At 39.5% G+C, this 241,806-nt stretch overlaps 3 protein-coding genes across 8 annotated transcripts; 1 reads left to right on the forward strand and 2 right to left on the reverse strand.

Moving 5' to 3' along the window:
- Positions 1-5,622: 5,622 nt before the first annotated feature.
- Positions 5,623-73,333, reverse strand: nalcn (sodium leak channel, non-selective). 3 transcript variants are annotated; one of them, XM_084954489.1, is made up of 47 exons: positions 73,218-73,333; positions 68,662-68,773; positions 68,392-68,453; positions 67,536-67,676; positions 67,247-67,429; positions 65,113-65,136; positions 64,824-64,907; positions 64,561-64,700; positions 64,339-64,464; positions 62,589-62,740; positions 61,050-61,192; positions 60,752-60,856; positions 56,265-56,351; positions 45,961-46,092; positions 44,663-44,830; positions 39,792-39,983; positions 38,309-38,446; positions 37,737-37,811; positions 26,701-26,837; positions 25,906-26,047; positions 25,673-25,746; positions 23,985-24,086; positions 23,820-23,889; positions 23,542-23,633; positions 23,267-23,389; positions 23,055-23,111; positions 22,418-22,538; positions 22,208-22,339; positions 21,503-21,670; positions 18,652-18,756; positions 18,123-18,229; positions 17,922-18,042; positions 17,724-17,822; positions 17,331-17,424; positions 12,144-12,250; positions 11,907-11,984; positions 11,701-11,820; positions 11,538-11,606; positions 11,286-11,434; positions 10,989-11,082; positions 10,512-10,644; positions 9,133-9,248; positions 8,550-8,707; positions 7,329-7,479; positions 7,065-7,214; positions 6,811-6,928; positions 5,623-6,511 (listed from the first exon to the last, which is right to left on the reverse strand). In XM_084954489.1, the coding sequence occupies exons 3-47, from the start codon at positions 68,431-68,433 to the stop codon at positions 6,369-6,371; spliced, it is 5,262 nt and encodes a 1,753-aa protein (XP_084810615.1). In that variant the 5' UTR covers positions 68,434-68,453; positions 68,662-68,773; positions 73,218-73,333; the 3' UTR covers positions 5,623-6,368. The 3 variants fall into 3 exon arrangements, with proteins under 3 accessions (XP_084810615.1, XP_084810617.1, XP_084810618.1); XM_084954491.1 differs by lacking the exon at positions 68,392-68,453; XM_084954492.1 differs by lacking the exon at positions 65,113-65,136.
- Positions 73,334-76,780: 3,447 nt separating this feature from the next.
- itgbl1 (integrin, beta-like 1) lies at positions 76,781-127,036 on the forward strand. 3 transcript variants are annotated; one of them, XM_084908960.1, is made up of 11 exons: positions 76,785-77,076; positions 80,998-81,200; positions 92,759-92,905; positions 94,143-94,265; positions 94,648-94,788; positions 101,228-101,368; positions 101,844-101,990; positions 113,472-113,588; positions 118,335-118,481; positions 121,618-121,731; positions 125,235-127,036. In XM_084908960.1, the coding sequence occupies exons 1-11, from the start codon at positions 76,985-76,987 to the stop codon at positions 125,321-125,323; spliced, it is 1,461 nt and encodes a 486-aa protein (XP_084765086.1). In that variant the 5' UTR covers positions 76,785-76,984; the 3' UTR covers positions 125,324-127,036. The 3 variants fall into 3 exon arrangements, 2 of the variants coding, with proteins under 2 accessions (XP_084765086.1, XP_084765087.1); XR_014797237.1 differs by lacking the exon at positions 125,235-127,036 and having other exon boundaries at positions 76,781-77,076; positions 118,312-118,481; XM_084908961.1 differs by lacking the exon at positions 76,785-77,076 and having other exon boundaries at positions 81,069-81,200; positions 94,127-94,265.
- On the reverse strand, positions 125,832-234,533 carry fgf14 (fibroblast growth factor 14). 2 transcript variants are annotated; one of them, XM_084908962.1, is made up of 5 exons: positions 233,622-234,533; positions 164,060-164,170; positions 162,774-162,877; positions 129,939-130,137; positions 125,832-129,246 (listed from the first exon to the last, which is right to left on the reverse strand). In XM_084908962.1, the coding sequence occupies exons 1-5, from the start codon at positions 233,827-233,829 to the stop codon at positions 129,104-129,106; spliced, it is 765 nt and encodes a 254-aa protein (XP_084765088.1). In that variant the 5' UTR covers positions 233,830-234,533; the 3' UTR covers positions 125,832-129,103. The 2 variants fall into 2 exon arrangements, with proteins under 2 accessions (XP_084765088.1, XP_084765089.1); XM_084908963.1 differs by lacking the exon at positions 233,622-234,533 and adding an exon at positions 171,667-172,995.
- Positions 234,534-241,806: the final 7,273 nt, after the last annotated feature.

A 241,806-nucleotide genomic window follows, 5' to 3' on the forward strand; every position in this document is an offset into this window, starting at 1 on the left:
GGTATTCTCTCTTCCTGGCAGGTCCTGTCCCCAGTGTGAAATTAATTGCTGTGAAGTTGTCATGCCAATTTCAAAATGTTATTTTCAGATCAGATCTACACTGTCTTAAAAAATCAGAGCCATGCCAAGCCAAGCAGAAAATAATCTGTAACATCACACAATCCATGAAGGACACTGATTTTCACTTTGATGCCGTTTGATGTTGTTTGATTTTGTTTGTTTGGAGCGTGTGTCCGTGTACCCGTCTGTTTGTATGTAGGCATGTGCATCTGCATGCCCTGCACATGAGATAGATTTTTTTCTATTTTTTTTTTTTTGAATTCTGAAGAATTGAGTGTGACTGAGGAGCAGCAAAAGGTTACATTTGGAAAACAAACTGTATGACAACAGCGCTCTCTTTTGATATTGCAATTGGGAATCTTCAAATGCAACCACACAAAGAGGAAGTGAAAGGAGAGAGAGAGAAGAAGAAAAAACAAAAACAAAGGAAAGGCAAAATTGAAGTTGTCAGTTTGTACCTGAGTTGTCCTAAACTATCCCATTCTGCAGCCTGGTGGGGGTTTCTGTCAGCTGGCAGCCTATCTGTCACTGCCACTCCATTTCTTTTCCTGGGCTTTTATATACTCGATCTCAGGGTCTGGGCTTGCAATGACTACACAGTAAAATTAAGGGGCACATGACAAATACATTAAAGAATCATTAAAATCATTGACAGAGGAAATGATATATGTACTCTTTTGTATTTTAATAAGAACCTACATATGGATACTTCCAGAGATGTTGTTCTTTTGTGTGAACAATATTCCTGAGCCAGATTTCTTTAGCTCAAACCACTGTAGCGTGTAACATTGCATTGCTATTTGTTTTTCTTTTCCTCTTTTTGAAGACTTTCTCAGGCTGATACAGAACTCCAAAAATCCCTAGAGAGGATACTGGGACAGAAAAACGGGACAAGACATCGATCTTAACAAAGAAATGAAGGAATCGTTTGATTTTACAGTCATATCTTTCTTGCGATAGACTGTTTCTTTCTGTACAATAACGCCACTTCTGCTAGTACATTGCAAAAGTAATTTCCATGTACTTGGTCTATTTCTGCCTATTTTGCACATTGCAGTCTAAAAGCTTTGCCTCTTTATAATGTCTCAACCATTTTCTGCATCCTTGCTCACAAGTGCCATATGCACAATTTGACATAATAGCAGAGTAAAAACATGAAATTATAATGCAATGTCTCACTGAGGGTTATAGTCGCATTTAAAAAATGCTTTTCCAGTGATCTCAAAGATTGCTCGCTGCAGTGAAATTTAATAGTTTGAGCATAGCACCCCCTACAGGTGGGCATTATTTCTTGCTAATAATACCTTCAATGCTCAGACTGAAGCAGAGGCTCTCATTGTTTCCCCGCAATTACAGGCCTTTCTACTTTGATTGGTGGGTAATTGACTTGGTTTTACCCTGTATGATTTTCTTTCCGAATTTGCCACTCATATTCTAATCTTGGCTCCAGATCAGACAAAGCCACTCTCCTAGTAATTAAAGACGGCAAAGCCAGGTGTAGGACTGGGGAACTAGGGAACCATAGCCGGATGAATGGGACTGATTAGGTGTTTAGTGAAAATGAGATTTTCTGGCTCAAAGACAAAGTAAAGCCTCTCACTCGGTGCTCACTGTTCAGTGGGGTGGCAATTGACTGCTGTTGATGAGGTACATGAGGTAAAAGCCTGAAAATGACTTTGTGCATTCATCATATTTGGAGCAGAAGAGTCGCAGCATCAAAGTCGCAGTGTAAATCTGAGAGACACACCTCAAGCATTTTTAATTTGAAGTGTTTTTGATGAAATGGAAGGTCTTTATTTTAATTGGGGAGAAATCAGACTCTTGAATCGGCTGAGAAGAGTAAAAAGAATCAAGAAAAAAATGGTAGCTTGAAAATTTGTGTGGGAGGGTGAGCCGTAACTTGACTATGGTTTTCAGCAGAAACACTATATTCTTTATGAAATGACATGAAAGACAACTTCTTTCATAAGGTAAGCTTCTCATGCTGCAGTTACACCAGTGGTGATGGATGAGCTCAACAAATCATATTTCAGTTCTACGGTAAGTGAACAACAGCTGTGATCAGGTCAAGGTCAGCATACTTTGAGGGGTGGATAGACGCCAAGCGACTGAATAAAAAAAGAAAAAAAGTTGGGTTTTTTTTTCCTTCATTGAGACTGGATTGGATTTTAATCAACACATTATGCCAGTTGTTAATTGCTTTCGCTGCCTGCTGCTAAAATAATTTGCTACTTTTTTTTTATTGTAGTAGTAGCCATCTGTTTCAAAACACAAGGACAGGATCAGGCTTAGACCTGGGGTAGATGTTGACATGAGATACAGGCGGCTAATTTGCACCGTCACCACCTTATTTATGAGGGCAAGAATGTGTCGAATGGAGGAAATCGGCACGATGAGAGCCTAAAATGAAGAGCAAAGAGTGCATATATATAATATATATATATCTATAGTCCTCCATCCATAACCCTTCCTTGTGTAGTTTTGTACCAAAATGATAAATGAACAATCACTAATGTACAAAATACACAAGCCAGATTATCCTGTGTATTTTTTAATAACAACAATGGGCTCCTTATGCAGCTCAAACTGCTCTAACCCATCTTTGTCTGTTTAATAGCTGAAAACCACTCAGATGCTTTCATTAATGCCTAAAAAGGACAACAGCCATGAGAAGCTCAGCGAAAACTTTTACCGAAAGCTTGACTCATATTTATTCTCATCAATCTTACAGTTGAGGCTCAAGTTGCTGGTTGTGTAGACGGCTCTTCTCTCTGATATGGTCTCACCTATTTGCTCAGCTTATGGCATCTTTGGCATTCTTTCCTTTTGTGTGTTTCTCTTAAATGCAGATGACAATATCTTCAGGTACGCTCCACTTCAAATCGGGTGAAGCTTTCCTTCGCTTCTCTGGTGTTTCCAACTCTGCACCGGAAGTAATGAGGTAAAAACCAGTAGCTGGACAGTAGCTGTAGTGTGAGGAGGCATTAATGTGCTGAGGTTCCTCAGATCAAATCAAAGGTTTATGAGGACTCACTTGTTTGTTGTTTGAAAGCATTAAGCACATTTGGGGGGAACCTCTCACCTCATTTTTGGTTAATATTCAAAAGTGTACCTGTGTGAGGTGGGAATTATGACAAGTATCTTAGAAATGTTATCTTATTTCCAAAGTTTCCTCCTTTAGAACCAGTTTTTAATTATTTCATGAAGCATCATCAACAATTTTACCATGCTATACAGTACGCATGTGTCTGTTTTATCGACTGTCATGCATGTAGTGTTCACATCTGTGTATGTGTGTGTACAGACTGTAGTACAGACAGGGAAGGCATTTTTTTAGTCTACGTGTTGCCAGTGCCAGGGTTTGAATGCGGCTTCTCTACAGGAGGGAACCAAGCTATCAAAGCCATCATGTACTTTAATTACAGGTAATCTCAACTCACAGACACTCGTCCACTCCCTCAGCTCTTAAGAACTTCCTCCTCAATTACCAAAGTGCCTCAATTAGGCCCTAAATAAGCAGTGGACATGCACAAGGGAGAGGTGGGCAAATTACAACAGAGAGGGTAAAAACAACAGGCCCTATAAGAGCCAGTGTGATGCAGAGGCAATTAAAAGACAAAAAAGGAGTTCTACCACGCAGGGCGAAAATGAGCAAAAAAAAAAGTGGAAAAAAAAACCTTTGATGAACTAGCTCTCAGCTAAGTGGAGCTTAAGAGGTGATGGTTGAAGAGAAGAAAGAGTGAGAAAAGATAAAGACAGTTGATTGGCAAGAAGGTTGATGTCACACTGTTTCCCTACAGGACCATATGTCGGGGAGAGCACTCAGTCACTGAGAGAGTGGAATGTGTGAGTAAGTCATGCTTTCTATAGAGCAAGTAGGCGTCCCACAGGCAGCTGATTCTCTGCTCTCTCTCTGCTTTCCCTTGCATTCATTATCCAGCCAACCCCATACACACTCCATCAACTGTGAAACTTACTGGGCTTTTGAATGGACAAATGAAGACCCAGTCTCTTTTAATGGGCTAATTCTGTGTCTAACAAGGACCCTTGTTAAAGGAAAATACTTTAGTATGAATTTGAGAGCATTAGTCAATTAGCTCCAGTATGACCCAGAGTCATTATACATCATCAAAGGAACACAAGAAATAAATTAGAGGCTTATATGCTCACGTCTGTTTATCTGTTTGTTTGTGCGAATGGAAGAGTTCCCTGTGCTCACAGTGGACTGGCTACATTTCATTTTGTGGACACACACTGACCTGGATGGTTGGCTAGAAACTGAGCTCATCTAGATCCACAGCAAGCTGCTCATAGCAGACGACAGGGCTGTCATCATAGGTCATCGCTGTGAAACGGAGAAAGTGCTGAGCACCAGGATAAGCAGTAACTCAACAGGGGGGATATGCAAAGGAGGAAGCGAGAAGGAGAGGAAGGAGTAAATAATGCATTCGCTTCCTCCCGTCAGAATAGCTGTACAATTCTCCAGACTGATCAAAGTTGCACAGTATGGCTCATCAGGACCGCTTCTGTCCAGGAGAGGGCAGTGTAATCCAGAGACAGTGTTGAGACCATTTTCTTTGAGCAGATCCATATGAGGAGAATCATTAAAAAGCATCTGTTCAGTCAATTACCCTTGTTGCTAGTCTAATCATATGTTAGATAGAAGGCTAATTAATTTTCCTATAAAGTGAACTCGTCTGGAATTAAAAACAAGTCATGATAGGAAGGGGGGGATGTGTGCTCCTGATAATTAAATATTCAGAACAATAGAAATTCAACATTTCTGTTTCAGTGTTGAGTTTGTATCACATGACACTAAACCGGCATTTAAAATGATCTTTTAAAAGATCAGGTTTTCAATTTATTGGATGCTTTTTGGAAGTTTGAAAGGTTGAAATTTTAAATCCGTTTTAGCATCATACTGTACAGCATGTGCTCAAAGCTTAACTTGTTTGGCAATTCCACTGAAGACATCAGTGACCTATTCTAAAATGGCAATGGCATTGAGTGCAAATGCCAGAAATGACAGCATTTTCTGGCTCTTGAATAAAACTGTTATATATTTTAGTCACTGGGCTCTGGAGGCTACCCCAGCTGACACCGGCAAGACGCAGGATACACTCGTGACAGGTCGCCAGGTCATCACAGGGCATCCACACCCACGGCCAGTTCTCCAAATTAACTTAAAAAACCTATATCTTTAGACTGTGAGAGGAAGCCACCACCGTATAGCTCCTATCTGCCGAGATTCCCTATTTTCTGTCTGTGAACAGCATATTTAATCACAAGGGCCTTGATTTTTGTTAAAACACCCTGCATTATAGACACCTAACTGTTTTAAAAAATGTAAAAATTTTTTAGCTTTTATGCTTTTCAAATTTTATAGTGGAATATTACGTGGTTTATGCTGTGACTTACCCCATAATAGAACTTGCTAAGAACGGAGATAAATGACTGGTTATATTAAGAACTTAACTATAAATCTTTAAGTTGCCTTGTTCGAAGGTATCCTGTAAAAGTATGCAATTGAATGTAAAGGAAAGTAAAACAGTCTGCTCAGTCTTTTACCTCATAAATGCCCAACAAGTTTGGGCCTTTATTTAATAGAAGAATTGAATACTTGATAAAGCTAAGAATTTATAATAATTTACAAAATAGTTAACGTTTTAATGCCACACAAATACGGATAGATGTATTAATTACATTCACAGTCATCAATCTAAAAGTTTCATTTATGTAGCTTGTTCCACCAACAAGAACAAGAGGTCTGGTTTAAGTATAAAGTGACTATGAGGAAATCAACATTTATATGAGTAATACTGAAGACCACCAGAGACATCATAGGAAAACACTGACTAAAACAGAAGAACAGAGACAAAGCATCAACATAAAAGGATGTCAGAAACTGGAGCTGCAACAGCACAATGGCCAGTGTCAAATATTGACACGAAACAGTAGAAAACACATACAGCAGCAGCTTCTTGGTTTGTATTACACGCCATGGCCTCGGTCATTGAATAATCTTTAACACCATATGTGCCTGCATAGAAAAAAGTCCTCATTATAATGAGTGGAAACTGTGGAAAAAACAGTCATTCCGATGCCAAACCTAAAGAAATTCTGTCTGCCGGATCGATGGCTCATCGACAGCTTCCGCACACGGCCTGCCAAGCTTTTCGATCAGAAAAAAGAGCTAAACATTTTTGTTTCCATTGGTCGGGTTACAGCAAGAGAAAATGAAACTGGAGTCAACCAGCAAGATTCCAAGCTCATCTATAAAACACCGCAGGATGCGGCGCAGCTCATCTCTAAATGTCAATGAGGTCGTCGCCGCTCTCGTCGCTCTCGACGGTCAGCTGACGGGTCCACCACTTCTTCACCTCTGACCCTGAAGAAGCCTCGTCGTTGACGGGGTTCATCTTGCAAACAATAGACTTGACACTCGTGCGACCTGAGAATGAAAGACATTCACACTCTGAGTCTTGTGATGTCTGCGTGTAATTTATGATGTTATATTACCAATTCCACCACAAATGGACATTCACTGCGTGCCGCTGTAAGCGAGAGTATGTCAAGATGAGGTGATGTCTTTTTTAGAACACTGAAGCTCATAAACAGACTGCCTGGATTTTCCCACGGCAGAGAGAAACTTGAGGAAAAAACTTTGCTCCAACCTTTTCACTTTTACAGAACGCCCTCTAAAGAAATGTTGCCTCTTACAGTACGTAGACAGCACTACAGCAGACACACCTGCAGGCAGCCGCCACTGTCCCAGCTTCCTCTGTGGTCTCCCCAGGTCCGAGGAGTCCTGCCTGTACCCTCCTCTGTCTGACAACGTGGGGCTCCGAAGCTGCTGGAGGCCACTCATCTAAACAAAGAGGAGAGATCCTTTGTTTCACCAATGCAAGCGCACACCCGCAGATTATATTATGTGCTTGCTATAAATCACGCTGTGAGCATGTGTTGGCTGTGTATGCAGTGGTGGTATAGATGCGGGGCTTTACCTCAGGCTGTGAGGGGTTGTCTGGGTTGTTAGCATTGTGGTCTTCACTTGGCACTGTGGTCTCTATGCTGGGAGGGTTGAGGAACCGGTTCAGCTCCTGCTGCTGGCTCTCTCTCAGGCTGTGAATGATGCTACACGACTGCTGCTGCTTCTGTGAACCCACACATACATTCGTGGTCAGTGTCGTGCATGTTTACAATACTGCGGATACTGCAGGGGAACAAAACACAAAGCATGACTATGTGTCTTCTGTTAAGACACTAACCGCCCGGATGCGTTTGAGGCATTTCTTGAGCCACATGCGTATGGTCTGCTTGGCAACCTCTTCCTCAATGGTGTACTCCAGCTGTTCCCTTGCCAACAGCTCCTCCAGCTGGAGAGACTTTCTTATGTCCACTGAGCGGTATGACAACATGCTGCACGATTACACACATACACAAACAACAAACCACACACACGCACACACATGCAAGAACATACAGAAAAGAGAGATATTTAGTTATAGATTTGGTAGAATTAAAAGTGGTGAATGTGATGTCACCTGATTAAAAGACCTAAAAAATTCAGATATTTAAAAAATGACATCATTTGCGTCTCTCTACATTGCCAACTGTTTATACTGGAAACATGAGAAGCACTTAAAAGAGGTTTTTCTCCCCTGATTCGGGTTTAAACAATGTGACTCATTACTTTGATATGAATTTTAGGTTACTGTTTAACACTTCCATACTGACCATATTCTATGCCTTTAAAGCAGGGCCCAGAATTCCCTGATAAATGTCTACAACACATTTTGAACTACAGATTAATTTAGAATGTAATAAGAGCCTATCTGACATTAAAAGTATGTATGAAGTAAAAGTATGTAAAAGTATGATCAATCCTTAATTAATGCTTCAGAGAGAAGGGAGAGTGTCCCATATAAGACCTAAGATCACTAACCTTTATAATAATCAATATTCATTAAATATTAACTAACACTTAGGGAACAAAACTTGGTTTTTGCAAACTAGTCAGTGGATTCAAAGAAGTGGCAGAAAACAAGTGTGTGGATTTGAACATGTTTATATATGACCCCCAAACTCCTCTTCTGATCTCTGCTTTAGTCTCAGTTTAATCTCAATAGGCTCAGAAGAAATGGACTCTTAATTTCTTACATTGTGGGCACCAGTGTTTGCAGGTGCAAAGTACAAGCACCAACAGACAGGTACATACCTGTAAAGTGCTTGTATTTATAAAGTGCTTTTCCAGTCTTACTCACCACTGAAGCAGCTTCTAAACTGCAAGCAACACTTAAGATATAAAGTTTATGATATGCATCACACAACAAAACATTGAACAAAAGCTTCTTGAATGTTTTCTTGATATTGTGACACAGGTACATTTACTAAAGAAAAAAGCTATTTCTAGATTATCCCAGGCCACTAGCAATGGAAGGTATTTATTTTGGGGTTAATCCTCTGCATCTATGTGTGATCTCAGTCACCTGAGCACATCGTGAAAGGTCACATCTCCTCCGCTGTGAAGTCGCTCCATCTCATAGCACATGTGTTTAAACAGCAACTTGTCTTTGTCCAGGTCCACCTCCAGCCTGCCTCTGAGCAGACGAAGCAGAAACTTCACCCTGGATGTGGGGATTACACCCTGGAGAGAGACAGTCACACAGTTCACGGGGTAAATTAAGAAATTATGCAATGAACTTTAAAAGCCTGAAATCCTGGGATTTAGGTATATTTCAAAAGCTGTAAGATATCAACTGCATTTAGATTTTTTTACTCACAAAGTAACTAAGATTGTTACTAAAGTTCTTCAACAACCTAAATCATATTTTATGAACCTTTGATTTTCATAGCAAAGGAATTATGAAGGTCCCAAACAGAAAGTGACCTGATATCTCAGCGACTGGGGACGACATTCTAAGCAAACATATTTGGCCACTAGTGTGTTCCAATAAGCTGAAAAAAAGAATTTTGCTTCATAACAGTCAATGTGCCACCAACTATGGTTTTATCATGGCCAGAGATGTTGTCATGGTAACTGTGCCCACTCTCCTCTTGCTAATTTCTCACCTCCCGTTTGTCATCCACCATGTTCCAGATGATCTGAAAGTGCCTCAGGTCATTATAGCTCAGCAGCTGGTCCTCCTCAGTGGAGTAGAACAGAGAGAAGTTCTCCACAATGATGGCTGCAGACACAAAAAGAGATATTAATACACACACACAGAAATATTCAATAATACCAGTTCCTCTATCTATGAGTTTTCATTGTGACAGCCATCATAAATCTTTATTTGGTAACACTGAATGCAAGTCACCTGCTGCATTTTAGAGCTTTAGTTCCAAATGTGTGTGCTGCACTATTCTGGGATGTCCTGAACAGCAGCCGCTTGTGCCGCTGGGTTTATTTTCAAGCACTGTTTGAGTTTTGAAGATGTTTTTCTAGTAAGTGTGAATGCTGAAAAGCATTCACAGTATTGTTCTTCAAATCTTTATTATTATTATTTCATATTAAACATGTTCACCTACTTTTCAACTTCATCTGTGTGAACGTCAGCTTTTAGCAGTTCTGAACTTTTTTAACTTAAATATTATTATTATTTCATATTCCGTACGTTTTTGGCATATATCATCTTCAACACCGTTCAACTTAGAAAAACCATTCAACCACCGTTAGATTCCTCCTCTTTTGGACATGACTGCTTCTATTTTTCTCATTTTTAATTTTTATATTTTTTTTAAATTATTCAACTTTATTCAACAAAATTTTACAATGTATTTCAATAGGGGAATCTTCAAATTCTCATTCAACTTACTCATTTTTCAACTCTAACTACTTCCACATTCGTTGACCTAGAGCCACCATTCAAACTTTAAAACGTTATACTTTTTCTTCAGTTCCAGTTTAAGTTTCATGCTTTTTTTTATGCTAAGATTAATCTTAAAAACTTCTTTCAACTGCTGCTGTGTGCACAGTGTTTGCTCTGCAGCCTTCATTTTACCCTCAAAACGTGGCCATCGTTGTTCTCTTTCCAACAGTGTGTCTTTCAATGCTCAGAGAAATAAACTTTTTGAACTGTGTGAATCCAAGTAGAGGGATAACCTTCTAACCGACCCATATAAATACACTGTATTTTTAGTCAGGAGTTTGTCTCAACAGCAGGAAAGACCCCACTTGTTAAATCGCTCCTGTCATTCAGATGTTTTCTGACTCTAACTTTTCTTTTGTCATTAGTCAGCTTTTTCTAATTTACATTTTAACCTCCTAGGACCTGGCGTCCACATATGTGGACATCACATTTTGGGTTATTTAGACCAAAATACTCAATTTTGCTCAACATGGGCCTGATTTCTACTTACGAGGACATTATACTGCTACTGTTCTATCAAAACTTTAAACAAATATCCTCATATGTCATTACAAGGTTATAACTAACAAATCATTGACTGACCTACAAGAAGGTTGAGCATGATGTAGGCTATAATGACATAGAAAGAGCAGAAGTATATAAGTGCTCCAGCATAGTTGCCACAGTCCGTCTCCCAGTAGCGATGTTTATCTGGGGTGCAAAATGGTGGTTGCACCTGGGGAGGGGGAAAAAAAATTGCATCAACCAACAGATATTAAAACAAACATCAAATATTCTAAGAAACCATGTTAAACATGTTTTCTTATTTACTTATATGGCTAATATTAACAGTGTCCACTGGTCCTCTTTTTTGTTTTTTTAATAAAGTGGTTTAAGAAGAACTGCAACATTGCGATCAGCGGGGTATGGCCAAATAATAGAAATATAAAGAAGTAACCACAATATTATGCTGTGAGCACTAAAGACAACAATCAAATCCTCCTACTGCACTGAAATGGCCCCAGAAACCACTTCACATTTGTCTATGGGGAAGTGCACTGGACCTGCAGCCCATCTTACCATGCAGTCATGCATGATTTTATTCCAATCTTCTCCTGTGACAATACGGAAGAGAACAGTGATAGCCTTGCCTGCTGTGGAGAAGTTGGCATGCCTGCGATTGAAGGAGATAGACACACTGACACAACTGTGTAAAGAACTCCTTTACTGTACCCGCTGCTTACATCCTGTATTGTTTATTGAAAAAAATAGTAATAATAATAATAATAATAATAATAATAATAATAATAATAATAATAATAATAAGATACCTTTATTAGTCCCATTCATAATATAGATCAGAAAAGCAATGATTACCGGTTTATGTTCTCTCCATATTTGACGGTTCCGAAGAGAACAACTCCAGCAAATGCATAGCAGAGAAGAAGGAGAAACATCCCCACGATGATGAAGAAGCTCTTGTACATGCTGACGACTACAGTGAGCAGCAGCATCTTTAGTGTCACCTTTAAGATTGTACACAAAGGTGAAAAAGCAGAATTTTATTCCTACACTAGAAAATCTATTTGGATAAAGTACTTTATCTTTTTTGTTGACTAATGTACTCACATGTTTCCCACATATTGTGAAGAACCTGAAGACAATCACACATGTGCCCATCATGTAGGTGTACGCATTCTGGAGTAGAAAATTGTACAGTAATTTTAGCTGTAGTGAAAAAAAAATCAATAATACTGACTGAATTTGAATTTCTTTAACAGATTTTTCTAACCAGTAAGGAAAAGTGCAGAACAATCCAGATGACACCGAGCGATGTAACCAGGAGGTCATACCGATTTCGTCGACTCTGCCAGTAACCAGCGGGGGACATGGCTATCAGCTTCATTGTCACCTATAAAACAACAGCAGCAGTAAAGTAAATAAAGCCACTCAGGTACATTACAAATACCCCACCCATCCCCCCCAAAACAGGCTCACCTCCAGGACGAATATGAATGTAAAAACTACAGACATAGTGGCAAGGGGAAATGTTACACCGTCATCACCTACATTCCACTGAGGAAAAACACAAAAAGACCGACGTCAGTTCATACATATAAAATTGCGTTCGCATCTGCGATAATCAAAAAGCCAGCTGAGAGTGTAAACTGAACAAAGACAATTAGAAGCACACTCAGGTAACACGGCATCATATACTGTTACATGAGGTGTTACCTTGACTGAGAGGAGGACAGACTGTGCCAGTACCAGCACAGCAATGCCCCGTTTGAAGAAGGGATGCTGAGTAATGTCGTACATCTTGGCCCGGAAACCTCCGTTCTCTGTCAAGCACAAAAGAAGGCAAAAAATTCATTGAAACCTAAACAACGATTTTGGAGAATTGTGGCATTTTTGATCATCAGTGATCAGTTATAAATGTCTGAAAAGGCTCTTGTATTGAATAACCCGGGTGATTTAACTTTCAGTAGTAACTCCTACTGTCCAACAGATGGCACTCATAGACTGTTCGATTATTATTACCTGGCCAATGAGACTTTAGTGCAGCATATTTATTCAAGTAGATAAAGGGAAAAACATGCCAACATGCTTACGTTTTTGTGAATTTGGCAAGTTTTATAGACAGGCTGTCTCAAACGGCAGCTTCTGCACTTCTATGAACCAAAATGTTGATCCTCTTAAGCATATTTAGAAAACCTTTCTAATCTTATCAAATCTAAGTTATCTAAGGCAGAGTACATTCATAGTCTGAATGCAGTGTCTTTGTGACTTTTATTCTATGAACCTTTCAGATCACTTTGGCCAACTCCTCTTTGCAGAGTTGTTTAATTCAGACACACTGGAGGGTTTTTGAGCATGAACGGCCTGTTAAAGGTCATGTCAAACATCTCAATCAGACGATCTTTGATGAGGTCACTCCAAAATCTTCATTTTGTTTGGTCTTTTTTTGAGTCATTAAGAGATCGTCCTCCTGCATTACCCAATGTGTGCTTGAACTTCAGGGTATGAACTGATGGCCGGACATTCTCCTACAGGATCTTCTCTTTCTTATTGATGAAACATGCACTGTGACCTTAACTGAGGCAGGTAAGGCCTGCAGTTCTTCAGATGTTGTTCTGGGTTATTTTGCGACCTCCTGGATGAGTCGTTGATGGGCTCAGAAACCAGTCTTACTTGTTATCATCTATCGTCCACCTGGGCCTTACACAGAGTTTCTGTCTGATTTCTCAGACTTTATATCTAATCTAGTTCTGAGCTCAAATAAAATAATTATTGTGGGTGATTTTAACATCCATGTAGATGCTAAAAATGACAGCCTCAACATGGCATTTAGTCTGTTATTAGACTCAATTGGCTTCTCTCAAAATGTAAAAGAACCCACCCACCACTTTAATCACACTCTAGATCTTGTTTTAACATATGGCATAGAAACTGAACATTTAACAGTGTTTCCTGAAAACCCTCTCCTGTCTGATCATTTCCTGATAACATTTACATTTACAATAATTGATTACACAGCGGTGGAGAGGAGACTTTATCAAAGTAGATGTCTTTCTGAAAGCGCTGTAACTAAGTTTAAGAATATAATCCACCCACTGTTATCATCTTCAATGCCCTGTACCAACACAGAGCAGAGCAGCTATCTGAACGCTACCCCAACAGAGGTTGATTATCTTGTTAATAATTTCACCTCCTCACTACGTACGACTCTGGATACTGTAGCTCCAGTGAAAACTAAGGTCTCTAATCAGAAGTACCTGACTCCGTGGTATAATTCTCAAACACGTACCCTAAAGCAGATGACTCGTAATCTGGAGAGGAAATGGCGTGTCACAAATTTAGAGGATCATCATTTAGCCTGGAGAAATAGTTTGCTGCTTTATAAGAAAGCCCTCCGCAAAGCCAGAACATCTTACTATTCATCACTGATTGAAGAAAATAAGAACAACCCCAGGTTTCTCTTCAGCACTGTAGCCAGGCTGACAAAGAGTCAGAGCTCTGTTGAGCCAACCATCCCTTTAACGTTAACTAGTAATGACTTCATGAACTTCTTCACAAATAAAATTTTTATCATTAGAGAAAAAATTACCAGTAATCATCCCACAGATGTAATATTATCTACAGCTACTCTTAGTACCATTGATGTTAAGTTAGACTCTTTTTCTCCAATTGATCTTTCTGAGTTAACTTCAATAATTACTTCCTCCAAACCATCAACGTGTCTTTTAGACCCCATTCCTACAAAACTGCTCAAAGAAGTCCTGCCATTGATTAATTCTTCGATCTTAAATATGATCAACCTATCTCTAATAATCGGCTATGTACCACAGGCCTTCAAGCTGGCTGTGGTTAAACCTTTACTCAAAAAGCCATCTCTAGACCCAGCAGTCTTAGCTAATTATAGGCCAATCTCCAACCTTCCTTTCATATCAAAAATCCTTGAAAGAGTAGTTGTCAAACAGCTAACAGATCATCTGCAGAGGAATGGTTTATTTGAAGAGTTTCAGTCAGGTTTCAGAGCTCATCACAGCACAGAAACAGCTTTAGTGAAGGTTACAAATGATCTTCTTATGGCCTCTGACAGTGGACTCATCTCTGTGCTTGTCCTGCTAGACCTCAGTGCAGCGTTCGATACTGTCGACCATAATATCCTATTAGAGCGATTAGAACATGCTGTAGGTATTACAGGTACTGCACTGCAGTGGTTTGTATCATATCTATCTAATAGACTCCAATTTGTGCATGTAAATGGAGAGTCCTCTTCACCCACTGAGGTTAATTATGGAGTTCCACAGGGTTCAGTGCTAGGACCAATTCTGTTTACATTATACATGCTTCCCTTAGGCAGCATCATTAGAAGACATAGCATACATTTTCACTGCTATGCAGATGACACCCAGCTCTATCTGTCCATGAAGCCAGATAACACACACCAATTAGTTAAACTGCAGGAATGTCTTAAAGACATAAAGACCTGGATGGCCGCTAACTTTCTGCTTCTTAATTCAGATAAAACTGAGGTTATTGTACTCGGCCCTGAAAATCTTAGAAATATGGTATCTAACCAGATTCATACTCTGGATGGCATTACCTTGGCCTCCAGTAACGCTGTGAGGAACCTTGGAGTCATTTTTGACCAGGACATGTCCTTCAACGCACATATTAAACAAATATGTAAGACTGCTTTCTTCCATTTGCGCAACATCTCTAAAATTAGAAATATCCTGTTTCAGAGTGACGCTGAAAAACTAGTTCATGCATTTATTACTTCCAGGCTGGACTACTGTAATTCATTATTATCAGGATGTCCAAAAAACTCACTGAAAAGCCTTCAGCTAATCCAAAATGCTGCAGCAAGAGTACTGACAGGGACTAGAAGGAGAGAGCATATTTCTCCTGTTTTGGCTTCCCTTCATTGGCTTCCTGTTAAATCCAGAATTGAATTCAAAATCCTGCTCCTCACATACAAGGTCTTAAATAATCAGGCCCCATCTTATCTTAATGACCTTGTAGTACCATATCACCCTATTAGAGCACTTCGCTCTCGCTCTGCAGGCTTACTTGTTGTTCCTAGAGTATTTAAAAGTAGAATGGGAGGCAGAGCCTTCAGTTTTCAGGCCCCTCTTCTGTGGAACCAGCTTCCAGTTTGGATTCGGGAGACAGAAACTATCTCTACTTTTAAGATTAGGCTTAAAACTTTCCTTTTTGCTAAAGCATATAGTTAGGGCTGGACCAGGTGACCCTGAATCCTCCCTTAGTTATGCTGCAATAGACGTAGGCTGCCGGGGGATTCCCATGATGCATTGAGTTTTTCCTTTCCAGTCACCTTTCTCACTCACTATGTATTAATAGACCTCTCTGCATTGAATCATATCTGTTATTAACCTCTGTCTCTCTTCCACAGCATGTCTTTTATCCTGTCTTCCTTCTCTCACCCCAACCGGTCGCAGCAGATGGCCGCCCCTCCCTGAGCCTGGTTCTGCCGGAGGTTTCTTCCTGTTAAAAGGGAGTTTTTCCTTCCCACTGTCGCCAAAGTGCTTGCTCATAGGGGGTCATATGATTGTTGGGTTTTTCTCTGTATCTATGAAGCGCCTTGAGGCGACTTTTGTTGTGATTTGGCGCTATATAAATAAAATTGAATTGAATTGAATTGAATTAATTTGATAGGTTGGTCAATCCTGGGAACGCTCACCACTGTTCCAAGTTTCCTCCATTTGTGGATAATGGCTCTCATTGTTGTTCACTGGAGTCCCAAAGCCTTAGAAATGGCTTTGTAACTCTTTCCAGACTGATAAACGTCAATGCCTTTGTTTCTCAGCTGTTTCTTTAGTGGCATGACGTGTTGTGTTGTGTTTGTGAGACACTTTTAACCTACTTAAGCATCATATTTCAAAAATATAATGTTCCTAAATATTATATAGTGGTTTCTCTTGCCCACTTTCAAGGATCATTTAATATCAAATGAAAAAACAAGGAAAATCAAACAATGAAATTTGCAGGTTGTGAGTCTATATACTATATGACTGCTGGCCACAAAGAGTGTTTGTAAGTACTTTGGATGTGACTGTGTGAGCACAGACCAGCTCAGTGTTTTAATGAACCACGGGTAGTGAGTGAGTGAGTGAGTGAGTGGTGCCTGCACTGAAGACCTTTGGATGAGGATCAAAGTCAGGTTGATGGTGCTGGAATAAGCGGCGGTGATGACTAAAACTTAAGCGATTGATTTTCTGTTAGCTCTCAGCCTCAACTGTACTAACAGGCAATTTCCCACACTGCCTCTGAGGCACTTCTACTGTTCTCATGACTCCAATCACTAAAGGGAGAGCAGCCGCATGATTTTACTTTGTAATAAAGCAGGCAGTTTTCTTCAACTCAGGTAGGAAAATCAGATAAAGTCTGAACAAATATTTCCGCTTGCAGGCAGCAAAAGAAAGCAATGACATGTAATTCAGTGACTGAGAGTTCCAGTGCTGTTGCGGGTCACATATGAATAACACTGTCATACTGAGCCACTTAATGCCATCTTATATGTGCGATGTGCTAGTTAGTTAGTTTTGTTTTAACTGTAATGTTTCACTATTTTAACCTTTTTTTAACTGCTGTAATAAAAGAGTTTACCAAAACTGTGATTGGGGGAGACATTGCATAAAAGTTAGAAATTGATTTGCCTGTCATTGAGTGAAAAAACTATTTGATCCCCAAAACGTGACTTGTTATGGCAGAGTAGTAAGGCGTTACTTGTAGTTGGTTACCAGGTTTTGCACACAGTCACTGGGGGATGTTGCAAAAAAAGTATATTTCAAATTTTTTTCCTATTTCTTGGTTCTCTTATTGCTGCCTGCAGCTGTGTTTTGCAAACCATTGGTGAAATGTATTATGTTATTTTATTATGTACACTCAAACCTGGGCGAGGCGGTAGGTGTAGAGGTTGGGCTATTTTCAATCGACTCTTCAGATCCTCCCATCTTCTCTGGTCCACTGTTAGCAGAGCAGTACCCTGTTGAGATGAGACACAATCTTAACTTGTCGTGGTTGCAAGCCTAGAGGCCTAGAAGGAGTACCACATAACTGCACCATCACCAGGTTTAATTTGTGTTGCACTATTCTATCTGATGCCAAACAACAGGGAAACACGCCTCACAAAAATCTAAAACAAGATGCATTTTAATTGGCCAGTTTTGTTTAACTAGTGGTCAGAGTGACACCATAATGCCCCACATACCACACAGTATGGTGGTAGGCAATAAAAGGCAAGAAGGTGTATCTACTCTAATGTATATGCAGTACGGCTCTTACCTTGTTCTCATTGAAGTTTGCAATGACAACACCCACAAACAGAGTGAGTCCAATCATACATCCCAGAAACACAAAGACATGAATGTAGATGCCGTGGATCTGCAGACACAAAGAGTTAGAAAATGTGTAGAGCAGCTGACGCACTGCAGGCATAAAATGAGAAAATCCATTGTTATATGAAAAGTTAAAGATCAGTACCGGTCCAACACGGTGAATAATGACATCTCGGACCTCCACCCACCCTTTTAGTGAGAGCACTTCAAACAGAGCCAGCATGGCATTTCCCACATTGTCAAAATTAAAATTTCGTGGATTGGCCCTAGAAGAGGTCATAATGTGTGCATTAATGACTGGCTGTGCAAAAACAAATGTACACACAAGCAGAAAAACAAGTCTTACCAGACCCGTGGTACCCAGAAACCTGGTTTCTTTTCTCCAGGCTTCAGTTTCAGGTTCAGATTTCTGGAAACACTGACGTTTATTCGGAATATCCCGTGACAATCCTCCTGTGACAGGCCACAAAGTTTAACAGCAAAACACAGAAAGGAACAATAATCAAAACATTTAATGAAATGGAAGAAAAGGGCTATTTTTGGATTCATGATTTATGAAAATAATATACCCAAAGACTTTCACAATAATGAAGTCTAGTGCATTACAGTATACTTAAATAAAAAGCCCTTGTATTTAACTTAAATAAGAAATACTTTTCTAGATGTAGTCAATTATCTTGGAACAACTGTTTATAAAATAAAAGGTTTTGTTCTAGCACAAGCTGAAAAAAGCGTGAGGACTGTTGTTAAGAAAATAGGATAAAAGGAAACACTGGTTTATTGATTTGACTGGGGAGGCCCCTTCTACTTATTCAGCCTGTAGTTCTCTGCAGGAAGTGTAGAACAGTGGGTCAGTGAGGAGTTTCTTGCTGTACCCGTTTAAGAACACTGGGGTCGTTGCACTTGGCAAGCTTTCCGGCGAACAGTTGAACTCCAAAGCTTGCGAACACCAGCATCAGCGTGAGGAGCAGAATGGAAACCTGCAGAAAAATCAATCAGGAATTTAAGACACAAGTTGAACATAATCCAAGTATGAGAGCAGTGGATGTAGAAACCTCCGTCAGGAAAATCAATCAGACAGAGTAAAAATCAATAACTACAGCACATTTCTTGTAACTATAACATTGTAACACAACTATAACTATATTCAGTTTCCAGAAAAGCTGGTACATGCTGTCCGTTTAGAAAAAACTTGCGCTCAGTTTGTAATAAACTTGGTTAATATACATAATTGGGTATAAGAAGAAGCCACTGTGAGCACTAATGCAAGTTAAGCCATCACTAAGTCACTGATCAGATGAATTAAAAAAAAAGAAATGTGAAATTTGGGAATTAATTATTTAACACACTCTTTTAAAAAAAAAAAAGTACTAAACACTCCGCCTGCAGTCTCAGTTGGCAGATATGAAACAAAAAAGTACAATAGGGAATACCTCAAACTCTTGAGCAGCTAAAACAAGCAACAATGGGAAAATGTTTTGCTTTCTAAATTTCAATTAATAGAATAGAATAAACCTTTATTATCCCATGGATGAGAAATTTCAGTTAAGTTGGACAACTTAACTGAAATGACGTCAAAATCCTTCTTGATGTTGACGTCATCAAGTTCAAACTGTTTATTATTTACAGATTGGTACCAAAAAAATGTTTTTGTTCGACATGCTGTGCATTATGATCTTCAAAGCACTGTATTGTGTCTTTATTTCCTTTATTGTACAGGGTGGGCCATTTATATGGATACACCGTAATAACATGGGAATGGTTGGTGATATTAAAGTCCTGTTTGTGGCACATTAGTATATGTGAGGGGGCAAACTCCCCAAGATGGGTGGTGACCATGGTGGCCATTTAGAAGTCGGCCAACTTGGATACAACTTTTGTTTTTTCAATAGGAAGAGGGCCATGTGACACATCAAAATTATTGGTAATGTCACAAGAAAAACAATGGTGTGCTTGGTTTCAACGTAACTTTATTCTTTCATGAGTTATTTACAAGTTTCTCTTTGTTCACAGCCATTGACATGTCGAAGAGGTTAACACGTGAGGAGCGGATCGAAATTGTGTTGATATCTGGTGAACGCAGTAACCGGGTCATTGCAGCAGATTTCAATGCAAGACACCCTACGAGACCACCCATCTCCCATGCTACAGTTAGCAAACTGCTTGCTAAGTTTCGTGAAACTGGTTCAGTGTTGGATTTGCCAAAATGTGGACGCAAGAAAACTGTCATTGATGAAGAAACATCAGTGGCTGTCCTAGCTTCATTCAGCAAGAGCCCACAGCGTAGCACTCGCCGCATGTCACTGGAGAGTGGCATTAGTCGAACATCCCTTCGGCGGATATTAGCTACTCACAAATGGCACCCTTACAAACTCCAGCTACTGCAGCATCTCAACAAGGATGACTCAGATCGGCGCACAGAATTTGCAGAATGGGCAAAACAAAAATTGGAACAGGACCCTCAGTTCACGCAGAAGATTTTGTTCAGTGATGAGGCAAACTTTTATGTGAATGGTGAAGTTAACAAACAAAACCACTGCTATTGGTCTGATACTAACCCACATTGGATGGATCCCTCCAAGACTGTTGGACCAACAAAAGTGATGGTTTGGTGTGGTATATGGGGTACAACGATAGTGGGTCCATTCTTCATCAATGGAAACCTCAAGGCCACTGGATATTTGAAATTGCTACATGATGATGTGTTTCCCTCTTTATGCACTGAAGCTGGCACGTTCCCTGAGTTTTTCCAGCAACATGGTGCACCACCACATTATGGGTGCCAGGTCCGAGCATTCCTAGATGAACAGTTTCCTGGAAAGTGGATTGATCGTCGTGGGCCAGTTGAATGGACGTTTATCTTTGGGGTCATCTGAAGGCAATTGTCTATGGTGATGAAGATATGAAGATACGAGATGTGCAGCACCTGAAACTATGGATACTGGATGCCTGTGCTGGCATTTCTCCTGCGGTGTTGCTATCAGTGTGTGAAGAGTGGGAGAAGAGGGTTGCATTGACAATCCAACACAATGGGCAGCACATTGAACACATTTTATAAGTGGTCAGAAACTTGTAAATAACTCATGAAAGAATAAAGTTATGTTGAAACCAAGCACACCATTGTTTTTCTTGTGACATTACCAATACGTTTGATGTGTCACATGGCCCTCTTCCTATTGAAAAAACCAAAGTTGTATCCAAGATGGTTGACTTCTAAATGGCCACCATGGTCACCACCCATCTTGAGGAGTTTGCCCCCTCACATATACTAATGTGCCACAAACAGGACTTTAATATCACCAACCATTCCTATGTTATTACGGTGTATCCATATAAATGGCCCACCCTGTATTTACTGTATTTTATACAGCTTCCCATTTGTTTTCTGAAATTCCTGAGCAGTGTCACTTTATTTTATAAGCAGAGTGGCAGTCAGGTTGAAGGTAAGGTATCAAGTTTAAGGTAAGAAAAGTTCATTTTCATTTAAACAAATATTTGAACCCTATTTAAATAGTTCTCCTGCAAAAATAGTAAGTCCTGTAAGAGAAGACTGAGTTATATTAACCGAAATTCACGAGAAGGTTTTTATTTTGTTTCCCTCATTAATAAAAAACAATAATCTGCAGCTAATGTAGATAAAATAATCTATTTGTCTTGTTATCTGGTATATTAAAAAAAATCACACACTCTGCCACACACAGGTGGAAAATGCAAACAGGTGCTAACCAGAAAAATCTCCTTGAATCCTTTGAGAACCTCCCGCACCACCTTCCTCATCTGGGGTACCAGCTTGAAGATCCTGAGCGGACGCAGGCAGCGCAGCATCATCAGCAGCTGAGCCCCAGACTCAGGAGGAACGTCAGGAGGTAGCCAGCACAGAAAGATCAGACTCACCTACAGCGAACACAGCAAAGCAAGCATGAATAGCATCCTACTGATTTTACAGCAACGTGGTTCATATTTTAGTTTCCAACAACAACACTGAAACTATCCATTCTCTTTTCATTTCTCTCAGTACTACACATTGGACAAACCTGATCTACTGAACCCAAACCAAAGACTCTCCAACTTTGAAGCCTGAATAACATTCAGCATAAAATATTTCTTCTATTGACCACTTCTATTTCACATCAAAACTGCAGCTTTCAAAAAGATGATGATAGTAAGGCACTAAAACTGGATACAGTTTTTGATTCATATGGTTACTGCGTAACTCTAAGTAAGGCAACATTTGCAGCAACAACAAATCTGTGAGGTGGTTGTCAAATGTAAAATTTTCTGGAAAGTCATATGAATGTTAAAAGGTCCAAAATACTCCTATAATAGTTAATAGCAAACAAAAATGCATAATATCTTTGCATTTGGTCTATGTAGCCTCACTCGACTAAATGGAAAAACACGATGAAGCAATATTTATATTAGATTTCTCACGAGATAGATAAAGATGTCCATGACGCCTCCAAAGTCTCTGATGACAGCTGTCGGGGTGAAGAACAGACCGTCGGCCATGATCTTCAGGTTGAGCTCAATGCTCATGAAGATCACAAATACATACTCCCCAATCTGAAATGGACGCCACTGGTTTAGTGCATTTATCCCTGCGCTTGACTGTTCATGAACCATCAGTCATCTTTTTAATACCTGAAGGGTGGGGGCGTGCATAACCCTGGTGAAGGGGGATTCGAACATCATGGAGATGCAGGAGCAGATGGTCACAACAATCATAACCCAGTCCAGATAGGTGACTAAGCCCAGAAGATCACTGCAGGGAAACGCACATCAGATTTCACGCAAAGAAAAAGTAGGTTTGGTATACAGTAAGTAGGCCAAGAGAGCAATTTGGTTTGCTAGCCAGAAAAACACTGATACAATATAAAAAAAGATAGGTACGGCAAGACAAAGAGAGAACAAGGATGAGTGGGGAAAGGTATCAGAAAGTGAGAGTGAATAAATCTTAGTGTGTGTGTGTCTGCGTGTACGTGTGAGCAGGCCGATCTGTTTTACAGCAAGATGTCCCCAGGCACCAACGGTATCTGATACAAAGGACTGCTCTGCTTCTCACTTCAGTAATCAGTTTCTCTGCTCGGCTGAATTACTATCAGGCTGCATAATGGGTGAAATATATTTCACAGCTCTTCACTTCACAATTTTCATTCCTTACCACAGTTTGGGGAAGCACAACAGACAAATAATAAGCCACAGAATTAATGAGTATTCCACTGTTGCACAATGAACAGATCGATGGAGAGTCAGGCAATCAATAATTCATCACACTTACTACAGCTGGTGGTATTTGGTGTTCTTCACTGCTCCAGTTATTGGATCAGTTTTTGATCTACATATGAAGTCATAGAAAAACAAAAAAAACACACACAAAAAACATACAGACAGACAGAAAACATAAGGTTCAAAACATTTTCTTACTACAAAGATTCATATAAACACTGTATGTGTGTGTGTCTGTTAGTTTAGATTTAAGACCAGTCTTACGCATTGAAGCGAGCTCGAACAATCATCCTGCAGAAGTTCCTGAAACGGTGCTCACGCCCCACGATAAAAAGAGGCTTATCGAAGTAAGGATGGTTCTCCCTCAGCTCCTCCTCCTGAACCTTCCTGCTCAGCCACACAAGCAAAGACGTGGAGAAAATACCAGTGACTTCATATCAATCACGTCAGAGAATAAATTATTGTTTAGCCATACTTAACTGAGTTACTTTTTGGTAAAGAACTTGATTTAACGTAATTATAATATTGTGTGTGAAAACCTTTTCATTTCAGCTTGTTCTTTCTTTTCTTGGATCATCTTGATCTCGCTATCCTCTCTCTGGGCATTACGATAACGCACTGTGCTGGAATGCTGGAGAAAGAAAAAAATAGACAATATATATGACTCATTTTTTTATTACAGAAATTCCCCGTCATCTTCTTACACTTCTTGCATATACTGAGATATATTTTTAAGGACCATAGAATCAGAAGCGCTTTATCTGGCAACAAACAAGCCTAGTGCAAAGTATGTGCTGGGATGTGACTTTGTACTGACATCCTGAGTGAGAGTCTCCAGCGATTTCCCTCGGCTGATCCTCTGACTAGTAGAACCATGTCGCAGAGATCTGCAGACGCAAAAAGCAGACCATAAGATACAAGGTCTCGACAGTAAAGCACAAGTGTCTAAGTTTCTGTCTGTGCATCAAAGTGTACGTCAGACCTGCGCTCTTGCCGCACGTGATGCTGGACACTGAGTATGGAGCGTTCTTTGGCAGGCTGGCCTTCAAAAGATCCACTTTGTATCCGCTGTGTTGTGCAAGCGCTTGGAAACACAGACACAATACAGTTTTCAATACCAATAAAACTATATACTGCCTTGCTACCTCTTGTTATCAAGTACCAATTTTTTATAAAGACATGTAGATGCTCTAAACATGGTCCTTCACCAGAGTCACTAGTTCATGATTCCAGACGGTGCTGTTTATCCAGTGAATGAGGGTACAGTTAATTGAAGCTAATCAGCTTGCAGTGAAGAGGAAGAAACTCAAAGGACAGGAAAATGGCAGCTATTACTGACAGTGGGGGGCATAATATTAGAGAAGTAACTGAATTGGCACATTAATAAAAATTTCATATTAAATAATGCTCAATACAGACACACACTGACACCACAGTGCTGCCAATAAATACACTTTTGCCTTTTTAAGAGTATTTTCCCCTTCTTTAATTACTCATTCATAACTGCCTTGCAAGTACCTAAGAATTGCTGTGTTGTTGTAGCATATCGTGATATCAAAATATCATAAGTTGCAGTAGAATTCCCACCCCTAGTGTGACAAGATAGTTAGCTCTTGTCCATCTTTTAGTGTAACAAGTCATCTCTGGCTTTTGTCAGTCTGGAACCATAAGAGGACTGTAGTAACCCAGTCTACCATTGTGAAACTGGTTTGAATCATTCCATTAGTCAGTGTTTGTGTGTGTGTGAGTGAGAGAGAGACTCTGATCATTACTGTCTGTTCTGACTAACAGCAGAGCCATGTACCAGAACAGAGCTAATGACATTGTGGCACCAGCAACGTGTGTACTTTAATCATTTATGGAGACTCTGAGCGATTGCCTGTTTACTGGCAATAAGTACGCATGAATTCCTGCGTATGCTGGACTGCGCGTGTGTTTGACTATGCTGGTATGTGAGCCTAATTGTGTGCTTGTGTGGAGGATGGCTGGCCAGACAGATCGTGTTATGACTACTGATAAGCTGTCTATCTTTCAGACTGACAGAATATTGGAATGGAAGGGGAGGGGGGACGGATTGGACACGGTGCCGGCAAGCTAATCTGCACTTAGTGCCAGCTCTGCCATGCTGAACAGCAAATTATCCATTTACTTCATCGCAACAGTAAATGAGTCTGAAGTGGGCCTGTGTGTGTGTCTGTGTGTGTGTGTGCCGAATAAAACTATAACAAAACAAAAAACAGAGAGAAGCATTAACAATACAAGAGTGCTGCTGTGGCACAGCTACACCTAATATGTACACACATTATTAGTTTCACCCACACAGAGCCCGCGATGCATTTTTATGACTATGGATAATGCATTGTAAACACATTTAACTCAAGTCTTTAAGGAAGGTATAAAACTGAAAGTGTATGAATTACTGTAAAAAAAAACAAAAACATGCAAATAACTGATTGCCTAAAAGCAGGGAGTAGATGGTCAAAAGATGTCTGCATGCGCAGGTTAAATTTAGAACAGAGGCAGATGAAACGTGAACATGTTACAGAAATATAAGTTACATTATAGTTTATTGCAGCATATTAATATCCTCATTTCACTGTGATGCGCGAGCTGGCGTACGATACGTTTAGCACAGTTTGTCACAATTACTCAGGTGTAGTCGTGTCTTACCGTAGGATTTTATTGATTGTAGTTTCTTTCTCCAGGAGGTTACGAGCTCGGATGCTAAATATTGACCTTCGAAGCTAAGAAAGCACGGTCAGTTAAAAAAAAAAAAAACCTACACAGCTGTAAATATTAGGTACAACGTGGCAATCTGCTTCATTTTGCTGTATATTTACAGTCACAGAGACAAAGAAAGGAATAGCATGTAAGCGAGCAGGCAAAGAAGTCTGTGAAAGCACCTTTTGGTCAATATATTTGTTGTCTTCAATTGCTGAGCGTTTGGAGTGGTCACAAGAGGAGGATGAAGCGGAGGGGAGACGCCGGAACAGACAGCTGGTATCCTGTTGCTGACGATCGATGAACTGCTTCATAAAACTCTCCCTAAAGTACACGACAAACAGCACGCACAGAAACATCATGAATTTTAACGTACGGTGTCCCCCCCAAAGAAATCCATATTCAAAAGTAGACGATCACAAATTTATAAAGCTTATCTTAGACGCATAATTACATCAGTGCAAATTCAGCTGCAGTGGAAGCTCTTAGTGCAGCAACCCAGCAGATGGGCTGCAGAGGGAGATTTCTTTTGGGTGAAGGACTCGGCCCTGCGCTACTCGGCAACTAAACAATAAAGCTAAATTATGAGCTGGACTTTGCGTCAAATATAGTTCAGTTTTACCGCTAAAGGCTGCAGAACATAAAAAGTCTGTTTTGCAAATGACCAAATAGCTGCTTTAAACTAGGAGCAGGAATGAAAACGTAACTTTTTACTTTGTTTGCATAATGTCTGGAAACTACTGGTGGAATTCAAAAGCTTCACATCTTTGGTGGTCTCTGTTAAAACCCACACTCATAAACCCACACTGAGAATTGCTACTTAACATAACATTGTCCCTATATTTAATCTAGCTCACTTTAAACGTCTGTTATCTTTTTAGCTCTGGTGGATATCGTTCTTCATTTTCTCTTCATGACAAAAAATTGCCCAAATTATGTAAAGTTTTTGTGTTTAAGGTGTGTGTTTGTGTGTTTACCTGATCCTGGGCACAGTGAAATCAGATGGAAGCTTGGAAATCTTCACCATCTGAGGTCTGTTGGGGAACTTTTCAAAGATCCTGAGTCGTAGAGGGAGCTTCTCTTTGGTGTCAGCATTGGCTTCGCTTTGCTTGAGCTAACAGAGGGAGGATGAGATGCAGTTTAGGCACAGAACAGAACTGCAGGGCACTCTTAAAGAATGCAGTCGGCCTTGACAGCATGAGAAGAGAGGGATTTAAGTTAGAAACCAAGGAGGGGGGAAACGGGGAACGGTTAGACTGAGTTCGGGTTGTATGAAGGTTTTTGATCTTGAGATCTGCAGGTTTTCCTTGCTATTCATAAGCAGAAGGTGTCAGGTTATGTGTGGGATTTCCAGAGGTAACGGCTTTGAGGGTGCAGCTTTATATTTCTGCCAGATGATGGCAGCAACACACTTACCTACAACACTCACAACACATACAGTACAGACAACCACGTTTAGGATGAGATCCCACTTACTTTTCAGAAAAGAAGGGAGAAGGCAACAGAAGATAAAAAAAAGAAAGATTACTCTGGAGGGGTTAATGGAGAAAAGAAACAATAATGACAGAATAATGTGCATGTGTGCGGGCTTAAGCAATGCAGCGCAGACTGGTGAAATCAAAAGATGACAAAGGGACTGAAACCAATTATTTCCATTAATTACATATTGGGGGGGCTGACTGAAATTCTCTTGCGGGTATTCTCTGTATGGGTGCATGGAGATAATCCCTGATGCATTGCAGATTAGGCCTACGAGGGGAACTGGAGCTTATCATTCGAAGGAGGTAACTGCTGTGAAATATATTGACTGGGCTCTGTGAATATTTCTCTGTCAGTCATGGCGTTGTGTGACTGTCTGTCTGCTGATAAAAACGTCCCTGCGTTCTGTTCCCCGTATAGGTATTTCTGTCAGCGGCTGTCTGACTGTGAGCGACCAAATGACTGGAACAGCCTCTCGGATCTGAGGGATAACAGCCAGAGAACAGAGAAACCTGAGAAAGGAAGGGATGGAAATCTGCCTATCCACTTCCTCTTTTTTTTTTTTAGCAGACTAAAATGTTGGAGCTTCTCCTTTACCCTGAGTGGGTGTGTGGCATACTGTGAAGATGGAATTATGCACCAGCGTTCTCTTGCCTAGGCTTTCTGTCTATACTCTGACTCCCAAGATAGACACAGGGCAGAAAGAGAGACAGAGACTAAAAAAAGGTAAAAGAGACAAGCCAACAGATGGAAGCCGGCAAAAATAACGACACAAAACTTAATTGATGATTGAAAAAAAAAAAAGACAAATGGATTTCAAGATGTAAAACAAGTCATTATTTAAAAGAACTGCGTGCTGTGTTTGCTGCAAGAGTACAGAATAGGAAAAAAAATGTTTTGAGCACAATCGTGAGCTTATTTTCAGTGCTGCAGTTCTTTTACTGAAACTTGAAACACACACACACGCACACACAGCATTAATATGGACCTCCTGGCTCCCAAGGGTACTAATCAATTGGGCCAACTCAGTGAGATGTGCACCTTCAACAAACCCCTACACCCTTATCTGCTACAACAATGCAACAAAGCAAAGATTTCCCTCTATCCTTTACAGATCTTGTTCTTTTCTATCAAACTCAAAGTCTCAGTGTTTCTTTATATAAGATCATCCTTACAAGTTCCTTCTTCTCACTTACAAATCCCTTAAAGCCCTGGTCCCTCAGTACCTGTGTGACCTGCTCCACCCATACACAAAGTCTCAGATGCTAAGATCCCCAGCCATGGGACAGAGCCTTCAGTGTGGTAGCTCCCACCCTCTGGAACTTTCTCCCAAAAGAGCTTTGCAATGCCCCGTCAATGGAGTCCTTCAAGAAACTCATCAAAAGTCATCTCTACAACTAAGCCTTCAACCTCTAGCCTTTTGTTTTTTGTATATTTATATATTTGTTTAAATATTTATACTCTTTTATAAATCATCCTTGGGTTTCTTGAAAGATATTAAAAAAAAAGTTAGCATTAAATTTCACGATCTCAGTTTCAGGTTCAGATTCCATTTATTCCTTCCCTCACTGACCTCTAATTTTTTTATCCTCTTCTAAGAAAAAAAAAAACAAAAAACCCCGCCACTGTCGTGTGAGCTAGACACACTTATTCATACTCACATGCATCGAATTTACATTTAAATTTATCAATGGAACGTTGATCAGAGTCCACTGTGCCACAGATTGCTGTTTGGGGTGGCGAGTGTAGTGCAATGCATAGTTTCCTCGACTTCTAACACTGTGGAAATCTTCTCTGTGAAAGCTTCGCCTGTATGTGTAGTTACACTCATAAGCTGCCATAGATCACCAACTAATGCTAACGCAGCAGGTCTTCTGTCTGTAAAATCAATAAAGTAAACAAGAATGAGGAAGAAGAGATTGCTTTCACACAAAATCTATTCTCTGCAGATTTACTGATTTTATGTGTTCCTGAAAATGAAAGTGCACATTCGCACTGCCTCTTTATCAGGTTTTCACCGTACTGTAATAATGTATCAATACTGTTGCTATCAAGGCAAAGATTTAAAAAAGAAGAAAAGAACCCTGGCCAAACTGGTACAATCAAGTATTATGAACATATCTAGTACTTAGTTTAAGGCTTTACAAGCTTTAAGGCACTAGAATAAATAGTTTTGTTTTAAACATTGATCAAATTATTACTGTGACTGCAACAAACAAACGTATGACTGCACTGAGATTTATCCCCAGCTCTGCATTGTTATCCAGTTTGCAGCTCTTTGTTTTGTTTTACTTTAACATCTCACAACTTTACACTTGGTTAAGTCTCACGCTCTGATCGAACAAGGACTCTCTAAAAATCCACTTCAAAGCAATAACACATGACATTAGCTAACTGCACCGTGCACAGTGAACGTGTTGGAGCAACAGTGAAAGGGATAAATATTTTCCTGAAGACTAAAACAGCATTATAAGTGACAGCTTGCATTCGCTGCCCTATGTGCTTTGTTATATACGCCTTAAGGAATAAGCACTAAAAGTACGTGTGTGCACGTGACAAATGTGGGATATTTATATTCCACTTGTATGTCTATGTGGACATATGCAAGTGGGAAAAAAAGGAATTTCTTTTTGTGTCATAGTTAACGGCTGATAAATCAAAACTACTGCTTTCCCTGCCACTGATGAGATTTAATGCATGGCGCAGTTACAATGAAGCCAAGACTAATGTGCTTTGCCTTGAGACCCATTCAGGTGACCTGCCACTGCTTCCCCCTTCATTCAAGCCAATTTCAGGCTCCGCTGAGCTAGGGAACTTTCCATCTGGGATTTCCACAGCTCTCTTGACCATGGCTGAGAGGGGTGAAAAAAACTAATACTGACCATTAGCATTAAGCATTAAACCCAATTCAGTCATAGCCGTAGTTCAGGGAGAGCATGAAGCAGTCAGGATTGAAATAGCCAGAGCCAGAGAGTATTGAAGATTGAGAGAATTCAGAGGGAAAAATCAACTGCTTTTCTTTCTTTGCTGGTAGAAAGAAGCAAAGCCCTGTATAAAGATGAAGTTCACCTTGTTATCCAATAGTAATACTTTTATCCATCTACAGGTGAACACCCCAACTTTTCATGATAGCTTCATTTTACAGCTGCAAGAACAGCTCCATTCGGATAAAAATCCCATTTAGCAGAAGGACAAATGGATCTGCGAATTAGAAGAATGACTCAAGCAGGTTAGTGTCTACAGTATTAATATTCGCAGTGGACAATCCTTCTGAACTCTCAGTCCTGTAAAGCGAATCTAGCTCACGCAAACACCGATAATATTTGCGAGCGGCCAAACAATGAGGAACTCATGAACAGCCGCCTACCGAACTGCGGCCCACACACATCCGTCAAATGCCTGTGGGAGTGCATAAAATCATCTGCATTTTACCATTCAGCCTGCCTTTCACCAGCACCACTAGACAACAGCTGTGTACGCGTGAGGATGTGTGCGTGCGTGACCCCAGACAGCACATTTTCGTAATAATAACACAGCTTTACTTGCTGTGCGATCCATCATTCGGCACATCTGCAGTGTGCGTCGCTCTCTTTTTATGAATTTGTGCCAGCTCAACAATTTTAGCCATGATATATGCCAATATTAAAATGCTGAAAAATTCAAAAACACGCACGGTCATTGTAATTGGAAACAACCTATTTGCATTCCACATTCCTCAAAGTCTTCCCCAGGCCTGTGAGCCTAAAGCTGCAATACCCAGTGGAAGGAGATCAGAGAGCGAGTAAGCAGGGTCACCCTCTTTCTTCACATTAGTTGGGTAATGAGGCATACTGCGGAGTTGCTGTAAAGCCACACAGCCCATAAACCTCTAATAGCTACCCCTGATACTCAAAACAACTGCAGGTGCCATTGTCTGAAAGTCCAAAACTGTATCACGTTCAGCTATGTTGCTTTGGGCTTAAAAAAGATTAATGGGTTAAGGAGGTATGTTGAACCTAATTTTTGTTTTGTATACCCATGCTTGCCTTTCTTGGTCTCACATAGCCTCTTGTTTTTCCCCTATTATAGTCTTTCCTTTTTACATCCAAAAGTATGAAAATACTGTCAGATATTCTGTACGCCTACATGTTGGAAATTCTTGCCATGAATGTGTGACGACAGCCCAAAGCAAACATAATAAACAGGAAAAAAAATCACTTAAAATTGCATTTCGATAAAGACTTCTTTCTTTTATAAAAATGTGCATGTGCCTGTGTTTTATTGTGTGTGCTGATGCTAGTTTCAGAAAATGACAGAGGCACAAGGCCAGGAGTGTTTTTAATAGAAAACTGAAAGTGACATTGAAAAGATAAGAAAACATTGTTTTGGGATTCTCTAAGGGGGTATGCTCTTTTCTTCTCCGCTCCCTCTGTTTTCCTCGCCTTTCTCCCCCTCTGCTAGATCCCCAAATAAGTCCTTGGTCCATTAAATCAAGAAGATTGAGGACAGGCTTTTACTTTAATTCATAAATAATGAAATCTCTAGTGGGAGGTAATAAAACAATAAAACTTTTCAACGCTTCTGGTTAAACGAAATTCTTCTGAACAAAAGATTTTTAATGTTAAACATTTAACCAAATATGGAGGTTCCAGCACAGATATAAGAGAAGACAGAACTGACATGTCCAAACAGGCTACATCATATTCACACAAATGTAGAGTAGCCTTTGTTTTTTCTCAGAATTTATATAAAGACATGTTAAAGTAATTAAAGGATCACTATTGCAACAATGATACAGCATTCTCCTGTCACTGTTGTATAATAGTAATTAATCATTCTCTACCTCATTCATACCCAACTGTATGTCACAACATCAGATTTTCAAGACACAGTTATTGTGGGAAAAGCGACAATGATATTATTACAATATCAATAGAAAATTTAAAAGAAAATAATGCTGCTGGTCAAGTTCCCTTATAAATTTATCTTTTATTGCAAATGAGTTAATGCTCACATAGTATACTTACATGTCTTGTGACAGGTAAAGGCACTGGAAAAATAAGCTTATTATTCTGTTCTATATAGTGCAAATGTTGCTCTTTAAGGAATTCTGATCAACAGCTGCACTATATGGGATATACCTGCAGCTGTTTAAAATAAGCTTACCAACACTGATGGACAAAAAGACAATCACAATGCCTTTACCTGTCCTCTGCCCTTTCCACATAAAACTATAAAATAATTTAAAAGCCAGAGAGAAAGTGTCAAAGAACAGAAGGAAAAGACTGAATAGGATTCAAATGTCAGTTTGTTTGTATTTGTTAACCGACTGCAAATTGTAAGGCAGCATAGCTTTCAGCTTTTCTTACTTTCTTCTTGTCCCCTTTAAGTATTTAGCAAATGTGTTCCTCATGACTCATCTACCTGGCCTGAGGACCTGTTTGGTTGCTAGAATATTCAGCTTCACCCAAACAAACAGATATGCAAAGATCAGTGTGTGTGTGTGCAATAAGTAACAGATTTTTCACTACTGACAATTCATACCTTGCACAAATAAAAAATGCATTATTATCATCATCATTGCCTTTAGGGGTAAACACCTTTCTCTATCTTCGGGCACTCTATAAACATCCCCCTTCCCTTTCAAGCTCCTAGCCTCTGGTCCTGCACTGTTCTGCGAGTAGGAACAGTTTGTTGGATGAAGACAGGCCATCAGTCTCTCTCACCACATAGCCCACCAAACTATGGCAGCATAGATGAAGGTAGCACAATAGCAGGCAGCAACAACATGCAACCTCCTCCTTTTGAAAAGGTTTCACTCACAATTTAGATATGCAAACCACCTGTGGTTTTATGAGCACTGTTAACAAAATTACTAAACCTTAATCGATTATTATGATGATTAACTTATTAATACAAAAAAAGAGTAACATAAGAGAGTAAAAACATTTCCCTCCTCTATAATTATTGGCTTGCATGCATGACTTCACCTTGTTCTCACTCCTGGCCAGTCACTTGATCAAAGATTGCGATTTGAATGGTGATTTGACTGAGGACGTTTGACAGGTGGAGGTGCCGCCAACGTTGTGATTAGTGGACAGCTTGCCCCACCACCTGAGTCACAGTCACCCTGTGAGGGTGTTTCCTATTAGTTGTGTACTAAAGCACACCTAGGGGGCTGTGAATGAGTGTGTGCGTCTAGTGTGTGTGTGTGTGTGTGTGGCAGGGATCTCCTTCCTCCTTTCATTTCTGTCTAGTCATCTCCTGTCCCGGTCTTCCTTTCATTATGCATTTCCATCTAATTTCATCTCAAGCAATAAATACACAATCCTAATCAACATTGATGAGTGGAGGATGAACATCTGTGTATGTGTGTGTTCAAGAACCAATAAGACTTTCCTGTTACTTTTGTACTCATGATGCTTGAGTATGGAGAAATAAGCCAGTTTGTTAATCAGCTGCAGTCCTGCTTACTGTCATGTCTGTGATTATCCATGACCCCTCTTTATATGTGCATACATAGTTGAATGTGCCTGTGTGCATACAAGCATAACTGTACTCCTGCTTCCGGGCTCTCTGATTACAATGCACTGATTCACGACTGTTAAACCTGCCAAAACCTCATGCATCATTAAACCAATCAGATAACACAGCATAGAAAGTTTGATCCCCTTGATCACGGTGCCTTTATACTCCTGCTCACTTTTCCCTTACACTCAGTAAAAGAATAAAGACAAATAAGGGGGGGAGGGGCATCTTGGATCTTCAGAAAATATGTGTTTAAGATGCTATACTTTTTTCCTTTTTTTTGATTCACATGCCCACTGTGAAACAAGTGTGTGTCCTCAAAGGTAAATATCGATATTTATCTGTTGATGGCTATATGACCCAGAACTGTTCTAAAGAGGATACTGCTGACCTAATATGCCTGACAGGAAAATTTATTTCCAAGTTGGACCAGTCAAACATTAAGCTGACTACATAACGTTATAAATACCTGCAGGAAATGGTTCAAGAAAAGAACGTAACCTGCCAGTGTTCCCCAGAGCAAATAATCAGAAGAACTGTGAACTACTGTGCATGGATATTAATAAGACATCTTATTTAACTGATTTGAATCCATCAACCCATCTGTTTTCTTAACCACAGGAGGGCTGAAGCCCGTCCCAGCTGTCACAGGACGCCAGCACATGACAGGGGTAAAAAAGAGACAGACAACCATGTTTACTCACACCAAAATACCCAACAATTATGTCTTTGGACTGGGAGAAAACCACAGTTCCCAGTGGAAAACCACACAGTTACAAAGAGATCATGCAAACTCCTAGTTTTTCTCAACTGAACCTGGAACCTTCTTGCTGTGAGGTAACAGCATTAACCACTACACACCAGTGCACTAAATCAAACGAAATAAATTAGACCAGTATATGTTCATTAGGAGTCATTTATCATGTTAATGTCAGAGAGAAGTATATAACAAGACTATGATGGATTTAACGTAGAAAACATTCTGCAAACTGGTCTGCTGACTTAGCATCTGAGGACAACGGTCATTTTTTCAGGGCTTCTGCTGTATCCCTTGGATTCTGAGCTGAGACGTCCAGTTCCATCCGCTGATTTTTCACAAGTGCAGATAAATAAAAAGCTAATATACTTGCCACTAGACAAAAACTGATGGTTTTCAGATTTAAACTTCACTCTTATCTTCATGCAAACAAAGCCAGTTCAAACGTGTCTAGTCAATAGAGCTAAGATTACAGCAGACTACAGACACCAAAATCTTGACCTGTGTGGACATCAGGTTTAAAGAGATTACATAGTACATAACACTGGCAGTGGCATAACATACATGGGGGGGAAATCTGCATAACTGAACTGTGACTCTTCCAAAGGCTTGACACCAAATCAGAGATACGCATACATAAAGCTACTGCTAGCCCACTAGCCCATCTTTCTGCCTGCAACCACACTGGTCCTGTATCCTTGACATTTTTCATGGGTGGAAGCTAAACACAATGGAGGTTAAGGGGAGCTGACATGTTTGACAGGTTTTACAACTGATATTTCTGAAACACAAAGAGCATGACCAGAGCCGTGAAAGACAAACAATGTCACCAACCACCTTCGAAAGCATAATTTTCCCCTCAGTAATTTAAAACTCATTGTTCAACATTACCGTAAAAGCACTGCTCGCATTGAGCTAATAATACCACTAATTACGCACTGCATGCAGTGTTCCCTGTACTGTGGGTCTTTCTACCTAAAGCAGAGACTCAGTATACACACTGATATAAAAATATGAAAATTCATATAATAGACAAGGTAACATTCTACGATTTGTATGAAGTCACTCTTTGAATAGTTTATTCTGCTTCAATTTGTTGTTCCATTATTTCCAATTAATTTGAACACAGCATCTGTCACTGTGCTCAGCCAACTGTGAAGAAGAAAGGATTAAAAATGTCTCAGGGAGGACAACATGCACACACGTGGCTTTGGTGTCGCATTCTTACTCTAAATATTAATCGATATCCAGTCTGTAATCACAATACTTTTAGTAACAAAACAATTTTTGAGCTGAAAAGAAACAAAAAAAATGTTTTCTTTTTTTTTTTAAAGTGCTTGTCATGAATACAACTCACACCTGTGATAAATAGTGAGTCAAATAGTCAGTCAAGTCATTCATCAAGAACCAGGCAAAAATTACCCATCACATACACCGTAATTGGTTTCTCATCCCTCATGGCCTACATGTGTATTTCTTAGATATGCTGGACGTGTTGTTGGGCCTTTGCCAAATGTTTGCAGAAGCCGTCTCATGAAGGGAGAGTGATTACCATCTATCATTTATTTATAGTCAGCCCTGTATCCATGATTGAAGCACCTGTAAAATAGGCAATTTTACACTCACTGCACCTAATCACTCAGCTGTGGGAAATAACCTGTCCAAGGAAGCTGAGACCTGTCAGCCATCACTGGTACACAGTTTATATGAGCGCGTGTGTACACAATGCTATTCAAGTTGATTAAACAATTGTGTAAAGGTTTTGTATGGATACAAAGAGAACGCAAAAATAATCAGCGGCTTAAATCTTTAGTATGTCTCTGTTAAGCTTTTCGTAGGGTGAGAACACTAGGAGTGGAGGGGTGCAAGTTAGCCATGATTCGAGTTTTAAACTAGAAGACGATTCAAAAGTCTGAAAAATGAAGCAACAGTTTTGTTCTAAGTGGATATAGTACATGTGTAGAATTCACTTCATTGTTTAGTCAAATTTGTGACATTTCGTTTTTGTTTCATTTGTTTTCCATTTTTTACTTTTTGAACTACTGCTATTGCAGAGGTTAGTGTCACTATATTTTTCGAATACAGAGTTCTTGTGGAGGATCATTGCAGACCCTGGTGGCTGTAGGCCATATGTGCAGACATGTGCGGCAAAGGTGACAAACAGGACACTTCCTGTTCGTCACCTTTGCCGCTGCTGATTTTGACTGCATGTGATGGATGCTTTCAAAAACCAAATATCCATATGAACTGTTGTATCTGTTGAATCTGTTGTTAAAGTGTGGCGTGTGAACAATGTTACACAATGTTTTTTTTCATGTTACCCTATATGAGGGTGACCATATTTTGATTTCCAAAAGAGAGGACACTTGGCTCAGTCGTGAAGAACTTTAATAATACTGTTTGCTTAAAGAAAACTTTAACATATGTAAACAATGTCTTCTCTGTGTGGTTAATGAATGGTGAAATAAAAAATGTCCTATAGGCTTTTACAAGTTAACAAGTGCAAAAAAAGAGGACGGTTAGTCACCCTACCTATACACTGGATCCAATAATATAGCAAAAGAGCTTTCAAAAGAAAACCAGTGACACCTCATTTTTGAAAAACAGGAAAAACTTGCATAAAAGAGTCTTTTTATGCAACAGTGCTAAACATACTCAAAAAACAAATGGTAAAAGAATCAGCAGACTGCCCCAATCAGTATAACAATTTTGTACTCCTTTGTAAAAGGATCTAATTGCAGCAGAAGAATAAATAAGCAGAAAGAAGATTAACAAGAGAAGGTGCAAACTACAGATGACTCGACAGCTTTGCAAATAAGCCAGTATAAAAAACAGCATCCCGTAGCTCCACTACAACACTGCAACACATAAAATCTGAAAATACCCCTCACAAAGCTGTTGGCGATTCACTGTTATACAATACAGTACATTGCCATAGTAAATACGAAACCGCCAAGGCAAATCGCACAAGCTTAGCGAGGCATTGTCATGACACCAGCTTTATTCACATTATTTGCAAAACCCATGGATGGTTTAGCTTGAATTTCAAAGATTTTAATAGTTGCCAGCAAGGCTTGTGTTCTTAATGAGGCAATATTAATATCTAAACATTTGAAGACTGGCTAGTACATCCTATATTTAAAAAATAAATAAATAAAATCAGACACTAAACTTGGCTTATGAGATGGAATGAGGTAAGTATTCATTTGAACAGTCAGCATTTCCATTACCATAACTAGCGAGCCTCTGTATCTGATATAAACTTCTTACCTGTTTGAGCTTCTTCAAGTCTTCATCCAACTCCAGATTGTCCAAAATAACAGCCACAAAAAGACTGAGCAGAATCTAAAATGCAATAAGACAAAGTGCCATTGAACATTTCCTGTGTCATTAATATCATTAAAGTAATAATAAGATGTTTTCAAGTATGGAGTCCGCTCAGTAATTGTATTTGTTGCTCGTTTTCTCACGGGAGACATCCTATCTGTCTAGAGTGAGCTGTGAGTCATCTAGAGAGCGTCTGTGCTGGCTGATGGCTCCCCGTATCAGAAGGCCAAACACTGAAATGTCAGCACTTCTTACGCCTGCAAGTCTGATTAACTGTGATTAGATGTGCCAGTTGAGAGAACAATGAAGGGGCATGGCACTAATTGAAAATATAAAGAAAGAAATCCATGTATCCTTTCGTCACTTTAAACTTCTAACTAGTTTTTAACAGAGAAAAACACAGAATACAGAGTTTTAATATAGATTTCTATTGTCAATTTACAATGTACTAAAACACAATTCCAACAGTCTATTTAATTCACTTTACATTTCATGCAGCATCATTTCTTCCTCACCAGGGTGGCAAACAGATGGTAGAGGATGAAGTAAATGGCTACAACTGGAGCCCACATATGACCTACAGCCACCAGCGTCTGGTCCATGACATCTATCCAGCCCTCCTGTGTTAGAATCTGGAACATGGACATGAATGCCTGAAGGGAGGGAAGCACAGGGTAAAAGCAAGTGAGCGAGACTGAAGGCCAGAGAAGCCAACTAAAGTGAAAGCAGCCCAGAGCGGGAAAGAAAGACAAAAGCAAAAAGGAAGGAAATCAAACCGAGAAAGACATTTGGCATTTGAAAGATTCCCTTTCACTGGTGAGCAAATCACACAGCTAATGCACATATCCCCTTCTGACCATCTTTCACAACCGTGTGACTAAGATTTCCAAACATAAGCAATGCAGAAAAAAAGCGAGACGACAGCTTTTTCCTTTTCCCCCCTCTCCTCTGGTCTCCTGCCCTCTCATGCACTCGAGAGAGGTCAGATGAAGGTGTAGGGAACAGCCAGCTGCGACACGACAGCCCCTGGAGTCAAATGGCACGCCTGCACTTTCTTCTTACCCTTTCTCCTTCAGACAGCACCCACCCAGCTGGCCCCACACCCCCGCCCACCCCAACCGCCTCTGCCCCTCCCACCTGCTACAATGTCCCAGTCACTGCACATAAAGACAAAACCCAACAACAGGTCTGCCCATAGGGAAGACAGCCAAACGTGATTAAGTATGACGTGACTGGATGCATCTATGTGAGTGTGTGAAACAGAAGAGGGAAAGTAAGAGAGAGAAGGGGAAACACAGCAAACAAGTGGCATCTGTTCATGAGCAGCCCTTCATATCCCGCTGTGCCTAGGATCAGAGAATCGTTGGAAAGGAGAGAAGGAAAAAATAGGAGATGGAAAGACGTCGCTAATGAGAGAGAGAAGCTTGCGAGCACTTAAAAATCAAAGGAGATGCCACATCTGTCGACCTGTCATGCTACCCATTATCAGCATCTGCAGGGCCTCCCCACTGGATGCATGAGATTTCCTTATTGGTGCTGCTCATAAAAAAAGAAATAAATAAATTCCTTTCGGTGTAGTTTATGTACCCGAATAGTTCAATTTAAATTGCACTGCATGTTTGCCTGAGAAGAAACTATTCCTTTCCACCCCACAGGTCCCCTCTTCTGGATACAAGATGTATGTTATTAAAACACAACCTTGGGCAATTTTGAAAAGGTTGCAGAGTGTAGCACACACAATAGAGAGGCTGCCTGGCAGTGCAATGGAAATGCAAGCAGCACTGCTTTTTCTTAATTTCTTAAGAACTTAAGAACATCACACTGAGACAAAGCTGACAAAAGAAAAACTGAATTTTAACTCTTGATGGCAGCCTACTAAACAGTCTCTTCAAATAAATCATGGTTACTGAAGATGTCTAAGGAACTAAGAATGACCACAAACCCACAGACAAGACAATCTTGGCTCTATAAATATACATAAGCTTCAAGGTTGCTTACCCTGGGGAAGGTGGTGAAACGGTCCAGCTCCTCCACAAAGCAGAACATTTGCAAGCTGATAGCAGACATTACGATGAGAAGGCTGGCTGTGAACACCACCAGGCTGCCTAATTTTTTACCTGGTCCGAATATCTTATAGACAAAGTCTTCCAGAGCTGGGGAAATCTTAATCAAGCGCACCACACGTAGCACCTAAGGGAAAGAAAAAGACATCATTACCATCAGGTTGCTTTCTGTGCCCCCCTTTTCATAAAGTTTATAATTTAGGTTTTAGGGAGAATTTAAAATACATATCATGGCTATAAAAAGCAAACATAGCAGCACATTGATTACATATTGATTTTAAAAGTGAGAGCATTAAACTTGATCCAGTGGTAACAGTGAGGTGATACTGTGGTCTGTCAGTGGGATTAGTCCCTAAATTGCTTGTGGTGACAACAATCCCAAAAGGTAATGCATCTTTGTCAGGCTTGGATCAGAGAGTAGCTATTGATCGAGCTCCTCTCTGCAAAGCCTTCGACCACAGGCTTTTCTTTAGAATCCCATACTAGGCCAAATAAACAGCTCTCTCCTATATCCTAGATATACAACAAAATAAAAAAGACAAACATAGGATACTGTTCTAAAAGGAAGCCTCAAGTAAAAAATAAAAAATAAAGACAGTAATAACACTCACAGCAGAAGTGATACAAAGTATGTTCCACTCTTCACATACCATAATAGCAACTGTCTATTTTAAAATAAATTAATAATTTGAGGCTAAGGACAAAGCAAACAAGGGTAAATCCACAGAGAATACAAGGCAATTACCAGCAAAATTAGTCGTCCCCCCCCCTTCTTCAAACAACAAAGCTGCTGCTGTCTTGTTTTTATTCTCAGAATTCATATTAGGTACATTGAGGTATTGCCATTATGGCAATTCAAATTCAGACTGAAACAAATCTCCATTCCTTAAAACCAGACGTGACATTAGCAAAAAGCAGCTTGGTTTGGCGACAAGATGATGTTGACTTAATCAAAACCTTGTTCTTGTATGCCAAATAATATAGTGTATCTGACACTGATAATTAACAATAAATGACACCCAGAGAATCATTTTCCAGCTGGGTTGGTGCTTGAGCTTCTGAATTCGGCTTCATGCAAGCCAATGCAATTCTTAACATGAAACTAAACTGCGTGATGTGCCATACTGTCACTGTCAAAGATATCAAAGTTACCCAAGTAAGCATTTAAAGCCATATTAATAATAATAAATACCAATGATTTTAATTTGAGCAGTGGACTCTTACAAGAAACACTGAACAATTATACCACTTCCTGCCTTTCTCAATAAATAAATTAATAACGCACACAGATGGGAAGTGTCCATTCTCCTGGCCCATTTATATGGGCTGTTTAGGCTGAATGGACCTTTGAGCATGTGTGTGTGTGTGTGTGTGTGTGTGTGTGTGTGTGTGTGTGTGTGTGTGTGTGTGTGTGTGTGTGTGTGTGTCAAAGTTTTACAATAAGCAGGAACCTAAAGAATGAAGCTTTTCAAATGCCCCGTTAGACAGAACTAAATAAAAAAGAGACAATACAAAATTGTCCAAGACAGAAACCTGATTTGAGCACAGAAAATTTAAATTAATTACTCATGACAAAATGTCATCTTCTTAAAGTGCAACCTGCTTGGAAAAAGATGAAAAGTAAGAGTGATCAATGAGTGAGACAGAAGCAATGCACTTAAATTAAAGATTCTCTAAAAAAAATTACTTATTAGTTAAAAGGATGGAGTAATTGCATTAGAAAAAATGGTGAAAACATTGTGTACAACCACTGACGGCATTTTTTCTATACACATAAATTCAATCACACTTAACAGAATTAAAATAAATACAATGTTCATTTTGGAAAAACTCATATAACAGTGTAACAAATATCAAGTGAACTGTAGCTTTCAACTGTTCAGCCACAGCTAATCTCTATATTTCCAGGTCTCGAATTGAAAGCCTTGCACATGTGGGAATGGCAGCTATTGTGAGAGAGTCAGCGGGCAGATTGTTTGGTCAAGGCTCATTAAAAACCCATCGAGAAGCCTCTTCCTGCTAGATCATCCTCTGAGCTCTGTCATAGTTACTAGATCAAGGTCAATCGGTTCAAATTTGGTCCGATACAATACTTAAAGGCTTTGTTAGAGCAACAAGGCACCTTCCCTTATGGGCCATTTGTTTTTCTGGCCTGAACACTGGAATGCAAAAAAGAAAAAAAAATGTGCAAACCATTTTGGAGGATGTAAGATCACACCCACACAAGCATTCAAGGACAACACAGAATTTGTAGAGAAAAAAAAAGCATGGAGCACTACAACTAGCACCTACAAAAGTGTGGCCAAAGGCATAATACACTGTTGCTTCCACCAACAGAATAACATCCCAGCTGTTTGGCTCATATGCAAAAGTCACATAACTGATCCCTACAAAATACCAATAAATAACCAGAATGTAACTTTTCACTGAAAATATCCATGAAAACATCAGATATCTACACAATACTGAGAAATAAGGAACATAAAAACTTAATACTAAACTAATTTTATCCAGGGTACAACCTGGACAGGTCGCCAGTCTGTTGCAGGGCTAACACAAAGAGACAGCCAACCATTCACACTCACTTTCACACCTATGGGCAATTTCGAATTACCAATTAACCTTGTCCTACTAACTGACTGTCTTAGGACCGTGGGAGGAAGCCCAAGTACCCGGAGAGAACCCACACAAGCACGGATAGAACATGCCAACTCCACACAGAAAGGCACCAGCCAAGTGGTGGATTTGAACCCAACAAGGTCCTGGGGTAAAGAAATTTCAGTCATCAGAAAATACAGTTAGGTCCCTAAATATGTTTAGGCATCTTTACATTACCACAATGAATTTTAAATGAAACAACTCAGACGAGTTAAAGTGCAGACTTTCACCTTTTATTCAGTGGACTGAACAAAAAGAAAGAATAAAAATGTGATGAACTAAATCACTTTTTAATACAATCCCTTCATTTCAGGGGCTCAGAAGTAATTGGCCAAATTAAATAACTGAAAATAAAATGTTCATTTCTAATACTTGGTTGAAAACTCTTTGCTGGCAATGACAGCCTGAAGTCTCGAACTCATTGACATCACCAGATGCTCGGTTTCCTACCTTTTTAATGCTCTGCCAGGCCTTTACTGCAGCGGCTTTCAGTTGCTGTTTGTTTGTGGGCCTTTCTGTCCGAACTTTAGTCTTCAACAAGTGAAATGCATGCTCGCGTCAGATAATATCAGGTTTCGTCCTGGGACGTTCAGGTCTTTTTGTGACGCCGAGTTCACCAGTGCTTTCTTTCTTTATCAGGATGTACCACTCCTAGAATGGTTTTTTCTGTTTTTGCAGTTAAAGGATGGCTTGTTTCACCTTTATGGAGAGTTCCTTGACCACATGTTGTCTGTTCAAAGAAAAATCTTCCAAATGCAAGCACCACACCTCAAATCAACTGTAGGCCTTTTGACTGCTTCATTGACAATGACATAACAAAGTAAGTGCCTACACTGCCCATAAAACAGCCTTTGATTCATCATCCAATTACTTTTGGTCTCTTTAAAAAGAAGGTGGCACATGTTAAGGAGCTGAAACCCTTAAACCCTTCACCCAATTTGAATGTGGATACCATTAAATGAAAGCTGAAAGTCTACACATTATGTCCATGTCCAGTATATAACTATAATTGGAATATGTTTCAGTAAACAGGTAAAAAAATCAAAGTTGTGTCCAAATATATATGGATCTAATTGTAGATTGTGTGGATGGATTCATGGATTCAGGGGTCCAGTCAGATCACAACTGTAAATTGTAATTTTACCTCTTTGCGTGTTCCCCTCAGATCCTCAGACTGATTAAAGATATACTTTGAATTGGCTTTGGATTAACTTTAAATGTTTCCATCTTAAGACTTAAGTAAAAGGCAATGTTTTGAAAATCACTTAAAAACCTACTTTTATTTGATGACAACAAATCAGATGATGAAATGGACATTTCTTTTTTATTTGACTAAAAAAGCCTGGGACATGGGCCTGTTTGCTACTGTGTTGCATCACATACTCTTTTAGCAGCACTCCAAAAGCAATGGGGTACTGAGGAAACCAATTACTTACCATTTTGGGATCTTTTGTTTGTATATGTTTTTTTTCTTTACACAGAAGAGTTTTAACATATTGTGGGTGCAGAAACAACATTAACAGTGGTTCCTCAGCCTGTGCAGCGATTACACGTCTGTTTTTAATGCAATGCAGCCCAAGGGCCCGAAGATCCTCGAGACGGCCATTTAGGATTGGCTTTCAGCCCTGGCCCTCGGTGCAGATTTCTTCTCCTGTCTGTTGTTGCCTCCACTTCTTTTAAAACATTTTTCCTGGCTTCAATTTAAAATAAGCATGTTCTCAGTTTAAACATCTGATACTGTGTCTTTGTTCTATTTGCAATTACATATAGAGTTGAACTCTTCTGCACATTTTTGTATTCTGATATTATTAACATTTTTCACACCACAACATTTTTTTTAAGTAGAGTCCAAAAAATGTTGCAGAGCGTAAACCCGACATGTGATGTTTGAGGGCTCCTCCAATCCCAGAATCGATAAAGACACTCTCCTGATATATTTGGAATCATTATTGTCACAGCAAAACATGAAATAACTTTAAATGTATGGAAGAACAGAGACTAGTGATATGGTTTATTTGCATGATCACAGGAAAGTTACAAAACGATTCACAGCATCTGTTCTTCATGGGACTGATAAATGTGTACGGAATCATGCTTTTTCAATCAAAATGCATGAAAATCTTTATGCATGTAGTTGTGCAACCATACCTGAAAGTAGGTAAACTGGGAATGGTAGAGGTCAGGGTAGATGTGCAGAGTGGTTCCCACCACCAGCAGAGATTCAAACTTGTGCAAAGAGGAGCTGATGTAGCCAGTGAAGCCTAGACACCAGATCTTCAGAAGAGCTTCTAGGTCAAACAGCACAGTAAATGCAACCTAGGACAGAAGGGGGAAAATCCCTTTTTGCATTTGACATCTTTCAGGAGGGCATATACTATAATATTCTGTGGATGACCTTCTATTTATGGCTACAATGCACTGTCGCAAAGCATGCTGATATATAACATTTTTTTAATATAAAAAGAAATATTGATGATGAAATTGTTTAAAATAATACAACCCCATTACTAAGAAGTAGAGAGGATGTGTCCAACCAAAAACATCCAACAGAAACATAGACAGCTCAAAAAAATGTAGGACAGTGAGATGTTTACCACTATATTACATCAGTACTTTGCCTGTTTCAAAAAGTATTTGAAACAAAAGGAGGCTGATTGTTGTGCTTTTTTTTAAGCAAACATATTTTTGTGTGTGTTTCTCTTCATGCTTTCAGAGGGTGACAGACCAGGACTACAGACAGGTCACTTTAGTACCCAGATCCTTTAACAGCAGAATATGGTTTGGCATTGTCTTACTGAAACAGCCACATACTGTTCACAGTGACCTCACACGTGCAAATTCACTATTCCGTGTGCACTAATGCACTCTCAAATGATTTCTTTTTTTTTTTGCTTCTTTTTTATTTTAAATCTGTATCTTCTAGTCGAGCTGACAGCAATAGTAAAACACTGGACTACCAAGCAAAGGATCTGACACATTCTGTAAAACATGCATTTCTCTAAACCGAATGCCTCGTTCCTATATACCCTTCAAATCCTTCACACAGATTAGAACAAATCTGCAGATGGGTGTCTGCATGATAGGAAAGGAAGGAGACAGAAGGCAATATTTTGTGTGGGTTTTCCCTTTTCTTATCTCCTCCATCCAGCTGTATAAGAGAGTGAGGTGTGAAGTGACTGGGATAGTGGGCACAATCCTTATCGTCATTGTTGGTGTGATGTCACCTGCATACAGATGACATCAAACCAACCTGAAGGACACACAGTATCACACTTGTGTATATTCTAAAACGATGAAATAAAAAAAACAAAAAAACAAGAATTACCGTAAAGCTGTTTAATCTTAAAACAGAATACTCTGCGTTTAATTAAAATTAATAATAAAAGTTGTCATAGATTTGCATTCACATATATATATAGATAGATAGATAGATAAATAAATCTCACCTCTGCCAGGTAAAACTCATCATAGTGTCTGCGGTGATTCTCGCCTTTATAATAGTTGCTAGCAGCAACGATGACATCCACGGCAACCATGCTTAAGATGAACATGTGGAACACAGATGACCGCATCATTTGCTGTGTGAAAAGCAGAAAGGTAATTGAAGTAGAATAGCAGGAATGCTTTTGTTTTCTTTTACTCAAATAGACACAGGAGACAATTAGTATTTAGACCATTAGCTGGCAGCGAGTCAGTCTGGAACGCTTCCCTCAATTCAGCATGTTGGACAGTAGTTGACTGTGTCAGTCCAATCTGTTCAGACTTTGACAGATTGATTGATAATTTGGACAATCTCTGTCAGTGGAAACAAAAACACCACAGAAAAACCCCACTTGCCTTGACTGAGAAAACAAAAAATGTATTGCATGGTGTTCGATAAGAGATCTGCAATTGTGACTTGCTCAGCTAGAGTTTGTGTTTATCTGAGATTTTAATGAACTAGCACAGACAAAGGATAACACAAATTTAAACAGCTGGATATAGCTCCAACTGCAGTAAAAAAAAAACAAAGGGTTTGATAGAACACACACTAAAGGAGATATAGTGCTGTGAAAAGTGTGGCCCCCTTCCTGGTTTCTTGTTTTGTTTTGTTTTTTACAAATTTGTCACACTTAAATGTTTCTGATCATCAAATAAAATGTAATATTACACAAAGATAACCAGCATAAGTTATCTTTGTGTAATACTGAAGTAATGATTTCATTTCTCAAGGGGAAAAAAAGCTATCCAAATCTAAATGGCCTTGTGTGAAATAATAATTCAATTCAATTTCAATTCAATTTTATTTATTTATATAGCGCCAAATCACAACAAAAGTCGCCTCAAGGCGCTTTATATTGTACAGTAGGTCGCACAATAATAGATACAGAGAAAAACCCAACAATCATATGACCCCCTATGAGCAAGCACTTTGGCGACAGTGGGAAGGAAAAACTCCCTTTTAACAGGAAGAAACCTCCGGCAGAACCAGGCTGAGGGAGGGGCAGGGCCATCTGCTGCGACCGGTTGCAGCTGATGGCCGGTCGCAGTTACCTTGCAGGAGATGGCCGGTTGGCACCTAAACCTAATAACTGGTAGTGCCACCCTTGGCTGTAAGAACTGCAATCAAGTATTTGCAATAACTGGCAATGAGTCTTTTACATCACTATGGAGGAAGTTTGCGTTTTGGATCATTGTCCTGCTGCATAACTCAATTGTGCTTGAGCTTCAGGGCATGAACTAATGGGCGGATAGTCTCTTTTAGGGTTCAGCAGTAATCAGACCTGGGTGTGGCTAGTGAAAGTGAACTCAGCTTTGCAGACATGTTGCTAATGAATGTTAAGTCGTGATTTAAGAAGAGGGGGGAGTTACTTTTTTACATAGGGCCAGGTAGGGTTGGAGAGCTTCTTTCCCCTTTAATAAATCGTCTAATTTAAGTGTGACAAATATGCAAAAAGTAAGAAATTGGCCAATACCTTTTCAACACCCTGTATGATGGACATCAGGTATTTAAATTTAGAACAAGACAATAGCAATTTAGTTTTAAGTGCCCACCTGGAATGCATTGGGCATGTGTATGTACATATACAGAGTACAGAAAAGCATAAAGTCCTACATGAAATTTAAAAGCAATTAAGGGGGTTTCGTTAAATACTATGACAAACATTATTCCAGACATCAGAATCAGTGTGCATTCAGACAGGCAAAAACAAGAAAAAGGGAGCAATAAGTGTATGCGTTTACCCTGAAAAAAGCAGAGGCTTTGAAAGCCTCCGATAACATCACATGATGAAAATAATCACGGAATACGAGAATGTGAAGAAACTGACCCACAGTGATCCGAGACACAGACTGCTCTTTCAGAAAAATGTGGTAATGACGCATTCTTTTGGAAACAATGCGACAGATGTGATCACAGCCCTAAACTGCACATATTGTATATGGCAGGATGAACAGCATGTGAGTGGGTAGAACGACTCACCCTAAAAAAAGACTTGCATGTGAGATTAGCAATAGGAAGGACTGAAAAAGTGGAAAGTGAGAGGAAGACTTTAAGACAGATGAAGATCGTTTGCAACATTGCTGGAAAGATCAAATTCGCCCCAGGAAAATGGGCCCCCTGCCATTCACCCTCCTACACACAAGGACACTTACAGTACAAACTCAAAAGTCTAGAAATCCAGATCTGCACTCAGTTTGCTTTGAAAACAAGTGAAGTGATGAGGAATTATTAGATAAACTTACACAACCACGCTACAGAATGACAGGTATATTACATGATGTATTGCATGCTGTTTTACCACACTTATGTTTACCTGACAAAAATCTCTTACAGTACAAAAACAGACTTCTGTCAGGAGCAATGGCACTGGTAGCACACCTTGATCATTGCCAGTATTCTGTCTCCTATATGTCTATATTGTTTTCTTTTACTTTTGGCTTTTTCTAACCTTAGCCAAATACCTTTAAGCTTCCTAATAAAGCAAACTAAAAAGCAGCAGACTGTTAGCTTAAAACTTTCCTTTTTGCTGAAGCATATAGTTAGGGCTGGATCAGGTGACCCTGAATCCTCCCTTAGTTATGCTGCAATAGACGTAGGCTGCCGGGGGACTCCCATGATGCATTGAGTTTTTCCTTTCCAGTCACCTTTCTCACTCACTATGTATTAATAGACCTCTCTGCATTGAATCATATCTGTTATTAACCTCTGTCTCTCTTCCACAGCATGTCTTTATCCTGTCTTCCTTCTCTCATCCCAACCGGTCGCAGCAGATGGCCGCCCCTCCCTGAGCCTGGTTCTGCTGGAGGTTTCTTCCTGTTAAAAGGGAGTTTTTCCTTCCCACTGTCGCCAAAGTGCTTCCTCATAGGGGGTCATATGATTGTTGGGTTTTTCTCTGTATCTATGAAGCGCCTTGAGGCGACTTTTGTTGTGATTTGGCGCTATATAAATAAAATTGAATTGAATTGAATTAACCAGCAGGGCTGCATTGCAATTACAGAGGGTTAAAGAGGGAGGGGTTAAAAGGAGCAGTTTTGAGGTTAAGCACACAGGTTCAGGGGCAATTGTGGGTCTAAATCGGTTAGACATATGTCTAAATTCTACTGAGTTCACTTTCCTGGGATCATTGCTTTCACAGCCTTAAATACGAAGAGGCAATACTAAGTTAGTAATATCCCTAAGTTTCTGACAGCTTAAAATAAACTTGGGCTTTAAATCCAGGCTAACAAAGGAGTGTTTGGCTGCCCTCTCTGGTTGAAACTTTCTAGTGCGATTCCCGTATCATGCATGCTGGGTTGGATGTGATCAAAAATTCACTCGACTGGTCAAGCAACAGCACCATAACTTTTACATCACGGCAGGTGGATGAAAACTTAAACCACTGGATGTCAGCAAAAACAAGATCTTCAGCTGGTGTTAAGGTGCTCTTTAAGATGATGTCATTTGCATAAGACCCAGTCATATACAGAGCTATGAAACTGCCAGTATAGTCAGCCAAATCTTTCACAAATCTTTTTCTTTTTTCACTTCATGTTTGTTGTAAAATTCTTCCTACTTTTGAAAACTCAACTTACTGGCTAGGCTAACAGAGCTCATAGCCTTGGGGATGGATGTTTTTGTGTCGAACTTACACATGCCCACTCTAGACACACAGTGCTTAAGCTCCCTGACTGAGATTGGACGTGACAAAGCAGTTTGACATTTCCAGCAACCAGACGTTCTCCCCCATGGGTGTTTTGGCTGAATGGATCTGTGTGTGTGTGTGTGTGTGTGTGTGTGTGTGTGTGTGTGTGTGTGTGTGTGTGTGTGTGTGTGTGAGGAAGCAAGACAGAGGCATACTGACAGAGAGCAGAAAGTACATGCTTGTGTGTATGAAGCAGTCAATTTTCTTAAGGTCCTGACTTTGCCCATATTCTCTGTCAGCTTTTGGGAATCACATCTCTAAGAAAACCTGGAGAGCAGTGTCTACTTCGAACATCTGTCATATGGAGATACAGCCCTGTAACCATTCACGTCTGCCACAAAACAACCTTTTGATCTTGCCCTCACGCTGCCATTTGTGCTAAATTGCCTAAACATGCAGAGCAATTCGCCGTATAACACTCTCCATGTTGTTCCAAAGGCAAAATGGCTGAGTTTCCTTAATGCAGCTGATGACACTGGCACACCCTGTATGGCCTCAAGATGTCAGAATCAATTTAAGAGCATCAACTGCAGTACAAGAAGGCTCTCCCCTGCTGTTTGATGTTCCTCAGCTTGTATGTCTCTGAAATCCTTTGCCACTTGTTTGATGGATGCTATTTATTCGAGCTGCCTCTGGCTGATTCTTAGAAATACCAGGTGCTCATTGCACACAGGCACAATCATGCGTGCGCGCAGACACACACACACACACACACAGACGAAAATATGAAGTTGATGATTGCTGAAATAGAATAGAACATTTTAATCAATTTCTTGTTTTCTCCCAAATCTACGACATGACAATATACAGATAAACTATATACTATATATAAGCATCCACATATTTGAAATGTAATGTCCACCTCACATTTACTAGCAACTGCTTCCTGAAGTTCCACACAGAAAAGTTACTAATGACACACAGAGAGAGAGAGAGAGAGAGAGAGATGGTGAATTCAAGTGTTGCAAGCAGCTGCACATTAAGTTGTGATTTTGTCTTTTTTCCAGTGAATAATAGCACAATTTTCTCCGTGAGTGAAGCAAACTTTAATTTCCAATACATAGCACAGCATACCTCCGACATGCAGCGTGTACTCAGCTCTTATGTTCTAGACTGCAACAGATTGTCCATGATGGAAATTATACATGCAAATAGCGTTGTGGAGAAAAGATCATTTCGACTGGCATGCAAATTGGTATCTAGGGAAAAAGAGCACTCAGTGTGTGTTTTTTTCTGGTAAAATTAAAAGTGCAATTGAAAAAAAATACAAAGGAATAGGTAATGAACATCTATTTCTCTTTTTGTGAAGACTTCTCGTTACTTGACTTGTGCACTTTTGTTCCTTAATGCTAAGTCAATCTGAACAGTGAAGCAAATTCTCACTCACTAAAGGCTCTGGTCAGTGAAGAATAAACCATAATCTCACCAAAGAGCTGAGACAACATTCAGCTGTCCTCATATAAGAGATGTAGCGACACAAGCCGCTGTAAGTAAAGAGACCAATCCTCTGAATGATGGGAAAATATCCATAATACCTGGAAATTTTCCAGGGCCTGCAACTGTAACACAATCAACAAAGAGACGCAGACTGGCTGCTTCCTCGTCTTCTGTCTGTTCCCTCAGACTGCCAAGGAGGACAAATGCTCTTTCCGCTGGTACATGAGAGGAGTGTAGCACATGTGCACATAGCTGGCAGGGAAAAGCAGTAGTCACACAGGAATTGCCACCAACAGACTGGGCCATGTTCTGGCACCTACTGCTGCTACAGTTTTCTCTCCTGTTTACTGAGATTAAGAAGAACTTGAGTGGGATTACAGACTGTTTTGCTTGAGTTATCTCTATACTTGACAAAGAGTTCTCTTAAGGCTTTTTTATTCCAACCGAATTAAAAAAAATAAATAAATAAAATATGCAAACCAAACATCGTAATTCAGAAGCCTACTGTCAAATTAAGATATCAACACAGAGTTATTGTAATTCAAAGCTTTTGGCTGAAGGAGTGGGTGCATAAAGTCTTACTGGGCTGTGGATCAAGTTAAGTGGGTGCCCCTTGACTTATTACGGCCTTGACTACAGCAGGCTGACTCATGTCTCTGGCTGGAAAAAGGGTCTTAATAAAACATGATGGTCTCCCTTTAATATCTGCTGGCTTTGCCACCTCTGCGTCCATTCCGTGTCTTAGTCCTAGAATAGGACTGTGTGGTGTATCTAATTTCAGAAAATATATCACTGTGCTCCTGTCTAGACTGAAAGAACAATTACATTCAGAGCTGATCTCACAGGAACAGTCACATGTTGTTCACTTTCTTCTTGTAGATGATCCATTTCACATTACACACATATGCACTACCTACCTTGCTATGTCTTTCTTTTCTGCATCCTGTGTTTTCCTCATCTAATTTCCCTTCTTTGTACCCTCTTTCTCCTTCCACGCAGAGTCAAACTGACCTTAATTTTCACACATTGTAGATCTTTGTGTTTGTGTGGCTGCCTAAAAGTATACGAGTGGTGTCACTGAGAAGATCCAAAAGACAAAGATCAGTGGCAGGGACAAATAGGGAGCTCAAGAGAATCAATAACCTCTGGCTTTAGGGAGAGAGAGGTCAAAAAGATCCTCCTTTTGCTCAGTAAGCTAGTGGTTTATCCATCACACTGCATTTAGCTCTGCAGATGAGGAGTGAGGAACAGCAACTGCTCATTGGCAAAGAGACAACGCAAAATTAAACACATGACTTTGCTGGATTACTAGAAGACCTGAACATTCATTATTGCTTTTCCACTTTCCCTAAGTGGTCATTTGAAGCTCTTTTAATTATTGACTCCAACAGTATATATCTGCAGTGAGTATTTCTCTTTATTTTGCCTATAGCAGCCAAAGCACCAATCTGCGGTATAATTATGGCACGGTGGAGCATCAGGGGCTAATTAGCAGACCAAATCTATGGGGAAAGGAACAGAATGCTTCATTAACCTCAACCGGTCTCAGACTGAAAACCCTTAAATAAATACTGTCCAAGCAGTCTGTGTGATTAAAATATAGCAAAGAGAGACCTTCTGAATGTAAGATGGCTCCTACAGGCACTGCTAAAAACTCACAGGAACACTCGTGCATGTCTTTTGTTCTCACAGCCCTTAATTCTGAACTCTACTGCTGATTATAATGTCTAAACATAAAAATGTGCTTTTAATGCTATAGCAAAGAGAAACATGCAAATATGTATATGAAAATGACTGTTGGTAGATTTCATGAGCACAAATATGCAAATGTAAAGTTTTTAGTGTCCGAAAGCGAAAAGAACAGAATATTCTAATTCAACAAAAATGACAACCAGGATGCCATATGTTGTCAAAATTTTGATTAAGACTATACTGCTGTAAGACAGCATTAGTTAAAAATGAGATAATAAAAACATTAGAAAAACAGCTGTTAGAGTGGACGAGGAAAGTGAAGGTTCTCCCTGCTTAGAGGGCTATTTTTGTTTGTAGCCCCTCAGGAGAGGAAGCTGCCATTTCCTCCCCGTCTCCAAAAAGAGCAGGTGGTTAATCAATTATGTGCCATCTCCAACTGCTGCAGCCAGATTGGACCAAGACAGACCCAGACTGACACACACGCACACGCAGACGTCTGCAGGCAGATCGCCGGGCTGCCTGTCGAAGACGCAGAGGCCTGACCGGACACTTGCACGTAGTTTCAAAGACATTCCGACGGTAATAGGTGAGCCGGCAGCAGACAAAGACAGGATGCACACGGGTCTCCTATCTGCAGAAAGCACCCACCTGCCAGCGCTGAAACATTTTAATCATTTGACGGCCAATTACTCTGGAGCCAGACAGAGCAGAACAGAAACTCACACTTCACTTCCCCAGCACTCACAGATGGCCCTGCAGGCTGGATCTCCACTACCTGTCTTCACTCTACCTGTCAAGTCAGCTAACACTGTTCCCTTCTGATATGGATGAAAAAGCAAAGAAATACAGTGTTTGGCAAGGCTTTAAAGAAAGCGTGCAAGGGGCATCCATCAATAATCTGATACTGGTGTAATATGGCATGCCTCCTCACACCAACCATTACATCAGAGAAGAGAAATGTGTGGGGGTTTTTTAAATCACATTTACATACATTGAGTAAACTACTGTGTACAACTGCCCACGACACATGGATGCACAGATACACAGGTGCAGCTACACTAACTGTCAATGCAATCAATCCCATGTCTTTCCTATTTAAACTCATTTTACAGTGATTTTCAGTTACATTTCTTTTATTTAAATATAACAATATCTAAAAATTGTAATACCTTAAGGAAATTCTAAGTCTGAAGTACCATTTGCAGTGGGAAATATCACGATTTAATAATGAACAGTGTGTTGTTTGTCTTTATTATGCTTTCTCGTTAGAAGTCAAGGCACATTATGGACTGGCCTGTTCCGATAAATTAGGAGACAGTTTAAATTAAAGTTCTTTAAAAATAAAAGACTAATTCTTCAAGTCAATACTGGTGAATATTTTGTGTACAACGCATTTATGATGAGATTAACTTCTTTCAACAACTAATCTGTGAAACCTGTAACAGATTTCCTTACTTAAAATCCTTCTTTGTGATCTCTGATTAGGCCTTTCTGGTTTGGTTTGAAGAGCTGGGTTAGATCTTGCAGTGTTTTTGACAACATGAAAACATCAAAACATTTTCAGAGTGCTTTGATGGCTTTACATGCCACAAACTGCTGTCAGTGTCTGACTGGCACAAGAAAACAATGGTAGACTTTTGAGATTAGCACTGTACAATACATGTCAAAATCAGTCACAAGTGTTCAGCTAATACTTAATCATTATTTGCCTCACATTTGACACACTGAATGCACAAGCAGGCTAAAACATTTACATACCAGCTTAAAAAAATAAGAATCTCAACTGAACAAACAAACTAAAACAAAAGTTTCAGCAGGTTATTTAAACAAAATCTTATTTTCCTTGCTTGCACTCAAGTCTATCTGCAAGGCAGATTTTCCTCAGCTTTTGTCAGATGGTATCATTGGTAAACACATGTCACTGATTGTTACCGTGGAAACATGAAAATCATCTAGGCTATTTTGACGGTAGGATCTGAAATCCCACAGTAATATATACTAAATATTTAGCTAACATATGCTTTTCCTTTTAAAACTCTTTTTATTGTTATAATACATGCATTGTCCAGTACTGGCCTTAATATGAAATATATTTTGCTGAAGTTAATAAAGCAATATCAGGATCATTCCTATCCTATGTTTCTGTGTTTTGATTATCAGAGACAGATGTTCGTCTATCGCAATTTCAAGGCCATTTCCAACAGTCCATGTGATGGTAGTGTGAGTTGCCTTGCATCTACCAGTTCACTGTGAGGCTTGCTCCCTCTCACAGGGAGCCGGCCCCACAGCATCTGTATCCTCTGGTATATGACTTGAAAAAAATCCTTTCCTTTCTCCTATCCTATTATCAGCAGTTAATGATGTTGAAGCAAAAATCCAGAATTATGTACAGCAAAGCAATCAAACAAGAAGGCATGGCCTTTGAGGTAAACGTTCACCAGATTCAGCTTCTTTCTGCCCATCTGCTCATAGTTTTACTGGAGGCGAATGCAATCTAACCCGCAATTCATCCACACAGCAGTCTGACTAAAACAGAAGCTGTCTTTTTTGACCCAGTGCTATAAACGTGACCTAATGCTGCTGTCTTTCACTCCATTAACCTTTCTACTGTTGGAAATGATCATCTTGTTATCACATAATGACAATAATAGCTATTTGTTATGAGTGAATAAGGCAAATGAAGAAGTCTTTGATTGTTCCTTGTAATGCAGCACAGGGCTCAGAGGGAAGTCAGCCGTGTTTATCCCTCTGGTTATCCCTCTATCTAAATCTTTCCTTCAGCCGATGATGAGGCTCTGGGGGACATGCTGCTTTAATGGGAATACTGCATATTTCGCATTTTCTCTTTCCTTCCCTTCTTCAAATTTCCCTGTTATTATTTGCACTCTCTTCCTTGCTCTGTTTATGTGTGCATGCGTCCTTAAAACCTAGCTCCAGAGGAGCTTTAACTCCATTAGGGCGTGCTGACAGCCATCCACCTTCACATAGCTGCAGACTCCATTGGCAGTCTTTCACAGCAAGGGCCCAGCTTTTTACACCACAACACGCCGCTATCAACAGCGGGCCAGCTGCAAACAACACCCGCCGCTTTCAGCTTATCTTTAAAGCCCAACCATTTGGATCACACCAACCACGAGACGCCAGTGGTGTCCATCATGTAGAAGTCATTTAAAACCCATCTGTCACTGGAGCGACATCATTAGCGCAGCGTTACACATCAAACATGAGCCTCCCCTCATTTTAAATCCCATCACTTAACTGTTTGACACTGTTCAGCCACTAAAGAAAGAAACAAATGCAAAAACAATGATGTGATACTGCATCAGTCTACAGCTGCTGTTAAGAGAATGAAGTTATCTGCTTTTTGTCAATAGACAGAATAGGAATTATGCAGGTGCATATGAGAGGAAAAAGAAACAGTTTACACCAGCAGCATATTAATCGTGTGACGTGTTTACCTGGAGGCAGGCAGGCGCTCGGCCATGTGGTTTGTTGACGTCCACAGCAACAAGCTGCCATCCCCCAGCAGCATCTTCATGGAACATCTGAGGCACAAGGACAGCATGTAAGTGGAAGAACGAACACACACACACATAAAATCTCCATACCATTCAAAACACTGGACACAACAGACATTTCAACCTCTAGGCTACATCTTCATAAGACATCTGTGGTCAGAAAAAAGCTGAAGGCATACACACAGAACCAACCCACACAAGCAGTGTGATAGCTACTAAATACAGTATGCAGGCCTAAGGACCTAACACCGGAAATAAAAACAAGCAAATATCAGAGCAGAGACTGTCAAATACACAAGACAGCTGGTTCACTCATTAATAACAGTTCTACCAAATCTTGAATATAACAAATTAGACATATGAGAAATATCAACAAAGAGTTAACTTGATATTAAGAATCAACCAAAAGTGTTTATTTCAGTTAGCTGCCAAACATTACAATAACTCATATACAGCAAACATACTGTGATTGCTATGTATCAGTATCACAGCAAGATCAAGTGTTTATAGCCACTCGGGCAGATGCTAATCCCAGTTTCAAATAATTAATATTATAGAAAATCTAAATTAATAACACACAAACCATAATTTCACTGAAAATTAATTTGCTGCCTAGGCTGGAGAAAACTATGTGATCCTAAAGCAAACATACAGAGAAAAATGAGAGTTGGCGGAATGTAGCATAACAAATCTCGTAGTCAGGCTACAGGAAACATTTAAAGGCCTGGCAGACCTGGACATTATTATTAATTGTGTTAAATTACTATATGGCAGCAATGTTGTTAATTTTATGGGCATTTATGCATTAGCTGCGACATGCCATTAAGTAAAATTTGGCCTGGTGGTGGGGAAACTTTAGGTGATCATGTAGGAACAACAAATAACAGAGTCAAAAGTTGACTAAATTCCGTATTCACCCTCTGGTGACCAAAATGCTTGTATGAAATACACATTTTGGTCTGGTCCAAAGCAGAGCACTGACCAACACAATGCCAACAATGTACTAACATGCAGCTAGAATTAAATTAAAAAACAAAACTGACTAATCTGAAAACAGAACACTGCTTTTGAACTCTACACGCCAGATGTGACTTAATCTGGAATATTAATGATTTATTTAGCAAATGAGCTGGTATAGTGTTTTTGGCCTGACTGTCCTTGAAATCATTGCATGCAGTAGGTGGTGGATTAAATCCTTTTGTATCATGAATTTTCTCTGAAGTGATGTGAGGAGCATAAAACACAAACGTGTGGACTGATCTGCAGCTGCTGGCTTCTCACACATAAAACATTTTTAACATGCCTGCATCATTTGTCGTCCTGTTCTGTGATTACATACCCACCATCCCACCTGCTGCACACTGTTTCAGCTTTGATATCTACTACATCATTTTAAATCACATAGACTGATGTCAAATCCATAGCATGCCATTAGCTTTGTTTTGTTTTTATATCAGCAAAAACCATGCTGATATCAACATTGATATCAAAAATTGAAAGTTGATATTATTCTACTAAAGACAAACCAAGATAAAGTTACACTATATTTCAGCTTAATGTCCAGCACTTCATAACTGCTCATCAGAATATAGAATTTAAAGTCTGATCTTGTCAAACAAAGGCTGATTTATCCTTTTTTTCCATTTTTAATCAACGCAGTTAAGCTTTCCATCCTAATCTCTAATAAAAGCTGCAATAATCGGGAGACAATATAACAAAGACAAGAAATAGGGAGTATAGAATGGGTAGTATCTCCCAGGGCCACCTTATACCAACCTTGCTCTCTCCGGGGAACCTTAAGAATGGATCATATTCTTTTCATCATCTGTGATTGACAGTTAAGTGTTACACCACAGCTAATTAGTTTTCCCCCCTCTAAGATAAAGACTGGGGCATGATGATGTGATTATGATTAATTTTGATAATGGCAAGAAAGGCTAATTGTTTTCAAGGTCACAGGAGTATGCCAGTGGCACTAGCCTGTTTTCCATTCATGAGTGAAGAAGCAGAGGTTTTACTTTCATGACATTACAAGAAGAATCATTTTCAGGACTCTGTGGAAAAAACGTCTGCAGTTCACCGCTTGTCAGGTTGACATCATTCGGATTATTCATTTCAAATGTTTAAACTCTAAACCAAACACTGGCTTCATAGCTTTACCATCAACACAATTGCCAAATGCAAATTTGCACATGGATTCATAACATATTTGTTATACATTGTTGTACTGTATTCATTAGAGGTTGGCTACACACAATCCACAATAAGAAACCATTTATAGAATGAGCCTCAAATTATATTTTGTCACATAAATCACTTTTATATGTTCCTCAATAGCTCTTGGGGCATTAACATCTGTGAATATTCCTGATAATGTTTCTCTCTCTTGTTTATGTCCCTATATAGTTTCAAAACTATTTGCAAATAGTGAAAGGAAAACTCCAGAAGCAAATATTAGACCAAAGAAACTCTTAAGTTCAGTCTTGCAATTTGCTTTCACATATCTAAGTTGTTTTTTAAAAAGTATTATTTAATTGTTGCTAAAGGACATTTGTTTTTTGTTATTTCTCTATTTAGCCTCTGGAGCTGTCAATTCCTTAGTGCTCCATAATGAATACATTAAATACAATACAATGTAATGTATGCAACTTTAGTTATCTTGCTATATAACATTATTTCTGTGGGTTATTGCATAGCAGTGGTGTTGTGATAAGAAGAAATGAGAGAAATTAATCAAAATCTATTATAGACGAACCCCCAAACTATATATATTTTTAAAGAGTTTAAAATGTAATGTGGACAAACTGCAGACCTGAGAACCTAGCAGATCAACATTAGAATTATCAAAGGTTATGAAAAGCTCACATGCTGAAGTCTTTTTGAAGCTCCATCAACCCAGCATTCAGACAAAGTTTAGTACTTTCAAGACTGTTTACTGTATAACTAAAAGATCGTGTTTATACTCAAAATGAAATTGGAGCTGCTCTCGAGAGCTTTCAGCTAAACATCATCTCAAGGGAAAATCTGCAGAGCAGGACAGACAAACTGTACCAATGGAGATGGCTGGAACATGTCTGTCGCATGCCACACAACTCGCCTCGTGCCAGCAGTGCGCTGGATACACCTGGTGGCAAACAAACCACGGTTGATCTAAAGACGCCTGGCACAGAAACGTCAAGAAAGCACTGTAAAGCAAAGGACTGACACCCTAAAGAGCTCCCTGACGTGCTGCAGACAAATTCAGGCAGAGATCCCTGGCTTCAAGTAGCAGATAGCACACAGACAGGATGCGTGAGATAGACACTGCAAAACAAAGCTGAACAAGGTAGTTAAGAAGATCCCCTTTCCAGCCATGCTGTTCAGCTTTTATGTTAAATCCCAAGGGTATAATCCTTCAGTATGTTCTGGAAAGGGACGCCCAAGACATGCTGATGAGATTCCCAAACTCTCTTCCATTCATGTCAATACAGGAGAAATCTTCTTCCAAACTCTTTTCAAAAGTCTAGCTGCCTTTTTTGAGTTTTCGTGAGTGTGACCACAGATATTCATGGCATAAAACAATTTCTTTTTTGGGACCTTGGTTTTGTTGGAATAACAGATCTACTCACACCAATCACTCTTGTCAGACTGGTATGATGCAGTATAAGGGCCTTGGAAAGAGCACACACACAACAACAGACACATATTTTTTTTAATGTACGTATGCTGAATCACCATAACCATGACATTTGCTAGAAACAGCTGATGTGACCATTAGTGACTTCATTGAATACTGTGATCTGCGCATATCTCAAAAATGTTAAGTTGCAAGCTATACTCTATAAAGAGTAGAGAGGTAACAGATTTGCAACAGCATTTAGTGTTTAGCTGTACCATTGGATTTTTTCCCTGATAAAACAAACACAATCTGTGAAAATGCATAATCTTGGATGAGCCAAACGCCCACCGAGAACCTGCCCGACTTGATGCCACCAATTCGGACACAGCTTTCACTATGTCCCCTGAATGATTCAGTAAAGGCCCAACAAAAGCAAGAAACATTTCACACAGTTCATAGACTAAACCTTTCCTGCTACTGAGAGCCAACTTGTCACATGGCCACATAAATGTCTCGTCTTTTTTTTAATTATTATTTTTATCTGAATATTTTTTACATATGAGCCTACATACACTAAGGTATATTAAGGAGTCATTTCTTTCGATTTCTGAAGGCATTTATGGATCAAAATACACTGCGGAAAATCTATATAGTGTCAAAATGTGTTTGTGTTCTAGTCATCTGAATTTGATGCACTTGATTACCAACGTGTACAGGTTTTAAAAAGATCAATTGTAGGCACCAATTCAACCAAGTCCAAATGTAAGAGACATACAATTTGTCAGTTTTATGGCTCTATTCTTTTAGCTTGGTTCTGTAGCAGTTGTACCTGTGTTGTAGCAGTAGAGGTGGTACTGCTCCTTGACCCCCACATCTGCTGAAACTGGACTCGAATCTCAGCAAATGTCTCAATGATGACTGCAATGAAGACATTCTGTAAAAAGAAAAAAAAAGAGGACAACGATAGAGTAAGAGCGCTCAGGCTATTCGAAGTCAATGACCAAAAGGGTAAATCATCATGTTTGTAGGTGAACTATTAGGTTATGTCAATTAACCTTAACCTTTCGGTGTTCAACGATCTCCAGAAATTATCATGAAAAGTGCAGCAGAGAGAGCCAAGCTCTAACCTTGACAAGCCACGCCAAGAAGAAAATCAGAGTTATAAAGTAGAAGTAGGAGCGCCAGCGAGGGAAACTGTCAATGGCTCTGTACATGAGGAACACCCAGCCTTCCTGTGACGCAGCTTCATACACAGTGAAGATACTCGTGCCTGAGCAAAAACACACAAGAGTCAGAAAGAAGCAGTCAGATGAGAAGCTGATTTCTGAAGAAACAAACGTCAGCATCTGTCTTTCGCTTAACATGTCGATGTCTGTGAACCGCACACCAATTATTATGTTTCCCCCGAAGACTAAGCCATTTAAAAAGATAACAGTTTGAGTTTCTCTTTTTACCTATAATGAGTGTTTACTCTGACAGCTCACAGAATCCTGATAGTTCCCTTTGTTATAATGACAAGACGGGAAATTCTGTTTGCCAGACTCAAACCCAATCAACTCATCTTTGATGCCTCTAATTAACATAAATTATGTCAGCAGGCCAAGCAAAAAAAAATAAAAAATTCAAAAATTTAATCTTTGCTGTTTTTCTGATTAACACGCTCTTTGCAAAGGAACTGTCTGTTCTATTAAGTCTTAGCCAAAGATGATTTTATGGAGGAACACTATTTCAAGTTATTGTAGTGCTTGAAAAAGTAGAGTGAACATTCTCTTTTTATTTTTCTGAGGTATATAATATTCTTCTCTGCACAAATTAATCAGTGTTAGATTGGAAACAAGTAGCTGACAACTGTCATCAAAGGTTGAGTTCCCCAGTTAAACTATTACCATTCAAACATACAAGGTGTATCAAAAAGAATCATCCGATTTTAAAGGGCTTTAATTACCCAGCCATTACGTGCGTTTCTCGTGGAAAACTTAATATTCAGCCATGCATTTCAAAAATTATTGCAAGATTTTATGTGCATTGCTTTAAAAAAATATAGCCTTTTGAAATTGGATGATTCTTCTTAAAACACTGTATATTTCCTCTTGGTGAGAGTCAAGACTTTGTCATGTGACTAACTTATTCCTAACAAACAACTGAATAACATTTTGAATTGCTGAAATGAAATTTCAGCAAAATGGACTAGTGTGCAGCATCTTTTTTTTTTTTCATTTTATCTTTGGATTCAGCCGATCTGTAGGTTTATAACTTTCATTTCCACCAAACTATGTCTCATCCTTTCGTCCCTAGCAGATTACCCAGGCCTTATCTGATAACTAGCATGATTTTTGTTTTTACCTGGAGGGCTGATGTGTTTTCAAAGTGTATTTTTTAAATATTTTTTGAGCTATGTAGAATAGACAAAACAAGGTCATTTTTTCCACAGGTCTTGATCAAATATATGGAAGCCTTGAAGGTGAAATTTTCTAGTTAAATGTTTAGTAACATGTGCTGAAGTTACTCAGTATAGAATTATAATTTTCATTACAGTGTGTATTTTTTGCCCTCCGTAAGAAATTTAAATTGTAAAATTGTATATATTTTTTAAACAAATAAAAATATACGAGAATAAATATTTCTTTATCCGTGTACGTTTGAAGGAATCATTGTGTAGCGCATACCTAGTTCATTGAATCCACTATAACCGAGCTCCTGTCGGCTCAGACCCAGTTCTTTCAGGTCCATGCATTTGAAGCCATAAGGACACTGGTAGCCTTCTCCATCAGGGGAGCAGTGGGTGTCTGGGATGGTCAAGTTGTTCAATGACACATTGCTTACCAATAAAACAAATACAAAAAAAAAATTACTAGCTCATATCAAAAATGGCAGTGCTTGCAAAAAAGAAAAATGCCTAATAAAAAAGAAAAACAAAGGTTAATGTGTGAATACAATTCCTCTCTTTGTCTTATTGCCACAGGTGTTACCAGGAACAGCTTGATTGGGCTAATGGAAATTAATGCTTTCAAATTGTCTGCACAGACATTCATCCAAATTGTTTATTAGAGGTAGAGAATCAGAGGGAATAATTTATTGCACTATCGCAAAGGCCAATCAGAGGCATAGTGGTGAATCCCAATAAAGCTCATTATACCGAGCTGAATAATATCAATGTGTCTTATCTATGATATTCCCTTTCTTGATGACAGAGCAGCGATAAATGAAGCCTGGAGGAAGAGAGAAAATGTCCAGTGAAAAGCAAAAATATTACATTTTGTGAGTGTTATAAGAAATTATTTATGACTGTTTTTTCAGCATCTGTAAATTGATAACACAAAAACATAATGATACCCCTTATTAAAGCATGGTTAAGGTCCTAAAATGCAAAAAACAGTTCAAAGTATCTAATAACCTTAGATTTATCACAATGTGTAGTGATGAATAAATGTTATGTTATTTCAAAATAAAATGTATAATTTGTTAGAACTTTTTTTTTTTACTTTAGACTACTCATCAAACCTGGAAACAGTTGTACAGTTGTATATAAAACAGTTATAAAACCTCTACAGAACAAAAAAGTAACACATATTCAAGTGTTATATCTCATTCAACATCATGATTCATGTCAGGAAGTTCAACAGTGCTGAGGTCATTTGTAGGAATCCTAACATCCATAAAAGGGGACTTTATTCTATTCATATAGCCAAAACCCTTTAATGTCCATATCAGAGAATGCCCCCTGCCATTGTTCCCACAGTTTTCATCAAATCCCATGTGTGTGAAAAGCTAGAGAGCTTGACTTTGTGCCAAGGGCATATGGCAAACAGAGATTAGACACTTCTGCCCACGTGTGACATTTTTCTAAAATACCCCATTAGATACCCCAAGATATATATATATATATATATGTATTGGATTTGGGGAAAAATGAGCTCAGTAGCAAACAAATTAAATGCCCAACTGCCACACCACTTTTGGACGTATATAATACAGATGAATGACAAAGCTATACATGAATATCACAATGCCCTGGTACTATATTTCCTCTTACTAATGGCTAATATATTCTGTGTCCCTGGGGTGCTTAGGAACACATCAGGGAGGAAATGGAGAAGCATAATGCAAAGGCTGGACAATGCAGGAAAATTTAATTATTATAATTACCATTAACTCTGGCTGCAACCTGGGGGTTTAACCATTGCAGTCACTACCAAAACTTTTGTCTCCAAAAGCATTATTCTAATTAAAAGTTTTCTCCTTTGACACTTTGCACTCAGTGTTTATATGATCTTTAACAAAGACACTTAGCGTAGGTATCTTCTAATTTCTGGAGAGATGATAGTTTAGTCCAAAAAAAGTAAAAAAGTTTATATCGGACTTGATAATCCAAAAAAAAGCATCCAATGTTACATTTATTTAATCATTAGTTCTTACCCGATTGTATCATTAGTAACGCAGTGATAGTTGAACGTTCCAAACATTTGAACCCCCAGAATTCCGTAGAGCAGTAGAAAAAACAGTAGGAATATTGACACACTCCAAATCTGTTCCCCGGATCGCCTGCAATGCAAAATAGTACAGAAAGAGATATCTATGAGATATATTTCACATGGACAAAGACCATATGTAATGGAAACGCTTACGACAGTATTTTACTTCAGAATGTTAGTGATGCGGGAGCGAGGAAGCTCAAAGCGAAAGTAGATCCTGAAGGCCCTTATCATGATAAGCGCGCGGGGGATTCTCAGCATTCCCCATGGAGACATCTGATCTACAAGCTCTGCTATTTCAAAGACCTAAAACAACAATAAATTGATTATTAATCATTTTAATACATACTAATGCATGGCATTATGACAAGCTGCACAAGCACCTGCAGAAAAGTGCAATATATTCAAAAACAAAAAGTTGCAAGACACCTGCAGAACCAGGGACACCCAGATGAAAAATACCATGAATCCATCAAACATACACCAGCGGTCCTTCACATAGGAGTTATCCCCCTGTACGGAGACAGAAACAAAGGAGCAATAGTTAAAAGACCAAAGCCTTAAAAAGCAGGAAACACTAACATAAGTTAATAAATGAGACAAATATAACCAGCATCATTCTTCAAGGCCATATTTTCTTTGAATAAATTACATTACAATTACATTCTAGGTTGTTTCATGGATAATCTTTATGGAAAAATTCAAGCATTCCCCTCACCTTGGGAAAGTCTGCTGCAGAAAGCTTTTATTGTGATAGAAAATGTTTGTGTGAGTTCAAAGTAATGGCAATATTCAAGAAATACAGAACGTGAAAATATTGTCCCCATTTTGACAAACTAACCACAAATTTCAAACCTATTTTCAATCATTAAGCCCCTGAGGTGTGAACAAACTGAAATGCCAAGGGGGGCCAGCAAAATGGGTATACTTAATTACTGCTTCCAGACAGAGAGGGAGAGTCTGTTAGGAGCTCTTAGGGGTCTTGCACAGGAAGAAAGACTGCAAATACTAGGGTGTGTTCGGAAACACTTTACAGATAAGGACCATCTTTGATTAAACACACTGCTGACAAGAACAAAAGCATGCAATTACTTTACCACACTAAGAAGATCATGTACTTTGGGCAGTAATTTTCCACAACTAGCTTAAAACTACATATCCACAGTACCATACTTTAAAACAGAAATTACTTAAGACTAAGATGTCATATCTGCATCATTTATAAAAGTTTATTTCAGATCAGATAGGAAAATACCATCCTGATTTCAAGACAAAGAATGGAATTCAGCTATCAATAATAACTAAAAGAAACACTACAAGTAAGAAGCAGAAATGTTTCTCTTCTGCTTGAAGTGCCCATTTACGTCCAGAGCTAAAACATTTAAATAAAGATAAAGAAGTATCTGATTTTGCAGAAGAATCCCAAATGTAAGACTGTTAGTATTTCATGTAATTCTGGTAACAATATGTGATTAGTCATGTCAGTCAGATTTCTTTCGGTTCAGTGGCTGACTGACCTTTTTGTCATCAACTTTCTGTTGTAATATATTTTTTATTGCTTGCATAAGGGAACATTTCTTCAGCTAAAGCTGCTGAATCTGGTCCTCTGTGGAAAACAACTTCTTTGGTACCCCTGTAACTGGACTAGCAACAGAGTCTGCCTCTATTGTCTTCAGAAATATAAAGTTTGATGGTGCTGGAGCACAACCAAAATTATTGAAAGAGCATACAATGAGCTTCATCTCACTGCCTTTGAAATGAAGATGGGAACCAGATCTGCAACCGCTCACAGTCAGTGAGTGACTTTCGTGCATCGAGACGGTGATAAAATACCAGTAAGGAGTCAGTCTGCTATCAGTTGTGACTGAATGGGCTCAAGCATGCAAATCAACAAATACTCCAAATCTGTTGCTGTCTGTTGCAAATCTGTTGCCATCTACACAGAAATTCACATATACTTACATTTAGAGTCCATAAGGACCTCTTAGATTTGAAACAGTAATTCAAACATTCCTCCACAAATAGTGACTTAGTTGCTGCAGGATGGCAATTTAACTGCAAAAACTTGATTTTTTTTTTACAGAAATATAACCAGAACACAGCCAGTGGGCAACCAGATGAGTTGAGCCCCATACTGCAAAGAGACATGCTGACTCAGACTGATTGCAATGTGCTGGCAATATGTCTAATTTCAAAATTAGACAACAATTGTTTACAAACCTTCACCAATCTGACTGAGAATAATTTAGGTCAGCGACTATTTGAAGACAGGTAGCCTCCCACATAAGAGGCCTCCCACCTCGCAACCGAAAGTGGTCACCCAGGGGTTGAAGGTGTTGCATGCTCAGCCTCTGCGAGACCAGTTGGTCACTGCAGCTACTCACAATCTGTTACCAAATCCAAGAAAATTCAGTGCAGTCACTGAGCAACCACTAGTCACAAGGAGGTCATCTTCATATTTTAGCTATAGTGTGACTGTATAACCATAATGTACATGGGACAGAAAGAGGGGCTAATCACATGTTATTATACCACATAACTTTCAACCACAGTTCACTGCAAACCTTCAAAAAAATCACGATCACAGAGAAACAGATTGACAGATTTGAAAAATGTACAAATAAAGTCTCATTTGTTGTCACTCCAATCACTTGCATCAAAGTTGTGAATAGTTTTTAAAAAAAATAAAGAAACATTATTAGTCATAATTTACTTGGCAGAAGTGGTCTGAGATTAAAAAAACAAACAAATAACACCTGCCATTTTTCTGTGGTTGCTAGTCTTTTACTGCTACTGCTCACTGAATTTCACTGACACTCTACAGTCTCTCGTGGCCATGATGCAGCAGCTACCTTAATGATTCCTCTGATGTGCATCTTGGCGATCATCTCGGCAGTGTAGAGAAACATGAGCAGTGTGTCCAGCGTGAATGTCACATATTGCAGCGGAGGGTAATGCTCGAACGTCTTTGGGGTGTTCATGCACACAGAGATGACACTGATGATGGCACAGGCTCGCAGCAGAGAGTGCACCCACTGATGGAAGGAAACAACAAAGGAAATAATTCCAAAAATGTGCCTTAATATCTTTCTGTATTCTTAATGTTGTCCTTAGCCGAGCCAGACACACGCGTACACTCACTGGTTTATTTATCCAGAAAATGTCAGCACTGTCTGCGAGGGTCTCATCTGGCCCAAAGTCAGTCATGGGCTGGGCCTCGACCCGTGAGCTCTGTTTCCTCTTCAGCATGCTGGGGCTTGCTGTGCTATACAAAGAGTGGATCTGACACAGAGAGGGAGGCAGACCACACAATGACCAAAGATAAACAAGGAACAGGGGAATACTCTGGCTGCATCCAAGTCTGGGCAGTGGCACTACAACTTTTTCAAAACTTTAATCATATCATTATAATATAAGAAATTAATTTAAGACATACTTAAAAAAGTGCAGGTGCAAGGCACTTGGCCTGCCAACAATCACTATACCTCTTAAAAATGTACGTAGTTAACCAATGCAGAAATCTAGTGTATTAAATAGTATTAAATGAGACGTGTATCAGGAGTGGCTTCTGGGTGTTTTTACATGTAGCATCAAAATTTCCTGCAATGTCTAGTCCGAAGAGTAAACTTCCCTGACTTGAATTGCCAGAGCAGATTTTTTGGTGATTAAAACTGAATGCGTTGCATTGTTGAATGGCCACCGTGATACACAACGCAGCACACATGGAACACAGAACAAGTGTATTACGTTGGAACAGCTCCAGTAACTTACCATTTGAAAAGATCACGCGTGATCTTCCCTGTATCAAACACCAAAGTGCCAGTAAAATATGCTGTACATTGTCCGGAGGTGTGACCAAGTGTTACCTGTGCATGTCAGCATTTGTTTGTATCTTTGTGCGACTGTATGTATGCAGAAAAAAGAAAACTTTACAGGCCATTTTAACCTAAGAACACAAGAAAAAATGACACTCTGAATGGAGACAAAGCGCACATACCAAAGGGAAAAGTAAAGCTGAAATTGCTCCAGCACTGCACATAACATGCGATCAGGCATACCCTGTAAATAACACACAACAGTTAGTCAACATTATGGCTTATATGGTATACAGTACACTACCCACATCTACAGTACGCTCATAAAGACAGGAATGCCCACCACGTCTGACATCAAGGCATATATGCGACACACTCTGTGAGTGAGTGAGTGAGTGAGTGAGGTGTTGTGGAAGAAGAAGATGGGGTGGAAGAGGACCACGGGGACTCACTGTGAGGCTCCTCATTGGTGCGTTCATCCCCAGGTCACAGAGGGGTGGAGAAACCAACCAGAGAGACAGACTAGAGATGCAAAAAGGAGATTGTCCTAAAGGCCTTGAGGTCCTGCGGCAGCAATCAGTGAACGGTAGCAATCATAAGAGCAGTAAAAGGGGATAAGAAAACATTTTTATGTCATATTCAGCACATATTTTAAAAACACAATGTCAATTTTAGAGTAAGTCAGTTAAGCTGACTGACCAGAGATGAAAAGCAAAAGCATGTCTTGCACTTGTGTGTGTGTGTGTGTGTAAAACAGCTAACAGCATATGCAAATGCAACAACAGCTGCTGCCCCAATGACTTGATTACATTACATTTTGACTTGACCTTTGCTGACTGACATATGATGCAAAAAATATGTAAACATACTTTGATGGTTAAATAAAAATTTTAAAAAATTTCCTCTTTGAAACAGAACTCTAAGTTAGGATTGGAACGAAGGCAGAACAATGTAACGGTATCGCATCCTTGTTTCCTTTTTATGCCCCCACCAAGAAAAGAAACTGTCCATCCATGCTACAAACCCCATGTAGTTAGAAGCAATTTCCCAGTGTAATTGCTACACTTAACATATGCAGATGGAGACGTGAGGAAGAGTGAAAACAAAATTACAGGGTCTAAGTGCTATTATGTGGGAGTATAGGTGGCAAAGACTGCAATTACTTTCCCATTTGGAGAAAGGACATGTTCCTCACAGGAAAAAATGTGATCTCTGGGCACATTAATTGTAACTGTGAGTATTTGTTTGAGTATGCAAACTTTCTTTGTTGAACTTCTATTTTTGAGTGCGTTTTGAGAGCAGCATCTTCTTTCAAGACACAAGAAATATTTTTGTAGATGTGGGCATGCAGCTCATTTGTTCAATTCTTTATCTCTTAACCATAACCTACAATGATACTCAGGTATTCATAGCTAGCACAAATCCCCTGTATGGTTGCTTATGAAAAAGTTTTTTTAAGTTAGTGGCACTTTTCATATAGTGTCTAAGGATGAGAGCATAATAACACCGCAATAGCAGTAACCTCTACTTTCATTTCCAGAGATAAGTTTTGTGTAGCATTTCATTTGAACATTTCAATTTTAATCAAATATCCAAAAGAATCACACAGACAAATTTACACTTTTTTGCCTGTGTACACAACCACAGTGGACTTTAAATCAAACAATCCAGACATGATTGAAGTACAGACTTTCAGCTTTAATTCAAGATGTTTAGCAAAATAAATGCCTTAACTGTTCAGGAATTACAGACCTTTTTATACATACAATAACCCCACATTGTCAGAAGCTCTAAAGTGACTGGACAATTGACTAACAAACAGTCAACTGTCCTCAAAACAGCCTCAAAACTGTATTACGATAATTCAAGAAAATTTGCAATCACAATATTTCTGATGATACAGAAAAAAAAAACATGCTGAACAGTGTTTTATTGGCACTTGCAGCTTGGAGGAAGCTGCATTTATAAGTGTAAGTAAATGAAGGCTATTTCCCATCCTTGTTTTCAAATGAGCCACTGTTATTTTTTTTTTTTACACCCTTCCTAATATGAAGTGTCAATTTTATGGAACAAGGTGTGAGCAGCAGAAGCATGATAGTGCAATAGTGACACACCATAAGTCAAATGTAAGCACAGAAGTATATTAGGCAGTGTTTTCCCCAGAAATTGTAAGTTAAAAAAATAACTGCTTATGACTTTAGTTTAACAATAACTAAAGTAAGCCACCTAACTCTTCAGTAGCTGCGCAATATTGTCACACAAAACTAAAAAATATTTTCTGCCTGGGTTGTTGTAGTTTGCCATGGATCTTGAAAAGCCATGCTTTTCCACGGTTTCTGAGTTCCATCCCCTGTTTGCTCTTCCTGTCATATGAAGTGCAGCTAGCTAATTTTTGCAGCAATGACAGGTAGAGTTTCTTGTTTATATTGGGTCGCACATCACCAGCTGTTAGTACCTTCTTCTTTGTCGCCTAGTTGTAATCAATAGTGCGTTTTCGCCTTAAGCCGTGTCTGGAACAATTTTCTTGCATATTTTGCAAAGCAATGTGTTTTTTTTGGAGGTTGCTGAAGTAGCTCCATATTTACATACTAAATCATTACCAGAGGTTGACACTTGGCTCTTGCTCTCAGACATGCCTGGCTCTGTCTCGTTGTTGTGCACACTAGGGAATGTAAATGTAGTGATATCACTATATAGCATTTTTATGTCCTGTAAAAAATTATACCGGTATTATTGATGACAAGACAACATAGACTACAATCAAGAGACACCTTCATAAAAGTAAAAATAAAGTGGGACTGGGCCACTAGTGTTTATTAATATTGTGGGTGAATTGTGAAGTGTACAGGGCTTTACTCTGAGCTCAGATACACAGGGTTGAGCTTTTTAACCACCTCTGGTTAAAAAGCTCAACTTATCCATTTAAGCTTCCCATTGCAAATGGATAAAAGCATACTGCAGAAAGCAAACCATGAGTGTCACAAGGGAAAGAACTGGGATATTCATTAATTACCAAGTCAGTTACCTGTGTTCAGTCCTACAGAGCATATTTTTCACTTACTGACTGACAAAACTAAACGTAGAGACCTACAAACAAGCAGCAAATGAAAGCAGCTGCAGAAGCCTTAGTAGAGCATCTTAACAGAGGGAATGCAGCAGTTGGTGTTGTCCATGGATTCTAGATTTCAGACATTCATTAACTGAACAGGATTTTCATCCAAGTATTAAAAACAGTCCTGATATTTAAAATGATGTTAGTTTGTCCAATTAATTTTGGGCCTCTCAAATAGGGGCGTTTGTTTAAAACTGGCTGTAGTTCCCTAATGCGGTACTTTTGTGAAGTACCTCTTGAATTAAAGCTGAAAGTCACCTCAATCAAATCTTGATTATTGAGTTTAAATCCACTTTTATTTAAAATGAATTTTAAAAAATGTGTTACTGTACAAAAAATATACAGACCTAACTGTATACCAAATGCATAAAATGAGCTAAAAGGCAGACTTTAAAAATACATTTTATGAAGGAGTTTAACAGTATTTAAACCTTTCATTTACTCACTGCATCAGTTTGTATTTTCTTTCTATTTCACAAAGCTCCCACAAGGGCAGCGATTACAGCCTTGATTAAATTAAATTAATGCTATACCTTCAAATGATTTCCCCAAACAGTTCCAAGCTAAGATTCTCACTACTTTGTCTTGCATACAAAGCCAAAGTGATCAGAAAAGCAAATTCAAAGGAATGCTGACAATTTAGGTCAAACCTTCACAACTATTCAGTGGTAGGCCAGTAGTGTGGGTATATTTAAAATAAGGCTGACAAAAGCTCAAAGTGGTGACAATGAAAAGTAAAGTGGTAAGCCATTACAGCAAAAACAAAGACCTAAAAGACACTCCAGTGCTTGACACATATGAAACAGCTGGCTCTGCAGGATGATAAATGTGTAACTACTACTATGAGTGACCCACTTCACATTTCAAACTCACATTCATCTTATTCAGAAATAGTGTATGCTGATACAGACGTTAAATATTGTGATTTTTGATGTCAACATTAAAAAAAAAAAAAATCACATAGCACTTAGTATGTCACCTAATGACTGACTGTATTCAAATGCATTACAAAGGGCTGCACAGATTAGCATCGGTAGCAGCCAACAGTTGTGTGACGTTGGGCTTTTTTGCAAATAAACTGACATTTTCCAATTTCAGTAGCTGGTGTTTATCTGCTTTGCCAGATCAAATCAATGGATAGATGTTGCAAGATAGTGCCGTGAAAACTGAACATTTACAGGGATTACAGGGATTACAGCAAAATGAAAATGAATAAATTTATATTGGCCCAGTTGTTTAAACTAGTGGATCCCCAGGATGCCAATGTTCATATAATGTTTGTAGCATTTGTCCTTCGTTTTAAGTTTTCTTCTTGAAAACATAACTGCACAAACTGTGATGAGGTGCTTATATAACCTTGAAAATGTTCTAATTAATCGATGTCAGAGAACGAACATCTGGATCAGGTTTCCTGATTGGGGCTCACGAGCAACTGTGAAATCCTAAAACCATTTCAGGAAAGCCACTGACAGGCTGCAGCATATGACCGATCCCACGTCGTGTAAAATGGTTGTCAAACCGCTGGATATCCATACTGTGACTGAAAGCTGAATGAATGACGTCGGAAGAGCAAAGGTTACTATGGAAACGAATATGAGCAGCTGCTATAGGCCCAAAAACAAGCTACATACAACAATATACATGAATATGTTCAAGCATAGGGCCTACATGAAGCTATATAATACGTAACAACCTGACCACGTGACAGTGTAGCAAATACACTGCAATGTTTCACGAGGGCCTACTCCGGAGGATGAGATTTTCCTCACTTCCTGGAGGACCAGTAAGCTAGCGCGCGGCTGCACCTAGCCTCAGACGCATCCTAAAAACGCAACTGCTGAAAGTGACTCGCGACGGGTGGAGAAGCAGAGAAAAGAAACACGTTGAATCACTTACGAGAGGAGGGTTTCTTTTATCTGCCGCGTCCAGCGTTGTCCATGACATCAGCTGTTTTCCGGCTGTGTTGGGATCGTATGGAGAACGCGGGAGCGCGCAGGTAGCAATCACATCAACAGCACTAGTGCGTGCTGCGGAGGCGCGCAGCCGTTTCCGTGGTAACAGTTTAAGCTCGCCATGCTGCTCTATCACATCATACAAGTATATTTATTTGCATTAATGGTAATCGCTTGATACGCAGTTAATTTGATCAGACTATATTATTATTAGTACTATTACTATTGTTGTTGTTGTTGTTGTTGTTGTGAATAGGTGGCAAAGCTTGTCTATGAGAGATTTGCTCAGAGACGGTAAAAAATGCAGAGACAGTTGTCTGAAGATAGGTCTGTCCTAAGAATTAATTAAATTTAATGTGCATTTTACATTTAACAATGGATAACTATCACAATGTACATTTCAAATTCCTTTAATTTTAAATATGTTTATATTGTCTATTCTGTAAAATAGTCAGATGTCTATTCTTATTAATGTACAGAGTTCACCTGCTTGCTGCTACTACTGCACATTCACCCAATGTATATACTATATATATATAATGTTCTTCCTCCACCCACCCCCCCAATTTTTGCACATGTCGAGGAGCGTGTCAGGTTACAATTCACTGTGTGTTATACTTGTATAACTATGCATGTGACAAATAAAGGACCTTGAACCTTGAATATACATAAACACATACATGTAAATAAACAGTATAAGCAATATACCGTTACAAAGAGGGCAATTCTTGAAAGAATACAAACATTGGATGTGTATTAAATCACAACTGTGCTCTTCATGTTATAGAAAGTAAAAGACAAAAGTGAAAACTTGGATTTCTTACTAAATTTCTGTAATATATCAAGTGACCTGCCTTCACCTGATTTGATATTGCATGGCTGGGTATATTGTCCAAACGTGGGTGTAGTTTCAGTCGTAGTAAATTCAGTAACTGAGGTGCAAATTGGTTTTAACCAAAATATCTTTTTGCCATTTAGTTGCTTGAAATCACCCAGAGGTGCTGTAGTATCTTTTAGAACCGGTTGATTATTTGCCATTGATGTGCATTGTTGTTAAATATAATCTTCTGAATTGCTCTAGTAGGGAAATTTAGCCTGCTAATCACTTCATTCTATTTCAGCATTTTAATGAGCCATGATAGTGTGATATTGACCTGAACCCCATCTGAGCAACCAATATATGTATCATGCGCTACATTTTGTTTTGGCATTGTATGAGCCATATTTAGTGGGGCATCTGGATTACATGCAGAGATTCAGGTGTCTTGTTGAGCCACTTAAAACTGACCTATGACTCATTCAAAGGATAAATCAGTGTTGTGTCCACGCATAATTTAACAGCATAACAGACAAACCTAGCAAATAACCCATTTTATGGGTTATTTGTATTTTTAGGCACTTTTTATTAGCAACCTGTCATAAAACACATAATTCATTCCAATTTATTTAGTCAAATCTGCTAAAAATGTCAAAGATAACAGTTCAACAGGCATGATATAGCATTTTTGCACAAACAAGACGAATTCCAAAGAGCTGTTAGCCCAACATGTCAGTCCTAAAAACTATGTGCAGTAGTTCAACAGTATCTTAAGTGATATCCTTAAGAAATGGGGAAAAAATCCAGCAAAGACACAAGACATGAGAAATCCATCTGACTCTTAAGTTGACCCATCTACTCTTTATTGATGAAATGGTCTCTGTGGAAGGACTGAAAATAATTAGCAACAGGTCTTATGGAGGGATGAATTCAAATTAAAACGTTTGGATCAAAATTGTTGTCAATATGTATGACGGAGGTTCAACAGTGTAAATCTGTAAAACACAGTGGTTTTATTATGGTTTGTGAGTGCATTTGCTGTAAGTCAGTGGTGTCAACATTGAACTGAATTATGAATGCAGAAAACTGTGGTCAGATTTTTATCCACCATACAGTATCATCTGGAAAGAGTCTGATTGACAAGGGCTTCATTTTTCAGTATGGCAATGATCACAAACTCCATGCCAATGTAGCAAAAGCATACCTGGATAGAAAAAACACACTATGGAACACTATGAGTATGGATTAGCCTCCCCAGAGTCTGAAACTCAACATTATTGAAGCAGTGTGGGATCATCTTGACAGAAAACAGAACAAAAGGCAGCCAACATCCACAGGAGAGCTTCAAGAAGCCTGGAGAACTATTCCTGAAACTATTACAAGAAAGCTTGTCTAAGAAAGTTCAGGCTATGTTGAAGAATAAAGATAGTCATACCAAATATTGACTTTGCAGCTCGTTAGAACTGTATAAATTCTGTTTGTGCTTTATGTACTGTATTTCCATTTGTGTTTACATATGTTTCAATAAATCACTGCACCTATATCCAATGTTCCTAATGGGAGGTGGCTCAAAACTGTTATGCAGTACCCTAAGTACTTCTCTGTTATGCTACTTTCTGTTTCTATTCTACTGTTATTTTGTACAAAACATTGAACATTGTGCACTATATAATTTATTTAAAGCCTTAATTCCCTGTTATTTTGGAGGTAAATAACATTATCATAGATAAAGCTACCACGCAATAAAACTGCAACAGCTGCCACATTAAAGTGATCTGCTTATCAAAGTATCAATTGTTATGATAAAATGTGAACAGTTTTTCTTTTCTTTTTGTCCAGTTTGCAAGATAATTATCCAACACAAAGTTGTTTTGAACAGTTTTCATGTCATTGATCTGAAATGCAGAACATCACTCCATCTCCTGTAAACATAACCAAGATATCTTTTTGTTTTCTGTATGAATTTTACAAAGAACAATTCTCAAATTTATAAAAACAAAAAACCCAAAATGGAACCATGCTAACAATTCACCATATACTGAAATATACCTGTTTGCCAGAGCAGAGGTTTGCTTTGCTTTCAAATAATTATTCTTATCATCATTATTTAATATTATCCCTGCTAAGTCAACTCACTATAGCCATGATTTACTCTTATTTCTTGTATTTGTGCAAACATCAGAAATGTGGCTCACACTTAGTCACTTCCTTCAACCTAAAGGAACATGATGCTAGAGGACAAGCTGTGCAGCTACTGACAAAGATCACAGCATTTTGTGTGTGTTCATATATATGTGTTTTTGTGTTTGCCACAAAAGACTTATTGGTTTTGTGAACTACTGATTTGAATTCATAATGTGGGAATAAGAGCAAGACATTCATCTTCAAGCAGTTTCTCTGCACAATTCCTCGGCTTCTTTTATGACAAATGGATACACTCTAAATATTGGGGCGGGGGCTTGCCTCCTTTGACTCTGGATCTTATTTATTATTAAAACACCAAAAGAAAACTTAGAAATAAAAACACTGCAACGTAGAGAGATCATCTGGAAAAGGAAAGGGGAAAGATTGAAACAAAAAAAAAATTAGAGAAGCCGTCTGCTTCTAATTACTTCTCAAACTGGTGACTTAGCTTTTCATCTTGGCAGGTTTCCCTACTTTAGCTCCTGCCCAGGACTGTGTCTGAGAGTCAAGACTAATCAAAGGCACTTGTATGTGGAGGACTGTTGGCCTCTGAAGGAACCGAGCCAGTTCAGGCCAGCCTGCTGCGTTTTCTCTCCTTTACTCCTTTTCTTTTCCCTCTCCCTCTCCCTTCTCTTCCTGTCTGTTTCAGGAGTGAAGGATTGGGGCATTCCTTCAAGCCACTTTACTTCAGCTTTCTGTGGGATTTAAACATGCACACTGAGGTTTTGGTACAGTCCATGTTAGTGCCGTTCTTTCTGATCCTTCTCTCTTTCATTGAGGACTCTTTGTTGCAGTCGGTGAGGTGAGTTTCCACACAGCTTTGGGTTTTTTTTTGTTGTTTTTCTTGTTTATTTTAGGATAGTTTGGAGAGCAAGAAGGAAAAGGGAGGTGCAGACTTGCTGACAAAGGCGACACTTAAAGAGTGCAATGTGGGAAAGTTTAGGAAAGTCTATTCCTATAGTTTACTCTTATAGTTTTACTCTTTCCTGTGCAGTTTTCTTTATGCCACTTTACTTGCTATCATAATGCTGCATGTGTCTCAGATTCTGTCGTCTAACATTGGATGCAAACTTTTTTTCTGTTTTGTTTTACTTTCTTTTTGCACAGTTCAGCTTTACATTCTTTTGCAGTTGAGCTTATTGTGAGGAAAAAAAATCTCCAGTTTAAAAGGATTTGCTGTGGGGAAAAGCCCATATTATGCAACAGAAAAGGGTAATTGCAATGAATATTATTTTGTATCAGAGCTTTTACTTGTTTTTGCCGAAACAACGAACATTCAAGTTTAAACCTCAAATACAAACTGTAAATGGAAACAAAAGGACATCAAGTCAGTCACTGAAACTGGATACAGTAACAAATATAAGACTCATTTCTGTTTACTTTGCTACTCTAAAGTCGAGCCCTGGTTAGCAGAACTGTAAATATTTAACGATGACATAAAGTTGTGGGTGTTTACTCTTTAGCAGGTGCACCGTGCCTCTGTAGTGATTACATTGCATATGTAGTGTACAGGGGATATATATTGAACAGCTGCAGCTAACCCACACATGCATTACAGAAAGTAACAGCTACTGGGAATCTAGGTAGCTGCAATATTTTCTTCAGTTTTTCCAATGTACATTTGAATAATTTGTGTTTTATTTGTTTGCCAGTTATATCATCATATTGACCTAGCAGTGTTAAAAAAAAGTGTAAAAATGCTAAGCAACAAAGTTATAACCTCAATTCTGTAAGCACAGCCAAGGAGTGCTATGCAATATCCATATTATGCTCAGCCCACACAATATCCTTAGAGCACATGGATTAAGGTTGTAGAGCTCCACCTGTAGTCATAAAACTATGGTAACACTATATCAGCTTTATTTTTTAATCCACACCTTTCTCTCTAAAAGGCCTTTAAGAGGAGCCCCTGTGGAACAACAAGTCACATGATGCCCATGGGGCTCATAGGCTTTTTTTTTTCCATACTCGATGATGCAAAAAATGTTTCCTAATATGACTCAAATGTAATAAAACTAAGCCATGGGACTGAAAATACATCTTTGAAGATGGAAGGGAAATGGACTGAGTACTCACTTCTCAGATATTTTGTGCTATTATTAAAAGCTTTAAAAGTTTAAAAAGCTAAACAGTGTAGTGTACTACCACCTTTTTAAAAAACAAAAAACAAAAATATGAATCAGCTGCTGCTGCTTAGAGAGAAGCTACATCTCATGAATTATCTATGGCGATCGTGGCTCAAGAGTTGGGAGGTCGCCTTGTAATCGAGAAGGTTGCCGGTTCGAGCCCCGGCTTGGACAGTCTTGGTCGTTGTGTCCTTGGGCAAGACACTTCACTTCAACTTCACCCGTTGCCTACTGGTGGTGGTCAGAGGGCCCGGTGGTACCAGTGTCCTCGCCTCTGTCAGTGTGCCCCAGGGTGGCTGTGGCTACAATGTAGCATGCCATCACAAGTGTGAATGGGTGGATGACTGGATGTGTAAAGCGCTTTGGGGTCCTTAGGGACTAGTAAAGCGCTATACAAATACAGGCCATTTACTATCTGACAGACAGGACATAGTATGTGAGATTTGGTGATGTACATTCCTGTTCACCCTTTGTATGAGCCCTGATCATGCTATCTACAGAAATACTGAGATGATTCGGCAATGGTTGGCTGTGTTAGTGATGGGCAGGACCAACAGTACAGAGTACTAGTGGGTGATTTTTTTATTATCGTTTTTTTGAGTTGTCTGGGGGGAAATGTATGCTTCAGAATGTGAATAAGACCTGAGATATGGTGATTGACTTCAGAAGGAGGAGGATGGCTACAGACCTGTATTTATATAAAGGAGCAGTACAAGTTGTGAACAGGCCGAATAGGAAGATCAACACTGACGATTCATACAAGAAGAAACAGGCTCTATTTACTATTTACTTCCAGTGTTTGTTTGAATTGTTTGAAATTTCTTGGTATGCTGAAGCATTAAGCATTCCTTTCACTGGAATTAAGGGGCTGAGCCCAACTTCTGAAAAACACTCCAACACCATAACCCCCCCCCAAACTTTACCCTTGTCTCAGTGCAGTTAGACAAGTACAGTTCTCCTGGCAACTGTGAGTCGTCGCTCTAGAAAACACGGTTGTAGAGTCCAGTTGTGGCGTGCTTTCCACCACTAGTTTGGGCACTTTGCATTGTGCTTGGTGATGTAAGGCTTGGATGCAGCTGCTCAGCCATGGAAACCTTGGCATCCCCTGACAGTGCGCTGTGACTTTACATGGCCTACTGCTTTGTGGGTGAATAGCTGTCGCTTCCACTTTGTTATAATACCACTAACTGTGGAATATTTAGTAGTGGGGAAATTTCACAACTCAACTAGTTGCACAGATGGCATCCTATCACAGTACCACTCTGAAATTCACTGAGCTCCTGAGAGTGACGTATTCTTTCACAAATGTTTGTAGAAGCAGTCCTCATAGTTAGGTACTTGATTTTATACACCTGTGGCCATGAAAGTGATTGAAACACCAAAATTCAATGATGTGGATGGGTGAGTGAATACTTTTGGCAAGGTTTTGGTGCTCAGGGCAATTTGCCCAATTTCTTTGAAGAAGTGGTAAGAAGTGACGGCCAGTCCAATGTCTTTCTTCAGTCAGTTAATTAAAACTGTACATTTTGCAGTTTTTATTTTCTTGGATAGCCAAGAAAGTTACTACTGTCCCCTGGAGACATAGTAACGAGGAGAAAAAAACAGTTAAACAAAACCCAAGTTAAAACCAAGGAAAGTCCAAAATTCTAATGTGGAGCAAGTTAGACTCTCTTCACCAAGCATAAATTTTATGAATTGGAATGTTATTTTACTATTTTGTGGAATTCTGGTTGTATTTTTGGGAGGTACTCTACAGAACAAAAGCCAGGCATTAACCAGATCTATCACTGATCAGCTGAACTGGACAGAGGAACACAATCCAAAAAGGTCATTTGAATGTCATGCTGCCGTAAAATAAATTAAAAAATGAATAAATGTAATCAGATACATTTCAGTTCATTGCATCGTGTGGCTGAGCTCTGTGATCAGGCTTAAAAGGGCCATTACTGATTAAAGTCTGTGTGAAATGGGGCTTGTATAACCTCCCCTTGACACTCAGGACAATCACATTCTGTATTTAATTTTAATAGGAGTGTCAAGAACACTTGAGCTGTTGATTTTTGGAAATGTGTCCAGTTTTCAAACGCGGACATCTGGCCAATATCAAGAGAGGGCAGGGATTTAAAAAAGAATGCCAGACGGCATCCAAATGAAACAAATCTCACTCAGAAACGCTTTAGAGTAAAACTCAGAAAACAGCTCCTAGAGTGTGTTCAATGAAAAGTGCATTTGTGTCTGTACGATTGGGTTTATTTGAATTTATTAGCTGTGCATGTGGACATGTGTGTGTTTCCAAGGCGTTTGTTATTACTCGATAAAGACTCAAATATATGGGTTGTGTGTTACATTCTTCCCACTTTTGTTTTCTTAGACTTCTTTCTTCCAAGCCATTGCACCGAAAGCTACATGTGTTAAGTCCTACCGCACATACCAAATATCTTGAATAGGTCTCTTTATATGTTTAAAGAGAGACGCTGATGCATGACTGAGGAAATATGTCTTTTCGATTTGGATTTGCAACAAAAACAGGTGTGAACACACTTAAACTTTAACCTCATAATAAAAGTTGTGGAAAATCTGATCTTTCTTTTTCCCAGCCAGGTGGGTAGTGTTTGCAAGCTGTCCACAGAGTCATCCTTGCGCCGCTGCCGGACGCCTGATGGTAAGATCTGCAGTGGAAGGGGAAAATGTAACTGCGGCATTTGCATCTGTGAGGCCATAGAACCTGGGAAGTTCTTCGGTCCGCGCTGCGAGTGCCACGACTGGGTCTGTGCTACATATAATGGGAAAACCTGCAATGGTGCGTATGATCCTGTCCTCATTCCTAAGGTCTCAAATGTTGCTATTTTGCCAAAACTACTGGCATCTCAGAGACAAGCACAGGATCTCTTTTGGCATATGTTTCAGTGCACTATTTGATACAGCAATAGTGAAACTTGTCTCAGTTACTTGTCACTATTAGACACTTAGATGGGAAGATTTGGAGTCACATTTTAACGCACACTACATTTACTGATACCTAACACAGTTATATGGGTTTCTATTACAGTAAAAAGTCAGTTGTTTTTTTTCACATGATCTGAATTCTAGGGACATGCTGCACATATTTTACCTCTTAGATATGGTTGTTAGTGATGGTTCAGTAAGCGATGCAACAGAACTCTTCACTGTGGGCTTACATCAGAGGAGTTTGGCAAATAAACTGTGCACCTGAAGTGCAGTGTTTGCTCCAGCCAGGTGCAGGAAGAATGGAAACCTTAATCATCAAAATGTCTTTCATATTATTTTTTTGGCTTTAATAGGCATTAATATTCATTTGATATGAATTTTATAATTCAGGCTTGGAATGGTTTTAGGGTATTTTTGTTTCACCTGTATTTCAGAGTCAGAAGGGTGCAATATTGTGTAATTGACAGCCCACATTGTCTTGGCAGTACTTCAAAGGGTTTCACTGGTAATAGGCAGCTGGTTGGTTCTCAAATGTTACCAAGGCATTAGCTTTTGTTGGAAGGAATGGCTTTGAACTTACCCTGCTGCTTGAAATTTTATAAGTTCACAGAAAGAACACTTTAGAGTGCACCTGTACTCAAGAGCAAGTTGAATCATGGTTGGTGAATAGTTTAAGTCATAAAGGCGTAGATATATCAGAAAATATAAAACTGCTATGATTTTACACAGTAACATACTATAACAGTGACCAGTGTTACTATTTTTTTGTAACTTTGTGACTAGTTGATGGTCATCTTTTACTAATACAGGCAACAACAACTGTGAATTAAATATATGTAATAATAGATTATATCCTATTTGGGGCATTGTTTTGGATTCATTGGCTGGAACAGTGTTTTGTTTCATTCTAACTGCTCAGAGCAGTTGTTTTGTAGTAGACCCATGTTGTGTTTAAAGTTTGTTGTGCTCTGTCCAAATGTATTACGTTAGGTTTATAATATCTAGTTTCAAACAAACCAAGCTGATTTGATTCTCACAATGTTAAACTATATCACAGGGCTATTGTACTGGCCTACATTAGCTGTGAACAAACGTACAAAATAAACAGGCAAACATTTTAGACAATATGTTCACGTAAACTCAATTTGCAATCTGTTACCAAGGCTTAATATGCATTTATCATATGCGGTACTTTGGAGGTTATGAGAAATGCTGGCTCCTCAATGGCAATGGAGGGAAAAACAGTTCTCATCTTTTTTTGTGCATTGTCCTCTTTGGCCACTGTTCTATGAATGTCAAGGTTTAATGGAGATATGTGTGCACGCAGACCAGTTCTAAAGAAGATATATATCCGTGTGTGTGGGTGTGCTTGCGTGTGAGGGGTAGAGTGATTTATTTGTGTAGACAAATTGGCTGCTGTGAGGAGCTCATTATGGTTCAGCAGTCTGGAGCAAGGCCCTGCTTCAGTCTGATAATGGGGTTTCACTCACTAGTACACAGACTGCCAATGGAACCTAAATGCATCAACAGAAGGATGGATTTTCACACCCGGGCAGACAGACAGACAGACAGACAGACACACACACACACACACACACACACACACACACACGCACACGCACATGCACATCCATCATCAGGCTCAGTCTCATATTGTGACACACACACAGCTAGCCATACGCTCACAAAATCATTTGCCCATGGAGCAGGTCATAGAAAACACATTTAAAGCACACTGAGAAGAAGATTTGCCCCCAAAGCACCCACCTAACCTCTCTACCCACAATGCCCCATGCAGCATGGGCCTGTCGTCAAAGACTGGTCCCCAAGTTCCATCTGCAGCCTTATCTACCTTTCACAACCACCCATTGATAAGATCCAAATAGATTTTTCTCCAAAGGGATAAAGTGTATCCTTTTTTTCTTTTCCAAAACCATAAGCTTTGCTGGCACCTAGATGTTATTTTAGCTTGGACCTGGTTCAATTTCTCTCAGTCATAGCAACAAGTCAAGCCGGATGGTGGTTATGGGGATACATTTAGGCATGATAGTGATATATTTAATTCTTGGTTGAAATATTGTACACTGATTTGTTATGACATGCCTAAGAGTTATAATATCATGTTCATTTTTTGGAGCCTCACATGGAAAATATTATGTTTTCAACACAGGTTTAAAATGAGATCCCTTTTTGGGTTGCTTTTCATAACCTTTGTTGTATTAGTTTCTTTTGATTGACATATAAGCCAACTTAGCATGAAGATTTATATTTAAATATAATATGCCTGTCTGTGTAGCCTATTCGTAATATACCCGGAAGTGTCAAAGTTATTTTCACCCAGTGCGTACTTACAAAATAAAATATCCAAGATCATTTTACACAGAGAGCAATTAAATCATTGCTCTCTGTGTATACTTTATTGTCAGTATGAAAGTATAATTATTGTCTTAATTGTCTTAATTATGTCTTGGTCCTGAGTTTTCAAACCCAGGGTTTTGAGTTTTGGTTTTCTTTTTTATTTATTTTGGGGGTTTTGTGGAGTCTTACTTTATATTCTTTGACTTATGCGTCATTGTTCTTATACTTTCAGTTTGGATTCATGGTTGAGATTTGTGCTTCTTACTTTTGAAGCCTAGTTTCTGTTATTGTAGCCGTACCACTGTCTCTTTGCCAGCGGCTACCCCACCATTAGTCACTTAAAGTCGCCGAATGCTATTGACTTCCTGTGATGTCTGCTCACCACATTACTATGAATCACTTCCATTGTGGATGGAACTTAAGTTTAGCTTTTTTACTTCCTGTTTTAATTTCTTAGTCATTGTCTCCCATGTCTTGCTCGACGTTTACCTCCTCTTTGTTTATTCCTTAATTGTGTTCAACTGTATCTAGTTACCTGTTACCACTTCCCCGATTGGCCTCATGTGCGTAAATGTGCATCTTTTTGTCTCCCTGCATGCTACCTGCCTCTTGTTATAGTCAATTTGCCAGCTCTCCGTGGACTTTTCTGGATTTTTGCTGCAGCCTTTCTCTGACAACTATGTTTTTTCTTTCTTTGTATATATAAAAAGATGTACAAATGTCTTATCAGTTTCAAAATTGCTTCAAAATTATACGTGTGAAACCGGCTTCTTCCATGACAGGATTATATTGTGTGCAAGATTTTTATTTTTATTTTATTACAGCATGCCAATATCATGAAAGCCAATTTCATGATATTCCATGTCACTTAAACCAGGGAAGAAAATTAGCTGTCCCATTGCATATTACTATTGTATACAAAATATTACCATATATACAAATGTCATACATTCTACCAAAATATAAAAGGCGTTTTTTAACAGACAAAAAAAATAAATCTGATAACACTGGAGCTTTTGCTGAATAACAGTTGAATTTGTAGCTAGAAGTCCAATAAAACATTGATGCTGTCATGTGTTTTTCCTCCCACAGACATCCCATCCTATTTTATAGTAGAGCAAGGACGATGATCTGGAATAACATCTGTTCACCAACTGTTCAAAAACGTGTTATTTCACTCAGCTGTTTGTTTTTCAACTGTGCTTAAATTTTCCTGCTCTGACTCCATGTCCTCATTTTAAAATAAGCTGCAGTACATGTAAACATGACCTTTGATAAGTTCCAAAAGTGCTAACTCTGATTTGTCTGGTTCGAGCGTTTATGTTTATTCGCAGGTTATGTAATAACACTCTTGTTATAAGAAACAAAGGTCAACGTGGCAAAGCTTCCATAATCTTTTTCACATGCGTTTGTCTTTTTCTCCTCTGTTGATGACTCATTTGAAAACTTTGTGTCCCTAGCTTTCTGGCACGGGCTCTCACGCTTGCTTTCCATGTCTGTGCTGATCTGAGAAGGGGAGGCATAAGTTGAAAGTTGGATTTGATTTCAACATTAAGTCTTTTAAACATAGTGGTTTTGATAATAGTTTGTAGTCTGCACATGGTCGTTTTTCCAATAGGACATGCCTAAAACACCTCATGTGTCCCTTTGGATGTGGAAAATATTGGTTCAACACTGAGCATGTCCTAAATGACTAAGGCTACGTTCACACTGCAGGTCTTAATGCTTAATTCCGATTTTTTAATCAAATCCGATTTTTTTTGTCTGGTTGTTCACACAACAAATAAAATGTGACATCAAACGCGGTCTAGTGTGAACGGTTCACAGCCCTCAAAGCAGCCCACATGCGCAAAAGAAGACGTCACACTCAACGTGCTCTGTTTATGTAAGTAAAAATGGCGGCTACAGAGCTAGCAGGTGTTGTTGCAGCAGTCTATCAATTCCTGCACAGTCGTAACCGTCAGAATTTTGACAAATTAATTCGAGAATGAAGGACTCTGAGAAAAAAGAGAGCCCGTGCTTTAACAACGGCCTTGTTTGGAGCAGTGGCTGCTACCTCCGTGCAGAGGTATATATGGATGCTTTCTCGTTTGTCTTCTCAGGCGGTGATAATTGGCGTCTGTCTTGTGTCAGTGACGTAAAAGACGGATTTAATGCGACATGACCATTCAAACTGCAGTCGCGTTCTAAAACATCAGATATGTATCGGATTCAGTACCACATACGTGACCAAGGTCGGATTTGAAAATATCGGATTTGTGCTGTTCAAACTGTCATACCATGATCGTATATGGGTCGCATAGGGTCAAAAAAAGTCGGATTTGTTGCGCTTTCGCCTGCAGTGTGAACGTAGCCTAAGTTTCTCAACCTATCTCAAAGGGAGCGCTGAGCCATCCTTTCGAGGAGGCTCACATGCTGGAGATCTTTCCAGGAGAACCACATCCATAGCGAAGAGAAGTGATCCTGAGGCCACCAAAGCAGAAACCCTCCACCAATTCCTTCCAGTCACATTCCTCTAGGTGTCGTTATTGCCCATGTGAGCATTGAAGTACCCCACCAGGACAATCGAATTCCCAGAGGCACCTTCAAGCACTCCCCCAGGGACTCCAATAAGACTGGGAACACTGAACTGTTGTTTTGCACATAAGCACAAACAACAGTCAGAACCCATTTCCCAACCCAAACGTGCAAGGAAGCAACCTTTCGTCCACTTGGGAAAAGTCTAAAGTGCAGTACAGGGACAGAATACAAGTATACCTCATTAAGTCTGCTGCTTATAATCAAGCACAGCTCTGGAGTGGTATAGAGTCCAGCCACACAACAGGAGACTGGTTTCAGAACCCAAGCTTTTTGTTGAGGCAAGTACAACTATATCACGCTGGTACTTCTCAACCTCAAACACTAGATCAGGCTGCTTTTCCATAAGAGAACTGACATTCTATGTTACCAAAGCCAGATTTGTCGGGTTGACAGGACTTCTGCCCCAAACACTTTCCCATTCACAAAGTACAAACCCCTTACAGACCCTCCAGATGAGGGTTGACCCCATGTTTTGCTTTTGGGCTAAGACCCAGCCACAAGTAGCTCTACTATGCACAGGGTGGGGCCCCAGTGACCCTATCTTAAGCAGGGTAGCCATATCCCATGATTTATCCTTCATCATACATTTTTTCCCCCCTGAATCTCTCTTAGTCTGGACTCAGGATCAATTTTCCTTGGGAGTCCCAATGGGGAAATGGCCCTGATAACATACTATAATAAAGTAGTGATTCGTGGAGAGGTCCATGGGGAGATTGCCATTACAAATAAAAGTAATCTAATAGGTGTTTAGTTCCTTAGATAGAGTAAATAGAACATTTGGCATGATCTGGTCATAGCTGAGAAATTTTAGCATTAACAGAACAGGCAGTGGCAAGGAAATAATGGCAGATTAAGAGACAGCTGCCCATTCTTTATTTAAAGGTGTGACAAATTAGCTGCTAGATGCAGGTGCAAGCTGTGCTAATCTGCATCACCGATGTAAAGTAAGAAAAACCAGGACTTCCAACAAGACTTTTCTTTTAGGAGAAGCAATATTTTCTGTTGAACAGAATAAGTTTGTGCTTTATACCTTTGGAGAAGAAATTACAGCACATGACAGGATATGTAAATAACACATAAGCTCTTTAGTAAACATTTTAGAGCCATGAATTCAGGACCAATTGATGCAAATCCTCCCTCAATTTTGTAATTTCTTTTCACTTGGTTGATCAGATATACAGGGTGGTGTTAGTGTTATCCCAGAGGGAAAAAAGGAGGAAAAAATGGAGGTGGGGGGAACAAACCATAAAAATGTTGCTTTATTGTTTCCTTGTTAATTGAAATGTTAAATAGCAGATTGAGAGTTTTGGAGACAAAGTTATAGAGGCATGTTTAACATGGTTTGGACATGTGCAGAGGATGAATAGCGGATATGTTGGACATAGAATGTTGAAGCTGAGGCTCCCAGGCATGAAGAAGGTAAACCTCAGAGAAGGTTCATGGATGTAGTTAAGAAGGACATGCAGAGGAATAGGATGAGATGAAGTAAATGATCCACTGCTGTGACCCTTAAAGGGAACAGCTAAAAGAAGAAGGAGATGAAATGTTAAGTAGTGTTAAACGATTACATCAGGATGGAACCTACTGCATCTTAATTAAAGCATAATGACTCGTTTATTTGGATTTGTCATCATCAAATATTCTTGATTCAAGCGGACTTACTGCAACAGACAAAACGATTACTCATATACCTCTGGCAACAACTACCGGCCACTAATGTGGACTAAGGCAGAGAGCCAAATACATCTGCAGTCAGATCAATTTATAACTTTGTGACTCTGGCAGACTTTATCATATGTGTGTCATTTTCACCCTATTTCAAAGGAGCTGAAATTCAGAGGTGTAAGCATAAGATTAAAAGCCTGTTTCCCCCAGTGGATGTCAAAACACATTTTGACTCCCCACCTTTCTTTTTTCTTCCTTTCACTGTCTCTCAGGCCTTGGATTTTAAAAGCCTCTGTTCTTTCACTCTGCACTGCGCCCTTTTGCCCCCTATCAGAGCCAGAGAATATCCCACCCAAGGAGTTTTAATGTCAGCGCCACATATGGTATCGGTTTAGACAGTACTGCTCCAAATCACACACCTTTAGATAAACTTTCACTGTCAGTATCACATAAGCTTGTGTGTCTTCCAATACAGGCACATTTCTGGGAGCAGTATAAACTGTAATACTAGTTGCTTAAGCCCAACTGAACAATCATGTCAGTTGTCTGCCTATACTATCTGATCTAGGTTTAAAAAAAAAATTAACCTCAAATCTGTCTCTGATGCTGTGACTTTTGGATGGTAGGGTGAGTATTTGGCATAAATAACATGAAAACATGAATCCAACCTGCCTTGAATCAGCATTTCAAGCTGCTCGTGGTGTGTTGGTGTGGGGGATAATTCCTTGATACAGGTTCCAAATCAACACCATGGCTTATTTGAAGATTGTTGCTGATCATAACGATCCCTGTATGAGTTTACTCATCATCTCAGACTGGTTTCTTGAACATTACAATGAGTCCACTGTACTTAAAGGGCCTCTGCGGTCATCAGATTTCAATCCAATGGAGCACCTTTAGGATTTGGTGATCTGGGAGATTTGTATCATGGAAACAATCTATAACAACTATGTGATGCTATCACGTCAATACCCAGATCTCTCAGAAATGTTTCGAGCACATTGTCGTGAAGGTAAAAGGGGTTCCAAAGCCGTCTTAGCAAGGTATTTTTTTTCCTAGTACATATTTTGATGCGCTTTCACTAAGATATTCTGAGCTTTGCTGGGCACTGTGCCTGTGTTGTGAGTCACCTAATGATTCCAGCCTGGGCTGCAGGAAGAAAAAGCCACTTAAGCCTGTCCAAGTTTCCTAGTAAAAGTCAGTTATGATTGGGACCCATTAAGATTCCCAGCACTTCACGCTGTCAGAACAAGTGTTTTTCTCGGTTGCTGTGATCCTGCTTACATTTCAAAAATTCTTTAACAAAGGTATTATGAAGTTGGCAATATTTTCAATGAATGATCAGGTTGGGTAGTGTAAAAGGATGAAAGCAGCAGTTCCTTGCTCCGAGTACTGCACACACACATAATTAGTTATTACCTGAGACAGGTGTCTCCTGGAACTGTTCCACAAAACACAAGTTGACGTGCTATCGTTTCATGTGCCACAGGCCACAGGGAGAGAAAAGCAAGGTGGAATAATTACTCGGTGAAATCACTAGCATGTAATGAAGAACACAATAGAAACAAAGGATGTGAGCAAATGCTAATTGGAGAAAAAAACATGTATGTAAAAAATGAAACCAGAGAAAGTCAATTCTTGCATGTAATGTTTGGCTAGGATTACAGTTTTGCGTATAATTGAAACTGCATGAAAAACTCAGAATAGCCTCAAGACTGTCTAAATTGTAAATGATCTGTTTTCTACTAATCTAACTTGAAATACTTGAAAAAAAGCAGACTTATCATTATGCATGAACAAGTTAAATCCTAAACCTGAAATGAGCTTGCTGCATGAGTCACCATCCTGTCCTCATCAGCAATTAATTGTGCCAGCACTATATCACCTGTCATTACTGCCATTGATGGTGGAAGAGGTGCACCCACACTTTGCAAGCCTCATTGGATATACCTGTGCACTGATCGGGACCTTATTGGCTGAGTATGTGTGTCTGTCTGTGAAGCGTAGGAGGGACCCTGACACCCTCATACCACAGAGAATTACTGCTCAGGAAGCACTAGAAAAGATAAACTGTCGACAGACAGGCACCTTCCCACCCACATAAATTTTGGCCTACCAGACAAAGAGGGACGTTTTATATGTCAGAGTGATTGTCGAGGGGGAGATTAATAGGGGCTAGTGGGTGGCATTAACTTTGTAATAGTCTACAGAATTAAGCTGGAAGGTGTTTAATCTAATTCTGTCTTATAACTATTGTGCTCCAGTTCCCATATGCAAAAAGTATGTGATAAATCCAGAAAAAAAGAATCTCTACAATTACAATATGTGTATAGTTCTTCATGAATATGCGCCAAATGTACACAAATCAGTAAAATCACATTAAACGAGACTGTAAGACAGCATTTTTTAATGCAAGCGCAATTCAAGAATCACTAATTATTGTAGATAACACTTTAGAATAACTATCACTAATAAATCATTATGCAATACGTATGTGACAGCTGATTTACTGTGGACAAATCACAAAATGTCTTTACTAATTGGTCAATGTTTGATTTGTTGATCATCATTTTAATTCTTACAGTAAAATTGCTAACGCTTAAACGAACACAGTGCGGTGAGTCAATAATTATTATTTAGTCGTCATTATAAAATTGTAATTGATGCTTATGAATCTCATTTTACAGTACATAAGTAGGTGGTATGGCATACTTCACTAGATTTTGAGCCTGGAGACAGCAGTTTGTGTTCTGCTTCCATCACTATTTAATTTCACACATTTAGTTAAAAAAAAAAATCACTGTTAGTTTTGGATAAATATCATTTTTAGGGTTAAAATATCGCAACTTAGGGGATGAAAGGTTTTGCTTGTGTTACAGGTGTTACAGGATCAATGTTAAAGGAAACCATTTGCATATCTGAAACACTGAATTTAACAACAGGGTGGTATTTGACACCTTGGCAGTTAGAACAGGCAAAGTGTTTTCCACAGACAAAAAGCAAAATAAGTCAGTCTTCTTACAGCTATACAAGACTTTATAATGTCATGAACCATATATTTCTTTATATTTGTACACAAACAAAGGGCTTAATTTAACAGCATAAATGTTACAATCCAAATTTGTTAGAGGTTTATAAAAGCTGGACGTTCCTTGGAATTCTGTTGTCTCTGTGGTTTAGTTCTCTTCGATGTGCATGTTACGTATTTTTCTCTTCCTCCAACCTGTTGCCTAGTGTCCCCTGAGACGTATCGATAATGTGGAGAGACAGGGGACTTGTGCGTTACTAATGACTGATGGATAGCCCTTGAAAAGGACACCACATTTACATGATGAACGATTCAGGCGAATGATTGAGTGTGACATAGAAGGCCCCTTGCTGCTAAATGCAATGAGAGCAACATTTATAATAACTTGTCAACAGTCCTCATTTGCATCATGTGTTTCCTCCTGTTTTCATATTGCTCACTGTGACCATCAGAATGATGAGAAACAGTGATGCCAGACTGCCTGCGTAGGTCCTTCAAACACTGAACATGGTAATGTTCTGGCAGTGTGATTGATATAGGAACCAGTATATCACAATGAAATTTTATATAGTAGTATGCTTGGGTTATTGGTATATAGCACAAACAAAACTTAGAAATATTATAGAAACATATCGGTGCCTGTCTGCCTTCTTACTATGCACATTTACACAGCTTAAGTTATTTGGTCTTGTTGAAGTTTAGTCAACAACAGGAAAATGAGCACTAATGTTCTGGTGATCAATGTAAACCTATTTAAAGGTAAAGTAAGTCATTTTTAGATTTTTTTTAATAGAAAAAAGAAGGTTGTAGTCATAGATAAACACTTTGCAATGTGTAACATATTAATGTATTCTGATACCCTTAAAATTAATTTACTAAAATGCTGTCAATTTGTGCCATGTTGCTCCGCTATCTTGAATACAGTAGCAGAGATGGACTACAGTTCTGTCTAATCACGTTTATGTGTGTAGCTAGAGACCAGCCACACACATAGTACACACTTTAATTAAGATACTTTGAATCTAAAGACTACAAATGGCTCTTTCAAACTATAGTTCACCATTTAACATTTGTACATGTATGCTTTCATCATCTCTTTCTTATTATGTCTTTCTCCTCCTCCACCACTGCCCTCTCCATCATTTCCATCTAATCCTCCTCTGCTTCAGGGGACGTTCCTTCCCTGAAGCTTTATCTCCTGAGCTGTAGTCAGGGCTCTAAAACACAAACATAAGCATGCTTCTTTATTCCTAATATTGTCACAGTTACTTATTTTTGATTAAAATATCACGTGGCATGAGAGTTACACAACGTCAGATCCACTTCAAAGAAAGTTTCATTAATGCTAGCTAATAGCTGCTAATGGTAGCAAAAACAGCAGCGGTTTCTGACAGAAAAGTTCAGGATATTCTAAACAGGTCACCTCAGTATCACTGTCATCAGACAGAAGTACTTGTCGCGAATTCCATTCACAAATTTTGTGCGTAAATAGATGTGAACAATCTGCACACATTACAGATGAACGGCGATCAGAGTTGTTTATCCTACTGCGGCTACTGTAGCAAGGGGGTAAAAAACCCTGAATCGATAGGGGTAAGAAAATAGAATTCATTTGACTGTAATCTGCAATCTACTGACTTTAAGCTGTGAAGTTTTATACACTGTACCTTTAAGATATAACACATGTGCCCTTGTGTTTACAGAGTGATGTGAAATACTGGTCATGTACATGATGTTAGCAGTGGTAACAGCATATGATGCATTGTGTTTCCCTTTAGACCAAGGCTACTGTGACTGTGGAGTGTGCGAGTGTGATGAAGGTTGGTTCGGTGATGCCTGCCAGTTTCAGGAAGAGTGTAACCTATCCAGCAAGAAGAGCAGAGAGCTTTGCAAAAACCAACAGGGGGTGGTCTGCTCCAACAGAGGTACAGCTATTGTACAAACACACGCACAATGAGTCAGTTACATATAACATAAATTTTGAAGCAAACACTTATCAAAGCGTTGCACCCTCACATATTACCAACAGCAATTTTTAAGACAATTCGGCATGCTCTGCTAATATTTTAATAATATCGCCTAAACATAGCCTAGTACCAAGCGATTAATAGACAGAGTGAGGGGGTAATCAGTTTGGCACATCGAATTTTTTATTACAAAGTGATGAGCAAATATTTAAAAAAATAATAATTCAAAACTCTTTTTTAAATAATCGACCAGTTTATATGAATTTTTCTGTGATATCAATTTACTACAAGCAAAAACATAAACAAGGAGTTACCATAATAAACGCATTAATTACAATTAATCCCTCGCTGTGTTTTCATATCTTTGCGGGGACATTTAATTGACATAATGCTTTCCCTAGCCGTTTACCCTAACCCTTAACCATCAAAAATGAATGCCTAATCCTAACTGTAACCTAATTGTAATCCTGACACTAAAACCACATTTTGAGTCTGAAAAATGCCTTCAAATACGTGGGGAGTGGGATTTTGTCCACATAAGGGCTGTTGGTCCCCACAAGCATAGAAAACTTTCAACTTTTAGTCCCCACAAAGATATATAAACACAGTCACACATACACACATGAGTTCAAACAAAAATCCCACCTACGCATACAAATATATGTAAATACTGGAAGACATTTTGAATTAACAATAGTCTAAGTAAATACTGAAGTACATTTGATTCACACAGTCTGTGTGACTAACATAGTATTATGCACTGACACGCTGAAGGCACACACTGTGAGGTGAGTCTGACAGCCAGCCCTTCGTCTACTTGGTCGTGACCTCACTAGCGTACAATGACTCCAGCTAAATGAAGGCTATAGATATGTTTATGTGTCTGTGATGCGTTCATGTTTGTTTGTCTAGTGAATGTATATGTGTGTGTGTGTATTGTACCGTATGTGGCCTGTATAGAAATGCAAATGTATTCACAGCATGTGGCTGTCTAGCCTTCTGCTTCTTTAGCACATAATTACAAAAGGGAACGGTGCGAGTTACTGCACGCACACACAGTCAGACAACAATTTAGAACTATTGATATACAGACAGTGCTTCCAGTTAACAGCGCTAGATTCTAGGTGTTGAATTGCTCTTTATTGAGATCTGACATTTTCCAACACACTGTGTCTAAAGTTTGTGTTTCCCATAGGAACCTGCCATTGCGGTAGCTGTATGTGTGACAATGAAGACAACAGAGGCATGGTAACAGGACGTTTCTGTGAGTGTGATGACAGCGAGTGCCTGGATGAGGAAACTGGAGAGATTTGCGGAGGTGTGCCCTGCATTTGCTGACACAGCCCTTTACTCTTCCCCTAAACATATAATGCATCTTTGTATAACCAATGCTGGATTTGGTACAAAAAAACCCAACTACTGTAATACATATTGTGTTTTACTGTGATAAAAGAATAGAAATGCATTGCCTTTGCTCATTTAGTTTCCATAAAAAAACTCATGCATTAACTATATACAATTACAACCTACATATGCTGCTTTTTTTTTATTATTTAATACTCACTTCTTTTTTTTTAAAAGGAAAAAGTAGTGTTTGGATTATCAAAAATATGACTTAATCACCAGGACAGTAATCACCATTTGTCAAAATACATTTTCAAGGAAATCTCATCAGCTGTTCCTCTGTGATCTGCTTCCAGGGCATGGCCAATGTTACTGTGGAAACTGTTACTGTGCTGCTGGTTGGCATGGAGACAAATGTGAGTTCCAGTGTGACATGAGCCCATGGGAAAGCAGGCAGAGATGCACATCTCCAGATGGCAAAATCTGCAGCAACAGAGGTCTGTTTACCTGGAACATCGTGTTTGATTTTTGTTTTTTATATTTATTAAACTGTAATCACAAATTTGAAATGAAAGTATTATCATAATATACACAGGTCATGTACACAGTTATACATAAGAAATATAAACATACACATATGTTTGCTGTCGCTGATTAGAAAGCCACAAAATGCTGGACTGAAGAGTATTATGCTGGTTACATTTTCAGATCATGTACCAAGGAGAGAATTCTGTCTTTATTCTCAAAATGCAGAAACAAAAATCAGAAGTCAGAAAACTTAAAGTCAGAAGGGAAAAAAACTCAAAAGACACCCCCATTTTGTGTTTTAGTTTTGATATTAATCTTGTGATCACAACTCATTCAAGGTCATCCGAGCCATGCAGCAACATGTTTGTCTTGTCAATGGGATCATCATGGCTGAAGTTTGGTCCATTTTCGGTGTCTTCTTTCTGACATTTGATGATATTTTTCTTTGTCTATCAGGAACCGTCAAGATGAACTTTGAAGAATTTCTATTAGCCTAATTATAGCTCTGTAGCTCACCACCAGGTGGCACATAATTATATGTCAGCGATTTCACTAGCCCCACAAATGTCTCAGCTATTTACTCTGCTGTCCATCGCTATAGCAGAGCTGTACAATGTTGTTTTTTAGAAATACCTGAAGCAGGTATTTCAGGTATATCATCTTTGAATAGAAACTTGCAAGCTAACGTTCTTGTAACTTTACTCCACTAAACCTTGGGGCTCTTTCTTCATGGATGTCTGGATGTTAAACATTTCTGTAAGACCTGAATAGCCACACTGATCATTTTATAGGGGCTTAAAGAATTTATATCTACCACTAATTCAATTTGCAACATGTGCCTATCGCGTCATCAGAAATAGCAGCGTAGAAGTTTGGAATTCATTTTTAAAGGTAAGATACTTAAAAAAACAAGACTCTGTGTTGCTGGCATGCATAAATCAAATTACATCAACCAATAAACCATGTTATTATCATTATTATCCAATTTTTAACATGTTAAATGATGCCAGATTAAGCTAGCAAGCATGTAATATTAACCAGAAACCAGGATGTTGTTTCAATCGACATTATGATTTTTTTTAAAAACTTCAAAATGTGAGTTTTCTAGCTAAATATAACATTATACTGTAACACACAGCGGTTTGGTCTAATTAAATAAATATATCCACTGTGGGTATAACCTACTATGGTAAAACAGTAATTGTACAACAATCAGCGAAACAGCTATTTTTGTGATATATTGCTATGAAGAGGCAGAGAACAGATTTGAGAAGTCTCGTAAATATTGTTTCATAAGTTTTATGGTCTTTTTAACTGTTACTGTCTGTATTATATTACAGCTCAGTTGATGAAAAGAGCAGAGGGACTAAAATGAGACTGAAAACACAAGGTGAATTTAAAATAAAATGCCAGCTATGAAAAATGTTTTCTCCTAATGCACTTAGAGGCTTGTCCAACATTTTGTCTTTTTCTCTCTTCAATCTATCTCAGCAGTAGAACCACAGTACAATTCAGCCTGAAGACTGTCACACAGTGAGACAGCACCCTGACTGGGAGACTCGTTTCCTTGAGTGTTTCAAGCTTTACTTTTTTCTTATTTTTAATAAAGCAAACATGTGCTCACCATGGTGTGGTAACTGTCAGAAAAAAGTTTAAATGTGGTGCTTGAATATGATTGCTTTACATTACATTTATTTGTCATTGTTGTTTTAATCCATATAATCTAAGATTGTTTTTTTTAAATTAAACCAACCAAAAAACTGAAATGTGTGTTTATGTTAAACACACAAATATGTATTAATACCACTTAAGCCTCCTAAAGTAAGAAGTATCTTACAATGCCTGTTAAAACGTGCCTGGTAACATGTGATAATATGTATTTTAATGAAACCTGAAATCTGTTGTAAATCTAATTTCATAGCAGATTTATCTGCATGCAGGATGGTTTGTGTCTCACACAGAAAGTGGTCAATATATTTGTTTTGCATTTGAATATTTAATCGTTAAACTGTTAAAGGAGCAATGTGTTTCATAAGCATAGACACGTATCCTTATGCCAAAATGAGAAAAACTGGTGGGTAGAAAACAATCATTTTAAATGTCAAATTATTGAGTTGTGACTGCTTGTGATTACAATATTTAAAACAAAACAATAAAATCAACAATAGCAGCATGTTCTGAAAAGGGTCATACAAACTAATAAGGTTGGCTAACACCAATGATTTTTTACCTAAAAACATATATACAAAGATTAACTATAAAACACTTTACTGTGGTATAAGATCTACTGTAGCTCAATGCATTTTGACTACTAATTACCAAAGAAAGATCTCTGCAAGGTACTCTGGGAACTATCTAAAGTCTACATGAACTACATGATGATCCTGTATTCTGAACCTGGCTGATGAGGCTCTCACTATTCGAGGGCTCTGATAATATCTATTTCAGTAGAAGTGTGTTGCTAGGAAACAGGAAGCAAACATTCTAAATGGGGTCAAATTCATTTCCTGTCTGTTTGCTGCATTATAAAGAGGGAAACAAACACTCTGTGCTACAAGCAATCAAACAATTTATACATTTGTTTTTGTTCTGTTCTTCCTCTTGTCTTCCTGAAGATGTTTTCGGTAATGTCTTCCAGTCTATTTTTTCTCCCCGTATACTTGTACCATGAAAGGAATCTTTATCATTTAGTACCAATCCTATTAGTAAATAATATCTGAAAATGACAAACAGCTTACATGGCATTCCGAAAATATTCACATTGCTTCACTAGTTCCACATTTGGTCCTGTTACAGCTTTATTCCAAAATGTATTACATTCATTTTTCACCTTAAAAATTCTACACAGTCCTTGATAATGACAAAGTGAACAAAGTTTTCTTGAAATTCGTGCATTTAATTTCATGCAATTTAATTAACGCAATGTACGCAAGTTTTCATAGCCTTTTCAGTGACACTCATAATTGAGCTCAGGTTCACCCTGTTTCCTCTGATCGTCTGTCAGATGTTACTACAAGTTGATTGCAGTCATTGTTCAAACTCATTGCTTGGAGGACAAGCAGTCAGCAAAACAGCTTCACTAACCTAGCTCAAGTGATCCTGTGGGATTTCAGTAAGTCTCTCAAAAATTAATTACAGTGAACTGGCTGAGGGCTGGCTAAGTGGTAGGGTGAAATGGTAGGCTACATGGACAGAGTCTCATCACAGAGCTGCAAAATTATGGTCTAGTGCACAACTGACATAGCATGAACAACTGCCTTGTAGTGGAGCAGCCACTGTGCTAATGAAACAGCAGTACCACGTTACAGGGGCCCTCTTGTCCTGATCTCTCTTGAAAAAGAGATTTTTAATCTCAATGAGACTTCTTATCAACTCCTTTCTTCAGCCTGTTATTCTATTATCTTTCTTTAATTTCTTTAGCCATACTTCAACATATAATAACAAATGGCACAGGATGTTAATTTGATGTTAAAGATTTGAATTACTATACATTACCAGCAAATTTGTCACATTTTCATCAAATTGCTTATGACTTTAAACTACTATAAATCCAGAGTCTTAGAAATGTCATTTTAAAATAAAAGATTATGTCCTTGAAAGCTACTCCAACCTGGTTTACCTAAGTTTTACTTTAACAGACGTGGAAATAACAGCACTATATATGGGTACATTTCAATACTTTATACTTTATATATACTGTGTGCAGTGTTGGGCAAGTTACTTTGAAAAAGTAATTAATTATAGTTACTAGTTACTTCTTCAAAAAAGTAACCGAGTTAGTAACTGAGTTACAAGATTCTAAAAGTAATTAATTACTTGAAAAGTAACTATTGTGTTACTTAAAAAAAATGTTTAACCCTCTTAGTCTAGGGCAGCGCTCCCCAACCTTTTTTGCGCCACGGACCGGTTTGTGCCCGACAATATTTTCACGGACCGGCCTTTAAGGTGTCGCGGATAAATACAACAAAATAAAACTAATACCGGTACCGAAAAAAAAGAAGATTTATTCATAACACACGTGAAAAGACCAAGGAAAACCGAGTTAACGAAAAAAACGATAACGCTAAAAACCGATAAAAACCCTGAAAACCATACATTTCACACTCGAGTCTCATGCTCGGACCGGCCCGGGGGATGGGGACCGCTGGTCTAGGGTATAATTGGCCATTTTTAACTACTTTTGATGTTTCCTGTACATTTCAACTTTAAAAACTATTTACTTTGCCTTGTTTGGTATCATTCTTTTCAGCACAACCTGACGTGTCTGAATTTACAGTTATGTTTTCATTTTGACATACTGTATTAACACAATTGATCTAAAATCAGGCAAAAAACATAAAATCCGAGTAGAAAAAGTTAAATTTTTTACTGTAACAACCACAAACAGGTTTAATGAATCATATTTCATAACTTTAAATGCAAATATAAATTGTCAATTTTAAAATCATATGCACAAGTTTTGCAAACAACAAAGTTATTTTTTTTATAACCATTTCAAACTTTTTACATAGCAATCAGGTGTTCTGCATTCAATAAGATGCCACACAAATTATTTGTGACACTTCAAAAATTTCTGTCTACTATAAAGGAGAACATCACAGCCTGATACCTGCAGGTCTGACAGCAGCAGGTGTATCACCCCTGTTTTCTACCTGGAGACAGCAGTCGCCTCATTATTCTGATACACAACACAAAACTATCCACAACACAAGACAACACATTAACTTCACACTCCAAACATGCTGAACTCCTAAAACTTCCCCCTCTTCCTAAACAACCAAATGTCATGTTGCCATGTCATTTTTGATTGGTTGACTTGGTGCATTTTTCCACTGTGAAATGCACTTCACACACGTACACACACGCACAGTTGTTTGTCGCCAGATGCCACGTTTATTTCTAGTTTTCATTTATTATGATAGTCCACAGTCTGACAGCTCCGGTCTCAGCTGATTTCCAGCTCCCCTCCGCTCCTCTCCCGTCTCACTATAAAAGGGGAAGGAAACCATCATCAGTCCAAACGCCATCAGCTGTTCTCACCTGCGTCTCCAGCACGGCCCCGTTGAGCTGACTGCACCACTCCTCCCCTGCAGCCGTGCCCGGGACCACACCTCCGCCACATCCACCAACACGAAAGGGCTGTTTTTTGTTTGGTTTTGGGTTTTCTTTGCTCATAAGCAGAGAGTACTTGCTAGCGCTGTCCTTAGACAGTAAACGTGATGAAACTATTGAGGAAAAAACGCCGCGCATATATTGTTTATCATGACTCTGGTTTTACGTGGCCTATCGACACAATTTAAAAACTGGTATATATCACCTTGTTGCTTTGTCATCTTAAAGTGGTCATGTGATTGGCTTACTTGCTAAGTAATTCCAAGAAGTTGAACAGTTCAGTATAGGATTATGGGGACAATTCTCAAGTCCTGTCCCTATGTGACATGCAACAATTTCGCTCTGAATTAATCCAAAAAGCACTGTAAAGATAATTCCTGGAGATTATAGGCAATGGATCAAGTCTGACGATTACACTGAGGCGCGATTTGATTTCATCATCGTGTACAGATGTAAAGATTTGAAGTGTTTTGTGTGAGATTGTGACATGTTATTCCTCTCTCCTGCATTTTGTTCATGAGTAACCTTCATCTCGCGCTCATACTCTATGATTAAATTGACTGACAGCAATCACAGGATGATCCCTCCCTTTATCCGTTTGGTTTACACAGTCTTCCCAGTAGAGATTACATTGGAAGTAAACCAACAAGTCAAAAGCTGAATACATTGAAAACATATACAAGTGAATGTGTCATTTCAAATTCTGAAATAACAGGAATTTGGCGAGTGAACATTTCCAAATGGCATCCTGATTTTTAGTGATTATAAAACATTTGTGATCAATGACCGTTACAGGTGCTGTAATCTGCTCTGGTGAGGCTCCACTGTGACATTTGTATCAGACATAAAAGTGCATGGGTCTATTAATCCAGAACCCCAGGGTTATGAGGTAGTGAGAGAGACGAAGCGGAGGGCCAAGGGCCAGACACGCGCCAGCTACAGCCTACAGGCCTGCCAGCTGGCCTGCTCCCCTGGGGTTCCCCATGCTCTGTCACTGCTGATAAGAGAAAATGGGATTTCCAATGGATACTGCTCAGCTGACAGTCTTGCTCAGACGTGAAACAAATAAAAAAGCGAGACAGACGGATGGACAGATACAAAGATAAAGGGAAAAAAAGGAAGTTATAGCCTTTCAGCAAGAGGAAACGTATGCGCTCCTATCCCCACCAACATTCATGGAAAACAGCGATTTGGAACTTGACATCACTCACTGTTTTTGGTCTGATTAATCTGAAAGATTAATGACCAGTGTAGAAAGAAAACACAATTTACAGGATGTGTGTTTGTCTGTTTTAGGGACCTGTGTGTGTGGAGAGTGTAACTGCCATGATGTTGATCCCTCTGGTGACTGGGGAGATATTCATGGAGACACCTGCGAGTGCGACGAGAGGAACTGTCATGCAACATATGACCGCTACACAGATGACTTCTGCTCAGGTCAGCAAGCTCTGTATGATTAAAAAACAGATTCAAACATATGATGAGGCTTTTGTAGTCTGACTACTTTGCTTCGCTGACTAATGTGATAACCTAAATAAAATAATAATAAGAAAAGTCTATTCTTCAAAATGTTGAACTAATGTTTCAAAGAAGGGCTGGTGACAAAGTTACAGCTACTCTAATTTCTGTTTCTTCTTTAAGAAACTGCAGTCCCATTAACTTAGCAAACACCAACAGCACTTTGCATGCTACTCTCATTGCTTTGGTTCAACTTTTCAGCCATAAAAGCAAACTTCCTATATAACTTAACAATAAGCTGGAGAGCGGTAAATATGACCTTTTCACTATTTCTCCAAAGTATTAATGAACAAAGTATAATAGATGCTACTATGGAGCTTTCCATTCATTAAATTAAAATATTTTTCTGCACAAAACCCTGCTTTCACCAACTCTTCCTCTATGCTTTCGGCAGGTCATGGCCAATGCAACTGTGGCAGGTGTGACTGCAAGGAAGGGTGGGCAGGGAATAAGTGTGAGCATCCTCTGTCCTGTTCCCTGTCTTTGGAAAGCAGTTTGAAGAAGTGCAGAGGAACATCCAATTTGCCCTGCTTCGGACGAGGTACCCGGTCTGCCTGTTGCTATGGTTACCGTAGCTGGCTTGCACTCTGTTTTTACCTCTTGGAGTAAAATAGGTCATTTCCAGAATTGCGCATCTCTTTATTCATCCTTATGAGCGTTTTACAGACATCAGTCGAATGTGATGGCGTCTCTAACCGAGCCATTATCTTAACAGCGATCGCTCGACTCTTGTGTTATACAGCAGTATGCATTAAAATGTGTGAGCATAATGAAGCCTTACACACGCTTGTTTTTTTTATCTGGTTTGTGAGCTGTGATGTGCATTTGTCCTCATACGTATATATATGTGTGTGTGAAGGTTTTTTTCTGGATGTGTTATATACATTTAGTTACAATCTTTTCTGGCAACAATGTCAACTAACTCTCAGACTGCAGGTGGTTGTGTCTAGATTTATTACAGTGCACTGTGTAATTCATAGGTGACGCTTCTAGACAGAGGAAGCTTGTTTTCTTGGTACCTGTAAAAGTGGGGCTTAGCTACTCAGCTACTGAACCAGTGGTTCTGCTAACGAAGCAAAGGTCCAGGTGTTTTGTGTTTATTCAATGTCGTGCATCCACAAATCTTTGCTGGACGATAGTAAGATAGTAAGGGAAAGTGGGGGAATAGTGTATGTAGTAGATCTGGAAGATCAGTGTAATAGAGGTGATGACATTGTGTATTGCCACCTACAAAATATTTTTCAACAATTTTAAAATATTCATGACTAGAAGAGCGAAAAGATCTGATGAAACATTTCCAGGATTGCGTGGATCTGGTTTAAGGGACTGTACAATCAGATGTATGACCGGTGTATATTTGGATATTGCTAAATTCTGACTGGTACACAGAATTGTGTAACATTCTTATCTTCTTCCCCCACTTCGAAGGAGGGAGCAGAGCTCGCACAAAACAGCGCAGACAGAAATATCCCAATCTAAATAACTGGTATTCTGTCTTTGGCAGAAATCTGTGCGTTCATATAGGACTCTAATACACATATTATGAATTTGAGAAATGGAGGAAAAAGTGTTTTTAAAAAAGCTTTTTTGTACTCCAGAAACATGCTTTTGCTTGAGCAGGCAAAGGTAAAAAATATGCAACAAGACCACACACAAACAGTTAATTAAGAAACAACTAGGTGTTTACATAGCTGAAAGCTTTTCAGTCAACAATGTGAGAAACAAATGAGTCATTTTTTGCAAAGCAGCACTGATTAATCATTACAAGAAGTGGGCTTAAACGCTTCTGGGCATATTTACAATAAATGGTATTAAACTTAAATACCAAATGGATGATGTAAGAATAAGATTTATAACATTTATGGTCAGACTGCAGCAGACGTTTGGATATTGCTGTCCGAAAAATCTAGAAGGTTAATGAATATTTCAGTTTCAGACGGGATAGTAACCTGCCAGGTGTTTGGTATTTGGAGGAAAACGATAAACGCTCCATTGCTACTGAATTTGACTCACTTAAAACTATTCAGCACACACCGTGACACGTTACAGAGGGTGCACAAAAGAAGACTGATTAGGACATATACATATCCTCCATGTTTTGTAGCATGTGACGAGTTCAGAGTTAGTCAGAAACTGCTTATGCAGAAAGAACTGTATGAACTAATAATTATCAAATGATTCATCTACATGATCTCTCACATTCTGTTCTCTAGTCAACATCTGCTGAGTAGTTACAGTTATTTAGGAACTACTCATTAATGATTCATTAGTTATCAAACCGTTCCTGATTCATAACTTCTCACATTTTTGTGCAAAGTATTCAGCCAGCGTGTGATGATACGATATCCAGGAGCGTAGCAGTGCGCCTAAAAGAAGAAGATATAGTTCCATAAATTAAGAATAGCTTTTATTCTCATTTTATTCATAGTGTATATCTCAAATTTGATTTTAGATTTAAAGTCTCTAGCGAGGTGTAGAAAAAGAAAACAAACCAAAAAATCTTTGATCATCAGTCTCAGTCATGTAATGCACATTGCCAGACAACAAAAAACAACATGTTCTTACCATCATCCAAAGTTAACAATGCACAATGCACAGTTGTCCTTGCATTGACAGCCTGCATTGTTCTAAAGGATGCTACAGCCATTTGTTAATAAGACAAATTGTCTGGTAGTCTGCTGCATACACTTGGGTGTCTTCTCTTGTACCTTTTTACACTGATGCAGCAACCTTAATCAATCAGCTTTACAGTGCTGCGTAAGCCATTGTTCAGTGTATCTAAACACTGTTGTAATTTTTCTGGGAAATACCTGGCAGTATGTCTGTACCTCAGGAGATGGTACAGTAAAGCCTTTGCTATTCTGTTGGTTGCACACTGATTGAACCTAATAATATAGGCAGTGGGCAATTCTACAAGGACAAAACTTGCTTGGTCTCCGGACTCTGCAGATATGTCAGGGGTTAATGTGAAGCATTGATTCATTTGACTGTGTGGGAAGTCAGGGGGGGATGTATAGCTTTTCTGCTGCTGGAAATGGAAAGGGAGGATATGTGTGCTTTGTACTGCATGTTATACTCTCACCCATGGGCGAAGGAGCTGCTGATTACACCTGAGTGCACGGTTGCTGCCATGGAGACAACAAATTACAGAAAAGTTAACATCACAAGGTTCAACTGAACAACAACAACAACAAGGGAGCAGGCAAAACAGAACCATTTTGTGCCTTTTTCTAATGTATCACCTATTCATTACATATTGTGTCAGGCAGACGGCCTCAAACCAATGGCGTGATTGAGGACACATGGCGTTCCCCACCACATAATGAACCAGAAAAGATTAACTTGTGCACAGAGAGTTAATTAACTTAAATTCCTCTTATACTTCCTTTAAATTATCTCCAAAAGCTGCAACAAAATGAAACTTCAATTTACACAGTGCAATGGAACAATTAATGGGATTCATGAATGCTTCCCTTTCAGAACTGCATTAAAAAAAATGTTTCCAGCCCATTCAGTAAGAGTTTAAAGCCTGGCAACGTATCTCACTGTTGTTCGTTTCCTGTTCATACACCTAAATGAGAATTAGGATTTGGAAACTATGAGATACGGTACAGTTTCTAACCCTTGCCGAGGGAAACAGTTAATTGTCAAAAATAACTTTCTGTCTGTAGCAATGATGTAGTGCTTAGAAACTCACAACGGTTGGAAAGAATGTGTTCATTGCATGACTGTGATGTCAAAAGATGTAAACAATAAAAAGGAAGACAGGAAGCAAGGTGGGAGGGAAGATACAGAGCGAGAAAGAGAGAAACTGAAGGAGACAGACACAGAAAATCACTTAGGCATGGATGAATGAGGCTGGTACAGATGTTAGTCTGAGAGGAAAGGCCTTGAAATTTGAAACAGCAGCTTCAGAGCTTTCTTCCTGAAAGATGGAGACAAGATGCTTGTGGAGTACATTCTTTATACTCTGGTATGTCCTGACGGAAACACATGCTTTCAACATCTTTTTGCTGATTCTTGGGATTCCTTTCTCTGCTCTCTAGTGTGGCCTGTAGTAGACATTCACTGTATGTGTGTGCTACTTTTTAACATTTAATAGCACATTCCTTCTGCAGTAGAAAAAATGTTTTTAATCTTACAATGTTGTGTCATTTGCAAGGTTTTGAAATATAGTTAATTGTCTGTGTAACAAAACTGATTTTTTTTTATCCCCTAAGAAGTTGTTACCACATTGGTTTTAGATGACTATCATAAACTTAGTACATAAAGTGAATCTAGCTGCATACTGAATGCTGATGGAATGCTTCCATTCACACCACGGGATAGGACATATGAGCAAAGGATGAGCACATAAGGGGCCATCATTAGGCTTAATGCATTATACCTGTTGTGCTGGAGGACTCATTGCAGCTGTTGCTGAAATGAAAATGAAATTTAGTGAAAAGACCTTAAACAGGAGGGAAAACCAGACTGACAATGCTGGAAACACTCTTTAACTGTGGTCACGCGTTGTTTGATATATTGTGCAGTGGATTTGATTTTACATTTAAATCTTTAAATCGACATTTTTGAGCTTTTTTATTTTTCCAGGTGCAAAGAGCGGATAATGTAGATGCAATCCAAGAGGTTTTTTTTGCACTTTTGCCTGCATGTTTGTCAGTTTCACAGCTCTGTGGTGAGAGGATTGTCACAGCTGTGGTTGTGTTTATGCAGATCAGGCAGTGCAGCACAATTTTGGTGCTCACTTTGGCATAACAATGGTCTCCTATGCCCACTTGCTGTTGTTTGAAAATGTGATGAATGAGACACAGTGTAGATGGGACATTTCTGAATTCTGTTCAATTTTGTGGCCCTGCCTTTTGCTTAAATTTAAAGTTCATATGTAAAATTGTCTCTGTAGCCATCTGTTTAATACATATCAGGTACATGATTTATATAGGGTGAATGCTTGAATTAACCTAGCAGCTGGATTGTAGACTACTTTATGGTTCAGACCTCAAGCTAATCACAGCAAATCATGTAAGAGTATGTTTAAGTAAGTACAATATATTCTCAGCTCTGCATTCTGATAACACGGAAAACTGATGTCAAAATTATGATTTTAAAATCTTAACAATATTGAAGTTATGTGGTCATGGAATAATCAATCATACTAGTTTGTGCATGTAAGCATATTTAAATATTGCTATGTCCACACTGCATGCATCAGTGGTCAGATCTATCAATTCAATTCTTCAAATGTTGCCTACATCAGACTTTAACCTGACTAGGTAACGACCCTGAACGAACCCATATGTGCAAATAACTCACATGCAGTATGCTCTAAACATGAAAGCCGATAAATTCAGCTTGCATAGTTTCACTGGAATCCAGCCAATTCACGAGAATGTGATAGTTGAGGATGAAGCCAAAATTTGACAAATTTGAATCTGAGTGCTGTTGTTCAATGGTTTCAATGAAACAGATTTCCAAGGATTTCAGCCTTTAACTACATCTGTCAGCATCTAGGAGGAGGTAGTCAGGTAAAAGCTACATGAAAGTCACCTTCTATATATATATATATATATATATATATATATATATATATATACCCTAGCACAGCACAGTTTGTGCTGTGGTGAAGCATAACTAAGCTTTAACATTATTAAGATTGTAAATAAAAGAACTAGAACACGATCTGTCATGACATTAGGTGCTTGCCCTAACATTATCACGCATGCATACAAGCTCGTGGGGCCATGCAAACTATATAAACTAGTACTATTTTCAGTTGCTGCAATGAAATTTCAGTAAAATGGACTAGCCTGCTGCATCATTTTTTAATTTTGATTTTCTGGGTGTCTTTGAATTCAGACCTCTGTAGGTTGATAATTTTCAGTTCAATCAAATGATGTGGCATCCTTTTGTTCCTAGCATATTACCCGGTTCATATCAATATAGATATCCAACATGATTTCTTTTTCCTGTTGATCTGATGTGTTTTCAAAGTGTTCCTTTAATTTTTTGAGCAGTATCCGTTAGTTCTCAACTTTTCAAAAATGGAATGAAAATGATCTTAAGACATGTGCATGAATGTGTCATTTACTTTAGCAAGAAACACACGCGAAACATGAACACACATGCACACACTCACACTGGTGGATGGCTTGACGGCCATGGAGATAATCAATAAGGCAGGGGTGTTATGACATCACCGGTTGCTAGGGTAACTGAGTCCACTGAGCAGATGGTGGTATGTTGTATGTGAAGAAGGACGAGAGCTTGTTATGTTTGTGTCTGTGCATGCTGAAGTGCGTGGTCATAAGAAGTGACAGTGATGTGACATGGACGACACATTAGATGACGCTGTCATTCGAGTAGCTGTCTTGTAAATTCATGCTCTGCACTATTTATTGCCCCTAATTTCCCCCAGTGAGTCATCGAAAGATAAGGCAGGCACATACACATTATGGATGTGTTTTAGGTCTAATTTGGTGGCACTAAACACAAAATGTACTCCGCAGGGTAACAAACAGGGAAAATACTCAGAGTGAATAATGATTGTGCAAAAAAAGGACATACCCAGCTCAATAAAAACAAGAGAAAAGAAAAAGAGGGGCACTGTGTGTGCTGTGATTTAACAATCTGTCTTTATTGCACCAAGAAATTCCCTTTGTGCAATTATTTTTCTTGGTGGGCAGGTTACCCTTCTGAAGTGTCTTTTGTCTGCAGCATCGGGGAATGGAAATATTTTAAAAGCCATCAATTGTGTGTGTGTGTGTGTCTTTCCTTCATCTGTAGAACAGCCAAGTATTAAAGACTAAGTTTTTAGGATGAACTGATAATATTGCTACTGCATTATACAGTTAGATTTTTAAAGAAAAAGAAACATAATTCAGTTACTGTAAATATATGTAAGAAGAATTATATGAGTTTAGTTTGTGTAATTTTGTAGACAACTACAGAGGGTTTTGAATAATGTGCAGACTTTCAGTTTTAACTGAAGAGGTTAAACCAACCAGGCTGCTACTCTCCCTCTTAAGCTACATCCACACTCGCCCGGATAGATTTGAAAACGCCGTTTTCGTCTGAAAACGCTCGACGTCCACACTATCGTTTTCAGTCGTTGTCACAGAGTTGTCCGTCCACATTAAAACGGCCGAAAACACTTACGTTCCAGTACTGGAACGCAAGACAATTCGACCTGCCTCATTTCTGTCTGCCCCTTATTTACTTTCCGGCTCGTTGAAACGTCGCGGCAAAATGTCGAGGAAAAGCACCGAGTTTTTTAAATGGACTGACAATGAGGTGGAGTTGTTGCTGCGAGTAACACAAAAGCACAAAGTTGCAAAAGCGAGTGAGAGTTAAAGAATTTGAAGAAAAGCTATCTGGAGAATGTACAAACTGATATTAATCTTTAACAGGGCTGTCAAAATTGAGAGCAAACAAAACAACCGCTGTATAATGCCCTCCACTCTCTTAGTTTAATTGGTCACATGACTAAAATGTGTCATCGTTTTCAAAAAGTCTCAGTTTTCGCTGTCCACACTGTAATGCGAAAGCACAGTTTTCAAATGTATGCGTTTTTGAGAGCGTTTTCAAAACGCTGCGTTTTCCTTGAGGGAAAACGCTGTCTCAGTGTGGACGGGAGGCCAGAATGGAGAGAAAATGAAACGCATTAGCCTTAATTCCGAAAGTGTATTTAGTTTTTATACACACTACTTCCTAGGGCTGTTCGATATAACGATATATATCGGATGACGATATAAAAAGTCTATCGTTTCATTTTACGCTATCGTTTGTTTCGTGGTGTCGCAAAATAAACTGTTTAAGGCAATATTTTTTCATGGTTTTGATGGTCACTGTAGTGGCTATATTCATTTCTTAAAGTTCTCTCTTTCTCTTATATTTAATATAACCACACTACAGACGGACAAGCACCTGTTTTTATGCGTTTTGGTTAGCAACAACAACGGTAACACCATCGCGTGTCCGCTTGTTTATGTTCCACATAAACCTTTCACAATAAAGCTCAAGATCCTGTTGAGACTTTTCAAAATAAACTGAATCACGTGAAAGAGCAGATTATTTACGGATGAGAAGTAAAAAAGAGCCGCCAGGTGCTAAAAAATAAACCTTAGAGTCAAACGTTAGAACAGGCTTTTCCCCGCAGCACGCCGTGTAATAAATACTCACAAAGAAAACGGCGGCCGTTACAACTTATGTCTAAAAATGTATCGTTTCATGCATCTGTTAAAACACTTGACTCCAGCTACATGACGCGCAGCTGGAAACACTTCCCGCAAGTCGAGCTGCCCGAGATTCACAGAATTTACAGAAAATGTTACATTTTTGTGATTTATATCGTTATCGGACGATAGAATTGTTATATCGGGATATGAGATTTTGGTCATATCGCCCAGCCCTACTGCTTCCGCATTTCTGCTTAGTCTTTGTTAAATAAATGATGTCATGTCCCAATATATTCATCTTAGATTGTAATTACCCAATTTTTAAGATTTGGTACAGACTAAATAGGTTTTTATTGTTTCCTTTAAAATCTACAGACATCGGCTGTACTTTCATCTTACCTATGGTCCCACACACTGATACAAATCCTCATTCTAATGAGGACACACATGATCTTTCTTTTAAGTGTTTCTGTTTTAACACAAAGCTGACAGCACAGCTGGAAACCAGGCCAAAGGGCGCTTCACAGCAATCGCCACTGTGATCCCAGTGTAGAAACAGGTACAAGTAGAAATTGGGGCCACAATGCTACAAGTCTGATTGCTTATCGCTGTTTCTAGATCAGGCTCTTGCTGCTTAGCTGTGGTTAACATGTACACAGCTTAAAGATCAGTTAGATTGTTTGCTAGTTTTGTGTTAGCATGCTGTTTATGCAGATGCTTGAAAAGAGTCTGTACAGTGGGGGGAATAATTATGCGATCCCCTGCTGAAATTGTAAGTTTGCCCACTTAAAAAAAAAAAAAACAGTCTCTAATTTTAATGGTAGGTTGATTAAAATTAGGGGAGGGGTTTGGGGGCAGAATATCAACCAAAAATGCAGAAAGAAATGCATTGCTTAAAAGTTATAAATTGATTTGGATGTAATTGAACAAAATAAGTATTTGATCCCCACACAACACATGACTTGGTACTTGGTGGAGAAACACCAATTTGTCATCAGGATTTCACATGTCTCAATGGAATTTTGGTGCGCTCCTCTTTACAGAAACTATCTAAATATTTTAGGTTATGTCTGTGAAGGTTCTCAGTCATCCAGCTCATTGTAGTCTAAGGAGCTTGGAAAGAAAATAGTCTGTACTTCTTTAAGTTTCCTTGAAGATGTTTCACCTCTTATCCAAGAAGCTTCTTCACTTCTAAGAGCAATTGTTGGACGGTCCCAGATTTTAAGCCCTATGGGAGTGTCCCCAAGAGGGTCATGGACCCCTTACTGATCCTCTAGCTAATCACATGAGCCACGGTGTGAAAACGGGTGTGGGTCCCAATCAGCCAAGGTTTCGGGTGAACCCACTGTGAAACCTAGCCCCACCCTATCATGTGATTTACTGAGGTCAAATGGCCCAGGATGTGAGTGGGCATTAAGGCGTCTGGGAAGGGATCTCAAAACAGTTGGTGTCGTAAGCCCACAGTGGACATAGATGGCTTCTTTAACTCCTCTTTCAAACCGTCTGTCTCCTCTGTCCAAAATGTGAACATTGGTGTCCTCGAAAGAGTTACCTTTGTCCTTTAGATGCAGACAGACAGCCGAGTCTTGTCCCATCGAGGTGGCTCTTCTATGCTGTGCCATGCATTTATGAAATGGCTGTTTGGTCTCTCCGTTGTAGAGGTCTGGGCATTTCTTGCTACACTGTACAGCATACACTACGTTGTTAAGCTGTGTTTAGGAGTTTTGTCTTTGGGATGAACCAGTTTTTGTTTGAGTGTGTGGCTGGTTCTGAAGTACACTGGGATGTTGTGCTTAGAGTTTTTCTGATAAACTGGCTACATAGTGGATGACAATATTGTTGCATTTATCTTTCTGATCCACCCTAGTTGGTGTCTGATCTTCTCTTCTGTGCATCTTTGCTGACTTGATGAAAGTCCAATTAGGATATCCACATGTTTTATGAGTTTACTTGGCAGCTGCTTGGCAGCTCCAAGCTTCAGCTCACTTCACATATTTTTTTTATAGAATCAAGGTCTGCTGACTGGCTACACCACTCCATCACCTTAATGCACATTTTCTTAAGCCACTTTTTTTTCTTGTCTTAGCTGTATTTCTGGGGTCATTTTCTTACTACCCATCCACAACCTATCTTCAGTGTTCAGTCTGAGGAAAGTCCTTTTTCAAGATTTTACAGTATACAGCCCTGTCCAATCCTTACCAGACAAACAGCCCCAAAGCATAACGTTTCCACCTCCGTGCCTGACTGGGTGTGTGGTGTTCTTTAGGCTTTAGGTCATACTCAGCCTTTCTCTTCCTCCAAACACGACAAGCCAAGTTGATGCCAAAGAGCTCCATTTTGGTTTCATCTGACCACAGCACTTTCTCCAAGCCTCTCTGAATTATTTAGATGTTCACTTGCAAACTTAAGGTGGGCCTGTATATGTGCCTGTAAAGGATTCGGACCCAACACACTGTGTTTCCGTTCGTTTTGAGCTTTTTATTGAGAACACAGTAATACTTTTTCCGGCACACTCAGCAGCCGACTTCCAGTCAGCTGCACACTCCTCTCCCCTCTGGTGTCCAACATCACTGAAAAAGGGAAATCCTTGTCAGGACAATCACATCCACTTGTCCCTCCAACCTCCCTGGCACTGCCCCTTGAGCTCACTGCACCACCCCTCCTCTGCAGCTAGAGCCAGGGATCACACCTCCGCCACAGTACTTTATTGAGCAAGGGGACCTTTCATATTTCAGTCCATTACTGGGTAGTGTTTTACTAATTGTGTTCTTGCTGATCTCAACAGCCCAGATCATTAACAAACTCCTCCTGTATAGTTTTGAGCTGATCCACCACTTTTCTCATGGCTGTAGCTCAAGTGGTGTTCTACTAATTGGACAGTTACTGGTTCGATCCCTGGCTGCTCCAGTCTGCACACCAAATATCTTTGGGCAAGATGCTAACTCCAAGTTGTATGAATGTTAGCTAGAAAGCACTTACATAGAAGTGCTCGTATGAATGGGTTAATAGGGCATGATGTATAAAACATGGCTCATGTTTTATACAACATGCCCCAGCAGAGTAGAAAAGCGCTTTCTAAGAACCAATCCATTTACCATTTATCCCATGAGGCAAGATCTTGCATGGAGCTCCAGACGGAGGATGATTGATAGTAATTATATATATCTTCCATGTCTGAATAATCACACCCCCAGTTGTCACCTTCTCAGCAAGCTTCTTGTAGGTCTTGTGGCCCTTTCCAGCCTTCTGCAGGCCCTGACATCCTTTGACCTCCTGACATCCCACCATCTTTGCCCATGGTTGTGGAGAGGTTGGAGTGAGATCAGGATTATCTGTAATTGACTGATTAACTGAGTGATCTGTAATCTGCCTGCCACACGGGCGCAGAGCCAGACTGGCTAAAACAAGCCGGGTAGTAGGGGATCAAATATTTACTTTACTCAGTGACATGCAAATGAATCTATACGTTTTATTTTTCTGGATTTTTGGCTGATATTCAGTCTCTCTCCATTATAAAGAAACTACCATAAAAATTTCACACTGTTCAGTTCTTTGCAAGGGAGCAACTTCAGAAATTCAGCAGGGGCTTAAATGATTACTATCCCCACTATAAGTGTGAGCAGCAGTTTAGCTTTTTTCCTAAATATAGGGTTAGCACCTATGATAACTTAGATCTCAGAGGTAAATTCTACACTAAAGCCAGTATGCAAATCAGTTTCCTAAAATTACAGAGTGAATAGAAAAAAATTCCAACAAGATTATATAAACAACTTCCGACAAAGAAAGATTATTCTATTAAAAACACAACACAACTGCTCAGATGTGAGAAGACGTTTCTATTTTTCTAGGTCAGTGCCAATGTGGACAGTGTACTTGCCACCCACCTGGGGACAGTCGTGTTCATGGCAAAAACTGTGAGTGTGACGACCGTCAGTGCGAGGACATCAGTGGAGAGGTCTGTGGAGGTAAGCGAACACATGCAGACCCTCACACACACACACACACACATTAAGTCTTTGTTGTGCCCTAAGGGGTCTTTGAAACTTTGCCGGTAGCGTTTGTAAATTTGAAGATCAGTGCACCGTGATCCTGTCTGCTCTCATTGATATCCACAGGCACAACCTTCTACACCCTTGAGCCTAATTTTAGAGAAACTTCTCTCAGCTGCTGAAGCTTCTGTTTGAGGTCTTGGGAAGTTGCCGCTCATAATTTGAGCCATTTAGGCAGAGATGCTGTAATGAATAGCTCACACTAAAACATTAGAGGCTCAGTTGAATTTGATATTTCCCATTGTAGATGCTAGAGCTTGAGAAAAGACAGAGAGAGAGAGAGAGAGACTGGCAGAAGCCAGATAAAGACAAAAAAGGATCGTAGTGCAGGTCATGAGAGTCATATCAATGATTATCACAAAGCCTCTTTAATTTGACTCCACATGACTCAGAGTATTTTTTTGGATACATACACCACGCGGAGATCTGCTTTTTGGGTCCTTTGCTGTAATGAAAGTGCTGGAAAAATGATAAAATATGACACATACACGGTTTTCCAAATAATAGCTCTTTTTTTTTTCAAATTAATATCTTTCTAACAACAGCGAGGAGCTTTTCCTTCACATGTATACCAAACAGGGAAGGTACTTAGTGAAACTCAGTTCACTGTTCAGTCAGTGAAGTTTCAAACTATTTGTCTTTTCTCTTAAATTCACATGTGATCTGTCTAACTGCTACCATATATCAATATGTGGATCTTCCAGGATAGAGAGTTTTTTTTAATGTTCTAGTGAGCTGTCTCACTATTGCATTAGTGGTGCAGTGCAGCATCTGAGGGTAATTTTCTGTAGTATTGATTGGATTACGGCCACTCATTGTCTGTTGGGCTGTCTAGGGACAATCCTTGAGGAGCCTTCTGGGTTAGCCTATCTCCAGCACTGCTGCACATGCAAACAAACATAAGCATACATACGAACAACAGGTCCACAATTATGTCTGTATACTGAAAGGCCTGTGGAAGTCATTGGGTATTTTGAGAAGCTGAAAGGCACTCTAAACAAGGTGACACGTGAGGATCAAACATATAGGAGCTTTGTTTCAAGGAGGTTTGTAAGAAACTTCATAAGTCATGGTACAGTGCTGTCAGTGCTGCTGACTGTTTGGACCTCATTGCAGACAACAGAGAAGAGACACGTGTATACAATTCAGTCCTTCTGTGTTAACAAGCTTGTCAGTCAGGTCGGTCCTTACTTGACTCATGAGGGTTGTATCCAAAAACAAAGAACAAGAAGACAAAATTTTTACTTTGTACGCTGCAATTTAAAGCAGTCCACTCTTTCTTCTCGTCCATAATTTCATCGTTTTTTTACACCTTCACTATGACAAAGACATATTTGTGTTATATGGGATAGAAAACATGGGTGGTCAGTCATACTGAACACAAGATCACACAGGACTTTCTTCAGTGTAGAGGCCACCTTGTACTTAGATGATTGAATTGGTTAAAACATAATTGTGTTTTATTTCTCTTCCAAACTGGAGTTGTTTATTTTAACCTCACTGGAGCTACTCGTGACTGGATTTTGTTATTATTTGTCAGTTGGAAGTTTGAAAAGAACATCTTAGGCCCTCAGGCTTAAGGCAATAAATTGCTTTCGTTTCATATTGTATCATTAAGTGCCAAGTCTGAGTGTTGAACTTTTAAACTGTCCAGATTTTACATGCATAATTATTACTTTGATGTTTGGATTGACATGAACAGTAGTTAAAGTCTGAAGCTGGTCATTATGTTGGCTCCCACATTCATGTTTAGCCAGATTTCTGGCTGTGGGTATTAGGTGGGTATTATGAAGGCTCCGTGCCCCACAAAGTCACACAGTAATCTCCAGATTTTACCGAGGTTTACTGAAACCACTGAAATCATGTCAGTATATCTACAGTGAACGTTTCTTTATGACAGGGATGTTGCTAGATACCTGCACTGTGGATCCTTCTGTCTGTTGTGCACTTTGTACTTTGATAGTGCAAGATCTTCATGGTGTCTTGAATCTGACATGCTGTTTGGTGCACTTGAAAATGACCACTACAACCTTTAAATGTCATGCCAGCTGTCCCATTTGCAACTTGTCAAGCAACATGCAACATTACATTCTTCTTTAGTGACAATGGGAATTGAAAATGAACAGACATCAAAGAATGCATTAACAAATCAAAAGACAATAAGCTGCAAATAAATGTGCTGCTTTAAGCTAACACTGGCCTCATCATTAGCATTGGCGGTGGATGCTCCTTGTGTTGGTTTTAAACTGTTCTGCAAATAAGCCAAAATGGTTGAGAACATACATTCCATCATAGCCAAATTGATAGCAGGTGTCACAATAATACATCTTAGATAAAGTGTTGGGTTAATAAATGCATTAATATCAGATACCACATACCATCATGCATTTCTTTGTGAAATAATGATCAAAAATGAAAGAAACGCAAAGGAACAACATAGGTTATCTTGCATTCTTTGTATTAATTAACCTCTGTGATCGCTTCAACAGTCTAATTCAAATGAACTATGTAAGTGCTAATGCCTGGCAAATACAGTGTGGGCACATGACATTTACAGAGGTGAGACCGAGGTTAGATGCTAGGCTGTTGAGGTCTAATTTTCACAGTTTGGGACTTTAAATTATAGTTGAGGGAAATTATAATAGGAGTCTTGTCAGTCTGCAATTACATCTAATATCTGGTATCTGCTTTGTTTGTATTTTCTACATACAAACACCCACCCTATTGGATCAGGATAAACCTTGTTCTCATTGTTCAGTTTAAAATAGACTCAAAAGAGATTCTTGCTGTGTGGTAACAGCTTTTAAACAGAAGGCAGCTTAGATCTTTTGCTCTCTCTTACTAGTTTCTTCTCTTCCTCCCTATACTCACACAGCTCCATTTCTTTTCTTCCCTTTGTGGCACTGAACTCTAAACCTCTGTCGGATTCTTTCTGCAAGTAGCACAGATCTGCTGGGTTTGATACCAAGTTAACAAAATGCTGAAATGCGATGCATGCTCCATTAAAAGCATATCTAAGTACTCAGTGAAGGCAGCTGCACTTGTTTGAGTTTTGTGAAAGGCAGGCACAAACTAATTGAATGAGGGCTAGATTTCTGCTCCTTTAAAGCAATTAACCACTCTCCCAAGCTGTCTGATTGAGCCAGTCGTGCATGGCTTTCTTTTTCACCCATTTGCTCAGAGAAACTTTGTCTTTAGAGTAAGTAGAAATGAACTTCTCAGTTTCTGGAAACAAATGAACAAATATTGTATCTGAACCAAACTCCCTGAAGAAAAATAATAAAACACTAAGGAATATTATTCTATTATAATGTATGGGTATTTATTAAAAATTGAATAGTAAATATTTCAAAACATTTTTTAAAAGGGGATACGGCTTATTTTGTGTATTTATCATATAATATTGAATTTTATAGTAAAAAGCTGTTCCTGCAAAAAAAATAATAATAAAAACAAAATAATACTGAAAAATAATGATAAAAAATACCAGAATTAAAATAAATAAATATTGACTAAAATGTGCTGGTTTTAAAAACAAAACAAAAATTAAATCTGTGCCTTGAAAATCGTTCAAATTCAGTGAAATTAACCATTTAACTAAGTTTGGTTGTGTTTGTTTACATATGCATAGGAGTCTTGACCGTTTAACTTTTGTGGTGTTGAATCTGAAAAAATCTGAAAACAACCTGTTTGATTGACTGATGCAAACAACTATTTAAACATCCAAGGACTCAGTTGCTTCCTTTAACCAGTTACATGTCCCTGGTGTTGTGTGTGTTTTGTCTTTCATTGCCATTTTTTAAAATAAATGTATTTTATTTTGTTATTTTGCTGTTGTGGTTTAACAACTCTTAAGAGCAGCTCCTTTCTTAATGGTTCCCTTTCTGTAGGATTTTAGTTAAAACAAAAAAAAAGAAATTTTTAAGCAAATAGCCGTGGATTGGATCACTCCTGTGTACCTCTACATTAAACAATTTGGAGCAAGGTAAGGGTGTTCTGGTAACCACCTGGTATCTGTTGCCAGATGTGAACACAAAGGAATCAGTCAATGATGCAACTGGGTCTGCACCGCGTTTATTTAAACATAAGCATGGTGTGAGTGATGCAAGACTTCTGTTGGAGGTGGGAGACATAATTGTTATAGTGGCTGTCAAAACTACACTGATGCTAACAGCTATTTAGACATCCCGGGAGCAGTTGCCTCCTTATCGTGCATTTCCCCGATTTTATGTGTGGGTGAAAATATTTGTGTGTTTTCGTCTGCCATTGCCATTTCTTGTTTTTCATCTCTCATTTGAAGCACTGGAGATTCATTAAGGACAGGACAAGACCAGTGATGACAGTTCCTTTCATGTCCCCAGGGGAAATACAATAAGCTTGATGCGTCTCTCTCTCATCTTCCTGTAGCTCTGCCTCCTTGTACTGCCTATTAGTGTCAAGGTTCGATGTCTGCACTGTCAACTTCCAGTATTTATGTTCTTTATTGCCGTCTTTCTTACTCTCCTGTGGCATTTCTCTCAACTTTTGCTGCTAGTGAAAGCTTTACTCTTTTTTTTTTCTTTTTTCTTTTTAAATTTTTCTTGTATTTGCAGTGTTTTCTCATGGCCATGCTCCATATTCTGTCTCCTTTTAAACGAAGGCCCTTCTGCCCTCCACCGCCAGGTCACGGTTACTGTTCATGTGGACGGTGCATCTGTGAGGAGGGCTGGTTTGGGAAGCTGTGCCAGTTCCCCAGGTCTTGTGATATGAGCGATGCCCAGAGCAAGGAGCTTTGTGAGACCTCTGATGGTGTTATATGCAGTGGAAAAGGTGAGCAGTATTTCCTTTTGTTCGGTGGTGTTTGGGAAAAACATTTCTAAAAGTTAATATTTGAATTTCAACTGAGAAGAACATTTTCATGGCCCGTTTGATAAAAAAAAAAAAAAAGTTTGGTAAATACACACATGTCAAATAGTACATAAACACAAAATGTACATTTATTTATGTTTTAAAGATTGTAGGTCATAAGTATGAATATGATGTAGAATACTGGATTCAATATCAATGTAAACTAGCAGGAATAGCAATAATAGTATGCTAATATAATGAACATCCACTGAAAGCTGATCATATTCCACACATAAAAGAGCAATGCAACAAAAGTATAACCACATATTTTTTCTAAAAATCTTAGAAATTCAGAAACCTATTTCCCATTCCCATTGTTTTCAAATGCACATATCATTCAAACAGTTGAAATGCATAAATATGCAGTGTTGGGAAGGTTACTTTTAAAATGTATTTCACTACAGATTACAGAATACATGCCCCAAAATGTATTTTGTAACATATTCCGTTACGTCAATGAGAGTAACGTATTCTGAATACTTTGGATTACTTAATATATTATCATGCTTTTTACAACTACATGAATGTCCTATTGCTGTGTGATTTATTACTATTACTAAAGGTTATTTGCCATACCAACTAGATTTTTAAATCTTAATATAAATGAGTAACAGTAGGGTGGACATTAGGTAAGGCTGCACTTTTTGAAGCGATCTCATATAGAAAACTATTCCGCGCGAATATAAAACAGGTCTGTGGCTCCAAACCGTAAAGGCATAAAACCGTAAAGAGACCTCTGTCTAATACATCGGGTTCCGTGTCGGGCTCGTAGCCGAAAACTAGCTTTACTTTGTTGTCTGGGTCAACTTTATATATATATTTACATGCTTCCATCTCCCGTTTCTGGTCGGTGACATCTCTTACTTTTCGACTCTTTTTCTCCTTCCCTCACGCTCACAGACACATAACGGGTATGGCAGTCCATTCTCCCTGCAGCACGGACTACACTGCCCATGAGGCTACATTCTTTAGGGCTATGCCTGTAACACTCTGCCTATTGCCTTCATATTAAATCGTTTTTGTGAATAATTTTAAAAAATATTTCTTCACGTCATTCATGTCACCTCTACTTGCGGGCCGCAAGTAGAGGTGACATGGGCTGCAAGATTGAGACACAGCTTGTTTTTATTAGCTTGTTAACGTGGTATTAATTAGAAACTACCACACATTTTTCCAAGTAGTATCCTTCAGCAATAAACATAATATTAACACGATTGCCTTGAAATAAATTATTTTGCTGTGGACATGAAGTAGGATTAATTCCGCATCATAATATTGTAATAGTATCTTATTATGATAAAGGACCCGTTTAATAAAGGAAGTTATTATGTTACTACTACTTTAAAACCATTGTATAAAACATTAGAATGCATGAATGAATGTTACCATTTTATATTATTAGCAGATTTTATTGATACTTGTATATCACTATGCTATTACTATTTGGTTTTGGCTTATATGCATACATTTATATCCACATTGTAACACCCACCCACCCCCAAATCATATATATGAATGTGATATTACTGAGCCACAACCACTATTGATATAGTACAAAGTATTGCTTGTGTATTATTTACATTTTACTTATCCTAATAATTTTTAACAATAATTTTCTTATTACCAAGCTATAATAGGAAGTTCAGCCAAAAACTGATACATTTGTATTCTGAGGATAAGTTGTGGTTTGATAGGAATAACTCAAGGCCTCAATTCACTATGGATGACCACATAGGATTTACATGAAAGGACAGTGAATACAGAGGCTCCTCACCTAAGCCAGGGTCAAGGTATTTTATAATGTTAAGTATGTTTCCTTTATCCCTTCTAGGAATAATAAAGAAGCTTATTAGCAGTCTGAAAAATTCATCTAGAAAGGCAGCTAAACTCAAGGAAAGCAAGGAATAGTTCAAGGAAATACTAAAAGGGAGAGATTGTCTCAATCTATTGGAGATAATCAGAGTATATCAGACTTGATTGGCAATTCAGTGCAAGCAGTTATGTCCTGATCATTGAAATTAGGCTAATTCAGATAATACTAGAAGATGATGTTACTTAGAAGATTTACATTTACACTGAAACATTTTTATCATGTAGTCTGTGGTTTAAATACTTAGACTTTTATTAGGCAAACGTTTATTAAAAGGAAGATTTTGATTTCACTGTTGTATTATTTTACCCAATCTCTTGATATAGTTGTATTTAGAGTACTTAAATTATTGTCTGATATTTATAGACTAAATTTTGGAGGTATAGAAATTTTAATTGACAGTAAATAAACTGATCATTAGTTGCAGCAGGAGCAGCTGTCGACTTCTTTACACTGCGCATTGTCACTATGTATCATTAGGTGGCAAATGACACCACGCAGCAGGATTTTTTTCTCTGTTGCATAGCAGTGAATCCACAGAAATAGACCTGCTGCTCTGAGTCCAGCCCTGCAAAGCCGAGGATGGTGTGAAAATGAAGACGAGCATGTTCATTCGCCATGCTCCGCTACACCGAGGCACAAGAGCTACCTTTCCTCGCCTCCTCCTGTTGTTTCACCATTTCACTTTCTCTCCTTCTTCTTACTTCATCTGCTCCCATCTTTCATAGTGGTTTTCCTGTAACCCAGTGAATGTGGATACAAACTGGGGGGATTGAAACCATAGTTGCTGGACCTCTGGGTGTGAGCTTAGGAAAAATAAAGTGGACAGCAGTAGATTTGTTTCTCTCTACCAGTCTTTAATACTTTATTATCCTGCTGCTGCCCTTAAGAGTGAGTGAGAGAGAGAATGATAGAGAGAAGAATAGACACTGATGGGCATGACAGGAAGTTTAAAGTGTGGGTGGATTGGTATCCTGGTGGTGAAAGCATATTAGTGGCCATTTCCCCAGAATACATGTCATATTCACTCAGCCCAGTATTATCTTCTGTGCAAAATAAGTAATTTACAGCAAATAACGAATATACACTGCCAAAATCCCAGCTGAAATGAAAACAAAAATATGATGTTAATATACAGTTGTCAATGTGTATGCTCGTGTGTGTGTGGTCTGCATGTGTGTATTACAGGTTCCTGTCATTGTGGTAAGTGTATCTGCAATCCCCAAGACTGGTGGGTGTCCGGAGAGTACTGTGAGTGTGACGACCGAGAGTGTGATAAGCACGACGGGATCATCTGCACAGGTAATGAAATGCAAAAAAGGAGAGACAATCAATCAAATACAGTCGAAACAATCAGAATAAGTAAAAATGGTAAATACTAGAAGATAATGGGTAATATAAAAGTCAAAGTCACAGCTGAGCATTTCCACCTTTGGACTGAAGTGCCCCAGAGATTGCCAGATGTTTTATTTCCATGAGAGTAGTCAAGCTGAAGGTTTATGTTTTTATTACATTAGTATTTCTAACGCTGAAAAGAGAGATTAGCATGCTACATTGTTGGGGTTACTGTATAATTTGCTCTTCTTCAAAACCAATTTATGTTTTAAATGTGTGCGGCTGAATTAAATTAAATGTGCAACTTGCCTCTATCTAATGGATAGTAGTTTTATGATGCTTGAATAGAGTCGAAGGTGGGCAGGTGTGCTCAAGATGCAGAGATGCTGGGAGAAGCAAGGGCTAATTTACATTTTCAAAGGTTGGCCCTTACTAAAGATGAAAAAGGTGTCGAGTTAAATCAAAGACATTTTAATGGCCTTGCTTCTAAACATTTGTTTTTGAAAAGGTGTTTTAGGGGTTTTCTAAAAGAAAATACTGGAGCAGAATTTTATTGAAGAGCGACACCTTAGCAGAAAGAGGGAGCCACATGTTAAAATCAAATTACTTTCATGAGTAACAATCCCAGTGAACCAGAGATGGGGTGTGGGCTTGTTTGGCAGCTGTTTTTATAGAAACAGTAAAACTGATCATAAAACAACTATCATAGCAGTTAAAACTGTTAGCTTATATTAAATCTAAACACTTAAAATAGCTAGTTAAGCAGTGATTGGCTGTTAAATGCACTACATGTAATGGATGAATAGTTAAAACGGCTAATCATAACTGACAAAACCATGACTAACATAACTAAATTATGCCGAAAGTTTGTAAGATTTGCGTAACTGAAATCCATAATGAGCGCTTTTAAACATTTTGTACACTGTTTATTGTTGTTGTTGTTGTTGTTTTTGTATTACTCATTTTGTATTAATGTTAATGGTTGTGGTTGTGTGCCTGACAACCATAAACAACTGCATACCTATATGCCATATGGCTGTTTATCCACAGGAGCTTTATTCTCATCACTGACTGTGGAAAGTTTAGTACACATCTAATTATTTTTGCCCTGGGGGCCTGTCAGAATCTGAATAGCTTCACAAGTGCTTCTCATCATGACTTTAAGAGTCCAAATGTCAGCCTTAATGTCATTCAAATGAGCATCAGTGTTTCCAAATGCAGATCGGCATTGCTTAAACACAGGGAGCAAACTAAGAAAGTGCATTGGAGCATCTGGCAAATGTGCCTGACTACCATTACTGACTGCAGTATAAATGTGAAAATAACCATATCCTTGGAAGTTATTTTACTGGAATAGTGTTTTACATGGAAAGGCAATTCCAGAAAGGGATTTAATATTTGGATAAAAGAGTTGCTGTGGGGTTTTTTTTTTTTCAGATAGCAGTGATTGAGTCATTTCTTGCCATTTTATAAAGATTAAAAATGTGTGACAAAAGTTAGCCAATAAATTACTTTGCATCCAGAGATTTCATGGATCCTTCAGTGCTGTGGATTCTCATTACACATACAACTGATGAGTGATGTGGAAAATTTAGCATATTAGGAATGCTTGCTGGCTAATTTCATGCACTGCATATGATAATTTCAGCAATCGTATTAGAAGAGAGACAAAAATGTCTGTCGGGTCGCCTGCTACACAGGTAAATATGTGAAGCAAAAAAAAACAAAATAAATGACAACGTTTTCTCACCATGTACAATTTTTTCAATTTGTGTTTTGTCAGTGGGATGAAAATAAAATGAAGAAGAGGTTTGAGTTTACGGTATTCATGAGAGCTGTTTAATCATGTGAAATGTTTGTGAGTCGGGAAAAAATTGGTTTAAGTAAATTCCGAATAAACTAAGAACTGTGGATGTTTTTGTTGAGGAGAGCATGAACCAATAATAAATCTTAATCTGGCACTTATATGTATATATAGAGAGATGTTGTTCAATATTCTAAAACTCCTATAAAACATCCAGATCAATAGTAAGTCATGAAAATTTCACCTGCGCAGCAATAAATCCTTCAGGAGACAGATCCAAAGTACAAAATATAGATGTGTTTATTTTAGCTACATCTTGAAATTCAGGAAGAGGTGAGCACATGTGATCATCCATGTCTGAAGTTCAGAAAGTTTTTTTTCTTTTTATACTGACTTTTTTTGTGCTTACTCTTCTTTCACATATTGGAACAGCGAGATCCTTGACTATCTCCAAATTAGATGAAAAGGAGCCTGAAAGTCTGGCTGCTTCTTGAGGCTTCCAGACACTTAAATAGACGTTGCCTATGCAGAGACCTCGAGGTCAAAGCAGAGGCTCCACTGACCATGACTTTCAGACCTCGCCATCATAGTAAAACCTCACAGGACTGTAAGACCAACTCTAAAAAAATAACCATTTACAGATTGTACTAAGAAAATACTCTGTAAATACTGTACTGTAAATATTCACCCAAAAAGTTATAAATCTATAAATGGAAGTGGTCAGCCAACAAATGCAGTATTTAATCCGTTTAATTATTTCCCCCCCCCAATTTTCAGCTCTTACAGGAAAATATTTAGCTTTTAAGTTTTTTACGATTGTTTTTTAAATGTTTATTTCTTTGGGAACAAATGCGTTTAGGACTGAAGCCCATGGACAAGGCAGAAAAGCAGAAAAATACTAAGAAATTGCAGTTCTAGTCTTTATTGATAATAACAGGAGCATGAAATAACTCTGGTCTTGTCTTTGTAATTGCTTCTTTCCTTGTATCACTTTCCTGGTTCTTTTCTCAACTACTTCCTTGTTGGCTTACACTCCTCCCTCCTCTCCCACAGAGATATATGGTGGTAGATGTATCTTTTCAACCGTGTGACAGGAGACCAGCAGGAGCCCTCTTCCTAACCCCAGCACCTCTGACTGACAGCTCTGGAAGCTTATGGGGAGGTGTGGGGTGTATACTGTAGTGATATAATTCCTACAGTAGCATGTTATGCCACTTTGGCCCTCTTTAGAGATAAAGAAGAAAAAACTATATGTCTTGACTATTTATCAGTCCTAAAACAACCAGTGTGAATGGGTTGGTGACTTAACTTCTCTGTTAGTCAGACGTCTGGTAATATGATGATCCTATTTCGTTTTCATTTTGTTTGTGTTCCTACTACAGGATCTGGTCAGATATATAGAGATGTTTGAGCTTTGTCCAAATGTTGTAAAAACAAAACACGAATAAATTAATATCGAAAAGTAATTAAACTCGATGTTTCTCCTGCTGTTAAGGCAGAAGCAGTGGAAAACCACAGACTGTCCCGAGCAATGTCATTGGTCTCCATCCCCTATCAGAGAGCTGCACCCAGGGAAGCAAGGAGTGCGAAAAGAGGAACCTTGTTAAAGGTCAGGCATGATGGCACAGCTCTTTTAATTCACAGCTTTTCTTCTCACATCTCACAGGGAATGGGTTGTGCAACTGCGGCAACTGCGAGTGCTGGGACGGCTGGAACGGGAACGCTTGTGAAATCTGGGTGGGAGAAGAATACTGAGGCCAACAGAGAACAGGACACTGGGTTCAGAGAATTGAGACCTGGCTGCCCAGTGTGACCAGGAGCACCACGAGTCACGACCAAGCTGGAGAAACGCCAAGTTATCGAAACCACGGGGAGGAGAAAGGAAGACTAAACATGGACGTAGCTCTGCATTTCACAAACAGCATTCATTGTTTTATTGTACTGGTTACAAACTATCCTTTTAAAACTGGGTTTTGTAGATGAAAAGAAACAGCCATAGCTCTGTGCTTAAATCATATTACAATGTAAACATTTATGTTTTCAAAGCAGCTTTTTTTTTGGATATTGTAGGAATGCTTACATATTTCAAATGGCTATATATAATAGGATGCAAGTACATGACAGTTTCAAATGCTGGAGAGAGGATAAAATGTATCATTAAGATGACTTTGTAGTAATATGTTTGATACTGTGGTCTGTTTTTACTGGTAAATGGTCTGCCCTTCCCACACTGGACTGAAAGTTTACTCGAAAGCTCGAGGCATAGGTTACGCTGAGGTTTTTATTTCTTTTTCATAATAAAACATTAAATGTGCCGCATGACACAACATTTTGCATGGAAAACAATGCAAAGACCTTAATCATACATGGTTACAAATTTGTTATAACATGACATAACTCCAATGGGCATACTTGCAATGGTATATATAGAGAGAGATATATTCGAAAATAAATCATTTTAATAGTGCCTACTCTCCTCCGTCAAACAAACAGTCTGCCCTGAAACCTTTACTGTCTTAGTAGTGGTTAAATTCTAAGTGGAAGAAACAAAGAGAAGGGAATAAATAGTTCAGTTGTGGCATGCTGGATGTCCATGTCACTTCAAATGGTGGTATCAGGGGATGAGAGCTGCACTGACACAAGAGCTCAGTCACCACTTGAAAAAGGACCGATAAGAAGTCACAAAGAAAATTTAATGTAAATTCTACTTTGGCCTTTTTCATGCTTAAACTAGCCAATCCCCTCTGTTTTCTTTGTCCCCGAAAAATGACAGGTGCAATAATATACTGCACACTATATTGCATTAAGTATGTTACTGACTTTACAGTATACCTTTATATAAATATTTTTTATTCAATATGTTGTATAATGTGTATACAACAAACACAAACTGTATAGTGTAGACAAACTCGTTGCATATATGTAAAATTAGCGGTACATACCAACAGTTCTTGATTGACATAGCCTACTACATGCAGTTCATCAATGCCATCCTCTCCCCATGCAACAGATGGGACAACATACAAAATAAGAGGTTCGAAAACAGAAGCTAGGATATTCTCGTAACACATTTGAACAAATGGGGTAACAAAGCAAAAACGCGATTGGGATCTGGAGACGAAATCGACACACAACCCGTATACGAGAGAGATGAGGACGAACGAAACAAATGGCGGCTACAGCAATCCAAACAGATGTACTTGTACACACTGGTCATTTACAAAAATAAAGCCAGCCTTGAAGGAGCCAGTTAACTGGGCTGCAGGGCTGGGGCAGTCACCAGCCCAGCATGTAGAGTTTTGTAAGAGCGGAGGATGACAGTGGTTTCCAGCTCCTGTGTGTGTGTATATGACACCATTTTTAGGATTAACAGCTTTGTACAGACAAATATTGATATCTATATGATGTGCTTTGATATGTTGTAATAAGAAATGGCCATGTATAATCCCAATAAACTCAGAAAAATTATATTTACCAAATCAAGTTCTTAATATAGTTGCACTTTTAGCAGCATACGGCAGCAACGATCTACTTAATGTTCTAAATCTTACTTAACTAAACTATTAGGAAAAGAAAAACCAGTAAAGCAAGACGAACATAAATACACTGATCACACAGAGCTTTGATAAACTGCTAACAGTCATGATGAAAATGCAAAACAAAGTGCAGTGAGTGTGCCGCAGCCGTGATACATGCCTGTTCAACTCCTACACTGAACTTCAGTGCTCATCCATTTGCACATAGTGAAGAACAATGCCCATACCTTACTCCTTGTAGAAAATACATGCATGTGATTATTCAAGGTATATGTACTTTTCCAAAGTGACATCAGTCAAGACCTTTGTGGATCTGAGCAGAGTTGATTATTCTGGACAGAACAAATGCTATCACAGTGAAAGCTTCCGTGAATTGAATCAGAAAGAGAATCGAGATTTGTTTTCTTTCTTTCTGTTTTTTTTTTTTTTTTTAAGAATCAGTTCTTCTTGGGATGAAAAAAAGACTTTGGTCATTTCAGAATGGATACATCTGAGTGTGTTTTTTTCAGTGAATAATGCTACGTGTCGTCTACATGGATGTATAGGGTGGGTGAGGCACCTTTGGCCCAGTGGGGACTGGGAACTTGTTTTTGCATGCCGGGAATCAAGGTCCAAACAGGCACGTGATAGGCCAAGGTGATCAGAACTGGACTCTGCATGCTGAGCTAGAAGACAAATTCTCTCATTATAATAATAATATCTAGTCTTTTAAAAAGTTATGATTTTTAATAGTCATTTTCCCTAAGTTTTATACAGTGAAAATGTTATAATATAAGCCATCTCTTGTATATCTGCTGCAAGAAGAGAGAACACAATATTAACCTTGTCCATGCTTTAGCTTGCTGAACCAAATAGGGATGCAGCCAGTGTAAATGTCACCTACTGGTTTTCAGCCATGTTGTTTTCTGGCTTTATGTAGACACTGCTGTAAGGTGGCTGCCAGTGCTGCAGTTATAGACCATCTGGGTCAAAGCCACAAGCCTTGCCTCATAGTCCAAAGAAGTCGGTGAGTGAGGGACAGAGGCCTACAAGGCCTAGAGATATTCCTAGAGCCCACGCTCTGAAATAAGATTAAAGAAAAATAGACTTCAGATTTTCTATTTACCAGAGAAGGCGGACAGAACCGCTGGTGGGACCTAGATAGTGATATGTATACACCATTCCTTACAGCGCTCTCCCACCCACACACACATCTGTTTATAAATGTGTATGTGTGTTTGTATGTGTGTAGGGAGCTCCTCGCATTGATTGCAGTGGCGGTAATTAGCACTTCATCAGCTATGATTGCAGGAGCTATTTGCCAGCCTCCAGCGTGTTTTATTGGCTGTTTAAAAAAAAAAATCTCAGATTTTCAACACAAACTTTGTGTGTCTGTCTATTAGAGTGTGTGCATATTGTAGGCAAGAAGAAAATTTGGACTCTTTTCCACATGTCTTTGCTTTTTATGCCACATTTGTATTCATGTGTTTCTTAGAAAATCACGCAACCCCCTTCCAAAATGTTTTCTAGGTTACTTGACAAAGAGAAAAGTGTGACTAAAGATAGAAATAAAGGGAGAGGGGGACGCACTTGTAAAAAATAGAGGACAACAGTCCAAATAGTTACTCTATCTATACAGTCTCTATCCCAGAACATAGCTGGTGAACTGTGGTATAGAAAATAGATCTGAAGGTACACAGACTCTGCTGCAACAGGGCATCATAGACAAGGGGGAGGTTTTTAGGGGGAATCATCATCAAGCAAAGTACCAGAAGCGTCATTGTGAAACGCACGTCCCTCCTGGGCTGGATGAAGTCGGCCACCTCAGGAATCCATCTGCCTGTGCTGAGGCAGCTGGAGAATTTGGGAGAATGAGGTGGAGAAAAAGGAGGAGCGAGAGAAGAAAGAAAGGGAGGTTCGCCTGGATCTGCAGAAGGGTCTGGAGTCTAGTTGGATAAAGCCCTGTCTCCGTCGCATTCCTCCCTTCCAACACATGCACATACACTAGGCACTGGCGTGGCTATGTGGTGGGTTTGTCGGGCTTGCTGACGGGTTTCCCTCCGTTCATCACTGCCGGCTCACTTGTGCTTTTACTGGGAGGTACTGCTGCCTTGGGCACTGTCTCTCCAACATCATGCAAAGATGGCTCTCTGTACATGGCAACTGTCAGGGGTGAAAAATTAAGGAGAGAAAACAGAGAGAGTTTACACATTGAAAATTACTAAAGCAGCATCTATCCCCTATTCTTGTTCTAACATGTGGTAAAAACACAAAAAATCCTCAAATTCTCACACATTGAAGACAATAGGCAATTTACCGAAGGAAAAAAAAAAACGTGTTTTGATCAACTGGGCTTTTCACTGACTCACTTTTTTTTTTTCATCTATCTGGGCTGATGGAGACACAAGACACAATCTAAACACAAAGACTTTTTGACAAAGCTGCAAAGGAGTCTCATTATCCCCCACTTTACAGCCACTACACTACAGCTGTAATGATGCCTTGACAGGACACTTCAACTTGATTCTCTGCTTAAATAATTCGAAGCAATCAGGCTGGTGGCTGACAAGATTGATGGTGGCATCTGCTGGACTATCAACATTTCATGCTGCACTTACAGAACAGCCCTGCCTCCTATGCTCTATGCTTATAGGAGCAAAAGAATGAATCAGCACACAAATACAAAAGCATATCAAACATATACTATATTCTATACAGTTACATAGTTATACAATTAGTATTATGGAATCTTGTCATGTAGTATGATGCAGCAGTTGTCAAGCACATTATGTCAGTTTTGGGTGTTTTTACATCCATAGATGCATAATCATCTTTTCTGTATGTCTGCTACATACCTTCTAATGGCTTGGGCAGGAAGTGAGCAGCTGGTTTTGTTTTTTTCACTCGGTTCCCTTTCATGGCTTGGCCTTCTTTATTGAGCCCTAAGAACCAAGCTCTTCCCGATTCCTGTTGTCTGTACAACATGGACGAGTAGATCACATAGTAGTTCTCGAACACCGACTCTTTGAACTTGCATTCTGCTGTAAAGAGTTCCTGCAGAGAGACAAAAGTGGAGGAGACAGATTTTAAACAATGCTTAGGAAAAAAAATGAAAATGATACTTCACGAGGCTATAATCTGCACGGGGAGACATTAAAGCAGGCTTAAATCAATGATTCATGGTTCACATTGTGTAAGAATAAAAAAGATGTCATAATTTATATTTAATGTTGAATGCGGGTCACCGGGACAAGTGTCATCTTTATTTCAAACTCGCATTGTGCAGAATAATGTGAAACCACCCAACTAGTTAACATGAACTTCACACTTCTGCCTGTCTTGAAAAGGATGAGCACTGCAGAGCCTCAGTCGGTGTAAGCATGCCTGATTCAGGCTGAGCCTGACGACGCAACTCTCATTCTCTCCTTGGCCTTAACCTTGACATCTGATGTTAGAGCACTCGTTTAGTCAATTAGCTCATGTTCCTGGCAGAAAGTATAGATTGTTAGACTGTGACCCGAGGACCACCACGCCTCACCCCAGATGCCAAGCCAGACTTGCTTCGCTAGTTTCTCAATGTTTTTAATTGGCAAAATCCAAAGGGGCTCATTTTCCCCCACATATTATATCTGCTTTAAGCAATTTGTCTATGACTGTATTCTGGACTTTGTTCAGATAATGATAGAGCTAATCAAGTGATTCTTTCATCCTTTACACCTCAATCTGGCTATGACAAATGAAGACAGAGGCACCACATCTCTTTCTGCTGTTACCTATTCATCTCCAGCCAGAAGGGTAATAAAAACGTTTTTTACACTGTCTGCCCCAGCAAGCTAAAAATAAAGGCATTCATTGGGGTATATTAATCAAAGCGTACAAAGGAGACATCCACCACATCTGTTGTGAGCTGTTCACACTGAATTGGTTCATAAAACCACAGGAAGTGTCATACTGCTGTGGTTCTCAATGTCTGGGGTCAGTGACAATATTCCTTAGAGATCACTATAAGGAGTACCTTCTCAGCAAGAAATACGTAAAGTCTTCAGTATAATGGTTGTGTTATATGCAATATCATCACCTAACCACTGCGAACTAATTTCTATGCTAATCAATGTAAAACTAAACACACAAACATCTTTATGAAAGTGAGTCTTTGATGACTGTTTATCTATTTTTCCGCACCCCTTTGATTCTATGCTAATCTTCAGCAGATATAACAGTGATTATGTTCACAGTTGTTCAGTGTGTCAGCATGCTAATAATAATTATCCTGTTGCAGGCATTTCTTCATAAACCAGTGTAAAATATTGATCTGACAATGGTGCTTCATGAAAGGTTAGGGGATCTTTGGGGACTGTTCTCCGACACACACACACAGACACACACACACACACACGCACAAAAGAGGGAAGAAAAGAAAGGTCATTTCTGCACATTCTGTGCAGTACTATGCAAAAGTCTTGATTCGCGCTTCATCAGGGAAATAGCTGCAGCAATTTATTAAAACATCTGCAGCCATACACAGAAATACAATATATTAGGCGAAAGCAGAGTTTGTACAATTCTAAAATGCTGGAAAGTCAATACTTGTTGTGGCCACCTTTATTTTTCTGCACAGCCTGAACTCTCTTGAACTCTCTTAGTCAAGCTCTGGAGTAGTTTTCAGGAATAGTTCTCCAGGCTTCTTAAAAGACATTCAAAACTCTTCTTTGCATATTTTTTGTCTTTTGTTCTGTTCTCTGTCAAGGTGATCCCACACGTTGTGGTCTGGGCTCTGGGGAGGCCAATCCATGACTGACAGTGTTCTGTTGTGTGTTTTTCCTATCCAGACATGCTTTTACTGCACTGGGATCATTGTCGTACTGAAAAATTAAGCCATTGCCAATCAGGCATTTCCCCGATGGTATTGCATATGATCACAATATGACTAAAACCAGGATAGAGCCTTCACTGTGTTTTACATGCATTGTTGTACCTCTCTCCTGACCCACTCTATACATACTGTACTGACAATGACTTGAATCAGAAATTTAGGTTTGGATATATCACTCCATAACACTTGTTGCCACTGATTTTCAGTTTAGTTCTTGTGTGTAAAAGTGAATACTCCCTGACTACTTGCAAGTGGTTGCTGGATGCTGCTTGCAGTCATTGTGAAATTGATTGCTGAAGCCTCAGTCACACAGGGCTACACACCGGTCAGTGGTAACCACTGATCGCTGGGGGAAAAATGTGTATTGCCCAACTAGTTGGTGCGTAGTCTGCTGAGGCTGACTGTCACTAGGTACAGTGCTGTAGAGGAAATCTTGAGATTTGGCTGCTAGATTGTCACTCTAACCCAGGGGTTGGCAACTCCAGGCCTCGAGGGCCGGTGTCCCGCAGGTTTTAGATCTCACCCTGGGTCAACACACCTGAATCACATGATTAGTTTGTTACCAAGCCTCTGGAGAACTTCAAGACACGTTGAGGAGGTAATTTAACCATTTGAATCAGCTGTGTTGGATCAAGGACACATCTAAAACCTGCAGGACACCTCAAGGCCTGGAGTTGCCCACCCCTGCTCTAACCCATAGTTTGAATGAAAGAAACCGACTTTTCTGCAAAGGTTTGTCTACTGCTCGCCAAGTGGCCACAGAACTGTGAGGAGTGTGATGCAAACAGGAAACAGACACCATTCATCTTCTAAGTACTTTATAAGATGAGCACTTTGAAACATGTGGTTTCAGGAATAAGGCACAACTTGGTGCCGCACCCTCTTTGCGACTACTTTCACCGAGTGACATCGAGCAGTTAACCAACCGGCGGAGTAATGGATATGCTTCCCTTATGACCAAAGGTTTTCAGGTAATTGTTAACTGGTTTCCAGCCCTGTGTGACTGAAGCCTTACAATTATATGTTGAAGTATTTCACACAGTATGACCAAATGTATCTAGTAGTGCAAGATAAAATGCAGGTGAAACCCAAGTCAGTTGAGTTCATTCTCTGAGATGTATCTCACTTTCTACCAAATTTTCACGGAAATCCTGCGCAATATTCCTCCGAACAGTTTTCACTAATAACAGACACGGCAGTCAGCCGGAAGAATATTGAGCAGGATTTATCTCATGGGGTTTCTTCACAGCAACATTTCATGGTAATACATCAAAATGTTGCTGAGATATTTCAGCCTGAATAAAGCAGTGGCCTAATAAATCTTGCCATCTCTGGAGAGAAAAAAGTTCTCCTCTCTTGAATATCAGATTTTTCATAGTTGGGGATGACGGGGCTGTCTCTGTAGCAGCAGAGGTCATTATTTATGGGCTAAATGCTTAGTTTGGAACACAGGACACACAATGCCATGATTATCATGTAATTAGCGCTTTGCTGAATTACCCCTGTCAGAGCTTATCCTCCAGACACTATTCAGCTGAAAGGAGAGCTGAGCAGGAAGGAGCAGAAAGACACTCGGGATTACAATAATGATCCTAAGAAGCACCCGGCTGCATTTTGAGTGTCCTTTCTATCCTTGCTCGAGGACTCGTGGGCATTGCTGAGTGGAAGGCACAAACGCATGATGCATAACACCAGCATCAGCTGACATGTCAGATAAACAAAACTCCTGTGAACGTCCACAGTTGGTTGCAGATATAAAGTATTGAAATCGTCATTGCAGGTCTTCAGAGGTACTGAGAGGTCAGGGTGGTATGGTTAGATATTTGTCAGAAAAATTCAGCTCCCTGACTTTGGTCTGTCTCAACAGTGATTACATTACACAAGAGACTTAGCTTCAGTCTATTCTAGTGGTGAATGTAGGGATTAGGATCAGAACTATTAATGCTGCTTTTATAGCAGACCGCAGAGGCTGAGCAGACAAACTGCAGGCTGAAGCAATAAAAAGGGAGCCTTGCATGACAAAACCCTGAGCACGAGCCCGAGCGCGTTCAAATCAAACAAGCATTCTCTCCAGATGATGATGCGCAAGCTCAACCCCATCATTATTTGTCGTGTGTCAGCGGCAAGCAGTAGTTTGTCATATGGCTGCTTATTATGTCCAAGTTGTCAGTAAGGGGGGAATGAGTCCACACTGCCAGGGAGGTGAAAGAACATGGTTTTATTGGCTGTACACAAGAGTTTGCAGCAAATTGTGAAAAAATGCTGTCTTAAGGGGCGGCTGTCATTTTTCTTCTGGATGAAACACCAAGAAAAGAACAAATTCATTTGTTAAACAAACTAACCACTGTTCTTTAAGAGTGGTTTAAATGATTTTTCATGCTATAGAAAACTGTTGCTGAGCCAATTAGAAGCAAAACGTTTTTACCTTCATGGTTCCTTGACTTGATTCAACAAGGTAATTAATTCTGCTTCTTCCTCGTCAGGTGAGCTGCACCCCAGGTAATTAGGCACATCATTTTGATGCCGGTCCAGCACTGATTACTTATATAACACCTACAAAACAGCCTGGAGTCAAAGCAATCTATAAGCTGGAGCCAAGTCCGTAATTGTGGTTAATCAAATGCCTTCACATAGATGCACGTCTCTGTTTATGCAGGCTGAGCAAGTGGAGGTGGTTTGTTTGTGGAATGAGACGTCTGGTCAACATAATCAGTTTGATTGGAGTTTGGAGCAGAGGAGGCAGCTATAGCAGACAAAATGTTGATTGCATTTAAAGCGTGTATTTCAGTCATATCATTTGTCATATTCGTTGTCTAAACCCAAAACATCCCTCTTTTTTTCGTTTGTTCTAATTTCATCACTTCAAGAAAATGTATGTGAGTACCCAAGCAGAGATTAGGGACAGCTAGAAACTACACCCATATTATGCCTCTTTTCTACTAGTAGCTCCTCGACTCTACTCAAATCGACTCAGAACTGAGTGGTTGGTTCGGTCATTTTTCATTACAACTGAGTACCACATCAATGTGTGTGGGGTCGCTGTAGGAGCATGGCCAAAAGTCCTGTGATGTCATTTGTATGCGACACAAACACAGCACAACAACTGAAGATATCAAGGCGATGGTATACCTGCTGCTCAGTCTATCGCTTTTTGTCTGACTCAGTTTTTGTGCAGCTGTTTCCCTCGTTGCCAGGTTTCAAAAATGGCGGTTTGACTTATGTGAAGAAGTCGCTCTCATTAATCAGCAAGTGATGCCAATTAGTGGTGTGCAGTCTGCTGATGTCATATTTTTGGATCAACTCAGCTCGCCCCAGCTGAGCAGGTACTAAAATGTATCTGGTAGCAGGAACTACCACCTAATGGAAAACCCTAAAAACCACGTTGAGTTGTGCCGAGTTGATATTAGTGTACTAGTCATATTGTGCGTATTAACTTTATCGTGTCAAAATAGAAATTAAACCTCTCCAAATAGTTGACCCAAAACTGATCAACGATTTAGCCTGCTCACACTTTACAACAGGGCAAATGGAGATTAAATGATTAAATGACACGGTCTGCTCAAATTGACAAAACTGAAGGGAACCACCCAGATTTGTAGTATTCTGCAGACATTTTGCCTCTTTTAGCTGTTTGGCTTCACTCTCACCCCATTCAAATAACTGCTGTTGTTCCACGACTCTTGGCTAAACAGTTACAGCATCAGTTTCTGAACAACTCAATCAGGTATTGGTGTCTTTTTTGTTTTGCTGCCCGAAAGGGACCAAAACTTATTTTGCTGCATTTATTAGATGAAAAGTAAACCGCTAGAGCTGAATTTAATGAGACCTTTGCTTGTCTCACAGACAATTTTCTTTGAATGGCATGTCGCAAATAATATTTTTTATGTACATGGAAGAGTCCTAAGAGTGCTTTAGCTAAGCCACCATTCCAGTGGGACTTTATTAAGGTAAAACAAACACCTGGCTTTTCTAAAACCCAATTGTGCTTTTCTTGAAAAAATGTTGCTGCGGGATTGATTTTGTTGTTTTGTGTTCACCACAGGCAAAATAGTACATTTAGAAGGACAAGCCAGATTCACTGAAAAATTCATGGGTTCATGTAAAAACAAAAACAAAAATCTTTTTTTTCCTTGTTTAAAATCTTTGGCATTAAATTCCCCTTATAACAAAAAAGTACCCAAAGCAATTCCGATGTTGACATATGAATTTGAAGCTATATGAAAAACCAGAAAATGCTCTATCTTTACATTCAGAGGTGTGCACTAAATATTTTCTACCCAACATCAAACTGATATCTTGGGAAAACATGGGTGACATTGAAGGAGAACAGGGAGAAGGAGACTCAGACACACTACACACTTTCACACCAGTGGAAAATCAAATCATTTTTGAGGCACCAAACGGTTGATTTTCTTCCCACTCGATCTCCCCCGCCTGGTGCTCCACATCAGTGGCTCCCTGGCTCGTGATTGGCCATGCTCTGAATGGGAAGGCCATAATTGACCTTGGCCACAGACAGCGTGAGGGCCAAAACAGCTCAGCCCTACATAATCAGCCCCGGTCACCAAAGCAAAAAAGACAGGCACAGAAATAAAGAACAGCCAGAGCAAAACAGAAAAACTGACCAACTCATTGGGAGAAAGGTTGAGGGGGGAAGAAGTGGCTCAAGGGAGCGTTAATCTTTCTACAGAATACATTTTTAAAAAGGCACATGGATACAGAGAGAGCGTGAATTAAAAAATTCCCTGAGTAAGAGTAATTACAGTTTAAAAACAAGAGAGTCACTCTAAAACAAAGACTCTTTGGAAAAATCTCCATAAAGGTCACGACTGCAAGGCCTCCTAAAAGTAGGTGAGTCGAGGTTCATGTGGGAGGGGGCACATTATTATGCAGAGCGACTGCTCACTACCCCACTGTGGAAATGAAGAAATTGTTTATTAATGCTGCCGGCATAAAACCTGTTAATCCATGGAAAAAGGTCAACCTCTAGAAAGCTGAGCTGCATTTACAATGCCAAGCTGCTCTCATATGTATAAGAGTCACGTCGACAGTGTGTGCAGACAACGGGGGCTTCGGCAGACCTGTCTGATTATCACCCTCAGAGAAAGAGAAGGAGACGGGACCGAATGAGGAGAGCTGGTAGTAAACAGCTGGATGAATTGTGTACGGACACGGTGTACAGTTTCTGTTTTCTTTCTTTCTTTTCCCTAAACGATCTGAATGCACATCACACGTAAGCCTATGTGCTTATAAAAGCTAAATGATGTTATGACAATAACATATACATCTTGGAAAACTTACAAACGAAAGCTTAAACTTAACGGCAGGGAGTTTATTTAAAGAAGCATAAAAAAAAAGCATTTCAAAAAAGAAAACAGATGACAAAAGTCAAAGTAAGATAAAGATGACTTCCTGTCTAAACCTCAAAGGCATAATGTCAGAGAAATATCTCTTGACTTTGTTCCTTGTCTTCACAGATCTTTGGATCTGCACAAAGTGAAGCTGTCATGCTTTCCAGCACTGACTCAAATGTGCAATAACACCATGTTTTATGAGCGGCTTGGAGAATGCAGTTAAATGATGATTGTTAATCATTGAGTTCGTGTCTGGAAAAATAAAGGAAAAGAAAAATAGCACATAATGAAAAATAATGATGAAAAATAAAACACAATAAGACATAATACTTAAAATTGAGTCACTTTATTGTTTATTTTTCATATTTTAATGTCTTTGGATATGCTGAAATCAAATTTCATTCTGTATTCTATAGAGGAAGATGAAGATATTTCCTTATTCACTGAAGTAGATAGATACTTCAGCGTATCATATCAGTTCATTTATGTGCACTAACTTAATATGCTTCTGCAAGCTTAACACAAATGACCAAAAACTCATGTGCTTCACTAAGCTGCACTAACCTACATACTGTTTACTGGAAGGGTGGTAGAAAACAGTGGCACCCTTAAAGTGTTTGGCTACCAGAAGCACTTAAGCTTTCAATAAAGTTTCCCTGAAGGCACAGAGCCTTTAACACCAAACCAGTACAGCTCCCTTGGCTCATTACACACCCACACATGTGCACACAAGCACAGAGACACAAACATGCACAAAAAAACCTTGCTGTAGGGAAATGATGCTTTTCTCAGTGAGAGATGAATCTGTAGCATGCGATATCCAATAAATATTTAGGATCTGGGTTTAAAAAGAATAAAAAGTGCCTTTCTTGGCTTGGAGTGCTCTGCTGGTTCAGTAAGAAACTCTCAAAAAAATCTCTAATGCCCTCAAAAGACAGTTTTGTAGGGCTTAATGCTGCCATGAATGATTATAGATTGTATAACAGACTTCATGCACAACAGAATTACACAAAAACAGCAAGATTTATGCCACTACTGTCCTCCAGTTTGTGATATTGAAAATCTTGGAATGCGATATTTCTTTAATATCACTTTCATTAATTTTGAATATTTTCAACACTGCAACAAACACCACCCCTAAACTTATTTCACTGGGGTCAGTTTGAATGTGTGGAAAGTGGAAACCATTGAAAGGTTTCAGAATAAATCACTGCAGATTGTAGCGAAGAAGTATATGAGAAAAAATATTCTGTTCATATTCAATTAAAAAACAGCATTGCAAGAGAGCCTGCTGGTGAGCAAATACACAAAGTGCAACCACCCATGCCTAGATCAGTGGGGATTAAATGTGTGCGTATGTGTGTGTCTTTGTCCACTCTGCTGCTGTTTATCCTTAAATTGGGGCCAGATTGGTGTCAAGGCAGCCGGATTTTTGCTAGATTGGCTTGTCATCTTTTGTCGGGTAAGTCAGCAATCTATTCTGTGCAACAAGCTGACAAGCATATCTCAGACATGTTGACATGTATTTCTAGAAGAGTGCATGGACATTCGCACAAGTCCAAGCACAAACAAAAAGAAACAAGGATACTCAAGGCTTACAATGCAAGCCCCCCCCCTTAAAAAAAACCAAGAGGTGAGTCTGCAGGTACAGAGCTTCCTCTCCTCAGCGTTTCTGTCTCTGCTCTGTTTGAGTTGTTTACACCCTCAGGAAAAGTGTCCCAGATTTTCTAAGAGGAAATGCAGGTCCCCTCCATGTAGATTCACTTGTAAGTGACTCTCACTGTTTTGCACTTAAACAGCTTGAGATGCGGAAAATGCTGTAGTGATGTCAGACTATGGAAACTTGGTGAACAAAACTCAATGGTGGATCAGAATTAAAGAAATACTTTCTGAAGCTTAAATACTCCAAACAATTGACGAACAGCAAAACCCATCTGGATAATTGTTTCCACCACCCTGGAAGAAAGCGAAGGAGAATTTGTACAATCTTCAGGAATAAATTGATTGGCGCTTTGATGCTATTGTCAGGGAGAAAGCCTAGAGTTCCTCTTCCCCAGCCAAGAACATGTCACCATCTTCTCATCTTCCAAGAGAAGACTCAGCAGACTCAGCAGAACCCGGAACAACATCGCTGCCCGGTAAAGACTTGCCGACATCTTGGACTAAATCAATAAGCAATTGTCCAGCATCCACCCGAGATTGTCTCTGGTCAAAATTCTACACCTGGAATTCCACTCCTTAAGGGAATCCTTGGAAAATGCTATGCTACAGGACACGGTCAAGTCTCTTACTACATTTAAAAAAAAAAAGATGATCAATTTCCAGGCCCATAGCACGTGTGATAACCTGATGTTGTCAGGCATCCCAGAATCTGCTGAAGAGGAAGCAGAAGTTACCACTAAAACCTTCATCGAGACCCACCTGAAGCTTCCATAGGACACAGTGAAGAACATCACCTTCCACTGGGTCCATCACCTCAGAGCCAGGAGACTTGATGCCCGAATATTGTGGCCAAATTCGAACATTTCAAGGAGCAGGTGAAAGGAAAGGAACAAACTTTAGCATAAACAACCAGTTCCCCAAAGAGATCCTGGAGTGACTCAAGGTCCTGTTCCCCATCCAACGCAGCTTCATTTAGAAGGGCCCCTGTGCTGTCATTGCCGTGAACTGGCTCTACATGGACGGACAACTCTACCACGACCCCTACAAGAGACTCATAGACCTGCCACAGATACAGATCCACTTAAAACCCCAGAGTTTCCTAATGTGTTCTCAGCCTGCTATAACTCTATGCAAAGGAGAATAGCAGTTTTAGTACATAAAAATATTAATTCCACAGTACTCAACGCAGTTATAGACCCAGGCTTTGCAACTCATTGCGATCTCTTCACAGCAACCGTAGGGGATATACTTTCTTCTCACATGTCCATCACTCCTAATCTCGTCTGGATCATTTCCTAGTCAGCAGCTCACTGTTGAGTGACATTTCAGACACTGAGATAAACCCTATAGCTGTCAGCGATCATGCTCCCATCTCTTTAACTCTAGTAAATAAGAAGGTCATTCCGGTAAGTAAAACGCAGAGATTTAATACATCATTGCATAAAGATGAAGACTTTATTAAATATTTTAAAAAAGAACAGGCTTTCTATTTAGACTATAATGACCTGTCTGGAACATCAGCAACTGTTCTTTGGCAGGCAGGGAAAGCTGTGATGAGAGGTAAAATTATTTCATTTTCATCTCATAAGAAGAAAAGCGAAAACAAACATATTCAGGAATTAGAAGAAACCATTAAATCATTAGAAGAAGCCTGTGTGTCCTAGCTGAAACAGGAAATGCTGAGAAAAATACGCAAAAGTAGAATTCAATGAAATTATTGACCAAAAAACTAAATGCCACTACAAAGATTTCCCTTGCAAAATTTTGAACATGGTAACTGATCATGTCAGTTTCTAGCTAGTCAGTTAAAAATAAGTAACACGGTATATGACCCTGAAAGAATAAACAACACTTTCAGGGACTTTTACAAAACTTTATATTCACCACAGATAAACCCATCTAAAAACAAAATTGATCTTTTTTTTTTACAACATAACCCTTTGGAAATGATCAGACAGTCAAGCAATGGCACTGGGTTCACCACTGACATCAGGTGAACTGCAGGAAGCCCTGAAAAGCATGCCCAATGAAAAGGCTCCAGGTAGTGGTGGATTTTTCCAGCAGAATTCTATAAAGAATTCTGGAAAATTCTGGCACCAGTATTCCACAGATTGTTGCAGAAAATCAGGGAAAATTGCAGACCACCACCAAATATGAATTCTACCAAGATTAGTCTCCTGCTAAAACCAGAAAAAGACCCTGTATTTCCCACCAGCTATTGTCCAATATCCCTTATTAACGTTGACCTTAAAATAATCTGCAAAGCCGTCTCAAAACGATGAGAGAAGATAACACCTCTCATAACACGTCTTGATCAAACTGGTTTAATAAAAGGTTGACACTCGTCAACAAATACACATAGATTGCTTAATTTGACTACTCATGCAGTAAAAACAATTAAACCACAATATTGTTTCTAGATGCAGAAAATGGATTTCATGGAGGTAACTGGGAATTTTTATCTGCAACTTTTACACAGATTTGGTTTTGGGAACTCTTTCATAAACTGGTTAAACATATTATAGCGTTCCCCAACAGCATGTCTCCAGAGGGGTGCCAGGCAGGTATGCCCACTCTCCCCCTCACTGTTTGCAATTTTAATCAAACCACTAGGAGCAGAACATATGTGGATGATGTGTTACTATTTCTCCAGCATTGGCAAACCACTCTCTCTGAATTGATCAACTCTTTCTCAAGAGTATTCGATAAATTGGTTAAAATCTACAGTTCTCCGATCTATTGCTTGCTCCATAATTCTTCTTATTCTCCATTGTATTCTGGAACCACATGGCACTTTTAAAGAAAGTGGAAGACGATCTGAGTAGATGTAAGTCTCTACCCCTTAAATTATGGTTTCACTGTCACCTGACTGGTTTAGATCTGTGGACTCCCCCATCTCTAACTTCCTTTGGAACCCCCAAATATTAGCTTAACCCTTTCATGCATATTGGTCACTACAGTGGACAGCTATTCCACGGCTGTTTTCTTGTATTGTCAGTGTTTATGATATACTTGCACATAAACCACTACATTGGACACTGATGTGTCACTCCACACACATCAGTTGTCCACCTAAGTGGACATGTAAAAAAAACTCTTTGAAAAGTATATGTTTAAAAAAATGGAGTTCAAAAATCTTTTTTCCATGCCCACAGAAGAATAAAAATACTTAAGAAAAAAAAAATCCAGATTGAGGTTGTCATAATTCATGCATGAAAGGGTTAAAAAGACTACAGCGGACCAAGGATAGAGGAACACTATATCTGCCTAACTTTCACCACTACTTCTTAGCCAACAGGCTACAATACATCTCAAGATGGTTAAAACATAGCCTCTTAAATGAGCAAGCAAGAAGGTCCTGAGTTCAATTCCACCATCAGGCCGGGATCTTTCTGTGTGGACTTTGCATGTTCTCCCCGTGTTTGCGTGGGTTCCCTCCGGGTACTCCGGCTTCCTCCTTCGGGTACTCCAGCTTCCTCCCACCATCCAAAGACGTGCAGTTTATGGGGATAGGTTAATTGATTAATCCAAATTGCTCATAGGAGTAAATGTGGGCGCGAATGGTTTTCTGTCTCTGGGTGTTAGCCCTGCGACAGACTGGCGACCTCTCCGGGGTGTACCCCGCCTCTCGCCCTATGACAGCTGGGATAGGCTCCAGCATCCCCCGCAACCCTGACAAGGATAAGCGGAAGCGAATGGATGGATGGATGAAGGAGGTGCCTATTGGAGGGAAGAGAGGGGTATCTGTTCATTCAGCCTGTTCAACTATATGACATTCTGATAAAATATGACTATGAAGTGGACCATTATAGCAAATGCTGTAAGGCTCCACTTGTGTCTGTTTAGCATTTTTTTTTTTTTTTTTTTGCCTAGAAACAACACTTCTGATTGCTACATTTCCAGACAGGACAGGGGAAAATAAATAAATAAATATATGAATAAAAATCTCCTTCATCTCACTAGTTCTCAACGTAAGATGATTAGCAATCCTTACTCACCACTTACTCTATTAGTAATGGGGTTCTATATTTAGAGTTAGCTGTGTCACCAATGACAGTAAATGGAAAGGAATTTTATTGTATTTCATATATAATTGTGAGGTAATATTATATACCAATACACATTTACTGCTAGTTAGAATAAGAGGTATAATTATTTCTTCTTTCTTGTGAAATAAATGACGTTACTCATTAATTAAAATTACTTTGGGTTTAATTATTATTATATTTCTTCTTTGCTGTAAAACTTTGAACTGTTACCCCCCTTGATTCCAATTTATCTACTGGTAAGTATTTATAGATAAATATAACTGTAAACACAAATAAGATATACTGAAATTCCATTTAATTCTTGGGGAATTACACCTTTAGTCATCCGCTGTATTGCAAAATACAACTGAAATATTCCTGTCTTATGTGTACTTCTTTTTGGCATCCATGTGGGCCTACACAAATACCTGACCTTACGCAAGGCCAAAGTAACAGTAGTATTATAATGTGACAAATCCAGCAACATGACTGGGTTATAAATGGCCCCTGCTTTAGAAAATAACACCACATCTTAACACAGGATCATCTGATGAGCAGCAGATATCCTGCTTTTCTGAATTATAAAATCATTTTCCACTGTTGTCTTTAGGGTTATAGCAAAACCTTGCTCTTGTAGGAAACTACAGGCAAAAGCTTGGAGTGTGCTTGGAGCAGCAATTTGCCATTATAGCACGTAATCTGACTGAAGGATGAAGCGATCTATTTTCATACAAGCAAAGATGACAAAATGTAAAAACAATTTTCGTGTCAGGGACACCTTCATTCTTTGCCCTTTCATCTTTTGTGACACCTTGTACTGGGTGGGTGGAAGAGCGTGGCAGAGGTTGTGTTTACGCAGATAAAATGCAGTACAGTGAAGTTTTGGTAGCAGGTTTGGCATGGCATTATGCAGGAGCACCTCCTCTTATCATGAATGCAGGCACGCTCTTTTTCTAGCTTTAATTGATGCCGGATATGGACCATGAATTGTTCAGAATGCCAAAAGCTTGACAAAGGTCTTAGAACATGGCATGGCTTTTAATGAGCTGTTGCCAGAGCATGCTTTTTGCTTCTCTTTTATGTATGAATTATAAATTTAAGGTCACCAAGGCACAGCACTAAAAAAAAAAAATCACATTGAATGGCAGCTCTGGTAAATGACAAGCAATTGTAAATCATTCTGTTGAACACAGCTAAGGTAACAGGTGCTATAAATTTGTTCAGAGAGTTACCAGTTTATATAATAAATTCACTGATTAATTGGTAAATTGTGAGCTTTTTGCTTTAGTTGACTGAATCACTGGAGCCCCAACATGGCAGCAAGACTTACATATGAAATCTGAAATGTAAACTTTGTGTGCAAACAACTATAGTGTACTCTAGACTGACTCTAACTCACACAATTTAAATTATTATTAGTAAGACAGATGCTCAAGTGCAAGTACACATGAGTACACATAATCTCCACTGACTGCATTTCACACTCAGCATCATGACCCTATGTCACTCCTGGCGACCATGAATTTTCATATCCAAATGAAACAGATACAGTATGGACTGAAACATGGTTTGAAAAAAATCTAAATATATTGGTCTGATCCAGGATTCAAAAGAAGAAAAATGATCCACTGGAGAATCACAGTAATAGTCACATTTTCTCCACATTGTGGGCTTTTTGCTGATGCAGTTTGGGACCTCTTTCCCTCTAAGACTGAAGTGGAGCTCCGGATCAGAACATACTTGATCTGAAGGATCACCTTTATCCTATGACAAAATATTTCTTCTGGTGGAAGTTTCATTTTCCAAGATGACAGAGGGCATCCACAGGGCACAAGGAGTCAATGAACGGTTTGGTGAGCATGTAAATGAGATTAATAGTTGTTCGACTCCACCTCGTTGAACAACTTTGGGAGATTTTGGACAAACGTGTTAAACAGCTTTCTTCTCTACTGTCATCTAAAACCAAATGAGAGAATCTCTTTTGGAAAACCAGTATTTCTTCTGACCAATAAAAGTCCAGAGACTTGGAACTGTTCTCTGACACGTGGCATGCCTTACAAAGACACTTTATTCTGATTTTCCGACTTTCCCTTTAAATTGTCACTGGTCCTTCACATAAAGCCAGATGTTGGAACTGCACAGAAGTAATCCTGGAACAGCTTGAACTTCTTTTTTTTCTTTTTCTTTTTTATTGCCACTGCTAGCTCAGAACACCAGGCACTGAAAACACCCAGCTGGAAATGGCTTGACAGCAATTGGAAGTGGGCCATTTTTCCAGCTATTAGATTTGCTAGGATATTGAATGTTAGTATGGTAGTATATGACTCTTAATGACTTAGCTGATATACCCAGTGCTAATAACAACTACTTTGTCCTCATGTTTTTCTAATAATAGCACTGTGGCTATTACCCAGACAGTAATAGTATTAACTTGTACTCCGCTGGTTGTTATTTGTGATTCAGGACTTAAATCAGAAGACTTTGGTGTTTGGTCAGTGTGGTATTTATCCCACCCCTCCATCTTCACAGTGATTAGAGTGTTGGTGGAATAAAGTACATGGTACTATCACTGCAAACCATTAAAAACATGTGCTGGCCTCAGGAAAAAACAAAGGACACACCACTTTAATGGATAAAATTAGAAGGACTTATTTTTCCTTCTTGAAATTGGACTGCAGAATCACCATTTCACAATGTCCATCTCTGCTGAAACCTTGCTGACAAGCAGCTAAAGCACTCAGCCTGAACGTCTGTGCATGAGGGGAAAACAGCAGAGGATTCCCCAACAGTCTGTCTCCCTCTGAAAATAAAATGTGGCATGGCTACAGCTGGAAGGCTGAGTGAGGCAGCCAGTCAGCCAGAAAGGAACCATGAAACCAAGTAGCCTGCCAGCGGTTCAATCATAAGCTATATCCTGTCGATCATGCAGTTAACGAGTTTGCTTTGAAAAGCAAACAAGCCAAATGCTAAATTTAAACAAGCTGGAAATGCACAGAAATGGTGACACTATAACTAATGCTGCAGATAAATTGGTGGTTGGGTACATTAGGCATGGATGGGACTGCCATATTTCAGCTCGTAGTTCTCACCTGCAGTTCCAACTGCCAAGGGCTGAAGCAGGATTCAAGTGCATGTTAATCTGCTTCAATATCACAAATGAACAAACACAGTGTAGGGGTATGGATACTAATACCTTAGCAATATCATCTCATGACCCGTTTTATGATCCCATAATCTGTTTTTATTCATTTTTATAAACTGGCTCTAGTAAAACCCCTATTAAATATTCAGATTTGATGAAGATCTACCACTTCAAATCAGTACCCTAACAAGTCTATATCTGATGACGTATAAACAGTCTAATGTTTATCGCAATCCACATCTAAAAACAAAGACAATTTGGCAAGGCCGACTTTACGATTGATCCTGATACTGGGCCATGTTTTGTCGCAGTTCCTCTGGTATTTCTTCCTATTCTTGGATGCAGAGAAAACGTCCTGCAGAGGTGGGATTTGAAGATGTTACAGCCAAGGCCCATAGCAGCAGGTATGTTCCATGTTTAACCTCCCTCCATGTTTGAGTCTCCCAGTTCACCAGCTCTCATTTTCTTGACCAATAGTGTGCTTTAGAACAACTCCAAAACTAAATTCACAGAAGACCAAATTTATCAAAACTCCTCTTTAGTACGGTGGCACCAACAACTCATAACAGGCAAGTTCTCTTGTTTTTCTGTGGGGAGAACCTGTTCAGTGCTTGATGCCACTTTTCACTCACTTGCCTATACAGTTAAGCTCTTTGCTGGTGTTCACTCTGGGGAAAATACAATATCTCACCCAGAAGGGCCAGAACTGTAAAACGACTTATGCATGATGGACAGGTGGCATTTAATACAAGAGTAAAATGTACGTCATGAGATTTTAAGTTCCAGATCTTCAGCGGTTTCTTGAGTTCTTATCTGTTCTATCAATACGCTTATACAACAGCAAGCTTCCTTATTTCTTTTTAGTGGAATACTGTGTGTGGGTGTATCACACAGATACTTCCTCTGACCTGCTGGCCTCTGCAGTGAAGCTGTGGTATTGTAACCACAAGATGGTGCAGCAAACAGTTATAAGCAACAGGTCAGAACTACAGCATTCGTTGTACTGCTTAAAAAGAGATTTCTTTCCAGAACAAGTGTAATCTCACACACTCAAAAAACAAATCTGAAGATTTTGCAGGAGGTTTGAGGAATGCAGCTCTTTCCCTGGCAAAGTATTTACCGCATAGCATGTGTACACATAAATATACTTGCCCTGGAAATTGCAGTTAGTTGTGCTCCTATAGTAGCTGTTGTGTCAACTGGCTCACAGTGTGAACAGCCACATACACACTGGAGACCAGGTTTGGCTTTGATTTAAGAGAATTAATTCACATGATTTACAACCTTTCTGTAGGAGCCCTCACTATATTGATTTTTATAACTCCAGGGGTGAAGCTTGATAAAATGTTACTTTCATTTCATGGATGGAAACAGAAAAGGAAGAAGGATGCTTGTGGAGGTAAAGAGAGGATTGCAGCTATTACACCTGCAGGCAGGCTGAACACTGAGGGCTTTCTGTCACAGCAAAAGAACCTTCATCCTTCACACGTACACCCCCACACTTTGCTCGAGCTCCTGAGAAGATTTTGAGCAAGACTTAAAACTGCAACAACGTGGGCATGACACAAAAGTCTTTCTGAAGCTTGAACCCCTATAAAACATCCATAACAATCAAAACCTCCATGGATCATTCCTTCATGTTAAATACCATTGAGGATAAACCAAAATAAGTAGCTATAGTAAACTACTCAGCTACCACATGAAATCCAACATGACTGCCTGATGTTGAGTAGGCCCGTAAATAGGTCATGATGCAAAACCTGATCTTACACCTCAAAGCATGGACTATGCAAAACCCAAAGGAATCATGTAGTAGGCAGCACAGAGAAGATAGTTGCAAGGCTTCTGCCTGGAGATGCACTGATTGCAATTTTTTTAAAGTGCTGAACCAGGTGACCCTGAATCCTCCCTTAGTTATGCTGCAACAGACCTAGAATGATGCACATGATGTGCTGAGTATTTCTTCTTCACTCACCTCCTTTTACTCTGTGTTTATGCACCACTCTGAATTTAATCATTACTTTAAACTCGGGCTCTCATCCACAATGTGTCTTTGGTCCTGTCTTCCTCCCCTCACCCATAGCCTACTGTGGCAGATGGCTGCCCCTCTCTGAGCCTGGTTCATCCGGAGGTTTCTTTCCTACTAAAACAGAGTTTTTCCTTCCCACTGTCCCGAAATGGTTGCTCATAGGGGGTCATCTGATTATTGGAATTGTCTCTCTTTTATTGTAGGGTCTTTACAATATGAAGAGCCTTGAGGTGACTGTTGTTCTGATTTGGTGTTATATAAAAAAAAACAGAACTGAAGAACATTCTCGTGGCTGATTCTAATTTTACTCACATGAAATATTATTATATTTTATAAATATTACATTGAAAGCACAGTGGCATGGTGGTTAACACTTTTGCCTGACTGCATGGGATGGAGTGTGGAGCTTATATGTTCTCTCCATTTTTGCACGGGTCCTCTCCTAACTGCTGCTTCCTCCCACAGTCCAAAGATGTTCATTTCATGACTTCAAAGATTTCATGAGGCTAGGTTAATTGGTGGCTCTAATACACATAGGTGTGAATGCTTGTCTGTCTTTCTTTGTGTGCTGATAATGAGGATTCTGACTTGTGGCTGGCTCTTAATGCTGGACAGCTTTAGCTTTAGCCAGTTTACCTTTGCTAGCCTTTTTAAAACTTTCATGCTTAGCTGGGCGAGGGGGATGATTAGATTATTTGACTTGCTGTTACAAATGTTTTCACGTTGTCGTGCTTGTCCCCCGCAGTTTACTGGCAAACTTTGTGTCTTCACTCCAGCGAAGAGCTTCGACGCTAACGACATGCTAACGTGTGGGGGTGAGTTTGCACCACTCTCCGCCTGCACCACTGTGTCCATTTTGTGCCTACATGAAATGGACAGGCTCATTATCAGGCATGATCAGAGGCTCGTCTGAGCCAAGCACAGCAGAAATAAGGCTAAAGGTTGGTCATCTCTCCACCACATGGTAAGTCAGAGTGAGATCCAGAGGCCAAGTCAATATCTTGAACACTGTTCCTCAAAACATTTCCTGAACAGGTTTCTACTCTATGATAGGTCCTTTATCCTGATGAATTGAGGCACCGTTATTAGGGACTGCTGTTACTGTTAATGGTGTATGTGATAATATGTCACACAGCAAATACGAAGCTAAAGCCTATTTAGGTAGCCATTAGGTAGCCCTCTTCCATTTCTCCACACTCAGGTTTTCATGCTTACGTCCCCATTGTAGAAGCTTTAGATGGTTCACCATGGGTATGGGCACTCTAAGGCTACACTAACCTATTTGCAGTGAGTCGATTCACTGTTATGACATCTTTCTATCATTAAGTTTTTTTCTGTAGTAATTCAATTTCATTGTGCTGAATATAAGATACAAAATTATAATTTAAATACTTCAGCAATAAAAAACATGAGAAAAAAAACAACAAAAAAACAAAAACTACTTGATATGTACAGCCCCTCACAGACAATTTTCTTTTCTGGAAGAAGTGCCTGTAGCAATGAAGTCACCTTTATTAACCTGCAAGTGGTATTTTTATCATATGACATTTAATATTTATCTTTTTACCTGACGCAGAGCTACCTGCTGTGGTGACCCCTTGTGAATAAGAGAGCAAAAGTAGCTTTGCCTGATCTTATTATTTGGTAATATTCAAATATATGGTGTAGATATTACAGAGGAGGCAAATGATGGTTCTACTTTAAATATTTTTTTAAAAGGTTTGCTTTACTTTCTTTGCTTTTACTGTCTCCCAAAAGGATGAACAAGGCGAGCTGCTAACAGAACTAAAGTTGCAAAATAGTTAGCCGAAAGAAGTGCTGAGTTCATGGTCTGGGGTAAATTTGCAAATGATATGCATTATGTTTCTGTTGGGATACTGAGTTCCCGAGTACTACTTGTAGCTTTACAAGCCCTCATCTGTCCACTGCTCATTTGCACATAACAAGGCTCTAGAGGCAATAAGCACCATTGTGCCATTTGTATTTGCATGGTACTTGACATTTACACACTGGGAAAGCAATTAGGCCAGAACTAGGGTCATTAATACAGTGAACAGACTAGATGTGTTTGCTCTCATAGCTACCTCAATATGCATTCACAGAGAAATTAATATGATGCCATCTGCATTTCTATACTAACATTTCCTCTGTGGGTCTCAGAGAGGAATAAAGATGAAATTCACAGTTGAATTCACAGTTCAATGCGCCTACTCTTCTTCTGTTCTCCCTGTATTTTGCTGCTCAGCGATGTAAACATATCTTACGCTCACACACACAAAACCTCGTGTACGAAATTTGATTTATCCATTGAGGCCTGAATCTAAACAGCCTCAACTTTAAACATGCAATTTCAAGTCTTTTAAAAGATAATAACAAGATAATCCAGACAAGAGCGCTGGAAACAAGATATTAGAGCAGGTTAGCAGTTACTGCCAGTGCCTACCTATGACATGTTCCCACATTCCCAAAGTATTGGAACATTTCTGCTTGGAAAACAGCATTTCTAGTAAGTAATCATGAAAATTTATTCAAGTAAAAAGGAAATATGCAATATTGGGCAACGGTTGAGGATCAGTGTAATCAACAGTGAACTGTTTGTATGTGATACTTTCCAAGAGTTGTAGTTTATCAAATGATTTAGTGGAGGCCAAAGGCAGTAACTAAAACCACACGGAGGCTTTTATTACAGAAGTAATTTAAAGTTGACCAAGTTTTAGTGCAGGGGTGGGCAATTTATTTTCCCAAGGGGCCACATGAGAAACTAGGACTGTTGTGGAGGGCTGCACCAGTAAGCCGAACTCAATTCTGCTCTGTAATATTTCTACTAACAATTAATTGACTTAAGCTTAGCTGACAGCTGTTGGGTTTGAATTTTATGTTGCAGAGTTAAATAAATAATCTTTGGATGCTTAGTAACCTAACCAAATAATCCCATCTGTTTTTAGGCTTTTATTTCCTTATACAACAAAATAATATTTTAGAAGTTGCTAATCTGCTGTATTTATGCCAAAACGTTGATGGTTTTGTTAAATAAAGATGAAGGTTTTTAGCTGAATGAACAACTGATAAATGGGGGCAATTCGCACAGGTTGTCTGCACTTGTGGGCACGCTACACTGGTTATATTGACCACAGCAGGGCTTTCCCTGCTGCACACCTTGGAGTTTCCTCATCAACACCCGCCCCCTTCCCCCCTCCTTTTTTTCTCGCTTCAAACCCTCATTCTCTGAACCAGTGCACTGCTTCTACTTCCAGCCTGCTGCCTTCCCATTATCTTTCAGATGCACACAATAGCTCTCCCTCCAGCATCCTTATCAAACCAACTAACTGCTCGTGTGTTTTTGGTCAGTTAATTTTAGATGTAAGGATTATCTCGGCTGGATAAGGGAGGCAGTGCAAGCCTGACAGTTCGATAGCTGGATATTGGCCACCGCGGTCGAAAGTCTGCTGTGGAGGAAAAATATAGATGAAGATACTTGTATAAGGAAACATTTTTTTAAGGAAAAGAAGAAAGTATTTGAGATTCATGAGGTATGCATCCGGAAATTAACAAAAAGAAGTACATACAGAGGTATATATATATATTTTTTATATTTGTGCAGTTATGATCTTGAATTGTTGGAACACTGTTGATATTGTTGGTTGTCAATGTGTATTAACTTCAATAAAAATGTAATTCAACCACTCTCAATATTTCATCAAAGCAATGAAACGTATTACATTAATTACATGTAAATACTTTTTTGGCAACATCGTGGTTGCCACTGCTGGTGAGCTTGGTCCTTTCTGTGTAAGGTTTGCATGATCTCCGTGTTCCTGGTTTTCTCCAGGTTCTCCAGCTTCGTCCCACAGTCCAAAGTTGAGTGTTATGTTAATTGATGAAACTGGCCATAGGCGTTTATGTGAATGCAAATGATTGCCTGTCTCTCTATGATAGCCCTCCCACAGACTGGTGACCTGTCTTGGGTGTGCCCTGCTCTAAGGCAGCTAGGACAGGCCTCGGGATGACTGGATAGCAGTGATGGGAATAACTGCGTTACAAGCAGTGTTGGGACTAACGCGTTATTAAGTAACGCGTTACAGTAACTACGTTATTATTGTGGTAACGACCACGGTAACTAGTTATTATGCCAAAATCAGGAACGCGTTAGTCGTTACTGGGATTTAGATAGGGTCGTTACTCGTTACTTCGTGTGGTGGCTATCGCGGAGCTTCCACAGATTCAGTAACATTAGCAAGTGGTGGAGGCCAGCAGGTGGATGAGGGAAAGGGGACGCAGAAGGAAAAGAGACCCGAGGCGGCCGCCGGTCCAAGTGTTAACTGAACTTCAGGTAAGAAGTTATGACCTGCAGTCTATCTGGGTCAGATATAAACCAAGTTTAGGTGGAGTTTATTTTCGTTATTCTGACCTTTTCCGTACTGCGTACTAGCTAGCATGACGGAGTTTCTATACAGCTGGGTGGGTGCTATGAAGTTAATGATGTTGAACTTTATTTTGTTCATAAGTTATTAGAGTTGCCAACTGTCCCGTCTGGTATTCAGAGAAAATATTACGCGTTTCTTATTGAGGTGAAAAGGAACAGTTTGTCCCGTAATTCAGCTACAATGAAAAAGGCACAAATGGTAAATGGTAAATGGCCTGTATTTATATAGCGCTTTACTAGTCCCTAAGGACCCCAAAGCGCTTTACAAAGCTGGAGTTATTCTGTGTCTTTGCTGCACAGCTGCCTCTTCTTCTTTCATTCTCCCCCCTCCCTCTCCCGTTTCTACTTCAATCATGAAAACTGATCAATGATCTGCTGATCGGCTCTCTTGTTTGTTTATCGCCCACTTTGCGCCGAAAGAGGAAACCAGCGGATGTCGCGCTAAACAACAGCAGCACGTTTAAGCTTGATCAGCTGTTGTTAGAATTTATTTAATATTAATTTCTAGTATCAGCTGATGTTTGCTGGAGCCACAGCTGCAAAAAAGCTGCTGGTCATGATATCGGTTTGGTTATCTGGTGAGAAACATGAAGATGAAACCAGGAGATGTCCTTACTGAATCATCAGAGCTGAACAGGTGATGGAGAAGTTATGAACTGTTTCTGAGAGACAAATAACCCCAGGATCCTTTTTTATGTAGCTGACAGCTGGTAACTGTGCAGGTGCGGATCTAGCAAAGTTTTGCCAGGGGGGCCAGGTAGGGCATTAACAGGGAGAGGTGGGCACAAAGAAATACTTCTCTTTCTTATTCTCATTTAAAATGTCTAGCTTTTAAAAAATAATTATCTGAATCTTACAACAAACGATTGATAGATTGATACATATATACCATCAGAACAGTGTACATCACTGTCACAACAGTGTTTGTTTTCATTCAAAGGCTTTATGATTTTTCCTATAATGGTGGGCCAGTCTCTAGTCAAAATGCCCGGGCCAATTTTCTGTCCCAGTCCAGCCATGTATGCAGCTCATCTGCAGTCTGGTGTTGCCTACATCTTCCTATTCAGAAGGCAGAATTTCCGAGTTCTGAGTACAATCGAAAGCACCACGACTGCAGTTTTTGTGTTGGATGTAAAAGGCGCACATGACGCTGTGACGTAGGCTAGAATCATGGCAGCAGTCAATGACGGTCCAGGCGTGGGATTTCTCTCGTGGAAATATGCACATTATCTTTTCCTTTCTATTGGTAGGTGGCACAGTGCACTTGTGGCAAGTAAGCAAGCTAGAAGTCTGGCAAAGTTATGGAAGCAACACATTAACAAGAGAATTCTGAGTAAAACCAAAGTTACTTTCCCTATTAACTAGTTACTTTGAAAGTAACGAGTAACTTGAAGTAACTGAGTTACTTTTGAGAGAAGTAACTAGTAATGTAACTAAGTTACTATTTTAAAGTAACTTACCCAACACTGGTTACAAGTAATGGTAACAAATGATCTAACTAATTACTATTTCTATCGTTACAACGCTGTTACCGTTACTAACAAGAAAATGCAGTGCGGTCGCGTTACTATTTTTCAACAAACAGACGGTTGAAGCTGTCTTCAGCTTACAGCATCTTATATCAGTTGCACGGAAGTAGACGTAAGTAATCTGGGCGCTACAGCTTTAAGCAGCTGTGCGCGCTCCCGCGGAGGGAAATCACTTTTTGGCACAACACCTGGAGCTAAGGGGCAAAACAATCGCATGAGTGCTTCTGTTTGACTGAGAAAGAATAAAGTAGCTGTGGTAAGCCAATCACATGACCTATGATGATGGTTGATGGTGATGAGAAGTACACACCCCCATCACCATCAACGGCGCTGCTGTGGAGAGAGTGAGCAGCTTCCGGTTCCTTGGTGTACATCTGGCTGAGGATCTTACATGGTCAGTACACATAAACAAAACAGTGAAGAAGGCACAGCAGCGCCTCTTCTTTCTCAGGAGACTGAAAAGATTCGGCATGAGCCCCCGCATCCTCAGGACCTTCTATCGCTGTGCCATTGAGAGCATCCTCACTGGATGCATCACCACCTGGTATGGCAACAGCACCGCTTACAACCGCAAAGCTCTCCAGAGAGTAGTGCAGTGCTCTGAACGGATAATTGGAGGTGAGCTTCCTTCCCTCCAAGACATCTACAGGAAGCGGTACCTGAGGAAAGCGGGGAGGATCATCAAGGACTCCAGTCACCCCAGCCATAAACTGTTCAGACTACTTCCATCGGGAAGGAGGTTCTGCAGTATCCGGTCCCGTACCAGCAGACTAAGAGACAGCTTTTTCCATCAGGCCATCAGACTGCTGAACACTTCATAGACACCTCACCTCCACTACTGGAACTTCAACATTATGCACTACATACTGTACATTAATGCCACTGTTTTGCACAATATCCAACTACAAACCTCTGTATATTTTATATATTTTATTTTATTGTTTACTCTATTTAATTTGTAAAATATGTATACACACACACACACGTAGAAAAACATATTTAGTATACACATCCAGTAATGCATATACTATTATATATTGTACATATATTTATTAGTCTCAGATTTAGCCATCTTATATTTTGCTTGTTTTACGTTATTGTATTTTTGCACAGCTCTGTTGCTTGTGAAGCTCGCACACAAGAATTTCACTCACATGTACTGTAATAATAATAATAATAATAATGGATTGGATTTATATAGCGCTGTACCAGTGTACCTGCACATGTGATGTGACAATAAAAGTGATTTGATTTGATTTGACCACTGTAAGATGACAAAGGTGATATATACCAGTTTTTAAATTGTGTTGATAGGCCACGAAAAACCAGAGTCATGATAAACAATATATCAATTTTTCCTGAATAGTTTCATCACGTTTACTGTCTAAGGACAGCGCTAGCAAGAACTCTCTGCTTATGACCAAAAAAACAAAACAAAAACCAGCCTGTTCATTTTGGTGGAAAAATGCACAAATATCGACCAATCAAAAAATGATATGGCAACATGACACTTGGCTGTTTAGGGAGAGGGGAAAGTTTTAGGAGTGACAGCGAGAGAGAGAGAGAGAGACAGCAGAAAAAGAGAGAGAGCGAGTTTTGAGATGTGATAGATTTGTGACGGTTAGCATGTTTCGAGTGTGTAGTTAATGTGTTGTCTTGTGTAGTTAGTGTGTAGCATTGTAGATAGTTTTGTGTTGTGTGTCAGAACAATGTCTGATTTTAGATCAATTGTGTTAATACAGTATGTCAAAATAAAAACATAACTGTAAATTCAGATGAGTGAGGTTGTGCTTCAACCAAACAAGGCAAAGTAAATAGTTTTTAAAGGTGAAATGTAGAGGGAAAATCAAAAGTATTTAAAAATGGCCAATTATACCCTGGACCCCAGAGGGTTAATCATTTTTTTTAAAGTAATGCAATAGTTACTTTTCAAGTAATTAATTACTTTTAGAATCTTGTAACTCAGTTACTAACTCAGTTACTTTTTTTTAAGAATTAACTAGTAACTATAATTAATTACTTTTTCAAAGTAACTTGCCCAACACTGCTGGGTAGATGGATTTCACCTTTACTGTTGCTTTTTCAGACAGAAATTTTGTTGGATTTACAACATTAAACTGAGAGTTTTCCTAACTACATGGCTAGCTGCATCTCAGTCAGTTGTTAGCATTTCCATAAATGCATGACTGTCCCAATATATACAGGTTAAATAACTTTGCACCTTTGTGAACAGACAAATGCATTTTTATAGAAGAAAAACAATTCAACATGGTAACTGGTCATGTTGTCTGCAGCATGAGACAGGAAGTAGGGAATGATGCATATACAGTATAACCAATAGCTATACAGTTGGAGTTAGAGAAAGCTTTGGTCTTTGAGGGAGCACTTCAAAAATCTGAGAAGGGAGAAATGTTCTGCTGGCGTAATTCATGTCAGTTGAAGTGACTACCAAAAAGTAAAAATAATGCTGGAGCAAAGTAAAAGTGCATCAACAAATATGCTGGTATGAGATAATCAGCAAAGTGACTGTGGACAAAAGTTAGGTTGTAAAGTATGATTGAATGCTAATCTAAATAGCTGCTAGCCAAGAAGCTAACAAATGAGCCCCTTAAAATGCAGAAGCTGAAGCAAATTAGCTAATGCAAGCACACTTTCTGACTCTGTGCGCCTGTAATCCAGCGTGCTATTGAAGGAAAGCTTGCAGGGATCTCACTGCATTTTATTCACTCATAAATATGTGTGAGGTAAACCAGTGATGCAGAAAACAGCTGCTCTTAATTGCCTTAAATGAACAGTGGTTAAGGGAGAGATGTGACGCTAACAGACCTTAAGCTGTTGTTATAAAAAGAGATGAAGGACAGATTAGTGTTGTTTATTTGAGACTTATTGTTCAGAGAGTAAATCCAAAGATACTGTGGCAAGTGTCCTTATTTGGACTGGGTAACCCCCTGCTACGCCAAAAAACTCTCCTTTGCGCTGCCACAGTGCAAGCTGCGCTCCATAAAGCACAATGAACTGACACAATCCTGCAAAGAAGGAAAATGTCTGACAAAAAGAATCAAATCTGTGCAATATCATAACGAGCCAAGAGCATAAAGTCATTAATAACAGCTATGTTAAATGGCTGAAGGACCAGTCGATCTGTTCTTATCTTGCATTGGCCCTTACCAGCAGTTCACCAGTTTAGCTTTGACACCTACCTCCAACCTTGTTGTTCATTAATGCATGAAGCAGCTCTCCCTCCAGCCCCTACAACCACTTTCTTTCCTGACACTGCCACTGCATTAAAGGTGAGCGAGTGAAACGCTTTTAAAAAATGAGCCCAACACCCCCCTTCCCCACAAAACCAGCCCCAGCACCTCAGCTCTGAGACTTACTCTCTTCCAGAGGCAAGATCATGTGAGTCATCATCACAGTATATGTAGATATTTGGGAATATGAAAATAATAATGTTGCCAACATATTAAGTTTTTTGGGGGGTGTTTTTAAATGTAATCCAGTTTGTTAAATTACATCATAGGAACTTTAGATAAGCATGGTTTATAACAAATAACATCAGAGATCATTTTCAGTCTTGGCAGGTTTGCAGACACCATCAACAAAACTGTTAACTCAAAGCCATCTGCTGGCTTACGGGGTTGCATATACACTAAACAAACACACGTGCACACTTGCAGACACATGTGAACTCATACACATTGGGTGTTATAATGTTGTTTGTATCTTCTTCATACTGCATAATGATTTTAACTTTTTACACCCTAGAAGGTTTATTCATGCATCTTGCTATAGCTGGCAAGGAAATGCAATAAGTTCAAGTATTTTAACAGGCAGTCTGAAAGCCACCTTTGTCCATCCATACATCCATCCATTTTCTGCCACTTTGCAGGTTGCAGTGATAGCAATCTATCCCAAGAAGCCAAGCCCTCCATCTCCCTGCCCATCTCTTCCAGGGAACACTGAGGAGTTCTGCAGCCAGCCAAGAGCCAACCTAGTCTGATGCTCAGTCCACCTTAACTGGCTCCTTTTGATGTGGAGGAGTAAGAGTCCCTCCTGAATGACCAAACTCTTCACCCTGTCGTTAAGGGAAAGCTCATTTACAGCACTTGTATCTGCAGTCTCACTCTGTCACTACCCAGAGCTCATGGCCATAGATCAGAGCATGAACACAGACTGACTGGTAAATCATCAGTTTTGCTTCCATGCTCAGCTCTCTTTTCACCACAACACACCGCTACAGCGTCCGTATCACTGCAGATGGCTGCCCCTCCCTGAGGTTGTTTCTGCTGAACATTTCTTCCAGTTAAAAGGGAGTTTTTCCTTGCCACTGTCGCCAAGTGCTTGCTAATAGTGGTCTGATTGTTGGGGTTTTCTCTGTATTATTGTAGAGTCTTTACCTTACAATATAAAACGCCTTGAGGCAGACTGCTGTTGAGATTTGGCTATTTCAACAATTATTCCAGGATGAGCTTGTCAATATATAGATATAAACATAGATATAGATATAAAATATGAAATTCTGCACTCATGACATGCCATATCTTTGGTGTTAGCAAAATGGCAGAAAATTTGAGCATATCCGTATAAAAAAACACAAGGTTTGATTATCTCATTAGCAAAGTTGTCAGGAAAATATAAAATACATAAATCTAATGGTGCCTTCAGTGTTCTTGAAGGACCAACTTCAGTTAATCCCATGCAAGCTGCTGTTCTCTTATTCTGCCTACACACAACCACCATTCACCTTCATTTTCATATTGATGTAAAGTGAAGGAGCCCTCACATCAAGCTCATTGGAGCTTTCATACATTCTGAATTGGGCACTACAGGAAATAGATGCCCTCAGTCTTCTGTGTTCATGCAGCTGATGACACAGCTTTTAACAAGTGAAGCTAAAGCTGCTGCACTGCTCCACTTTGGCCCTCTCAAGGATTCCATTTCTAAAAGGAACACTCAAGTAATGTGGCAAGTCATTTTGACAATCATGAAAGGTAGCACTAACAAGTGCAGGCTGCTGATAAAGGAAGGCTGCAGTGAGAGACTCTAGTGAAGTGAGGGGATGGGGAACTAGTTCCAAAGAAAACCAGCCAACCATGAAATGCCGAACCTTTACACTTGAGAGATGGCAACAGACTGTATTAGCAAGACTGAAACATGACAACAAAATCAGCGCTAGGGAGTTGCATTCTGCGGCACCACAATTTCATCATGTATAACAAAAAAACTATATAATCCAACACTCCCTTGTTTGCTTTTAGGGATTTAGTATGGTAGTCCCTGCAGAATAATTAATGATTTATGTTTTATCTCATTTGAATGTGTCTGTTTTTGCACCAGGAGCTCTATTACAGTCATCTGGAGACTTTCAGCAATCCTGTTTCTGCTATCTTCCACCAGTACAACAAGTTGGGAGAATTGCTCTGCTGTTATTACATTTCGAAAGTATCCCTGATCCAGGGAGGAGCCTGGAGGAGAAATTAGCCAGGAGTTTATTGGCTCAGATACAAAAGGAGCAGATTGAAAAGGAGGTGAGATGATTGAACTCTTCTTTATTCCATGGTGTGTCCTTTGTGCCAGGCTGTGCAGTCACTTTGATGTTATCTCTGTCATTTGAGCTCCATACTGCGCCTTGGGTGCCTCACACAAAAGAATATGATGCACCACCAGAGGCCATGAATGGGCTTCCCATCTATTTTCTGCAAGAGGGGAACTCTCCTTTTGATCTGCCTCGAGTGTCACTCATTATCAAAGTATATCATTGCGGTAAAAGCCACAGAAATGCATTTAATATGTAAAAGAATACTGTACAACTGGCCAAGTGAATACTGATTAATTAAACTAACCTCGCTTCAGGGAACTCACTAAAGAACACTTTTTCCCAATAACAACAGCTTGTTTTTCACTGTTTTTCAGTGTCCTGTGTTTGTCTCCAATCAGCATGTTTTTGTGCATTATCGTAACCATCAAAGAAGCTTCTGAAAATGTGAGTGCACTAAAATCAAATACGCCTAATCGGTAGAAAAAGGTCGACTGTCAGATTGTCGCTTGTGAAGGAACACCGTGATAATGGGAGGAACGTTGCACCTTTCTTTCAAAAGGAGAAGAGCAGCGGCAGAAAGGAGGGGGTGGTGAAGATGGAGGAGGATGAAGAACATCTTACTGAGCTGCCATTAGTGGTCTAATTCACACACTAAGAATCAAAAAGAGACCTTTGAGTGGGTGGTTGGATTGTTGAGGGCTGATCAGAACCTCCATTAGCACAGAAATAAGCTGCAAATGGAACAGAGGAGCTGCGGGAAAAAAAGAGAAGGGCCAACGGTGTTGAAGGAACACAGTGCTCCGGCCAGGCAGAGCCAGGCCCACCTCACAGCACTTCTGCTCAGCTAAACATGTCAAGAGGCTGAAAGATAAAATACCAACCACACAGAGGGACGAGAAACTCAAAGCTAACTCGCATTCCTATTACAGGTTCTTATTACTGTAGGTTAGAATCCCAAGCACTGACAAACTGCATCTATATTAGAGTGAAGCTTTGTTTATTGAGCTGTGAAAAAAGTGTCACAGCTCCTCCATGACTGAACTAAAATTGGTTGCTATCTCCTTTAAGGCTGTCTCCTTGTGAAGCAATGGACTACTGCAAGCTTTCCTGCTGAACTTGGATCACTGCTTTGATGACTGCCACTGTGTCAAAACATACACAGCTTGATTTGCAAAGTTCTAAATATGCTGATTAGTGAGTGAGGAGTCAGTGAAGACTGTGTTGGTCTTACCAAAAAAACTGCCGTGAGCAGAGACTCGATGGCACGCTAGCATGTATCAAAGTCTGGTCATTAGTGGCAAATGTCCTCTTTCACACTTTTCACTAAATTACAACAGAACTCTATGCTGAGAATCTCACCCTCAGGGGCAAATTTATGAATCGCAGTTTCAGTGTTATACTCTTGACTTGATTTGAGTCACTGTCAGAGGATATGGTGGATGAGCAAGACTGGATGCACCGCTTTAAGGTTTGGAAACTGAACGGCTCCGACTCAGAAACCTGATGTCGCAGCAAAAGACCAGCGACGATTCTTGGGATGAAAGTTGTTAGTTTGTTGCATATAGAAGTTAGTGTTTGAGGTCTATGGTGAAATGGCAACTTCACATGTGCAAGTTATGAGAAGAGGACTTTCAAAGGACTATACAGAACAGCAAGAGCACTGGAAGAAGTTAAGCACTTCAAAAGAGTTGGTCAGATTGAAATTGGTACAGGTTTTGAATTTTCTGGATGGATTTCTGGAATTTGTTTGAGCACATCTCATGTATTCTTATATTTACACAACTGCTGTGCTCAAAGTCTACTTTAAACTACTATGCCGGTTTAATGCAATATCATTCTGTGAACTGGAGCACATGCAAAAGAATTGAAAGTGCATAAATGTGCAAACTGTGTAAGTATATGGTGAAAAAAAAATCTCAATAAGAACAAGTGTCTTAATTAAAGAATGTGTTTACATGAGAAAAGGGCTGCCTGCATTTAACAAATTGTGGAATCGTGTCTTTTTGTGTGTTCTGATAGTTAGCACGGTTTCATTTATAATCCCTACTGTGCAATTCTATAACAAGAGCCACAGGATTCTAGGTCAATCCTCTCAAATGAATTTAATTTTTTGGCCTAAGTCAAGCAGTGATTAAGCAGAGGGGAATCCTACTATATACTTGAATAATGCTCGTGCATGGTACAGTAAGAGAAGTAGCCTCTGTAAACCTCTACGGTAATGAATGAGGAATAAAAAAAGGCAATTCCCGGTCTATGCTCTGAGCATTAGGAACATGTGCACAGCAGGAGGTGACGAGACAATGATTCTGATGGATATCGCTGTCCAGCAGAGAGTCACTCCTCCCAATGTTCTTTCTGCTGATTGATTTGAGTGACTGGGAGAGGACAGAGTGGAGGAGCGAGACTAGACGCACTATCTGGACTGGGTGAGGTCTTATTACTCCCTTGGCTGCCTAACCTGCCGGGCCCATGTTGTTTTGAAGAGAGGCCATCAATAAGAGTGGGTGACTGTGTAGTGAAAAACAATGGCTGCTCTTCAGATGTCCTCGCTCTAATAAATAACGCTGTAGCTATGAATGTTGGATATGTAGCATAGGTTTATGAATGCCGTGCTAAACATTTCAATGTGCCACATGACAAAATATATCCTGTAATTTAGCATTTTAGACCGACAGAGGTAAAAAAGATAAACAGTTTGTTTTTTTTGTTTTTTTTATCCTGACCGTTGTCATCAGATGCCAATTCATATAGACTGAAAAGTCGCAAAGCATTTAAGCTGATGAATAAAAATTGGACTGCATAAATTTCTGCTTAATGGGATCCCTGAGCTTCACGGAAATGCAATTATCCTGTTGCAAATGTGGTATTGCAAATATTGGAGGCATGGTCAAAGCCCCCTTACTGAAAATAGAGTCTGCCTTAATGTCAAAACTGATGATTTTATATGCATACAGCTGTACACAGGTACAAAACATAAACAGATGCCACACATAGAAGCATTTTCAGCATTATGCTTCATTTTGTGTTATGCAGGAACAAAACAGGTGTCTTACTGAAAGCCGTGGAGAATAGAATAGAATAGAATAGAATAGAATAGAATAGAATGCTCACTGATGTGTACAGGTGGCCCTCCCCGTTCATTGCGATGTATAACCCTGTCTTCACGGATTGAATGGCGACAACTCTGAGGCCCACAGGAATAAGGTTGAACAAAGCTGGGGAACACACACGTAAAACAAGCAAACACAAACATTCATCAAAATCTCACCAAAAAATATTGAAACAGACAAACCAAACATTAAGTAAACTTTAACTAGATTGGGGTAAAACATTTAAGTAACAATCCATCATCTAAACACAAGATGTCTATCTTTATGGCGTTGCAAAGTATGGATAATACAACTGCTGACTGCTGCATTTAGGTAATCTCAGAAGATGAATTGCAGCACAGCTGGTGGACGTGACTAGCCTATCGCAGCCTTGGCCACTCAGTGCTACCTGAGAAGCAGTTGTAATTGGGGCCACTGCTAGTGCGAGGCTGATTTAATAACACCCTTGTTGTTGTAGCAGACTCCTGGTAGGTAATGGGTATTGTTTGTATGGGGGAGAAACAAGAGGACTGGCCTGGCTGGGACATTAGATGTGTATTTGGGAGACATGCACTAAAGGGATGCAATGAACTCAGCTGACCCTGCAAGCAACTGGAAAGGGCAGGCTTGCATCCTAGAAGAAAATCCGAGAGAACTAAATGCAGAACCACTCATTTCCTTTCTTTTTTTTTCTTCCTTTCTTTTTTTTTTTTTTTTGATGGCTTGCGGTCAGTTTCAACTGCTGACACCTAATTTGATCCTGGAGTTAAAATGACATGCTATCTATAATGCTTACCGTTTCAATAAGTCCCTTCAGCCTACCGCATGTGACATGTGCCACATCTCTTCCTGCTGACAGGAGTAAGTGACACAATGCAGAGTGTCAGGCTAGCATTAGCACCAAGCACTGGAATCAAATTAACCACCTAGCCTGAAGTGTTAGAGGAGCAGTGCCAGAACAAGCTAATAATACCCTTTTCTCTCTGTTGAGCCTACTGTTTCCCTTTCCACTTTGCCTCTCGGGAAAAGGACCAAACTGTGTGATCCCATGGCTCCATTTAAGAGCCATTTTTGCTCCAAAGATCAAAAATACTGACCGGACATTAGCAGAGGGTGACTGCTTGGTTAATGTTTTTTTGTATAAGAAGAATAAATATGGAGCAGGAAACAAGCCAGACATAAAATTGTGCTCAAGAAACCTACACAGGGTAAACTTTTCTATAACCTCTGCTAGTATTTCTTTAGATTATTCCAGACACCTGCTAAAAATCTGATCTACAAGTCCAAGAGATATTTCAAGGTACTCACAGGAATTACTGCTGTCATCCTTGGTCCCATCAAGAGAGCCATCGGGGTTCATTTGCAAGTAGTATCCCTGCCTGCAATATAACCTGGTCACTATACCCTTGAGCTGGGGATCTGAAGGAAAGGGGAATAAAAAGAGAAAGAACAGAGAGAATGGTTAGAATAAACTTCAAGAATGCAAATTTTTTGATTTAATACACAACAAAAAGAAAATTATTTTCACGGGGACTTTATGGCAAAACACCGAGACACACACAAAGTATTGCAGCTGGTGGTTTTTCACAAGCAAATCCCCTAGCCACCTTTCTGGCACATAAGCCCCATCCTGCTCAGAGATAGTCCATCCAATTATAGGTAGCAGAATTAATCTGTGGTTGCCTGACTCCCATAATGAACCCAACAGCACCCTCTCTGGGTTCTTCGTATGTAGGATGTGAGAGTGTCTGCGTGCCGTCCCTTCTAGCTGCCCCAACAGGGGAATTAGCCACATATCTACTGTAAATAAATCACTGCTGTTTAATTGCCCAGAGCCGCTGCAGCTCAGCGAGTCGTATTGTAATTTAGTTGGCATTTTGTCAGTTTGCAATAACATGACAAAAAGTGAAAGTGAAATGTAAAAAGTAAAAAGCAGTACAACACAGAAAAGGACACATTTTAATAAACCTGCGTGCGGGTGCACACTGGGACATCTCTGGAAAAAAAACATTGCTTGCTCTCAAGCTGCGCTGCGATATTTTTTCATCTGTGTGCTTTTGTGTACCTGCGCGTCTGAGGTCATATACTATCAACATTAGACTTATTGTAGAGACAGCCATCACACCAAATTTCATTCTAAGAAAACCCTAGGGAGGTGAAGAATCAACTTCACCTGAGTCCTTGCATGCTACTCGATGTGTGTGTTGGTGGGTGAGTAGAGTTATGTGGAAGAGATATAGAAAGAAACAAAGAGAGGCCGCAGAGGAGAGCTCCAGAGGTCTTGCTGAGGGCAGCATCGGGCTTTTTCCCCCCGTTACTGTGCGGCTTGGGGCATTCTCCTCTGAAATGGTTCTGTCAGTTGATGGCATTAGCCAGCTCTGAGACCTTTCCCCGCTCCCTGAAAGGGAGAGAGAATGTCTCTCTGCTGGTGGATGGGAGCAGCGGCGCTATGGCATTCATCTGCACTGCTTTGTTGCTTCAGCAGAACAATGAAAAGGTGGCTAAAGCAGAATCTGACTGTCAGAGTGCCTCCGCTGTGCGCGATTCAGGCTGACAGGATGGTGACAGTATCTATCTGGTTCGCAATAATGCTAAGCTCAGTCAAAATCATTGCAGGCATTTAGCCAGAGACAGATGTCACTGTGAAGAGATCATCGTCCCTGGTCTTCTTTTTCATTGAACTTACAATACATGTGACGCGTTCTAACAGCATTGTTAGAGTGAAGGTTGGTTTGAGAACTCATTTGTGCCAGTAAAATGACAAAAAAGAAGAAAAAAATTCAAAAATGTAACAAATAAAATTCAGTTTTTTCTCAAAATGTTTGGTTTATAGATTTCTGCTTAATACTTGTATATGTTTAAAGGAAAATGGAAAGATTAAAATTTAAAGAATGGCTTTTTTAAAAAGCCTGTTAAAAAAAACTTCTCGTTATTTGTCCAAACCTAATATGAGTACTTGAACTTGGATGATCTTGGATTTTTAATATCATTCTTTTTTATCATAATCTTTCCGCTTGTCTTTTTGCTATTGCCCCCTTCCATGAGCACCATTGGTTTGAGGATTATCGACAGCACTCGTGTTATCGTCTTTTTTGTTTTTCCTTATAAGCATATAGCATTTTTCTTCCCATGACAACTTTTCTGGGCTCAGAAAACACTTTTAAAAAATGACACTTTAAATTGTAAAATGAAAACTCCAATAGCCAATGTGCAATATGAATCTCACATTAGAAAAAACAGCAAATGTCACTTAATAAATGACTAGGATGATTGGAAATTAATTAGAAGTCATTGTGTGGATTTATTAATGGAATTAAATCCCACATTTTGATTAATTTGTGCAAGTTTAAAATTATTCAACACCTTTTGTTCCAAACTTAGTGAAGCTAAACAACCTAGTCGTCCAAATTTGCTGTCCTCTGAGCTGGATAACTAACTTTAGTCTTGCAAAGAGAGACTCCTAACCTGCAGGTCCTGCAGCTGGGGTCGTGGCTCGAGTCGAGTTCAGCTTGAATGATTTTGGTTTTACATAAATGTGTTAGCGTAAAGGTAATGAATATATTTGTGGCATAGCCTTGTGGATGGTCCGCACTCGTCTCACAGCAGGCTGCACATAAAGACCAAGTTATGCGTGGGTTGGTGTTTTTAATGCACCTTAACTTTAAACTGTGTGAGCCTTAGGAGGTGGGGTAGATGTAAGTTTCTTCATTTGTGTACCAGTAATTGCAGCAGAGCTGAGTACAGACTCTTTCAACTTATTTTTAAATTAGTTTACAGGTTGTGGGTCATCCCACATACCACTAAGACCAAAGTGATCTCCAGCTCAGAGGATGACTCATTTGATGAATATTAGGTTATAGCTTGCAGTCGACTTTATTGCATTTTGTGCACAAATACATCGAAATCTGGGGTGAATTTTATTTCTTGCCTCTACAACAGGATTTCATGTGTTCAGGACAGTGAAGGCCTTTAAATACTATATATTAATTGCAAGTAAGGTGAGACCACCTGTCTTAGACATTGAACCTTTTTTATCTAAGATATCCTCCCTTAAACTGCCTCCTTCTGTCATGATGCAAATGTTTCCACATCGTCACATTTGATGTGACCTTGAGACACTTAAACAGGTGTCTCCAGGTCCACAAACACATGCTATATCAGCTGGCATTTGTTTTTTCAAACATAGAGGTACCCAGCAGTCGGATAGAAAACCGTGCAACCAAGACCACTGAAGACAGGTGTGTTCTCATACAGCAGTGAGAGCCAGGAAACATGCTCACACACACACAGAGCACTTTCCAGGACACGACAGACTAATATGGTGTTGGGTCTCCATTTGCTCTAGAAACAGTCTCAATTCTTCACAGATCAGCAAACACCGGTGTTACACACAGATTTTCATGTTTATATTCAATGAGCACACACAGCTCCCCTGAGCAAATACTATTATGTGGAAACACAAACTTGGCAAACATGTGATCAATAAATGGCTTTGATCAGCATTTAACTATTGTGGGGGACAGGTGAGATTGATTCCGAGGACATCTGTCATAATTAAAACTGCATAACTGCGTATTGTATTGTGTGCGTGTGCGATGCACATGTGTGTGAGGTGAACTTGGCTCCTCTATCGTGCCATAAATCATGAAATACTGGCTGTGTTCCCTGAGGCGAGCAAGCCCGTATATCTCACACACACAGATTTCCCCTTCAGCTTCAATCATAAGTACTTCAGAGCAGCAGACAGAATAAGCTGAAAATAAGTCAAATTAAAACTAATTCAAGCTAATTCATTTCAATTAAAGAAGACTGAAAAGGGGGGGGGAGGAGACAAAACAATTGTTAAATGGGGAAGATAAGTCTCTGTAATATTGTGCATGATAGTTGAGCTCTAGTCCAATTCTGGGGAGTGTCTCTATGAATATATCAGTCATGTTTTTAAATACCTAGCGAATTATTTATGACTGACAAATACACTAGCATGCATTCCTGTGATATAATGGGTTTTGTAATCCTAGTCAAGCTGGCAACCCATGAATGCAACACAAGTTAAAGGTTGAACATGCTTCCAGATAATAAATAGTTATATTTACACTCATTTATTCTATTATTATCTTTTCTTTTGGGGGGAAAATTCAGAAAATACTAGACAAGTGTGAGATGTGGCTAAATGGAAGAGAATAAGAACAGGAATATTAGAATGGGAGTGAATGAAGGGTCTAAGAAGCAAACACACAAAGGAAGGATTGAGGGCTTTAAGAGTGACACAGCATTTTCAGTCCTGTCAGACAAGCTTGATATGGTGCGTACACTCTTTAAAATCCAGAACAGCTTTGAAAACGTCTCTGTGGTGTTCTCTAAGTCGACGAGGTCTTTGACTTGTGCTTCTTTTCTTACTTATTTCTTTTCTTGTCTGTATGAAGACGACTCTGTATAAAACAGCCCCAAACAGTGAAACAACAATGCTGCTTATCACAGATGGAGTCTCCAGCCTCTAATCTCACTGGACTTTCCCAGTCGCACTATTGGTTATTACAACTGAAGCACTGTATGTTTCTACATGCTTTGTTTCTAAGGAAACTGAGTTGCGGCTTGGCATCAGCGGGGGGTTTCCTTGGAAAATAGAGAGCGTCGGAATCGTAAGACCTCAAATTGTGTTGTTTTGTAGCAGTAATCCTCTCTGTGTATAAATTCAGCTGTGACGGGAAAGTTGTGACGCGACCTCGCTGCAGTTCCCTCTTCCCCTTTCTCTCTTATTTTCTGTTGTGTCATCCCTCTGTGTGTGTATGTGTGTGTGTGTGCAGGGGCACATACTCACCTCAGTACAAAGTAAGCAAGCAACGTGCGGGGTACAAGGAGACACACACACACAAACACACAGGCACAGCTGCAGCAATACTTGTAGACTCCTGTCAGCCCTGCCCTGCCTGACCCACTTTGGATGTTTCTGGAATAGGAGAAGGGCTTTTCCAGCCTACAAAGGAAAAACCCTTCTCGCTTGTGTTGTCATATGAAAGGCGATCAAAGCAGCGTTCTCACTCCTTTCCTATTCCTCCTTCATCAACAACATCGCTGACATCTCATCCAATAACTCAGCACAGACACTGGAGGCTGACTGATGACGCACTGCTCTGTCCTGTCAACATGTGCTTGAATAAACAGCGGGCGGGAAATCACTCATCTCAGCTGGCTTTTTAGATCACGTACGGTAATCTAATGTAACGTTATCTAATAATTAAGGGATCTAATCTGGTGGGAGATAATTAGAGCCACAGCAGCGAGATTATAGGCAAGTCCAAGCCACGTGTGCCCCCGGCTCGCTTACTGGGTTTGAGTGTGATAGGATTTATAACTCCCATCTAATCCCCTAAAAAAATTATGGCGATCACTGGCTCTGTATTTGCTATCAAAAAGCATGGATTTAAAATTAAAGCTGATATGAAGGACGCCAAACAAAATGCTTCCACGCAGCATATCCCCTGAGGTACTGACAGATGTCAGGGAGCCACATCTGTGCGGCTTAATGATCAACTACAACAAAACAAGCTCAAATACAAAGTGCCAACTGATCATTTTCTGTACAGAGAATGCTCAGGCTTTGATACACACTGTAAGTCAATGCCAATCAATGCAGCCCATAGTGTCTGACTCACAAGATCAATATTTAAACCCAAAGGGAATACTAGACTTAGGGATTCCTTTTAATTCACCCCAACTCCCTCATTCTGACACATCTGAGAAGGAATTTGAAGCACCACAGTCTGTTTAGGCTCAGCTGTCAGAGCCCAGTGTTTTTTGTCACCTGGGAAATGACGACAACTGTGTACGTCCGAGCACGTTAGCGCAACCCATGTGATCAGTGGTGCATTTGGGTTTTATTCGCTGGCAAAGAAACATCTTTTCAGGGTTCAATATTAAATTAAGTACAGCAAACAAGTCATTAGTCTTCCTAAGCTTTGTGCTCTCGTGCTAACACAGTGGAAAGAAGGAAAGAAAGGAGAGAAGGAAAGGAAGTGTCTGAGAAAGAGAGAGAGAGATGAAGCAGTGAGAACAGTAACAGTGGCAGGGAGCACCCCGGCAACAACGTCGCATATCAGTCGATAGAGATTTTCCCAGTTCATGTGAGACTGAAATTAATGAGGTATTTTCCCCATTGGGGCCTTTAATCAGAACGAGTACAGAAAGAAAGGAAAGGAAAACAGTGTTTGTTATAACGAGACACTCAAATATAAGGAGAAAACGGCCATTTTAAAGGAGCTTCCCCCTCCTTGAATTCTTGCTTTGATTTTATGTGAAGTGTCCCTCATCTTCCGGGCAGACTTGTGACACAGTTCACCAACACTTGTGCTTTAGCTGTTACTGTGGATTACCGTCACTTATTTGAAATTCAAGAGGCCGTGTGTTGCTCCAGAAAATGGCCGATCCAGGTGTGATGTTGTCATTTTATGCTTGCCAGTGAAGTCTGACTTGGCATCTAGATCTCTGCACTCAGAGCAGACTGAAGCACACGCCGCCCCAATGAAAGGAAACACCAGCATACGGGCCCTTGTATTCACAGATGTGGACAGCGTCATCTGTCCACATCTGTGATCTGCGAGGGCTTCTGGATGCTGTTGACAATTTCAAATGAAAAGATAGATGCGCCACAAGCCAATTCAGAGGTGACACAAGAGGACGGACAATTAAATACACACACAGACAAAAATGGGGCAGCCACACATACACATCCCACCACATGCACACTGTGGGCAGAAGCAGAAACAGCAGCCTGGAGGATAGCTGGTTATACCCTTCCATTCTCGTGCACCCTCACCCATGGCCAGATGTGTCCTCTACGGGCTATTATACGGATCCTCTTTCATCAAAGCCATTTTAATACATGTAATCACTAAGGGCTAGTGAAGGAGACACTTCATGGTGTTGTTCTGCTCCAGTATGAACAGAGAGACTCAGCAATCAAAATGGCTCTCTTTGTGGACAAGATGAAAGAGTAAACGCTGCTTCCGTGCACATAAAGAGGAAACAAATGCAGCTTGCCAAGAGGGTTCAATCTGTTGGAGTTAGAGCATGTGTGGTGCAACAGGTCTGATACCTGATGATTCTGAGAGAAACATGCAGCTGCCTTCAAACATTCACTAACAAGGGGGAAATGACCGGAGTCATTTTCTCCCTAAATGAATTACCCTCATTTCTTTTTCTAAGGGAAAACACTATTAGTGATTCCAGCAGTGAGCTAATTGTTGATATTACTCTTTTAGCAATCCCAGGTTGCCACTTTACAGCCAAGAAATGTTCATGACGTGTTCATAATTGCACGGAATATCATTTGGAACAAGAGGGGAGGCCAGTGGCTTTGGAAATTGAAGAATTATGATAGGATGGTGGTGGGGGTGGAGGAATTATGTTTGAAAGGCGTAATCTCCATTCCAGCAATACTGACCTTTTACTTGCATAGAAATGAGTTTCATTTTGGGCTTCTTGTAATCTACTTATGAACAGCAGTTCAGCATATTCTGTATGTGCTTCATGGCGATCAGACCCCTTTTTAGAATCACAGAGGTGACAGCTACGTAAACCTGTCTAAACCATTTGGTACAACTCGTCAGGAGCCCGTCAGCTACCTGGGTCTGCATAGAAATCAGAGGAATGTTGGTTATTTTCAACCAACTCGACTACATACACAAAACATGGTGCTCTGTCTTCTCATAATCAACTTTAACTTTTTTTTTTTGGAGCACAAAGGTTTAACGTGGCAAATGCGTCTAATAAATAAAAAGCAAACATTATTGACTCGCCCTCTCGCTGCCCTGTCTCCAAGGTTTTTTTTTTTATAGTGCAGTCCTAATTAAGCGATCAACCAGTGGTTGAATGTATGCACATGTTTACACTGAATACACACTCTGAAGTTCCCAGACCTTGTCTCCGTAGTCTCCTCTTCCTGAGGCCGAAGATGCGCACTTTGGAGAAGATGTCGACCAGGTTCCCATTGCAGAGCCCCTTGTTCTTGTTGGGGCTCTTTCTCCGTCGGTTGGTGGAGGGTCGGTCTAAATGCTGCTCCCGTGCCTGTCTTTTCTGTCTGATCAGCCCACTTGCGATAGCAGCAGCCATGGCTCAAAATGTCACAACTGCTCAGGTCCAGTCTGCACTCGGAGCACGGACTATTCAAACAGCCGCCTCTCAGAGCTCGCAGCCCGGGTCACAGTCCCATGGTGGCGGCTATGTGGCTCGTTCCGTTATGTCAAATGCCAAATAAATATTTCTAAAAGCTGGCTTTCCTTTTTAAAAAAAAAAATCAAAAAAATCAAAATACTACATGATAATTAGGGGATTAAACCAGCTGTCACTATCACTCGAAAAATTCTTGAGCATGGTGGAAAAAAATTAGATCAGTTCATGCGTAATTCAGCACATCGGTGACTACAGTCTTGATTCCGAATATTTCCGAGGATTATTCATACCTGTGCTGTGATGTGTTTGTTCATTGTCTGTGAAATAATCAGCAGCATCGCCTCCTTAAATGTCCAGCACGGGCTTCCTCGTCCGCTCGGTGAAATCTCACCTGCTCTTTCCTCCTTTCACACTCCGCTTTTCCCCCCCTCTCCTTTTGCCAGAAGAGGTTGCTTTTTTTGAAGTCAGTCTTTAGTCTGCGGTGGGGACGCCCGTGCATGTGCGCCGCCAGCAATTAAACAAACACAGGCGCCTCCTACGAAGATCACAACCCGGCTCAAGGCACAGCAGCTCGGGGCGAATCCAGCTCCCAAGTTTGCAAGAAGCAATCGGCGACAGGGACCCCGCGATGACCGAACGAGAGAAACACAGTTGGGAATACAGAGGAAAGCGCAACCGAGCCAGAGTTGTTATGTGGAATTAATACCAAGTTATTTTCCAACTACCAGTCGACGTGTCGGCTAGTGTTCGCAACACAAGCGACTGGGCGCGATAAGATCCAGGGAGGGAAAAAACATACCCAAAGCTGATCCTGCATGTGGAGATGACGTCTGCATTGTGTGACAAGCTGCATACAAATACATTAAACTTAAACCCCCCGGCGACCAGCACACAATTCGACCCAGTGCATGTTCACAAAAGAGCCCACTGCGAGGAAAACGAATGCATGGCGATCAGTGCGCAGTGGGAATAAGGGAAGAAAGTAACACCACAGACAAACGGCGCAATTTATTTTCCAACGCTGAAAGGAAAAAAAAAGAAATGTGGGGTGGGGGTGGACGGGGTAGGAAGTGCTTGTTTATATGCCCCAGATCAACAAACGTTTCCCATCAACAAGTCCTAACCACTCGTTAGTGCACGCCTTGAAGAGGTTGCACCCCCTCCCACTTCCTCCCTGCTGACAACCGAGCCCCTGCTTGAAGAGAGAAAGAGTGTGTGTGTGTGTGTGGGGGGGGGGGGGGGGCACAGACTGTCTGAAGCCGTTAGATAGTAGCATTTCAGTTTTTAACGCTTTAGTTGTTAGTTTTACCACTACACAGTTCATGTGGAAATAAGAAAGCCAAACGGGAGGGGACAGTGTGCCATTATGAACTCCCTTTCACCTCATTATCACAGGACAGTCCATATATTTTCACATATAGTGAGTGGATTACTGCGACTCTTCTTATTTGTTATTTATTTATTTATTTTGCTCCATCTCATGAAACCTGTTTATGTTGTTCTAATTAAGATCGATTCAAGCCGCGCGCTCCATTTGCAGTGTGCGCCTTCAGCACCAGGGACAGCGTCTCTGATTTCTGCACCAGCGTGGAGGTGGGTCGGGAGTGTGGGGGTGTCATTTCTTCAGTCGGTTATCATAACCTTTACTTAAACGTCCACAAGCCACGAGACAGCGCGAATGCCTCCGGTAAATCACGAGCAAATGAGAGAGACTCCACTCCACTCACGACCCGCATGTGAATTTAAACGCTGACCGAGACGTCTCTGATCCACGCAATAAATGCCAGGGCGAGGTTGAGGCGTCTGATCCTTTACGTTGATTTGGGGATAAATATCATCCAATTCTCAATCACAGGCACAGAAATTAAAACTCAAGAGAGCCATCTGCTGTTTGTGGCTGTAATTAAAGAGCCTGGCTCACGGGGGACTAAAGTGTTGTACTGAATAGCTCTGATGTGCGTTCACAACACACACAAACACATGCACACACACACACACATGTGCACACACACACCTGTTGATATCCAGCAGATGTACACATATAAGATTGACTAAAGTGACAAAGGAACGGGAAAAATGTGTGAGGACAGATGAGCAGGTTTATAACAGCTGGATGAAAGCGCTGTTAGTGATTTTAAAAAAACACGAATTCCTCTTTAAAATGTTCTTTATAGATCACATAGGTTCACGAAAGACATTCAACCCGCTATGCGTGGGCTTGTGTGCTTTTCCCCCGACCCCTCATCCCACTAGATTGAGCACATATCGTGGGTGCATTAAAAGTTTATGTTCTAGGAGCCTCCTGCTGCTGCGGTGCTCTGAGACACATGCAGTTAACGCTCCAACCAGCAGCGGACACTGTCAGCTCAACAATGGTCCCACAGCAACTTTGCAGAGCGGCACTGTCACCGTGACGGTTATGAATCGCAGAGGGCTTCTACTTAAGCTCACGCATATAATGGATTTTCTTTATTCCTCTGGGTTACATCGCCTGACTGCACAAGAAATATGCATCTTCCCCTTTGAGTATATATATATATACACACATATAGGAAGGCTGGTGAACTATAGCCTTTCCACTTTCAGTCTCACAGCATGGGCATAATATACATGAACAGCTTTTTCCTCAAAGCACATAAATTCACATGTGGAAGTCTAGTCAGAGACAACACTGTGCAATCCAGGGCAGTTCTTTCCTTTAAGCGAAACACAGCAGTGGTTGCAAAAAAGCATCGAAAACCCCGTCAAACAGTCGAAGAGTAAAACAAAAGCGCACTTACCTACATTTTTTTTCCGTCTGTGTGTGAATGAATGAGGGTCCATGGCAGGCCCATTCCAAAGACCTATAAGCCAAGTGTTTTCCCCGTGACTTCTAATACCCCATTTATACTGCACCTTCTAGGCTCTAACATGGTTACAGCAAACTGACAGTCTGCCCTGAGCTGTTCACAGTAATTTCTTCAGGAAGGCCCTAAAAGCTTCACTCATTCTTTAAGTTGGGTCACAGAGACAGGCAGTTAGATAAACAGATGTGGACACTTTGTCTGAGGCTGCCCGCAAACACAAGGCTAAATGTTGCCTTAGGCTGGAATCTGCAAGAGATTAACTAACAACAGTTATAAAATACAAGGCACACCAATGCCGGTTTTTGAACCTCTATTATTTGTGTGGCACTGAGCATAACACCATGCACATCTGGCCTTTATGGAAAACCCTGGAAACCAAGATTCATTCACAAAGATTCGGCAAAGCAGAAGCTGCAATTAATGCAACCACAGCCTCATCAGGTCAAATCATTTACATCCAATCTCCTCTGAGAAAATGAAATTATCTTAGTTAGATGTCCTGCTGCTGAGGCAAAGCAAATGGCAACCCACAGAACTGAAGTAAACAACCCATTTGATTATTGCTGAGACTTTGCTTGAGGATAGTGGGAGGGGACATGTTGTTTTATCACCTACCCTGATAGAAAAACCAGGCAGCAGGACTCAGCACTTCTGAGGCTCCACGATATAAAAGAACCTTAACTTTACAGAATGAAATTACATTGCATTATCAAAGACAGCAAGTTAATTCAATTTGAGAGGACTAATGATTTTTCCCAGCTCAGATTCATGTCATCCCCCCACCCCTCCATGTCTTTTTATTCTTCCCCTTACTTTAGCTGTTTAATCAGGGAATATCATGAGTCCATCTACTGAAGTAATAAAAGCTTAGCAAGCCCAGTTATAGACTTTAAGTATCCTACAGTGCTCGTGTATGCGTCTCATTAGTTTGGATGAGTTTAATAGTCCGAGCTAATCAGAGAGCTAAGATAGACGAGTGCACATAAAGAGCCTGTATGGGGCAGCGACTGTGGAGAAATTTTATTAAGTGGTCATGAATTAAGTGCACATACTGAAACCGTGGAGATGGGAAAAGGCCAGAAAGCTCATGGGATCGCGACCACATGATCATGAACAGTCTTGTCTAGTTTGTTATTTTGCATGCTCATTACTGAACATTTTTGCATTTGATCACTTTGAGTGAGATTCCTTTATTAGATCGTTCACTTATGACCTGAAGAAAATTATTAAAACTATGAAAACTGTCAAATTTATTTAAAAACTATAGAATATTTTTAAATTAATTCCTTGTTTTATAAGCTTTATTTGACTTGAAGATGCCTTTGTGTTATCTTTGTATGTGCCGTCTTTTTCTGTCTTATTCGGAATTTCGTGAATGTTTGATCCTCTTTGATCTTTGGTCCACGTTACTAAAGAATCCTCCTGTTGGTGAAGTTTTACTCTTGCTACTGGTTGAACACCATATGTCTAATGCCTCTAATGGTGGAACACAGAGAAGATTCATTGTGTTCATGGACTGTATTTTTGACCTGATGCAGGTCTGTGTGCCAAAACGTGTCGGAATTTTAGGTTAAATATAACCACGCCAATAATAATAAAGGTAATTTGCTTTGATCTGAAAAGACAGTGCTTTGGAGTTTTAGTGATAATTTTAGTTTATATGTCATTGGAAGAATACATTGATGCACAATTGACATTGATTGGCTGGAATCACTTGTTCAGTTTTTGTTTAAGTAGTGTTCTGCAACATTCAGTGGCCTTTTGTTCCTTTTGTGGTGTCTTTTCATTTAAAAAAACAGTCCCATTTAGTGTTTTTATTGTAGTGGACACAAAGTTTTTAGTAAGTTGTAAACATTTCTGTGTTTGCTGGTACACTTGGGTTCCATTACACATTCTTTGCAGGATGCCCGGTGATTGAAAGAATACCAACAGGGAATTTCCACCATCTGTAGACAGTTTTCTAATGGTGAACTAATGAACACCAAAGTCTTTAGAAAAGCATTTTCTTCTCTGTGTATTTCCATAATGTTTCTTTGGTCCTGTGAAAGTTGCTTTTTTTTCAGCAGGCTGCAGCAGCAGAAGGATCCACATGTTTGATTGGGCACAGATGTTTATGCCCTTCCTGATCCAACCCTCTCTTTGTGTCTCCTCCCGGTGTCAACCAGAAGATCACTTAACAGATGTTAAGTGAACATGTTAAACACTACACTATAGCACAACTAAAATATTAAAAGTACATATGTGTTGGTAAGTGTGTAAGATTTTGTCAAGAGTTGTTATGTCTTTTGTTACTGCGTTGAGGGCACATGTCAGAGGCAAGATTTAGGAAAATCAGTGCATGTAGTTCAATAAAAACACAGATGATTTACAGTGTTGTACAGTGCTGTGGTTTACATCCAAAGTCTCAGTAAACATGTTAATAAATACCTCAATAGATATGTAATATATATTTTTTATTTTTTTATTTTTCAAACTTCTAGGTTTTATTTTTGTTGTTGTTGCTCTAAAATGTTGTTTTTTTTTTCCACGCTGAGTTTGAGTTGAGGTTTTAATTTAATGTCAGTAAACTATAATAACATTGTGTCTATAATTTCATTACAGATTGAGATCACACAAGATTTTGTCAACATCAAGACAGAAATCCTGAGTTCACAAGCTTTTTCTTGCAACAGTGAAAAGTCACATACAGAAAGCAGTAAATAATGAATAAGTGAGTGATGTGAGTTACAGCCAATATGGCGTGATGGGAAAGCAGGGCCTAGTTGTTGCTGCCTCCTTATTGCTGAAGGAATATATGAATGAATGAATGAGCTTCCACGAGGTCAACCAAGAAGCAGTAACTGTTGCTTTACTGTGAGTGAGATCATTCACTGTGAATAAATTATACATTTAAAAAGGTGGCAGAACAACCTCAGAGAGACTGACTTCTGAATATGTGGAACAGCTCGCACATTACGTCTCTGCCCACAGACCTTTAAATAGCCGCTTCATCATCTCATGCAGAGTGTTATAAAAATCACTTAAATGTGCATCACATAATTGCCCCTAGGTATACTAAATATGCCACCAGAGAATATGTATGGCCACATTACAATATGTCTCTCTGTTGCGAGTGTGATGGAGCACTGCCCTTTCTCTGGGGATGAGATTAAAGTGGGCCTGAGGTGTGGGGCCCTCCGACAGAGACATTAATGAAACACAGTGGCTTCAAACTGTTAGCTTCACTCACCAATTGTCTAAAGTCAACTAAAAAAGAGGTAGTTAACACTTATGTTGCTGAGCTAGCGCAAAATAAAACAAAATAGTCTTCTTAAAGTGGAAAAAAAAATGAGTAAGAAAGAGGATGGGATTGTGGGGACATAATTATTGAATGAGGGGTCTCATAATGGTGTTTTGCTTAAACAAAACTCCTTATTAAGTCTTCTTGGCAACTTTAGCTTTGAAATGGAAGGTCACTCAAAAATCAGATATGTCTGGAGGCTTTGCTGCCACATTTAAAGCTGAGACAGCCGATTTTTGCAAGTGAAACGAGACAAATTTTGCACTAGTGGCAGTGATCCAACTGATCTCAGTCGCCTCTTGGTTGCAGTGTTTAGTTAAAAACTCAACAAAAGCTCAAAAACAAACAGTCCAATATGATGCATAACTAATTTGGGGGTGTTTACGGACTAATATGAGCGAGTAAACAGATGTATAAAGAGAGCGATAGATGCAAATGCAAAAGAAGATGAAAAGAGGAGAGAGCAAAAGTCAGACATGCTGGGGCAAAACAATGTCACAGTTCACTGGAGAGTCAACATACTGGTCATACACATCCTCTATTCTCCCTTCACTCTCTCTTTCTGTATCACACACACACACACACACACACACACACACACACACACACACACACACACACACACACACACACACACACACACACACACACACAGCTTCATCCTTTGATCCTATTTTAAGTCTGCAGCAGTGATGGAATGTGCCTTGTCAGCAGCACTGCAGAGTGAGGTTCCTTGAAGAAGCCCTGGGCAGTGTGGGAGAATATCAATTACTCTGAGCCCCTGTGGCATCGCCTGCTTCCGGATTTTAAGGCTGACACCAGGCGCACAAAAAATGTGTGCTTGCGTGTGTGCATATTTTATTGTTTTGCTTGTCAGTGAATATGCATACAGAGGTGTCTAAACCAAAGCCAACTCGGAAATGAAGTGGATAGGTGTACATTAATATTAATCATTTCCCGACGCAGGTGACGGACCTCTGTGTATTTCGGTGCTTCATATAATGTTAATGAGGGTGGCGCCAGGTCAGGTCAAGTTCTGTTTGTGAATTCAAAAATAAGACATGAAGAAAATCAGGTCAGTGAGTTCTGATGTGAATGTAAAGAATATTTATTTAGTCGTGTCTGCAGCATAGTTTTCAATCAGGTAACTCACATTTTTAAGATAAAAGGCCAGCCGAGCAAAACCGTGTGTGTGTGTGTGTGTGTGTGTGTGTGTGTGTGTGTGTGTAAGTGCAATACACAAATGATATTGGATATGCAGATGTAAGAGCAGCACAGGTCTGTCAGGATTAATGGCTACCTTTGATAACATCATCACTGCTGACACCTTTTACACATTACTGTGAACTGATTCTGCTCCCTCACTCACTCTCCCTATCTCTCTCTCTCTCACACACACACACACTCACACACACACACACTACATATTTACATTTATGCTTGCCGGTCCTCTTGAAAGAACAAGCCAAAATCAATTAGCACGAAAGAGGAAGCGGCTGATCGACAGCCCCATCGAGGTCGATGTTTAAGAAGATGTGCATGTCTGCTTTCCACGTGCACACGCTCACCATGCCTGTATGGTGCATACTTTGATAACGTGTATTATTGTGTCTTGGATTTTCTCCTTGGGTTTTTGGCAGCTAGTCACAGACAGATATAATCTGACACATAATTCCAATAAAATGGCAAACTGCTGTTTTCAAATTTGTGTTTTTGCATTTATTAATTAAATCACCTATACCATGTCACAATCCCACAGGCCATTTGGACACTAGGTGTCTCTGTTTTGTTTCTGGTTGTGCTTTCTCCTGCAGATGTAAGTGATCAGCTGGATGAACTACATCAGATTCCTTCTTTCAGACTTTCTTTCCTTTGCTTTGCATGTGCACTCCTACCCATCCACAAGTGTCTCACTCTACCGACTGTGCTGACAAATAGCTATTCTATAAGTCTATTATGTATTTGTAAATATATTTCTGCTTTGAGGCGGGCTGTGACAAATGCGTACTCATCCAGGATCAAAACCCGGGACATGTTGCACTTGAAGTGAGAATCAGCCCACACCTTGTGACAGGTTTTCAGATGGGATGTGACAATTATCATAATTACAGAGCATTAAAAGGCACCAATTCACGGCTCCAGCTTCACATTTATCTCACGGACAATGAAGTGATAAGCAGTAGTCTCGACATGAAAAAGGCTGATTAGCTAAGATTCTCAAACATTTTGTAGTGCAGCATCATTACAGCTGAAGATGTGATTTCAACAATAGCTACAAATTCTCCAATACCATAAAATATAACAGTGGGCTGTACCAGCCCACCGTCATCCCAGACAGCAGGTGATCTGATTCTGTAATGTCTGCTCTGTATTCACTGTACTCGGGAAAAAATGCACAACCTTGCTTGTGCTGTATATAAATTATAAAAATATCCATTACTACAACATGACAAATGTGCTGTTGGTAATGAATGACTTGGAGCCATAACCATAAAAATGATGGCTCTATAAAATATTCTGTCAAATAGATGTGTTTCACATTGCACTTGTTTTAATGTTTCCTCTTTGAGGTCTATTAAGGTGTGCTCATATGATATGGACCATAGATCTTTAATAACTAAGTATGAATAGGACCTCGGTCACCTCTGATTGAGAAGACTAATAAAGCTTTCCACAAGAGACAATGAAAGACTGATGATGTCTGTAATGACCAGAATTATGGCGCTAACTTTCATTAGCTGGTGCTGCACTTTGACTGGTGTGACCCTCTTGGCTCTGAGAAGAAAGGAAGACAAAAACACGGATGATGTCCTGCCACTACAGAAGTGATGTGTGTTTGACTGTGAGCTAATGCAAGTGACAAGGGGACTAGTCTGAAGTGATGAGGTTAATACCGAAGTATGACAGCAGTAATTAACCAGGAGACATTACGGCACACTCAGACACCCATTAACTGTCATAGATCAAGTGTTACCACAACTATGAATACATCAAAAATTTCACATCTAACATATACTCAGATAGTAAGGTTTATATTCAAATAGGTGCAATATGCCACTGGACACACTCAGTTTCAGCTGTAGATGTCGAAAAAACACAAAATAACAACAAAATATGGAAAAGCATCTTCATCAAATGAATATGGAAAACATTTCAAAGTACATTCTACTACATTTTTTTCTTTAAAAATGAAAATACACCAAAACAATCCACAGGTTTGATTATAGGCCCAAGAAATGTCCTCAGGTGCTCACATCAGTTTTCAGCAACACTTGGCGAGAAGCCATTGTCAACAAAGTGATACGCCAAATTAGGTAAGACATTTCTTTGATTGTAAGAATACACTTAAATACAGAATCGACTGAACACAACATGTGTTAACAGGGTGCTCTGTGAATTCTGAGGCTGATCTATTATGAAGTAATCTAAATCACATGTGCCCTTTAAAGAGAATCTGGTTTTGAAGCTGTAACTGGCATACTGCAGGGGTGTCTACTTATTTTACTCGAGCTATGTCTTCTAGCACATAGAATATAACATATGGACACGTTAACAAGGTTAAATCTTCATCAGAGGGGGTCTTAAAAAACACCTCCACTTCTCCTGAGTACAAATTTTTTTTAAAGTACTTGGCAGACAGCTTGTTCCAAGAATATTAGAGAAGTTGCTGGACTCGGTGGATTTAGGCTACAGTCTGACTCAATGATGTTGAGATCACAGCTCTGTGTGGGCCATACCATCTGTTACAGGACTCCTAGTTTCGTTCTTTATGAATCTGGCAGTGTGTACGCCGTCTTTTTTCCTGCTAAAGGACGAATTGGTGATGGTGCTGACACCTGCTCAGTGACTCTGCATGTTTAATAGAATTTCTTCATAAGACAAGTCACCTAAAAGTTACTTATAGTGCCGTGCACACATTTGGAAGGCAAATTTTCTTACACAGAAATCTGTGGTTCAGATTTGCAATATTTTGTTAGTTGTGCATGCAAACATGAAGCTCTTTTATCTTTTTATCTTCATATTTTAAACAAAAAGAAGAAGTATCATAGGTAGAGTTTAGATTATGTGTGCAATAAACTGTCATTTCCCAGCCTGCCATATTAATTCATTTACAGGAAACAACAGCAACAGCACTAAAATATTGTGACTCCACTGTAACAAGGTTTCAGGGGATGTAGGACCTCTTCCACCAAATGAGTAACTTATTATGTTGCTCACAGTATAAATTGTCGACTATATTCCTATTTAGATGTTTACTTTTTGACTTGACACATTATAGCATATTGACAGTTTAACTGTCAAGATAATGTGGACTCTTTTCTCTTTACTGTCTTTATACTTCTTTTACTTCTTTGAAATTGCTTTACTAGATTTTAGCCACTAGAGAGCAGTGCAGAGCTCAGCAGGACCCTGCTGCAGGATTAGAGTAATGATCAAGGAGAGCAGCTGCTCTGCACAGAGCATATGTGCTTCCACTCTAAAAAGTTCACGTTCTTTCCCTAAAACTACATTTCTGTGCACTGTGATGTCTTTTATAATGACAACAAATAATTCAAATGGAAGCCCATCGACTTTAATTTGCATGCAGCAACGTGTATCGTAAAAATAAAATAATTTTTAAAAAAGATTCTAGTGAATTAAATATAAGCTCTTTTTCTGGGAAACTAACAGTGTGTCATGTCGGTACATTGTCCTGAGTGTAAGCACTATATTTAGATTCTAAATGTTCCAGTGCACTTAGGCAACCATCTGTCAGAAGATTTACTGGACTGGATCGAAAGTGAAGCGTTTCACTGAAGAACAAAGAAGCTGTATTCTTAAGACAACCAAGATGCCCTCAAGTGGCCAAAACGGGCAACATCGCAAATGCTGTGCGGACATGTGAGTCTTGATGATGATAGCCCACTGTGTCTCATCACTTTATCGAAATCATCTCTGTGTCAGTCAATACTCATAAAAGATCTGACAACATGATGTAAACAGCAGTGATCTCAGTCCAGAGTTATGACCTAACAAGAGGAAGTGAGCAGTAACTAATATTAGAGTCAGTAGTGATAAACCAAAAGGTGATAGTGGGTTTCTGGGTGCTGTAAAACATTTATCGATCATCTTTTGGCAACAGGTATTTACTATATATGAATTCATATTTCACATTAATTGTCAACATCCACGTCAGATGAGACGAGGAAACAGCATGAAGACAACAATTGAAATGAAGAAAAAGACAAAACAAACAAACAAACAAACTGGAAAAGGCATTAATTTTCATTTTGTTACACAATAGAGGCACACTGGGCGCACTCTATGATATATGGATTTGCCTTAGGGCGCATAGCTTCCAATAGCATTTAGTGGTGCAGTGATGTCAGGTCACACTACACACTAACAGAGGAAGACACTGTTGATGTGAACAGTGGAGCACAGCCAGACGAGCGCTCTCGATATGGTGCAGAAAGCAGACATTAGCCTTTACCAGACAGTCGCTGGCTCTCAGAATACAGCATGTCACCACAAGTCACCGTTTAATCAACCAGACAAAGGAAAATCCACATCAGAGTTACAAAGACCCTCTTAGAGCTCGTGCTTATGTTAGCTTGAGGTGTCACGGGTTAAAGGTCGAGGCAGAGAGACAAGTTCCACATGTGAGTAAACACGATATAATGAAGTAACAAAAAAATAAATGAAAAATACAGAAAACCATTCTGCAAGCACAAAAGACAGAACAATGCCAAAATCAAAGTCTAAACAACATGATTTATGTTTATGCCCAAAAACCCTAATTAATATATATGCAAATGGAGATAATGAAATAATAATTATAGAGATGCGGGCTTTCTTAAAATGAAAGCATTATTACCTTTAAGCTGTTTTTTAAAATTGTGTCAATCTGTGAGATATAAAAGAGTAAAAAGAAAAGATTAAAAAAAAACCTCTCAAACAGAGTGTTTCATTTGCATGTCTGCTGTTAGGGCCTAATGAAAAATGACACATTTGTAATTACAGTGGACTATAATTAGGTGGTGTGTAAGTGAGATGCAAGAACCCAAGTCTTTATGCCTGGGCTACGAATGGGGGGAGGGGGGCATTTAAATCATCTGAAATACATAAGAGAAAAATGACTTAAAGTTGATGCAAGAGTTTAATTTTCTTTCCACATGAAACAGACCGTTGAGGTGGGACTTGATTACAGAGCTCGAAAATTGGCAGGACTGAGCCTGCAATGTGGACAGCGATGTTGGCCTTCGTTGTACTGCTGAAGCTCACTCACCTCCTCCATCACGCCTACTTACAGAGGAGGAGGAGGAGGACGGCGAAGAGGAGGGACATGTTTTTATCCTGGCCCTCAGGATATTGAAGATTGAGGCTTTAGTAAAAAGACAGAGCTGTCGATGATGCTGATGATGCTGTTGCAGACGCACACACCTGTGACCTCCTTCTGCTGCTGCAGCCCCGTAAAGTCAACTGACATTCCCGGCAGTGTTTGTTTGACTATCAAACATGACCACACAGCGCTGGATCCCTGAAAGACAGCTGTGGACATAACGACTGCTAATCATATTTTACTAAAATGTGACAAAACACGTGCTGCTTGCTTATAAGTGAACACCAGTGTGACAGAGGTATAGTTAGAATAGCAGCTCAGAAAGTGACATTTCACCCCCGGTCAAAAATCATCACGCTTCAACGTTACAGATGCTTCCTTACACAACAACAAGTACTTTATACTAAAGCAACACTTTACTTTTCTTCTGGTTCATCCTGTCTTTAAGAACTAGGTGAGGTAATGCGAGAATCAATTGCTCTGTTTCTTGATAATCGAAAAAAATGTTTGCTGGAGTAAATGGATGGTGGAAAAGTGAGCAGAGGTGTAAGGGATGATTTCACTGAACTTTTTAAAAAGAAGAATTGAGTTTCTCACATCCGCCCACATTTTCCTTCCCCCCACTTGCCCAGCAGCTGGACTTTGGTTGTCAAAGTTTGGGATCACGTGCAAATTTCTTTCTTTACCAAACACATTTTCAGAAAACTCACAAACAATTTTATCCATTTCTCAAACAATTAAAATAATCAGATGAATGTTAAGGGATGATCTACATTTTTGCATAGATGCCTGTTATCAGCCGTCTCCTGATATGGTTGTTCTGATATGGTTCACATCTGAAAGTCATTGTACTATTAATGGAGAAAAAAGGAGAGCATGGCATTCTTTAGGTCAGTTTAGTATCAGCAGAAGTCGGGCAATTTTGTTTACAGGCTCAAAATGGCCAGAAAGAAAGATCTTTCTTTAGAAAACTGTCAATCTATTGTTGAGCTTAAAAAGGAAGGATATTTGATGTAAGAATTTGGAAACAAACTTAAAATCTCTTACCATGCTTTCAGCTACTCCCTTCAGAGAGCAGCACAAACTGGCTCTAACACAGACAGAAAAAGGAGTGGGAGGCCCCGATGCACAACGGTGCAAAACACAAGTATCTGAGAGTGTGTAGCTTTAGACAAAGATGCCTCACAGGTCATCCACTGGTAGCGTGCACTAAATAGCACCCATCAAACACCAACAGTGTTAGCATCAAGAAGAAGCAACTATAGGATGCTAGACTTCATGGTAGAATTGTTGACAAAAAGACATGTTTCAAACTGTCCAGTAAAAATAAAAGACTGAGACGAGCACAAGAGTGCAGACATTCGACACTGGAAGACTGGAAGAAGGGGTTGTGGGTATATGAGTCCAAGAAGAACATTTGATGCAAGAACAGTGTTTAATACCGTCAGCCAAGCATATTGGAGGCAGCGTGAATGTCTAGGAGTGCTTTGGAGGAAAATAAAAGGGGGGGGGGAAGGAAAGCTTGAGGAAAGAAAGGTATCATAAGACTTTGCAACACCATGCCATACCCTGTGGACTAGCATTGACCGATATAATCCCTTGGCCCAAACCACGCCTCCAAAAGGTGTCAGCAATATCAAAAGAATAAGCAGTCGGTCAGAATTATGACTGTAACGGAGATATTCCAGGAAGCGATTTAATTCCAGGAAGTATGGAGTAAAATCTCATCCCATTACTTTGAAAAATTGACAGCTAGAAGTCTTGATAGCTAGAAGTGTCTACTGGGGCTGTAACATGGAAAAGCAGATTCATCAATTAAAATCAGCATTTCTAACTCTGTTAATGATGAAAATATGACGTTTTTAAGGTTAAAGTGATGTCTAAGCCAAACATTGTGTCAAAACTGCACTGCAGATTCACTGTCATCAAAGCAATGCATCATTTTGGTTGATGTAAAGCATGCAGCAGGTGACTCTGACAAAGCTGCATCCATTTCCCAAGGGCTGCATGTTTTCTGTTAAAACCTTGTTTCAGTGTTTTTCCAGCCAATAGAGGAGATGACCTTTCGACACGGCTCTAAAAATAGCACCACTCTGAAATAAAGGGGCGCTCCCAGGATAAGTAAGACGCTTGTGAAGTGCAAACACATAAGCTGATGTCTGCCCTCATGAAAGCTGATACACACATGCTGCCCTTATTAACACACGAACATCGCCATTGCCCTCTTCATCAGCCTCCCTGATGCCTGGTCAATTTCTGCTTATGGAAGTACGCTCCTTTGCTTTGGACAAGCTTGAAATGGACTGGTTAAACCCATTTTCTTTATAGAGTCTTGTTTGTTCAAAGGCTAAAAGCAAGCAGTGTTTTAGTAATGCGTCGGGTTCTGGGAAGAACAGTGAATTTTTATTCCTTTCACTGTGTTCACTGCATCATTCCATGTTTGGCACTGATCACCACCAGCACTCATGTATATATCTATCTACTTAGCACTTTTAATTCTTATTTTTATGTCTATTTAAGCGTTATATGACAGTATGTTTGCACTAAGTACCGCAGCAAATTCCTAATGTTGTAAACCTGCTCAACATTTGGCAATAAAACCCTTTCTGATTCTGATTCTGATTTTTACATGCTAATTCTTTCTGCTCATTTACAAAGAAGAGTAACTAGAAAGAAAACACCTGAGAGTTGCTTGTATATCCAGTCCTAAAGCAGTGGATATCATTCGTGTCAGTGAGCTAGTATGGGCCTCTGAGACTGAAAGCCAAAAAACTGCAGTTCCTTGCATGGCCACTTGAAGGCCCCCATTGACTCCCATGTTTAAAGCTAAAGACAGAAATCTAAGTTAAAGACAGAGTTAAAGAATAACGAAAGAAAATTAATTATAAATAATAAAAGGCTAAAAGTAAGGAATTAAAAAGCCAGATGAAAGACCAGAAAAAACACAGACAATAAAAGTCTATCAAAGATGATAAAACAAGTACACATAAAAGCAAGTCTAACAAAATAAGTTTTAAGGAACAATTTAAAAGAGGCTACTGATTCTGTAAGCCTCATCTTCGTCTAAAAAAATGTAATTAAGGCTTAAAAGTATGCATTTTCAGAAAGCTTCGACTTGACTGGTAGCTTTGCCGCTAGCTGTCTGTAAGCCTTAAACTTCAGTTAACCGGTGAGATGGCAAGTAAGAGTTGCTGCCTTTCGATCAATTATCCAACGGATAACAAAGGTTCCTGGGTGGTTAACTGTGCTAGCAGTCCGTCCAATAGTCCAGTTTTAAGAAGTGAAACTCTCATATTTTAGCAACCAGGAGAGACACTTTATACAGTTTATGGATGGACCTTGCTAACCAAGCATGTTAGCATTAGTTATGACTTTACTAACCACCCTTCGGCCTAAATATGGATACAAAACCAAACAAAAACTGGGATGGTAATGGTAAAAATGTTAAAATTAAGGCATAAACAGAAGACTTCACAGAACAATGGGTCACATTACAGTGGCTTGATCCATCATTTGTAGTTTAAACAAACAAAAACCTAGGTCTCCTGAGTAACACTAGCATCAGTTTCCCCCGATTCATGTGTTGATTCCCAGAAGAGTTCAGCTTCCTGCTTTTTATGCTGGTCGCGCTCCCTCTGTGTTTGCACAGGCCCTCAAATGTACAGCTACATAGGCGCATTACAAAGGATTCGTAAGAAAGCTAAAACGGAGTCTGCCGATCAAACACACCGTTGCTAAGTAACATACAAGAAGCTCCCAAAAGTGCACTCACTAAGTTCAGTAAGTTGTCACAAGCCTACACACGGTGCACAGGTAAACATACTGAGTCAAGTGTACACATTTCCCTGCCACGGTGTGCTTCAAACCAGCACAAGTAGGATGCAGTAAACATCCTTAGGCACTTCTAATGATATTTTTTGTAGTTTTGATATCATTTACTGCCTGTTGAATTATACTGAGTAAATATGAATATATTAAAAAAAAAAGAGTGCAAAGTATGAGAATGGGCTTAGAGAGAGTAAGAGAATTACACTGTGCAGCAGCAGCAGAAAATCCAGGCTGTGTAATTTATGGTTGCCTATACTCATAAAACATGAATCCTGTCCATGAAGTGCTGAATCATTTGGCGTGCGCACCCACTGCTCCACTTCCCGCTCCCACATATATGCATGTGTGTACACAAGCAAAAATGCACAGCAGCAGGGACGCGTGCAGAGTCCACCCCCAAACCAACTTCATCTCTCATTCACACACTTCAACATGCTGCTTAACATGAATCCAAATCACCGTCAGTCTAAACTGCTCGAAACAGATTAAACTAGAATGAACACACACCGGGACAAAATACAAACACAAGCAAGTTTTGTCTGTTGGATTCCCTCCGCTAGCCCCAACCCTGCAGCACACACAGCCCACCCGCCCACTCCTTCTTCCCACTGCACTTGATGTTCAACCCAGAGCATTGCTAATAAAATATATTTTATTATAAGCCCCTTTCCTGTAGCTCAAGCAAGAGGTTGACTGAGTTAAGCTGTCCGGCACAGCAGACACTCAGCCCAACCATTAGCATGACTTCATCTGGATGCATCAACGTGGTGGAGCATTAGCTGATTAAATGCCACCCTACAATTGTTAAATGGATTGGAGAAACAATGCTCATCATCTGGTAGAGCCACATGTTCCTGTGTTAGTGGGGCATTTGTAAATAAATTACATTTGGATCTGAAACACAGGGCGCCTTTAATAACTGCTGTTGGATTTCACCTAGCTGTGTCCATGTCGTATTCTTCAGTAATTACAACAACTAAACAATATATATACAGGCCTATTATGCTCATTTATTTTTCCAGAGATGAAAGTAAGCGATTGAAGGGATACCAAATTGGAATTTAATTATTCGCTCTACAGTGCCACTGTCAAAACCTGATGCCAATTAGAGAATGAGTACAAACTCATAAACTCAGTATTTACTGGCACACTGTGGAGGGGGAGTGGGGGTTGTGTCACCCTGGCGCTGTCCAAATGTTTAATTTTCCACTTATTCATGGCGATCATTTAAGCACAAGCATTTGGTTGAAGGGGCAGCGCTTCCACCGAGAGACCGAGCCAAAACGTTAAGTGCAGGAGACACCGAACCTATTTTCTCTCTGCGAGGCAGCTTCTTTCATGTGTCCCCCTCTTACATCACTCAGTAGTTCTACAAGTCTCTGTGTCAGTACATCACATAATTACAACGACATTTCCATTCGCAGCACTTGAAGTGGTTCGGGGCTCTAGCCTTCACTGTCCACTACGCTGGCCGGTACTGTAACAGAGAGATTAGAGTGCGTTCGCATGCAGAGGGCACAGCACTGATCTTTGCTGCATAGCAATAAACAGCGGACGCTTTGTTGAATATTCATGGCCTTCCGTGCTCCAAGGTGATATATCTGGGGGTGGACAGGGGGAAAAACCTGTCAGCGAGAGCAGAGCGGGATAGCGTGGAGGACTGTGAATCCTGTGGCTCGCTCACTCACCGCCCTCCTCTTTCATTTTAAAAGCACTGCACGGCGAACAGCATCATCCCAATATGTTTATTGAGTGGGGTCACCAACACACAATGCAGGAAAACACGTATTCATGAGATAAACATGAGGATGTTTTATATATGAGCCTCTCGTATAAAATGAGATGATATAAAGAGGAAGAAAAATACACATGAAGGCAACACAATTCAAGCAAACAATTTATACCATGTTGTGCTTGTTGGCATGGTCTCATGTGTTAATGCTCTCATTTCAAAGTAGAGAAAACTTGCCTCATATAGTAAACAGGTCTATCTTCAATTTGACTCGTATGTTTTCTCTAAACATTTCTGATCACCAGGCCTCTCATCGCTTATTGTCTGTTTAGAGTGAGAAAAATATAGAGCGCTGTTTTCCGTGTGCGACCGCTGTGCAGGCATTGTGAGACGGTGACAGCGGCTCTTTGACGTGTGTTATCTCATAACCACCGGGTAATTCATCATGTATACAGCCCCAGTAGAGGCCCAGTCCTTTGTGTTAAAAGCCTCGAGAAGGCCTGCGATACACGGTGGTGTAAATCACTAAGACAGAATCAGGCCTGTTACAGTTAGCTTTGGCTTTCACAATGCACCTATCTGTTTTAAAATATCCTCTGGCCTCCTATAATAAACCCCCCTCAATTACAAACAGCCTACTTTGAGAGGTGCTCGGCTAAACAGTCCAGCAGGCCGTGGATGTCGGTGATAGGCGGCGTAAGGGGAAGTGGTTTGAACTTAAAAGTTCAAGAAGTAGAACAAATACACGTGTTGGGTATTTTTCAGGATTTGTGTGCATTTCTTTCCAATATAGCAATTTCGACTTAAAGTTGACACTAAAACGCTGATGTAGAAGGCTGCACATGAAACTGCAACTTTATTACTAAAATGTATGTAGTATTTATTTAAGTTTTTATTTATTTATTTATGTGTTTATTTAGGTCTAGACTTCTCCTCTCTGTGTGTGCGTATTCTTTCATGTGCCAAAGAAGTGGAATTATTAAGGGCACTTTGCCAAGAAAATCCTGTGATCTATGAGCATCCTATATAACAACACATGCTGTCCTCGTGAGAACAGGGTTACTGACAAATACGCCATTAACACACGCAGAGTCGTAGATCAGAATTTTCCACCAGAGCTTTTGGAGAAACACATCAGGGCAGCTTAAAATGCAGGTAGTAACAATAACCGTGGAGGAGGACCCAAATGCTGAATGAAAGTCCAAAAGTCCAAATCTTTAATCCAGAAATAGGAAGTGGGGTCATGCGCAGGAAGACAGGCAAAGGAGCAAACAAATTTAAATGAGGAACAGGAAAAGCAATCTGGATCTTCAAACATGAGGAATAAATAAATAACTACAAGGGGAAAAAATTGAATCCTTAAATGTCTGGATCACTTGACTATGAGAAGAACAAGACGATCAAAGAAGCGGTAAAAGAACAACTGGCGGTATATATACACGCAGGAGCCTGATCACTGATTGAAGATAGGTGATGCAAACCTGTCTTCATGAGCACAAGGCAAACAGTCACAATGGAGGAAGACTGACAAGGACAGGAAGTAAAACCAACAACTTTCAATTTTAGACCAACAATTACAAAATATAACAGAAATCAACTGAAGAGAAACTCAACCGAAAACACATTTTTGCATAGCTGCTGCAATTCATATGTGGTGTAAGGTCTTTATGTTACTTTAGCATGTAATACACTAAAATGTAGTTGCAGATATAGAAGACTTGTTAAAGCAACATTGAATTCAATAAGAAAGTCAATCAAACTTTGTGCCAACCTGTAATTAAATGAATAAAGAAGCTCTCCAGCTCCTCCAACAGCTTCACTTAACCTACAAGCAAGCTCCCAAGAGGCCTGCATACCTCCTACGCACGATCTTCTCTTCGCAGTCTCTGTGTCATTACTAATATCTTTCTTAAACAGTATGCATCACCTTACTGCACATCTATCTATCTATCTATCTATCTATCTATAATATAAAGGATTTTTAAAAATGTTTTTTTCACCTACTTACATAAAGAGAATGACAGTTGCGGTTTGATGGCCAGTTGTTACAACAGCTGGCCATCAAACCACTTCCTCAGATGAGCACAGAGTAGTGTAGTGAAGCATGGGAAGCAAAAAAAATGTCCTCAGCAGCTTCGGTCTTTGATTTTGTTTTATATTCTTCTTGAAATAAAAAAAAAACATCACATAACGGATTACCTGCAAAAATTTTCAAAATGTTTAGTTATATGTGTCAATATAAGCATGTGAATGCTGTCTGATGGATGCTACTGATGGTCATTTGTTGACAGAAAATGTAAGTGTGGTACAGAAAGACCTTATTGGAGTACTGCATAGCAGAAAAACATATATCCCAGCAGAGATATTCCAAACAATACTTTCCCCCACTGCACTGCAATAGGATGTGGATGATTTATCATAATTTGGGGAAGACACACAAGAATAACAATAAAGACTGCACTGCAATTTGCCACACAGATATACATGAAGAGTCGTGTTTCCTGTGTTATGATCAAATAGGTAGTCTGTCAGAAATGTATATGTAATCATTTAGATGCTTTTATCATTTATCAATGTTAGGCTTGCTATTGAGCCCCAAAGTTGACTTAAACAGAGAAGAAAATGCTCCCAAAATCTATTTTTTGGAACATAGAAGTAAGTTGATTCAGTCTAATTTGATTTCATAAAATGCCCTGTTTGCCTTTTTCTTTGGTTCATTGACTTTTTTATTGAATTTATTCAGTTCTAACTGTAAAGTGTTATTTATTTTCCTGACAACCAAATCCTTTCTCTCCATTGTTTCATTAATGTTTTAGTCTTTTTTTATTGTCAGGGTAGGGTGTGATAATCACATTCAGTGGGGAGAAGACAAAATTTAATGATGTGCAGCGTGTCATTAAATTCTGTCTTGTGTCTTCGGTAGTGTGTGTCCTGTCTATTTATGCTCTTCCTTTTCCAATTTCTTTCCCCTCACCACCCCAGCTGGTCACAGTAGATCGCTGCCCCTTCCTGAGCCTGGCTCTGCCGGACATTTCTTCCTGTTAAGTGGGAGTTTTTCCTTCCTGCCAACACCTGGTGCTTGCTCAGGGGATCACTTCATTGTTGGAGTTTTCCACAGAATAGCGTAGGCCCTTCATCCTGCAGTTTAAAGCAACTTGAGGCAACCGTTGTTCTTATTTGGAACAATGCAAATAAAGCTAAATTAACTAAATTGAACTGAAGTATATTTAAACTGTGTTGGAGTTGCTCGCTCTCTCTGAAACTGTCAGTTATTAGCATTCAGAAAAAAGAAAAAAATGTATCTGCAAAACGAATCAGCCCTGAAAGCCTTTGATGGAAATATAACATGACAAAGCCACAGACCCAAACTTTCAAACTAAAAATGTATAAATAATTCAAGGAGGAAATATTTTAAGCCAGTCTTGACATTCTTCACACATGGTATGAATAACAAAGGCAAGCTCTGCAGTTGGAGAAAGAAACACAGTAGTTAACTAAGTGAACTACAAACGTGAATATTAAAGCAGGTATTAAGTTCAATGCCTTTATTTTTACCTCACTGTATGCTACATGCAGTTTAACACTTCCAGTTTAACAAAAAGGCAGTTTATACACTGTCAGACAAAAAGTCACCATAACAGTGAGGCTGGTTCAAACCACTAAATAAACAGATCTCGAAAACAGTTGAGCTAGTAAAGGAGTCATCACTGTACATAATATAATTCTCACACATGTTCTTGTGGACAAGAACACTTTTGTGTTACAGAAGGGCTAAAATATTACTGATGTTTTTTTAAATTGTATAATATAAATCGGTCACAGAGCTTTGTAGCTACCTACATGTGGGGAAAACAGCAGCAAAAAGATCCTCGGCTCTTTATAGGCCTACTTTCAGCATAAATCTCACACACAATGCTGAAAATACATTTAGATCACTTGCATCCAGCTATCTGAATGGGCAGTGCAAATTTGGTAGTCAGCCATGGCAGCAGTGCCCTTCATCAGCCACTCTAAATGACCACGGGGAGCGTTCAAGCCGTAACTCCCATCTGACTCAGAATTCACCACGGGTGGCGGCAGCGAGGGAGAAATATAGCTCTGACCTTAAATACGGAAAAAATGCAAACCATGAGAATACTTGAAAGTACGATATATGATTGCTTCAGCTGTGGTTCTCCTTCTTTGAACCGCACAAGATTCAGAAAATATGAGGCATGAAACAAAGACTTAGCGGCATTGCCTTGACTTTTCCATTTTAAGAGGACAACTTAAGCTGTAAAAACAAAAATCTTGGGGAAGCTTATGCACAGAGCACACACTGTTCTACGCGCAGGCACCTGTAGTACACCAAGTAAAGCTCCAGTGCGCACACCTGCAAGCAGGCCACATGCATGCACTGAATCAGAGGCAATTTACAATAGCCAGAAGCAGAGAGCAGTAAAGCATCTGGTTTTGACCCATATTTTGACCAAACTATCCAGGACAAGCTGTGTGGCTTCATCCAGTGGTTCTAAGTGGGTCTTGTCATTGCACACACAAATGCCACTCAGCTGCTTCTTAACAGCCGCAGACACTTTACACTAACATGCACATACCTCTTCTCTCATTCAAACACTCCAAATTGACACAGCCATCATTCATACATACTCAGCTTCACATTAAACAGAGTAAAACGTGTGTGAAGAAAAAGCACGGGTAAAGGGAAAGTAAAGGAAATGCTTTCATTAAGGATTTTTTCAGAGTTCAAGAACGAAAACAAAAGAAAATAATCATTGAGGCATGTTTGCAAACAGAAATACTGTAAAGATAATTGGTTTGTCAGGATAATCAGCTGGTAAAGTGATTTTTAGGGAGGGAAGTAACAAATTATCATTATTTTTGTTAAAATGGGGAATTTGATTACTGTACTTAAAAAAAAATTTAATTTTACTATCAAAGGTTTGTGAATTGGTAATTGTAAAGTGTTTCATTTCACTGAAATTGAAATGTCTCTTAGTGTAGAGCTAAATAATGAATACATTTTAATTATATTCAGAAATAGCAAGCAGGTTCCTAATTCCTGGGTCATACCAAGCAATCAAGATGAAACGATAACACACACACACACACACACACACACACACACACACACACACACACACACACACACACACACACAGAGAGAGAGAGAGAGAGAGAGAGAGAGAGAGAGAGACTAAATCTAAATGCAGAATTAAATGAACTTGAATCCCAGTCATGTTCAGGTTAGGCTGAAGTAGATCATGAAAGAAATGATTTAAAGGGCCAGCTCAATGTCAACTCCACAAAAAGGGATACATGGATGTAGCTGATTTTATTTGCCACAAAAGGCATCCATATAACAATTATTTAACTAAAACTGAAATGAAAGGAAACAAAAATGAAGCTAAACATTTGTAAACAATAAACAACAAAATGATGAAGCAAATAAAAAATGTAAAACTAAATAGCAAAAACAAAAAAAAGCAAAAAAATAGTCAACCTCAAATTTATCTGTGATAAATAACCAGAAGCTTTAATGTTGTTGGTTGAAATTGTTCTTCCAGTTTTCTTACTTTTTTGTTATTATTAGACCGAAATGCTGACTCATGTTTCAATTACAGTGCTGTAGGCTGAGCTGAAGTTCTTGTCATATTTGAGTTTTAGTTTCTGTTTGGTGTTTTTGTTGTGCCCTTGTGTGAGCTTTCTGCTTTCTGCTTTTGTTTGTTTTGTTCTTTTAAATAAAAGAACACAAAGTTTTTGCAACTAATGTGAGATTTATCTCCTCTAGAACTTAATAGAGCTTAGGGTTCAATTTAGAGTCAAATTCAGAGGGACTTGAGGGAGAATAACATTGAAACAGACAACAAGTGTACGAGCTATTGGGTTGTGTTTTTTCAGCTGGCCGTTTATCTGTACTGCCCTGAACATCTTATCTAAAATTCCATCCAGCCATCAAAACATCCAGTGGCTACCATATCCAAGGATGGCAGCAGGGAAGCAAATGACCCATTCCCAACTTGAAGAGGTAGTGATGAAAAATAACAGTACATGACTCTTTTGAGGCCCTGTAGTTGGAATTAGTAGTACAATTAAATTATTCAGGAAGTCATATAATAAAGAATTGACCACAAAATAAAGTCCCTGATATGGAAACTAAAGATGCTGACCACAAAGCCTGAGTGTGCTGTCTGCAGCACACCAAGGACAAGTTTGATGGTGGTTCTATGATCTGAAGGTTTTAATCTTACATTTGCATCTCGAAACACTAACAGTTTATCAAGATTATTTGAGGGTTGTTAAAGGAGTAAGAGTAAATCCAGAAGAGTAAATCATCTCCGGTAACTAGAGACAGTTTGGAAAGATTCAATCTGCTCACTGACATCAAAATGCAAATAAGACATAGTTTGACAAGATTAAAACCCCAGTAAATAGAAATGACTTTGTCTGGACCTTCAGTGTATTACAAACACGATGTGGTCTGACACCTCCTCCTGTCTCTCTGGAGCACCGCCTTGTGTTGACTCTAAACAACAGATGGGCATGAATATGTCAAGTGGTTCCTAAATGCCCAACGATGTGTTACTGTAGGTCCGCATTTGTTAGTGTATGCAAACTCTGAGATAAATGCACACACACAGCGATCAACACACTGCAGGTCAACCACCTCAAGTTACTTTATTCAATCCAAAAAAACGTATGGAGGCAATCTACTTATACACGACATTTCCATTAGTCTGTACATGCAAAGACCACTTGAAGTGACACTGGTTACAGTTGAATAAAAACTTTAACTGCTTTGTGTCACTCTGATCACACCAAACTGCAGGATCATGGATACAGAAAAACATAGAAATAATAGAAATATAGAAAATGAAAATGTTAGCACAGAAATGATAAAGAACACACGCACTCTGTTTTTAAGCAATGTCGTGGAAAAAAACAGTTAGTTTTCACTCTCTTAATGTAACATTTGAAAAGTAGGAGTTAAACACAGTGTTGGGGAGTAACAGAATACATGTACCAGCATGCGTTACAGTTACCGTTTAAAAAAGTGATAATTAGAATACAGTTACTTTGTTGAAATAAATGGATTACACGGCGGTCTTTTCCCATTTATGTTAGGCTATCCCTTCTCTATCTCCTCTCTAATTGTGGTAATTCCACGCATTACCGGAAATAAAAACAAAACAATAAGATAGCAATAAGAGGCTATAATGTAAGCGTCCGGTTAACATTGGTGGCGTCAGTTACACAATAGACCTGCAGCCAGCACAACAGAGCCAGCAGAACATGGGCAGGAATGAATTTCTTACTTGGAAATTCGGACACCACTTCACATTTAAAGAAAGAGATGGGCAAAATCTGACCGGGCAATGCAAACCCCGTTTGCCAGCAACCAAGCTGCTGTCAGCGTCAAAAGGGCGATCGTGGCTCAAAGAGTTGGCAGTTCGTCTTGTAACTGGAAGGTTGCCGGTTCGAGCCCCGGCTCAGACAGTCTCGGCCGTTGTGCCCTTGGGCAAGACACTTCACCTGCCGCCTACTGGTGATGGCCAGTGGGGCCGATGGTGCGATATGGCAGCCTCGCCTCTGTCAGTCTGCCCCAGGGCAGCTGTGGCTACAACTGTAGCTTGCCTCCACCAGTGTGTGAATGAATAGTGGAATTGTAAAGCACTTTGAGGGCCCCGAAAAGCGCTATATAAATGCAATCCATTATTATTATTATTAAAAGACTCCACCTCCAACCTAAAGAAACATCTGGAAGTAAGTTCTTTTTTAAAAACTAACATTAGCCCACTGCAACTGCTTTGTTTTAGTTGTGGTAGCTACCTGGGTTATGTGCCACTTCAGTATCTTTGATGGACTGCATTACAACCTGCTAGCTGCAAATAATCATGTGCAGTTCTGAAAGCAGTCCATGAACTAACCTCAGCTAAAGCCAGCTAACAATGTTAGCTCGGTGGAGAGTAGCCTTCAGTAATAGTAATAAACCCCACAGCAATAGTACATTCATGTAGTTGTAAAAAGCATTACAATATATTAAGTAATCCAAAGTATTCAGAATACGTTACTCGCATTAAGTAACGTAACGAAATACATTACAAACTACATTCTGGGGCATTTATTCTGTAATCTGTAGTGGAATACATTTTAAAAGTTACCTTCCCAACACTGGTTAAAAGCAATTTGACCACCAAACCAAACACAAACCCTTCACTCCAGATACAATCAGGTATGAAGCATTATACTGTAAAGAGGAAAATGTGTGTGTGTGTGTGTTTTAATTTGTATCACCTTTGCTAAATCTGGGATTTTTGTGTAATTTCTATTCTTCTGCCATTGGACCCTAGAATTATATGTTAAATGCTTGACTGACTGATGTCCTTATGCAGCGTATCAAACCCAAGCAACAATAACATCAAATACAGTAATAGTTATTAATGCAGTTATTGTTATTAGTTAATGTCATCTGTTTACGGATTGTTTTGCAAAAATAAAAGCTTGTTTCTAATTCCTGTTTGAAGAATTGACATTGCCATTACCTCCACTGGGGTAAGTACGAGGATCAAAAGCCTACCTGGCTAACAAGAGACAGCTCCAGTATTTCTTTACCTCTCCGCAGCTCCAGCACTTAAATCATATTAAAAAATATATGACTGCTACAGTACAAGATCTTCTGACAACACCATCTGTTCTCTGTTGGCCGGGATGACGATAAAGTGGGTTAATGGTTAATTTACCACTTTTGCATGATCGACAGACCCTTCCTGAACACACTGTGAACCCAGCCAGTGGTGCTACAGCACCAGTGAATCATCTGCTGTGGAGTCACAGTCTGTCGGAGACATCCAGGGACGCCACTTTATGTCAGTGAATGAGGTATTTAGGGGAGGTGATTGCAACTGTTGTGTCTGTAATGCTGGGAAGGCTTCTCACCTCCTGGAACATGATGAAAGCTGACTCACGGGGTGGGAAAATGGCACCTGATAGTCATCTGTGAATTTATCACTTACAGTACAAACACGAGAATATGGGATGTTAAGTTGTATAACTTTAAAAAAAAAGGGCCTTTCTATTGGACACGCGCTCTACTGAGGCACACTCAGTGATATTTCTTTTCCTGGCCACAGCTTAACACTTCAGTATACCTTGGCAGAGAGGCCAGGTTTGTGCGGCAATTTCAATGCATGCATGCAGTGTTGCATTTTAATGCAGGGAGTACACTTCTCCAAGCAAATGGATGAGATTTCCATCGGTTTACACCAAAGATAAAGACCCACAGCAGGGGAGATTATACAGGACTGAAGGACAATATGTTTGCATTGCAAAGATGGCAGCAATCTGTATACCTGACATTTACCAACTCACAGCTGAAGTAACAAAAGCCAATCTGATGCCCAAATGAGGTGATGAGGTAAAGAGAGTAAAAGAGAGAAAGAAAAAGAATATCTGTTTTTTAAAAAGGCTAAAAAAGAGCAGTGGGCAGCTGAATAATGCAGGAGTGCATGTGGAAATGATTCTGCCACTGATGTGATAAAGTAAACACTAAACAAACACGATTCATAAAAGAGACAACTGTCTGTGGGGTGGTTGAATTCTGACAGAGAAAACAGCACTGCGCCATGTTGCTACCATTACTTGTCTTGTAAAGATGTTCTGTTGAGGTTTAGCACTTGAATTGGTTTCTGGGAAATTGGAAAAACAAACCTGCAAATATTTCAAATTGTAAAGAAAAGTAAAAATACGAGGAAACAAAAATAAGTCAGGCTTAACAGACAATCACAGAAAATATGGTAAGTTAAGCACGCTCACGGGGTGTGAAAAGGTGACTCAAAATCAAACCTGATGTTTAAAACAATAAAAGGAAAACCTGATTAAATACTTAACAAGTGGCAACCCCACTTTTAGTCAGACAGTGGGTTTAATTTGAGATGCATTCTATTTAGAGCACTTCACAGTGAAATAGCTATTTTAGCCACAGATATTGGGTTTTTTGTACATTATTAGATTATTATAGAATTTAATTTAACTGTTTAATTTAACTACACTGCTAAAACTAGTGAATAAATTATAAACACATGAGTCATATTTTTTTTCTTACCAACATGCCCATGATTGCTAATTCAGTTTTATTTATATGGAACCAAATCAAAACAACAGTTGCCTCAAGGCACTTCATATCCTACAATAATACAGAGGAGGGGAAAAAAAACAACAGCAATAATCAGGTGACCCCCTATGAGCAAGCAGATTGGCAACAGTGGGGAAGAAAATATCTCTTTTAACAGGAAGAGACCTCCAGCTGAACCAGGCAAAGGAAGGTGTGGCCATCTGGCAGAACCGACTGCGGGTGAGGGGAGCAAGACAGGACAAAGACACACGGTGAAAGAACATCCACATAAACACAAACTTCAAAACGAATAAAGACTCTTTGGACAGGGAACAACATGTTTGGTCCTGGAAGTTTGCTTGTAGTCTTAGCACTGATTGGCCACTTTTGTTTTGGTTGTATGCAGTTAGACACTCTGTGCGGAGAGCTAAAGAGGGCTCGTTTTGCAACCGTAGACTAACAAGAATATAACTTTTTAAGAGCTAGTTAGCTATTTTTAGTCATGAAAAAAATATCCAAAAATTGAACAGGATGTCTGCTATTCTGATTATACCGGATACACTAAAACACTGAGATATTGATCTTCGATGCTAAGTGAGGAGCTTGACTGATGGATTTTGTGATTCAGCTAGGGACTCTATACACCAACAAGAATAACAAGTGGATTGTAAATCCCATCCTAACCGGTGAATGAGAAGATCCAGCTCTGAGAACAAAAACATGAACAGCAAATCCTTGCAAGAACTTTCATTCACCTCCGTGGAGAGATTAGTACCTATGGTTCTTCTATTGTCTCTTCAAACATGAGACCTAAAAGATGCTTTCTTGTTGACTGTGGCCAATGGGATTTAGTGAGATTAGTAAGGACATGCTGTAAACACAATTCATAGGAAACTAAGTTGGACTGAACACATATGGCATCAAACAAATAATGAGACTTTAAAGAGACACGTCCAAACTATCAATGCCGAATGTGGTTAGTGAGCGGGTGAACCAGGGAGGCTATTTCTCAGCACATACGTCTGCCACGTGAATGAGGCTGAGCTTACTGCTTAACACCACGCAAACAGAGCTACTGAACAAATTAGGTGACACTTTTAGGTACACAAAGTAAAAAGCTGTGTTGCAAACAGGAGACCCTTTTCACTAGAAAACAACTCTGTGAATGGACTTTATGTGGACTTTGAAGTGATATTCTCCAAATATCAGAATTTTGATATGTCCAAATACTGTACTGCCCAAACATACGCATGTGCTCAATGGTGCATGATAAATGAACTATTGAAGCCACTTTTCTATTTCATATGGTTAGTAAAGTAAAGTGATACATATTTTAAACTGAAGGTCAGCAAACACGTGTATCTGCCAAAGTTGGCTAGCTTATGTAAGCCAAACAACACAGGAATATATAATTTTATCTATTTAAATGTTTAAAAGACAACATATACTACATTATTAAAGGGTGAAGAAAATAGACTGGATTCCACTCCACTATTCCCCAAAATGAAACTTCTGTCCTCAGATCGAGCCAGAATCAGGCTTGTCTGGCACAATGCAGTTTCCTTGTACACCAGTTGATATGAATAAAACATGTGGGGTGTATGACAAGGCCTATCCTCTGTCTCTAGTCACTTATCATTAGGGAGACTGACACACACTAACTGCACTATGTCATAATTAGACAGCACTCCCTTCACTTGTAATCTGGAGGAATAACACACATGACAACTTTGTACTGCAGGCTAAAGCACAAGAGATGGCCACTGAACTGCTCTCTGCCACTGCAAGGGTAAAGGACTTTCAGAATGAGTTCATAGGTTTTTGAACAGTTATGCAATTTTTGTAGTTTTGCCTTTTGCACACCACAATGAAGACTGCACCTTTTCAGGTTGAATTCAAGGGGTTTCACCCAAGCATTGTATTTTATAAACAGTACGGTAGTTTTAGAGGCTCAAAGATAATTGGAAAAACTGAACTAAAATCAGATTTTTTTTTTTAATACTTAGATGAAAATCTTGAAGTATAAAACTATAGCACCTGAAATCTAGAACAGAACAGGACATCAGTAAATGCTTCCTCCCTTGAGATGTTCTTTAGATGCGTCCTTGATCCAACACAGCTGATTTAAATAGATAAATTACCTCCTCAACATGTCTTGAAGTTCTCCAGAGGCCTGGTAATGAACTAATCATGTGATTCAGGTGTGTTGACCCAGGGTGAGATCTAAAACCTGCAGGGACACCAGCCCTCGTGGACTGGGATTGGGGACCCCTGCTATATAGGATAAAGGCATAAAGGCATACCAACCAGGCACTTGTAAAGTGGCCTTAATAAAGTGGCCTGTAAGTGTACATCTCATCAGTAAAACAAACAAATTGCTGCGCAACCATATACTTGAATCGTTGCAACTCCACAGGTGTTTCCCCGTGGATTTCTTTTTAAAATGAAAACTCTCCCTTGTACCTTTCCTGAGACAAAAGGTTTGAACTCTATTTGTTAAAACTGTACTGATTTCACTTTTTTGTCTCCTAAAGAGGGAATTTTTGGTCCAGCACTTGGAGTTATGTCTTGTGTGGGACTAATCTTAAGAGTCACTGTTGTTTACTGTGGGATTGTTTTCACCCACTCTTTGGTAAGCCTGAGGCACCATAAATAGCTGCTCAGGTGTAGCGATTTTATGGTGTTATGGTTAGGAAAGAAAAATCCCATTTATTGGTTCAAATACAAACTTATTCAATGCTACTGTAGTGCAAATTATCCATGTAGTTATTCACACAGCTGCTAATGGTCACTTAACATTTTAACATTTTGTTTTAAAAAAGGTTATAACAACAGCTTGAACAGTTGTTTTACATTTATACTGTGAATGACATGGTACAATAAGATCATGTTTTTTTGTTTTTTATTTTTTCTGTGTGAAAAAGCAGGCACAGGAATTATTATATTAGCCCAGGTCTGAGTCACTGCCTTCCAGGAAAGCTTAAGATTAACTATGACTCAAATACCGTCTTTGAACATTTTGGGCTAGATTATCAGCACAAAGAATGCAAACTGTCTCTTTCCGCTACCCCAACCTTCATCTCTATCTATCATAAAAGAGCGTGCAGGCAGACTGTTCTGTGTTTTCCACTGAATAAACTACATGTGTCATCACAGAAGATCCAGTGTGCGATCAGCGGAGGGAGGCGGGAGGCACAGGAAAAACGTGGAAAGGTTAAGTGTACACAAAGATATTGACAAGTGACTCAGAGAGAAGAAAGCGGTGTGGAAAGCTGTTGGATGGTGAGGCACAGCTGAACAGAGAGAGTCGGGAAATACAGAAACAAGAAGAAAGGAAGGTAGTGGGAGTGGGGTAGAGACTGGGGTGAAAAGCTTTAAAGTAAGAGTTAGTGAGAGAGAGAGAGAGAGAGACGTATGGACATGTGTTCCCTGTCCCTCTTGCATCTAGCTGCACTAATCAGCAACACCGTGTCCCTTTGGGGCACTTAAGCTTTGGTAGAAAAACACTGTGGATGTCAACAACCCACTGATCCTTTGCCTTCTGGTGGGAAAAACACACACACACAGATGTGCAGGCACTTGAGCAGTCGCTCACTTACTAAGGACTGGCATCAATACACTGTTATCAGGCCCATCAGGTGACATGCATATTCTTAGACTTTCCATATGCACTAAGGCGGGGGGGACATAGAGAGCAGCAGAGGTAAAACAGAACTGGGGTAAGAGTGCTTTTTGTGTATTTCTCTGTGTGTGTGTGTGTGTGAGTGAGAGAGAGTGAGAGAGAGAATGGACTGGATTGTTTAACTGCTGGATTAAAGGGAAGGTTTTGAAATCTTGAAAGTCTATTAGTACAACTGCATCATTCACCTAATAAAACTAAACTTAGAATGTTATAGCTAGTAGAAAGACAAAAAATAGATCTCCAGCTTATATTAGGGTTAGCATCTGGCAAAACATTTCATCATAAAGTTGTTGCTTTTTCATTTTTGTTTTTTAGCAAACAAGTTTGGTCAAGCAACAATGAAAAAAAGAAAAAAAACAGCACAAATGCAAACAGCTGACAGGTGGGGTACACCCACGACAGGTCTTCAGATGTGTGAGCATTTGCTGTGTGAATAGTTCACCCAAAAGCAAACGAAGCTCTCCTCAAGTCCTGTCAACCAAACAAAGAGGAGGTGTCTGGATCATGTTCTCTTATGACTTTCTTGCATGATAGAGTTTTAGCCTTGATTTCTTGTTAGTACAGTGAATTTTATGATAATGACTTCAAATGCAGTGATTTCCATTTAAACAAAATCATGACTATTTTAATGAAGTATCATCTGAGGGGTCAAAGGTCACAGGAATAGGCACAGACAGTACTGATTTTTAGCCTTGTTCCTTGCACACAGAGATTTCTCTAGATTCTCCAATTTAGCAGGTCTTCGTCTTGTCAGAGTTGGTACTTTACCACCCTGGATGTGTATTTGCGTAGACCGGCATGGGAATTCACATATGCCTTATCGAATGATGGAAGCATCATTTGCATGTTGCTGTAAACATCCAAGAACATGCATACTAAAAGAAATGTGTATTCACAGAGAGAGCGAGAAAGAGAAGGGAGACTTATGCGTCATGTTTCAATAGACGGTGTTAGTGTGGTGGCTTTGCTGTTGAGGGAACCTGCACTGAAACAGATTCATCAGTGCTACAGTGGTCTGATGAATCTGTTTCAGGCAGAACCTCCCCGCCGCTATAATTCACAGAGCGCACACACATCAATACTGAAATGAAACATAGTCTTTCTGACAAACTGCATGGCCACTACATTTGATGTAGAACACAAGCAAACAAGCACTTACTCAAGTTACATTAGGTATGACCAGGTGCATGTGCAAACAGCACAAGTACAAGATATGGACACAGAAACATTATTAAAAAAAACACTTTCCCTTTTACTTGTCTGCTCGCTCTTGGTCTCTGAGACATGCACACAGGAGCGCAAAGAAACATCCCACCCTGCTGTGAGAGTGCTCCACCTTTGCTTGCACTTGCTGTACCTCAAGTGCCCCCTGGAAAATTGTGCTATCAAGTCATTGTAGCGTACTAAGCTTCTCACATCTACATTCAGCTACCCAGAAATGGGTACAGAGGATTTCATTGCATGGATGCAGCTTAAAATGTGCAATAAAACAATATATTGTGTGGCCACTTTGTTAAAACAAACTATATGTGGCCAACAAAGCTGATTCTGATTAAACATAGCCATGGCAGCCATAAAATATGGATGTTGCTGCACTCTGGCCAAAAATTTTTATTTTTTTTTGGAATCTCTTTTTCGTGACTTACTCTGTTGAGTAATGCACAGAAAAGAAAAGAAAAAAACATTATAACGTTACAGTGAGGTTGACCTTTGACTTTTGAATGTGAAACATCATTGTAATGTTTTAGTAACTACAAACAGCGGTGATAAATAAGATATCCAACCATGATTTATTATAAATAGTAATTCAATTTGTATGAGTTTGACGAATGATGCGTGCTAACACTTGTTTGCTTGTTGACTGGGAAGCGTAGAATAATCTGATATCACTGTGTTGTTGCTGCAACACCATAATTAATGTTCCTCCGTGCAACCCCATCAACACGACTGTCACGTTAATGATGACATGATAATGACACTGTTGTTATGTCAAGGCCTCGCCTTCGGGGCATCAAAACACGAAGTTAATGTTGTGAAAGGGTCTATTATATTAACCAAAAACAAAATCACTGCATAAACTAACCAAGTAGTTTTGTTTGCTAAATCTAACAAACTGTGATTGAACTGTGTGACTGAAAAAAAAAATAGTCAAAAAGTTTGGACACTCACCCATTTTTACTAACTGGATGAATGATTCCTGATCTGCTAGCCACTTTACAGCTTGGTCATCATATTTAATAACTGTCTGACTGGAACATCACAATTATGTACATGGGATGCAGTTTAGAGGACGCCCATTACGGTTACTTAAGAGCCAGCTCTATCGTTCATACAACAGGCAGCAAACGTGCTTCCTGCTCCATGGACCAAAGCTGGAGGGGGATTAAAACATTATGAATTGAACAGGACAGAGTGCAGTACCAGCTGCTCTACTGTATTCTGCACCCCTGCACAGCTAGCACACACACACACTTGAATGCACACACATGGACGTATTTCCTTTTTTTCCCTTTGTGCAGATTGTTTTTAAGAGCATGCTTTGGATTGTGGCTCCATATGGAATAGCAGTCAAGAGAGAGGCATCAGGCAGCAACACATAGCTCCATTAACACTTAAAGGCAATAGATGTGGGAAGAAAGGGCAAGAAATACGCACACAGAACTACAATAATAAATGTCCATTTCCACTGTGAATAATACCAAGATAGAATCACGCACGTTGCGTACACACGATTACTGACTCAGAGGGTAAATTACACCTTCTATTATAAATCCCCACGTACAAACAAGTCTAGACTTGACTCCTGGTGGGAAACGATGGTTCTCTAATTAGAAGTGAGAAGCAACACATTGAGTTTGTGTGTGTGTGTGTGTGTGTGTGTGTGTACTGACATATGCACGTGTGTGAATAATTTGGCCTCGGTCGAGGCTGGACTAACAAACATCAGGGGTTGAGATAAATCCCAGGTGACCGCAGGAGTTCATAGTAGGAATACACAGGTGGAGTGAAAAATGACCTGTCATGGAGGGTTTTTTTAACCTATATTGTACAAAATGAATTTAGAGCAAACTGGCAGCATTCTTTGAGCAACTCAGACCCCCTCTAAAGTCCATCTGGGTCTGAGTTGTTGTTTCCTTAACCTCTGGGACTGCACCACCATTGCTTCATTGTCACATGAACCTTAACTGTTTTGACTTGTCAGAATTTCTCCTGTACTCCTTTTACAGAAACGCACGCGTGAAAATGTAACACTTCACCAAAGCACAACCTCATTGTCTGTGTCTGCTTGCTCATGGAGTCTCCACGTATGGGTAAGCCATTCAGTTATTGATTGCAATCGTCACGTCTCCCCAAATTTTACCAAATCTGACTTCACTGATAGCAAACCTTGAGCATGCACTCTCTCAGAAAACAGAAGTCCTGGCCTAGCTGCTGCAAGAACTACACAGACCACAAAAGCTGGGCAGTTTCCTGTTTTGCAAGCATGTAAATCCACACAGAACTATTCCCCAATTTCCATCATATGTACGGCATCAATAAATAACGCTTTTCCGAGCCAGGACAATTCCATTATGAATATTTCACCGCCTTGTTTCTTTTTTAACATTACACGCTCCTCTATACTTCATGCTTTTCTAGCCTTAACTAAGCACTCCACACAAAGAGCCATTTAGCTCCAAACGACTTCGAGAGCAGAGACTGAAGCGACAAGTCATCACTTCGCCCTCAGCCCCTCAGCACAAGTTCACGTGGAGTACATAATGTTGGTTTTATAATCTTTGTACAACCACTGTGGTCTGTTTTACTCTCGGGACCTATGGCCTTGTTTTTAAAAGGACTCAAAAGAGATTAAGAAAAAAAACCCTGAAATTGTGAGTCTGTGTCATCCCAAAGCAGAAACAACTATTGCAGTAGGTATGTGCGCATATTATCCACTTTCTGTTGTTAGATAGAAAACCCATGGGTAAAGATGGGTAAAGTTTATATATATGAGCGCAAAATACAAGCATAAATGCAGGAAGCCAACAAGATCCTACTGTGTTACTTTTTACTGCACTGTTTAGTTACATTAACAGAAAAAAAAATATCGGGCATTAAGAGAAATGTCTAAACATAATTTTAATCAAGAAAAGGTTTCTTTAGTTTAGAAATTGGACTTGCACATCAAACACTCTCGTCCCTGTCATGTGTCTGTAGATGCTCATTTTTGTACCTCATACTGCTGCCTCTCAGCTCACTGGGCTTCATCTATCCGTCACAATTCCCATCTTCACTGTCAGTAAACAATAATTGTGCTCCTTTGCTGTGAATATCCTTTTATGAATTCCTTATTTATTCCTTTATTTGAATGCAGGACACTTGCTGCAGTCATGATAGCATTGTGGCTTTGTAGATATTAATTTTTTAAACAACTTAATGGATAACCATGACATTTTATAATAACCATGGTCTCTGACTATTTTCTATTGTTCAGTTGATTCAGGATGGGTGTTTTTTGCACTTATGACAGGATTTTATTTTCATTATTTAATCAGCCAAGAGGATAATGAACAGCAACAAGAACATAAATCTTCCCTATGTGGTCTACTGTCAACGTGAATCTTTATGTAGTGGTTTAATGTTTCAATTTGTATGTAATGGCTTATATGTTATCTCCACTATACAGCGCATCACATGGGTAGAAGAACGGGCCTGGATGTGTCGCCATCTATCTTCTCTGTGTTACACTCATCTACAACAGCATCACGATATGTGCGTCACCGCATACTTTGTCCAAACAAACAAGCAAGCCTGGGGACTGCAGGGCATAAACAAAACAAATCCTATATTAATTATTTTCATTTTTACTGGGTCACAAACGTGCCCCTTGTGCTGTGACACTGAAATCATAAATGGCTCGGCAACATGCATGGCACCTCATTGCATTTTTTTTTGTGCTTATGTTGGAGTTTTTCTACAATACCATTAACCCTCATCCGTCCTGTCCTCGTGTGCAAACTGTATATCTCAAAGTGTTCAGCGGTCTCTTCCAGCACCTTTAATAACATTAGCTCCAAACACATATTAATATTGAGTATCTGAGGTGGCAGTTTTTCTAAAGAGCTCAGCAGCAACCAGTGGCACATTGAAGGATGTATATGACACAACGACCTTGGTGCTTCGCCGAGTGTCCTTGTCGTTTACTCTTACCTTCCCTCACCATCAGTGCTGCTGCCAACATCTCACATCAGTGGGGTAATCAAATAAAAACCGGCGCGAATCAGTAAATCTGTCAAATGAAGCTGATGCGTAAGTTCAATAAGGAAGATCTGTAATCACCCATCCGCCTGCTTTCCTGGGTGTTCAGCTGCTTTTCTGTTTACATGTTGACCGCTTTCCCACGCTGCCAATCTCAATACTGACATCATTACTCCAGTCCAATCATCTTCTCACCTGCATTCTTTGAGCCAATCAGCCTCCACTTTGCATGGTTTAAATCTGCGCTCTCTCGTCATTCTCCCATTTAGACTGTCTTTGCAATCCACCTCCTCCCCATCTCCACCTCAGACATCACAGCCTGAGCTCTATTCCTTATCTTCACCACTGCCAATATCTAGACTCCTAAATCCTTTCACCACTGGGATTCCCTTCTGCCACGAGGGGTTATCGGAGTATAATCTGCAAATACTTTAATTTCTCTGTCTCAATAAATCATGTTAAATTCTTCCAAGTGATCTCTCCTTACTGAATTGGATTTAGGAGACGAGCGTGCCACAAACGCAGCAACGCTCGCATGTATAAAATAATATTGCTTGTAACACTGTTGGATGACAACATCCTGCACATTATCCAGGCTGTAAAACAGGATGGCCTGTACAAAAACTACCTCTACACACTTCCAGTGTAAGATCGGGGGTGTCTGTGATGGCAGGTATTCTTTGAAACCCCCTCCCAGACTATGACAGCCAGCTGTTCACTTCCTCTTTCGGTGCAGCCATACAGAACAACTATAAAAACAGCTGATATGGTTAGAAAACAAGTTTTGAGAAATACTTCTGAGTTCCTAAAAGCTTCAGTAACAATGGCTGAAAAAACATTAAATTAGATTAATGAGTGATGGAACGACATGTTTTCCCAGCTTTACAAACAAAACCTTAATGATATGTTAGTCATATATCATATCATATCACACACTCTGCAAGCTATTGAGAGCAACTATGAGAAAATGCTTTTCTGCAATATTGCGAGATTATTTGCTTTGTAAGGGAGCTTTTCTAACTCTTACGAAAAGTGATGCAAGAAAACACGATTACTTTCTTTTTTTGCCTGATGGATACATTTCAAAAAATGGCTGAGGCCTGGCTCCTCTGTCAATCCTCATTCTCCTATAAAGTCTCAAATCTGACATATTTTGCTCTTCCTTGCATTGATTCGTGAGTGTCACTCGCCCATATTCCAGCTCTATTCTCACTGCCCAGAAAGACTGCTGATTTAGTTAGAAAGACGTGTCTGCACCCCTCTGCTGTTGCAACCTTCTTTGTCAGTGTCAACAAAATCTAGAGTTACTGTCGAGAGATTAGGAGACCTTTTCTTGCTGCCGTTGGTGAGTTGGAGGGCAGCGGGAGGACATTTGGCCCCCATCATCAAGACTTTGGCATGCAAAAGACTGGTCCTGCTCAGTCTAAAAGGATCAGATTTTACTGACGGGTCATTTTGGGGCAGGTCTAGGGGAGCCAGTGTTGCCCTTGCAGGGAAAAGTGATACAGCAAAGGACGAGGAAAAATAAATAAAGTGCACCACACAGAGATAAGAGGAAGATAAGGAGCCCACCGCACAGGCTGTGGAGGATTAGACTGCAAGCTTAAAAGGCAAGGAAAGTTCTCAAGGTAGCATTCAAATGCACAATGCAAGTCAACGGCAAATGCATACCGAGTCAGAACTCAGAGAGCTGGTTTAATGGTTTGGAACTTATTTATAGCATGTCTCTGTCTGATGACATTTGGACTAGTAAAAACACACAGTATGTATCCACCGCCTGCCATAAACCAAGCGTGAAGACAGCCATCAGCCCTGCTACTTCACTGGTTTTAGAACAACAAAAGAGAGCAAACAATGAACATGTTGAAAACCCCGGAGAGACAGACGCAGCAGTCAGATCATTAAATCAGATGGTTAGAGGAAGCAAAATGTCAATAAAAAAATAATGAATACAAATAATGAATAAAAAAAGAATACACTCAGAGCAATAAAGAAAGCCCAGCACCAAAATCACAATCTGGACCATATTTGCCATGTAACTGCACTAATCACACTTCTTTTTATGCAGGAAGCTTAGCTTGGCTTAAAGAATGGGAGCAGAGGGAAACTGCTAGATTAGCTCTCCTAAAAGTGAAAAACTATACCTACTTACACTTTTAACCCATGCTAAATAATCTAATGCATTTATGCTCAATCTACGCACAAGAACTGTTTGAAATGAAAACCTATAAATAAGGATTGATTGTTAGTGTGTTTACATGTAATAAAATGGGTTATAGATGGGATTTGTCAACTAAGTTTATTTTCTAAACATAAATAAAAGAAATAGAGTCTTATATGTCTAATATGTGCTCTGATATAACGCTGTTTCTTTTTTGATCAGCTTTTTAAACACACCTGTGTTGACACAAAACGACTGCTGTCTGAGCTTGTCAGAAACGATAAGGATTTACAGTTTACATCCGACTACTATGTGTGTGTGTGTGTGGGGGGGGGGGGCTAAGTCCTCATTGAAATTGAAGATTAAAGTAAGAAGAAACAAAGCTCTTACTCAGAAAGTTTCTGTGTTACTGCATTTCTAAAACAACGCTCTGTTCTCAATCTGCCTGTGTTCATTTATTTGCAGAACAGGCCATTTTCTATGACATTTCACAAGTGAATGCTTCCATCTCCGGTGTATCCATCACTGTTTTGTTTTACGCCAGTGATTTAGAAGGACTCTCAACTTATTTGTAAATGGTTTTTGAAAAGCACACAGGTGACCACGGTTTTGTCCACAACAACAGCTGAAACACACCTCTAGCTTTCCACCAGAAACAAAGCAGTGACCACAAGGAGTTTTGCAGACAGTTTAACAAAAAAGTTTTTGCTTTGTTTCTCATTAATGACCTCTGTCTCTTTCAATTTACCATTTGATTTTAGCTGCAGTCTGTCTCTTCATTTTTCTATTATCATGTGCACATAAAAAAGGGGCCTCCTCTGTCTTTCTTGGGAAAACTTAACACCTGTCTCTTACCCCCTTTATCTGTTTCTGTTTCCCTTGATGTACAGACTAAGGCTAATTGCCTCTCTGTTATTTTACCCTTAACACAAGGGTTACGTTACATTAGGCATCATTATCCTTTAATCTCGATTTAGTGTTAGTGCATTATGCATTATTCCTTGAATTAAATATTCAACATGAGATAATTTTTTGAATCAGCATATCTAGAAGACCTCTTACTGTGAATGCTTCAGTGTTTGCCACCCTAAAGATGTATCGCACGAGGATTATATTTTGTTTCTTTCTATAACACAAATTATTCAGCACCGCGATAAAAGAGAAATGCTAGGAATGAAGGATAGTTCAAGTTTTTCATCAAATGCATGGACATAATGAAAATAATTGCACATAATGGGCAATACGCTGCTCAAAAAAAAAAGGAATGGAACCATTAAATCGCACATCAGTTGATGATGAATGAACTAATCGAGTAGAGAGTCTTTACATAGATACATTGCGTAATTCAAAAATCAAAATGGCATAACAACGGTCAGCGGAAAGCAAAATTATCAATCCTTCAAGCAAAGGATTTAAAAATCACACTAAAAAAAACAAAGTTGAAAGTTGAAATCACAGGTTGATCTGATTTGTGTGTGTATCGCTCCCACATGCCATGCTACTTAGTAGCATCGAGTTGGGAACACATTTCAGAAGTTCTCAGTTGGATTCAGGTCTGAGGACTATAAAGGACTGTCAGTGGTGTCAATGCCTTTGTTGCCTAGGAACTGTTTATACACTCTGGCTCCATGAGGTCGGTCATTGTCCTGCACCAGGAGGAACCCAGGCCCACTTCACCAGCATAAGGATTAAAAAAATGGGTCTGAGGATTTCATCCTGGTATCTAGCCGCAGTGATGATAATGTTGGCAAGCACACTGGGATCTCTGTCACCCTGCAGGAATGTGCCTCCCAAGGACACCGCTGACCCACTGCCAAACCAGTCATGCTGGATGATGTTGCAAGCAGCATAACATCCAGCATGGTGTCGCCAGCATATTTCACACTTGTCACATGTACTCAATGTGAACCTGCTTTCATCTGTAAGGAGAACGGGGCACCGGTTGCAGAGCTGCCAGTTCTGGTGTTCACTGGTTAAATACAAGTTGAGCTGCTGGTGCTGGGCTATGAGTGCAGGTTCCACTATTGGAAGAAGTGCTCTTATGCCTCATTCTCACAGTTTTATTGGAAACAAGCACATAAGTAGTACGTTTAGCCCACTTGGGGTCACTTTGTAGGGCGCTGGTAATGTTGGTCCATCATACTAGAACTGCAAAATGGTCTGTGGCCGCCACCAGCAAAACCATTCTCTTTTGGAAGGCTGTCTTGTTGCTTCTCCAGTGCACCTGTTGTCACTTTTATGTGTACCAAAACAGATGAAATGGATCAGCCGGCGAGACTGATGAATCTGTCCAGGTTTATTAATTGTTCTTAATTTTTTTCAGTATTATTTATTAACTCTGGACTTCCAAGATTTTTGGAAAAGAGAGGGAAAAGAGAAAAGTTTTTTCCCTGTTTTAAATACATTACAGTGGATCTCTATTTTTTAAGAGATCAAAATAATTAGAGTAGTAGTGAACATTTTTTCTACTTAGACATTACATATTCTCAGTGTAGATGATGAGTATTGCAGGTTAATACCATTCATATCAGATTGGCTTGCACAAGATGATCATGATATGAGAGCATTTGATGATGTGGGCCATTGGTGGTCCACTTATGGATGAGTGGCCACCACTCATGGTCAACAACTCTGTTTCTAACTGAAAAACAACAACATCAAGGGAGACCGGAAAGTGGAGTGGGTAGGATGCATACCACATGGACGCATATGCCCTGAGCAGTGGAGTCCCACCACATATGCCCTGAGCAGTGCAATCCCAGCCGGAGACCATTTGCTAAATGCCATTCCCCCGCTGCCACTCTTTCATTTTTTGCCCTTTTTTCCTCCATCCCTGTTAAAGAAAAATAGCAGAAATGCCTGAAAATAACTTTAAAATCTTTAATTTTTAAAATTCACAACTAAGAAGAATGTATCCTTAAGGCAATAGCTCTGACATTTTGACAGCTGTGGTTCACATGACTTAAAGGAAAGAACTGAGGCTCCATTTTAAAGTGCAAGAGGTTCTAGGTTCATCCTTGACTTCCAACTTCAACAAAACAGCGTGACTCACACAAGTACATATGAAAAATGTTTTATCAAGTCCACCGACTGGTTTAAAATTGGGTAGGAAAATGATAACGCTTCCTAAAATTGTATCCAAACCTACACTGTCTTAGGCAGCTGCTTCCCCTAAAATATTAAGACTGATCACATGAATCATAAATCTGTCAATTCTTTAATAAATGATAAAGATGAAGGAGCTACAAGAGCTTCTTGAGCTAAAGTTTGTCACTTTTGTATTGCTTGACTTACAGTGAAAAACCTTGACCACATATTTTCCTTCTCTCACTCTCTCATTGCTCGGTGTACACAGTTATAAAACACTCCTACATTTTGACTCTCCTCGCATGGAGAGGTTTGGACGCTATCATGTAAAACACAATGCAAAACAGTTAATGATGCAGCAGAGAAAAATATTAATTACGCCCCCGTAAAATATACTGAAACTGTGCAGGATTCAAATTTTAATTTATGAACACAAATCTTAATCACTGTAAGTATTCAGTTCAATAATTATTACTACTCCTCTAATGAGAATCTACATTGTCTATTTTATTTCTGCTGTTTGTTGTATTTAACTGCACAGACTGATATTCATAGGATACTCTAGTCTAGCATGACTACTTAAAACACTTTCCCATTCACACACATTCATACAGAGCTTATATAAATATACATATAGAACCTCTATCTGTCACAAACAATCTGGGGTCTCTATTATACGATCTAATATATGATCAATCTCTATTATTATATCACCATCTAGTTTTAAATTGTCTTTAAAATACATATCCAGTCATGAAATAGGGGAATCTGGCACAAACATCAGACCAACAGATGGGATTTCTACACTTATACTATGGGATAGTCAACAGCTGCAACATGCTGACATGGGATCCCAAGGAAGAGACACTGTTCAACCTGAGACTCAGTATCTGTCTGCAATGAGGAATTTTTTCTCCTTGTTTTCAACATTCAAATGTGGTAAAGAAAAATGTCAGGAAACTAGTTTGCACCAAGATCAAGATCTTAAAGCAGATCAATGTGATGGTGAGAAAAAAAACAAAAACAAACAAAACTGTGAAATCAAGCTGTAGATCCAAGTTATCTGTGGCCTGATTGATCTCCAAAAATATCTCAGTGTAAAAGGCCACTACAGGAAAAAGGGAAAATGGTAACAGAAGACAGAAAGAAGAAAGAAATCAACAAAACCTGTTGCTTTGCTAAGATGTTTGGAGCCAAACTTGGAAAACAAAAGAAACTTCTCTAACCTGGACAAAGGGGATGCTTGATGTGCTGGAATCAGGATCAATGAGCACTTTGTGGTCCCAGAGGAGCAGGTAACACATGCACGTGAATGTCATTATTTTGGTGACAGCTTTTTTGCCAACGTTAAAATGAATGTTAATACTGGGGAAAGGGTTTATCGATATTCATTTCAAGTTATTTACGCTCATTTTAATAACCACACTTTTAGTATAAGTTCAGTCTGCGGCTCTGCAATAGCTGAAAACAAAAACAGGAGCGATTTAAAGCTTCCTGTTACGATTAAGGACTCAAGTACAGTAACAGTAACCTGTTGTTTGTTGTCCGTTTTAACCAGAATCTCCTTGTGCTCCTCTGCCAAAGAAGAAGAAAAAGCAGTACAGATATGAGCAGACTTCACAGAATCTACACAGGCTTTTTGCCAGCATGGACAGAGAAGCTGTCCACATTGAGGAGCAAAGGGAATATGAGGAGAGGGCTCGCAGAGAGGCAAGAGAGCATGAAAGCTATGAGAAGGGCATGCAAATGGCAATGCAGAAGGAAATACAGAAAGCTTAGAACAACTTCTACAGATTTATCTCAGCTTAATGTTACCTCACATCACAAAGGGACTGTGCTGAAAAATACATTGTTTACTATATAAGAAATTGTGTATTTTACCGCATATTGTGTATAAAATTGGAGAGGCTTGGCGCGCATATAAGCATACCCTCACAACGTTTTGCTGTTATGTGACTTTCCCGCTTAGCCACTACACGACAAAGGCACCAACTGTGCAGGTTTCCTCTGCGTGGACTCTGAGCAAACTAGAAAGTAGTATAATAGGAACAACTATGTGTCCCTGAGGTCTGCAGCAGACCATGTGTGCCTTCACACAGACTGTCCTACCTTTAGCTGATGAGTGAATGATCCAGCATTTCTCAACACTTTGCTAAAACAGTATCTAGGAACAAAGCAAGTGTTTAGAAGAGAAGATTGATGCCCAGCACCTCACCTAAAAAGCAGAAGCATCACTTCTGGAGACTTTCTGTCAATCTTTTAAGTGCAGTATTTTGTTCACTCCTAAGCCACTAAAACACACAATGCAGTGTCTTTCAGCATTTATTACCTTGCTCTTCTAAAAGCAAACATGAGGAGACATCAGCAAGATTCTCCTACTGAGAACATCACAATAGAGCAATATGAAGTTTGGCCTTGGAACATATGGATCGTGACTCTGCTGCTGCAAAAGCAGGTCTGTCAAAGCTGTTATTAAGGAGCAGTTCTGTGACTGAATGATAGGAGAGATGCTGCAGCATTACTGCAGACATGATAAGGTTTTCAGTAAGCCCGCTGTGCATATTCCTGTGTGTCAGTCATTCCTGTGTATAAACACGTGAGAACACAGCTGACAGACAACATTCACTTTCCTCTGCTCAAGAGAAGAGAAGAGAAGAGAAGAGAAGAGAAGAGAAGAGAAGAGAAGAGAAGAGAAGAGAAGAGAAGAGAAGAGAAGAGAAGAGAAGAGAAGAGAAAGGGAAGGGAAGGGAAGACAGGGTCAAATTTGGCGTGCTGTAGATCCACAGCCATGCATCACTGTACTTGGCTTCCTTACTTGGCCTTGAAAATGCTTTATATTTTATGCAAGACCAATAATACGAAATAATCTCCAGAAGCAGTGTACATATATATATATATACACATACACATATATATACATATATATGTATATATATATATATATACATATATATATATACATATATACATATATATATATATACATATATATATATATATATATATATATATATATATATATATATATATATATATATACATATATATATATACATATATACATATATATATATATACATATATATATATATATATATATATATATATATATATATATATATATATATACATATATATATATACATATATATATATACATATAATGAAATTACCTCCTCCTCTTTGGCATGGTGCTGTATAAAAAGAGTCCAGAGAGTGAACATGCAAACAAACTCTCAAGCACACAGAAACTACAACGTGTGACCTTCAGGTTTGATCATCTGCAATGCAGTGATTAGTTTTATTAATGTAGAAGGAGTCTGCATTGATAACAGTTCACATATTAAACAAGAAAACTATTTACGTCAGTCATACTGCCAATCAGGATACTCATGTCAGTGCTGAGTTTACTTTACTATGTCCCATTAAAGAAACTGGTTGTGGATTAAAGGAACTGCTCCATCCCTGACATTACCAATCCATTACAGGAAAAAGGCATACCTGTGCAATACTTGTGTCACTATGTCAACATTCTCATCCCGCATCACCAGCCTCCATGCTTGGACTCACCATGCACTGCTTCAGCCTTTAGTGCCTTGCGAACATGCTGCTCCACAATCTTAGCAAAAGATGTTGCCTCCATTGCTCCAAAGGCCAGCTAACTTGATTTTTTTTTCTCACTGTATTTTAGCAATAAATGTCATAACATTTGAAATAAAGATGTATGCCTTGAACTGTTGCTCGGGTTCTCACACTCCTCCTGATGTAGTCCAGTGCTTGGCACAACCTTTTAACCCAGTCACATAAGCATGGCCACCTTCTCACACATATACACACGTGCATATCTTGCCTGTCACCCACTCATAAAGACCCTGCCAACATCTTCCCACCAGAACCTTCCAACATGCAGATAGCCATATCCCACAGATAGCGCTGACACCTTCTTAGGTAACCAGAAATGCCTAGCGCCGTCATGTCATGGCTAAATGGTGTTGGTGACACAGTCTCTACTGCATGTGACAGAAAGCAAGACCTATCACTGAGTCACCAAACAAAAAATGTTCACGTCCACAGAAACAAAACAAAAGTTGTATGGCTGCCAAGCTTGGCTATATTTTCTTTGTGTGTTTCCACTTCTGCTATCTGACATACTGAATCTGAGTGCTTCCCTGTCTCTAGCCTAGTGTGTATAACAGAAAACAACTGGCCTTTCTGTGCAAAGAGCCGTGCACTCACCGCCACAAACAGGTTACTTAGTCACTGTCATCATCTCTCGCTCTCTCTCCCTTTCTCGCTTTGTGTCTGAATAAAGGACAACAGCCACAGGGGGGACCCACCTAAAACTGTGGGAAGTGAACTTCGAGACAGGGATGTGAAAGAGGTGGAAATGATACCTAGAATAAGAACTTCCATCATAAAAATGTTGGCAAACCTATGTAAGTGTCCAGAAAAAAGGTCTTATTTACGATAAATATGATGGAAGCTTTGAAGCAAATGCCATTTTGTTTTGTTTTTTGTTTGCTTGCTTGCATGCCTTTGATTTTGTGTGTGTGCTTATTTTTATTTTTATTTTTTATAGATTTCATTTTAAAAATTGCGGGGAAAGTGCTCGGAAGTGTAACATTGCTCCCAAACTATGTACACAAAAACAAATAGAGAGAGAGAGAGCTAGAGAGAGAGCAGAAGAGCAGGAGAGAGAAAGTAGCAGCAGTACAATACTGCCTACTGCACTGCAGCAAAAATCTACACAGCATACCACAGCCACCACACAACCTCCAGCACTGCCAGGAACAGACCCTTGTGCTGAGGGAGAGGAGTGATGGATGAATGTGGAACGTACACGTGTGTGTGAAACTGGTAAAGACAAGAAGACTCAATGATAGAAGAGAAAGGAAAAATGGCATTTTTGTTAGGTGCCTTTCCCAAAAGACTCAAAACCCAGGAGAACTTTTATATGCTTGTGAAAACATGCATGAAACCCAGCTAAACACTGCACACTAGAATTTCTAAGGACATCGTCTGAGTACAAAGAAATACAACAAACAATGGATGATCGCCTAATTAGGCCAGCTTCATTTTAATCAAATTCCATGAACAAATTAAAGCCAGCAAGCCCAAACTCCTACTGTTAAAAAGCTCTATATCAACAAGAAGATAGAGAAAAGTCCCCTCAACCAGCTGGTCATGAGGCTCAGTTTCTCCGAAATGGGCACTGAGAACAACAGTTAATTACCCGGCATTGTGAACTGGAAAAAGCTTAGCCAAGTCAAACTTTTTAATATTTCCATTATAATAAATACCTCTTCAAACCGGAGTAGGCAACATGCTGAACCAAAAATTTATAACAACCTTTAAGTGTATTGTAATTCATTTGGTCAGAGAGGGGAAAAAAGACTCTTGCAACCCTGCTGGACTCTACTTGGAGGCTTTAGAAAGTCTAGCCAAGCAGGTACTTTCAGGCCAGATGAGATGATTACTGAGTGGTAAACAGTAAAGTGCCAAAAAGTCTTTGCTCGCAGCATGATTCAAACCATGGCAATTATTCCTTTATTAAAAAAACAGTAGTTTTCTTTGCTGTGGCCAGAATGTTGAAGAATTAAACAGGTGGTAATAAATCACCTCCAGATGAAATCATTGCAACATTACACTATTTTGTTGGAAAATCGTGAAACCCTTGTCCATCAACGGACACAGTGAAAGAGCGAGAAATCATAATTAAGGGTCCCCAAATTATAGCAAACATTGCACACCATGGACAAAGACTTCTCAAAATCTGGACAAACTGAATTCTGTTCAAAGAGAAAACGTTTAACAGCTATGACAAAACCTGCACTTTGAACTTTGAACAGACAATACAGAGTAGGCAGTTATCTGGGCACCACGAGACACCAGAAACGGCTGAAAAACTGAGTGACCACAATCTGGCTACTGAGCGAAACCTGGCAGAAGTAGAAGCACAGTGAAGCCTGAAAGGAATAGGTCCCCGAGTTGTCTACCAAAATAAACTGTAAGTATCAAGAATGACACACTCCAAAACAAAACTCTATGTTTAGTCAGGGGGGGAAAAAACTACCATAGCCATGGAAGAAGCAAAACACAGTATGTCAGAGCAGGTTACAGCCAGGAAGAAAACCAGCAAGAAAACATGAGCAGCTGACTCTTTTCATTGTTTTTAACACCACGATCCATGCCATTTCTTAGTATGTTATAACTTTGCTCTATTTTGTCTGGCAATGACCAACAACGGCATAAGCAAGAGTAGCCCACAGGCAGTAAACAGCTACAACCAACACAGAACCATACTGGAGCCCTATCTAAGCTTCCACTGGGTGAGAGTGGACAGGTTATCACTTTATGGCAGGGCTAACACCAAGATACACACCTATGGTCAAATTAGAATCACTAATTAACCTATCGTCTCTGTCATGTAGGTCAACAACCCCCCTGGCAATCCTGTGTCACTAGGGAAAAGTGTGCAAATCTTTAACCAGTTAGTATTTAATGGAGGTTGATGGCAGTTGCTAAGTAAAACTGGTCACAAAGGACGAGTTGCACCAAAAGCCTCTTTGTGATTTCTACCATAGTCTTGAATTGTCTACAAAAAATGTTTGATGATGTACACCAGAAATGGAGAACATTCACTTTCAAAGTATTTGAACATTTCAAATTGTTTGTTGAGTAGTTTGTGTGAGTGTTTGCAGACATGTTGCAATCTTGTTTGCAAACTACAGGTGACCACAGCAATTTACTAGTAGCCAAAGCGATCAAAAGAGCATTTTCAGTGCAGCATCACATACCTGTTTTCATCTAATGACTACCACTAACCTCCATCAACCATTTGTCATATAGTAAAGTAGTACACATTTTACCCTAGTGACCTGTGGATGCCAGTATCTAGGCCTTTGTGTGACAGGGGGTTATCATGCATGCCTTTAGATGGCAAAGGAAATCAGAGAAACCAAAGAGAATCCACACAGGCATGCAGAACATGCAAACTCCACACAGAGGGGCCCGAGCCAGCAGATCGTGACCTTCTTGCTGTGAGGTAACCACCACATCAGCTGCCTTATAAAGAGCTTTTCGCAATTACAAATTCACCGTACACTGAAAACACACTGTTGCAACAGAGATAATGACAGAGAGAGAGAGAGACGTAAGTGCATCCTGCTAAGTAAAGACCACAGTCAGATGATGGGCAACAGTAATAAATGAGCTACAGGCCAGCAGTGAGTCATGAAATCATATCAGCAATCAATCATAATCAAATCAGTAAAATGTACTTTCAGCACAGGAAAGAAGCAGGCCCAGCTGAACTGGCTCTGTGTTTCTCTCCAACAGTCCTCATTGCTGTAGCCCAGAACAACAGCGAGCCATCACTTAAGCCGTGTGCCTTTGGTTGTATGATTTGTAATAACACAAATGGTGGTTCAGTAACACAAACGCACATCATGCACCTCAGCATGTTGAGTCTGGCGTGTTTGATAAAGGTTGAAGATGCTACATTTCTGTCATAAGAGCCACAGGGAACATGACCCAACCTTCTTGCTGTACAGCATCAGCAACATGCTAATATGACTGTATCCTTTCCCGCTCCTAGATGATGGCCTAGAAACAAAATTACTACTAATAAATGGACTCACTTCGCACAGCCTTTAACCCCTCAGCTGCTGCTGGTTTTCAGGAAAAACAGGAGGGCATCATCAGATTATGTTAGCATATTACTAAAAATAAAAGTGAAGCCAAATCTTTTCTTATTGTACTCTTGTACCCCTGTTGTTTTGTTTTGATTCCCATAATTCAATGCAGCGTGTCTGTCAGCGAAGCAAACAGCAAACTGTGCCTGTTTGTTGTTTCTTGGATATATTTCATTTGCCTTAGTATTTTTTTCCCACATCTTTTATTTTGTATTTCAATCAAGTCCAATCAAGCATGAAGTAATTCTTCACGCCTGAATTATTCTAGCATCAGTATCCTTGTTCATCATTTAGGGAAAACCTTTCTGTCCCATCCCACTGAGGAAAATTTAGTCAGGATAACTCTGGAATGCCTGTATTCCTATTTGTGCTCACAGAGTGATATCAACACAGACTCAAATCTTTGCAATTAATGACTCCTGGTCACTGTTCATGTTCTGTATGCTATTGTATCATTCATTCATTCATTCATCCATCAAAGACATAATTTCAGTGTATTTTTAAAGGGTTCAGTTTTTCATCATTTATATTAATCAAAGCCAATTTATCCAATTTTACAGTGAAACGTGAGAGACAATTAGTCTAAACTGATCTGCTCTTTTTCTCGTGTGCTTTAATCAATAGACCCTGTCTTTACAGCAGAGCTTTTTCCCCCTCTGGTGACCATTTAGGACCTCTTATTTAGACAATCGTATCTTTGTAGATGGCTCCAATGTGTTGTGTTGACATATAAGACTGAAATTATAGCTCTCTGGGGTTCCTTTCAGGAAACATTACATACTCTCATTAAATACATCTCCACTGTAATCATGTCAGCTTTCACTCTAAAGACCAAATGTCAGTGGGTGAGTGAGTTATTTAAGAGTTCAGTTGGTGTGAGTGTCAATGAATACAGAGAAGCTCTTGTAATAGTGTTTAAAGACAACATGGAAATAACTCTTCATGGCGCATGGACATGGTGAATTGGTTGTAAAAGCATTGAATCAGTGCAGATTATTCAGATGTTTTCACCTGTTGACTGTCCCGACTACATTATGCTGCCACAGGTATTGATGCAAATGCTGAGCTCAAAGACAAAAGCCCTCCACACACCTGTTAAAACTGTTCTCCTCCTCCACTCCACATCGATTGTACCCAGAGTATTTCCAACACTTCACAATACATTTTTATAATGACGGCAAATTTCAAAAGTCATTTTGCATCCGTGTCAGCTCTGCTGTAAAACCGTTCAAACTTCTGATCCCACAAATCAATAATTTCATTGTCTAACTCTCAACTGCTCTCCATCTCTCTTTCTCACTATCAGAGTGCAGTGCATCATCACAGACAAAAAGCTCAGCAGCCTCGCGAAAGACAGATATCAGCCTATCACATGCCCAATAATCTGGGATCATGCAAGCAGCGAGTGTTGAGATGTGTCATGTACTTGAGAAAGGGACAGACCTTGCTTTCATTTTTGTTAGAGAGGGGTTGTGGTCTCTCCAAACGAGTTCAGCTGTGAAATCTGTTATTATGAACGACCTCACTGGAAGATGGAGTAAAAAGCCAGCGTAGGGAGGGGTGAGATGCAGTATCATTTAGAAATAGGAGTAACAATGCCCCTATTGCTTCACTCTCATTTTTCTCCAATTCAAATCTGTGGTTTCACAAAGTTAAAGCAAATGATTGACACAGACACCCCATATCCTGTCGGAAATGTAAGCAGGGAGCAGGTTTCCAAGTTTGTCTGACATACACTAGGGACATAACATAAATCTTAGTTCACATCCATGGCGTCCTGTTATACCAATGATTGCGGCATGTATTTCAATGTTCTGGTATTCTTGAGAAAGCTATTTCAGGACTGCACACGTCCTCTACAAAACCATTAAACACTGAGGCGAGAGAAACTGAAAAGTCCTTGAAATGAATCTTTTACATGGTAATCTTAAGATATGTAAACTTGAAGCTGTGTCTTTAAATTTCAAACAGGATCATTGTCATATGTGATGGATGCTGAAAAGCATTTACAGTTTAAGGTTACCTCCGAAAGGTGCAGTGACAGGGCCAAGAAGCAGCCAGAAGCCCTTTATGTGTGTGCAGAGAGGTTTTCTTGCTCTACAAACATGCAGACGGGTCTTTCGTGTAGGATATTAAATTATACCACTCCATTAAAAAACAGAACCATTTTTCTTTTTTGTTTTTACACTGAATACATTAAACCCCTCATGGTGAATTTTCCAGTCAGCTCTTAGGCATCGTGATTAGACATGGCAGGCATCAGTAAAGACAGTATCTTTTCTCAGGCTGCCAAAACAAAGCATACAAGAGCAAAGGTGCAAAATTCAGCTAACTAATCTAGCTTACCTCCAAAGCCACAGGCATATCTTTGACTAATTACATTAGTTTTGGGGTTAACCAGTTAAAAGCAGATGGGGAAGTCTAAGTACTACCTAGATTCATGCTTTAGTACCAGAAAAATGACATTTCTATATATTAGTATGGCTCATCAAGTAAAGACTTTGACATTTTTCCCATAAACATGCAGCTTTTAGTGTTTTAGGAGGATATCTGTAACTGCCAAGTGAACACTCAAGGTTTCTTTTAGTATTCAGGTTTTATCAAGCTCACTAGAGCAGACATTCATAAATCAGCAGGAGACAGGGTTTTCAATCAACGTGAAGCTCACATTAGCTTAATTAGCTCAAAAAATGTTACTCAAAGCAGACTTCCTGTAATTTTTAAATTGACTTCAATTAAAAAGGCTCTTGTGTTAGGAAACTCAAAAACAGATGCTACCATCCTGGTGCAAAAGAAAATTCTTTTACTCCAGTTTTCCCTTTTGTGAGGTATTTTTTTTTACTCATGTTTTGAAATTGTGGGTTGATGTCATGCAATAGTGGGGGCTCGGTCACTCTGAGGAACTCATGGGTGCCGCTTTGTCTTATTCTGGCTTCAGCAGTATCTAAGGCCTCGGTCACACTGGTCTAAAGACCTGTTAGTAAGAACCAGCAGTTGCAAAGAAAAAATATGTATTCCCCGTCAAGTTAGCAAGTGGTTGCTGGAAGTTGGAAGAGTTGTTGGTGGAGATCACTGTCTGCCTCATCACCGTAACCTAAACATCTCAAAAGGGGCATTGCTTCACACTTTTCACTCACTCTCACTACCCCTCAGAGAGTAGTTTGCTAGTGTTTGCAGACAGGTCAGAATCTGTCGATTTCATTGCAGCAACTGTCAGAAACCTCCAGCAACCACTTGCAACTGGTTGTGGAATTTACACATATATTCCATAGCGACCAGTCGCCATGTGTCACAGACCAGTTCATAGGCCTGATTGAATTGGTCTTTAGCAACTGATTTCATAGCAACTGGCAGAGACCTGAAGCAGCCACTCGCAACTGATCAGGGAACATGCATTTGTTGTTTATTAACAATGGTTTCCAGGTGGTCACTAACTGGTCTCTAGACCTGTTCAGTTTCCCCAGTGAAAACATTTTGTTTTCAGTCATTTTTCATTAATCAAAGTTTTCACCCAGTTTAGTATATCAATAAATTTACAGATGCAGCTTGCTAAGCAACAACAATAAGACGGCAATACCAAGATGCTCGGTTTGAGGTTTTAAAATAATAGATGAAGTCATGCAACCTCTGCAGGCAATATCATCTAACAAAGTGAGCACGGTGTCTTTTTTTGTTTGGAAAGTGCCATTTGTCATCCATATATGGTACTGTCATGACTCATCATAAAGTAATTATACTCTAATTTCATTTAATGGGTCTCTTGTGATTGCTACTATTGCCAGCCTATGTTATTACTGATAACCTAAACAGAAATTTCAATGACTTCAAGGGACTCAAAAACAAACTGATTGAAAATAAAGAAGTTCATAAAAGTGACAACTGAGGAACAATTTCTTACACTCTCTAAAGTTATTTCTTCAAATCTGACAACTCCATGTCAGTACACATGCACAACTGACAATTTCACCACTCTGTATCATAAATACCTCAAAAGAGTGACAGTGTAGTTTCTGTCAGAAAGTGTGGGAAAAGGAATTGGGAAATGATTGTGAGCATTTGTTTCCAGTCATCTTTTCTTGTTGTCATTGTGTTGGTTATGCTTATTTATATTGCATGTTGACAGCCTGATAAAAAAAAAAAAAAGCAGAACACTTTATCACAAAGCTGTCTAATTTTGCTTAACTGACATCATCCATGGTAATCAAACTGTAATTCACATTTAGCCACATATTCCTCACAGCAACATTTCACACCACAGGTAGCTAACTGTATCTATGACTCAGATTACAAAGCAATCAACTAATCGTCACTTCTCGCTCGCATTTTACCTGCAACCCATCCTGAGGATATTTATTTTGCATTTAAATATTCATTGTGCTTTATACAGTTGACTCTCTTGACTCTTGGGATGTTTATTTGAAAATGAAAGAAGCACTAGACCGTTTACAAAAGACAGATATAACCTTTTAAAGCAGATTTATTCAAAAAGGGCAATATTACCTCTAATGGCTTAAAATGCAAGGTACAGAAAGCAAAGCCTAATACTATTAGCTAGACACAAAACCATCTCATGCTTTGCCTATATTAAAAAAAAGGAGTAATAATTCCATTGTGATATTATCTAATCTAAAAATGAGTGTGAGATATTTAACAGACATTAGCTGATTAGCTGACAGACAATGGATCATTTTTGTCAACTTAAATTTAAAGATCAGGCAGGTAACGTCAAACACAAGATCTAAAATGCTACTGCTATCCTCACTTTGCTCATATATTTGTATCTCTGGGTTGATCTCCACTAATTCCTCAAGGAAATATCCTTCTTTCTAGCTGCTAGTTAGCTAGCTAGTTAGCTAGTTGCTAACGACTAGCTTTCTTAGTTTGCTGTTTAGTGGTGAGGAGGTATTTTTTGTAATATAATGCTAGGAAAACGCTGCATTTTTATAGCATGCCCCTTAGCAGAAGTTTTTTTTTAACAATTTACAATACAATAAAAGGAAACCTATGACATTGGACGAATAAGCAGGATGGCATCAGCAAATACTCATTTATTTTCCCAACATAAATTACATTTAATTAACTTATTTTTGTACCATAATATTCCTGGCTTTTCCATGTTGTCCTTGCAGTGGCACACCCTATACACTGCCACTCTGCAATAACACAACTTACAGTGGATGGTGGACTATCTAGGAGGAAAGTGACAAATCGCCAGGGTTGCACCGCATTTGAATTCAATGAACTCTGTAGAATGACCCATTCTCTTTACAAATATTTGTAAAGCCAGTCTGGATGGCTAGGTTCTTGCTTTTATACACCTGTAACAATGAAACTGAAAACACATGATTTGAAAGATTAAGAGGTGTGCCTCAGTAGTTTTTTTCCATAGTGTATCTATGAGTGTATTCCTATAAGCAATACTTTCACAGGGTATTTGATATTTGATCCATCCTTAAAAACAGTATATGTTTTAAGTTGAGCGCTGAATAAAGTGGTTTAGCAGATCCCTCCCTGAGCTTGGTTCTGCCGGAGGTTTCTTCCTCTCAAAAGGAGTTTTTCCTTACCACAGTTGCCAAATGCTTGCTTATAGGGGGTCGTCTGATTGTTGAGGTTTTCTCTAAAAAAATAAAGTGCTTTGAGTCAACTGTTGTTGTGAATTGGGGCTATATAAATAGAATAGAATAGAATTATATACAAATTCACGCTAATACACTATTAACTAGATGTAAATGGTAAACATGATATATTTTATTTCATTCATTTAATTTTTTTTTTCCTTACAGACATTAACATGAAGCTAACACTTCTCTTCTTGTTGTGTTTCTGTCTTTGTCTGTATAGAAACACCATATATAGATTTATATATTTTCCCACTCGTGAGATTTCTCTGTAAACTTCATTGCACACAGAGGGAGGTAGAATAGTAGCCAGGAACTTGATTCTTATCACCTCTGCAGGTCACATTCTTGAAAACCAAGAGAGACGGAACCCAAATTAATTCACAGGGGAAACTGATCGTGCCATTGCCCGAGCAGATGAAAGTGAAAAAAGCTGTCTTGTTGATCTTTGACATATTAACTGCAGCAACACCTAATTTCACGTCTCTTTCTAAATGACAACAAAGCATGGCAGTAATCACAGAGTTCTGTCATGAAGAGAAAAACAGTCCTTGACCAAGAATCTCCAAGAATCCAAATGGTTTTATCAAATAATAACAAAACACGTTTATTATGCATATTCACTTCCATTCTAAGGACATGTATGCTCTTGAGATATTTTTAGAAACAAAGGTTTCATCAATGTGATTCACAGTTTAAAAGATTTAGTAAATGCTGTCAGTTTAACAGTGTGAATGTTATTCGAAAAGCGATACATATTTAACTGTAAATCCTGTTTTTTTACATCTTTGCTGTGATCTTTCAGGGTGTGTGTGTGTGTAACTACTGCAGTTTAGCCATTTACAAACTTACTGAAATGTTTCTGTATGAAACCTAGCAACGTGGAACGGTGGTTGGAGGAAGTTATTTTTAGCCAGCCCTGCTGTTACTCTAATTGTAGGAGTCTGTCTTTGAATCTTGCCCGTCCCCTTTAATTACACTGCATTTTCCTAGTTACCACAAATTAAACTAGCGCAAGTACGTAAGACAAATGGAACAAGTATCTTTGAACTGTACAAATAATTATCGACCCTCTTTTTAAATTCTCAAAAAAATTTGATTTTTGGGGGGAAACAGTACATTTTTTTCAATAAATTGCTCTGAGATAAGAACTGCATGCAAAAGAGACACCGACACCAGAAACTGACACCAAACGAACAGCAGACAGTAACAACAACAGTGTATAGTTGCATTTGTATGGGTTTCACAGACAGACTCATAAACTTATTGTAACATGACAGACAATACATTCACAGGAAATCCACTTTATCATTCAAGATGCTGATACAGAGGTAGCGCTTGATCTTAAAAGGTATTAAAGGCCTACTCACGATGCTGTCAGGTAGAATTTATTGGCACATAAATGTAGAATTTGCAAAGTCCTGCTTTATATATTGCTAGTGGCTCCATAGTGTAGTGGTTTACACATTTTCCTAACAGGCAGAAGATCCCTGCTTCCATACTCGAGGAGAAACAATCCTTTTGGAGTTTTGTCAGGAAGGGCATCTGGTGTAAAATCTGTAAAAATCAAACATGCGTAGCCACTTCTTGTGAATAAAGAAGCTTTTTTTATTTTCAAATAAATTGCTCCTAGCATCCAAAGAATTGCGTTTCTCAGTTCGAAGCACCTCTACAAGGTTGTAGTCTTCTAATAGTCAGCGTGGTTGGCTCATAAATATAATCTTAGATCATAGAAAAGAACCAGAAGTTTAACAATCTCTGCAGGAAAATTATTTTGTTATAGTAATTCAATTTTAAATTAAAGAAAGAAAGAAGTACATAAGATTTTTTTTATCAGTCTTAGGTCCAGCTTTCTGACTATGTCACAGATAACAGAGAAAAGTTTCACTTCACATGCTATGAGCCAACATCACCTGGAGGCCTGGGTGTCATGTGACCTCACCTGTACTTTCACTCTGCTGTCAGTGAGCCACTGTGCCACTTTGAAGAAGCCACCCACTGACTTCACACACCCAGAGCAATTCTGCTCTTTCAACAACCCGCCTATTTACCGTCTACATTTCAATCATTTCAGCCCAAGATATGTCAAAAAGCGCCACTCGCATATCTGCCTTTATTGATTGTCGCAGTTCATATGACAGACCTTTTCCCTCTACACTACAAATACCCTCATTAAACCGTTTATCATGTGTGCATCATTCAGTGACACTCAAACTTTTATAATGACATCTGTGTGGGCATTTATAGAGCCGTCACTGCCACTTAAGCCTCAGGGTTAAACGTCCTATATCTACATCCTTTCCACTAAGCTGCTTCATCACTTTTAATTTACTTAATGAAGTACATTCACTCACAGACATGTACCCGTACTGTTACACAAGAGTGAACATTAAGAGTAGATCCACAGTAGCAGTTGTACCAGACCACCAACCCTAAGGACAAGCCACCACATGAAACAACAATCTTGCTGGAAAACAGAGACACAACTGGAAGAATGTTAACAGGTCACTGAGTATAAAATCTTGGTGACTTTACCCGAAGGCAGTTTTGCAAAAGGGCTAAAAGTGGACGCGTAGCTTTACATGATGGCAAACTGCCATATCCAACAAGGAAGTGACTCATCCTGTTGTGTTATGGAGCTTTAACCCAACCCTTCACTTACATCAGAATGCAGAACCGCACTATTTTATCATAACCTGATCTGGACCACTGTGAAGAGAGGAGATGCTTTAGAGAACCAGGCACTGGATTCCTCTCATCTTCTTTCAACACTAAAGAATGTGGTCTACTTCAAGAAATACTCCATATGTATCCATGCACATCAGTACAGCTGACCAATGAATACAAAGCCACTGACCTATAGGCTTAGGGGCAATTTAATTTGATAATGTGAAGGAAAATGAGGATGCACACAGAACTCAAAGATTTTTTAAAAGGGAAGACCCTATGTGAATGGGCTCACAACCAGTTAGTACATAATTACAAGGGCCTAAAGACAAGTTCTCCACACATGTAACTTTGTGCTATCACACACCCAGTGACAGAAAATAAATGTTGCCTTTAATAGGGAACTATTAACCCACGCTAGAATAAAATCAAGTGCCATCCATACTCTGCTTTAAACCTCTCCAGATGAATTGGTCCTGTACAGTCACTAAGCCTGTGTGTGTGTGTGTGTGTGTGTGTGTGTGTGTGTGTGTGTGTGTGTGTGTGTGTGTGTGTGTGTGTGTGTGTGTGTGTGTGTGTGTGTGCGCGCGCAAAGAGAAACTGAATACAATCCGTGAATTATAAGACTGGTGTTTATACGGTAACAAAAACTGCAGCTATAGTGATACAGTCTGTTTAGTTTGGTCTTTCTCGGTTCTCTCAATTCTGCTGTGTTACTAAAAGTACAACCAAAGAGCTGTAGCACTAAGTCTAGGCCTTTGCAGCTCAGGCCTGGCGAACAGTTTAGGAAACACTTTGCTGACACAGGGCCACGCAGAGGACTCGCTGTCCCACTATCACAATGGCACTTAAACAACTTGTGTGAGGATTTCTAAAACACTTTTGGAGTTGAAACAAGTCAGTTGTGTGATTTGCCTGGCAGTGCGGATTCAATGAGCAGCTACACCCCACTGACACAGTCAGCGTGCTTCATTACTTCATTTCCCAGTAAACTACTGGCCCTATCACTTGCTGTAGCACATGTCCTGACCATTTTGTGGTCAGGGCAAAGTCTTAGCTTTGATTGACTGGATGAATTGCATTAAACACAACTTACTGTCTCGCAGTGGCTTTTTTACTGACCAAAGTCAGTTATCACTCCAGAGCCCACTGTAACGCAATATTATGCTTTTAATATGATCAGCAAGGAATAGGAACATAAAAAAAATGTATAGCCTTTATGCTAGTAATTTTTTGCTAGTAAGAGTTATATATATACACATACAATTCTACTGAGACATTGTTGTATATATTTGCTGTTTATTGGTTGTTCTTTTTTTAAAGTCTTACCTCTTTGTTACAGCTTATTTTTTCTAATTTAATCAAAAGTAGATAGTAGCAAAACTCAAATGCAGAGGTTGTATAACAGCACTTAGAGGACGAAAAATAAATGTCTACTCCATTAACTACGAAAAAACATATTTTTTAAAAGTCTTTCCAAGTTACAACTCCTTTCCTTAAACTAAAAGAGAAGATGGGAACCAGGGGCAGAACTGAACCAGTGTTTACAAATGAGTGAGGTGCAGAATTTGTTCTTTTGATTTGTCATATTTAAAATGTAGCACGAACTACTAGTAGAAAATGCTGCACCTCTGAAGAGATAAGTTAGAGTCTAATCAGCACCAGAAATTTTTAACTGACTATAAAGGGCTTTATATTGTACAGCTTCCCTCTAATGCAAGAACAACTGTTTATACTGAAATATGGAAGATGAGTATTGCTTAGAGAAATCTTTTCAAAGTAAAAGCCACTTAGAGTGTCACACTCTGCCTTGTTTTGGGGGGGGGGGGAAATACCCAGGTTATGCCTATGGCCGGTGATGACATAATCTTCCTGCTTGCCAGGAAAAATGTGAGTAAGAACAATTATAATGCAGTATAACATAAAATAAATGGATGGCGTACATGCATTAACAAATATTTATATTTCAGAACAACATAAATACAGCAAGAATTTATCCTACTTTCCTGCTTGGAGTTTGTAGCATGAGAAAATAGTTCCAAAGATGTTTATTATTATTATATTTTTGACATATTTTGGCAAATCTTGTAATGCCTCCAAATTAGCTGTTGTAGCTGGGCCTATGAGAAAAATGCGTATTGCCAAACTGAAGGCACAAACTGAGGCTAACTGTGTTTTCACCCTATCTTGAGCTATACCAACACAAACCTTGGCTAGGTTTGTGGAGACATAATGCTGTAAAATATAACTTCTTCTTCTTGGTAATTGATAGTAGACAGTGTCTTGTTATCACTCCTGCAGTGTCTGCAAAGCGCGATTGTCCCACTAAAGTATGGTGATGATCTACTATACTGCAGTTGCAGTGTCGAAAAACTGTGCTGCTACTCAGCCCATCTACCCGCTTCATGAGGTAACAAGTAGCCCGCACTACATGCTGTCTACCTGGGGCTTTACAACAGCCTGTTGAAATAAGCATTCCTGGTACACTGGCCCTCTGCGTTGTTATATTTGTTTTGGCAGGATATATAAAAATATATATGATGTTACTGTGATCCTAAATTCAGGGCTTACGCACTGATTTTTTTATTTATTTATTTTTTTTTGTACCAGAAAAAAGTGCACAATCTAAATCGAAACGATGTCGACTGCTCAAGTGCAGGATTTGCTTCGGTGCAGCGGATCCCAGTCCCTTTTCTACATGCCCTACTGGCATCTCAGCTGCCTGGCTTCGTCAACATAAGAGCAACTCAGGTGCTCGTGTAAAAATCACGCTTTCGCAGGGCCCGCATGATGAGTATTGGTCTGCATCAGTAGAGTGACAGACATAAAAGAATAGTCTGTCTCCTCCGGCTGTTTCGCTGAAAACACAGCGAGTATAGCTCATTTAATAGAGAAGTGGTGATGCAGAGGAGTGGGGGGGGGGGGGGGGGGCACTGCTGCAGTCAACCCGAGGATGGAATAATCTGGTTAGGGGGGAATCACGTTGTCCAGAAAAAAAGAAAGAAAGAAAAAAGAAATAATAAATAAATAACTGTGCGTGGATGTGATCCTCTGAAATACCATCGAGCCCCTGTGTGTGTCTGAGAGTGAGAGAGAGAGAGGTGGGGGGGGGGAGCAAGCGTTATTTAAAAAGTTAGAAGATCATGGTGCCGTGGTGATGCAGCGGGGGGGGCTTTGTGTGTCTCTGTGCTGTGCCCCCCTCCTAAAAAAAAGACCTGAGCTCGCCGATGTAGTAGCAGCACAGAATAAGTTGTCCCCCCCCTCCCCTCCTTCAGGAGCCTCTGCATGATCCACTCGCTGCATAAATGTGATTGCAGATCTATCATCGTTACGACCAAATTAACAGAATTACGCAGACACTCAACTCTCTGCACACAAGCACGCATAAAGCCGGTTCGCTGAGAAACGGAGGAGTAGGCATAAATGGTGATGAGCTTACCACTTGGATTCTTGTTTTTCTTAAGACTCTTGCCACAAAGACACTGCAGCATATGCGTTCCTTTGCTGAAAATGTTCCAAAGAAACCACATTGATTTGGGCGAAGAGCAATCCCGTGTCTTAAACACCCAGATATAGATGAGATCCTTGCGGTTGCATAATAACACAATTGGATCAGTTCTCCCGAGCAAGGCTACCAATTGTATCATAAAAAAATAGGTATATCCAAGTCCTGTGCGCTTTCATTCACGTGACAAAATATTCACTGTCTGTCACACTTCGTGCTAATGGTGTGTTTTCTTCTTCTGGCGTGTAAAGAATGCCTCCTCAACTAGTCGACAATAGAAAATATACTCTGGAAATTGCATGTGTCGCACCGGGAGGAGACGGGTCGCCAGTAAACAAACACACAACTAACGTGCAAACAGTAAACCACGGTGGATTTCCGAGGAGAAAATCATTGCCTATTAGTTCATCACTCTGAGGAGAGGAGGGTGGATCTGCACAGCATCAAAAGCCAAGGGAGGATGCATCCTATGGACAGACTGCTGCAATGATAGCCCCAACAAGACACCACATTGCCGGATCAAGTCCAGTTCGTTTCCCCTGCAAACCTGCTTTCCTGGCGAGGTCAGACAGCACCAACCCCAGTTTTCATTTCTTTGAGCCCCCACGCTGCAACGTTTCTATTAAAGCCAGGGTTCTTGGTGTGTGTGTGTCCGTGATTCCTGGAGTGTGCGTTTGCTCCCTTTGTGGGGTGTTCTCCTCAAGCCGTTTCAGCACAACGCCACTGGCATCTCCAAAAGTACGGTGCGCCTGTATAAGAACATTTGCATCATTTTTCTTTGGCGTCGGACCCTCTTGTTAGAAATAGACGAGTAGGAGGGGTTAAAGTGAAAGATTGGCTTTCCATTACGTAAACACGTGGTTTGTGCGCCGTCATATCGGTGATGCTTGGAAAAAATTTTGATCCGGCAGAGACTGTTGTCCCAGGCTGTTGCAGGATATTACAATATTTCTATTTATTTATTTATTACATGAGTGCATGTGTGTGTGTGTCGCAGGTGAAAAAGTCTGGTGAAAAGCATTTCTGTCCGTTACCTCTGTGCGGTTTCTTCCAAACAAATCATTTCTTTGCCTTCACTTCCTCAAGCTGCTGCAGCTCTGTGCACCTATATGGTGTTAAATGAGAAATTGTGCTTAATAGCTGTAAAGTCGCAGATGTTCAGTACTCATTTGGATAGGTCGGTAGACACTCGTGTGCACCTGTTTCACGTCATCTAAGCATTTGAAGCTCAGTGAAGCAACAGATCCCCTATTAAGACACTGAACTGAGGAGGAGGGGAAAGACGTGCAACAGAAGCCACGATTGCAAAAGATACCAAAAGAAGTGACAGAAATGTCAAGGCAAAATTGTATATGAGGGGATTTTTTTTTTAATCACATTTACTTGCTCTGTTTTGGTGCTTCATCCCCGAGGACAGAGGCCCAGTTAGTGTTGCTTGGAGCGACTGTTACCACTGCCTCATGGCTGATCTCTAAGGATTTATAGATTTTCCATCACAGACAAAAGGAGAAGGAGATATTGTTCATTATCCTTGCCCTTACCAAGCAGGGGTTCTGGAGATAGAGGACATGTATGTGCACGAACACTTGCGAGTTTATCATTTCAGCCCAGCCTCAAGATATTTTAAATTTGATTTGGAACCACTGGTGCATTTGTTGTTTGATCGTCTTTTGTTAAATGTGTTTTCCATACTTCAGATCGCTTAATAACTCTTCAGTCTGTCAGCATTATTCTCTCTCAGCACAAATGGCAGAAGTTAGTGTTTGGAAGAGGAGCCATTAGTCGCTCAGTACAGCACTGACTCCATTCCCAGGTGTTACACAGACCAGAGTCACTATAGTACAAGAAAATGGGGGAGGGAGGCACCGGGGTGATTGAACCAACAGGAGTATGTGACTCATTTGAGATCAAACCTGAACCACTTATTCCATGTATTTGATCTATTTTTTGTTTTTCATTTTATAAATCTGGGGTGAATAGTGAGTTCTTGCTTATATGGGGTATGTTTCACATTAAATCACTTCACTGATCCCTCCATTTTCAAAATAAATACCTATGTATTTTAAAATTGTGCCCTTTTATGTTATGCAAGTTGTGTGTTCACCTCTAAATTACAGCATTAATCCACTTTAATGGCCTAGTTTTGTGGCGCCCGGGTCTTGTCAGTTGTCTGTGATAACTGGTTCCTCGGGGATGTGGGCCACTTCGAAACAAAATGTTTCCTGAGTGACGTTCTTGACATTGCAAATCTGCTAAATCCTTGTTTAAAACTTAACTGTGAGAATTTCATATTTAGGTGACTTTCAATTTTTCAACTACAGCTGACACACATTTACTGTAGAGACACACTTATCAGGTGTCCTTGCGTGTAGATCCAGTCCACCGCCTCAGATAAGTGGCACATGCATTAATTTAGGGAATTTATGCTAACAAAACATATTCTCACGTGTTCTGTGAGGCCAAGTGGGCTCGCTGTGGAAACAGCGCAAGTGAGAGTCAGAGCACTGCAGTCTTTCCAGCTTCCTCTCTCTGCAGAGGCCTCTCATGTCATCTTTGCTATCGATCCGTCTACTGTAATGTAAAGTATCATCGCACCCTGGAGGATATCATCTGACAATTTTGTCAGGGATCATTAGAATACTTCTTTTTGATTGCCCAGGCTGCGGCCCGGCAGGAAGTGGCTCCCTTGTGAGTTTTTAACAGCCTGTTTTCTCCTGATGGGAAAAAATAACTTGATTTAAGATGCACAGAGATAAATGGAGTGGTTCCAGTTTTACTCATGGTCCGTGATTTCACTGTACACTTTTAAAAGGCTCACACATGGGGGAGTGTGAATATCACATGAATGAGTGTTAGGATTTGGAGACTGGTTTATGGGGATGGATTCATATGATATTATATCATACAAACTAAAATATCACTTTGAGAGATAATTTATAACAGAGGTTAATTTAACTCTTTGTACAAAAAAATCTATTTATTTAATAACAATCTGCACCAACATATGCTATACTTGGGTGAACTGAATAAGAGCATTGAGTATACTCTAAAATGAATGAGCCAGAAATTTGTTACAAACACATATCTTTTGGATTTGATTGGAAATGAATGAAAGAACTGAAGTGATAATCTGAGTACTTCGCTAACTGTGAATGATAAATACTTACTTGTCAGTGCCCTAGTGTACTTTCTGCTCACTCAACAAAACAAGATATTCCCATCATTTTATTTGGGGGGGAGCAGAGAATTCCTCTTAAATTAAATTAACAAGTTAAAGATAATACACTAGTAAATTACGCTCTTACATAATCTCCCTCTGTACTCCAATTTAGAAAATTGTGCTTTCACCCAAGTCATTGTCAGAGTTTTCAGGGAATGCCAGACTGGGACCACTTGCGTCTCCATTTTAGCAGCAGTGTTAAAACCACCCCCTTTCCCGGCATGCCTCCAGCCAAGATGTCTACCAATCAGAGATGGAGAATGAGCAGTGTTTGGCACAGCTTGGAGGAAGTGTTCACTAGAAAATGAACAGCTGCTGTGAACCAAGTCATATCCAAAGACTTCACTCAAACAAACGCACAAATTTACACATAAACACACACTCTCATTGTAAACAAATTGTGGCAAGCGTCTGCTCTGCAATTCGCACTCAACTATATGCCCAGTGAGTACCCTGCTGCAACAGCTACGCACAAGGCAGCTGAAAGGCCCAGAATCATTTTTTGTGCTTCACTAGTTTCAAACAGCAAAAGCGCACTGTGTTGGGCAACTTCAGGTTTACAACTACTGCACAGAATAAATAAATGTGTCCCGATTACAGAATGACATAAAAAGCCTAAGGCAGACTCAAACTCACAGGACAGTTCAAAGACTTCAGTCACAAATTCGGAGCTGACCAATAAAGTCAGTACAACTGCAGTCTGGATGTGGAGGAGTGGACAGGCTGGTAAGTTAACTGAGAGCTTACAGTGTCTAGCTTGTTTCAGTCAGTCACGCTGGAAGGGCATGTTACAGAGCTCAAAATCCAACGTGAACTAAGACCACAAGATGAAGTTCCAGCAAGACAGAAAAGTGGAGGGCAGCAAACCAGAGGATTCCTGCGAGAGGAGGTAAGTGTCACACACAAAGAAAGCAAATATTGAAAACATTTAGACTGTCAGAACCCCAGCATTTCCACAAAAACAAGCTGAGCAAAAGCAGGTCGATTAGGCAGTGATACACAGGTGTGATGACCCAGCTGCTGCAGCCCCTGGCCACACCTGTTGGAAACGCCAATCACACCAGCCCCTGAGAGCTGGGGAGAAATCAAGAGAGTGGGGGGAGAAAGACACAGTTAAATCTAGAATTTGTTGAACATAGACACAATTATTTGTAGTTTTTCCTCAGTACACCACAGTGAATTTCAAATCAAGCAATCAAGACATGATAAATGTGAAGACTTTCAACTTGAATCCAAGGTTTTACAATTAATTGGACAGTTAACTGACGTGCAGTTCGAGGGCCATGTGAGGCCTGTTTGTTTGGTATTTTATGACAAATGAAGCAGACATAATCTCTGATGTTTCTTCAAAGTGTTGAATTTGTATTTTTTAGCTTTTCACTGTAATTTCAAATCATTTTATAAACACTTACAGGAGGTAGACATATAATTGTCAAAGTCTACGATCAAGAGATACCTTCATGAAACTACAGAGTTTACAAGAAGGATCAAACCACTGGCTACACTGAAGAGGTGAAGAAGACCAGATAAGACTTCAGAACATCTACAAGAGCCTGCACAGTTCTGAAACTGGATACAAGAAACCAAGATTAACTTGCATCCACCCATTTCCTTCTGCTTATCCAATTCAGGGTCACTGTGGGGCAGAAGCCTAATCCAGATGCCATAGTGTGAAAGGCAGGGTACACCCTGTACAGGTTGCCAGTCTGTTGCAGAGCTACCAGTACTAGTGTTTATTGATGATGTGACTGCAGCTATAGGATGAATTGTGAAGTGCAGGGTTAAACTCTCTGCACAGATTCAGCCAAATGCTGCAAAACTGATAAGACAGAGCTTCACAGTGTAAATGGATAACAACCCAAAGCATGCTGCAAAAGCTAACCAGGAGTTTCTCATGGTAAAGAAATGGGATGTTTTTCAATTACCAAGTCCGTCGCCTGATCTCAGTCCAACAGAGCATACTTTTCAGTTACTGAAGACAAAACAGAAAACAGAGAGACCCACAAGCACGCAGCAGCTGCAGATGGCTGCAGTAAAGGTTGAGTAGAGAATTTCAAGAAAGGAAACGCAGCATTTGGTGATATCCATGGGTGCCAAACTTCAGGCAGAAAAGATTTTCATCCAAGTATTAAAAACAATCCTTATAGTTAAAATTATCCTAGTTTGTCCAACTGATTTTGAGCTTCCAAAAATTAGGAGCTGTGTATAAAAATGCCTGCAATTCCTAAACCGTTAATGCTAAATATTTGTTAAACCCCTTGATTTAAAGCATTTAACTCATGTTTTGAAAATGTTTTAAAATCTGTCCAAAACTACAAAAACTGTGTCTTTGTCCATCAAATTATGGACCTAAGCGTACAGGATATGGGCCCACTCACCAGCTGATATTAACGTGTACATTTGACTTCCTGTCAGTTCTTTCTCATGAATTCATGTGTAAAATGCAAAATCATGCATCTTGTTAAAACGTCATCTCTAAAAACTCTCTGGTGCACCCACATTGTGACTAATAGGGCAAAAGACGAATCATGCACACATTATAACGAATTCATCTTTTTAAAAAAAAATTATAACCCAAAGTATTTATTAGTGATAAGAGTAATGAAACTGGCCCCAGTGAGGATTCAGGTACCCTCCATTGTATAAAGATAGCCTTTATGCAGTGAATATAGACAGCCAGTTACAAAAACTGTCCCCATGCATGATGATGATCCACGGTCTGCGTCTTTAATTTCCCCATCACCCCTTTTCAGTGTCAGTCTCTTGTAGAGCAGTAAAAACACAGTCTTTAAAAAGCATGCATGAAAAAAAGACATCTTGGTGTCTCCCTTTGAAGACATAAAATGACTCTAAGAAATGAATTCTGTTACAGCGTAATAAGGATTCATAAAAACTCTAGCCTAACCTGTTCATGTCCCGTGAGTAATGAATAATTCTTCAGTCAAGTCGTCACATTACTGACACATCAAGAGTCTTCTCTTTGCTGCTTTAACTTATTATGTTTTGAATTTTCCGTCTCACAGGGGTTTATGTACTCTTCCTAAGATCAGCTGGGGAGTTCATCAAATTTCGAGTGTTTAATGGATTCATTGCTTTACTAAATCACAAAAAGCACAAAGATCACCCATGGTTTCAATGCTCTCTTGCAGTATTGTTAACACTCAGAAACATTTGTCACAAATACAGCAGGGTGAAATGTAAATGAAGCCGTTTGGCTTTGGGGCAAAGCAAGAAGTGCCTTTACTGCGTATTCACCCAAAGGATGAGAAGGAGTCAAATGGAGCAGTCAATATGAGAGCTGATATTATTAATGCTACAGTGGTCACTCTCATACCAAGCATCTCTTGACCCCGGCACTGCCCTTTTTCAGCCTTACTCCCCACAGGCTCTTCGAAACTTTACCCAGAAGCGATACAAGCACACGCATCGCTTCTTAATGAAGCGCATGGCCAAAAATAAAGCCCACACTCAAATCACGCCCTTTCATAACCATCTCTCTGGGAGTTTCCTGTTCACTGAGAATTCTCATAATGAACACATTCTCTTATCGTGAATGCACTTTCCATTTTTAGCCTCTTGTAGTTGTCTGTATTGCTTTACTCTATATGGTTGGGACAATACAGCTACATAGATATGCACATTAAGCCAGAGTTTCCCCCGAATGTACAGCCCTGTTCATGATCATGCAATTGATTGGTTCCTGCAGAGCCAACAAGATAATCGATATTTTCAGCTATTTTATCCCCTGTTTAACCAGTGATCCGTTCTGTTCTGCTATATTTTTCTTTTAACCTTCGGTACACATTTCAGGAGTCAGTGCAACTGCGAGAATAAAACATCACCTTGTACTGTTTGTACCAGAATAAAATGCAACAAGTAGGTGGACAACAAATGTGATATCATCATGTTATTTTGAGTGTCAGTGGTTTGTGTTGTTTCCTTATTCATTTATTTAATGCTTTATCTGGCATGTTTAGTGACTATGAACATAAAAAAGGTGTTTAGATAGATAGAGTCTACAGTACACACAATAAGTAAGTGGGCATTTTAAACATTTTAAGGACAATTATCTTTGTGTGTCATTATTAAGATGCATAATGAATACATGAACAATGATGGTTGTAGGTAATGGTCTGATTGGCAGGAGCCAAGCGCGCTCAATCTAGTACTGCCCTAATGTTATGAGCCACGCCTCATTTCTTTGTATTTAGCTAGGAAAATGAGTAAAGGTGTAGCAATTTAGTGAAAAATGTGCAAGCCCATATGTGGAAATACATTGTACAAGGTTGAAACAGAGATTGTAAAGCTCTAACTAGGTTGAAAGTCAATATTTGGTACGACTGCCTTTATTTTTCAATGCACACTGAACTCTCTTGGGCAGCTTTCTTGAAATTTCTTTACACAATCTTCAGAAATAGTTGTCCAGGCTTCTTGAAGGAAATTCAAAGCTCTTCTTTTAGATGCTTCTACCTTTTGGTTCTGTTCTCTGGCAAGATGCTCCCACACTGCTTTGATAATGTTGAGGTGTTGAGGTTAATTTGGTATAATTATGCCTTTTCGTTTTCTCTGTTTCCCTTCCTTAAGACTGGCTTCTTGACAGCTAACCTTCCACTGAGACCATTTCCAATGAGGCGTGAGGAAAACAGTAGATGGGTCAGCTGAAGGGCCAGATGCATCTCTCGGGTCATGAGTTAGGTCTTCACTGATTTTTTTTCCTATTTCTTAAGAACATGGCTCTTAGACACAAAATACAGTTTAAAATTGGTTCATTGCTATGTTGTCTGTTACATGTAGACACAAAAGTCAAGTAAGGGTGCCTTTGTCGTGCTTGAATGATCAATAGGTCAGCCCGGTGTTAAGTCGTTTAACACACACACACACACACACACACACACGCAC

Source organism: Perissodus microlepis, chromosome 16 (genome assembly GCF_051167445.1).
Source record: "Perissodus microlepis isolate ML-2025 ecotype Zambia chromosome 16, ASM5116744v1, whole genome shotgun sequence".
In the NCBI taxonomy this organism is placed as follows: Eukaryota; Metazoa; Chordata; class Actinopteri; order Cichliformes; family Cichlidae; genus Perissodus; species Perissodus microlepis.

What these genes read in the sequence shown, in the direction of transcription:
- nalcn (XM_084954489.1), bottom strand. Translation starts at nt 68,433, where the DNA reads ATGTGCAGTGCTGGAGCAATTTCAGCTTTACTTTTCCCTTTG. An exon ending in GAACAAGCTGAAATGAAAAG is followed by an intron (nt 23,390 to 23,541) that starts GTTTTCACACAC and finishes GTGGCTGAGCAG; the next exon opens with GAAGGTTCAGGAGGAGGAGC. An exon ending in TGGACATCTTTATCTATCTC is followed by an intron (nt 21,671 to 22,207) that starts GTGAGAAATCTA and finishes TGTTCGCTGTAG; the next exon opens with GTGAGTCTGATCTTTCTGTG.
- itgbl1 (XM_084908960.1), top strand. Translation starts at nt 76,985, where the DNA reads ATGCACACTGAGGTTTTGGTACAGTCCATGTTAGTGCCGTTCTTTCTG. An exon ending in TCTTTGTTGCAGTCGGTGAG is followed by an intron (nt 77,077 to 80,997) that starts GTGAGTTTCCAC and finishes TCTTTTTCCCAG; the next exon opens with CCAGGTGGGTAGTGTTTGCA. An exon ending in TAATGGGAAAACCTGCAATG is followed by an intron (nt 81,201 to 92,758) that starts GTGCGTATGATC and finishes GTTTCCCTTTAG; the next exon opens with ACCAAGGCTACTGTGACTGT.
- fgf14 (XM_084908962.1), bottom strand. Translation starts at nt 233,829, where the DNA reads ATGATACAATTGGTAGCCTTGCTCGGGAGAACTGATCCAATTGTGTTA. An exon ending in AGGGCCACCTGTACACATCA is followed by an intron (nt 130,138 to 162,773) that starts GTGAGCATTCTA and finishes GTCTCTCTGCAG; the next exon opens with GAACTCTTTACAGCAGAATG. An exon ending in CCTGCCCAAGCCATTAGAAG is followed by an intron (nt 129,247 to 129,938) that starts GTATGTAGCAGA and finishes CACCCCTGACAG; the next exon opens with TTGCCATGTACAGAGAGCCA.